Genomic DNA, 284,155 nt, shown 5'->3' on the forward strand with positions numbered 1-284,155 from the left:
GGAGGACCATTAAAGTGCTGTATCAGGATGCCTGTAGCTACAAGTAAGAGAAAACACCATGGGAACTTAAACAATAAAAGTTTGGGGGTGCCTGGGTGGCTTGTTAAGCATCTGACTGTTGATTTTGACTGAGGTCATGATCTCATGGTTCGCGAGATCGAGCCCCACGTCAGGCTCTGCGCTGACAGTGCAAAGCCTACTTGGGATTCTCTCTCTCCCTCTCTCTGTGCCCCTCCCCTCTCAATAATTAAATAAACTTTCAACAGTAGAACTGTAAACAATCAAGGCAAATTTTTGGCTCATACTTTTTGGCGAAAGCTCTAGAGGAAGGATTACTGCAGGTAAAAATGGATCCGGTGACTCAAAGATGCACAGGGCTGGTTTCTGTACCTCTCTTCTCCGTATTTGGAGACATTGGCTTCATTCTACACCTTGCTCCCCTTGGGGCTCCGAGGTGGTTGCCAGAAGCTGTGGGCTTCCTTGCTCAATCCAGCAGGGAAGAGTGGTCACAGAAGTCCCGAGCTTTCCTCTGATTGGATCATCCTAGACATATGCTCAGGGTGGCTTGAGGGGACTGGTGATGGCATGTGAAGATGATTTCCCCGGGTCACTTTGCTCAGATCTCCAAGTCAGGTTCCCTGGAACCACATGAATCTCCAAATAGAAATGGAATGTGTGGATAGTGCCTGACACTGTTTTTTCTCAGTATTATCTACTATTCCTTTCCTTTTTTTTTTTTTTTTAACTATTGCCTTCTTTTGAGTCACTTTACTTGGTAAAGCTATTTCACTGATGAATTTGCAAATATCTAGTGGATCTGAAAATGCTTTACAAATTGAAAAAGCTGGACAAACCTAAGCAATTGTTATTATTGTTACAGACAAGTAGTACTCATGAGAGACACCAGGAACCTTCTCATTCACCATATTTTAGCCACACTGGAATTTTTTCCCGCCCAGAAACACACCAAGCTTGTCTGGGCCTTAAGATCTTTGTATATCGTGTTTGCTTGCTCCTCTTTCTCTGGAATTTATTCCCCTGGATTTTTTTTTTTTTTTGAATGTTTATTTATTTTTGAGAAAGACAGAGACAGAATGCAAGTGGGTTGGAGGCAGAGAGAGAGGGAGACACAGAATCCGAAGGAGGCTCCAGGCTCCCAACTGTCAGCACAGAGCCCGACCCGGGGCTCGATTTCACAGACTGAGAGACCATCACCTGAGCCAAAGTCAACCAACCAGGCGCTCCTCCCCTGGATCTTTTTTAACGGCTCTTCTCATCCTTCAGACCTCAGAAACATTTCCTGACCTTCCTGCACCCAATCACCACGTGACTTCTTCAGACCCTATATTAACTATATGAAGTTATTTTGTGCGTTTGCTTGCTTACTGTGTTACTCCCCAAGCCAGAACTTCATGCAGGCAAGGACCTTCTGTCTTGTTCACAGACACAGGGCTTGACACATATTAGATACAAAGTAGATGTGTGTTCAAAGAATGGAAGAACAAATGATTAAGTGTAGCATCTCCACCCACTGGTGTGTCTTTCTTTATTGTAAAATGTGTCTCAAGTAATTGACGGATTTTACAAATGACTAGCCTTAAAAAATATGTAAATTAGAATATACTCAAGGTTATCCTTATAACCCCAATCTCTTTCAGTCAGTTCCTTCTGGAGAGGAAGACAGAAAGGTAGAATGGGTCTTAGCTGTTTTGAAATGAGTGTAATTTGTATCCTGGCTCCTCTCTGCCAATTTAGTGTGCATCAGAATTACCTGTTTATCTCAGATTACAGGTAACCGCCCACCCTCAGAGTTCCTGATGCAGTGAATCTAGAGTGTGGGTTCAAGAATTTGCATTTCTAAGAAGTTCCCAGATAATGCTGATGCTACTGGTTGGAGAACCACATTTGGGGAGCGGCTGGCACAATCCAAATAGGCAACAAATTTTAAAGTAGGATTAGCAGCTGTGGCTGTTTTGAATTACTATAGCGCTCTACTCCACAATGTTTTTCAGCTTTCATTCAAATCCATGTATATCCGTAGAAGTGTGTCCCCTAAGTCAAAATATCTGTCTTATGTGTTGCCAAAGATCAAAGATTCAGGGTCAAGTGCTGCCATAGAACATTCAGGGGCATTTCCATCTTAGAGTACAAGTGTTAAAGTCATTCATCTAAGCATATCCCAAATTCACCAATCTATTTCAATCTACTTTTTCAATATACAATTATTATTATTATTATTATTATTATATTTCTTGTTGACTACTATAATATCTTCTTAAATGTCTCTTTAAAGTCATCCATGACAACATTTTCTAAGTGCAAACCCAATGATGCTACTCACTTACATAAAACTCTCAGCAGTTTCCCCATCTTCTCAAGGAAAAGTCTAGTATCTTTAACACAGCTGACTTGATGTGGTCCCTGCCTACCTCACAGCCCCATCTCATACCACTGCTCTCCAACCATCCTGATCTATTTTCAATTCCTCAATCTCAGATAGCAAACTCCCTCCCACCACGGCTGTTCTCTCAGGAAAATTCCTTCCCCCTTACCTTACTAACTCCTACTCTTTCTTCAGAGCTCAGCTTATGTCATTTCTTCAAGAAAGTCTTTCCAATTGTTCCCAGGCGAGGTCAGTTTCCTCTGTTGCATGATCCTACAGAACTTTGTTCCATTCCTTCAGAGCACAACTGCTTTTTTCGGGGTCTTTATCTGTTCATTATCCTCAGGGAAGAAGGAGCGTGACTGTTTTTACACACCTAGCAGAGCACATTGTAAATGCTCAATAAATATGTTGGATGAAATTCAAAATGTACACTAATTTGCTCAGTCCCCACTATGGACCAGATCCCGTGGTAAGCCCTTAGAAGATACAGGAATGAGTAAGAAAGATGCTTCAATTTAAGGGACTCCAGGCCAGTTAAGACCAATGGGTATGGTATGGACTTTGGAGACAATTTTCTGCGACAGAGTGGAAGTAGCTATATGAGAGGAACAAAGTGTTTTGGGAGTCGACTGGAAGTAGGACAGATCAATTTCAAATGGGGAAATCAATTCGTTCAGCATATACCTGAATGAAAATGCAGTCCTCACTATGTGCTGCGCACTGTTCTGTTTTGGTGATTGAGGTTATTGTAAGAATCTTACAGATGGGTAATACAAGGCAGGGGACGGCCAAGTAAACTTGTCCAAATTCACGCAGCTACTAAGTAGTAGGAAAGGGATCTGAATCCAGGCAGCCTGCCTGGCTCCAGTCTTCATTACAGGAAAAGCCTCGTGGAAGAGGTGGCAATTAAGCCAGGCGTGAAGGATTTGGCTAGGTGGAAAACGGGACGGTCATTCCAAGCAAAATCCGGGAAATATGCGCCTAATTATGAGTTTAGCGTCTTCCTTTGCTCACAGGCCCACTAAACAGCAGGAGGAATTTCACAAGGGAAGGGCACAAAAAGCGAAGGAAAAGAAAGCCAACTTCCGGCTACGGTGAGTAGCGGAGCTGTTTCCATGGAAACAGTAACTGGCCCCCAGGTAGGTGAGATCTCGCGGTGCTTGAGCCGGCGGAAGTGACGTCCGGCTGCTGTCGAGGCCCTGTGGTGGATCGCCGCGGCCCCTCCTCCCAGAGCAGCCTCCTTTTCCCGCGTGAGCTGCCTCTGCTGCTCGGGCCGCCGGGGGGGAAACATGGCGTCTGCCCTGGAGCAGTTCGTGAACAGTGTCCGACAGCTCTCGGCTCAAGGTGAGGCCCTGGGCCGCCGAGCTGGGCCTGGGAGGGCCCCCCGGGCCGCGGGGACGGGCTTGCATCCCTAGCCGCCAGCGCGGACGGCTGGGACGTCCCTGTTAGTGCCGAACCTCGCCTCCGGGGCTGGTCTCGGGGTTGCGGCGCTTAGACCAGGGCGGGATCGGGCGAGGCTGAGTTCAAGCAGCCCTCTCGCGCTCTCGGTCTTCGTTGCTCTAGTCTGCCGGCCAGTGTGCTCGGCCGCCTGGCTATCTCCCCTCCCTGGGGCCGCCCGGACCCTCCTCCCCCCGGCCCGGGCCCCTTCCACTCGGGCGCTTCGCTTGACAGTTTTGGGGGCGGTGACTTCCGCTGGACGCCTTCCCGAGCGCCCGTTGGTCTCTTCGGCCTCCCTTCCCTGCGCCGATTGGTGCACCGCCTCGTCTGTCCCGGTGGCGCCTGGCCGCCTCCGGCCTAGGCCGCGGGTAGCGGGCGCGAGGCGAATCCTTTCTGGGTGCCTTGGCTCGGAGGCTCGCCTTGGCCGGCCGGCGTGCCCTCGGGAAGCCTCCGCGCCTATTTTAGTCCCGCTGAATGCCGAGGGAGCACTCACTCGTAGGGCTGCATTTCCAGGGGTAGAACTGTGACCATTATTACTTAAATTTTCGTGCTTTTTGGTTCATTCAGCTCATCACCTGAGTATAGAGCGCTGGACTCCGAATTAATTAGCTGCAGGCTGTGAAGGTCCCTTTAAGCACCCTGTTTCTCCATCTCTAAAATAAAAATAAGACCCTACTTCAGAGGGTTGTTGGGATTGAATGAGAGAAATCATGTAAAAGTACTTGAAACAGTACCTGTTATTTCGGGTGCAATAGATACAGTTGCAAATTATTGCTAACAGCTGTTAATTGTAAACTTCTAGGAGCTGCCTGACCTTGGATAAGTCACCTTTAATCTCTTGAATCTCTTTATCTCCATTTGTAAAAATGGAGGAGTGCGATTTACCTCACTGGTGCAAGTTAACTGACCGGGTTGAATCCATGCCTAATGAAATACTTTTTTCCCCTTATTACTGATAGAAACTAGGTTCACAGGTAAGGCACAAACTTGCAGCCTCCATGAATGAAGGAACCATTCATTCATTCGTTTATGCTACAAGTATTTGGTTTCTCCTTCCTGGGGTGTTGTATGGTTATTTAGATTTGGGTTGGAATCCTGACAGTGGCTTCTTGGGCCAGTTTTCTCATTTACAAATTGGGACTGGGACTATTTAGCATCAAGTGAGATCACTTATCTGAAAAGCTCTGTATGCGTGCTCTGGGAGTCACTGCGTTAGGAACAGTCAGGCAGAGATAAACAAGATACTTTCACTGCCTATGGCTTCTGTGCCTCATGCTCAGTGCATAGGAAATGTTTATGAGGTTTCTGTTTTTTCTGCACTTAACTCAGAGTTTCCTAACATGGACCTTAAGTGAAGGGAACTTCATAATTTCCAGCTTTCTTTGATTAGAGGGAATTTCATTGGCCACATCTTTGGGCTCATGTCAGATGCACCCTGTGGCACTGCACTTACTGTTAATTCTTCCCTTGGCCCACAGTAGTTAACTATCTTACGATTTCATAATGACCCAGCTTTTATTTTAAGTCTCAGCTCTATATTGGCTATTTAATTGGGGGAAAATGATGGACTGAAATGCTTGTTTCTGTGTGGTTCTTATTGTAAGTGTAATTATAGAGTAGTGAGTAAAAAGGGGGGGGGGGGAGCCAATTATTTAACTAGAAGAAGCTATTTTGTATTTACCAGTGAGATTTGTAATAAAATGATGGTATTTTCCTGTTCAACTTGTGTTATCATGAGAGATAGTACCTAATCAGATCACAGATTTTTTTTATTCCTGCTTTGCAGTGCATGTGATAATAATAGTATATTTCTTTATTTTTAGAAAAAATTTTAAAGTATAGTATAGAAGCCTCAGAAACAAAATTACCAAGCTGCAGTCACTTGGATTTTAAATTTTTTGGTATTCACGTGGGGTTTTTTTTGGGGGGGGGGGGGGATATGGGAAAAAATCCCTCAGCTACTAAATAGAAATAGCTGATATATATAGCTTGAAGTTCAAAATGTGAAAGAGAACTATAAAGGAGGAAACTTAAGAAGTTGTTGCCCATGCCCTTTTATACATTTTTTTAAATGTTTATTTATTTTTGAGAGAGAGAGAGAGAGTGAGTGAGGGCCAGAGAGCAAGGGAGACACAGAATCCGAGGCAGGCTCCAGATTCCGAGCTGTCAGCACAGAACCCGACATGGGGCTTGGACCCATGAACCGTGAGATCAGAACCTGAGCTGAAGTCAGATGCTTAATCGACTGAACTGTCCAGGCACCCCTGCCCATTCCCTTATATAAACGCCACACACACCACCAACCACCACCAAAAAGACAGCTAGAGGAGTTTGGAAGTCTAGAGTGTGGCCATTTCGGAATGTGTCTCGGAATAACCCATCAAAATCAGTGAGTCTACTTCAGAGTACCAATTCAGGCCTAATTAGATTCTATACCTTAGTTGTGAAAACGTAACATTGTGGTATGGGGGGGTGGGGAATCGGTGGATCAATTAGGAGATTAATTAACAGGCTGTTGATTGATTCGCTGGTAAGTAAGCACTGTATTCTGAAACTGGGGACATGAGACAGCCTCTCCTCCTGAGTTTACCTGAGTTTATGTTGAGTTACCTAACCACCACAATCCTAGGTGATGCAGAGAGGGCACCGAGAGAACACATTTTTCAAGTTAGCTCGGGGAAAGGGGGTAAGATGAGGGTCCAAAGTCCCAGGCCGATTGCTGCATGAAGTGTATGAGTCAGGTAGTGGAAGACCCAGGAGAGCAGAGTGAAGGAAGGAACAGCAAGCTTGCAGAATAGGATGTGTAGAGGCAGAAAGGTGAGACGACATGGAATGTTGAGTGAATTTTGTGAACTCAGTGTGACTAGAGAGTGTGTGTTGGCGGAGAGAGGGGTGGAAGCAGGTGGTAAGGCTGGGGAGGTGCAGCAGCCTCTTACCAGGCTGAAGCATTTGGACTTCTTAAAGCCTTTGGAGTAATTTGATTGGATTTTCCATTTTGGAAAGGTCATACAGGTACAATATGAAGTATGGGTTGGAGGAGAGAAAGAGTGAGGTAAGGGGACCGTTTAGAAGATTTATGATGTAGTCCAGGCAAGAAGTGATGAGGGTCTGAATAAGGCAGGGGAGAGAGAAAGGAACGGAGCCAAGAGACTTAGGAAGGAAAATTAAAAGTAAAATCGTATTTGGTGGCATTTTGGATACAGAGAGGGAGGTGAGGGTGGTGGTGATAGTAATGTGTGCATTTCTGGCTTGGGGAATGGAAGAGGGAATAGAGGAAAAGTAGAAACTTTCAGGGCCAGAAGGAAATAGGAGGTCTAGTTTTGAGTCAAGGCCATTTCACTTCTCTGACCCTGCTGACCCATTTCCCCACCTGAAATGTAGGAGATACAAGAAGTCACCTTTAGATTATTTCTTGCTCTGAGGAATGAAGTCTGTGGTTATAGGGTTTCTCTAGTTTGGTTAGTGCTGTAACTGAATGATGGTGTTATTCCTGTTTTCCAGGGCAAATGACTCAGCTTTGTGAACTGATCAACAAGAGTGGGGAACTCCTTGCAAAGAACCTATCCCATCTGGACACTGTGCTCGGGGCTCTGGACGTACAAGAGCACTCCTTGGGTGTCCTTGCTGTTCTGTAAGAGGCGTCTCCTTTTACAGTTTAGTGCTAAACCTGAACGCTTGCTAAACCTGAACGCTACAGCCTTTCTGGCTATAGGTGTTTTTGTTTTTGTTTTTGTTTTTTTGGTGTAGAAAGTATACCATGTTAAACAACAGTGAGCTCTTTTGCACAATTATAAAGTCAAGTCCTCATAGTTACATTTTACTCCTCCTAGCTAATCCTTGTTTGTTATATTTTCAATTTTGTTATTTTTTAATTCTGTTTATACACATTTTGAAATTTATTAAAAATTTTTTTTTCATGTTTTATTTCTTTTTGAGACAGAGAGAGACAGAGCGTGAGCAGGGGAGGGGCAGAGAGAGAGGGACACACAGAATCCGAAGCAGGCTCCAGGCTCTGAGCTGCCAGCACAGAGCCCAACGTGGGGCTCGAACTCACAAACCGCGAGATCATGACCTGAGCCGAAGTCGGACGCTCAACCGACTGAGCCACCCAGGCGCCCCTTGAAATTTATTTTCAAAAATAAGTGGCCATCTCAGTTGTGAGCACTACAGTTTGCATTTATCTGAATACTTTTATTCACATAATCTGTCAGATTGTCCACATTTTCTAACTTGGAAAGAAACTAGGGAAGGGTGATGGAATAGGACACAGTGGACTATGTTGAGTGAAATTACCAGCGATCCAAAGGAACTTTGCTTCAGATTGCCTTCAAACACGTTCAAGCCGTTTAAGACCAAATTAAATAGACCTCATTTCAGCTGGGGTTCCTTGTAATTCTGTGTGCTTGACAGAATTCTTTTCCTTTCGATGTTTTAGTATTAGAAATTGGGATGTTAGGGTTGTCATGAAAGTTGAAGCAATATAAATAAACTGAGAGGAAATGGACTTAAAGCGAGGGTCTGGCTTCGCTGGCGCAGGGACCCCTGAGACAAAGATGTGTCGGGAATAGAGTTTAGAGAAGAAACTTTATCAGCATGAAAGGGTCAAGAGCAGTGCTCTACCACACAGTAGCCACTAGCCACAGGTGGCTATTTAAACGTAAATTAATTAAAATTAAAGCTTCAGTTGCTCTGTCGCACTAGCCACTTGTCAAGTACTCAGTAGCCACCTGTAGCCACTGCGTTGGACAGCACGGATACAGAACGGGTCTACCGTTGCAGCAAGTTCTTTTGGATGGTGCTGGTGGGTAAAGATTTTTACTGTCTGTGTTTGCTGGCTAGCAAAATGGATAGCGTGCATATTTTATGCACATACAACCTTCTATGTGGCTGTGTATCAGGTGAGGTAAGGTGCATGACAGCGTTTTGAAGCTATAAGGCATTTTACCATTGTATATCTGTAAAAGAAAACCTGGAGAGAACCCTGAACTTGTTTCCCAGTACCCTGGATTTGAACTATGTTCCTCCAATTATAAGCCGTGGGGTCCTGAGCTGCCTGTTTTTATTTATAAGATGGAAATCACAATGCCGTGCTGATCTCTTGTGAAGCCCAAATGAGATCGTTTGATTGCATGTTGATGACGAGAAACTTCAATTACAGATGTGAGGTGACATTGTTAAGTTGAATGATACTACAGAGAGGAAAAGACAAATGCAAATATGTAGGAGAAATTGGGTTCAGGCAGTAATACCCATTTTGTTTTACTTGAAGTTACTTTCAATAGTTCTCTAAAAAAAATAAATAAAAAGCTGGAAGTTTACTTGTAAGCAATACCTGAGTGGTAGTAGCTTATCTGATTTCTTCCCCAAAACCTGTCTCTGGTCCCCTCTCAGAGTGTTTGTTGAAAGGCCCCATCTGCCCAGTGACTCAGGGTGGACCACCCACATCCTGCCTCTTATCTCCCCCACTCCTCTGCCCTTCACATCAGCTGGTTCTTTCTCCCATACGGACCTCAGCACCCCTGAAGTACAGTCACAGTCTCCAGCCAGTTGGAACTTCTCAGTCCTTGTGCCCCTTCAATCTGTCATCCTTAGAGCAAGAAAAACGACTGGTTTGTTGTTGTTGTTGTTGTTGTTGTTGTTTTAATGTTTGGTTATTTTTAGGAGAGAGAGAAACAGAGAGAGTGCGAATTGGGGAGGGGCAGAGAGAGAAGGAGACACAGAATCCAAAGCAGGCTCCAGGCTCCGAGCTGTCAGCACAGAGCCCGACGCGGGGCTCAAACCCATAAACCGCGAGATCGTGACCTGAGCCGAAGTTGGATGCTTAACCGACTGAGCCACCCAGGCACCCCTACAACTGGTTTTTAAATGACTAAATAGCCCTAACTACATGGGAGCTCAAAAGAAAACTGGTTTTGAAAACTTTGGGTTAAAAGTTCATGTTCAGTTCCTTCACGAATATTAGACAACCTGATATTTGACCTCGTTTAATGGAGTTTTCTTTTTTGAAAATTCTTTTTTGGGGCGCCTGGGTGGCTTAGTCAGTTGGGCGTCTGGCTTCGGCTCAGGCCATGATCTCACGGCTGTGAGTTCAAGCGCCTCATCGGGCTCTATGCTGACAGCTCAGAGCCTGGAGCCTGCTTCAGATTCTGTGTCTTCCTTTCTCTCTGCCCCTCCCCTGCTCACGCTATGTCTCTCTCTCCTTCAAAAATAAATAAACATTAAAAAAAAAAAGTTCTTTTTTAAGCATATTTTTCTCAGCCTTCATATGTGTCTGTGTTCTGTGTTTTGACCTTGCAAAGAACCGGGCCAGTCCCATATACTCTTTCCTAGTTTTTAAAAATATCGGTGACTCATTTACTTTCATAGAGCACTGGAGATAGGATGAACTTCTGGCCCCAGTGGCTTCTTCATTTTCCCTTGTAAAATATCAGGAGGAATTGATTCTTTTCTCTTTATTCCAGATTTGTGAAGTTTTCCATGCCCAGTGTTCCTGACTTCGAAACCTTATTCTCACAGGTTCAGCTTTTTATCAGCACTTGTAATGGGGAGCACATTCGATATGCAACAGACACTTGTAAGCCAACTAACATTTTGTTATTTCCCACCGAATGCATTTTACCTGTGTAGTCATTGATGTTGTCAACATTTTGTCCTTGCCATCTCTAGTTGCTGGGCTTTGCCATCAGCTGACAAACGCACTTGTGGAAAGGAAACAGGTAAGCAGTGTTAGTCCAATATTTTAAGAAATCTCTGATTTACACAACGAACTCCTTTGTTAAGGTTCCAGGTTAGTACTGAGTATCCTAACAGATCTGTGTGGTTGCCAAGCATCTGCTGTGAGGACCTCCAGCTCGTACATCAGGTGAGGCCTCTCAGATGCATGGGAAGTAGGGCCTCAAGGGAGGCTGCTGCTGGCAGTGGATGTTTTTGGAGCTACGGTTCTAGTGCCCTTTATGTAGCAATATACTGGGTTTTTGTTTGCTCAGACTTTGAACTTTTAATTATGACATTTTAGCTTTACAATATGAAGAATCCCCATGTACCTTTCACCCAGATTCTCCGGATGTCAACATTTTACCCCACTTACCCTTTTCTCTCTCTCTTGAGCCATCGGAAAGAAAATTGCAGATATGTTACCACTTACGCTGAATACTTCAATGAGTGTTTCCTAAAAATTAGGACATTCTCTTCTACAACCACAGCACAATGATAAATATCAGGAGATGAACGTTGATATAATCTTTTAAACAAATCTGGCCGTATTCATATTTTGCCACTTAACTTCCCTAATGTCCTTTACAACAGAAGAAAATCTCAGGTCATGAATTCCATTAGGGTGTCCTGTGTCTTTCATCTCCTTTAATCTGAAACAGTTCTTTGGTCTTTAACTTTTGTGATACTGACACAAGTTATAATTTGGAGTGTTTTCAATTATTATTTGAAATTGAACTTTAAGATGGAGCTTGGAAGGAGACCAGACAGAAAGAACCATTTGGGATTTTGTAGGAATATTAAACAAATTGTGGTTTGAAAGAAATGGTTAAAAAAAAATCTTTATTGAAAACCTCATGTGAGTTATTTAGCTATTTTATATATACATGTATAAGTATACATGTGTGTGCGTGTATATATATATATGTATATGTGTGTGTATACATGTGTGTGTGTGTGTGTGTATGTGTGTATGTGTATATATATATATTTAACGTTTATTTTTGAAAGAGAGAGAACAGGGAGGTACAGAGAGAGGGGGGACAGAATCCAAAGCGGGCTCCAGCTCCGAGCTGTCAACACAGAGCCCAACAGAGGGCTCGAACTCACGGACCGCGAGATCATGACCTGAACCAAAGTCATACACTCAACCAACTGAGCCACCCAGACGCCCCTTATTAGCTATTTTAGAGTCATATCTCCTATTCAGAAACTGACTCCCTCACTTGAAACTTTGTCTTATTATTTATCATCAGGGCAGGAAATGATCTGTTTATAAGTTATGATATCTGTTTCAATAGTCATTTATAATCCATTAAGAGATGGTGGTGGTGGAGAGAATTTACAGACGATATCTAGACTGCCCTATGGTAAGATGCCAACATCCTTAGCCATAGTTACGCTTACTAAGCATAGGCTCTTTATTGTAAATGATTTGGAAATTTTTTGTTTGTTGCAATGTAAATACGATGAACTGTTGACAAAGTAATACTGCTTTTGATTATTGATCTTCATTGTAAGAAAAAAAGGTTTATAACCCCAAAAATGGTGCTGAATTACTCTAAAATAGTGTAAGAAACAGCTCAAGAAAGCATTTTTTGACTGAATAGGGACAGATATTTCCTGAAAGAGTATGGAAACCTCATATTGTTCTTTAAAGGAACCTATCAATTAGTGTTATTTTTTATTTGTAAGTGACAACATAAGATCCAATGTGCTGCCATCTTTGAGAACTTATCTGAAAGAGATGTCATTTCTGACAGCCCCTGCGAGGAATTGGCGTCCTTAAGCAAGCCATAGACAAGATGCAGATGAATACAAACCAGCTGACCTCAGTCCACGCTGATCTCTGCCAGGTAAGCAGCAGAGGAGTGAGTCACATGGGGTCAGAGGTAGAAGTTGGGCTGTGCGCTTGCGCAATAAAGGAGAGCAATTTGGTGGGGACTGCGATGTGTTCTAGAAGTTGAAATGCGTAGGGACGTTATCAGTGCGGGAATTTGCAACTGGCTGCTAGAACGCAAACTATCGAATGGGTCTCAGCCAGCGGGCTTCTGAGATGAGTAAGCAGACCGGTTAATGTTTGCGATGTTAAAAATGTCCCAAGTCACTTTTACTTTATTTTATGTGGTTCAAACTCCGGAAGGCAAAAGGGAAGGTGGATAATGAAGTCACCTTGCTCATGAGCCACCCATCTCTTCTTTCCAGAGGAAATCAGTGTTAGTTTTTTGTGTATCCTTCCAAAGATATTTTATGCACATATAAGCAAATATGTGTATTTTTCTCTGTTTTTTCATACCAGTAGCAATAATCTGTATGAACTCACATGTACATTGTTTTTTTTCTACTTGATGTATCTTGGAGAGGTCTCCGTATCAATGTTTTACGGCTACAGATTATACCATAATGCTCTGGGTTTAACCAGCTCCTGTGGGGTATGGATTGTTTCTTTAATAGCGTGGTACCTGGATTATTCCAAACACATGTTGTAGTTTCACATCAAGGTGCTTTCTTTCTATTTTTAAAAAAGCTTTTGTGCTTGAGGTATGACCCACACACAGTAAAGTACATTAGTCTTAATTGTACAGCTCTGAGTTTGTACCTGTAACTACACCTGTACCAGCATCATCCAGCTGCAAAACGTTGCCATGTGCTTGCTGTCTTGAGTTTGACTTGAGCAATTCCCTACGCTTACGGAAACGATTCAGAAATTAAAAAGAAATAATTGAAGAAAAACTGCCATTTTTATCACACCATATTGGTCTGTTTCTATTCTGCTAATTCAAAAAGAAAAAGGACTCACTTGTTTGTGCATCTGTAAGCCGAGTGGGTGCTGGGCAGGCTAAGTAATAGCTGAGCTTTAATTCGTCTGTGGAGTACTTTATCCCCTGCCTGCGTAGTCTTTTATAAACACATGCTGTTTTGTTCTGAATGCTTAGGAAAACGGAGTAATGTGTCAACACTTAGAACAGTTTTAATCAGTAAGATGGTTTAAAATGTTTTCTTCAGGGGCGCCTGGGTGGCTCAGTCAGTAAGTGTCTAACCTTAGCTCAGGTCATGATCTTGCAGTTCATGGGTTCAAGCCCACACGTTAGTGCAGAGCCTGCTTGGGATTCTGTCTCCACTCCTCCCTCACTTGCTCGCTCTCAAATTTAAAAAAATAAATAGTAAATAAAATGTTTTCTTGAACTTTCTGGAATCTATGAATTTGCTCCTGCTAAAGCCTGCCAAGTACAATTAAAATGATGATTCAATGTAAAATTTTTCACAGCTTTGTTTGCTGGCAAAATGCTTTAAGCCTGCCCTTCCATATCTTGATGTGGACATGATGGATATCTGTAAAGAGAATGGAGCCTATGATGCAAAGCACTTTCTATGTTACTATTATTATGGAGGGATGATCTATACCGGGCTGAAGAACTTTGAAAGAGCACTGTACTTTTATGAACAGGTAATCATCTCTCTAAATGCCCCTGAGGTTCTGTTGAACTTGTATGCTCGAAGAAGTGCACAGCTGGTGTGGATTGATCTTGGGCCTCTGAGTTTCAGGTGGAGGTCCTTTCAAAGATCATCTGTCTGGGATCATCGTGTACATGGTGGTAAACTGTCCTTGAGTTGAAGGGCAGTAGGAGTGGAGGGAAGAGCACTAATGAGTGGGGTCTGATCTAGGCTTTGCCACTCATATCCTGTGTGATTCAGGTTAAGTTCTGTATGTCTCTTGACCTTTACACAAAGGGAAGAGATTGAGCTGAATGATCTTTGAAATGTCTTTTTGTTCTAAAACAATGTGTGGTGTTTTGTTAAGTTTTATTTATTTTAATAAGTAAAACAGTCTCATGGTTCAAAATTCAAAGGGTATTGAGCATACAGTGGAAAGCCCCTACCTGCTTTGTCTATGTGATGGCCCCTGGTCTGTGTAATGACCTGTATAGTGCATAATTTGGTAGAATGTTTTAGAGTCTGAAAAAGAGATACAATATTGGCTAATACTAGAATTTTAAGAAATTTGTCAGAGGTTTAATATTTCTTATATTCCTATCACATATTATGATAACAAAGGATATTCTAAGCCTTGAAGGAGCTCACAATTTAGTTGAAAATGCTAAGACATAAATACACATGCATGTATTTATTAGCATTGCCTCAGGGAATTGTCACCAGAAGGTGCTGTTGGGCAGGGATGATGTCATTAGAACATGTCTAGCCAGGAGCATTCAACTGGCTCCGTCGGTAGAACATGCAAGTCTTGATCTCAAGGTCGTGAGTTCAAGCCCCATGTTGGGTGTAGAGCTTACTCAAAGAAAAAAAAAGGGGGATGTGTCTAGTCAAGTAAGGGCCTTCAAGGTGACTTCTCTCTTTTTTTTTTTTTTTTTTTTTTTTTAACATTTATTTATTTTTGAGACAGAGACAGAGCATGAACGGGGGGAGGGTCAGAGAGAGAGAGGGGGAGACACAGAATCCGAAACAGGCTCCAGGCTCTTAACTGTCAGCACAGAGCCCGACGCAGGGCTCGAACTCACGGACCGCGAGATCATGGCCTGAGCCAAAGTTGGACGCCTAACTGACTGAGCCACCCAGGCGCCCCAAGGTGACTTCTCTTTAAGAGTACATAGTCAAAAGCTTTAGTTCTTCAGAAAATTATAAACATATTTCATAGTCACTGGGCAAATGATTTTATAGTCCAGTATGATAGCTGACAACATATTGATGATCCAGAAATATCAAGATGATGAGGGCTTTGGAAAAGGCAGGAAAGTATGTAATGCACTTAGAAAAGATATTTCCATCCCAAATAATTAAAATGTTAAAAGTAAAACATTTTTGATACAGATAGGAACGTTTTTGCTGAAAATCTATTTATACCCTGATTTTGCCTTGCCCAGCATTGTCTAGTGTTAGGGTACTTCATGCAACTGTGTTTTAATAATATACATGAAGCTATAGATGGTATTAGTACCTTGATTTCAGAAGGTGATACAGATTTCTTACTGCTTAAAAAAAAGAATCCAAGAGAGGGATGTACTTAGTGGAAAAAAATCCGATCATTCAGCATTACATAAAGCAAAAAGTGAAAGAAAGCAGCTTTGTCTTCTCATATCACACCACACATTGACCTACTTAGTTTACTGGTCTTCGGTTGGTGGGAATGTAAGTCAATTGCAGTTTTTCACTGTTGAAGCAATGCTGTAGTAGAAATCATTGCACGTGTAAACATATGCGCTCATTTGAATGTTTCTGTAGCATCTCAAAGAAGCACCTTGCAGGCTCAGTGGTTTGGGTTTTGCTTTGGAATGTTTGAGCTGATTTGGGTATGATAGTTTTCATTTCTCCCTGACCTTCATAAATCCGGGTGAAAGAGAGTAGAAAGTCAGCCACAAAAGAGGAGAAGACATTTGCAGATCTCTGATAAGAGACTTGCAACCAGAATGTACAAAGACCTCTTACAACTCAACAGTAAAAAAACTAAAATTTAAAAATGGCCAACGAAGAGACATTTCTCCAAAGAAGATACACCAACGACCCATCGGTACATGAAGAGATACTCCTCATCATTAGTCATCAAGGACATGCAAATCACAACCACAATGATACCACGAGGACAGCCCGAATTAAAAAGAGACAGCCAACAAAAACGAGCATTGACAGGCAGGTGGAGAATTTGGGATCCTCATAACTGCCGACGGGAGTGTGAAACGGTGCAGCCACTAGGGAAAACAGTCTGCAGCTCCTCAAAGTGTTAAACATGTTTGAGTTACCACCCTGGCCCAGCAATTCCACTCCTAGAAATATACCTGAGAGAAATGAAGTCAAATGTCTGCCCCAAAACACGTACACTGATGTTCGTGGCAGCTTCGTTCGGAGTGGCCAGGAGGGGAGACAACCCAGATGCCCGTCACCTGAGGATGAGTAAACAAAATGTGGTCTGTCCATATGGTGGGATATCATCAACCATAAAGTGGAATGATGCACCAGTACCTGCTACAACACTGAAGAACCTTGGAAACAGAGAGGCCAGTGACAAAAGACCACAGATTTATCTGAACTGTCCAGACTAGGCAGATCCATAGGGACAAAGTGGCATGGTGGTTTCCTGGGGCTGGAGGGAGAAGAGAATGAGGAATGACTGCTAGTGGATATGGGGTTTCTTCTTGGTGGGGTGAAAATGTTCTGAAATTTGGTAATGGTAATAGTTGCACAGCACGGTGAATATACTGAAGCCACTGTCTGGTATACTTTAAGAGGGTAATTTTATAGCACGAGAATCCGTTTTCAAGGCATTATTAAAAATACTCATAGGGCACGAAATGTAAGAATTGTTTTTAATTAAAGTGATACGTGTGGCTGATTGATTGCCCTTTCTGCCCTGGTGTGCTCTCTCTTCTCTTGCTCAGGCCATAACTACTCCTGCCATGGCGGTCAGTCATATCATGTTGGAATCATATAAAAAGTATATTCTAGTTTCTTTGATATTACTTGGAAAAGTACAACAGCTACCAAAATATACGTCTCAAATTGTGGGTAGATTCATTAAGGTGAGCTTTTTAAATTGATTTCTTAGGTGACATGTTAAGTCCATAAGGAAATTATAATGATACGTAGTTCTGTAATTTTATTTTATAGTGATTTGGCTCTCCCGGCAGCTTCAAGTTAGCAGACATTTAATACGTTTCATAGTGGACATTATTGTCTGGGAGCTGCTGTTCTTGCAGAATCTTGGCCTCTATTCCAGTCCATGCACCCTCTGATCACTGACCGGGGGGCGGGGGGGGGGGGGGGAATGTTACTTAGAAATCTGTTTTCAAACTTTTGCTCTGAGTAATTATTGCCATAGATGCCAAAGCTCCTGTAAAGGCTGATGATGATCTTCTTCGTTACAGTTTAGCGAAAGTACTGAAAAGACAGTGTTGAGTTTATGGAACTGCATCTGCCCGAGTGTTAGGAAATCTTTCTAGAGCCCCTGCATGAAAACCACAAGTTCTGCTCACTGAACTTTTGTTTCCACTGAGGACCCAGCTTTGGACCACATTGAAAAATAGATTTTTTTTTTTTTTAATTTTGAAATACATCCTCATGGTTTAGAATAAAATCGGGCAGTTCAAAAGGTTATAAGGTCACAGTCATTTGGATACAATTTTAACCCTGTTATTCGTACAGAACTCAGAATTTCAGGGTATCAATTTGAAAATCTTCCTGATGAGAAGATTTTTATGCTGTCTTGTTGCAGACAGCCCTGTGTCCTTCACTACAGAGCCTTGCTGTGGTTCTTAGGGCTCTGGGCTGCCTAGTCACAGATGAGGGAGGAGAGGAAGGTCCCTTGAATCCCATGAAAGAGTGAGAGGCAGGGTTAAGTTTAGGGTAGCCATTCTCAGATCATTTGGGAGAACTCCCATGGTCCCTTGAGCTGGCCTGTTCGAGGAAGAGTAGTTGTGCAAGACGACGTCTTCATGACTACAGGGTGTCCTTCACAGCATTCGTGGTTTATGAGGCTAGCACCCATGGTGAAGAACACAGACTTCGGAGGAGAGACACAGATTTGAATCTGCTTTACACCTGTGCTCCTCATGACCCTCCCACATTCTCTCAGACCTCCGCCCCAATCTCCTAGTATTTAAAGTAGAGGATAATGTATATAAAATGCATAAAGCAGCTCAGGCTCTTAGGAGGCCCTCAGCTGCTCTTGGTTCTCTTGCTCCTATCTTCCTTTTTGTCAAAAATAGATTGTCCTGTTGCATCTGGTGAGGGGTGTGTGTGTGTGTGTGTGTGTGTGTGTGTGTGTGTGTGTGTGAGAGAGAGAGAGAGAGAGAGAGAGAGAGAGCAAGAGAGTTGAGAATGATAGGAATCTTGCCTTCTTTTTTCCCAGTGTAATTTATCAATAGGAAAAGAAAAAAGACGCATGCATTTATTAAGTGCAGTATACTTTCTCCTGCTATGCCGTCATTTGCTCTGAAATAACAAAGTTTTTTTTGACAATATGTCACTCCATAGTGAATTTCTATCTTTGGTCTTCAAAACTAGGCATTTGCTCTGGGTAACAATAGGTTAAGGTTAAGCAATAGGTTGCTTAGGTAACAATAAAGGATATTGAATATACTTGTGCATGATATAGCACCGTGTTTTCTTTTTGCTTCCTATACAAATTTTGTATCTCTAATGTTTTCATCTGATTTCTTCCCACCTTTAAACCTTCAGCCTCTTAGCAACGCATACCACGAGTTAGCACAAGTTTATTCAACCAATAACCCCTCAGAACTCCGCAACCTGGTGAGCAAGCACAGTGAAACTTTTACTCGTGATAACAACATGGGGCTGGTGAAGCAGTGCTTGTCTTCTCTTTATAAGAAGAATATTCAAAGGCTAACCAAGGTGAGGCAAGCGACGCCCTCAGATAGCATCTCCTGGTTCCCCGGGGCCTCCCCCTCTTCTCTCTCTTCTCAGTGCCGAGGAAGCAGATACAGGGATAAAGTGTGGCAGGATTTCTTTACTAAGCAAGAACTCTCACAACCGATGACTTAGAAAGAGTTTGATTTATACCTTTTGGTCTTTTCAGGGCTAGAACAGGGTTTTTGAGAAGAGGAACAGGTGAAGAGGAAGACAGGTAGGAGATACGGCTACATGGGGAGGCAGAGACAGGTAGCCCGAGAGAGGTAAACAGTCCCATGGGCAGAGGGGTGGCGCTAACGATGCAGACACAAGTCCCTTGAGACCAGCCGTGGACCCTCCCGGGCTGTGCTCATCTGTACTTGAACTTCTTGCTCGAACACTCAGCACTACCTCGACGTTGCCATTTAGGCCACAGATGAACGAGCTATGTGCAGTTGAACTGTAGGAAGTAATGAAAACGACCTGCTGGTTTTGGATTAGAGGAAATATGCTTATTACCCAGTGTTCAAACGGTACCAAAAAGTATGAGAGAAAAATGAAATCCCACGTGACCTCCAAAGGCATGTGCTGCAAGTAACAGGAAGCGAACAGCCGCTTCAGCAAACAGGATTGCTTTTTCCTCTTGAGAAGTAGTGTAGTCAGAGGGGGCGTTTCACAGCTGGCGAGAACGTGGTCAGTCTGGCTCTGGGCATACCCTTTACCCTGCGGCAGCCGCGGGACGGGGCGGAGAGGCAGAGGAGCCAGAAGAGGGGGTGTCTGCTGCTGGGTGCCCTCTCCGTGGGAGGGCCGCGGGGCTCTGGGTGGAGTGTCAGGCAGTGAGAGCCTGGAGAAGCCAGAGGAGAGTGGTGACAAGGGGGCGGTCATGGAGGCAAGTGAGCCGCGTAGGGGGGAGAGGGAGGAAGGCGAGGAGACGGCCAATGAACGAGAGGAGGAAACTCCTTCCAAATACTCTAGAGAGAGCAAGCCTAGCTGCCCCACTCACATACGGAAATCAGAGGATTTGTAAAAAGTTGGTTTGTAGAAGGAAAATGAAAGAGAAAGTAGCTCAAGAAATATTAGAAACAAATGTAACCTGTCTGCCAGAGGAAAACTGACTTTATCTATGGGCAGACAAGGCCGGGACCTAAGAGATTCAGGGTAACAAGCAGCCTGATTCTCCCCACAAAAGTTTTTCTTTTGAGAACCACTCTGTCCCTTGCTGTGTCACCATTGAGAGGTAGCTGTTGACAAACAGATGCCCCCTGCTTGTGACTAGCACTTGCACGTTAGCTAAAAGAGTCAAAATGTTAACACAGGTAAGAGAGGGTACCTTTCAGAAAAATGTTAAATTGCAGAATGGCAAATAAAAGTTAAATGAAGAAGGTTAAATCTTCACTGGTGGCTGTTGTACTTTTAGGCATCATGTCTTAGTGCCAGAATTCTAGAAGGGGGAATAATGCACGGATTTTCTAGCCACGCCAGGCTCTTTCTTATTCCAAAGTCAGAAAACCCAAAGTTTTTCAGAAAGTCTCAACAAGGAGACCGTGTGTCCATGTCAGTGACGGGAATGATGTTCTGTGACATTGCTGGCTGGAAGGCAACTAGGGACAAGGGGTTCTCACATGGGGCTGAAATCTGCCACTTCATGTTAATGTTTTGATGGACATTTTTCTAGGTTCTTCTTGCTTCTCTCTCTTCTCTCTATGTATATGGAGACACTCACAATTAAATGTGATTAGGGTTATGTTCTAAACCTCTTTCCCTGACAGAGTAAGCCTGTATCACAGCTCCCCTACATAGTAGTCTGTTTTATGGATGAATCACGATTGATTCATTCAACTGGTCCTCTACTGATGGACATTCAGGTGGAAGTTTCTCTTTATTTTGAAACAGGAAAAATGACCCATGTATTTAGAAATGTTGACTTTTAAGTCTTCATTTGTGTTCAACTGCTTATGTACTTTAAAAATTAACAATCACATTTTCTTGGATGCTACTCCCTGAACTAAAGTATACATAGACTTTTTGGTCATTGGCTTATTAATTTTCAACATCAGGGTTTTAACATGCTCTGCTCTGAAAAGGCCATTGCTGTAAATATTGCCAGCTTTCCTTAAAAAAGAGCACTTTTAATTTGTTCCTGAAGGGGAACATTTTCATCAAGTCCCAAGCAGAGTTGTGGGAAACACTGGCTTCCTTCTAACGCCCCATGTGTTTATACATTTTAGCTTGGCATTTTGAAGAACGAAAGTGATGTTGTCAATTTTATTTAATAGGTAGTATGTTTACAGTACAAAATTCAAAAGACACACAAATCTCCATGCAGGTCCTATACCCCAGCCACCCCTTTTCTTTCTCTCTGAAGAAAGTGTTGGCAGTTTCTTGGGTGTCCTAGAGGTTGTGTGCATATACGTACATATCCATACACACTCTCATGGGTACATAAAGTTTCCTTCCATTTACACAGCATGCCATGCACACTGTTCTTCATTGAATGGTGTACATTATCTTAGATTCCATTTCAGTTCATGAGAAGTATCCTTTTTAATTTTTTTTTTTTTTAAACAACAGCATAGTCATCTATAGACTCGATTATACCAGACGGCACCAACCAATCCTTCTAGGTGGTCCCGGTGCTGCAGTAAAGAACTTTGTGTGTGTGTCACTTCACTTGCGTGTCTGTGTAGGATACATTTCCAGAAGTCCTTACACCTCTAGGAAACCGAGGACTAAAATTTACACGGGTTTCCTCAACTCTAAGTCATCTTCACAACAAAACATTATTTTGCACAGTCACAGAAAGCAGATTTTGAGTGATTCATTAGAGCTCTGTACACATTTAGTGAAATTTATGTCCTCCGTTGTTTCTACCTGTGATTAATTCTACTTCTGAATTTCAGACCTTTTTAACACTATCATTACAAGATATGGCAAGTCGTGTGCAGTTATCTGGACCTCAGGAGGCAGAGAAATATGTCCTACATATGGTGAGTGTGTCTTCATTTCTAAAAAGTTCCTTGGTGGATTTTTGGCCTTAGAAAAGTAACAGGTGTTCATTAGAGAAAATACAAAGAGAGAGAGAGAAAGAGAGGGACATCCGGAGTCAACCTCTGGACACTGGTTTATTTCCTTCCAATCTATGGGGTTTTCCAGTCATAGGTACCCATGTGATGTACATGGTATGTCCCGTTTGTCCTCCTTACTTATATTTGTAAAGCACTTGTGAAGTACAGAGTCCTAGAGCAGTGCTACTCAACATGCTGCTCTACAGCGAGGACATGAACTCGTAGCTGTGTGGAGGTCAGGGCACACACACTTCTGCCCACACCGAGGAAGTCCTGTTCAGCTAGAGAGGGAGCAGTCGTTGACTGTGATGTGACTTGCGCCCCTTCCCTCCTTGTGGGCCACTGTCAGTTCATTCGTACGCTTAGAGTTAGCATTAACAATAAAGGGGGCTAAAGCAGACACTATCTCAGCACCTGCCTTCAGAAGTCAGATACTACCAGCATCCCTGTTTAAAGTGTCCCGGGTGCATCTGTCCACTCCCCAGATTTAGAGAAGCATTATTTAAATATGCACAGGGTAACCCACCGAGTTGATAGATTGTAATCTACCTACCTATTCAGTTATGTAAATACATGGCTAAGATCTGATCCGTCAGACCAGACTTATGTCCTCAGCCCAGGTCAAGCAAATCTTAGGTGTAGAAAGTCAGCATTTTACATTTTTCTGCTGATGATGTCCCCTTTGATTTTAGGAACACTGCCGTATCAGGATTAGGAATAATGAAACTACTTTCCACTGTGATAATGGAGTACTTTATTTCCATAGTGCAATTTACAAACGTTTTGAAGTTTTAATCTTTCATCCTAATTCTCAAAACACGTGCTCATCCCAAACAAACAAAACCTGTCTGACTCGACCAACCTTGGAGTGCTCGCTAGGAGCACCTTGCTAAACCTCCCCAGGGGTTTAAGCATCAGTGAGCCACACAGTACCCCCAGGAAACTCACTATTTGGTGGGTGAGAAGAAATACATGAGTGGTTATGACACCACCAAGGAGTCAGAAGCTATGCTTTGAGGGATCAAAGGAGGAGGAAGGGGCTTTGAACACTGCATGACCAACCCAGACGAACCCTGACAGGCTCTGGATCAACCAGGGGTGTTTTGTCTGCCAGGGGACATTTGGCAATGACTGAAGACATTTTTGGTTGTTACAGCTAGGGGTACTACCATCTAGTGGATAGAGGCCAAGGATGCTGCTGTACGTCCTACGATGCAGAGCACAGTTTCCACGACAGAGAATTCTCTGGCCTGGTATATCCATCCTGCCAAGCTTGAGTGTAAGCTCAAGACTTGCCCTAGAATATAAGGTCTATGAGGGTGGGGATTTTTTTTTTTTTTTAAAGAAGACATTTTTTTTAAAGCAGTTTGAGGTTGATAGCAAAATTAAGAGGAAGGTACAGAGATTTCCCGTATGTCCCCCGCCGCTGCACATCCATGACTTTCCCTGTCGTCACTAACCCTCACCAGAGTGGTGTGTTATAGTTGTGACACGTGTGCGTGTGTCATGGTTGGTGAGCCAACCTGACACGTGGCCACTGCTGTACTTTGCGCAGGTTTGGACAGACATATAATGCTATGTATCCATCATTATGGTGTCACACAGAGTTATTTTTACTGCCCTAAAAAATCCTCTGTGCTCTGAGACAACCACTGATAATTTTTATTGTCTCCATAGTTGTGCATTTTCCAGAATGTCCCGTCGTTGGAATCATGCAGTATGTAGCCTTTACAGACCGGCTTCTTTCATTTAGTAATCAAGATTTAAGGTTCCTTAATGTCTTCCCATGGCTTGATAGCTCCTTTCTTTTTAGCGCTGAATCATATTCCATTCCTTGGATGTGGCACGGTTTATCCATTCACCTCCTGAAGGACATCTTGATTTGCTTTCAAAGTTTGGCAATTATGAGTAAAGCTGCCGTAAACATCCCTGTGCAGGTTTTTGTGTGGACATAAGCTTTCAACTCCCTTGGGTAAATACCACGGAGTGTGATTGCTGAATCAGATGGTAAGACTATATTTAGTTTGGTACCAAGCTGCCAAACTGTCTCCTCAAATGGTGGCAACATTTTGCATTTCCGCCAGCAGTGAAAGAGAGGTCTGATTGGCCCGCATCCTGACCAGCATTTGATATTGTCAGTGTTCCAGATTTTGGCCACTCTAATAGGCGTATAGTGGTATCTTGTTTTAATTTGCACTTCCCTGATGACATACGATGTGGAGCAACTTTTCATATGCTTATTTAACATCTGTATATCTTCTTTGGTGAAGTCCCTGTTCAGATAGTTGGCCCATTTTTTAGTCTGTTTGTTTTCTTGTTGAGTTTTAAGAGTTCTCCATATGTATTTTTCTTTTATTTTAAAATAATCTCTCTGCCCAGTCTGGGGCTCAAACTCAGGACCCCCGAGATCAGGAGTTGCATGCTCCACACACTGAGCCAGGCGCCCCAGTCCTTTGTATATTTTGCATAACAATTCTTTGTCAGATGTGTCTTTTGCAAATATTTTCTCCCAGTCTGTGGCTTGTCTTCTCATCTTCCTGACGTTGTCTTTTGCAGAAAGAAGCTTTTACGTTTAGTGGAGCCCAACTTATCCATCATTTCTTTCCTGGATTGTGTCTTTAGTGTTCTAGCTAAAAAGTTATCATCACACCCAAGATCATCTAGGCTTTCTCCTATGTGGTATTCTGGGAGCTTTATAAGTTTTGTGTCTTACATTTAGGTCTGTGACCCATTTGATTTAATTTTTAAGGATGTAGCGGCTGCACCTAGATTCAGTTTTTTGCTTGTGGATGTCCAGTTGTTCCAGCACCATTTGCTTGAAAGGAGGATCTTTGCTCCTTTGTAGTGCCTTTGCTCCTTTGTCAAAGATCTGTTGACTGTTTATGTGGGTCTATTTCCGGGCTGGCTATTCTGTTCCATTGATACATTTGTCTGTTCTTTCACCAATACCACATTGCCATGATTACCGTGGGTGTATAGTAAGTTTTCTTTTCTTTTCTTTTTAAGATTTTATTTTAAATAATTTCTACACCCAGTGTGGGGCTTGAACTCACAACCCGAGATCAAGAGTTGCATGCTCCACCAACTGAGCCAGCCAGGCGTCCCTTTAGAGAAGAGTCTTAAGGTCAGGTAGTGCCAGTCCTCCAACTTTGTTCTTCTCCTTTAATATCGTGTTGGCTATTCTGGGTCTTTGTCTCTTCATGTAAATGAGAATCAGTTTATTGATATCCATAAAAATAACTTGCTGGGATTTTGATTGGGATTGTGTTGAATCTATGAATTGAATTGGGAGGAACTGACATCTTGATGATACTATCTTCCTATTTAAGAACATGGAATATCGCTCCATTTATTTAGTCCTTTTGGATTTCCTTCCTCATCCTTTGATTTCCTCATAGATCTTGTACATCTATTGTTAGATTTATTCTTAAGTGCTTCATTTGGGGTGGGGAGGATGCTAACTGTATCGTTTTTTTTATTTCAAATTCTACTTATTCATTGCTGGTATGCAGGAGAGCAATTCACTTTTCCATATCAACCTTGTATCCTGCAACCTTGTTGTAATTACTTCTTAGTTCCAGGAGGGTTTTTTGTTGTTGATACTTTCAGGTTTTCCATATAGACAAACTTACCATCTATAAACAAAGACACTTTTGTTTTTCTTTTCCTAACTTTTTATTTCCTTTTCTTGTCTTCCTAGACTTCCAGTACAATGTTGAAAAGGAGTGGTATGAGGGTGCATCTTTGCCTGGTTCCTGATCTTTGTGGGGAAGCTTTGAGTTTCTCACCATTAAGTGTGATGTTAGCTGTAGGATTTTTGTAGATGTTTTTTTAAAATTTTTTTTTAACGAGAGATAGAGAAAGACTGAGCATGAACAGGGGAGGGGGAGAGAGAGGGGGAGACACAGAATCCGAAGCAGGCTCCAGGCTCTGAGCTGTCAGCACAGAGCCCGATGCGGGGCTCAAACTCACAAATCATGAGATCATGACCTGAGCCGAAGCCAGACACCCAACCGACTGAGCCACCCAGGCACCCCTGTAGATATTCTTTATGAAGTTGAAGAAGTTCCCCCTCTAGACTTAGTTTACCGGAGTTTTTATCATGAATTTTCACTGGATTTTATGAAGCACTTTTTCTGCGTCAATTGATAGGATCATGATCTCTTTAGCCTGCTGATGTGATGAATTACATTAATTGATTCTTGAATGCCCATCCCGCCTTGTGTACCTGGGGTAAATCTCACTTGGTTGTGGTATATAATTCTTATATATTATTGGATTTGTTTATATTTTCTTGAGGATTTTTGCACTTATGTTCATGAGAGAGGTTGGTCTGTAGTTTTCTTGTAATGTTTTTGTCAGGTTTTATTAATATCAGGGTAATGCTGGCTTCATAGTAGTTGGAAAGTATTCTCTTTGCTTTTGTCGTTGAAAGATCGTACAGATTGGTGTAATTTCCTCCTTAATTGTTTGGTAGGATTCACCAGTGAATCCTTCTGGGCCTGGTGGTTTTGTTTTAGAAGATTATTGATTCATTTTCTTTAATAGATATTGGCCTATTCCGATTGTATGTCAGGGATTTAAAAAAAAAAAATTTTAATGTTTATTTTTGAGAGACAGGGCATGAGCAGGGAAGGGGCAGAGAGAGAGGGAGACACAGAGTCTGAAGCAGGATCCGGGCTTTGGGCTGTCAGCACAGAAGCCTATGCAGGGCTTGAACCCACAAGCTGTGAAATCATGACCTGAGCCGAAGTCAGATGCTTTACTGACTGAGCCACCCAGGTGCCCCAGGAACTTTTTTCAGTAAACATTTATTGAAATATCACCTGCCCAGAGAAAAGTACACTTAAGTTTATAGCTAAATACATTTTCACAAAGAGAAGACACCTGTGAAACCAATACCTAGGTCAAAAATCAGAGTATCAGCATCCCAGAAACATCTCTCATGCCTGCTTCCAGCCCTACTCCTGGCTCGCCAGGTTCTTATCCTGGCTTCTCACATTCTATTTTGTATTTGTTTCTGAGCTGTATATAAGAGGAAATATACAGTATATATTTTGGGGGGTCTGGCTTTTTTTGCTCAATATTATGAGCAAAATGTTGTATGTGGCTCCATTCATTTTCAGGGCTACAGTATCTCACCGTGATTATACTCATTTCGGTTGTTTCTAGTTCTGGTTATCACAAAAAGAGCTGCTGTGGTAAACCTAGGTTTGCATTTCATTTGGGCGTGTTCTGTCCACGTTTAAAGAGGCAGCTCTCCGTGATCACACAGAGAATGATGTATTCCATTTAATGTGTGTTGGGCTGGTTGCTGTTTCATTAAGCAGCATCTGTCCCTTCCAAAGCTAGAATGTGGAGCAGTGTGTTAGGAATAACAAGTCCTATTCAAGACTTCCTGGTTTCTCACTTTTTAACTTCAGGACAGGATTTGGCTGTGAGGGTCAAATAACTCCTCAGTCATTGATGCAAATAAAGAACATAGCCGTGAAAACTACCTTGGAATCAGCATTAGCAGAAAAGTTTTCTTGAAGGATCAGAAGAGAATTTGTACGAGGGTGAACCAAATGTGTTAGGGTTTCATGTTTTAAGGTGCAAGGCACTTGGACGTTATGCTGGCTGATGCAGGAAACAAAAGAAACATACACAATTAAATCATGTGAAATGTCCAGAACAAGCAGATCCCTAGAGCAGGAAGTAGTAGATTGGTGGTTGCCAGGGACGGAGAGGATGGGAAAAGGAGTCACTGCTCAGTGGGGACAGGGTTTCCTTTTGGGTGATGCAAATGTTTTCGAACTAGCTAGAGTTTGTGGTTACACATTGCAAATTACATTGAATTGTTCACTTTGTTTTATTTATTGATTTATTGAGAGAGAGAGAGAGAGAGAAGGCAAGTGAGGGGGAGGGAGAGGGAGAGAGAACCCCAAGCAGGCTCCACGCTCAGCGCCAAGAGCAATGCGGGACTGACCTCACGACCGAGAGATCATGACCTGAGCTGAAATTAAGAGTTGGATGTCCAAGGCACCCCTGAATTGCTTACTTTAAAATGGTTAATTTATATTATGTGAAACTTAGCTCAGTAAAAAAAATACAAGAGCGGGTATACGTGTCTCTGTATGAGTTTTGTAGCCCTTAGTATCTGCAGTGCTGTCTAGCACATAGTAGGCATTCAGTAAATACTTGTTGACTAAACAGATGGTGCCTAAAAATAAACATACAAATTTATTTATTGTTTTTTATCTCCCCTCCCCCCGGTTATATTGAAACATTATATGTCCACATAGTATCTGAGTCTAAACTACTTTCCTGATTTCTTTTTTTACAGATAGAAGATGGTGAAATTTTTGCAAGTATTAATCAGAAGGATGGTATGGTCAGTTTCCATGATAACCCTGAAAAATATAATAACCCAGCCATGCTTCATAACATTGATCAGGAGGTAAATCTGAATGCCAGGTTTTGATTGATGTTTGAGATGCTGTATTTGAAATACTGCTCCCATGCTCCAGGATAATTTTAGTTGTTTGTTTTTTGAGAGAGAGTGCACGCAAGTAGGGGAGGGGCAGAGAGAGAGAATCCCAGGCAGGCTGTGCGCTGTCAGTGCCGAGCCTGATGCAGGGCTCAAATTCACACACTGTGAGATCATGACCTGAGCCGAAATCAACAGTCAGATGCTTCACCGACTGAGCCACCCAGGCACCCCTTACATACAGGTAGTTCCCAACTAGTTTCTGGGAACATTTTAGTTCCTACAAAGTTGTTTTGAATATGAACATTGCTTAACCCTCTTCCAGATCGTATGGTTATAAGTCAGTGGTGGGTTGGATTTCCCGGCAGCTCACCACAGCTTAGTTTAGCTACTGAAACACTTTAGGGTCTTACAGTCAGTATGCTTTTATCCACACCCAACCACCTTTCATAATGCAGAGCCTCATTTCTGCGGTAAAGTATAGTCAGAAGGTCAGAAACCTCTGTGTGTCAGGAGAGGGAGGAAGGGGGGTAGCTGGAGGAAGAAAGTCCTCCGTTGGGCATGGCCAGAGTGGTCCCTTTGCATCTTCTGAGGTCACGTGTTCTGACTGCCACTCTGGGTTCCAGACAGGAGTCGGGATTGTGTGGGCGTCTGTGTTTCTTACCTCACATTATGGAAGTAGATGGAACCAGATATCAAATCTCCGAAACCTGAAAGCAATGGATAGTAACATAGTAGACTTCCACACTCCTTGTTTTGCAATTTAAAATCAAAAAAAACCATGAAAACTGGAGGTTTTGGTAACTAAGTGTGATGGCGAATTACACCTGAAATGATGCATAGTCTTTATCCCACTTTGTGCATGTTTTTAGGCCTCACTGCAAAAGGTATTAATGTGTTTGATTATGGGGCATACCCTAGATCCTACTGGGATGTTAGGTAATATACAGTACTTGTACAGTATTAACTTTCTGCATTCAAAAAATTCTGATTCCAAACCTGTGTTGCCCCAGGGGTTTCAGATCATGGGACTGTGAACTTGTAGCACCCATATTAGTAGCCTAGGTTAAAAAGGAGGTAATTGACCTGGACTCGCTTACTAACCACCTTCAAACATGTCTATCACCAGATGCTGAAGTGCATAGAGCTGGATGAGCGACTGAAGGCCATGGACCAGGAGATCACAGTGAACCCCCAGTTCGTACAAAAGGTGATTAGGGTTCCCTTCATTAATTAGAAGTGGCCTGGACAGAAAAGGAACATGAACTTGATTTGAGGTTAAATGCTTATTAGTTGCCTGAAGTTCTTGAAAACCTTTGTGACCAAGTTCATGGAGAGATTCACTGAGAGCATTATCAAACTGCAGCCTGGAAGTATGCGAACTATGGCCTGTTTGTACACAGGGTGACCGACTGTCCTCACAGAAGAACGGGGTGTGCTTGTTTGGGGCCGGTGGGAAATCTCTGGCAAGGGCAAGTGTAAATACATCGTCTCACTTCTTCTTTACAGAGCATGGGATCACAAGAAGATGATTCTGGAAACAAACCGTCTAGTTACTCTTGAAACTAACATCCATCCTGAGTTAGATGAGAGAAACTGATCACCTTGGCCAGTGGCAAGCGGTAGGAGGGCAGCAGGGAGGACCAAGCCTGTTTCACCTGGACATTAAGAAATTACATTTTGTTTTGACATCTTCAGTCCCATATGCTTTAAGAAAACCATTCTCTCTGCAAAGAAAGGAAAAAAAAATGCAAACTTTAAAGTCTGTTGTGGATTTATTTATCCTCAGATTAATGTTGTTATTGCATTAAATCTACCTTTTTGTTTTAAATTACTTGAACATTAATGTGTCTTCTGTATCGCTTTTTTCCCCCCTCTGAAAAGTTTTTAAGGGCTATGTTCATTGTGAACAGAAATGGTTAAACTTGAGGAATTTTTGGAAGATTTGAAAAGTCTGGGAGTCCATAACACAGAAGCTAATTTTTTATAATTAGAAGTAACATGCGTCTTAGTGACAGTACACGCTGTGAATCCGAGATGCTTTGTGCTCTTTCTGACCTGTGGGGTGGGCTCCACTCTTCTGCAGTCTTGAGACCAGGGCCGGACTTTGCTACATTTTCTTCTGGAAGGATTTTCAGTGAAGCTGCACAGCTGCCTTGTGATTATTCCCAGGGTCTCTCTGCAGAACTCTGCAATTTGTCTGACAGGGCTCACCAGTTAAGCCCGGGAATGGTGTGGAGTCTTTGTAAAGTATGAGAAGCCGGAATTAGAATTTAGTCCTTAAAAATGTCCCTCTCTTGCTAGCAACATTCACTTTTTTAAATGTGTCAACTTTATAGTCGGTCACATTTTCATTATCAAAAAGAAATCTCATGAGTCATGTAAAAAGTTGCGCCTGCTAGGCTTTGGGGGGGCATGTGGTCTGTTGTGGTAACTACTCCGTTTTGCCGCAGGAAAACAGCCACAGTGAGTCCCAAGAAAATGAACACAAAAATAGGCCGAGGGCTGGATTTGACCCTTCGTCAAAACCCTCAAATTCTCAAGCTCAGATTAGTGCCGCTTGTGGACTACATCATTTCCACTTACTTTGACATGTGCCTATACTAAGGAGAGAACAGTTATTTCACAGAAATTTTCCTGTTATCAGCATAGCAAATTCCAGACTTTTTTTAAAAAACAAGTTGGACAACTGATTTACCTGGATGTAAATTAAAATCACCTAAGATGTGTTTGAGAATCTTAGTAGCTGTGAGTCATGACTGTTTAAAGAATAATTCTCTCGTGGGCTTCAAAACGAATTCATTAAAACACCACATTATTTTGGGACCGAAACTATGGTATTTAGGGCCTGGTCCTACTATATGCAAACCACATCCTGGCCCCTCCTCTGTCAGTGTTGTCTCCACTTAACGCCCGCCTCATTCTTTCTGATTCTGGGGCTAGAACTCTGCATACCGCATTTCTTTTTTTGCCAGCTAGAGGCAGACTGGAAGGCTAGAGAGGAAAAAAAGGACAGGCTTCCTACTGTCTGCTTCCTGTTGAATAGTAAAACCCCAGCAACAGCTCTTCAGCCTCGCAAGGATGGTTCAGCACAACAGTGAGGAGCAGGCTGTGATTCCCATGCTCCTAGAATTAAGCTCATCACACCCCTGGAGAGATTCCAGAATCGGAAGGCGGGCCTCCCCCACCTGCCCCCATAGCCCAGTTAGTTCCACTGGGCACCTCCCACCTTCTAAATTCTGTTACTGCTAATATCTTCCCTTTGTTCCCTCAGCCCTGAGGGTGGGATCTTTCCTGCAGTTACTACCTTGGTGAGACATTTTCCCCCTTTCTCCAATACCTAGTTAATGCATCGATCAAATTATTTCTGTTAAAGAAACGGGTGAGTGGTTTCTCTCTCTTGACAGGAGTTACCTTTGAAAATCTTGGGTCAAGGAGACGAGTGGCCTCATTTGTTACTAAGAGAATGTAAGATTTCACACATGCTGCCTCTGAAAAATCTGGAGCCTGGCTATGCCCAGTGTCTTGGTTGAACAGGTATCAGAATCTGTTTGCATGAATAGTTAAGCTGAGTTCTTCTCAGCAGCAAATTACTTTCTGAACACGTTTACTTATGGATACCTGTTGCCTTTTGATGGTGCCAGAAGATGGTGAGTTTGTACCTAGGGAATTAAGGCAGTTCTGAGGACCAGGGATATAGCCTTGGGCTGGTGTTCATTGGTGGACCTACCAGTTTTTTGAGGAATTTTCAAGTTTCGTCTTTTCATGGTGATATCAGATGTTAATAAATACTCTGGATTAATGAGAACGATTGCCCTCAGATTTCAGTACCTGCTTCATGTATTTGTTTCTGTGTTTCTATTTCCTGCAGTTACTACCTTGGTGAGACATTTTCCCCCTTTCTCCAATAGGTGCCAAGTAAACCACCCAAAGGGACAACATTTAGCTTTTCATACAGGCTTTCTTAAATGTGTGTGCTTGATCTGAGTGACCTCAGATTTGGGAGCTTGTATAGAAGGTATTATTCAAAGAAACCTCTGGTTGCACGTTTTTGTACGGTAGAAGTTTTCTGAGCCCAATAATGGTAGCGATGAGCAATAAAGTGGGGGAGGAGGGCGTTCTGCCTTGGATGGACGGCACCTCCTTTGTTTAGCAAATTGAAACTCGAAACAAAGCTAGGTGATAGTACTGTAACCGATGCCTTAGTAACAGTAATGCCTTGCGGTCTAATCAGGGACAAATACTTGCACTTTTCTAACAGTTTGGCAGAGGGGAAAGTTAAGTCTTGGGTTTTGAGGTGTGCTGAATCCTTGGTGTGCATTGGTGGACCTTGTTCAAGTTCCCTCCTCTGTTTATGCCAATGGTCAGAATGGTATTCTGATTCTCTCCCACTGCTTGCTTTACAGAGACAGAGTTTTGGGTTTGTAAGTTCTGAGTTTCTGGGTTTGCGACTTGAAATGGTAACCAATTTGTAGAAGAAAACATTATTTGCACGCAAGTCTGAGAAGTGGCGAAAGGCCCAGAGAAAATAAATGACGGCAAATCAGGTATTTATGAATAAGAAAAATCAAGGGTATCCTTTTAAGGCCGTTGAACCAACGATGGTAAACAGAGACAAACTCCTATCTGCATCCTTTCCTAAAATCAGAAGTTGAGACAAGAGAATTTCTGTTAATTGTAAAAGGCATTTCACAAGCCTGGATCCATAATGACCTGGTAAAGTTTATCAGACATAAAGAAGCCACTTGGCATTTAATATTTAACCAGCAGCTAGTATTAGGTTAAAACACAAGAAGCTAATCAGTTGAATTCTGAGGGGAAGGGTTTCTTAAAAGGTTTCTGAAAGTGCTATGGTTAAAAAAAAATGCTAAATTGGGGCGCCTGGGTGGCTCAGTCGGTTAAGCGTCTGACTTTGGCTCAGGTCACCATCTCGCGGTATGTGAGTTCGAGCCCCGCGTCCGGCTCTGTGCTGACTGCTCAGAGCCTGGAGCCTGTTTCAGATTCTGTGTCTCCCTCTCTCTCTGACCCTCCCCCGTTCATGCTCTGTCTCTCTCTGTCTCAAAAATAAATAAATGTTAAAAAAAAAAATTTTTTTTTTGAAAAATGCTAAATTAACATTAGCAGCATTTTTTTTTAAGAGAAAATATTATACTATTAATAGTTCTTGCAACTAGCTGGACACCTTATATGCAGAGTTAATTGTCTAATAACCTAAAACTTCAAACTGACTTAGAGGCTTTGCATGAGTTCCACCTTCAGAACTCACTGTTCGCAGCCTCTCGACGGCCCCCCAAACTTAAACACCTCTGAGAACACAGAAAGTTACTTTAGATGTTGGACGAAAGGAAAGCTTAGATTATTTTTATAACAGAGAATCTATTGTAATACCCTTAAAATAATGGGATGTGGTTAAAAATATTAGATATAGGGGCGCCTGGGTGGCGCAGTCGGTTAAGCGTCCGACTTCAGCCAGGTCACGATCTCGCGGTCCGTGAGTTCAAGCCCCGCATCAGGCTCTGGGCTGATGGCTCGGAGCCTGGAGCCTGTTTCCGATTCTGTGTCTCCCTCTCTCTCTGACCCTCCCCCGTTCATGCTCTGTCTCTCTCTGTCCCAAAAATAAATAAAAAATGTTGAAAAAAAAAATTAAAAAAAAAAAAATATTAGATATAATTGCTTACAAATGAAACACACTTCTTCCTGAAACTGAAAACTGATTCAGGGACATGGTGGTTTGACTCATAAGGCCCAACTGTATTGTATAGCCATATAAGACCGTATGTTGGTAAGGGCATACCTAAAAACCTCTATGAGGAATTTCACAGTGAGAATTTGTTCAGTGGTCTTGGCAACTTGTGTCCCTAAAGCACTCCATCAGTCTGGATGATGAGCTGGTCAATACCTAGTCAGTCAAGCCTTTTGATTAGTAGTAGGAAGGCAGAAAAGCATCAAGAAATCTTCAGTTCTGATTGAGCCCATTTCACTGGTGGGAAAACACGTTCTGGACCGTAAATGCCAGGACCCAGGAAGAAGGGCAGAGGGAGAGAGAGAATCTTAAGCTCCACGCTGAGCGCGGAGCCTGACATGGCGCCCAGTCCCATGACCCCAGAATCATGACCTGAGCCAAAATCGAAAGTTGGACCCTTAACTGACTGAACCACTCAGGCACCCCCATAAGATTCTTATTATGGGATAGAAGCTTTGAGTTTAGCATGGTATTTCATTTCGTTGAACATTGTGGGGCATTATTGCCTGCTTTGCTTTCTCACTGATAACGTGGACTACATTTTCTGGCTTCCAAGATGTCTCTTTCAACTGAATGTCCTTGAAAGTTTATACTGTGTGGCAGCATAGTTTAATTAATCTTTGGCACAATTCATCGAGGCAAGGAATTGGCATGTAGTTCTTACTTTTAAACAGATTTATAGGTTTGAGAAAGCACCTCCAGAAGATGTAGGCGGTGGTTCCGGAAAGGATACTTAATGACACGAATGGAGTCCAGCTGTAGTCGAATGCACACTGAATTGCATTGAAAATGGCAGCGGTTGAATAAACTGTCTTCCACTTGGCACAGTCATTAGCCTATCATTATGAAAATAAGGATAATCTGAGCTAGGTGTTGTCCTCCACTAACAAATCGAGGAAGTTAATTCTTCAAATCAGTTACAATACAGGAACAGATATTTGTTGTTTCTTGGCTTAAAACCTATCTAACCAATGTCAGTTTCAAGAATAGCTACCACTAAGAGAAAAAATGGGAAAAAAACCCAAAGATTACCAAAAAAAGGAAAAAAAAAGAAGCATTTTCCTGGCTTTCTTGAAACAATAGAATATGCAAGCAGCTTATATATATGATGTACATAAATATATAATATATAATTTGTAATATATATATTAATCTTGTAAAATAAAAATAGTCACGGTGACTGAAATTTTTTGGAAAGGATTGTAAATTACTTCCTTATAGTGTGGAAGTCAGTTAATCAGATTTGTATTTAGCATTGCTGCTATGGTAATTTTTCAGGGTAAATCCTGTTCACTTTGACAAATGTTGGCAACGATGTTTTTCTTTTAGAAATTGGAAAGGCACAGTCACATGAGGTGGCTGCAAACATTTCTTGCATCTTTCCACTAAGGCTTTCAAAGAATTCTGCAAACTCAATAAAATTCAAGTATCTGAAATTAAAAAAAATTTTTTTTACATTTATTTATTTATTGTTGAGAGACAGAGACAGCACAAGTGGGGGATGGGCAGAGAGAGAAGGAGACACAGAATCCCAAGCAGGCTCCAGGCTCCGAGCTGTCAGCACAGAGCCTGATGCAGGGCTCGAACTCACAAACTGTGAGATCATGACCTGTGCCAAATTCGGCCGCTCAACCAACTGAGTCACCCAGGCACCCCTGAATTTAAAAAAAAAAAAAAAAAAAATTATGTTTATTATTTTTGAGAGAGAGAGTGAGTGGGGGAGGAACAGAGAAAGGGGGACAGAAATCAAAGCAGGCTCCAAGCTTAACCAACTGAGCCACCCAGGCACTCCTCAAGTATCTGAATTGTTGATGGCAAAAATAAAAAACGGAATTCCAAATCAGTATATCCTTGTGGGTTTTCTGTTATTTCCCTCAAAAATTATCTTGTGACTTACTAGCCAATATATTCAGTTTGTGCTGTTCAGTATCAAGAGGAACTGGAGCGGTAGGACAAGTAAACATATAAAGGCAATGCCTAACCTCCTAACTCCCATAGTCCTTCATCTTTTATCACACCACTAAAAGAAGACAGAAAACAAATTGTAATTTTGTCTCTGTCTTCTAACATGGAATTTCAAAGAGAGAAAGAAATGACCCGGTTATCTGAAATAACACAACCACCTACTTCTACTTCAAAATGGTTCAGGCTTTTTCCCCAACACTTGAGACAACCGCCCTCTGGACACCCCCCGCGGCAGTCACAGGGACCAGGATTCCGCCGTAAGGCGCCCAGAGAGGTCGGCGGTCTTTGGACCGGCCCGGACACAAGGTGGCAGCACCATCTCTCTCGGAGGTCAAACCGCATTTCCTGCGGTTCAGGGTGTGATTCACATCCCTCTAGCTGTTCACTTTAAGGACCGACGGGACACCTTGCACTGATGGCCTTAAAATTAATCTTTGAGTAGACAGGCTCAATAACAGGCACCCGGGTCTTAAAGATATATATTGCTTAATAATTGACTCATATTTTTAAAAAGCCTGGATGAATTATAGTTCGGGTAGGTGAGTGGGTCACGCACATGCGCACTCAAGCCGCACTCCACCTCCAGTTACCGAACCGGCCACAGCACAGCGTCGCGCGCTCGCCCACGGTCATGTGACGGCCACCTCCCGGCCACCTGCCCGCACGTCCCACCGAAGACGGGGTCCGTCGGCAATTTAATAAAAGCCGCAGGTGACACTATAAGACATTACCCCGCTCTGACGTCAGACATTCTCTTTCATTTTCTCTTCGGTGTGGACCGGGAGTACTAGACTCAGCTGGCTATATTTTTCCTCAAATCTCTTTTGAAAATGTTTTTTTAATTTTAAGCATCCTCCCCTCCCTCCCCCCGTAGTTTCCTCCCTTCGCCGGGCCGGCGCGGCTGAAACCATTCCGTACTTCTCGGTGGGGGGAGGCGCGGAAGCCTGGCGGCGAAAGACGGGGGTGTCGGGCAGCCGCGTCGGGTTCAGCTCAGAGCTCGCGTGGCCGGGCTCGCGCGGTCTTCCCGAGGGTGCGGGCTGGGTAAGGCCCCGCTCGCGTCGCGGTGCAGAGGCGCCCTCGGCCCGCCCGCACGCCCCCCCCCCTGCGGGGGTGGGCGGATGGTCCGGCCCGGCCGAGTCACGCGCCTCGGGCTGGGCGCCGCGGCTGCAGCGGCTGCTGGTGAGTGAGGCGGCCGGGGTCCGAACCCAGGTTTCCCCTGCCGGCCGGGAGGCGCGGGGACGGGCGGGTGTCTCCGGGGGCCGACGAGCTCGAGCAGGGGCGCAGGGCGGGTCCTGTGAGGAAGACGCCGTCAGGTGCGCCGCGGCCCGGGCGCCGGAGCTGGGCTCGGAGCTCTCTCCGCCCCCTGGAATTCAGCCCCGCCGCGGCCCCCGGGGCGACCCGGGCCCCGACCGCCCTTGCGGGAGCGAGCCCCGGAGCGGTCCCCTGGCTTGTCCAGCAGTTCGAAGAGGGGTTGTCGGGGCTGCTTCGTGGAACTTGAAGGGAGCCTGGCTTCCGGGAGGAGGGTGGTGGCGGCGGGAGGGAGTCCCTGGGGGCGGGGAAGGGGAATGGGTCCGCGCCTGTGGGCCTTGGAGAAGCCTGACCGCCTTGGGGTTAGCTGCGGGGACCCAGCCGGGCTCTGAGTTGCTGTGCGGTGTTAGTGATCGGCGTGGCCGGGGGCCAGAGTGGAAGGGGTTGCAGAGAACCTGAGGTGTGGATGGAGGCGGGGCGGGGTGGGGGGCAAATCCACGAACCGTAAAGGGATGGGGAACGTGACCTGGGTGCAGACCCCATCAGCGTCGTCGGTTTATTCCCCAACGTTAGAGATGCTGCCGGGAGACTGCACTCTTGGCATCCCTCCCACCCAGGTTTTGCCTGCCTTCTGGTTTAGGGAAGAGGGTGTGTGTCAAAATTCTTTTTTCCTCAGGCTGGCGTTCTGAGGCGGGCGCTCTGATGAGCCGATAGGCCTAGAAGGATGGTAGAAGAGCACATTTCCCTCCAGTTTGGTGGGTATTGTTAGGTGCGTCCTCGTCACCTGGGAAAAATGTTTCCCCAAGAATTGGCTCATTGTGCGTTGAGGTCCCAGCTATTGGAGGCAGAGGGCAAGGGTTTGCTGAAAGGAGGTACTGGTTCTCCAGCCCGTGGTGTCCCGCCAGAGTGGCCCTAGGGGCTCCGTGTCACAGCAGAGAAAGTGCTGGAGGCATTGGCTTACCAACATTGTTATGAAGAGATTGGGAAATAGCGGCAGGTGACTGTGTGTGCCCTACTGGTGTCACACATGAGGACACTTTGTAAACCAAAAACGAGGTGAAGGCAGTGGGAATAGGAAAGCCACCATGGTGTGACTGCGCTTGAGCTGGAAGTAATGCCCTGTGGGACTTTTCACGTTGCGCCTGCCGAGATCCAGCTGCTGACCCGGTGAGACTCCCCTGTGGGAGACTAGGTGGAGAAGCCGCAGGGGATTCTGATGGTCATTACTGGCCAAGAGCTACTGTGATACTGGATTTCTTTGCAAAGCCCTCTGTGATCCTCTGCGGTCCTATGAGAAGACCACAGAAAGTGGGGAGGAAATAGGAAATGAGGCTGAGGGCCAGCCTCAGCCACTGGGGGAGGGGGGCCGTGGGAAGGGCCCTGCCTCCTCCAGTTGTTTGGGTTCTTTCTTGGAATATAAAGTCGAAGAGATTTGGCCAGGGTGGGGTGTGAGCGCGTGTGCAGATTTCTGCCTCCTTGGATTCCGGAAGGCTGGCTGGAAGCGAAGAACTGTTAGGCATACTCAAGCCAGGTTGTTTTCTTCAGTAAACATCTGATGGAGATTGGAATTGGAGAATGAATAGAGAACTGACCTCCTGCTACTCAGAGTTCTGATGCCGCGTGCAGCGGTCAACCTGAGAGGTGGGGGTTCCTCTGTTTCTCAGCTTTAGGGTGGTGCCAGATGAGGATAAATAAGATATTGGGCATCACCTGGCAGGTAAGAGCTGGAGACAGGCTTTTTCTGTGTGACTTCAGAGCCAAGTGGTACCTCCCTGTCTTCCACTGGCTGCCTGGCACCATGGTACTCCTGATCGGAAGAGTCAGAAGTCTTGTCCTCTTGTCCGACAGGACTGCTTTTCTTTCTTTTTTTTTTTTTTTTTATTTAAAAATAATTTTTTTTTCAACATTTATTTATTTTTGAGACAGAGACAGAGCATGAACAGGGGAGGGGCAGAGAGAGAGGGAGACACAGAATCTGAAACAGGCTCCAGGCTCTGAGCGGTCAGCACAGAGCCCGACGCAGGGCTCGAACCCACGGGCAGTGAGATCATGACCTGAGCCGAAGTCGGACACCCGACCAACCGAGCCACCCAGGCGCCCCCAGGACTGCTTTTCTTTAAAAAAACAAAACAAGGGGGTGCCTGGGTGGCTCTGTCCGTTAAGCGCCTGACTTCAGCTCAGGTCTTGATCTCACGATTTGTGAGTTCGAGCCCCGCGTCGGGCTCTGTGCTGACAGCTCAGAGCCTGGAGTCTGTTTCAGTTTCTGTGTCTCCCTCTCTCTCTGCCCCCCCACCCCCGCTTGACTCTATCTCTTTCTTAAAAATAAATAAACATGAAAAAATAAAAACAAAATAAAAACCAAAAAACTATTAGTGACAGTAACCCAGGCTGACCATGGGTGCTGGGAAGTAGCTTAGCAACATCATCTCTGATCTTTCCTTTCCATTCGAGGAAGAGAGAAACTTGTAGGTCTAAGGTCTGAAGGGTTGAACTGGCATGGTGTGAGTGCTGCCTAGCAGTCCCTTTGTAACCAAGGGTAGGAAGGATGAGGACCTTATATTTTTAAATATTTTGTATTTTTAAAAAGACATATTTCTATCTAAAGAAATCCTTTACGAAATATTCCTGTAGAGGTGTAAAAGTTCAGCTCACATTTTGGCTGCAAAGCCAGCTTGCTGTCCGCTGCTGCTCAAAAGGCAAGAGGCCCGCGAAGCCATTCAGCGCCCTGGGCAGCCCCACGTCTTCTTCTGTGATGTTCTGATTTTAAGTCGGCGGTAACTGCTTGCTTTTTGTGTATCACTAAGTCAGTTGCTCTTAGAATTCACTCTAGTTTTGTTTTTTTTTTTTTTTTCTTCACTAGAAAACGTCAGGTCTTAGAGCTGAAGTATGGCCGCCCTGCCTGACTCATCTGGAAATGGCCTTGCACGCTGTTGTGTAGGCGGGACGGTGGACGTGTGACTTTGCTGAGTATAAAGGTTCGTGTGGATGCTCTACACGTCGGGTGAAGCTTAGCCAAGTGCTGCTTTCATGCGAATGTTTTGCTGGAAGGAACCTTATTTCTCTTCCCTTTTATGTCCCTCAAGGAAGATGTGGCCTCTTTTTCTGGGGTTAATGCCTCTGCCTTTGGGTCTTAATACTAATTTTCTGAGGTTCTTACTCTGTCAGTGGTCACCTCACCACCCCTTTCACAATGGATTCTTAAACCATCATTTTCCTTAATCTCACCAGAATGAGCCTGGTGGAACCCCTGTTTAAATTTGGCTTACTTGGGTCTCGTGCCGCTAGGCTCTCAGACTGCTGTTCCCATGGTTGTGCTCTTGAACCTCTCCTGCCCATAGAGATCCTCAGTGAGTTCTCCACTTCCTGTGGCAGCAACTGCCCCCTTGTTACGGGCAGCTCCCAAATCCCCTGTCCAGTATTTTAATGTGGTGCCTACTGTGCGTGTCAGGAACTGTTGTAGATACGACCTCAGGCTGACTCCTGTCGCCACTTAGGGAACGTTTGTACGGGGAAGCGCAGTGCAGAGGAGGGGAGAGGGAGGCAGTGGGAGTGAGCGAGTGTTCTGGGGTGCTGGTTCGGGAGGCCTCTCAGCAGGGATGTGCCGGGCAGAACGAAATGGTGAGGATGGGGAGTCGGGTAGAGGTCTGTGGAGTGGCTCGGGGCTCCCAGACAGCGCGGTCTGGAATCTCCACGCAGCTCTCAGGGTTTTCCAGCTACATGTCCTGCTGTCTCTCTAACCCTGTCTCCTCTCCCACTGCCCACCTCCCTCCGGGAGGTGCCCCAGCTCTCCCTACGTGCCAGGCACGTAATCCCCGTCTGATCCCCATGGCTGACTCACATCAGCCCAGCTGATCTTCTCTCCAGTTTCCCACTGTAACATTCGAGCTCCGGCCCCTCCCTCAGGGACAGGGGCAGGGCAGGGGCAGTAGTTGTCGTGGCAGCTGAGAGATTGTCTGCGAGATGCCAGCTGGGTGGCAGACTAAGCGAGCTGGCTGGAGAAGGGAGGCTGCTGGGAGGACGCAGTGACGGACACACCACGTGGGGTTTTGAGGACCCTGTCACCCAGGACTTGCTCACCGCCCCCCATGCATGTTCGCACTGGGTCTGCCACTTTGTCTCCCTGGGTTCAGCTTCCTGGGCAGGTGCCTCTGACTGGCCAAGCCTTGGTCATGCCCATGCGGGGGGATGAGGACAGAGGATGTCTCGCCTTCTTCGGCTCCATAATGGGGGAGGGGGTCCCCAAAGAGAAGAGGGTTTAGATCCTGGCCACTGGCCACTATGCTCCTTTACCGTATTTTTCATCAGAACCTATCAAAGGCTCTCCAATCTGTAGATAATTCCGGTCTTTACTAAGGCCTAGAAGGCTTCCTAAAATCCACCTCCTCCTCATCTTCTGCCTTCATCACCCATCTCTGTAGACAGACCCCTAGTCCTGCCCCCTCCGCCTCCACGGCTCCCTTCAGCTCTCACTCAGCGAGCCCTTGTGTCCAAAACCGCATCCCACCTCTCCAGCACTTCTCTGCCCTGGCCTTGCCGTACTTTCCTTCCCAAGGCTGGCACCGTAGGAGAGCAAGCAGTCTGTCATGTGTCCCTTCCCTCCTAGGGGTAAGCTCCGTGAGGGCGGTGGCCTGTCACCCAGCACAACTGCCGTTGATTGAATACATTGAAAAAGTGTCTCCTCCAAACCCCACTGTTACTTATTTGTGTCACGTTTGCCCCATCGTCACTCACACATGTGTTCTCTTCCGTGCTGTCTACCCTGTAGCCCTGTCACAGCTGTAACTGAAGGCTTTTCTGTGTGATCCTTGAATTACATCCTCCTTCCTCTGTTGTGACTCCTGGTCAGCACGGACCGAGGACGTGGTTTTTCCCGTACACCTGACACAGTGCTGGGTGGGTGACCCGCCTCTGCTGGCCAGGAAGCCTGTCGGTGGTGTCTCCCCAGTGCCTGTGCTCCAGAGGAGTTGGCAGGTTCTGTGGCGTGAACACAGGCTGGGCGCTGATGTTGTTTCCTCTCTTCCCCACCCCCCATACACACAGGCCCCCTTCTGTCTCCAGGACACCATGAACGCCATCGTCGCTCTCTGTCACTTCTGTGAGCTCCACGGCCCCCGCACTCTCTTTTGCACCGAAGTTCTGCACGCCCCACTTCCTCAGGGGGCTGGGAATGGGGACAGCCCTGGGCAGGGCGAACAGGCCGAGGAGGAGGAAGGTGGCATTCAGATGAGTAGTCGGATCCGCGCTCACAGCCCGGCGGAAGGGGCCAGCGCGGAGTCCAGCAGCCCGGGGCCCAAAAAGTCAGACATGTGCGAGGCAAGTGTCTCTCAGGGTGTTGGAGACGTTTCTTTCTCAACAGGGACTCGTGCTGTGTATTTGACCTCCTGGAGAGTGGGCAGGACACCCTGTGGGACTAAGAGCAGTGGACGTGACCTCACGGGAAGGTGTGAGCACGGACCGTTCTTTGTGGGCCCTGTGGAATATGCTTGCTTCTTCTCATGTCCTTTTAGTTCTTTCCCTTCACCCCAGCGTTCGCTTTTTCAGCCCTCCCCTCTGCTGCTCATGTCTGCGTGCCAGCCCATCGTAGGCTCCGCTTCCTTCAGTCCAGTGCTCTCGGGCACTTTTCTCGTGGGGTCCTGGCTGTTACTTCTGGTGTCATTTTGTGAGCTCTGGGGAATGAGGTTTAAGTTCCCTCAACAGGCTGCTGCTTTGAGTGACAGCTCTAGGTCGGGACCTGAAACCAGAGGCAGTGTTAGACCTGTCACTGCAGTGTGAACAGGAATCCAACTGCATGAGCTTGGTTCCACTGCGAAGCAGGTAGCATGCCCAGGATTGCTGTGTTTATTGCTGGAAACACCCGTGAGGAAGCAGAAGGTGGGGAGAGCCTCGCTGCTGTGAACAAGTCTGACAGCTGTGAAGGAGAAGGAAGGAAAGAGGAGGGCTGGGCAGACAGAGTCCTTGAGCTGGAATTGCCATGTCCCGCATCTCACGGGAGGGGCTTGCCTCCATACCCTCTTGTGCAGACTCAGGGTGGGGAGAGCCTCCGGGATGCATGATCTCGGCACCAAGGTGGTGGTGGCTCCGGAGGGCCAGCAGCTGGGGCCACCAGTCGATCTGCTCCACAGCACACGATCTGAGCTTGTGTTCTCAGGCTGCTGCAGCAGCTTGGAAGTCTGGCAACCTCCTGAGGCCCTCACTAAGTGGCTATGTCAGGACCAAGGACAGAGGCTGGCACATAGTATGTGAGCCACTTTGCAGCCCCAAGCCTCAGCTTTGCCTTCAGTAAAATGGGGATTCTCACCGTAATTATCCCATAGGGCTGCGCTTTGGATTATATGAGATAATGTATGCAGAGCTGTTCATAATACCTGCTATGTAAGTGCTCAGATTAGACCTCTTATTCACACTCTTGATGATCTTTGTGATCTCTCTGTCCTGGTTTTCCTGTTCAGGAAACATTTGAGATCTTCAGATAAGTACTCTAGAAGCCAGCTATTTTTATATGAAAATAGATGGAGTCTTTTGTTCCCATGTGCACAAGAAAGTTTGTTACCTGCTTCCTAATTGGTTCTCTTTTCCTTCGGGGGGGCAGGGCTGCCGGTCACTTGCTGCAGGCCATCCTGGGTATATCAGCCATGATAAAGAGACCTCGATTAAATATGTCAGTCACCAGCACCCCAACCACCCCCAGCTCTTCAGCATTGTTCGCCAGGCCTGTGTGCGGAGCTTGAGCTGTGAGGTGAGCACCATGACTCAGGGGGCACTCTGGGGATATCACACACATCTAAGGTGCCCCGAACAAGTTCAGTACTGGTTACAGTGAGGAAGACAGAGTCCTGCCCTGAAGAGGACGTGGATCAGTGAGTAGGAGCACAGAGCAGCCCCAGGTCTCTAGAACGCCAGAATAGGTTGGGTTGGACCCCAGTTTTCTAAATGGTTGCTAGCTTATAATTTCAAGCACCAGACTTCTGTTATCTGTTCACTCTTGGTGAATATATTTCTAAGATATTAAGTATTTCTAGGATATTTCATTTACCATATCAGATATCACTTTTTTATTGTCTCTGTCATCATTACAAGCCTTAGTGGTCACCGTGTGCTCTTAGAACCTGCTGAAGGGTAAATCAGTTTGTTCCTTAACTATACCCCGCTGCTGTTTTGATTTCAAGTCTTAGTTCACGTCTTTTGATTTCAAGTTCTTAGTCTATGTTTGTATCTGTCACGAATTCATAATCCCAGTTGTAAAATTTCCCTTTTCCATACTGACTTGAGCAGACACACTGAGCGCCTCTCTCTGTTTTCACTTGATGGTTGCTGTGTGCCTACCTTCAGCTCGTTCCCTCTTTTTGATTTCCTGTTGGCTAATCTGCTAGAAGCAGATGGTTGTGCCAGATAGAATTGTGTATAAAGTAAGAGTGAGTATGTCATGAGGGAGACCTAACTTTTCTCCTATAAATGAAGTATGCAGATTTCATTGAATGGACCCTACGATGACTATTTTGACCTTCCCCAGTATATTCCAGATGAGTGACAGTTGGAAATTTGAGTCTGGAGTATTTACAGTATTTGAATAGGAGTTATTTATGGCTCAAGGTAGAAAAAAGTCCTGAACCTACTTGCCCTTGCAATCCATGATAACGAACGTGATCTTTAGACAGTTTGATCCCAGGAGCAGATGAAAGCAGTTTTCCTGTCTTGGCCCCCACCTTTCCCACTCTTCCTATGACAGATGCTAGTTAATTAGGCCAGAGAGATAAGTCTGAGGAGGAGGATTTGACTTTGTGTCACTAAAGCCAGCACAGGACTGTGTCCTGGAATGACTGCTGATTTTCACAGGTCTGCCCTGGCCGTGAAGGCCCCATCTTCTTTGGAGATGAGCAGCATGGTTTCGTGTTCAGCCACACTTTCTTCATCAAAGACAGCCTGGCCCGGGGCTTCCAGCGCTGGTACAGCATCATCGCCATCATGATGGACCGGATTTACCTCATCAACTCCTGGCCCTTCCTGCTTGGAAAGATCCGAGGGATCATTGACGAACTTCAGGGCAAAGCACTCAAGGTGACCCCACAGAAAGAGTGGGTGGCAGTGGGGGAGGAACTTCACGCCGACGGGGGGGGGGGGGTCAGAGCACGGGTGGATTTATGACCTCTAGGTCTTGGTGGCTGTTGCTCTGTCTGAATCTTCTGCCTTCAGACTCAGGGCTGGTGATGAGCCTCACCGTCAGTCCTGCTTGCTTTACTGGGCTCTCTGGAGTCCGCTGTTGTCCCAGTTCTCCTCCAGCTCTGGCTTCTTTACTGCGGTCGAATGCCCTGGTGTCTCCCTGGTGCCTGTGCTTCCTCTGACCTTCATTTCCGAAGCCTGTCCATTAATCGTGTTGTAGACCCACCACCAGCGTAGGCCTCTAGCTGTGGCATCACGTCTCTCAGGATAGGCTGGGTCATGCTGTGGTAACAGACAGCCCCCGGACCTCGGTGGCTCAAAGCCACAGTTTGGTTTTTGTTCATGTTCTGTGTCCATGGCAGGGAAGTGGGATCTGCTTACTGCAGTCAGCCCAGCAGGTGGACCGCAGCCAAAGGGGAATGTTGCTCGTTTCTCTGCTGGAGGGGTAGATGGTGCTGGAGGGCCTTGTCTCTCTCCGTCATTGCCAGAACTGGGCATGATTCCCCCCCCACCCCACCCCACCCCCACCCCACACCGGGTCCCTCCGTGGAAGCCTCCGTGGGCCTGGGACTGGAAATACTTGCAGAGCAACACTGATGACCACCCCCACACGTGCCACCCGAGTACTGTCAAGTGCCTAATGAGCGGGTTGTGGGAGAGGGACAGGAGGTCACTTACCCCATTCCTCTTCCTTGGGTGGCTTCTAATCAAGATGCAAAGCAAAACCATCCCGTTTGGAATTGTTAGGCTGGCGGCACTTTCTGTGCCCTTCAGAGGGGGACTGAGTTTTCAGGAGCAGGATCCAGGATGTTGGCTGTGAATGAGCTGGCTCTGGGTTTCTTGGCTGGTTTGGTTTGGTTAACAGGCTACCTCTTCCCAGGGCGTGTGGGTGGCTCATTCGGATCAGCGTCCGACTTTGGCTCAGGTCATGATCTCACAGACTGTGAGTTCGAGCCCTGTGTCGGGCTCTGTGCTGACAGCTCGGGGCCTGGAGCCTGCTTCAGATTTCGTGTCTCCCTCTGTCTTTGCCTCTCCCCCACTCACATTCTATCTCTCTCTCAAAAGTAAACATTAAAGGGGCGCCTGGGTGGCTCAGTCGGCTAAGCGTCCTACTTCGGCTCAGGTCACGATCTCACTGTCCGTGGGTTCGAGCCCCGCGTCGGGCTCTGTGCTGACGGCTCAGAGCCTGGAGCCTGTTTCAGATTCTGTGTCTCCCTCTCTCTGACCCACCCCCGTTCATGCTCTGTCTCTCTCTGTCTCAAAAATAAATAAACGTTAAAAAAAAAAAAAAAAAGACTAACTCTTCCCTTTGCATTTCAGGTATTTGAAGCAGAGCAGTTCGGATGCCCACAGCGTGCCCAGAGGATGAACACGGCCTTTACGCCATTCCTGCACCAAAGGAATGGTAATGCCGCTCGTTCGCTGACCTCCTTGACAAGCGATGACAACTTGTGGGCGTGCCTGCACACCTCCTTTGCTTGGTAAGGAGATTTTCAGGTCTTTTAGCACCAGTTAGAATGGGTACAGTCACGGGTACAGTCATGGGTACAGTCACATAACCCATATAGTGGTTGGGTTATGCATGAATCTGGGGAGAAAGGTTGTTGGATGAGTTCCCCTCAGTGCCTCTCTGCTGTGTACTTGTTGGCAGGCACCGACCTGGGCTACAGTCCTCCTTTCCCTCCAGGCATCTTCCCCTGAGCGTGTGGAAGATTTACTTAGGTGGCACTCACTTCCCTGTGGTCTGTTGGTTTATTATTTAAAAAAAATTTCTTTTTCAGTGTTTATTTTTGAGAGACAAAGAGTGAGCGGGGGAGGGGCAGAGAGGGAGACACAGAATCTGATGCAGGCTCCAGGCTCCAAGCTGTCAGCACAGAGCCCAACATGGGACTCAAACCCATGAACCGTGGGATCATGACCTGAGCTGAAGTCGGATGCTTAATCGACTGAGCCCAGGCGCCCCTATTTATTTAGTTTTTTAATTAATGTTTAAGAGAGAGAGAGAGAGAGCATGAGCAGGGGAGGGGCAGAGACAGAGAATGTCAAGCAGACTCCACACTATCAGTGCAGAGCCCTGCTCGGGGCTCAAACTCATGAACCTCGAGATCATGACCTGAGCCAAAACCAAGAGTTGGATGCTTAACTGGCTGAACCACCCAGACGCCCCTCCCCGTGATATGTTTAAAATGATGCTCCCATACCAAGAGCAGTGATCACCTCCCTTTTTTGTCTACAACAATAAACGTTTCTCTCACACAGCTCTGTGGATCAGGAATTCGGGAGTGGCTTAGCTGAGTGGTTCTGGCTCAGGTTCTCAGGAGTTTATCGGTTGGGTCTGCAGTCATCTGGCAAGCTGGTGGTGCTGAGGGCATGGTCACGTCAAGCACCTGTTGTTTGTGAGGAGTGTGCCATTCGCTAACACCTGCCAAGTCAGGAGGAAAGGATTGCCTTTGAAAACCACCATAGTCTGGCCTCTGGCCTCAGATCGCTTCTGTTCCTTCCATTGCAAGATGTTCTCGCGAAAACTCCCAAACTCTTGTTCTTGTGCAGCAGCAGCCCCAGGTGTGGGGGCTCGTCGTCGAAATCAGGCCCAGGTACAGATGAGGCACCTAGAACGGAAGATCTTTTAAGGTGGCCCCTGAGGACCTGTGACGTCAAGAGAAAGTATCTGTCTCCCCCACCCAATGTACAGTCATTTAGGGAGGTTTTCAGACAGACCCAAAATAGAATAAATAGTCTAATGAACTGCACACCCTCATCATCCAGCTGTAGTAGTTACAACATTTTACTGCTTTTTCTGTCTCCTCACTTTTTTCCGGAGTGTTTTCTTTTTTTTTTTTTTTAATTGTTTTTCTTTTAACGTTTATTTCTTTTTGAGACAGGGAGAGACAGAGCATGAATGGGGGAGGGTCAGAGAGAGGGAGACACAGAATCTGAAACAGGCTCCAGGCTCTGAGCTGTCAGCACAGGGCCTGACGCGGGGCTCGAACTCACGGACCGCGAGATCATGACCTGAGCCGAAGTCAGATGCTTAACTGACTGAACCACCCAGGCGCCCCCGGAGTTTTTTCTTAAAGCACGTTTTAGTTGTATCATTTCAAACATAGAGCCATTATCGAACAAAACTGACAAATTCCTTCGTATCATCCAGCCCAATCCATGTTCAGTTTTCCTGTTTTGCCTCAGAACTGACCGTTGAAGTGGGGTCGGGTCACCCCTCCACTTGCACATTGTTCTCTGTGCCTTTTGTTGGAGGACCTGGGTCACTTGTCCTGCAGAATTCTTGTTTTGGATTTGGCTCAATGTAACTGCAATGTGATCTTTTATAAACTAGTAGCCAGATCAAAAGGCTTGTCTGGCTTCAGGTTCCGTTTTTCTTCTGGCAAGAACCCTTCACAGATGGTGCTTTGTTCTCCAGGCTCCTGAAAGCGTGCGGCAGCCGGCTGACTGAGAAGCTCCTGGAGGGCGCCCCCACGGAGGACACCCTGGTCCAGATGGAGAAGCTTGCGGGTGAGCCGGGAGAGCCCGTGCTGGAGGCCTTGCCTGTGGTGGCTGGCGGGGGCCGCGTCACAGCCTCCAGGCCCTCGTCCGTCCTCACGAAGGGGACCCAAGGATGGGAAACCGGGGGGAGCGTCTGCAAGGGCTTGCCCTTTGTTCTTGGGTGTTTTTATCGTGATTTCCTGTCTCCTTTTTGACAGTCCTGTGAAAGAATCTACTGCTCTGGGCAGGTTGGGAAAATCTGCTAGTTGGGGTTGTTCGAGGGTGGAGAGGACGGGTCGATTAAAGGTTTTCTTGTCCCTGTTTTACAATATCCAGGTGCTTGGTCTCTCTAGACAGTCTCTCATTCTTTGTTCTTTAATGATAAAATGTTACGTGTCAGCTGGACCCAAGGTTTCTGTCAAGGATGGTTCCCAAGCCTTTCCAATGTCTGGGCAGTCCTCCCCAAGTTCGTGACCAGATCTGGGGCTCAGGGTCCTGGGGGTTTTAAGTAACTCCCCAGGTGATTCTGGTGTTCTGTGCACCAGCACAGGAACCTCTGGTCTCAATCCCGGCCGTGCTTTTCCCTCGGAGGTGATTTGATTCTTGGTGATCTAGGTCCACGGCCTCAGCTTCGGGGTTGGGTAAACCAGACTTGTGATGTATGTCGTGTGTGATGTGTTACCAGTAACACTTGACGTGCTTCAGGTTGCGTGTGATGGACCTTAATGAATCGGAGCCGGTTCTTCCTAGTCAGGTGACTTCGCACGCACTTCGATTCTGACATGCTTCTTTCCTGAGTGGGAGAAGAGGGTGGAGTATCAGCGGGAGCAGGGCAAGCTCTGAAAAACAAAGCCGTTGCCGTCCGCCTTCGTGTCCTCGTGGATCAAGTCGGGCCCAGGACCATTTGCTACTCTGATTAGAAATTAGAAATTTCGAGGCTGGTGAAGATGGCAAGGGTAGTCTGTTGGTGAGAGTATTTACACAGAGAGCCGAGCAAGTCCATCCGAGCTCGTAGGAAGGCTAGACATGCGGGCACGCAGGGCTCTCTGTCATGTCTTGGACTGCAGTTCAGCTCCGAGCACGCACTTGGATTTGGACAGAACTGGGGCCAGATCCTGGCTCTGCTCCTGTCGTGTTCTGTGTGCACAGATCAGGCCTCTTCCCTGCAGGTCTCACTCGGAACACGGAATGAAGATGTCCTCATTTGTGACAGTTGTCACACAGATTAATGGAAATAACAAGTATTTCTTTATCTGTAAGATGAGAATAGCACTGACCTCGGGACACTTGGGAGGATGAAGAGGAATAGCGTGTGGCCACCCCCAGCATAACACCTGCCTGGGGAAGTGTTCAGTGAATGAGCTGTCAGCTTGCTCAGCGTTGCATTTTTCCATGACCGTGAGCAGCTCCTAGTCTTGCAGGTGCCTGCTTCCTAATGCAACGTGAGGCTTTGAGCTAACTAAATAAGCAAGCAGACCAACCCTCCCTGCTCACCCCGGGGCTCCGAGAACAAGACGTATGAAAGCTGGCCCAAACCAGAAATCAGGAGATGCCTTGTGCTAAAGTGGACACGACCCTTTTGCATCCAGGGAATGAAGGGATCCAGGGGCAGCATGTTCATAAATGTCTGTGTTGTCCGCCTTGCAGACTTAGAAGAGGAATCAGAAAGCTGGGACAACTCTGAGGCTGAAGACGAGGAGAAAGCCCCTGTCGTGCCAGACGGTGCAGAAGGGCGGGAGCTGACCAAATGCCCAGCAGAGTCTTCCTTGCTCTCAGACTGTGGAAACTGGCAGCCCCGAAAGCTGTCTGTCTTTAAGTCCCTTCGGCACATGAGGCAGGTAGGCGACAGAGGAGCACACCCCCGCTCAGAAGCTCTAGAGAAGAGCCCAGCCCCCTCATCCAGCACGCTTTGTCCTTCAGGCCCGTCGTGTTCGAGACCTGGCAGGAGTGTCAGTTAGGAGTAACCAAAAAAATCCTTGATGGCTGGCTGAAGACGGCAGCGGCCGTCTGGGGTTTCTTAGCCACGGGATGTGTGCTCCCCTTTTAGTGATAATGTGCGTGTCTGTTTTAAAGAAATACCTGCATGGTTGGCTTCTCACGGTTCTCTCATCTTGTCATTCTGGAACCTTTTAAAGGAAGCGAACATCACTATTGATTTGCCTGCAGCCTAGACACTTTGTAAAGTAGAAATGATGGCCCTTCTTACAAGAAATTGGAAAGAACCCAGATGTCCAACCAAAGGAATTGCATCCAAATGATGGGATGTCATTAAACACAAAGAAGAGAGCAAGCGGTGTATTGTGCAGGGTGGTAGGTGTGTTTATATGCGATAGCAGAGACGGAGTCTCACGCAGCACTATTGACCATGGTTATATTGGGTCATACAGGAGTAAGAGGTCACAAGATTTTAAGGACAGTCCCTTTTTATACTTTTCTGTGGCTATTTTTACAGTGAGCGTGAGTTTTATCAAAAGATATTTCTGTTTTGGAAAATGGAGTAAGGACTGATTTAATGGCAGATGCTCTGTGGGGCTGGATGAGGAACAGTCACCCATCAAAACCATGTATTTGGCTAAAATCATCCTTGTCGATTGCTCATGTAGTTTAACGTTGGAATGAATCTTAAATTCCATGGGAAGTGGGAGTGTTTTTTGAAGCTATAAGAGTCTTCTAAAATCTCTAGTATTTCTAGCCTCCCTTTTTATTTTTTAAAGCCATGCTCATAAGCCATAGGATAACAGACTGAATTCTCCTAAAATGCCAGTATCAGGGAAGTTATAAAAAGTCGGGTGGAGAGAGGGACTGTTCTGGCTAAAGTAGGATAAAGATAGCAGAATAAGTAAAACAGTCGTGATCCTTAAGTGAATCCTGGATTGAAAGAATAGCAGCTATAGAGGATATTGTTAGAGGTTTGGGGATCCAGATACTGGGTTGGTGGCACATGCATATGGGGCTTCTGGGTGTGGTGTGTACTGGGTTGTGTCGGAGAGCCCTGTCCTTTCTGGGTGCTCAAGTGTCATGCTGCCTGTCCCTTACTTTCAAATGGTTCAGCAAAATAGCGTATATAGAGAGAGAAAGTGAATGTTGCAATTCTCTGCCTCAAGAGTTTAAAAATAAAATTGGAGAAAAGATCTCAAAGTGTGCAAGGGCTTTGCGGTTAGGCTTTCAGGTGCAAATCCAGAGACTTCCTGCTGCATCTTCCCGGCTGCAGGCTAGTTACCAGCTCTTCTCTCTTGGCCCATCTCCCTTCCCTGTACAGAGAGCACACAAATAACTTGAGGTGCATGGGAGAAAATTCACAGAGAAAACCCTGAACTATATCTTTCAGGTCCTGGGTGCCCCGTCTTTTCGCATGTTGGCCTGGCATGTTCTCATGGGGAATCAAGTGATCTGGAAAAGCAGAGACGCAGACCTTGTCCAGTCAGCTTTTGAAGTTCTTCGGGTAAGAGGATTTTTTCTCTTAAGTATTTTGTAGCAGGACCGGATTTGTCTAGTGGGTTTTTTTTTTAAATCCTGACTTCGGGTGTGAATGTTAAGAGGCATTAATGGCTCAGTGTAAAGGTTTGTGCCTGAATCTAAGATATGTGTTGTTTTCTCCACTGTGTAAAAAAATGGCAGCCATCAATGGTCGTTCTTTCCAGTGGAAGGAGTCTGTGCTAGGAGTCTGATAGATTGATAACTGACTACCTTACACCCCATCCCCAAATCCCTCCAAGAAGTCACGGGCATGGTTCTCAGCTGCCAGAGAGGCAGGTCCGGGTCACCACACGTTCCTGGGCACAGGACATTCCCAGTGAGTCAGATGGGATGCGGGTCTACCGTGCTGTCTGCGCCCCAGAGGCGCAGAGGGCGCCAAGGCGTAGGTCTGACTCTGATGATATTCAAGTCATCAGAAACCTGGTGCATGCCTCACGTCTTGCTAGGCCTTTGAGGGCACAAGATGAATGTGACACAATCTGTCAGAAAGCTTAAAATCTTTTTGTGGGACGAGGGAAGAGACAGAAACCGAAGATCGATAGATTAATGCCGCAAAGCAAGAGGTAGCATCAGTCCTGTATGACTGATTGCCGGAATAGGAGTCGGGGCCGTGTGGGAGACACCCCAGTGGGGCTGTGTGACCAGGAGTGCCTTCTGGGAGGAGAGAGGCTTTGCACTGAGCTGCAGAGGGCGCTTGGGGCGTGGGTGATGGAGACAGGCAGTGGCGGGGGACATTCCAGCTGGTGTCAGCCTGAGTCACTGGGTCCTCTCTAGACTATGCTGCCGGTGGGCTGCGTCCGCATCATCCCTTACAGCGACCAGTATGAGGAGGCCTACCGGTGCAACTTCCTGGGGCTCAGCCCCCACGTGCAGATCCCCTCCCACGTGCTGTCCTCAGGTGCGTACCTTTCCCGTCTGACCCGAGTCCCTGCGCCTTAGGGCACACGAGCAGAAGTGGGTCTCCGCCGTGGACGTGAGGATGCTGCTGGCTCGAAGCAGGAGGAGCAGCTTTCCCGGCGGCTCTGGGCGTCAATTTTCTGTCCGTGAAGCGGGTGAGGGTTGGACAAGGCGGCCTCAGAGTGAGGGTGGCTTGTCTGGATGTGTTCTCGGTGGAGGGCAGGATATAGTCCTGGGGGTGGGCACGGCACAGATGGCTGCCAGGCTCTCGTCATGCCATTGTGCTGAGTTGGTGATGCCAACAGGATTCCGGAGACGACGACTCTTTTACGTGCCTTAAATCCATCCTTGACGTTCTTGAGTACAGTGGGGCTTGCTCAGCCCGGCTCCTCCCTCAGTGCTGGCAGGTTCCCTCTGCCTCCTCCGGGCAGAGCCAAGAATCTAGTCAGCGTCCTCGTCTTTTGGTTTGGGCACTTTAGCAGTCGGCGTGGGTGTAAATCCCAGCCTCCCCAGGCAAGCCAGGGGCTTCTCTGAGCACCCGAGCACACCGATGCAAGGTGGCCAGGAGGTTGACGGGCGGAGCTTCTGGCGCCCAGCAGTCCTGAGCTGCCGCTGCGGTCAGCACCCGGGCTGGGTCCTGAGTCCCTCGGACGGCACCTGTTTTTGGAACACGGGTTCCTGGTGTCAGAGATGGGCTTGAATTTCTTCACCACTACTAACTGTGTGACCTTGAGCCAAACCGCTTTGTTCCCCTGTCATAAAATGGGGCTAACAGCGGGACCCTGCCACAAGGCTGTTTAGCGTTAGCTGAACTGAGGTACGTAATCAGGAGTGACTGTAACATAATGCGTTCGCTGAGGCAAGAGTTAATCCTTAACCTGTATTCACAAGTACACCAGAAAAGGCTTTAGATGCCCAAGCGTTAGTCCGGGGAGGTGTTTCCGCTCTGTGATCCGAGATGACTCGGAGTGGCGGCGGGAGGCAGGCTCCCCGAGCGGTGCGTTTTGTGTCGCTGCAGAATTTGCTGTGGTCGTGGAGGCCCACACAGCCCCTCGCTCCAGCCTCCACCCGGTCGGGTGCGAGGATGACCAGTCCCTCAGCAAGTATGAGTTCGTGGTGACCAGTGGAAGTCCCGTGGCCGCGGACCGAGGTGGGCGCTGCTGAGCAGGGCTTCCTTTTGCAGGGGGAGCGGGAAGGAGGGTGAGGCTGCCTCTCGCTCCCCATCATGCTGACGGCCCCGCCCTTGTTCCCAGTTGGCCCCACCATCCTGAACAAGATGGAAGCTGCTTTGAGCAACCAGAATCTGTCTGTGGGTGTGGTGGACCAGTGCCTCGTCTGCCTCAAGGAGGAGTGGATGAAGTGAGCACACGCCCTGTCGGCCCCCAGAGTTGGCTTTCCCCGGGGGCGGGCTGGCAGCCAGCGGCAGTTATATTCTGCTGGCGAGAGCCAGAAGCTGTTTCCAGAAGAAGAAGAAGCCGTGGCCTCCGTGAGAAATGGGCTAGAATAGGAGTTCACAGCGTAGGTTCAGATAGCATCTTCGCCATTTAGTCTGTTAGCTGGGTGGCCTCGAGCAGGGTCAGCGCTCCTCGTCCCCACGCGGGTCCTCTGTGACATGGGAGTGACACGTGCCTCCAAGAGAAGCAGTTATTTTTGCTGCTTAATTAACTTTAAAAATCTGAAAGCCAGATAACAGATGTTCCCTTTCCGTTGAAGCTAACTAGTTATTCCGTTAGTAATTTTTCCTTAGTAATTTTCTGTCAAATTCAGTTAGACCTTGTCCTGATTTAATAATATAATGAAGCTTGGGAGCACTGAACTCCTTTAATGAATTTAAAGAAAATGTGCGTTTTCCCCCATCCTGAGGCCCCAGCCATGTGACCCAGGGCGGAAGTGCGGGGCAGGCAAGAGGTCCTGGGGTGTGCAGGCGTCTGCAGGGCTCTGGCTGGTCCTGAAGCCGTCCGGCCTCAGCCCAGAGCCCTGGTGCGATTATGCTGTGGTGTCTGAGTGCTCTGTGTTTGATTTTCTTCAGCAAAGTGAAGGTCCTCTTTAAATTCACCAAGGTGGACAGTCGGCCCAAAGAAGACACGCAGAAGCTCCTCAGTATCCTTGGAGCATCCGAGGAGGACAATGTCAAGCTGCTCAAGTTCTGGATGACGGGTCTGAGCAAAACCTACAAATCGCACCTCATGTCCACCGTCCGCAGCCCCACGGCCTCAGAGCCTCGTAATTGACCCCGCCGTGGGAATCTGAGCCCACGTTCACCTGAAAAGCGGCGATTGCCATCTTCGCCGCTGAGCTCAGAGATGGGTCTCCGAGGGCAGTCACAGACCACTCCTGTTTCCTGGTAAGGAATGGAAACTGTTGGGGCTGAACTTTGCCCTCTCTGTGGGATTTGGGCCTGGTGTAGTTTTCAGTACCATGCCACAAGCCAGTTGGATTGCTCCAGCTCTGAAGGGGGCACAGAGACACTTGGGACACTAGGTCCCCTGTGTGTGTGCACCTCTGTGAGAGATGACCAAAGACAATGTGCATCTCCTGTCTCTCAAGGATTTCGATCTCAGAATTTATAGGGAAAACACGTGAGGCCAGTCCCAACTTGGGTATTTTGGCCACAGTAAAAAACCTCTCCTAAGGTTAATGTTTGAACCTTTCTGTTCTGAAACCCAAGACTTTTCCAGGTTTTATATGTCTTCGTGTATGTTTTGCTACAGTTGTGACTTTTCAGGGTCTGTGCCGATCCTGTCATTGTTAGTGATCTGGTTTTGAGCTCTAGGAATGGCTTTTGGGTGGAATGGATGTTTTCCTCATCTTTGGGCCTTCTGGGGTTCATGTTCTGGAATCATGTAACTTCCAAGGCTTCTGGCCATGCTCTTGGGTGGTTGCTTTGGCATTTCCCTATAGCTTGAGGACAGGCCCTGATCTTTTTTTTTACACAAAGATGATACTTTGCTGAAATGTTGGATGGAGCCATTTGTCTTGCCTGACTCACTGGATGTGGAGTTGAGGAACCCACCACAGTTCTCTCCCGTATCACTTTGCCCTTTATTGATTGCTTCTTTAAACATTTACATTTGGCAGCAGGTAACAATTTTCAGAATATGGTGATTTAAGAACATTTTCTCATGCCAGTGTGCACCTTTAATAAGGATTCATGGCTTGGAGGGATTTTCCAGCAGTTTTGCTGATTTGTTTATAGTTCTTTGCTTAATTTATATTTAACATGGAGACTAAGTTTATATGACTAGGTATCTATCGTGCAAGAACATTGAAACACAATAAAGATGTATTTTTTTAAACTGTCGACTACGTGGTTTTGTTGGTTTGATACCTAGAATTTTCTTGGGATCAGTCACAGAAAATATCATGGCTAAAATCAAACCTGTGTTGATAGAACCATTTTGGAACTCTGGAGTCTGTTAAAGTCTTGCAAATTCTAGAAGACTGGACATTGTGGTCAGTTTTGATCAATTTCAGCTCATAGCACAGAAGCACTACCATCCCCCAACCCTAGCCACATAGGTGTGCAGGTGTTCCTGGAGCAGCCTGCACACACCATAGGGGAGCTATGGTGAGTAAAAAGGATCCTAAACTACAACCTTGGAGAATCTGTGCTCTGATCACTCATTGCTGCTTCAGATCACAGGTGCAAAGAGCCTGGCAGCCATTGTTTGCACCTCCCCTCACTGTTGCAAGCCCCTCCCCCTCTGGCTGCCAGAGGACTTAATGGTCTGATGCCCATGCCCCCGCTTCAGTTTGTGTGTGTGTTTCCCCTTTCAGGAACCAGACGATAAAATAGGATGTTTAGAAACAACTGCATACACAGGGGAAATTAGAAACTGTGCATGCCCAAGGAAAGGCTCAGAAAGACCTGAGAAAAGTAGAAGTTTATACCTCAGTCTGATCCTTGGCAAAGAGCTTACAGTGATAGAAATAGAAGACAAAAAGCAGCAAACCTTGGGGAAGAGGGAAATATCTGATTTTCACTTATCACATGATTAGATTTAAATGTCCAGTGTTCAACCAAAAATCACAAAGCATACAAATAAATAGGAAAGTATGTCCCATCCAAAGGAAAACAACAGAATTGGTCCCTGGGAAAGACTTTTAATGGCGGATATACTAAACAAAGTCTTTAAAACAATTCTCAAGATGCTCAACTAAAGGAAGATGTGAAGAAAGCCAAAAAAATGTATGAGCAAAATGGAACTATAAAGAAACAGAAAACCTAAAAAAAACAGAGTTCCAGAGCTGAAAACTACAACTGCAATGAAGAATTCACGAGAGTGCCTCCAAGGCCAACTTGAGCAGGCAGAAGAAAGAATCCATGAACTTGAAGATAGAACAGTGGACATCAGTGAGGCTAAGGAACAGAGAAAAATTGAAGAAAAGTGGACAGAACCTAAGAGAACTATGGACACTATCAAAAGGATCAACCTGCACATTGTGGGAGTCCCAGAAGGCAAAGGGGCAGAGAACATTCAAAGAATGGCTAGGAGTACCTGGGTGTCTCAGTCAGTTGAGCGTCAAACTCTTTTGATTTTGGCTCAGGTCATGATCAAAGAGTCGTGGGATTGAGTCCTGTGTTGGTCTCTGAGCTGAGCATGGAGCCTGCTTGAGATTCTCTCTCCTGCCCCCCACCTCTGCTTGCATGTTCTCCCTCTAAAATAAAATAAAAAAAAAATTAAATTAAATAAAAGAATGGCTAAAAACTAACCAAATTTGGTGAAAGATAGGAACATAAATATATAAGAAGCTCAGAATCTCCCAAGTAAGATGAACCCAGAGCCACACTGAGACACATTCTAATCAAACTTCCAAAAGACAAAGAGCAGATCTTGAAAGCAGCAAGAGAGAAGCAAATCATCACATATGGGGATCTTCAATGAGAATGTATACAGATTTCTCATCAGAAACGTTGGAGGCCAGAAGACAGTGGGCCAATATAGTCAAAGTGCTCAAACAAACCCCCCTGTCAACCAATAGTCCTATCCAGAAAAACTGTCCAAAAGTGGGGGAGAAATCAAGACATTCCCGGATAAAAGAGGAGGCAGTTTGTGATCACTAGAACTGCCCTACAAGAAATGCCCACAGGAGTTCTGCAAGGTGAAGTGAAAGACACCATCAATACCTCAAAGCCATATGGAGAAATAAAGGTCTCAATAAAGGTAGATCATGAGCAATTATAAAAGCTAATATTGTAGCAATGGTATGTAACTGTACTCTGTTTCCTGCATGACTTAAGCACACCTAATAATGTAAAAGTTAGTACTAGGGTGCCTGGGTGGCTCAGTTGATTGAGCATCCCACTTTGGCTCAGGTCGTGATCTCTCATTCCATGGGTTCACGCCCCACATTGGGCTCTGTGCTGACAGCTCAGAGCCTGGAGCCTGCTTCTGATTCTGTGTCTCCCTCTCTGCCCCTCCCCCACTTGTGCTCCCCCTCTCTCTCACTCTCTCAAAAAATAAAAATAAACATAAAAAAATATTAAAAAAAAAATCTCCCAAGAAAGAAAACTCCTGAAGTCAATGGCTTTACTAGTGACTTCTACCAGACATTGAAATAACTAACTTTCAAAAAAAAAAAAAAAGAAGAGGAAAGAACACTTCCTAACACATTCCATGAGCCAGCATAATCCTGATACTAAAGCCAGAAAAGACACTATAAAGAAAACTACAGACCAATATCCCTTATAAGCATTGATGCAAAAATCCTCAACAAGATACTAACAAGTAGCATAGTAAAAGGTCCATACATCATGGCCAAATGGGATTTATTTCTGGGATGCAAGGATGGTCCAACATAAGACTATCAGTGTAATATACCATGTTAGTAAAAGGAAAGGGAAAAACCACATGTCATCTCAATGCAGAAAAAGCATTTGACAAAATTCAACACTCTTTCATGATAAAAATATAATATGTAATCAATATAAAAATATATAATTATTATAACTAGATATATATAATAAAAGTCATATATGAAAAACCCGTGGCAAACATAGTACTCAGTTGTGAAAGACAAAGGTTTTCCTCGAAGATCAGGACCAAGGTAAGGTTGGCCACTTTCATCACTTCTATTCAACACAGGACTGGAAGTTTTAGCCAGAGCAATTAAACAAGAAAAAGAAAAGGCATCTAAATTGGAATGGAAGTAGTAAAATTATTTGTTTGCAGATTAGATGCTCCTTATATATAGAAAACCCTAAAGACACCACACAAAAGACATTAGATCTAATACAGGAATTCAGCAAAGTTGTACAATACAAATCAACACAAAACAGTTGTATTTCTATACATGATGAACAATCTGAAAATGAAATTATAAAACAATTTCACTTATAACATCAAAAAGAATAAAATAAGAATTAGCCAAGGAGGTGACAACTTGTACAATGAAAACTACAAAACAATTGGGGGAAAAAAAACAATTGCTGAAAGAAACTAAAGTAGACATAAATAAATAGAGGGATGCCTGGGTGGTTCAGTCGGTTGAGCATCTGACTTCGGCTCAGGTCATGATCTCCCCGTTCATGAGTTCGAGCCCTGCGTCGGGCTCTGTGCTAACAGCTGAGAACCTGGAGCCTGCTTCGGATTCTGTGTCTCCCTCTCTCTCTGCCACCTCCCCTCACTAGCTCACGCTCTCTCTCTGTCTCTCAAAAATAAATTAAAAAAAAAAAACGTAAAAAAAAAATAATAAATGGAAACACATCCTATGTTCACAGATTGGAAGACTTAATATTGTTAAAATGTCAATATTATCCAAAGCGATCTGCAGATCCAATGCAATCCAATATCAAAATCCCAAAAAATAATTTTTTGCAAAAATAGGAAAACCCATCGAAAAATTCATATGGAACCTCATCCAAACGGCCTAAACAATCCTGAAAAAGAACAGATCTGGAGGACTCACACTTTCTGATTTCAAAACTTACTTTGAAGATACATAATAAAAAGTGTGGTATTGGCATGAAGACAGACATATAGACCAGTGCAATAGAATAGAGAGCCCAGAGAAAAAATCCTCACAAATATGAACAAATCATTTTTGACAAGTGTGCCAAGACCATTCAATGGGGGAAAGCACGGTCTATTCAACAAATGGTTCTGGGGAAACTGAATGTCCACATGCAAAAGAACAAAATTAGGCCCTTACCTAACACCATATATAGAAATTAACCCCCAAAAAGTAACTCAAAATGAAACCAGGACCTACATGTAAGAGTTAAGATGGCAAAACTCTTAGAAGAAAACACAGGGCAAAAGCTTCTTGATTTTGAATTTGGCAGTGATTTCTTGGATATGACACCAAAGGTACAGGTAACAAAAGAAAAAATAGACAAATTGGCTTCATAAGAATTTAAAACTTTTCTACATCAAAAGACACTATCCACAGAGTAAAAAGGCAAGCCACAGAATGGGAGAAAATACTTGCAAATCATACTAAGGGATTAATATCCAGAATATATAGAGAACTCCTAAAATTTAACAATGAAACAACCCAATTCAGAAAATGGGCAAACGACTTGGATAGGCATTCTACTGAAGAAGATATATGAAGGTGGTTACTCTGGGCGGGGGGGGAGGGAGTGGTGGGGACAGGAAACAAGTGTTGGGGAGGGTGTGGGAAAATTGGAACACTTGAGCATTGTTGGAGGGAATATAAAATGGCTCAGCCATTGTAGAAAACAGTGTGGAGATTCCTCAAAAAATTAAAAATAGAATTACCATATGACCCAGCAATTCCACTTATGGGTATATACCCAAAAGATTGGAAAGCAGGGTGTTGAAGAGATATTTGTGACCCATCTTCATAGCAGCATTATTTGTAACAGCTGAAACATGGAAGCAGTTGAACTGTCCATCGACTGATGAATGGATAAGCAAAATGCAGCATATCCATACAATGGAATATTATTTGGCCTTAAAAAGGAAGAAAATCCTGTAATATGCTACAACATGGATGAACCTTAAGGACATTATGCTAAATGCAATAAATAAATCACAAAAAGACCCTCTATGATTCCAATTATAGATCATACTTAGAGTAGTCAAAATCATAGAGACAGAAAGTAGAATGATGGCTGCCAGGGGTGGCAGAGAGGCAGAGAGGCAGAGAGGAGAGAGGGAGTGGCGGGTGGGGGAGCGGGGAGAGAGAGAATCCCAGCAGGTTCCATGCTGTCAGCACAGCGTCCCACACGGGGCTCAAACTCACGAACCATGCTATCATGACCTGAGCCAAAACCAAGAGTTGGGTGCTTAACCAACTGAGCCACCCAGGCGCCCCTTAAGATTTTATTTTTAAGTAATCTCTACATACAACATGGGGTTCAAACTCAAAACCCAAGATCAAGAGTCGCATGCTCTCAACTGAGCCAGCATGTGCTCCATCAGTGTGAATATCTTTAATACCACTGAACTGTACACGTAAAAATAGTTGAGATGGTAAATTTTATGTTATGTGCATTTTAACACAATTAAAAAAGAAAACCAATGACACCAGTGAGTGGCCAATTCTCTTTGGTATGGAAGTTTAAGCTGCTTTAGTGATTTTGGATGGTCTTCTCAAAGTTAGTGTTTGGAGTTGATCATGGAGACAAGGTAACACTCATTTATTCCAAAGACAGATGTGTGCTTAACATTTTGTTCAACTTTGGGGAATAGTTCGTCCATTAAAAATATTTAAATTTTTTTTCAACGTTTTTTATTTATTTTTGGGACAGAGAGAGACAGAGCATGAACGGGGGAGGGACAGAGAGAGAGGGAGACACAGAATCGGAAACAGGCTCCAGGCTCCGAGCCATCAGCCCAGAGCCTGACGCGGGGCTCGAACTCACAGACCGCGAGATCGTGACCTGGCTGAAGTCGGACGCTTAACCGACTGCGCCACCCAGGCGCCCCAGTCCATTAAAAATATTTAAAGACAAATCCGTTTGAAAGGAAGATGGTGGGAAGCATACCCAGGTGACCTGGAACCCTTAAACTGGCAGCTGTAGGTCTTGGTCATCTTCTCAGACTGGGAGGAAACTCCAGGCTCACACGGGTAAAGGGTAAGTGTTGGGGGGAAAGATGACTTCCCACTGTGCCCCTTATCTTTGGGTACAGATGTTTCTCTTTTTCTGGGGAATGACATTCTCTGGAAACCTTGCTCTCATGTTCTAAAGAGGATTTTGCCAGTTGTCTGCCAGGCTACTGACCGACTTCCCTTGGCGGGTAGAACCCAACGTCAGTGTCAGGTTTCATTTTATGGGAATGTGTGATCTAAATTTCCAACATACAGTGAAGCTTTTATTGACAAGAATGGGCAGGTAGGGCCATATATTGATTGGTTTTTATGGGCAGTTGTGGCCTTTTTCACCTGAGAATGTGCAGCTCTTGAAGACTGATGGCCATCAGAGGTGAGGGTGCAGAAGACATGGTGGGCAGATGAATCTGTACTGACCTAGTTCGACTCCTGGCTTGGGGACTGAGTCTGGTTTTGTGCTTTTGTGGCTTTTTTGCACTAACTGGGAGAGAGAAAACATTCTGGGTCTTGAGCTTTCCCTTTGTGCTTGAAGGGTTGCAATACTTACACTTTTCCAAGAACAGACCATCTGGAGCATTTGTTCAGAGTATTGGGCAATGACTTAAGCATCTTTCCTAAATTCCTCCATTTGAAATTCTTTTTCTTTAATGTTTATGTGTTTATTTTGAGAGACCATGCACAAGGGAGGGTGGTGCAGAGAGACAGAGGGAGAGAGAGAATCCCAAGCAGGGCAGAGCCGGACAGAGGGTCCATCTCTTGAACCGTGAGATCATGACTTGAGCCGAAATCAAGGGTTGGACGTTTAATGGACTGAACCACCCAGGCGTTCCTCCATTTGTAATTCTTAAGAATGTCCCATTAAATACTAGTGGTATTTAACACCTCTTTTTAAATCCTGCCAAAGTTAGTAACATAACTTTTTACTTTGAATATTATTTTTTGTCTTAGAGCCTATTTTATCTGATATCGATATGGCAAGTCCACCTCTCTTACGGTTGCCGTTTGCATGGTGTATCTTTTTCCATCTTATTTTCAAACCACTTGTGTCTTTGAATCTACAGTGTCTCTCTTATAGGCAGCATCTGTTTGATCTTGCCTTTTTAGCCTGTCTGACAATCTCTGTTTTTTGATTTGGAGCTCTCAGTCTACCTGCATTTAATGTAATCATCGGTGTGGTTAGATTTACATGTGCCATTTTGCTACTTTTATTTAATTTTAGAGACAGCGAGTGAGTGGGGAAGAGGAGCAGAGGGAGGGAGGGAGAGAGAGGGAGAATATTAAGCTGGTTCAACGTTCAGCACGGAGCCCGACTGGGGACTCAATGCCACGACCCTGGGATCATGACCTGAGCCAAAATCAAGAGTCACTCAACTGACTGAGCCACCCAGGAGCCCCCATTTTGCTCTTTTCTGTATCTCTTATGTCCATTTTCTATATATTTATGTTTCTATATAGAAAACATTTATACGTTTCTATATAGAAAACATTTAAGACTTAAAAATGCTTATATTGTGGTAATATATATAACCTAGAATTTGCCATTTACACTATTTTTAAGAGTAGAATTCAGTGGCATATTATATTTATAATGTGTCTCATGTCTTTTTGTTCCTATTTTTAACGTGTTTATCTTTTGTTGAATGACTATGTTTTAGAACATAATTTTAATTTTGGATTTGTAAACCTAGTTTTTTAAGTTGTGTGTGTGTGTGGGGGGGGTGCTCCAGGGATTACAATATGCATCTTTATTTTTGTTTTAATTTTTTAAATTTATTTTGAGAGACACAGAACATGAGCAGATGAGGCAGAGAGAGAGGGAGAGAGAGAATCCCAAGCAAGCTCCACACTGCAGAGCCTGACACGGGGCTTGAACTCATGAAACCATGAGATCATGACCTGAGCCAAAACCAAGAGTTGGACACTTAACTGACTGAGCCACCCAGGTAACCCTCACATTTAGGTTTTTAATATATTTTGAGTTTATGGGTGCGTGGCTGGCTCAGTCAGAAGAGCATGCAACTCTTGACTCAGGGTTGTGAGTTCAAGCCCCATGTTGGGTGTAGACATTACTTAAAAATAAAATTTTAAAAATTTATTTTGAGTTTATTTTTGTGCATGATGTAAATGACTTCTTTTCATAAGAACAGTTTTAGGTTCACAGCAAAATTGAGGGAAAGGTACAGAGATTTCCCATATACCCTCTGCCCCAACACATGCGTAGCCTTTCCCATTATTAATATTCTGACCACAGTGGGCAGTTACAATTGAACCTAATTGACAGTTTGCATAGACTTTATTTATTTTAATGTTTATTTATTTTTGAGACAGAGAGAGACAGAGCATGAATGGGGGAGGGTCAGAGAGAGAGAGGGAGACACAGAGTCTGAAACAGGATCCAGGCTCTGAGCTGTCAGCACAGAGCCCGAAACAGGGCTTGAACTCACGAGTCATGAGACCATGACCTGAGCTGAAGTCGGACGCTCAACCGACTGAGCCACCCAGACAACCCTTGCATAGACTTTAAAAAATAATTTGTGTTTCTCTAAGGAGTATCTGTGGACTCATTATCATTATATTTTCCTTTAATTCTTTGAACATTTCTGTAAGAATTGCTTTGAAGTGTTTTTCTACTAATTCCAACATCTGGGTCCACTCAAAGTCAATTTCTATTGGCTGCTGTTTTCCCTGTATGTTGGTCACACTTTCCTGCTGCTTCGCATGTCTATTATGTTTTCGTTGAAAACTGACATTTTAGATAATATAGTATAGCAATTCTATTACATTCTATTACATTTTTCTAAGGTTGTTTTTCTTTGGAAACGTGCCTGGACTTAAACTGTAGAATCTCTCCCTCTGTAGTGTGACACTGGTGTGTCTGCTCAGTTTGTTGTTTTTTTTTTTTTTTTTTTTTTTTATTTTTGAGAGACAGAGAGAGACAGCATAGGCAGGGGAGGGGCAGAGAGAGAGAGAGAGAGAGAGAGAGAGAGAGAGAGAGAGGGAGACACAGAACATGAAGCAGGCTCCAGGCTCTGAGCTGTCAGCACAGAGCCCGACGTGGGGCTCGAACTCATGGACTTCGAGATCATGACCTGAGCTGAAGTCAGACGCTTAACCAACTGAGCCACCCAGGTGCCCCAATGTTTTTTTTAATCCTTATTTTTATTTATGTCTAGAGGTCACTGCTGTGTCTTCCTAATGTAGTAGTCAGCCAATGTTTTTAGGCAGAGGTTGTACCCAAATATTTTAAGTCTGTGAGAATCCTGTCCTCTGCTGATCGATGTGTTTGTGGGTTGGGAACCCTTTCAAGCCTCCATTGGCTTTCTCTCTTCCCTGGCCTCTCCTGGGTCTCTCCCATTCGTGCATAGCTCCCCAGTTCGCCAAGGATGTGTGGAGAGTGTAGGTCAGCTTTTCTATGGTTTTCTCACTTTGGGGCCCTTTCTGTCCTATTTTCTGGCTGGTCTGTGGCTTACCCCACCTTGGACCGGAAGCTTGGGTTGGTAAGGCTGCAGGTGTTTGTCATTCATTTCCCAACTGAACCCACCACTTTTAGCCAGCAAAAGTAAAAACCTAGATTTTAGGGTTTTGCAGCTGGTCCCACATTGGTAAGGCCACCATTTTTGCCAACTGAGCTGGGAGGGTGAACGGCTGGGAGCAGCCTCCAGCAGTTTTAAAAAAAAAATGATGCCTCTCATTTTGTTGTCTGCCTTTGGTGGATTTCCAGCACCCTGAAGCGGTTGTTATTGACCATTTTCCCTAATACACACGCACACGCACGCACGCGCATATTTGGTTGGTTGGTTGGTTGGTTGGTTGTTTTTACAGAGAGGAATTGACTACCTCTTTATATAGGACTGTGCTCACCTTCTTCTCATTCTTTACTGTCTTTTCAGGTGAAGAAAGTGAGTCTCAAAGAATGAAGCAATTCGTCCTAGGTCACGCAGCTGTGACGTAGGGGAGCTAGAATTACACTGTGGGGCTCTATTTGTAAATTAAAAAAGGCACTTTTAAGAAGTATGGCTGACATACAATAATTTATACTCATTTAAACCATACACCCTGACAGGTTTTGACATATGTGTATGCACATTAACGCCATCAAGATAGTGAACATCTCATTGTACGTTTCTTTATACTCTTTCTTCCCTTCCCACATCTCTAGGCAACCACTGATTTACTTTCACTCTAGTTTGCATTTCCTAGAATTGCATGTTGGTGCAACCACACAGAATATACTTTCTTTTGTCTATCTTTTTTCACTCAGCATAATTTATCCATATATATCAGCAGTTTGTTTCTTCTTATCGTGAAATAGTATTCCATCGTATGGACAGGCGAGGGTTCGGCTATTTATCTGTTGATGGATGTTTGTATTATGTCCAGGTTTGGGTTATTACAAATAAATCTGCAGACATTTGTGTACAAGTCTCTGTGCACACACATAGACGTGTGCTTTCATTGCTCTTGGGTTATATTTAGGAGCGGTATAGCTGGGTCATACGGAAGGTGAACGTTCAACATTTAAAATAAGTTTTAATTTGGAATAATTTTAGATTTACTGACGTTTCAAAGATAGCACAGACAGTTTAGTTTCCGTTATTATTAGCATCTTACATCCCTATCATGCATTTGTCAAAGTGAAGAAACTGACACTGATAAGTGACTATTAATTAAGCTCCAGACTTTTTCACATTTCAGCCCTTTTCCCAGTTACACTATCTTTCTGTTTCAGGATCCAGTTCAGGGCACCACATTGCATCTAGTTGTCAAGTCTCCCCAGTCTCTTCTGGTCTGTTACAGTTTCTAAGCGGTTCCGTTCTCTTCATGACCTTGGCAGTCTGGAAAAATACTGGCCAGTTATCCTGTGGAATGGGATAGCAAGTCCTTCCATCTGGATTTCTGACGTTTCCTCCTCATGATAGAACTGGGTGTATGAGCTTTGGGAACAACCACTGCAGAAGTGAGGTGCCCTTCTCATATATCCGGGGTATGTAACATTCACACATCTCTGGTGATGGTCACTATCACTTGGTTAAGGTGGTGTTTACAAGGTTTCTCCCCACTTTCAAAGGGGCAGAGAGATTTAGTTCTCCCTCCCGTAGCAAGGAGTAGCTACATATATTATTTGGAATTCTTCTGTAAGGAAGACACGTATCTTCTCTCGTTTCTTTATTCAGTCATTTATTTATAGCAGTATAGAGTCGTGTATATTTATCTCGCACTTGGGTTATAAAAACTACTGCAAATATTTATTTTGTTTCTCCGTTTGCTCCAGTTTTGGCCACTGGAGTCTCTTTTAGGCTACTCCTGTGTCTTTTGTTCCTGCTGCCATGTCCACATGCTCAATTTCTGGTACTACAAGATGCCGAAAATACATCTACAGTCTCCGTGCCCAACCCCCAGAATCTGTTATTTCTTCAAGGAGAATGGTGTTTGGAAACTAAGATCTGGGACCTAGCATGCTCATTATTGCAGAAGTGTCACTGCTTCTGGGCCTCTTGGGGGACTGAGGTACGTGAGGTATGTCAAAACTGACATAGTAGTATTTTACTATAAATACTAAGCTAACCATGAGTTCACTGTGGTGTCTCTGACCCCAATCCAGTACCAGAGGGATCATTCAAGCCTTCTCCGGTGCTTATCTCTTACCCCATCCAACAGAGAGAAGAACCCTGGCTCCCACTATCCGTCAACCAACGACTAATGCACTCAACCCCAGTGCGCGTGTATGCAGTTCCCCGCCTTGGGAAATAAAGGTATCACCCAGAGTACAGTGTTTACGGGCAGCTGCTGTTGTGTTTAGCCTTGTGGTTTCCAGTTAAAACGTGGTTTCCCAAAGTTACTTAGATCAGCTCCTTTCCCCCCATCTGGGGAGTCTGTTTTTTAATGGATGGAAGTCATGAAGACCATCAGCTGGTTACAAGGAGGAGACTGTGGAGTTATTTCCTTTCAAAGACCATAGACAGACTTCAAATTAACCGTGGAAATTCCTGACCAGGATTCAAGAAAGAAAAAATAGAAAAAAGAAAACTTAGCCCTTCTCTCTTTTCTCTCCCTGTGAAAGTAACAGCCCCTCCTAAGTGATACAGTGGGTCCAGTGCTTGCTAAGACAGGACCGCGGCCTTCTTACGTTTTCACCGTGCTTATGCTTAAAGCAGAACAAACAGGCATCTCCAAATAACAAGTTTATATTGGGAAAGTCTGTAGAAACACAAGGGGCTTAAGACTGGCTTTGGGGCCATCCCCATCACACCGCTGTCTCTGACACTTTGAGTTCAAACCCTGCCACCAGCTTAAGCATTCCTTATTTGACACTCTCAGTGTGTTTCGAGACCCTTCTCCCAGCCCTGCCTAGCCGCGCCCCTAAAACAAAAGGAAAGGTTTGAACTGAGCGGTCATGGCTGCTCTACTGCCCCTCAAAGGGAGGAGGACCTGGATTGTTGCAGGCTCTGCGGGGAGCGGGTGGTATCGGATCGCCTGCGGGGTGCATGCACTTCCACAGGGCTAGGCGGGCGCGGCCCGGTGCACTTGGCCAGAGGGTGCGCAGACGCGGTGGGGCCGCGAAAAAGCCCAGAGAGGCCGTGTGCAGCCAGGCTGCGCGTGCGCAGGCGTGGTGGGACGTGTGGGAGGGGGGCATGGGGGGTGGAGCGCACGGGGCCTGCGGGTGCACAGGCACAGTGGGCCGTGGCTGGAGAGCGGTCGCACGTGCCTGGGGTTGCGCAGGCGCGGTTGGCCGGGGGTGGCTGTACAGGGCCGGGGCGCGCAGGCGTAGTGGGTGGTGTGTAGGGGGGAGGGGGTCGGGCGCACGTGGCCGGCCTCGGCGCAGGCGTGATGGGCAGTGGAGGTGGGGGGGGGGGGGGGCGCTGAGTGCACGTGGCTAGGGGTGCGCAGGCGCAGTGGGTGGGGAGGTGCGGGCGCACGTGGCCGGGGGCACGCGCGCAGGCGCCGTGGGCGGCGGGGCAGGTCGAGGCGGCATGGAGCGGTTACGTTGGCAGGTGGCGGCTGTGGCGACCGTGGGTCTCGCGCTGGCTCTGGAGGCGCTGCCCTCCGTGCTGCGCTGGTTGCGGGCCTGGCGACGGCGAGGGTGGCAGAGCCCTCTGCGGCGCGAGGTGCTCTTCTTCCCGTCGCAGGTGACCTGCACCGAGGCTCTGCTGCAGGCCCCGAGCAAGGGGCCGTCGGGGCCGCCAGCGGGCTGCCCGTGCAGCCTGCCCCACGGCGAGAGCTCGCTCAGCCGCCTGCTGGGCGCCCTGTTGGCCGCCCGCGCCAGCCTCGAGCTCTGCCTCTTTGCCTTCTCCAGCCCGCAGTTGGGGCGCGCGGTGCAGCTGCTTCACCAGCGCGGGGTGCGCGTCCGGGTCATTACCGACTGCGACTACATGGCCCTTAACGGTTCGCAGATCGGCCTGCTCCGCAAGGCAGGTAGGCCGGGCCAGAGAGGCCGGCAGTCCCGGCTTGGGACTCAGGTCCGTGGAGAACCTCTGGGGGGGGTCATCAGGCCCCCAGCCTGGCGAATGATGTGACCCTGGGGGCCTTAGGCAGTGGGGGAGAATGTCAAAAGCAGAAACTTGGTGGGGGGGTCCGAGTGTAGGTGAGACCCCATATATGTCCCCTGGTGGCCTTGTGAGGTCAGGATGGTTTAGTCTGGAGAGACTCCAGGGCCGTCTGTAAAGAGCACCTGCCTTCACCCAGTGGGTGCACTTCTGTGCAGGGAGGTGTTAACGCTGGATACCTGAGTGTGAGCCCGGAGGAGTGAGCAGGCTGTGTGTTCCCAGCTAGTGGAGAAGATCTGGGGGATTCTCAGAGGCTGGGGGCCTGCCCAGCGACACCGGGGAAAGCGGACGTAGCTCCTGTGATTCCCAGTTTCTGATGACTGGCGTTGGCCTTGGGGGGCTGTGGGGAAAGCCTGTACCGGGTAGAGGCAGGGGATGTAGCCCCACCAGCTGAGTTTTTGACGTAGCAGACTGAAATGACAATGGCTTAGCCAGGCAGCACTCAGGAAATCAGGGGCGAACTGTAAAAACAAACCTGCAAGGCCCGCCGCTAGCGGACTGTCAGTGACCGTGTGCATAGGAGCGGGTGTGCCAAGATGGCGAAGGTGGGGCTTCCGGACTGAGGGGCCAGAGGAGGAAAAGTCATTTCACCTTAAATGCACTAGTGAATTTTATGCTGGGGCTTTTGAAATGAATAAAAACGATATACTAAAAAACGTGGAGCTAAAATGTTTAGATGGTGAGCAGTTAATTTGTTTCTCCGGCTGCAGGAGGACAGGTAAGACGGATACCTCTGGCTGGCCTTTCTCTTGCAGTGGGATGGGGACAGTTGAAGCGGGAAGTATGAATAATTTTGCAAAGGGTCTAAATTCAGATTCTGGGCTTACCCGTGAGGTCTGTATTTCCTCCTCAGCCTCAGTATAACAGTTGTGTTTTGCATGTGGGACTTAAGATCTGTTCTGAAGGTAGAGCTAACAGGGGTTGCTGGCGGGTTGGTTAGAGAAGCGGTGTTCGGGTCCCCTGGGATAGGAAGGTTACAAGGCAGGGTTGCTGGCAAAATACAGGATGTCCAGGTAAATTTGAAGTTCAGATAAGCAACGAATACTTTTTAGTGTATGTCCCAAATATTGCATGGGACACACTTACTTTAAAAAACTATCTGTAGGGGCACCTGGGCGGCTCAGTCGGTTAAGCGTCTGACTCCGGCCCAGGTCATGATCTCACGGTTCGTGAGTTCGAGCCTCATGTCCAGCACTGTGCTGACAGCTCAGAGCCTGGAGCCTGCTTTGGATTCTGTGTCTCCCTCTCTCTCTGTCCCTCCCCTGCCCCTGCTTGCACTGTCTCTCAAAAAGAAACGTTAACCCCCCCCCTTTTTTTAAAATAAAAAAAGTATTTGTTGTTTATCTGAAATCACATCTTAATTTGGACATCCTGTATTTTTATTTGTGAAGTCTGGTGACTCTGTTGCAAAGCAGCCTATTTTAAACTGTTCTCTTAAATCACACATTTCTTATGGTCTCGTCCACTAAGCAGATAACCCAGGAGGTAGGCATTATTCCAGGGTTGAGGCAGAGGAGGATGGACAGACGGGTCCTGCCCGAGGGGAGTTTGAAAACGGTAGGAGAGAGACAAACAGGAAAACAAAAGGCAAGGATTACAGGCTCCGTGGCGAGTGAAGGAGGCAAAGCGAGGGAGAATTCGGTTTTGTAGCAGTTAGAACTCTTTCTGCTTTGGCGGAAAGGCCCAGGGCATGCTGGGAGTTAGGGGCCCCAGCCGGCTGGCTTTGGGGTGACACTTCATTCCCTCGCCCGAAGCACCCAGGGCCTGGTTTCTCCTGCAGTCTTCCTGCTTGAGGCCCATCCTCCCCTTACGCAGTGGGGTGTGGTGCTGGCGTGCGTGGCGTTGGCAGGGGTGCCCCAGTTCCAGGGGTGGGCCCAGTGAGAGCTTGAAGGCAAGGAAAGCCCGGCGAACGATTGTTGCCCTGACCCCTCTGGCAGGGTCCGTGATGGGCCCTCCCAGAACCAGTAACCCGGGATTGTGCTGGTTGGTGCGTCCTTGAGAAGTGCGGGCGGGCAGACCTCACCCAGGTTCCAGGGCTGCCTGTCGGCGCCAGAAGGCAAGTGGTGTGAGTGTTGCCGTCCCGCCCCTCGGGACCGGCTGTCCCCGCCGCCCCCCCGGTCCTGGGCCACCACGCTCGCCGTTCCCTCGGCCTTCCCTCCTGTGCGCTGGCGGCGGCTGGTCACCATCTGGCTCGGCCACCGCCTCCTGCCCAAGGGTGACGAGCTTCCCGTCTCCCCTACCAAGTCAGAACTAGAGCAGCAGCTGCTGGGAAACGGTCTGCACTTGAGGAGGGGCTCCGGTGTCTGAACGAAAGCGTTGTAAGAGGCGGTGGAGAAGTCTGACTTGCCCTTTTTGCAGGCATCCAGGTGCGACACGATCAGGACCTGGGCTACATGCATCACAAGTTTGCCATAGTGGACAAGAAGGTGCTGATCACGGGCTCCCTCAACTGGACCACTCAAGCCATTCAGAACAACAGAGAAAATGTTTTGATTATGGAGGATGAAGAGTATGTGAGGCTTTTTCTGGAAGAATTTGAGCGTATCTGGGAAGAGTTTAATCCTACAAAGTATACCTTTTTCCCACAAAAGAAGAGGAATCACTGAAGCTTTGCTCTCCTCTGTCTTCAGAGTTCAAGGCGAGAACGGTGTTCGGCGTTACAGAACTTTTGTCCCCGCAGTCGAAACCACACCAGATCTAAAAGGATGGGACTCAGGACGGGCCTGTGCCCGCCCAGAGCGGCTGCCGGGTTCCGTGTCAGACTGTGCAGTCTACGTGAGAGAAATCTCAACGTGAGGAAAAAACACATTCAGACTCCGTTCTCGTTCATTAAAACACTAAAGTGAAGTGCAGAGTGGGGTTAAGGAGGAAGGGGAATCCCTGCAACCCGAGTCTCTTGTTTCAGGTCAGCTCGCTTCCCACCAGTATGTTCGGCGACAGCTTTTCAGGAATGGGCGTTCTGGAACTCGCCTCCTGCCTTGGGCCGGGTTTCTCCTGCTGTACAGAAAAGGCAAGATACCTCTTTCAGGATGTAAAGGCTGATTCCTCTTCCTGATTCTAGAGAATCTCTTGCTGTGGCATCCGCTCCCCTGGCACTGTCTCCCACACTGTCTCCTCCTTTCCTGTTGGCCTGGCCCAACCCTTCCAGCACAGCTAACCCCCTGGGATGGGCCAGAGGTGGGCAGTCTCTCCATTTCTGCTGTCAGCGGCTCGTGGGTGCTTATGGGCAGGTTTGAGTCCGAAGAGGTTAAGGAGAGAAGTCAGGAAAAAGGGCAGGAGAGGGGGGTGCCGGGCACGGCAGGAGTGGGAGCCGCCTTCCGGGCCCCCCTGCAAACATTGGTTGCCACCACAGCGGGCAGGTCGTTGTCCTAGCCGGGGTGCCTTGCACGGTGACCCTTTAAAATAAATACACAGGAGAAAAAAAGAACCCCACAAGTACCCAGGAGAGTGTTCATCTTCCACAGCTTCCCTTCTGTTTTCATCGTGGTGAGTTGCTCCGTCTATCAGCAAGGACTGGAAGTGGCCAGAGGCTGCTTCTGTTTCTGTGTTAAGCCTTTAATTGTTAGCATGCTCGCATTCAAGGTAATTTTGTGCACTTAGAAGTGACCTTCGCTGTACCACCTGTGAACTTGGCTAATTGGCATTTTTGGCTCAGCGTAATCAATCATGGGTTACCTGACCATCTGGAGGAATAAAGTAGAAGAGAGCCTCTTTTCAGGCTGTGGCACCTCACAGATCTGTTTTTATTCTCAGCTCAGGGATTTGCTTTCCCCATTAATTACAATAGCTATCTTACGTACATTTGTGAAATGTTATTTTTTCATTAACGTGTATCTTTATGGAGAGATTGTTCACATGACACCTGAATAGCGATTTGGCCATCTTGTCCTATTTCTGTATGTAATCGTCCTGACGTCTGTTGGGCGTGTTTCACTTTCCCCATCACACTCATGGAGCCACCTGGAGAGACCACTCATCGTGGCATGTTTTTCCCTGTTTAAAGTTATCTTTGACTTACTGTGTTAGGCAAGTACATGCAAAGTTAATTTTCCTGATTTAATTGAAGCTAACAAGTATAATACATGGATTGGAACTCACAGGAAATGGTTTTGGACTGAATGTGTTTTTTCCCCCCAAGTTGCTTCTGCACTCCTGCAGCCTGTGTTCTGGAGAGAAAACAGGAGGAGTTGTAGGATGTGTCTGTGTCCTGGATGCTGAAGCCGCATCGTCCTGCACGTCTGCACGTTTGAATAAAGGCGTTCTTACTCTGGAATGTTAGTAGTGTGTCTTTGCCTTTTGCAGATCCAAATCGTGGGTGCTGTTAATGAAACAAATACCATTTTGCAGCAGTGGATGACATACGGCTATTTAGAGACTGCTGGTCAAGAGAGGAGCCCCAGGCAGGAGTAAGACCTCAGTGTTCCTTGGGGGACCGTCTAAAGTGTTCTCGAAGATGTCCATGCCGCCGTGGCAGGATTTCCAGCATTTTCCTCCAACCTGTGAAGGTTGGCTTGCGTGCAGCTCACTCCCACTGGTATCTGGGTCTTTGCTGTGGCTTGCATCCCCTTCTTCTAGAAGCAGGCTGGCGCTCAGACGTATGTTAGTAACCGTGTGCGCATAAGGTGACCTAGCCGAGCTGTCTGGATGTTTTCAGGATTCCTAAATGATCTCGTAAGATTTTTTATTTAATGGCTTTGTTTATATTGTTATCTTCATTATCTTAGCAGTAGGAAATCAAATCTCACAAGATTCGGGTTTTCTGAAAAGAACTGTGGTGAGATAACACTTCCTCCTGCAACCCTTATGATTAGAAAACACCGTTGGAGTGGGAATTGGCCGCGACAGTGCCCATAGCTGTGAAGTACACCAGGAAGGTTTGAAGGAACCAATACAACGTGTCTTTTTAATTTATCGGGAGAGAGACAGACACAGTGCGAGGCAGAAGCTGCGAAGTTGTGAGATCATGACCTGAGCTGAAACCAAGAGTTGGGCACTTAACCAAGTGAGCCACCCAGGTGCCCCAACAGTATTGTGTGTGTGTGTAAGTTTGTTTATTTTGAGAGAGACAGTGAGTGGGGGAGGGGCAGAGAGGGAGAGAGAGAATCCCAAGAAGGCTGACAATGTGGAGCACGATTTGGGGCCTGAACTCACCAACTGCGAGATTGTGACCTGAGCCAAAATCAAGAGTCGGATGCTTAACCGACTGAGCCAACCCGGTGGCCTACAGCTGTCTTATATTTTAAAGCATGTTTTGGTTCTTTTGAATTGTTTTTAAAACAGCTGATTACTTAAAAAAAAAAAAACACTTCATTGAGATTCATACATGAATCATACATGAAAAGATTCACCCTTTTGAAGAATGCAATTCAGTGGTTTTTAGTATATAACAGAGTTGTGCGGCCATCGCCACTCTTGGATCCCAGAGCGTATTCTTCAGCCCAGAAAGAAACCATGTCCCAAGAGCAGCACTCTCCGTTCTCTGCCCCCTCCCAGCCCTTGGCAACCGTCTCCTTCCTGTCTCTGGATTTTCCTATAAATGGAATCCTACAGTATGTGGCATTTTGTATGTGCCTTCTTTCACTCAGCATAATGTTTTTGAGGCTGTCCCTGTTGTAGCATGTGCGTGTATTTCACTTCTTTCTGTAGTTGAGTCCTAGAATATTCTGTCACGTGGATATACGACATTAAAAAAAACCCCATTCATCGTTTGATGGACATTTTGGTTTCCACCATTACAAATAATGATGCTGTAAACATTTCACATGTAAGTGTTCATGCCGACATGTTTTCACTTCTCAAGTACATAGCTAGGAGTAGATTTTTGGGGTCCAAGAACTCTTGTCTGAGAAACTACCAGACTTTTCCATTCCAACCAGCAGTGTAGGAGGGTTTCTTCTTCTCCACAACCTTGCCAACAGAAAATCATTACTGACTTTTAAAATTATAGCCAGCTCACTGGGTGTGAGGTGGTATCTCATTGTGGTTTTGACTTGCCTTTTCTTGATGACTAATGAAGATGAACATCTCATGTCCCTGTCGTTTGTATATTGTCTTTGGAGAAATGTCTGTTCAAGTCCTTTGCCCGTTTTTAAAATATTGGGTTGCCTTTTTATTGATGAACTATAAGAGTTATAAGTTATGACCTATAACTTCATATGAATTATAAGGATTCTAAGAGTTCTTTTTATATTTCGGACTCCAGTCCCTTATCAGAAATATGATTTGCAAATAATTTCTCCCATTCTCTGGATGGTCTTTTTTTCTTGGGTACTGTTGGCATTTGCGTGTTAGAAATACCTGTTTTTACCTCTGTTGTTTGGATTTTGGTGTCATAGCTGAGAAACTGTCACCCAACCCAAGGTCGCAAAGATTTGCTTCTGTGTTTTTTTCTCGGAGTATTATTCTCTTAGCTCCTTGTGTCAGTCTGTGAACCACGTTTTTTCTAGGTGTTATATGTTTATTCAGAAAGTGATTCAGCTATGGAATGATGCATTTTTAGCACTATGAAATACAATGTTTTGAAGTACTTTCCCCCTACAGTTCTGTTTATAGCAGGATTATAATCCTGGAAATTCTCTTATCTGAAGTTTTTCATGCATTCGGGTATTTTGCATGATGCCTGATGTGACCAGCAATAAAGATTGCAATGAAGTAGTGACTGTGATCATAACCCACTTGTAATCCAAAAGCAAAAGGGACTCTCTTTTCTGTAGAGACAGCTGTGAAGTTACTAGGTAGTAACTGTCCGTCTGAAAGGAACTGGCCGTCTTTTTCCTGACCAATTAGTGTGTCAGGCTGAGAACCCGGACAGGACCACAAGATGGGTGGCATCAGAAGCCTTCCCTTTACTTTGTATCTGATCCCAAATATTCACTAAAGGCTTCTTTTTTGCCTGCAGGACAGAGCGCCGGGTTGCACACTGGAGAGCGGCTGATGCAGATTTGTATTTTCCAGGATTCTTCCAACACACGTCGGAGCTCTGTGGCCTCTTGTGGAACGGCCCCAAATAGACATCCTTTGGGGGCCCACTGGAAAGCTGGCATTTATGAGTTGAGGAAGCGCCTCAGTTACGTAATAGTGCATTCTGTAGGTAGTTTTCCAAGGCTCTTCAGTGGCATCCACGTAAACCCAGCACCAGTGCCAAAGTCCCAGCCCTCGCCTCCCTTAATATTACAGCCACATGTGCTGGTGTCTGGAACGGTGATGACAAGGACACGTTCTGAAGCAGCTTGATAATCTTTCACATAAAATTTTGTCCTGTGCAAGTTAAACTAGACAGCCAGTATAGTGCAGGGCATTTTCCAGTTTCTGCCTTTGGTGGCAAGTAGATAGCAAACTTCATCTTGCAGTTCAGCTCAACACTGTCGTGTTCAAAAACTTTCTGAAGTCCCCCAGAGCACCTGTTGCAGGCATTCTTCCCCTGACCAATTGCTACTTGCCTTGTTATCTGCACCAAAAGGTAGGTGAGCCTCGGGGGTCAGTGGTGGTGGGAAAAGCAGTGGTCGGAATGGAAAGGTGAGGCCTCAACATGGCTGCCCATGCCACGTTCTCCGGTCTCTTCATTCTCATCTCTGACCCCCATTGGGTCTGTCCACTTTTGGGTCAGGTCTGTGAACCGTTTTGAGGTTTTGTGTATGGTGAGAGGCAGGGGGTCCAACTTCATTCTTTTATATGTGGATAGCTAGTTGTCTCAGCACCATTTGTTGAAAAGATTATTCTTTCTACCCTGAATGGTTTTGGTATTCTTGTTAAAAATCAGTTGATCACCTAAATGCAATTGCTTCTTTCTGGATTCTTAATTCTGGTCCATTGGTCTGTGTCAGTCCCTGTGCCAGTACACACACTGTCTTGACTACTTAGGCTTTGTGTCAACTTTTGAAACCCGGTAAACAAGTCCTTTAACTTTGTTCTTCTTTCCAACATGGTTTTGGCTATCCTGGGTCCCATTACATGTCTTTATGAATCTTAGGATCAGCTGATCAGCTTTTGCAGAAGCAGCTGGGATTGTGTTGAGTCTGTAGATCAAGTTGGAGAGTATTGCCGTTCTAACGATATCACATTTTCCAACCCGTGAACATGGGATTCTTTTCCATTTGTTTAAATCTTACTTTTTTTTTTGTAGTTTTCAGTGTCTAAGTCTTACACTTCTTTCAAAAAAGTTGATTCCCAAGTATTTTATTCTTTTTGATATTATTGCAAATGGAATTGCTTTGTTTCAGGCTGCTACTAAATACAATTCATTTTTGTATATGAATGTTGTATCCTGCAAACTTGCAGACCTCATATCAGTTTCAATAGATTTTTTTAGTGGATTCCCTTGGGTTCCCATATACAAGATCATGTTACCTGCAGATACAGTTTTTACTTCTTCCTTTTCAACATGGACGTTTTTCCTATTTCTTGCCTGGCTAGAATCTCCGGTACAGTGTTGAATATATATGGTGAGAAGAGCTATCCTTGTCTTGTTCCTGATCTTCAGGGGAAAGTTTCCAGTTTTTCACCATTAAGTATGAAGTCGTGGGGTTTTTATAAATGTTCTTTATCACACTGAATTTGCTTACTTGTATTCCTAGTTTGCTGAGTGCTTTAATCATGAAAGGATGCTAGATTTTCTAAGTGCCAACTGATTTTCACAATTGCAAATTACACAGCTTTAAAAAAATGTTAAAGTTATTAGAATACCATTAGGACCGGTGTCTAGAATTTTTTTAAAGAACAAAAAATCATCGAAACATTTTTAAACAACTGGAATAGCACACCGGAGGTATGCTACTTTGTATGTCTGTACTCTATTTTTTCTAAGTTTTTTGAATTCCAGAAGTTGATTTCCAATAGGTAGAGTCAGAATTTGTTTTTTTCTGTTTACTGAATAAAAGTTTGGATTTCCACACACTTTCACCTATTTCATTCCAAAGGTTGTGGCAATATTGGGAAAATCCAGTTTCTTATTTTCTTATTCTATTCAGTGGGCCACAACTAGAATTTTAAAAAATTTAACAGAATGTAGGGTGCATTCTTTTGTGAAGTTTTGGGTCATGGTGTGTGTGTGTGTGTGTGTGTGTGTGTATTGGGTCATGAGATAGGATGTATTTTCTCTTTGAAACACCAAGTACAACTTTATTGTAAAAAACCTAATAATAAAGGGGCAGATATGAGAGTTCTATTTCCTTGATTGATAGTTCTAGCTCCTTCCTCTCTTTAGTATTTTTTATGCTGCTTTTGGCCTCCCTTGAAGGTTTCTAGAGCAGAGCCAATGTACCTTCATTTGATACATGATATAAAATATTTATTATGCATTGTATGTGAACATAGGTAGTTGTTTTTTTTTTTTTTAACTTTACGTATTTTGAGAGAGAAAGCGGGAGTTGGGGAGGGACAGAGAAAGGTCAAGAGAGAGAGTCTCAAGCTGGCTCCCCGCTGTCAGCGTGGAGCCCGACGTGGGGCTCAAACCCACAAACCATGAGGTCAGGACCTGAGCTGAAGTTGGATGCTTAATCGACTGAGCCACCCAGATGCCCCACAATACAGACTTTTATGTGAAATCTCCTGATTTTAAAATGCTGATAAACCCCTAACTTTGAAAACACTTTTGTTTTTAAAGCCAAACAAAACGAAAACCAAAAAACTCCAGGATAAGTCTCTAGGCTACTGACAGGTTTCCATATTCTGATTTAAATGAATATTGTGCAGGTCTCTCCATTGAACAAACTCCCATTCACAGCATGCCAGGGTGATGCAAAAATAGTTTATTATGATATAGTTTATGTAAAGTTAGGTAATATTTACAAAGTAGAAACGATCAGCTGCATCCATGGGAATCTAGCATGTCACACAAAGGAATAAATATTTTGACAAAGGTACACTTCAATTGTGAACAGTTGTTCAGAAACGGTTTATTTTTTTTAAAAAGCCTCAATGAAACCATCAAAATGTTGAATTGTCGGAAGAGCGAGCAGCTTGGCTGACCGGGCTCACCTCTTCGGGAGGGCAGTGTGGCCGGACAGAAGATGCCACCCCCCCCCCCCAACCCCCTGGCAGAGCCCCTGGGGCCGCCCCAGCGCGGGGAGGCAGTGGGGGGCTGCCAAGCCCAGAGGCCTCCACACACGTTGTTCAGAGAACGTTACCACTTAGCTTTAGTACAGAAATGAAACCCCGGTTAGAATTACACGGGCTTGTTGTTTGAACACGTTATCACCCGACTGTTGCGATAATTAGCTGTGACAGAAGTCACTGCTGTGGATTATTTCCAAACTTGTCACAGCAGAAAGTTATGTACACGTTCCACTTTGTTCGTGTATCAGCTCCCCCAGCAGTTTGGCCTAGCGTTGTCGTCCTTGGTCGCTGGACCGAGACGTTCCCTCTGACACAAGAGTGTATTTGTGAGAAAAGTTATTAAGAATTACAATTGGTGAGGAGTCACTTAGAAACTTTACACTTTATAAATATTAGGAAAACCACATGAATTCTTAGCACTTAACTGGTTTTAAGTCCTAACAGTAAGTCAGTAGAGAAGTCATTAATACTAAAGGTAAATCCTAAAATCCATCGTAATTGGTTTTGTGATACAAACTTATAACACAATAATGACTTTAGTGTTCTTTATATAATCTATTCCTAGCTTCCTATAAAACAAAACTGAAATATGTGATACAACTAGTTGTGAAGGGCACAGACACGTGACGGGTGGCAGGCCGACTGTGTCCGGCGACCGCTGCTTTTCCAGAACTTCATTCCTTCCGGTGTTCGGACTGCATCCCGAGAAGCTCTCCCTTCCCCCACCAGCCCCCGACCGGCGCCCACGGACCACGTGCTTCACCCTTGGGACCTCCGAGTCCTCCTGGGTCAGCCTATGCACCGGATGAGCCGGTTTCCCGCACGTTCCCTCCCCAAAGTGACGCGGACACACGATGCAAAGGGACCGCGCTGGCAGCTCTGCACCCTCGACACTTCCCACAGGACCTAGGAGTGGGGGACATGCAGACGCCCGACCCAGCGAGGGGTCACGAGTCCCCCCATCCGGCCGCTCGGGCCAGAGCAGTGCCTTCCACGACGTCTCCCTACAGGCCTGAAATTGCCACAGAAAGATCTGGGGAAGATGTGCCCACCACGTTCTCCACGGTCCTGCTTTTCCTGGAGGCCTCCGAATGGCTCGGCCGGGAGCAAGTATGACGGAGTTCTTCCAGAGAAAACGCGCGTGGACGCAGGCCTCCTGTTACTTCAGATGCTGGCATGCACTCCTGAAAACCGCCCATGAGGTGACCGAAGCTTTGAAGAAGGTGCATCACCCGTTAGAAACGGTTATCACTCTGGGTGGCGTTCAGTGTTGAACCCAAAGCCGTCCTCCCTAGCTTACGAGGGGATATTCTTAAACCCATACCAACTCTGTCACGAAAATCCCCGCGGTAATTTCCGAGTAATATTTACACCGCTCACTCTGTATGACGTAGGTTATTTTGAAGCAAGTAAACGGTGGCTTTTACACAGAGAAGCTGGAAGCCAGTGAGGCGGGCTCCTCTCCACAAGGCACGCGGGCACCTAGGGGGAAGGGGCCCAGGCTGTGTTGGGGCAGGTGGTCCTTGCTCCCTACAGTGGGGCTGGGGTGGGGCTGAGGTATTCCTCGTACTCTGCTCAGATTCCTCTGCTGAAAGACAAGAAGGGAGACCCCTTCCCTTTAATAAAGAAACCAGAATACTCGAAACTTGTTTTCAAAAGGGCAGAAGAATGAGGCTGGGTCTTTTCCAGCCGACAACCCTTGAGAGAAATCGATGTTCGTTTTCGTACTGTGTTTATGTCCTGTCTTCCTCACAAAGAACCCAAAACAAGTGGTTTTACCAGACTCACTTCGGGGTGGTTGTTATTGAAACTTTCCACCGTGGGAAGTACGGCCTCACTGAAAGCGTCCAGGTGTGAGAGCAACGGCACCCCATCCAAGTACCACGGACCCCGTCTCCGGGCAGACGCGGCCAGCCGTGGAGCGGGGGACGCGTCCCACGATGTCCTACGTGGTGCTGAGAACAGTGGACTTTACCTTTTGACCCAATCTCAGGTGGATGGAAAGATCTCTCCTCGGATCAGGGGTCTCCTGTCTGAGCTCACGCCTTTTAGGTATCGTAGCGTTTGCTGACCGAGCAGACAGTACAGGGCCTCGTGTCTCAAGAATGACCCAAGGGGCGAGAGCCCGTGATGAAAGACGACACAAAGCGGCACGCAAATACCTGAACTGTAAGAAGCGTCGGCACAAGCAAGTTTTCGGCGGCACCTCCCCAGGCCCTGGTGAAGAGTGGACACCGTGGCGCCAGGGCCCCGAGAGCTGCCCGCCGATCCCAGCTGATGGAGAACACGTCCGGGCGGCACGTCAGATCTGTTCGTGAAGCAAATTCCTGTCTGACAGAATATGCACGGCAGGAGCTCCGCTTCCAGGATGTTCAGGATGGGAGGTATTCCAAAGGACGGACGTTTCCAGAGAAGCGAAGCTGCTGATGAGCACAAGCTTTTTTCCTTTTACTACCTGCTTCCCTGTCCTTTGTAAGAACTTTAAAAATACCCCCTCCCTCCCACCTTTCCTGGTGATGAAGGGTCGCTGAATTCTGTAGTTGTCCGGCTTTCTGAAGTTGTGTGTTCGACGGAGTTAAAACTGTGGCAAGCTTCCGTGGGACAGCGATGCGGACGCTTGCTTTCAGGACTACTTCTAGATTTGAGAAGACGTGTTGACGGGCCGCATTCTTTCCACTCTGAGTGAAAACAGCTCCGAGTGCCTGGAGAAGAGCTGGTGTGTGGCCAGCCGTGACAGAGCACGCGGGGCCTGAGATCAGGCCACGGGTGATGCATGGGCTGAGTCCGCCAAAGGGGCCTGGGCAGCTCTGGGAGCCAGGGGAGTGGAGGCAGAAACGCACTGCCCGCTGGCTCATCTGAGTGGGGAACACGTGGGGGTGCCCGCGGTGCTTCCCTGTAGCCGGCGAGCTGTCGGGGACCCCGGCACAGCCGCGTGCGTTGCTTTAAAGCCCGAGAAAAGTGGCCACGGGGCAGGTGCCCGGCCTCCAGCAGGGGTGGGGCAGACAAGTGCTGCCCCAGGCCCAGGCCCAGGCCCAGGCTAAAGACGGACTTGCCAAGGGGACCGCCAGGCAGCAGTGACAAGGATCGTGCTCGGTTCTCAGGTTAAGTGTTCCAGTTCCCTCCATGGTGAAATAAACACTGTCAACTGGAACCCTAAAACTTGTTTTTTTATGCCATCGGTTTTGTTTCGTGGCCTTATTAACAACTGTCACAGTCCCTTTCAGACAGACTCCGAGGCTCACAATTACATTTCTTAGGAACCGCAATTCGCTCTCTCCCCGAGTCTGGCCGCTGTGAGGCCCCCCGAGGCCTACCTGTTGGGTCGGTGAGCTAGTGACTGGTGAGTCCACTGCGTCACAGGTTCCTCTTAACTGGCCAGAGCCTGGGGCCTTTCCACTCACTGGATTCCTAGGGAGGAGCCTCTGATTCTGGCTCTTGACAAACCCACACATTCCTCCCATGGCCCCCACCTGTCGCCCCAGGACGGCCCTCACCTCCTCCATCAAGTTCAGACCCAGTTTGAGGCCTTACGATGCAAGTTTCCATTTCCAAAGGCAAAGCGCTCTGCCGCACGTCTGCCAGGGAGGCCGCAGACAGCTACGGTCACCGGAATGCTAGCAGGCGCTGAAGTCACACACGTCGATAAAGGAGCCTGACTGGCAGAAAGCGGCTCTTCGGCATGTGTGCGCACGCACGTGCAGACGTGAGAGCGCGGATCTTACGCACAGACCCCGTCGAAGTCAAATGGTTCCATTTTCCCGTTCGCGTGTTTGATGGCTGGTCAGCTGCTAGCGAACCACAGAGGGACCAGTGACCATTTACAGGAAGATCATTACAACTGGGAAGACTCGATCCACGTGCTCATCTTCCACTGGGAAGTGGGGACGCCCCCACTGCCCGGTCGGCAGCGGGAGCACCCCAAGTTCACAATCACCTACACTACCCCATCCACCGAAGGACCCTTCTCCACCGGCACAGAAAGCAACTCCACCCCCACAGCTTTATTCTTTCTTCTCTCAGGAACTTGGTGGCTAAAAGCTCCTCGGGGTTCTGGGTGCTCTACGGAGACCATGCACAGCGGGATTGGGGTGCAACACAGAGGTGGTAAAGCGAAGCCCCCTTTATTCTGTTCTGTCTGCTCTCTCCAGCCAGAGGACCGGCTTATCAGCAGGTGGCTCAGATCGGGTTCTAGGCCATAGCCGTCACTATGCGACGCTCAGCAAGACCAGGCTAGGCTCGGGGCCTTTTCTAGAGGCTGCAGCAGGAGCAGCCTTTTGTTGGAGAGAAGCCAGGGCGCCCCGGTTTGTAGCCCGTTCCTGGTAACGCCCAGACTGAAGCAGCCCAGGGGAGCGAGTTCTGTGGTCTCTGGGGCGAGGAGGCGGAGCCCTCAGAGGCTGCGGTGACAGATCTGTCTTTCTTGGTCTCTGCCTTCCACCTCCGCATACGGCTGTTCCTAGGACTCCCGAGGTGCGACCTCAAGGGCTGAGTGACGAACACAGGTGCGTGAAGTGCTCTGACCTATTTAAAGTACTGCAGGTTTCGGACCCTCGGCACGGTCCGGAGGCAGGTGGGGCTGGATTCCATGCAGGGACCCTGCCGGGAAACCAGAAGCCAGAGAGGGCTGGAGGCAGGGGGCTGCCTGGAGAAGGGCTAGAGTCCCCAGAGGCAGCAGGGACACTCACTAAGGAAACTGCGGTAGAGGAGGGGAGTTCTCCGAAGGAGTGACGTGAAACCGTGCTGCTGAGACGGTCCGTGCGGGGACCAGGCAACAAGGCCCCCGCCCCATCAGATCCTCCTGGCCGTCACCTCACTCTCTGCCCTGGAGGACATACGTGTTAAATAGCGTTCTAGAGCCCAAAGGATGGACCACGGGATCCGGAGCATCCCATGCCGAGCGGCACACGCACAAAACCATGGTCCTTCCTAAAAATGCTGCCAGTCTACACCGGGGGTGGTGCGGGGTGTCTGGTGAGTAGCACTGAAAACCCAGACCTAACATTCTCTTGCCTTTAAAAACATGGAATAGCAGCAAAGGAGTGACAGGTGTGGGTTAAGACTCTGGAGGTTGGTGCACAGAAGAGCCTCGATGCCAGGGGACGGCTCGGAGTTTATTCCCACTAGAAGACAGCACGCCCCAGACCCTTCTGCCCGGCCTTTCCAGGGCTTTCCCTGGATGACCTTGTTAACCGAATCTAGAGACCGAGCAAGGGGATTTCCAAGTTTCTGCCCCCAAAGTGCCCACGTACCCAGACTCCCCACCTAACGGAAGCATCGACAGAGCGAAAGTGCGCTCTTGGCAGTAAAATCAACGGGAGACAGAGGCGGCGAGACCAGAACGAGCTCCTCCCGACACTCTCTTGCAGCACTTCCGGCCGCTCTGGAGCCCGGAGCCGCGAACGGCTTCCCACTAGGCGGGGCTTGTTTACAGTCCTCGTCTCAACGGGATTAATGGTTTTCCGGGCGCCGGGACGGACACCCCAGCGTGAGAGGTTTTCGAGAACTGCCGTCGTGTGTCACGGCAGGTAAAGAGGTCTCACTCTGACTGTGAGAAAACGCAACTTTGCTAGCACAGGTTTACTTTAGGCTCTCCGAATGCTGCGCGAGAACCTTTCGGAGCTCAGAGTAGAGTTAAAAACAACAGTGGCAGTTTTCACCTGATTCCGACATCCTCTGCACTTTCTTTTTGACTTAACATAGGGGTCTTCACTCAGCCTTCTCAGAAGCAACGTGGAGGTTTCTTTCAGAAAGGTTAAAGACCGGAACAGTCTTTCCCCTTGACTGATTCCCCAAGGGAATTCATCAGGCTTTGTAAGCACGGTCTGCAGCCCAGGCCACAGGTCAACACTCTTAAGTTGTTAGGAAGAGACCAGGGCTACTGGTGACCAACAAAGGAGCGAGCGTAGGAAGGAATGCGAGGGGCCGGGGTTTTGTGCAAGATTTAATAAAAAACAAACAAAAATAGGAATGGCTGCTTTCGACATTCTCCAGGTTGTGAAAGGTCTCCCGCGATTATCTGCGGTGCGGCTCTAAGCTGAATTAGTGGGACCCATACAAAACGCCGTCCTTCTCCCAAGCCAAAGGTGGTGACCGGGGGCTGTGAACCGTGCCCCCCGACCTGCTCTCCCAGCTCCTCCCGAAGACTAGTGAGTTGTCGGTGCCGCCACCTGACGCCCTGCTCTCTCCGAGCGACCCGGACGCGGCAGAGCGACAACCGCCCGGGCCCCGAGTCCGCACAGTGCACCCGGCGGGACGAGCTAGCTTATCGACAGACCGCTGGGCCTTAATACTGACGGTGAGTGCGGTGGCTGCGGCGGGAGGGGGCTCTGTGCAGACCCGGCCGGGAGCGGACAGCCCTCCCGGCCCCCGCTGCCTGGCGGGTTTCTGGATACCGTGGGAACGAAGCTTTGACGAGGACACGGGAACTGGGAATCAACACAGCGGGGAACGATGTGAACAACCCATAAACCAGTCTCTCATGCATCCATACCCACAGTTAATGATGACAACGGTAACGACAACGATAGTAATAAAAAATAAAGGTACAGACAAGAAGCGGCGCTTGGGTAGTGCTGCCGCGAGCCGGGAGGGGTGTGTGTTCAAGTTGAACGGGACACAGCTAGTCTTTCTTCAAGTCCCTGGATTCAAAGAGCTTCAAGCGTTCTTGCACGGTCAGGCCTTCCTTCAGACTCTGGGTGGACACGAGGGCAGGAGAAAAAGAAACACACCGTTAGCACCGGGCCCGGCGCCGTGCGTGCAGGCTGCAGTCAGGCAGAGGTGCGGGTGCCGGGGTGGAGGGCGGGGCGGGAGGGGCTCCTCGAGAGATTAGTGGGGCATGCTAAGGAGAGAGATGTCCCCTGTGAAACGGTGTTATCTGGATGAAAAAAGGAAAAAACCAGAGAAACAGACCACGTGTGTAAGCAGCTGAATTCCGAGCTTAGGGCTCTTCGGACAAGCAGCGATCAGATCGACTCAGCCAGGGGAGAAGGGTATGCCAAGAACTAGAAATCCGCCCGTCTGTGTCCTTCTGTGGGCTCTGTCCACATCTGGTCCCTCCGTGACCGTGACGCTGAGCCTCGTGAGGACGGCGGGGGCCCCCGCCCCCTGGGCTGCACCCTGGCAGCGCCCGCTTCCCTCTAACCTGCTCCTGGCCCGAGCTGCTCCCTGGCCAGCGGCCCTGGTGGCTTTACTGTCACTGGGGACCTGGGAACATGTCAACATATTTACTAAAGTCTTCAGAATGCGAAGCCAATACTCCCTTCAAGTGTGACCTCGGTAATTTTGAAATCTGTGTGCTCCAAGATGAATGACACTTCACTAACTGGGGGACAAAACAGTTCCCCCTGGCCCTTAGGGGCTTTTCCCAAAGATCTAACTTGACAAGAAAAGGAACATCCTCAGAGCGTGGCTGAGGTTACTTCGGCACCAGCTCGGATGGGGCTGGTTCCTCAGTGGCCACGTGATCTTCGTGGCCCGTCTCAACACCAGCCTCAGACTTGCCCACTGGCCGGCATGTGCCAGAACTCACAGAGGTACAGGCTCCTCTGGGACGTATGAACCTCAAGGGTGGCCCCGGGTACAGGCTCCAGGTGACCACTGTGGTTTTTAGCCAGAAATCAGAGCACCGTGAAGTGGAGCGGGGCGGGGGGGCCCGAGAGCCCGGCCTGCCGTTTCCTGGCTCTGGCACACTCCTGGGAGCTCCCGGCGCGGCGCGGGCTGCTGCCTCGGAGCGCGTGTCTGTGAGCGAGGCCTGTGGGACACAGCTTCCCACAGAGTTTGAGGCAGGAGAGGCGGGCCCTGGCGTCCCCCCACCCCATCGCCTAGAACAGCTCTGCCTGCTCTCTGTACTGTGGAGCTGTGAGCTCTAGGTGTGTAAATGAATGAAGTCACTGGTTTTCGTTTTTCTTTTAAATAAAGGGTTCTGTGAGTAACCCTTCTGAAGCCCATTGGTCCAGACTGAGAAGCAGGCATTAGGGGCCCTGTTGAAGCCTGCCGCCGGGTCACCTGGAGGACTCAGCGGGGCAAATCCATGTCCCGCCCTGAAGTGTAAATTTCCTTAATGCACATAACGGCCTCATCCGCTCTCGGGTCTTTCCCCCAGTGCTTCAGGTCAAGGGGCACCCACGGGCAGAGCGGCGTCAGGTGCTGGACGTGGCCGCGGTGCGGGAGGCTCCACACCTAAGTGCCAGCCGGCCCGTCACTTGCCGCACCGCTTTGTTCTGGCGGGGGACTTGGTGGGGAGGGTCCTCGGACGGAGGGAGAGCAAACGTTCTGCCTCCGGTGGGCTCTCCGGTGTCAGGAGTCCCTGCTGTGCTCGGGACAGGCAGTTGGGGAGCAGGGCGGCGAGGGGCAGCCCGAGGCCACGGGCTCAGGGTCACATACCGCTGTGCGCCAGAGCTGAGCTATCAGGGTAGAAAGTAAGTGACCCCCGTGCTGACCCTGTGCACCCAGACGAGGGCTCCCGGGGTATACACAGCCAGCTCCTCTGGGGCTCGTTCCTCCCACAGGGCTGGTCTCTCCAACAACTGCCTCCGTGACCCCAAACTCAGACCACCGGATGGGGGCCTCTATGAGGACCCCGTGGGAAAGGTCCGCTCCGGTCTCGATCTCAGAAAAGCCACGAGGCTCTGAAGCAACGGGCTTGCTTTGACTGTGTGGGAACTGAGACTGTCTATCCTTTTGAGTGAGGCAGGATGCGGAAAGAGAACATCAACAAAGGACATTACGAGGACACATCAGATCCCACATCAAAGAGCACCACCGACAGGTGTGGATTCTGGGCAGCCGCATTCCCGGGTCTTCCTGTGGTGGTGGGGTGGAAGCGGGGCGGGGAGGGATCTCCAAATACATCCAGGGAAAAGGACGGCGCACGTCCGAGAGTGAGCACCGGTGGATACTGCAAACAGGCCTAGGCCTGCCTGGCATCACAAGAGGTGTCCTTAAGGACATCTGCGAGGTCCCCTTCTACTCAGGCCAGGGGGACAGTGTGTCACAGAGACGCTGGAAACTTGGCCAAGTCACGTGGACTCGAACACATCTGGGAAAACCCCATTCCTGGCCTCCTTACCCCTCTCATTTGGGTGCTGGCACCTCCGAGGGTCTGAGGCTGCGCTGGAGGCCCCGACCTTCGTGGGTGTGCCCGACAGTGCCCTCACTCTCCACCTTGCCTTTAGCTGCCTCCTGGCCAGCAAAAAAGGTCTTCCCGGCACATCACCGCAAAGTCCCTTATTGGTCTTGTCACTGACTTTCTGGCCTTTCTTCCAGAAGGGACAAACTCAGACACACCCCCGGGAAACACAATGTGTTCCGACGGGGTGGCCTGACCCAGCCAGGTCCCGGGAGGGCGCAGCAGAAGCTTTTCATCGCCCGTCATTTGCCGGGATGGGCAACAGGCCTAAATCATTAACAGTGAACTTACAGTGGCTACGGTTCAACCTCAAATAGGAAGTAGAACCTTCAATAAGAAAACCGTAAACAAAAGAAGTTCTCCTTTTGCTAAACAGAGTGTTTTTCACGTTTACAGAAAAAGCCCAAACAAAGTTTTCAGTCAAGCCTCCGCCATATCTGGTTCTAAGTAACTTGGGACTATAGAAGAATAAATAAAACCAAACTGACTAGGTTTAAAACTTGTGTTTTCTTAAAAGTCTTCCTTTTAAAACAAACCCGCTTCCCTCGCGCCATCGGGCTGAAGCCCCTCAGCCGGAGGATGCCGGCCCGTGGCCCTGGGCCCGTCGGCGTCACCGCCAGGACTGTGGTCAGAGAACTAATGAGATCGGGTCGGCTCGGCCAGAGGCACACCAGGAGCGAGTGGCTGTGTGACCGGGACGCCGGCCTGGTGGCAGGCTGGGGGTGTCCAGGCACGGGCCCACTGTCCTGTTTGTTTTCAGAGAGGCTGGTGTTTGTCAGCCAGCACCTGGGTGCCCCCACCGCCTTCCACAGCACCCAGAAAGAAGCTTTTCCTTGTGTTAAAAACAGCCCCAAAGTGCTGGTAAACATTCAGCCCCGACCCCTCCTGGTCCTCTCGCTCTGCTGAGCCGTTTTCCTGGCCATCCCCGCGACGTACTGGCTCCCTGAATACCGGGGTCCGGCCCTGCCTTGGCCCATTAACTCGGTGCGGGGGTTCTCCGAGATGCGAGACCCTGTTTGCCAGTGGCGGCCGGGTCCCTGCCGGGTCCCTTCTGGAGGGTTTACCCCAGAGAACGTGGAATACGCCGATCATTCGACCTGTACTCTGACCACCGCCGGGGGCCACTCGCGAGCCCACGCCCACCCGAGACGCCGCCTCTGTGGACCACCTGCCAAGCCAGGGAGATGCTCCCCTCGGCAAAGGGTCAAGCCTAGTAGGAGGTTCCAGTGCCCGTTAACCCGTTAATAACAGGTGAGGGGAACCTGACCCGGGCTGCGTATGTGCTTGCTGGAGCGATAAAACAAGGAGCTTGCTATGGAGGTGTGAGCCGTGCATGCAGCCTGCCGCCCCCTCGAGGGCGGCAGATGGGTGGGTGGTGAGAGGTGGTTTACCTACATGACAGGGGACCTGGAAGCGGGCTCGTTTCAGTTATCCCATGAGACCTGCTCAATTACGGACTGTCAGAGGAAAGAGCAAAAAATAAGACACACACAATAAATCCTAAATGCAACATGCTCGTTACTCCCACCCTCCGCCCGTCCTTCCCGTGGAGAGGCGCTCGGCGGGGTGGGGGCCATACGCCGGGAGGTGCTACCACGTGGCTGGGGCAAGAGGCGTAGGCAGCTTCCTCTCTCGAAGGCAGGTGGCGTCGTATTAAACTAGGGACGTGTGCGGAACAGTGCAGACAGCGGGGCTGGCCCAGGAGGGCACTGGGGTGAAATCCGGCCTTGGACGTCTAAGGTCGAATTCACTCCGAGCCCTGCTTCTCAGAGGCCTGGCCCCTCAATCGTCACTGTCGAAACTTGGTTCCACTTCGGCACGAAGGAGCTTCTGGGGCTCGAAGCCACCAGAACTGGCCCAGTGGGTAGGCATGTGGAGCCAGATGAGTTCTGGGACCTGGGGACCCTCTGCTGCGGCCCGTGGTGGGCTCTGACTCCAGCTCCTCTCCCTAAAGTCCAAGAGCCCCACACAGCTGGGGGCAGGATGCCAGACTCACCTTGGACCTGATGTTTCTGAGTTGCCGGCTGACACAGGATCTGTCTTTCTTTAAGAAGTCAGGGTTGCTTTTAGATTTCATTATATCTGAAAGAACAAACAGAACCGTTACTTTGGTTTTATAAAACCCCAGGGAACCAGACTGAATGTTAAAAAATCTCCAAAGCTTGTTTTTATTGCCACACTCACGACATTTCCTTACATAGCTTTGAGAGAGCACAAAGCCAGTAACTGTAAAACACACTAGATCCTTCTCGGAACAACTCAAAGCGCGGGAAGCACCGGAGGACGCCTGTGTGCACGCGGCTAGGCCGTCCTCGCCGGTGCGGGACACTGGCTCGAGCGGCACTCGGCAGGGCGGCTGGCGCGCTTCACTCTGGGACCGCGCCGCGGCCCTAACTGCCGAGCGGACCAACTGTCCCGCTGCTTATTTAACCACACCCTCCCCCCTGACAACCCGGGACTGTCACGACCCACTGTAACCCACCCCCACGGAGACAACCCCATTCGCAGTCTGGTGCACAGTCCTGCAGGCTTCTTAAACATGGCTGCTTAAACGAACGTTCGCTGGGTCGCACCGCACCCTGTGTCCTGCTGGGGGTGGGGCTTACACTTAGCACACTTAGGGATCTCTTTCCACGTCGAGACACAATCTCTACCTGGCCTCTTTTAAGAAGCCATGATCCTCTTATTTGCTGCAACTGCTAAACATCCTTGTTTGCACATCTCTGTGCTCTTGGTTCTTCAGAAGTTAAACTGGCAGGTCCCGGGATACATGCATCCTGCCCCAGATTCCACGTCTTCCTCTCTCCATGGCCCCTACCACCCCAGGCTCCTCCTTGGAAGCGGCCACTGTCGTCACTTTGTCAGCCTCCAGGGTTAGTCTACAGTTCGATTATAGATGGTGCTCTCGTGCTGCCTGCCCGCCTCTGGCAGCAACACAAGTGACCTTTCTTCTACCTGGCGGCCAGCACCCCCGCGACCGCTAGTGCTTGGCTGGTTGAGAGACAACAGCTGAATTTGCTGGATATTACTCTACGACATGTCTTCAGGGGGGACTGTCCTCCCCTGCCCCCATGGCCTCTTACAGATTTTATGGTTAAGCCCCAGGGTCAAGCAACAGGTGACAGCTGCCGTCACCAAGCTATTGAGTTCTTGAGGAAAAGAGAAAAATGCAAAAAATGCAACCTGTTATTACTGTGAAAACACACGCTAACGGAGCAACGTCCCCTTCGAGGCCATCAGTACACCGTCCCCACCGGCGTGCTGAGAGGAAGATGGTTTCCCAACCCTGGGGAGCCTGTGGAAGCCAGGGCACCCTCCAGCCCCAGTGCCTTCTCCGATGAAACTCAGGTCTAAATACAGAGAAGACTCTTCTGCCTTCACTCGGGTGCTGGTGAAAGTCTCTGACCACAGCTCGTCTGGGCCCAGAGCCTGGAGGACTCACCATATCCGGACACAGGGGTGTTTTCAGGGGACTTTTCACCCAGTGCTTCCGTTGCTGCTTTCAGCTGCTCTTTCAACCTGCTGATGTCACAGTCGGCCTTTGCTCTCACGATGCTGAGCTCTGTGTAGATGTCCTTGTACTTGTCACTAGCATACTTCTTGTCCTTGGGGATAAAAAGGACAGAAGCAAGTGGTGGTTAGGGCCAGGCCAGGTGGTCCGTCTCCCCGGGGCTGGAACGCTTCTGCAGAACGACTGAGGGATGCTGTGGGCAGTCAGGAGAGGCAGATCGACGCCCGTTTTCCAGAGGCAGGAACTCAACACAAAGTCAAACAGGCATAGCTGAGAGTCCGTCTCAACGTGGGACGAGACTCCCGGGGAGCTCTGGCAAGCACGGGCATAGACTTGACCCACTGAAGACCTCCCGGAAAACCCCTCCTCTGTCTTGGATTTCCTAAGTGACTGAATGGCCCCCAGGGATTCCATCATCTCCTCTCTGATTCCAAGAATGTCCTGGTGGAGATAAGTGGGCTTCGCCAAACTCTCACTTTCCGGGACAACATTTCTGTTTGGTCTCACAGTCCCCGCCAAAGTACACAAGAGGCACGGAGAACGAGGACCTGCTTAAATGCTGTTTTAAGAGAACTCAATTTTGAGGGGCGCCTGGGTGGCTCAGTCGGTTAAGCGTCTGACTCTTGATCTCGGCTGAGGTCATGATCTCACGGTTCTCTTGCACTGACAGTGCGGAGCCGGCTTGAGATTCTCTCACTCCCTCTCTCTCTCTGCCCCTCCCCTGCTCATGCTCTCTGTCCCTCTCTCTCTCAAAATAAATAAACTTAAAAAAAAAAAAAGAGAAAGAACTCAATTTTTTGAGACCACGTCCCTCATAAAAATGAAATCCACTCTAGAAGAGCCTGCGACTGGAGTGCACGGGACCTCCACCCTGAGCCCATCTCCGGATCTGTCTCCCACGGCAGGTGCCATTACCCGCAATGCCGTCTGTAGCTCGTCCTTGAGAGAGCTGATCTCCTGTTTCAGGTACTGTATTTCTGACTCCTTGACCCGCAATAAGACCTAGAACGAGAGAGAGATTAGGGACTGACATTCAGCAGCAAAGGGACTTCTAGAGTCTTGAAAGCAAAGATGAGGGCCGAGCAGGGAACCTCTCCATGCCCTGGGAAGCAGACACTGTCCTCGTCCTCCTCCCTGCTAACATGCGGCCAGAAATGCCACCAAACACACTTAACCATTGCTAACAGCCTGCACATCACATACAGAAACAGAAAGGAATCACTGCGATTCCTCCTGGACCCAAGACTCCTGTTTCTCGGCCGAGGGGCCATGGTGAGCTCCCGGGACTGGGCCCGTGAAAGCATCCTGCTGAAGCTTTTCCTGAACTCACTCAGCCTCCCTTCACGTCACTGAGCATATTTTCATGACCAAATTTTAACTGAATGGGGAGAAAGACTCTAAGTGCTTTTATAAAAAGACATACAAATCAATCATCCTGACTTAAAACTGCAAGCAGCTGTGGTGTTCACACAGCTATTAAATGTTTCACTTCAGGTGGTCGGTATCTGTGGTGTGGCCATGGGGTCAAAGGTCCCCGTGGCCTCACAAGAGGTCCCCCGCTCCTGCCACGGACCCCACGCTGCCGGGCAGCTAGTGTCTTTTGTCGCCCTTGGGGTGATCTGGATCCTTCCACGTACTTCCCCTCCTGCTGTCTCCGACTCTCATCCCTGCAATGATACCATAAGCTAAGGGCCACCTCTGGGTCCCCACTTGGGGCTCGTGTGGTGCACGGCTCGGGGAGGGGCTGAGTGGTACCTCTAACTCATAGGCATCCTTGCCCTGTGTGAGAGGTGAGCCAGCGGCCTCTCCGCCGGCATCCCCGGTCAGCAGCGTCCGTAACCGTGAGATCTCTGCAGCCAGGCGGTTGTTCAGCTCCTGCGAGACAGCAACACGGCACAAAAGGATGCTTAACCGAGCCACCTGGGGGCAGCACTCGCACGACACAACCAGGAGAGGTCGATTTCCTGTGTGAGCACAGGAGGCCACGGGCCGTGCTTGTGCGCACACACACCGTGGCGTTTTAGATTTAACGTGTGAGTCTGTCACCGCCTGTGATTTATATCCTTGCAGAAGCTGTTCACGTGGACTCTGTAAGCATCTGCTGAATTGCGTATGCAGGATGCCGTAATCCTCCATACCTTTCTGTCACCATAACTAGCATCCGTGCACTTCACGGTTTGCTGAACTGAGTTTCCACAGGGTTAGGCCCTTCTTGCCGTCCTCCCTGCTCACTTTCTGAACCATTTTTTCCAACTAACAAGTGGACATGTTAGGCCACTGCAGTGACTAGGTGGAACCAGTCCTACCATAGCGCCCTCCTACGGGCTGACCGTAGGCCCACGGAGACCTTGAGTCTGGAGTGGCCAACTCAGTGCCTGCGGAAGACAAGCAGCGGGTCACGCAGATAGTGGTCCAATTTGGTACCACAGAGTAGCTTTTATCAAGCTATATTTACCTTGAGCCTTTCCATCAGCCAGGATTTTAAATGTACCCCGATTTTCTGAAGAACAGGCAAAATTTAAAAGAATAATCTGACAAAAAAAGTGTGAACAGTGTATGGACTCGACTGGGAGACGATTAAATACAGTCCCAGCCTCAGGGACAGGAGACCTGGACCAGATGCAATGACACTCCCTCTCGGGCCCTGCTCAGCAGTGATGAAGCAGAAATCCAGAGACGCTCAGGAGAGACTGAGGCATCTCAGAGAGCCCAGACCGGCTGGAGCCAGAGTGACTCCGAGTGAAACGGCTGGTTCGGGTGGCAGACGGTCCCAGCTCCGCCACCCGCAGGGAGTCTCCGTCAATATGCCAGGAGACGTCAGACGTCAGGGAGAAGCCTGTGGACGGGGGGCCGCTCCGTGGCTCCGGAGCTCGGGGCCACCGCACGTGAGGCCCGGCTCCCAACTCCAGCTCGGGCTCGCCTGGCCGCCGGCTCACCTGGTTGTGGGCGTTGAGCTCCTGGTTCTCACGCTGGCACTGCCGCAGGGCCTGGCGCTCGGCTTCCAGCGCCTGGGCCAGGTGGGCGTTCTCCAGACACTTCTGCGAGTACTGCTCCGAGAGCACCTCCAGCTCCCGCTGCACGGACTGCAGCTCCTCCCTGGGGAGAGGCCACCGCTCACCTCTGCGCCCTCACGCCCGGGGCCGGGCCTCTAACAGGCTCTGTGAGTCCCTTTTGCGAAACTTGAGGAACGACGAGACACAAGGCAAAGGCTGAGCAGAGAGGGGGGCCCGTGCGTTCATTCTGTGGCCTCAGCAAATTCGTATCCAGCTAAAACAGGGACACTTAAACAGTACTACGAGGCGCCTGGGGGGGGGCTCAGCTGGTTAAGTGTCTGACTCTCGATTTTGGCTCAGGTCACGATCTCGCGGTTTTCATGGGATCCAGGCCCGTGCCGGACCCTGCACTGACAGTGCGGAGCCTGCTTAGGACTCCCTCTGTCCTCTCTCTCCGCCCCTCCCCTGCTCGCGCATGCTCTCTCTCTCAAAATGAATAAACAACGAAAAAAGCACCGCAGGCTTACAGAATCTGTCCTGTAGCCTGACTTGCTCCTCTCCCAAGTAGCTTAACAGTCCCACGGACAAAACTCTCACGTCAGCAGAGAATTCACTCTGGTGATTTGTTTTCAACGCTAACTTTTGAGGTACTTTGCGTCTGATAACCAGGACCAGGCTTTAACCATGCTCAGAAAATCAAAGCCTTGTGATGCTGCTGTCAGCAGCCTGGACCTCTTGGAAAAGGCTGCTTCTTCCACTAGTGGAACTGGGAAGGTGCTCAGCCCCTCAGGAAGGGTGGCTGAGGTGTTCTCAGAGCCCTCGGGCCTCCGCCAATGCCCACCCTTGGGACCCGTGTCCCTGTGGCTCTTACAAAGCCACACGAAAGGTGTCCCTCCCCATCCGAAGGGCTCCCCTCCAGCCCGGCCCACAAGGGCCGCCTCCGGTGGGCAGGAAGCAGACTCACAGGTACTGCCGTCGTAGGGCCTCGATGTCCGAGTTGATACTGCTGATCTGGGACCGCTGGCTCTTCTCCAGCTCGCGTTCCATCTCCTCCCGGTGGGCGTTCTTCATGGCTTCGATGGCTGCAAAGACACGGCCATCAATCAGCACGAGAGGCTCGGGGGGCAAGGCGGACAGGACAGCCTGATGGCTGCCCACTGTTAAGTCGCTCATGGTCTCACGAGCGGTCAGGCAGGCTTCTCCCAAACCGATTCTCCGAGGCAGGCACGAGCCAAGCAATTTCCAGGGAACTCCCACCACAAGAGGGAGGCAGGTGCATTTTTTTCCCCGTGTGTTAGAAGAGAGCCAAACTGATGAAATAAGTGTCGACACTGAAATCAAGCATGAGTTTACAAAATAAGCACGTGTTCAGGTTGGTGTATTTGTTTCTTTAACCCTAAAATGACAAACCACTGTAAAGCAGGGCTACACGAAAGGAAGGTAACACAAAACCGACGGCACCAATGCTTGCTCAGGGCAGAGCGCGTCGGCCCTGTGATACGGTCTCCTCGCCAGGTAGAAGCCGCAGCTCCTCTGTGCTGATGTTACCGGGCACTGGGGGCTGAGGGGGTCTCATGTGGTCAGAGGGCTGTGGACAGCCCCTCAGGTGTAGCTGGGGGTGCCGGCTCTGGGCCTGCAAGCCCTCGGAGGGCCCCCAAAACCAGAGAACTGTCAGAGAAAGATTCTCTTGGATAATGAAGCTTAAGTCTCAAGCAAAAGCCCGTGCAGTCAGCTCAGGAAGCCGGTCACCTGCCACGCCCCTGGGGTTAAACTGGCTCCCAGGCCCAGCTCCCACCTGAGATGGTGGCCGCCGTCTCCTCAGCCAGCAGGCGGTCCTTCTCCTCTCGCAGCTTCTCCAGCTCCCGTTGGTGCTGCCTCTGCAGGTCCTCGATCTTCTTCTGGTGCGTTTCTTCCATCGCAGCAAACCCTCGCTCACACGTAGCCTGTAAGATGCAAAAGGGACTCCATGGATTTCTTTACCTTTCAGCTGGGTGTTCCGTTTATCAGTGCACCAGCAGCCCGGCCCCTCTAGGCTCCCTGGTCCAGGCGGCAGGCTCCCTGACACCGCGCACGGAGCCAATGGAGCATCTGACGCCTGTGTGCAGGCTCCCACCGATGCTGCTGGGCATTTCATGCTATCAGCATTTAGAAGAGAGTTTATAGCTCTACGTTCTCTTATTTCCGTGATTGTTCTGAATCCTGCTTTGTGGAAAGTCGGTACTGTGGCGGGAAGAGGCTGCAGTGGTACTGAAAATAGCTGATTCTGGACCTTTACAGAATTGCTGCTGGGCAGGACTGACCACAGGGAGGGAGAAGAGACCGGCTGTGTCTGGTTCGAGTTTATACGGCACCAAACAGGCCATTTCATAAGCAGTCACAAACAGGGACGAGTCTTTGCCAGCTGGAGGGAGCCAGGACCATCCTGTGAATGATGGGGACTCTGGTGAGGACAGGGGGCGGGGGTGGTGCACACAGCCCAGGGGGTCTGGCCCTGCCACTAACCAGCTGGCCACCCTCAACTGGTGTCCACTGGGGGACTCAGGTTAGGCCACACGATCTCTTCTCTTCCAGCCTGCATCTTCCTTCTTCCTCTTTCAAGGAGGACAGAGAGGGGCACTGATTAACTAACTGAAACGAGGGACATAACAGAACTGCTTTCCAAGCTTGTCCGGTTCATGTCTTGTTACAATACGGGCTGGTTTATTACCTGGACACGGGTTTGGGGGAAGCACACAGGTACGCCCTAAGACGGGATCAAACCATCCCACACATCCACACAGAGAACCCCGGGCATGGCTAATCAGACTGCTCTTATCAGAGGGGCAGGTGAACGTGCCACACGGCTGTGAGAGGGTGGGATGTGCAGCTGTTTTGGGCATGGAGGTACACTCTGTCTCAATCCCTCGCAAGATCTCATTCAGTAGGGATCAGGCCTTTCGGTGATTAAAAAAACAAACCTGAAGAATATGGCCATGTTAGATCCCAAATGCAAAGTATGGTGGGGCTCCTCCCTCCCAACCTATATGTTCTTTGGTCAATCTTCTTGCACATGGATTCAAGAAAGGACACAAAGGAATCAAATCACCACACTTGAGCGTCCCTGTCTGAGCCACCGCAGTAACTGAGTGGCCTGAGATTCCCTAGTCAGTATTTTTGAATTCGTGGTCACAGTCTCGACTTCATCTCCACAGATTGGCTGCACTGTGCAAATGGTCTCAACTCTTGTCCACCACGACCTGGGCATTACTTCTCCCAGGTGGCTCCCATCTGGAAGCTGGGGGCCTCCGCTCACACCACAGGCCAGCTGGAGGAAGTGTAGGGCTGTGGCTCCCGGCCCCCGGCCCTCTCCAAGCCCCTCGTCTTTCCTCTGGCATGCTCTGGTTCACAGTGAACACACGGCTAGGAGGTCTTTTAGGGTTTAGTGTGACTTGAGTGCTTTAGAATACTTAAAGTTAAGGGTGAAAATTCTTCCTATAGAAACATGGAATGGTCTTTAAAGACCAGCTGCTTCCTTGGACGGCATACGTGTTTAAAAATGATTCCCCTGTAAACAAATTTTAATTTTGAAGCCAGTAATCCCTGGGATCAATAAAAGTCCGTCAATGACTACCGTGCAGAGTTGTGAGGGGAGGTGTCAGCCTACAGCTGTCGGAAGAGGGGCTGTCGGGCCAAGACCCTGGTCTCCCTGACCCAGGCAAAACTCTGCACAAAGTAACAGCCATCAGCCAGACCCCCTTGGGAATCCTGTCTGGTTGTCGTTTCTGTGTCTCGAGGGGGTGAGAACACGGAGGATGGGCTGGATGCTCACAGGCACACGACAGAGGATACACAGCACGAGCAGCGTCCAGGTCCCCAGAGTCACGCTACCAGAGGCCCCCAACGTGACTTCTCGCTAACTAGTGGGATCACGTCACCTGTTTGGGCCTCATCGGTGCCCAGCTGACACAGGGCTGAAAGTGCCTCACTGCGCAGGGGCTGTGCCGGAACACGGAGGGGAAGCAGTTCACTGTGACACAAGGTGTGGACGCGCCCAGGCGCCCGGCCACACAGACCTGCTGGGCGTCACGGGAAGGAGCGGAGTCCTCTCCCGGAAGGGCACTAGGGAACAGTGTCTGCGCACGTTGCTTTGGAAGGTGAGCCTGGCCCCCATCTGCAGGCGGTGCTCACACACACTGAGCGCCACAGGGGGCGTCACCTGTACACTTTTGTTAAAAGAACAGTGAAAACGGCCTCTCGGCCGTCGGAGGGCTTGCCGACGACCACACGTGCTCGTCCGTGGTCAGCGGCTGCGCCGTCACACAGACGCCAAGACCACACCGCTGACTCACAGCACGTTTCTGTTCCGCTTCCGGGGCCACAGGGACGAGCGGCCCACCGGACAGCAGCATCAGCCCCGCGTGTGGGGCGGGAGCCAGCTCTGGGCGCTGGCTGAGCGGGGCGCCATCACGCTAGGGACCTGCCTGGGGACGGACGTCTTGCGAGGAGCCTGGGCATTTACTGTGCGCAGCCCCGAGGGATGGGGCGAAGCTCAGGAGGAGGGTGCTGAGAAGCTGAGGGGAAGCTCTGGGCAGGCACAGGCAGGCACCTCTAGCTACGACGGGGGCGGGGGAGGACCCGGACTGGCCCCAGGGAGCCTGGGAAGGTCACCTTGACACGACAGGGCCTGGGTACTCTGCCTAATGAGGCAGAGTGTGAAATGCGGTGGGCTGTGGGGGACAGTTGCTGGGCAGAGGTCATCCCTCTCGGCCCCCGGAAAAGGACACCAGTGGCTGAGAGGCGTGCTCAGTAGAGAAGCCCATCTTTCACAGAGTGCCCATTAAGTGCCACGTCCCCACAGGGAGCTGGAACGGGAGAGGGACCCTTGACACCATCTTTTGGGAGCCCCAGCTCTGCTCTCTTAGGACAGTTAGAAGGAGGCACCCTCTGAGGGAGCCTCCGGCCACTCCTCCTGGGTGCTTCTCAGGTTTGCATCTGTACCGGCCTGGAGTGGGTTCCTCAGGGGCAGAAGAGAGGGTGAGGCTGGGACAGGGACAATAGAGGCTTCCCTGCTGGGGCACACAGAGGGACAGAGCAGAGAGGTGATGGGGACACCACACTCCCTGTCCCGCGGTGCTCCTGTTGTCCTTCCGCGAGTCCTCCTTGGGGGATGGGGGGGGGGGGCGGGGTGGACGTTGAGCAGGAGGCTAGACCCTTGCCCAGGCCCTGTTCTGAGACCACAGCACACCAGCGAGGGGTCAGGGGAGGGACAGCTTGACTCTGCGTGTTCAGTCACCCAGAGCCAAGAACCGTGTCTCAGCTGTACCCCGAGAGCCCTGTGAGGCAGACGCTGCCCCCCCAAGACAAGCGGCATGATGCCCGCCCCTCAACTGCCTTGCAAATTAAGCGATGCTCCAGAACCTTAAGGTTCTCAAAGTCTTTCTGGTACTTCTCCCGCAGCGTGGCCGCGTTGCCCTCCAGGTCCTTGTGCTCCAGCTCCTCCCGCATGATGTCCATCTGGGCCTCGAGCTCCTGGATGCGCTCCCTCAGCCCCGTCATGGAGTCAGCCTCTCCCCCGGCTGGCTGCGGAGCGTCCCGGGGCCGGTCTGCGGGCCAGCTGGAGGAGGGGGGCTGCCGAGGGCCCCCCGGGGGGCCGGGGGCCGGCAGGGCTTCGGGGGGCCGCCCCTGGTAGCGGTGCAGGGCCTCCTGCAGGCAGCGGAGGCTCTGGGCGTAGTGCTCCTGCAGGGTCCTCAGCTCCTCCTCGTGGATGGTCTGCAGCTCTTTGATCTTGAGCTGGAACTTGTCCTCCAGGCTCTGCATCTGCTCCACGTGGTGCCTCTCCATGTCCCGCCGGTCCCTGACCGAGGCGTCCAGCTGACTCAGGACCCTGCTGTGTTCGGCCTGCAGCGTGTCCCCCGCCCTGTTCAACTGCTCCACCACACACCGGATCTCCTCCTCGTACCTCCCTTGCAGGGCACACATGTTCTCGCTGTGTTTGCTTTCTGCTTCTTCCAGACATCTCTGCTGATGGTCCAGCTGGGCGACCTTGGCCTTGAGCTCTGCGTTCTCCCTTTCGATGATGGCAATCACTTCCAGGTACTCGCTCTTTTGCTTCCGGAGAAGTCCCTCGTACTCCTCCCTCAGGGCCCCGACCGCTTGCTCGTGCTCCTGACAGGAGGTGCCCCTGCTCTGCCAGGACGCCTTGTAGCACCGGAGCTCCTTTTCATACTCCAGCCGGATTCTGCAGGCTGCATAACACACCTGAGCCTGAATGATTGCGTCCTGAACTAATAACGAAGAATACTGACCGAGGCCTCCCAAGTAAGTGTTACAGGACAGATTCTGGGATGCCTGGAGAAGCTTCTGGCAATCTCTTACTGATTCCACCGGGGGAAGCGAGGTTAAAGCGGCAGATATCTCCCCTAAGAGGCTGGCCTTATCTTTAAGCTGCAGGGCGAGCTCCTCCTGAATGGCAACAAGGGCCCCGGAGCTCTGGGTGGACAAGTAGAAGGGCTCCTGGAAGCCGGCTCCTTCTTGAGGACTCAGCACTTCTCCCAACGGGCTCAAGTCCCAGGATGCCTGCATGCCATCTTCAACGCCTGCGGGAAGCTGGAGGGCTTCGGAGACCTGCTGCATCACTCTCTCAAAGTCGGGGGTTCGGTAGGCCCCCAGGATGTCCCCGAGCGCGCGCTTGTGCTGCTGCAGCGCCGTCTGGGTCCCCTGGAGGGTCTCCTGGATGCTCTGCAACCGGCGGTGGAATGACTCCCTCACCGACTGCAGGGCGAAGCTGAGCTCTGCCCTGACCCACGTGGCGTCTGCCAGGGCGGGGAGCAGGGCTTGCGGGACGCTCTGCTGCCCGCCTCCTGCTGCACCGGCCGCCTCTCCTCCCAGCGTTCCCAGGTGCTTACTCAGGGACTCCACCTGGCTCCAGAACTCGCCATCCACCAGCACCTTCTTAGCCCAGGTGTCCGCTGGGGCCCCAGGACAGACAGCAGCACTTTCAGGTTCCAGTGGCGACTTTCCTGACTGAGAAATCTCGTGCAGAACACGCGAGATATCCGACGTTGTGTTTTGTAAAGAGTCTGCTATCTGGTTGATCAGTGAGGCTTCCAGGGCTATCTGGTCAGAAAGGAGTTTCAGCTGCTCCTGCTCACTCAGTTCGGGCCGGTGCAGTGGCTGTGAAGTCGCTTTCCCCACCTCCAAGAAAGCCCCTTCCTCTGGCTGGGCCTGCGCCCCGCTGTCTGCAGGCGCTGGCCAGCGGCTCCCGGCCTGGACGCTGCTGCCCGGCGCGTGCTCCACGCCGACCAGGGGGCCCGCTCCCGCGTCCTGTGTTTCCTCCTGGCTGGCCACCGGCAGGGATCGCAGCTGCTCTCGGCAGTTTTCTAAGCAAGCCAGAGCCTGGCTGTTCTTTACCTGGAAGTCGCCCAGCTCCCCGACGTGATTTTCGACCATCTTCGCCCTCGCCTGTCTTTCCTGCTCCAGCTGGGAGGCCAGCGCTCCGACCTGGAGCAGGCTGGCTCGGAGCTGCTCGCGGAGCCGCGCCTCGGTGCCGGCCCACTGCTGGTGCAAGGCGAGCAGGGCCTCCTGGCTCTGGCCCTGCTGGCTCTCCAGCTTCACCGTCACGTCTTTGAGCTTCTCCTCCGTGATGTAGAGCTTGGTCTCCAGGGAGTGTATTATGGAGAGATAGGTGTCGGAGTCGCTGGCCGCGGGCAGGGAGCTGGGGGTGGCCTCTGACGACATGCTCTCCTCCGAGGGGGACCGGTCCTGGCTGGTGTCGGAGGACGTGCTGCTGGTCCAGGTCTTCTCGGACCCATCTGGGTGCGTGTATTTTTGACACTGGATCGTGGAGAACCGGATTCTTTGCCTTTTAACGCCAGGTACTCCCTGGTCGGGTTTTGTTGTGCTCTGAGGGGGCCCCTCCCTGTCGGGCACCTCTGACTTCAGGGTCCCCGGACTCTCTTCTCTCCCGGGGCTGCTGTCACCACGCTCCTCCCCTGGGACAGCCCCCGGATCCTCATCCTCGAGCCTCGGGTGTGGGAAGGCTGGAGGCGCGACGGCAGCTTGGGGTTGCGGGCCCGACAGCGCAATGCCGTCCTCTGCCTCCTCCGGGCAGCTCCGCGGCTCCTCCGCGTCTTCTGACGACTCCTTCACAAACTTCCTTAAGATCTCTTCCTTTGCCTGGAGCTTCATTTCTGTCTCCTCCAAGCTGCTCCCCAAGGCGACCATTTTAACCAAAGCCTCACTGAGGTCCTGATCTTTCTTTTCCAGAACCTTCTCGTGCGTCTCCTTGATGTGTTTCAGCTCCTCCTCCTTTTCTTTCAGCAGAGTGTGCATGCCCTGGAGCTGGCTGGCCACCCTCCTGTAGGAGTGCTCCAGGCTCTGGCAGTCGGCCTCCCTTCCCCTCAGCTTCTCCTGGAGCTCGGCGACGTCCCCGTCAGACAGGGCGACGCGGTCCATCAGCTCCTGGAAGCGCTGCCTGATCAGGTCCCGCTCGTCCCTGAGGCTCTGGACGTGCTCGGCCAGCTTGTGGATGCTGGCCTCCTTCATCTCCAGGCGCTCCTCCAGCTGGCGTACCACCTCGCTGCCCTCGAACTTGGCGCTCAGCTTCTCCTTCTGGAGGACCTCCACCTGCTGCTCGTGGTCCTGGAGCTGGTCCTCGTAGGCGCGGGCCCTGTCCTCCACCTCCTTCAGGTTCTGCAGCAGCGCCTGCTTCTCCTTCTCGCAGCTCTGCAGCAGCGCCTCGTAGTTGCTCTGCAGCTTCTCCTCCATCAGCCTCTGGGCCTGCTCGCTGGCGCTCAGCTGCTGGCTGAGGTCGGCGATGCGCCCCTGCAGCCGCTGCGCCTCCCTCTGCCGGTCGCGCTGCAGCGCCTGCTGCAGCTCCAGGTCGCGCAGCTCCTGCGTCTTCTCCAGCAGCAGGGCCTCGGCGCCCTTGAGCTTCTGCTCGCTCGCCTGCAGCTGAGCGCTGAGCGCGGCCTCGCTGTGCTGCCGCTCCTCCAGCTGCTCGCGGACCTTGTCCTTCTCCAGCTTGAGGTCGCCCTTGAGCTTGGCCAGCGCCTGCTCCTTGATGGCGAGCTCGGCGGCGGCGTTGCTGAGCCTCGCCTGGAGGCTCCGGATCTCGGCCTCGTGGTGCCGGATCGCGTCCTTGGCCTCCCCGTAGCTGCGCTTCAGGGACTGGATCTGCTGCGTGACCAGCTCCTGGCGCTGGCACTGGGCCTCCAGCTCGCTTTGGAGATCCTGGTTGACTCTATGGAGCCTCTGCCAGGCACCGGATGGGGAGGTGGCCACTTCAGTCTTAAAAAAAACCGATTAAACACTGGTTAGTAACACTCGGGCCTCCCCGTTCTGAGTGTCACACCTCTGGCCAGGGTCAACCACAGAAAAGCTCCTTGGTGGGTCTGCCTTTTATCCTCGGCATAATTTTTTTTTTTCAATTAAGAAAAGAATCCGACAAACCGTCTTAATTTTTTTGGCAAGTAGCTGCTTCTAGGTAAACAGAAAACATGGACAGGGACATCACACGGCTCTAACCAAGCGGCTTCTAGGGAGAACTAAACCAAACAAAACTGAATAATGGAGCACACTGATGGGCAAAACGAAGACCAGACCGGAGGACAAGAGATCGCTGGGAAGGACAGGGGGAGGAGCAGAGCGGCGGGATCTGTTTGTTTGTTTGTTTGGCAACACAAAGGGTACCCGGCTCTAGGCAACAAACCCTAAGAAAGCCAGGACTGGGGTGCGGGTGGCAGGTGGCGGGTGGCACTTCCTTCTAGGACGGGGAGAGAAGGAAGGGAGGCCACTGCTCGGGAGCCAGTGAGGTGACAGCTGAAACATGTTCCTTTGGGAAGCGGAGCCCGTCCTCTACAGTAACAGGAAGAACTAATCTCTACCTGCAAGAAGACAAAATGAGGGGGAAACGGAAACCAGGGAGTAAAACGTGATCATCAACGAAACAAACAAACCTTTGTGGAATTCAAAATAAGAAAGTGAAGCATGCAAGAAACAAAACACAAAGGAAACAAGACTCCCCCAACTGAAAGGCATGCAGAAGAGACAGAACTAATTAATGCAGGGGGAAAAAAACGAGAACATGAACAAGAGTGAGAAGAGCCCAGCCTAAGAATTTGGCCTGCCTGTGGCTCGCTCTAGGTCTGGTCTGCTGGCAGGGAAGCCACAGATGTGACACTCAGTTATGTTACAGTTACACTCCACGACATCCGAGCATGCAGGCTCCTCCTCCCCAGCACCAGCAGCGCAGTGCCCGCCCCGGGGGGGCTGACTCCTCCTGACCCTCAACCCCAAAGGCCCCCTCCCCTGCTCGTTCCCAATGACTTGGTTAGAAGCCTGTTCAAAGCGCCAAGGGAGGCTAAAAGTCACGGTTGTTAGACCTAGCGGAAAGGCCAGCCCCGCCCAGCTTTGCCAGGGGCTTTGGCTCAGGCTCATGCAATCATCCAGGTTAGACACGGAGGCAGGTTCTTAGGTTAGCAATGTGCAAAATCTGCTGCTAGTTTCTTTGCCACCTGATGTGAAGTGAATTCGTGCAGGTTTAAAAAGATGCTCCCCAAACCTGGAAGGTCTACACGAAATGACCCAGGAAGCCCTAGAGTGACATTTATGGGAAAGAGGGACACCCACCATCACCAGTGCCTGGTGCCTGAGAGTCTGACCTGGGCATGGCCATAACTTGGCTTGAAGGGGCGGGGGAGGGGGTTCCAGGGCACACGAGACACCCAGGGCCACGGTCACAGCTGGGGGAGAAAGAGAAGGCAAGGGGAACACGCAACAAGAAACGGCACGGAGACAGGTAGACTCTGCCCAGAGGTCCACGTGCTGCCTGGCATGACTCGGACCAAGACGACCGGCGTGCCGCAGTCTGGAAATGCCGACACAGCCACGTATCACAGAGACTCTGGGTCACTGAGAGCCGGAAAGGCCCTTGGGGTCAAGTTCTAATCCACAGGCAAGGAGGCCGAGGCCGTGGGGAGGGGCACCAGCTTCTACTGGTCAGTGGCAGGACCCAGACTGGAAGGCCCCATCCTCAGCCTTGGCTGAGAGCTCAGGTCCTCCCCACCATCACCCCATCTTGCATTTCCCCAATGCTCCTTCGTCGACCACCTCTCCCCAGCAGCGTGTCAGCAGGAGGGGGCAGGAGTGTGTAGTTTTGTACCCCAGAACTTGAATAGGGCCTGGGATGCTGGCCGACCCTGTCCAGGCGCCCTCCTGCCTGGCGACACACTGGGGCAGTGCCCGCCGCTTGCTGGCCAGCACGCAGGCACGGAGCTCCCCAGTCTCGGAGAGGCGTGGGTTTGGATCTCAGCTCACGACTCGGGCTGCTGCCCTTCTTATCAGGCTCCCCGTTAAGCCACTGGAGGAGTCAGCTCATGGCTGGGCGACCATACTTTCCCTCGACACTTCAGCCTGGGCAGAAAATAAGAAGCAGGGCCACTAGGCTAGTGCTAATAGCCCCAGGTTGCCCTGTAGCTGTGGGACACACAAGGTCACGGACAAGGAACCAATTTTAGCTCTGCCACTTACAGCGGTAAGGAGGCACTGGGCTGGCTGTTACTCATTTTCTTCAGTTGGTAAAATGGGCCTAACACTGCCATTGTGAAAGCAAGTAAAAACGACAAATATGTGACGTTTATAATAAATACACAATTAAGTACTCTGAGAGCCAAGAAGAAAGACAACTAGAATGACTTCATTAACAAGCAAAAAAACCCCTCCGATACAGAGGTTTCAGGCACATTCTCCAAAATGTCATGCTAGGGTGAAAAATGAAGACGACCCACGACACAGAGCCCTGACGCTGCGGCAGAGGAGCCCAGAGGCGCGGCACTGGGGAGAGGCTGCCCCCCGCTCAGCCAGGTTTTGCACATTCCTAGCCTGCCTGGGCCCTTCACACCGAAGGCCAAGTGAACGAGGGTCGCAGCAGCCCCTCAACCCTACCTGCAGCACGTAGCCCTCCCGGGCGCTCTGTTCCCGGCCCAGAGCCACCCTCAGCTGGTCCTGTAGGAGCCGGTTCTGCTCCAGAAGGTCCGAGGCCTCCTTCTGGCTCTGCTCCAACTGTGGACAAAAAGACACACATTTTTAAGCAAAGCGATGGCAATGAATAGACAGAGCAACACAGCACAGACCCACAGAGGCATTTCTTTCTTTCTTTTTTTTAATGTTTATTTTTGAGAGAGAGAGAGAGAGAGAGAGCACAAGAGGCAGAGGGACAGTGAGAGAGGGAGACACAGAATCCAAAGCAGGCTCCAGGCTCTGAGCCGTCAGCACAGAGTCCGATGCGGGGCTCAAACTCGCGAACCGTGAGATCGTGACCTGGGCCGAAGTTGGACGCCTAACTGACTGAGCCATCCGGGTGCCCCCACAGAGGTGTTTCTAGCTCCAGCTGGGCCGGAGCACAATGGGACTCCCCGGCTGGCCTTCCATGTGGCCACATTTCAGTGCATGTGCTGATCACGTCTTTACCTGCAGCACTTATCTATCAAGCCATAGATAACAACAGGAGACTTTTCCCTGGGTACCCACAGAATTCCCACATCCCTATAAGGATGCGATGGGCAGACCCCACCAGCAAACGAGGGCTTTGTGCCTTTTGTCAGAAGATCACCCTGGGGCGCCTGGGTGGTTCAGTCAGTTGAATGTCCGACTTTGGCTCAGGTCACGATTTCACGGTTTTTGAGTTCAAGCCCCAAGTCAGGCTCACTGCTGTCAGTGCAGAGCCTGCTTTGGATCCTCTGTCCCTCTCTCTCTTTCTCTCTCTGCCCCTCTCCCGCCTCAAAAATAAATATTAAAAAAGAAGAAGAAGAAGACGACCACCCTGCTGGGGTCCTTCTGGTTTCCTCAGTGGCCACTGATGCCCTGGGGCAGCCCTCACTCCAGGCTTCTGCCGAAACAACTCCTTTGACCACTTTTATATAAAAGATTCCATACAAAATTCTGTTTGCAGAAAGGGTTCCTGAAGGGTTCCATAAGACGTACAAAGCAAGCGAGCTACGTCACACTCTTCTTGCTTTCAATGGCTTTGAATTCAGTCATTCACCCATCCGCCTGTTCTCCAAACACTCCATCGGTGCCTACTGGATGCCGGGTGTGGGCGCCCCCGGCCCGCCCGCTGGAGCGGCTGTGGTAAGCGGAAGCTGCGTGTGCAGCGGATGAGCCGGGCGCCGCCAGGCTAGGCTGTGGGAGGTACAGAGACTCCTGGCTTTCCGACTCCGCTGTCTACAGCAGATTCGTGGCCTGACATGTGTGGCCTGCAGGCCAGCAGGCCCATTTTGACAGTTTAGAGCAACGGGAGTTTGAACTGCTTTTTTTACTGCACCTTGACTTTATTATTACATTAATGTGTGTAGAAAATGGAAAAGAAATTAAAGTGGTGATGTTAGCGATGAAGGTCAGCCTTGTGAACTTGACAGGAAAAAGGTAAGAAGTGAAGGCAGGCCGAAGTGACAACCCTTCCACTTCACTTGGCGACTCGTGTCAAAGAACACATTTAAAACATCCTGCTGCTGAGTGCTCCTAAAAGGCCGTCCACTGCTGGACCTTCTTGTCCAGGAAAGTCCCTGTTCAGACTTAGAAATTCACTATGGAGTTTCCCAGATTTGATTTCTGGACATGCTTTCACGTACGAGTACACCGTTACAAACGCAGGGACTGGCTCATCTCTGCATCCCAGAGGGCAGCCTTCAAGTCGGTGGCAGGGCAGCAATCCTGTCACCTGGGGCCTGTTTTACATCTCGAATCTACCTGACTAGCTAGAATCCAGCCTCTGCCTCCTGCTACCTGCCCCACTCCCCCCTCAGTTCCCATCAATGGTTACCAGGCTGCCGCGAAAGCCTCGGGGCTTGGCTCGTCTCTGCCTCCAGCTCTGGCCCCTTCAAACCAGGGCCGCCTACCAAATGTGGAAACCTAACTCTGCTTACGCCCCTCTCCTGCCTCAAACAGGGTAGGACAAGGACCCACCTGGGCCCTGGGTCCCATTAGCCTAGTCTCTGGCCACCTCCGGCTATATATGGCATTCTCCTCCCCCCCACCCCCCCATATGGCTAATGCCTTTTCCTTCTGAGAAAGCCTGGTGTCCTCTCCCTGTCACCCTGCACGATCTGGCACTCTCCCGTACCTCTCAGTGCCTACACTGTACTCTAAGGACCTGTCTGTCCGTGTGTCTGTCTCGCTGAGTGGTCTGCAAGTCCCTGAGAGGAGGGACCACATTCCCTCAATATTATGTGGCTGAACCATTCAGGCCACCACCAGGCACAGTGGGTGCTGGGGAAGGCCGTCGCAGGGAACCCGGTCACCTGTCCACCCATTACCTCCTTCTCCAGCAGAGAGGTCAGCTCGTGGGTGGAGAGCCGGTCACTTCCATCCTCGGAGGAGGACAGGTGCAGGGGGGCAATGGGCACCTGCTTTTCTTCCCGGAGAGGAGTGGTCTCCACCTGATGCCACCGCTGCTCAATTTCCACATGGACGTTCTGGGTCTTGAGGTCGGTGGTCATGGGCAGCCCTGGGCTCCGGTCGACCTCCATCCGCAGGGCCGTGTCATCAGTGCCCGGCCCGTCCACAGTATCGAGCATTCCAAAGCGCTTACGGCGTTCTTCCCGCCGCCGTGCACGCTCCCGCTCCAGCTCACCGGCCTCAGCCTCGGGGTGGGCGTCAGAGGCCCCAGTGGCGCTGGCCCTCTCCTGGGCCAGGGCCTGCTGGATAGGGCGGAACTCGGCCCAGTCAAAGGTCTTAGAGCGCCCCTCCCGCCTGCGCTCACGAGCCCGGCTCCGCTTCTGCTCGGGGTCTGGCTCTCCACGCTCCACCTCTGGCTTCTCACTCGGCCTTGGGCAGGTCTCAAAGGAGGAGCTGCTCCGGTTCTTTTCCTCTGGCAACGAGCTGGGGGAGAGGGCGGAGAGCCTGTCAGGTGTGGCTCCTGGTGACAGCCACCCATCCAGGTGGGGCACCCAGCTCCAGCATGTTTTCTTTCTGTGCAGCCAGGGTTCCCGCAGGAGAAGGGAGGAAAGAACACTGCCTTTGCCCATGTCCCTTCCATGGGGGGGGGGGGGGGGACCCAAACCGGGTTCTGTGTGGGGATGGGAAAGGAAGAGCCACAGACGGCTCAGAAGTTTCTAGCCTCAACCTCGGAGGGTCCTCTGACACAGGAGATGTTGTAGCGGAGCTTCATGATGGAGACCCCATCAGGCTGCACCAGGAAGGGGTGACAGAATGAACGAGACCCAACCACTTTTCTCAAAAGGCTCAAGGGTTTTTAAACAAGCAAGTAAATAAACCAAACAGTCTGTATTTTAGGAACACCCCTGCGGGGGCTGGTGTGACAGATGGATCAGAGAGTGAAAGGCCTGAGACCGCTGTGGCCAAGTGAGAGAGATGGCCCAGGTGGCAGGCACATGCCCGCACCATGCAGCGGCCCACCCCGTGCAGGAAGTGAGAGGGGAGCAGGATTCAAGGGCACCTCTGCTTGCCAAGTAAGGAATCCATGCCTTTATCTAACATGCCCCAGAGCAAAGATTTCTAGAGAGGATGCCACCTGAGCAGGGGTGAGGTGGGAGCATGAGTTGTGGCGGTTTGAGGTCCCCAGCCTGAACAGGGTGGCCTCTGGTCCTGCCCAAGCCAGCAGAATAGAGCTGTAAGCCACTCAGGGCCACGAGGGCCAGCAAGGGCGGTGGGAGTGGGGGTGGCAATGCTCCAGGGAGCGCCTGTCTTCAAAGACAGTGGGGGTCAAAGAGAAGGGAGCCTGGGAGAGAGGTGCCTCGGGGAAAGAGAACATGGTCGTCACCATGCTCTGGCCATCTGTCCCAAGGGCTTCAGGGTGGTGGGACCTGCAAGTTCCCCATTTAAGACCACATGTGCATTTGAATGACCGTTCTCCAGAGAGGACCTTCCGATGCCACTGAGCGGAGAGCTGACCCGGGCTTACAATTGTGTAAGGTGTCACGCCCGCACGGAGAGCTGGCAGCCGCCATCGCAGCACCACGAGAGGAAGCCCCTCCAGCTCCCAGGCAGGACGCCCCTTTAACTCTCTGCCACAGACACAGGGGGACTATGGCGCCTGGCTCAAACCTGTGCCTCTGACGTCTGTATCTGTTTCTAGTACCTTCTTGGGACTTGGACCACCTGTAAGTGCTTAAAAAAAAAGTCCAAGTTTTTCTCAAACCATAAAAGCTGACATAAAACAAGCAGAAAGGCTGAAAACGGGGGGAGAGTGAGGACCCCCATAAGTTTGAGATGTGCTAATTCTGAAGTAAATCCTAGTCAGGAAGACAATCACTAAGTCAACCTTCCCACACAAATAAAAGCCCTGGCCCCTGTGGGCCTGCAGTCCCTGCACAGAGCCAGCACGGGACTGCGGCAGGGAACTGTGAATGTCAGCCTAGAAGGTGCCTCTCAGGAGAGGCGTGTGCACACGCGTGTGCTCAAGTGTGTCACTTCACACCTGTTCTGAGGCCAAAGCCACACGCTTTCCCTGTGACATCCCAAAGGTGACTTCCCCAGCCGGGACCCTCGGTCCCCACACAGGGCCAGGCCCTGGACAAGCAGCCAGCGCCGGCTGGGACACAGCAGGCAGGGGAACGCTGGGGCCAGGACGGTCCTCTCTTGTCCACCACCCACGTCACCGTGGCAGCAGCCTTGCCAGAGAACCCCGACGTGCCTTTCTTGCTTTGCTATGGGGGCTTCCTCAAGGTGCTCAGGGTGTTGACCTTGTAAAGCTTTAGTCTCTGCTCCTGCCTGGGAGAGAGCCAGGGGGCAGCCAGAGGCCGCCAAGGGACATGGCCCAGTGAGGACGAGAGTGCCCCCTTCATCTCTGCAGGCAGGGGACATCCCATTAACAAATACGCCAGCTCTCCTAATAGGACCCTTGAGAGCTTGTCCTGGCCACCAATGCCTGGTCTTACTGACAGAAACAACTCAAAATTGTTCATTTCATAAATGAAGGAACTAACAATGCCAATAAACACAAGAGAGAACGCTCTCTTCCTCCCTTCTTGTTCAAAGAGGTGCAGTGTCACCAGGACGGAGGCAAGGCCTTGACAGAGACCTGGCATGGCCACAGCTACCCCAGGCCTCTGAGGGGCACACAGCCCAGTAGCGGCCAACAACACGAGAAAGACACTTGAAGAGCCATTCAAACTACCTGCCCTGAAAAGTGGGAACAAGAGGGTCTCAGGACAGGATGGGGCTCTGAAGTCTTCAGGTGAGAACGCTCAAGTTCTGGGCATCATGGAACCAGCCCCCCACACCAGAACCTTCTTTCTTTTAAAATGAAAATGGGTTTCTGACCCTCACAGCAGAGGAGGAAGGCATGTGACATGCAAATCACGAGGTACAAACCACAGAGACTTTAACGTGAGGGAAGAACGAGTTTTTCAACTCAAGCTCTAATGCGGAATCTCAAATAAGTTTTTCCTGGTTGTGTACAAATCCAACAGATGTAGGAGTGAAGCAAAAAGACCAAGAAGAAGACATGCTCTGGTGGCTCGTGAATGTGGCTCCAGGGCTGCCCAGCGCCCAGGCCAGAGGGGCTCCTCCTGCTAGGTGCAGTCCCAACAGGGGCACAGACACTACTTGTGCAGCTACACCGGCCAGGCTTCAAGGAGGAAAAGGTAACCTGCGGCAAAAAACCAGGAAGCCAGAGGGAGACCGTGTGGGGCCAGCCGATGGTGGGACGAAGGGCGGAAGGAGGTGGCTGTGCCAGGACAGGTGCGAGCTCCCAAAGGAGCCACAGATTCGGAAGGGAGCGGGGCGGCGGCCAGAGGGGAAGGCGGCTCCCTCGGGCACCCGGGTCTTACCTCGTCACGTCCGGGGCAGAGGTCGGGTGGACGTGCTTCATGATGGTCTGGATCCAATTCCGCCGGATTCCAGATGTCATAGCAGAGAGCGTGAATTCGCCCTCCTTTGTCTACACAAAAGATGAGCCGTTATCAGTGATTGTCACCTTCCAACCCCCAAAGGATATCCAGCTAGGTGGCTGTCCTAGGAGCACCGTGTGCACCCCACCAGCCCTCAAATGAGAGCCAGAAAGTAAAGGAAGGAAAGAGCAAATCCGCTTTCATGGCAGACTCAGCCACCTCCCTCCGTTTCCCGTGTGCCTACAATGTCCCCGGCACCCAGATGGCTCCCCTGCTCTTCAAGGGGCTCACAGGGGAAGGAGACGGCACGACCCGACAACAAAGCCAGTGTGTGGGAACGGTGGGTGGGAAGGGGACCCCCGGGCCGGGGACATGGCCCAGTGCCACGCAGCCACACATAGCAAGTACACAGGCGACCGGGAGACGAGGGGCAGGCACGGGACTTAACAGGCGGTCTGGGCACGATACGGGCCACACGGTGAGGCTGAGAAGGGGCAGGGAGACCCGCTGGGCCGCTAGGGCAGTGGTCCAGATGGTGACAGAGAAGAGGGAGGTTCTGGAGAGGTAAAGGAGGTGGCTGGCGCTCAGTCCCTCACGGAGAGGATATGGGAGGGGAGCCAGACAGGGGCTGAGAGCGGCAGCAGGGCCAGCAAGTGAAGGGTGGCCTCTGGGACACAATCCTTGCGTCACTGAGCCACCCTGCCTGGCACCACCCAAGAAGGGGAGGGGCAGGAAGCGCAGGTAAGTCCGTTTCCGGCTTCTGCATTCCAGGCTCCATGTCACACAGTGAGGGTGTCAGGACTGTTCGCTATGCTGCTCAGGCTCACGAGCGGGCCTGTGAGACGCGCCAGCTGCTCAGCTGACGGGAAGATGAAATCACCCGACGGTTTGGGGATGGGCGCCGGCACAGCCAGGGGCCAAAACACCAGAGACCGCGAGCTGACCCAGCGAGAGCTGACCCAGCACGCCGCAGAACGTAGCTTGCTCACGACCGCCTCCTCCAGCGCAGGCCCCCGCCCGCGTGCCCAGTCAGACGGCACACGGCCCGCGCCCAGCTCATCTCTCCTTCTTCTTCTGTTTCCCCTCCGTGTACGCCAAAGGCAGGGGTGCCGCTCAGAGCTCTCCGAAGCACGGGCCCCTCACGCCCCCGGGACCGGCTCCCACGCACCCCTGGGTCCTCTGCTTCCTCTCGCTCCAGGTGTGGGTGCTTCTGGAGTCTGACCTCAGCGATCTGCACATTCTCACCCATGAACTCATCTCTCACCTCCAGCGAGCTCTTTCCCAACCGGGTCCATGCTCGTGGCTTCCTATCTAATGCTCTTAGGGAGCCCACCAGGGCCTCAAACACACTGGTGGCCAGAATTCCAGAGGCTCTCCTCCTTCGGAAGCTGCCTCTACCACCCGACTTCTGCACAAAACTCACCGTGCTCTGGGGTGCGAGGCCTCACACCTGCCTCCTCCTTCACCTGGCGGAGCCACAGCCCACGCACCCTTCCACCGTGGGCCCTCTCGCCACTTTGCATGCCTCCTGCCTCTACTTTCCCACCTTTCTAAGTGCCCTGCACGTCCTGCTGGAGGTGTCTTACTGAGACACAACTGCCTTGCACCCTCCAACACGTTCTAGAACTTCCTCCAACTTCAGGACAAGACAGCCTCCCGACCTGGCCCTCAGGGCTCCCATGTGTCACCCTCACTTGGCTTCTGCATTCCGCTCCCTGGAGGGTGCCACCAGGTCTGGCGGCCGGGCAAGAACACGTGCACGCTCAGCTCTCAGCTGTGTCTCTCAACCCCCTAAAGCTGCCTAGTGGCCCGGACCGAGCCCCTCCTGGAAGCCACCCTCCCGCATTGAGAGCAGCCCTAGAACGGTGAAGTTGTGACCAGCTCAGTGAGAGGCGCTGACTTAGTGATAAAACACTCCTCACCCCCAGGATGCCCACCCAGAGAGAACTACTCTTTGAAACGGAGAGGTAGGGCTGACCGTGGGGGGACTCGGCACGGACCCAGACAGCCAGAATTCACCCCTGCCTCCAAGGCTGCCCGACGTGTTGGCTCACCAAGCCCGTCTATTCCTCTTGTGGGTACGAGGGCAGAAAAGCACCACAGCAGGGCAGCACGGGCCGCCGAGATCTGCCGGCTTCTGCTCCAGCCCTGGTGCCAGGTCATCAGTGCAACCTCCAACTAGGACGTGGCGTCCCCACAGCTGCCCCACATGGAAGGAACGCCACGACCAGTAGTCCGGTGGGCTGCTGACTGGATTTTGCCTTATAATGAACTCTCCAGCCTTCGGGTCTGAACCTTGGCCTCCTCTGGGTTGGTTAATATGAGTCAGTCCCAATGTGCCTGATCTACTCTAAGTCCAGAAATACAACTGAGCTTTCAGATGCAAAGATCTAAAGGCAAGAGCCTGCTGGGGCGCCTTGGTGGCTCGGTCAGTTGAGCGTCCGACTTCGGCTCAGGTCATGATTTCACGGTTCATGAGTTCAAGCTCCGCACTGGGCTCTGTGCTGACAGCTTGGAGCCCGAAGCCTGTTTCGGATTCTATGTCTCCCTCTCTCTCTGCCCCTCCCTTGCTCACGCTCTTTCCCTCTCGCTCTCAAAAATAAACAAACATTAAGAAAAAAAAATTAAAGGTGAGAGCCTGTTAAAGGTAACCCCCCTGCCTGGAGCTCTAGCTCCCTGTGAGAAACCAGCCCCCAGTGGCAGCTCTGGCCAGCTGCTCACCATCACACACTCCTAAGGCTCTTGTGACAGAGGGATTAGCTCTGCCCAGAGAGAGGTCTGGCATTTGTCCCAGCTCCTGGGAAGTAACCTATTTAAGGTGGGGGCTGGTCACTCCAGAAAGACCAGCCATGAAGGGAGAAGGCTGGGGCTCTGGGACACATGAAATCAGCCGACGTCTGGGGAGAGGGCCAGAAATTGCGCTCGATCACATGGATAGTTAACTCAATCAGCAACAACCATGAAGCTTCGATTAAAACTCTGGACACTGACTGGGTGAACTTCCTGAGCTGGAAGCTCTGGGTAGAGCCACACATCACCCAAGAGGGTAATACATTCCCGAGGACTTGGAAGGTTTGTGTTTAGGGCCATCCCGGTACAATTCTCCAGGTGTCTTCCTCCGGCTTGTTCTGGTCTCTATCCTTCTGCTACAATAACACTACAATTGTATGTAGAGTGCTCCTATGTTCTGTGAGTCTTTCTGGCTAATTGTTGAGCCTGAGGGTAGTCTGGGGCACCCCTTGATCTTGCAGTTGGTGTCAGAAGGCAGATACACCAGTTGGAGATTATGCCCCCCTTTTTTTTTTAAAACGTTTTTTAGCATTATTTATTTTTGAAGAAGAGAGATACAGAGTGTGAGCAGGGGAGGGGCAGAGAGAGAGACACAGAATATGAAGCAGGATCTAGGCTCTGAGCTGTCAGCATTGAGCCCGACACGGGGCTTGAACCCACAGACCGCGAGATCATGACCTGAGCTGAAGTTGGACGCTTAACCGACTGAGCCACCCAGGTGCCCCGACTGTGCCCTAATCTTGAGCCTGGCTGCCTCCAGGTAGCCCTCAAACCACCAGCTTTAATGAAATGGCCAAGAATCATTTTATTTTTCCTATCATATTTCTTTTTGAGGGCAGGGGCAATGCCTTGCTTGCCTGAGTCCCTCACAAGATCGTGGGGGAACAAAAGACATGAATAGATGGATAAATGTCCAAATGAAAGAACAAATCAGTAAAAACCTAGTATTCAAGGCTTAACTAACACTTCTATTTTTATTCCCCAATCCCATTGTCTTTCCCCAACGCCAGCATTTAAAAAAAAGAACCTTCAGTAACAAAGCTTCTAAATGGTACTTAGAAGAAAAATGCTAAAGATGCTAACATCTAATTGTTTTGTTCAGATCACAAGTTGGAGTTGGGATGAGGTGCTAAGGACACAGGAAGGCACAGGTCAAGGCACTCACACTGACAGAAGAGAATGTATGCTGATCATGCCTGTGAGAGGTCACCTTATCCACAGGTGTCCCTGGACCAGGACATCACGTTTGTGGAAAAATATCCCAGCGGGTCAAGCCCGTGTCCCCCACCTCCACACCAAGCCTGTGTCCAAGCTCCACCCCAGGCTCACATGTATCTGAAAGCCGTAGTTTCTCTGGACTGGATACTCCGTGACATCATAACACGTGGATAAGTCAATTTCCCCGTCCAGGTCAGCAGCCTACAGAGAAACAGGAGAGGATCTTAGGAGATTTAGAAAGTAAAAGTCAACACTGAGGCAAGCGAATTTCCACGTTAGCTTTATTTTTCATGGGCATGTCCGCTGACAAGTGAGGACACTGCCTATCTTTGGCTACCTGGAAGCAGTGAGGCTATTTCCCTGAGCATCCTGCCAAAGATATCCAATCCATGCCAACGGTTCTCAAACGTGTGGTTGGAACCCTTATGCTCTTAAAAACTGAGGACCCCAAAGAGTTTTCATTTATGTGGGTTTCACCTACTGATGATATTTAACACAGTAGAAATAAACGTGAAAAAAAAAGTAAACCTATTTATTTGCTCATTTAGGAACACAAACCATTTTAGTTTTTATTAAAAAATATTTTTGAAGTCGGCAAGAGATTTTTGCAAATCTTTAAATGCTTGGTTTCCAAGGACAGCTGGATTCTCTCATCTGTTGCTGCATTCAACCTGTGCGATGTATCATTTTGACTGAAGTACGGTTGACCCTCGAACAACGTGAGCTGTGTGGGTCCAGTTATACATGGATTGTTTTCAAGGTAGCACAGTCCTGTAAATGTATTTTCTCTTCCTTAGGATTTTCTTAACAGCCTTTTCTTTTCTCTGGTTTATTTTATTGTAAGAATACAGTATATGCCGCACATAACATACAGATATATGTTAATCTATTGGCAGGCTATTAGCCGTTACGTTTTGGGGGAGTCAGAAGTTATATGCAGGTTTTCAACTGTGCGAGGGGTCAGCACGCCCAACCTCTGCATTGTTCAAGAGTCAACCGCGTATGAAGACAGTCCAGCGTAAGGAGACATATTTTAATAGTCGTTTCTGCCCCCCTCCCCCCGGTTTTGAGGAATAATCGACATGCATCACTGTATAACCCGAAGACGTACAGCATGATGGTTTGATGTACATATATCGTGAAAAGGTGTACTTTCTTAAAGGTGAACTGCAGAATGGAATCGCCAATCCTGTCAAGGACCTTTCCATACTGTTATATTAAAATCCACGGTTTTCTCCTGCCCCCTGAATGGCTCTATTACTCGTGCATGATTTTCTAACTTTACGTACTGGCCATCTGGAAGATACCAAGTTACGTGTATCTCCCAAAAGTCGACACATTTCATTACATAAGATCAAAACATCTGTTAGTGTGACCACCTACTCCATTAGGAGAGTCTGTCAATACAGGGAAGTTGTCAAGTTTGTGACAATGAATACGAATTTTCCAAAGTTCCAGTTTCGCTTGTAAGCTCAAACTGTATCACTGGCAACAAACAGTGGATTGTCTCCTTTGAAGGAATAGGCTCCCTTGGTGCATTTTAAAGCAAATGTCTGCCAGACACCAAAACGGAATGAGCAGTTTGTCTGTCAGTTGTTAAGTGCAGGCAGTACTGCACGAGGAGAAGCACGAGGGGAAGTCTGTCTGGCAGCCAGACGGGGTGCAGGTGCTTCCAGCGAGGGACCCACTACGTTCTGTTACGCAGCAAAGGCGCCTTATGCTCACTGCCCATGTTGAATCACAGAATACAGAAAAGACGAGTATGCGAGAATTGACACTTTACATGGCATTTTAACTTTTTCACAATAGTTTTGAGTATACCAGTCCGTCAGCCCCCCGAAAGGGTCTCCAGGGGTCCACAGACCACACTCTGAGAACTGCTGGTCTACGCACACACTACCAACCACACGCTCCCGCGTTCCTTGATTTCAGGCAGCACCAGGGGCCTGCCGCCCACACTGCTCTCGTCTATCCCGTATCACTAACATCTCTCCGCTGCAGCCCGTAAGCGTTCAGGCTATGTAAATGTATATAACGAGCTAAGGACGGATATTAGATTCTTGCCAATCTTCTGCTACCACAAAAGTGCAGGAATGACTAACCTTGGGCTATATGCGGGAATATATCTGAAGGATCCCTGGAGTGGGATGCAAGGGAAAAGGTAGGAACACAGACTCAAAAAACTCAAAAAACACGGTATTTTTTAAGGAAGAAAAAGAGCCCCTTCTGGTTGGTCTTCAACCATGAAATGAGGACAGTCAACTGGGCCACCTGAATTCATTTGCCACATCCCATCTTTGTCCAGAAGACAAAGAACAAGATTTAGTTCTGTTTCAAGACATTCAATTCTCCACGAAACCTTTGTAGAAAAAACCAAACTGTTCATCCTGAGTTTTAAAATAAGACATCTTTCGGTGTTTTTCAAAGAACAGAGAAAAGAGAAGCCACTGAAACACTCTGCACTCAGGTGCCTCAAGCAGAGACTCAAAACAGCCCAACGTTTCAGAAAGACTCAGTCACAAGAACATCAAAAGCTGATGATATCATGCTCAGACTTCGCACCAGATCTACACTAGAAAACCCAAGATGGCCACTCGGACACCTGTCAACAGACAGAGGGGATGTCAGCCTAGAGAAGCAGTGTCTGGGAGCCTTGGGCTCCTGGGTGTCGCCTGGATCCCTCAACTGTCTCCACAACTAGGAAGGAAGCCAAAAACACTCACCTCCTCAGCCACCGAATCCCTGTAGTATCTTAGGCTTTGATCAGCAAGGACAAACCAGTGCTTCTTCCACTAAAAGGGAAGGGAAAAACCAGACTCAACTACCATGCAGCACATTTACTGCTCCAAGGCAATCCATAGCCAGAGTCCTGGGGGCACCTCCCAGAGCACAGGAAAAGCAGAGGGCAGGCGGCCCCTCCCACGAGTGGCAGACACACACAGGACTCTGCTCAGGCCGCAGGCAGCCATGCGCGCATGACGTCAGGGCACTTGCCAAGCCGCGGCTCCCCCGTGACAAGGCAGCATGGAGAGCTGGGGTGGGCCGCAGGCTACGGGCTTTCTGTAACCCACAGTGGTGTGGCTGGTGAAAAGTGCTTCGCAGTCCTCGATCTCAACTCCAGAGGCTGCAGACAGGGGGCTGGGCCCCCAGAGCTGGAAAGTGGCTGTGAAAACAGCATCTCCATCCTAAGGGGCTTCCTGTGAGCCACAGCCACTGGCTGGCTAACCAGAGGGGCACGCCCACCTGCAGCCAGCAGGAGCAAACCAGCCAGCCAGATTCCCAAGTCTTCACTGTGAGTAGCAAGGAGGGAGACTTGAGTCTTCAGGCAAGGCCAAGGGGATTGATATGGAGGAGAGAGAAAAAGAGGATGTTTCGGCACGGCTGCTCAGGAAGCAAGAAGGGGAGCTCAGGAGGGCAGGGTTTCGGGGCCTCTCGGTAGGAACTAGCAGACTCCTCTTCATGCCTCCTTGGAGGCCTGGCCTTCCAGCCCCAAGCAGGGTGGAGGTGGGGTGGCAGGTCCAGCTGCAAATGGCTCTTCCTGCTGGAGTCTGACGGCAAGAACGACCACACTGGCTTCTCCCAGGACCGCGGCTGAGCTGGAGTCCCCGGCAGAGTCTAGCAGCCCTTAGTTGCTGTCAACGTGGCCTGCCTCAGATGCATCCACAAGCCAACCACACCAGAGGCCTCCCCCATTCCTGGGAAGCCTGGGCTCTCTGGGAACTTTTAGGAAAGACTACCAGGTAGGGAGCTAGTGCTGTAGAACATTCTCCTAGCCTGAGGCAGCGATCCTTGCTGGGTGCAGGATGGTGGTCTTCTCCAGCGGCCCCCGCCTCTCACTGCAGAACTGAGAGTGGGGACGGCTGTGTACCTCCACTTCCCTGAGGAGATGGGGGTCTTGGCCACAGTTCTGGTCGACCACACAAGAGGTCATGCCGGAGGTGGGGGATCGAGCCAGTGCTCCCACCCCTGCTGGGGACAAGGCCAGGCAGACCCCACCCCTGCTCCCCAGTCTTTGAGGGGCCACAGCAGCCCAGCCCTGCACACTCACCTGGCCGTCCTCATACTGCTTGGTCAGCCAGCCTTTCTTGAAGTTCAGCAGGTCAGGCTAAGAAAGGGAGAAAAAAGAACAGTTCAGAAAAAGGCACTCTGAGCTATCTCAGTCATGGGGAAAGGGTGACTGACTGAGGGGCAGCAGGTGTCTCTGTCCGCATGAGGTGGGCAGTGGGAAGAGGCATTTCTCCACCTGCCAGACGAGCCAGGATGGCCTGCCTTGCCCAGGCGGGTGCTGCCCACAAACCCTCCACAGATTCATGTGTCTTCAAGGAAGGAGACGCCGGGCTCAGCGGGATGATGGGGAGGGAAGGGCATGGCCTGCGGGCACAGCAGCAGCTGGGCTGCCCAGACGCTCTGACAGAAGCCTGCCTGGCGGCAGAGGACGGCCCAGAGGGAGAGTCAGTCGGTGTTTCACACGAAGGGGAAAACCTGCAGTGACCACTAAAAGGAGAAATCAGAAGTTCCCGCAGAAGCCACAGGAAGGCGGAGAGAGGAAGACGGAGGAGCGGAGACCAAGCGTGGCGTTGAGCAAGATGCAGGAGCAACCCTGCCGAGACTTTGGGGCCACCTATCTACCAGGATGAGTTTGAGTCTCCGTCTCCCGGCAAGATGCAAACCCAGGACAGCTGACAGCAGAGCGCGGGAGCTGGCCCTGCTGGGCTCTACTGCACCCGTGGCCCTGGGCCTGGGGAGCAGCCCAAGGAAGCACTTTAGGCCCACCCGCAGCCCTGCTGGGCCCTGCTTGTGTTCACAGCTGGGCATCTGTCAAGTTGGCACCTGAAGAGATGAGGATCATCCTTCCCTTTGGCCCACGTGCTTGCTCTCACTTTTCTACAGGTATATCTCCACCTCCACCAGAAACGGGCTGTGATGTCTTTCTGTATCTGAAGGACCGGGAGGGAGTTGTTCCAGGAGCCTCTGTGCCAAACCTCTGAGCAGCACCCAGACTCCAGGAAAAGACAACCCTCTTCCAGGTAAGAAGCCCTCCTATCCTGGCTCAGTTCCACGTGTGTGGCTGGTGGCTCCACACCCTAGGGGTAGGAGTGGCACCAACCACTTCTCAGAAGACCGCGGACAAGGCAGAGAGGAGCCCCGGGTCACCATGTGCATAGCTGTCCTTCATTCCCGGGGCCACTGGCCGGCCACTCTCGGCTCCCCAAGGGAGCGAGGGTCCCGTCTGGCCACTCCCCACCTGCACCTCCACTGCTGCAGCTCAAGTGACCTCGGGCAAAAGCGTCTCTCCTGTCATGAGACATCATGAACGAGGCAAGGGCTCCCAGCAAGAAGGGGCTCCTGCCTCCAAAATGTCACAGAAACAAACACCCAAAGCAAGAACAGAGGTTCCTTGTTGCTGTGGCCCTGGTTCTCTGAAATCAGGATTTTGCTGCCTTGGCCAAGTGGCCTCCTCTACTCGTGACCTCAGAGCTCAGGACGCCTATGTATCCAGAAAAGGGAAAAGGAACACCGCATCTGCTTCCCACGCACAGACACAAAGGCCCGTGCAGAGGGGACAGCCAGCATGGACGCACGGACATAAGCAGACAGTGACCCCAAGTGACAGAAGCAGCAGGAGCGGCGTCTCCAGGCTTTGCTGTGCGGGCGCCTGGGCTCACCGTCAGGGAGGACTCCGTGGACCTCCTGTCCAGTGACTTGGCTCTTCGGTGTGGAGACAGGGGGGAGGCCGAGGTGTCCGGGAGAGGAGCTGTGGGGGCTTCGCTGGGGAGGTCCTGTGGCAGAGAGCAGCCGCCAGTCAGTACAAGCCAGTAAAGTCAGGTGGGGAGCAGGGAAACCAGGAGCCAGAGCTGTGGGAGGGTCAAGAACGTTCCCAGGCGAGGAGGAAAGCACTCTGTCTGGGCTCTGTCTGGGTAAGTCTGGACCAGAGCAGGGACGGGAGCCAGTGTCCTGGGACTCCTTGTCCGGCTCCATCCGCTTCACGCAGCGGGTTCAAAGACACATTAGTTGTTAAAGCAGCCTTTTCTTTCGGATGCGCTAGTCACCGTCACTCTCCTGGTCCCATCCCCATCCCCTGGCTTCTCGGGGTCACGGAAGGAAGAGCCCCAGGCTCTGAGGCAGCGGGCAGCAGAACACCTCATGAGCCCAGACAGGGGCTGGGGAGGAAGATGAAGATCGGACACAGCAGGGCCACAAGAGGCAGGTGGGCTGCCTGGGAGGAGGAGGAGGAGGAGGAGGAGGAGGAGGAGGAGGAGGAGGAGGATTATTTCAGAGAGACCTGCCTTGTGGACTAAGTAGAGAAGCGAGGGCAACGGCCGCCACTCGAAAGAAAGAGGAAGGAAGGTGCTCAGCCTCGCGGCCGGGCTGCCTCGAAGAGAAAGAGAGCAGCTCCGGTTATGAGCTGGGACCTAAGGCTCGCTAGACTGGCCTTTAGCAGAGATGGGTCAAGTTCTGACAGGAAGATGCAGAAGGCAGGCCTCGGCCTCGAGAAAGTCACTAACTGGAGGAGAGGAGAGACATGAGCAAACAAGTAGGAAATGAGAACAGGAAGCCCAGTGGAAGTGCATCTGGGTGCGTTTGGGGGCTCTGTGAGGAGGTGTGGGGCCATATGCTGATGGAGCCCCAGTGGCCGCACGTGGCACCGCTTGGGCCTCAGCGCTGGCCCCAGGCCCCGGACGCTCACCCGTTTCCTGGGAAACGCCCTCTTCTCACTGCGGCCCTGGCGAGTGTCACTTGATGGCGAGGGCCCGGCTGTCGAGTTAGTCTCCATGTGCTCTGCCTTCTCAATGTCCAAGGCCTCAAATTTCTCAATGACCTGGGACCTCCTACAAGAGAGGACACGGGGCTGCTGAGGGGGAGACGGGGTCCCCCCACAGCCTGAGGCGGGCTTGGTCTTCAGTTACAGAGGGCTCCTTCAGCCAATACCGCCATGCCTGGCCCATCCCAGTCTTCCCTGGGCCTCCCCCTTCGCAGGGCGTGGGGCCTATGCACACAGGACACTTGGCTAGCTCACCGGACACCCCGGCCCAAGCTCCCTCTCCCACCACCGTGGAGGGGGAAGCCATGCAGGGGCTGGGAGCAGCTCAAGGGCAAGGGCCTCCCCTTCCCCCCAGCCTGTCCTTGCCCTCTATCCCCACGCTGGAAGCCCCTGCATGGTCTGTTGACACACTTGGCAGTCACACAGCTCATTGCCTGGCCTCCTCTCCTGAGCCACAGACATGATCAGAAGGCAGCCACCGCCTCGGAGGGTGGCAGCCTCAGTTCTCATTGCAACCCTCAGCAGACCACGATGCAGCCCCCACCCCAGGGCAACCAAAAGTTAGCAAGAAAAAGGCCCATGAATTAACATTGTTTCTGCCAACAGTAAAAAGAATCAAAAACCAAATTAAAACAAAAACAAAGCGAGTTGATTTCGTGTGAAAGGCCGGCGCATCATCAGGCCATCTACGGCTGGAGACGGAGCTGAGATGGGAGCGAAGCAGGCGAAGGAAGGGCGAGTAACGTCACACAGCGACACAGCAGGAGAAGGTGGAGAGGGGCAAGACCTGAAAGAAAATAAGGCTGGAAAATGAATAAACAGAAAGGGACTGCTTTTTAAAATCAAATAATGGTAAATCAAAATTATCCAAAGAATTAAAGAAACAAACACCCAAGGTGATCACTGAGAAGGGGAGACCATCCTTGTCCCTGAGTCACAGGGAGTCGCCATGGTGGCTGAGGGCAGGGAGGCCAGGGGGGGCACGGGGGCTGAGGCCTAGTCCTCACCCTTGGGGGCCTGAGACTTGGGCCCTGTTTAAAACAGGGACAAGGCCCCAAATGGAGTCACCTGTGCTAAGCCCACATCACCAAACTGAGACTTGATATTTAATTACAGTTTCAACCTCTCCCAGGAGTGGAATCTTAACCCAGCCAATCTGGAATTACCTGGTCAGCACTAGTGAGGTGCTCTGCCTGAGAGCCCTGTGCTGTCCCCCAAAGGAAGGTGAGCTTGCCTGAAACAATGCACGTTTTGCCAGTAACTTCCTTGTCCCACTCCCTTCTGCCTACAGAAGTCTTTCATTCTGTACAGCTCCTTAGAGCTCTTTTCTATCTCCTGGATGGAATGCCGAATCACTGAGTAAAGCCAGTGAGAGCTTTAAAATTTAAAGTTTGCTGAATTTTGTTCTTACAAGTTTGGTGGCGGTGGTGGGGCTCAAAAGAAACTTCGGACAGCTTCAAGGACAACGAGAAACACAGCCAGCTGTGGTACCTGTGAACCCTTAAAGTTTTCGGTCTTTCTCACCATTTCCGAGGGCCATGGGAAGATCCTCTTGTTCTGAGCTCTGCTCTCTTCGTGTTGAGCTCCTGATCTAATTGGCTCCCTACAGTCCCCCACTGGACCGGACCATGCTGGGAACTGTGGCTAGTTCAGTGTGTAGTGTTCCACTTGACTGGAATCCCCCATCCTTGGTTTAGTACTCAGATTCCCTACTGGGGGCTCCTGATGGTTCAGTGTGCATTCCCCACTTCATGGGAATCCCAGTCCACAGTCCCCATTCTTTGGGGTCCGCTGCTTCAGCACCTTCCCTAGTCCCCAGTTCCACGTTGAGAACTGCTGGTGGTGCACACAAAGCCTTTTACTGGTTAGAAATATCTCAGCTACTGCTGGTGCATTAGCGTGCACAGAAGGTAAAGGCTATTGCTAATGAGAATCTCAGAAGCCAAAAGCTACCAAACTGGTGGGCACAGGCTGAGCACTTAAAAACTCTTAGGAGGGCTCGGCACCTAACTCTAAGGCTCCCGTGTCCAGACAGGCTGGTCATGGACGGACACAAGAGCGACACTAGGTCACCTGCCAACCTCAAGAAACTTTCCGTGCAACAAGGTACACTGTAAAACACCACACCATTCCCAACCCAGCAGCACATCCCTTTTAGGCATCAATTTGGTTCTGTGAGACTCGAAGACTTAGCTAGAAGAAACGGGATCTTTAAATTCTACAGTTGAACACACTGACTTCCAGCACGCTTACACTTATTTTATGGCTCAAGGACTATAGGGCCAGGAACTATAGATACCTACAAAAATGCAAAATCTTACTAAAGACAACCCAGAATCGCAGGGGCTGTTATGGGAGCGTCCCAGTTAGACAAGATCATTTATTTAAGAAGTGCACTTAAAAGCAGGGGTTCCTAATCGAACAAACAGAATGGGATACTTATTTTAATTGGTATGCAGAAGCTTCCAAAGGCTTCAAGATTCCAAAACAGTTTCACTGAAAGTTTTGTTGTAAAGGCTAATGAAAAATTAAAGACACAGAAGGTATCTAAAACAACACATAGGCCTCTCCCATTACACCTTCCGAGGAGTCTAACATCAAAACACAGGCTCAGAAATGAGTATCTCATTTGTAACCGACTGGACCATTAGAAAAAATTTTGTCCTCAGGGGCGCCTGGGTGGCTCAGTCGGTTAAGCGTCCGACTTCAGGGTCACGATCTCAGGGTCCGTGAGTTCGAGCCCCGCGTCGGGCTTTGGGCTGATGGCTCAGAGCCTGGAGCCTGCTTCCGATTCTGTGTCTCCCTCTCTCTCTGCCCCTCCCCTGTTCATGCTCTGTCTCTCTCTGTCTCAAAAATAAATAAACGTTAAAAAAAAAAAATTAAAAAAAAAAAAAATTTTGTCCTCAAACATTTTGGGTAAATCCCTCAACACCAACTTGAATGCTTTCAAATCTGCCTTTGAAGGAGGTGCCCACATGGACCCTCCCAGAGGTGGTGGGACTCTGGGGAGTTCCCTGGTAAACTGCTACATTATTCTCTGAAACAGCCAACGGAAACTAAAATTAATGAAAAGCCTTGCCAAATTCTGGTAGATAAGAGAGGCTACAGAGGGGATCCTGGGAGAACTGGCAGAAGCCAGACAGTGAGAATTCATACCTGAGTCAGCTCTCCTGAATGCCCAATTGAGAGACCAAAATAAAATTTCACACTCTCCCTTCCTTTCCAAATCCAAACCCACTGGCTCTTGATCGTCTCTTCAGGGACAGCTACTACCTTCTTGCTTGTTTTGCGTCCTAAGAACTTGGCTTAGTTTTTGGCCCGGACGGGGCATACAGGTTGCTGGTTCTTTTTGGCTCTCTTTGAGAGAAACTCTGGATCTTGGGAAGGTAGTAAGTATCCTTTACATCCTCTTTGAGTCCCCACTTACATTGATGGGGAGTTGTTCAATACTGCCAGAAACATTTGTTTGTCCTGGCTGAAAAGTGGCAAGATATTTAAAACAAGTTTTTAAGTGGTTCTGTGGTTACAAGTCAGCCAAGTTGGAAGCGGATAACCAGAGCCTGATAGGGTTGTTTAGGCCTTCTCCCTTAAACTAGAATGAAACTATGTACCAGAAGAAAAGAAAAAGTATCTGAAACCTCTGTGAAAGGATATATTAGAACATTCCAAAGACAAACAGTTCTAAATCCAGAACACAGAAATCTTTTGATTTCCACCCAAGTTGGAAATCTCCTTCCTGATACACAGAAGCAAACTGAGGATAATGTAGCTGCACGGGTGGATCGACTTACGATACCGTTTAAGTCAAAACTCAGAAATCTTTGAGGAATTAGAGCAGTTGTTCACAAAACCAGAAATTCGGCTCTAGAAACACTTCACAGTCCGTCTATCCTTTTTTACCAACACCAAAACCTCCTCTACAGATCTCCAAAGGCTTGTAAAGTATTGTAAAAATTCTGGCCTCAGGAAACAAAAGGCCTTCTTGGAAGCCTTTATATTCTTTCCTTGTGCCTTTGTGATGTAAATGTTCTACCTGGTCTTCTCTGGGACCTCTTATCTAAGGGTCTACTCTTTGAAATACCAACTCCAGGGAGGGAATTCTTATCAGAAAAGCAAAAGGGGGAAAGATTATTTGGAACACGAGTAAATGAAAGATCTCAAGTGTCTTCTCCATAAAAATAAAAAGCTCTTGCCATCTGACCAGGTAACCTTATTTCATCTGCCAGAAACACAATTTGGATCCAACTTATAACCAGTGCATTTTATATTAATGTATCTTTCCACGGCTAAAATTTTAGAATGGAAGCTATAAGGTGTGTGTGTATGTGTGTGCGCGTGCACGTACATGTGTATTTTCTACCTATAGATGATACTGCCAAAATTAATTTGTAAAAGAGCTCTCTCAGGTCATGATCTCATGGTCCATGTGCTTGAGCCTTACGTCAGGCTCTGTGCTGACAGCTCAGAGCCTGGAGCCTGCTTTGGATTCTGCCTCTGTCTCTCTCTCTCTCTCTGCCCTTCCCCTGCGTGCGCTCCCGTGCACACACTCTCTCTCAAATATAAACATTAAAAAAAATTAAAAAGAAAGAAAAGAGCTCTATTTAGTTGGCTTCAAGAAAATTAAGTACTTATATGAATTAAGTACTAACAATATTCTAAAACTTACAACAGAGAGTAACCTAATGCTTTTTAGATTCATGTGCTCTAGGAAAATATTTGGTATTAAAACTGATTTAAGTGTGTTAATTTAGTTAAAATAGACGTGTCTTCAGAGTTATCAGCATTAACTATAATACCTTTCCACAACTTTCACTCTATCTAGGTTTACTGGTCAAATAACCTCATGGTGTCTATGTTATAACAGACGTTGCTGGCTGACTTTGTCCAAATATTTCACAAAGTCTTCACGGGTAGTCTAAACACAACTGATCTATGAACTGAGATATGCAATTTTAGGTGAACTTTTCAGCAATAATTATATTTTTGATATGCCTACTTAAATGGTTTCCCCAAATCTTTTTGGTAACTTAAAAATCTGAAGAGTTTTACTAAATTAAATGAGTAGTAGTCATTGAATGCCTAGATCATTTCCAAATAAAATACTGAAACAATTACTGAACGTTGGTTTATCTCCTTTTTTGCTTATTATAAAGAAATTAAAGAGATTTGGGTCTATTAAACATATTTTGTGCTACACTAAAAAAGTCTATTATGAGAAAGCATGTTTCCAGAAAATACAAAATGTATTTATACATTTGCCAGGCACAGAATGCTAACATAAGACAGTTCACAATTATTTACTACTTTATTTTCACAAGATATTAAGTTTTTAAGGGATAACAATTCTAACACATGTAGGATGTGTGTTTCGGGTAAAAGAAGATATGAGGAATGGAGATCAATTTTTGTTGAAGGAAAAGAAAGTAACTTTATCCCAAAGTGAGACTAGTTGTTTCAGAATGAAAAAGAGAAAAAAACAGGACAAAATCAGAATGTAAGAAAGAAAACTAGAGAAGGTCTGTGGAAGGGGAATCTTGGGAAAATAATTTTATACATGGTCAAGCTAACATTAAAATGAACTTGAACTGAAAAGAAAAAAGATAACTATTAACCTCAAAAGTAAGGTGGTACAGTATCAGAATTTGGTATTCTCTCTTAAAATAAGGACAAAATTTTCTAGGAGTATTGGTCTGCTATTGATAAGAAGTTGTGAAAGGGTTTTTACTTTTTAATTAACCTGCTGAGAAAACATAGATTTTGTGTCTTATCAAAATAATGTCCTGTGTTTCATGTGGTCTTTATCAGGTCTTTGATTACTGAAGAAATCATCTATTAAAAGAGCTTAGGGCTTTTGTTGTTGTTGTTTTACAATCATGTAATAACTTTCTGTATTTGCCTATAAAGTTTATAATTGCCACTTTGGTTAAGTGTTAACGGAGTGTTGTTTCCTACTGATCTAAGATCCTATGTGACCAAGTGTTTTAAAACCTTTTGGTATTTTGACGAACTTCTCAAAAATGCAATTCTAAACCAAGTCTTCTTGACCTAGCAGTAACTTTGGGATTTTTCAGAGGATCTCTAAAAATCATAAAAGATTTGCTCTCTCTCCTTTTAAAAGAGAGATGTTCACTAATTAGGCTTGACACATTACATTACATGGGCAGCATTATCACATAAGTGAGGCTAAGCCTTCTTAGGTTCTGATATGTCCTGATGCAACGTTATCAGTCATAATTCTAGCTGTTATCTTAAAATGTTGAACCTCACAAAAATAACCAAATTTCCCTGTCATTTCCATTATAGTGAACTCTCGTCTGATCTTTAACTATGGGCATTTAAAAAAAAATTTTGTTTTAATGTTTATTTATTTTTGAGAGAAGAGAGAGAGTGTGAGCAGCTGAGGGGCAGAGAAAGAGGGAGATACACAATCAGAAGCAGGTTCCAGGCTCCAGGCTCCAAGCTGCCAGCACAGAGCTCGATGTGGGGCCCGAACTCACACACTGTGAGTGAGATCATGACCTGAGCAAAGTTGGACACTTAACAAACTGAGCCACCCAGACGCCCCTAACTATGGGCATTTTTTAAGTCTTCTGTTATTTACAGAGAATTATTGTTTTACTCTGATGCTTTTATGGAAGTGTTCATGGAAAGGACTTTGAGAAATAAAGATTTCTAATAGCTTTACGACCATAAAAATGAACTGGGGAAGAATTTCCAAACTAATGAAAAAACTGGGTTCAAGCAGAACGAGAATTACATAGGACTGAATGAACTGAGGATGATTATAATTTTACATGACCTTTTGTTTGAAATGCTGCTAGTTCCTTAATGTTTTGCTCTTTCAGATCTAGGGAAACCTTTTCACTCAAGGGATCTATGACCTACAGCAATTTGGTAGGGCATACCTTTATGGTTAAAACAGTTACTTTTTCTCTCTACCTGATCCCTCCAGAATTCGTAAACTCTTGAGTATTCTTTTCATGGCAATATATTTAGTTATTTGTAGAAGTTCAATAAAAATCTGTTCTCCCTAGAAGAGGACACAACTGGAAACACTGGCTTTATTACCAAGGCTCTGACTGGAATGTTTCATTTTGGAGATATGCACAGACTGAGATCTGACCAGACAGCTTTAAGGAGCTGCTTGGAAAAATCGGGCTGGTACCTTGCTATAGGGTTCCCAGCAGCCTTCCAGGTGCTGGTGACTTCCTGACAGGCCTATGAACCTCAGGACATTTGGAGGGAACTTTGAGAAGAGAGAAATTCACCCAAACTATAGGTACTGCAGGTAAAATCTAATGGTGAGTGCTTGGCTTGGCTTCCTGGCCTCAGAGAAGAGATCAAAGTTCCAGCAAAGCTGTCTTAAAAACAGCTTATATGGTTAATTGCTATTTTTGCTGTACTTATAAAATCAGACCAAGTTTAATGTAAACCAAGTAATTTTACTGTGACTATCTTTTAAAAAATGGGAATAACTATAGAGAGAAAAACTTTGCATCTTCGTAGGTATGAGATTCTAGTCTGTTAATTGTCTTTGAGGTTTGTTTGGCTCCATACCTGTACATAACTTGGTCTGTCTAGTTTTTGCAAATATCTGGCTATGACTCTAAACTAACATTTCCAATTTTCTCTCCTCCTTCTGATTTGGAATCACTAAGAACAAAGACTGCCTTTAAGGGTCCTCCTCACTCCCCAGATGGCAACCAAACTTTAGAGAACTGAACCTTGGGTCTACATCTCCTAATTAAAAAGGGCCCCACAGCAGCTGGAGACCTCAAAATCAAACTAAGAAGAAAAGTAGCTGATATCAAAAGACTGCTTGTACCCAAGATGCTGTATCAAGACTTCATTCTTTAAACATGAAATGAAATTCTTTCTTCTTCTCTTTCCTTTACTCTGGCACTGGTCTGGAAAGAATGCCATCATCCATATCTGTCAGGCCATTACTAAGGGAGGGGGTGGGGTGGGATGCGGGTGGGGGGGGGGGGGACCTTTTGGATTGCCAGATTTATCATAAACAAAGAGCTCTTATCTGTCCATTGATACTAGAGATCTCCTGGTCCTCCCCATGACCAATTTCTCTTCTAGTCCCAACTGACCCCCTGAACTTAGGAGTCACTTACAGAATCTGACTTTTACATCCAGAACATCTAGTGCCCTGTTTTCACCTTTGTACAATTATAATTGTACTCGCCCAAAAGATACAAATTCCTAAGCAAATCACAGTACATTTGCATTCTGGTGTTCTTGTGATTACCTAAGTCAGATCTGTTCCCCATTACAAAAAGATCTCACTAGCAGTACCCATCTTTGGAAGGCCAAGGTTGTTCTTGGTAATGGGATATCCCTTGATTATTTTTCAGCTAAATAAGAAAATGTCTGTGCTGTGGTCAATGCCACTTACCGCACCTGGATTAATACTTCTGGGGGAGTTGACACCTGGCTACATTAAATCACTGAAAAAGCAACTTCACTTAAAAAAGTGATTCCTGGGGTGCCTAGGTGGCTCAGTCAGTGAAGTGTTCGATTTCGGCTCAGGTCATGATCTCGAGGTTTGTGAGTTCGAGCCCGGTGTTGGGCTCTGCGCTGACAGCTCGGAGCCTGGAGCCTGCTTCTGATCCTGTGCCTCCCTCTCTCTCTGCCCCTCCCCCGCTCATGCTCGGTCTCCTTCTGTCTCAGAAATAAACATTAAAAAATTTTTTTTAAATAAGAGGAGGAGACTGCTTTAAAAAAAAAAAAGAAAGAAAAAAAGTCAACAGACCCAGAATAAAGTCACCTGTGCTAAATCCAAGTCACCAAATAGTGGTTAATCCCTAACTTAATTACAGTTTCAACCTCTCCCAGGCAAGGAATCTTAAACCAGTAAATTTGGAATTACCTAGTCAGCACTAGTGAGTTATCTACCTGATAAGACCCCTGCTGTCCCTCAAAGGAAGGTGACCTTGCCCAAAACAATGCACTCTTTGCTATTAACTTCCTTGTTCCACCCTCTTCTGCCCATAAAAGCCTCTCTCTTCTACCTATAAAAAGTTTTTCATTTTGTACAGCTCTTCGGAGCTCCTATTTGACAGACGAGATGCTGTGTGATTCATGAATTGTTGGATAAAGTCGATAAGATCTCTAAAGCTTACTCAGTTGAATTCTGTTTTTTACAACCGTGACATGCCACCAGACCAAGGCCTGCCCTCTCAGGGACACCCAGGCAAGTGCCCCAAGGTCACCCCACAGGAAGGGTTTTTACTTTCATTCTGGACTAGTGGCAGAGTCAAGGGGAGCAAGTGAAGGGCCTCTGAGCCCCAAAGATAAAAATCTAAGGGAGACTAATATCTAACTCTAGAAGGAAAAAGAGGAAATGGGCTCAAATCCTGAGACCCCGCCAAGAGACTCAAGAAGGGTTACCAGTAAAAATGGATCTCTTAGGGTCTCTTCATCCCAGAAGCTTAAGATCAAGGGCAGAATTCTCGGGTCCTCTGGGCTCTCCGCCCCTCTCTGTGCTCACACACAAAGCAGGAGCTCTGGGGCCCTAAACCTCTGCAGAACCTTCTCCAGGAACACAGCTTGCTCCCAGGCCAACCTGCCAGAACCAGCAGCGCAGGCAGCAGGCAGCAGCGGTTGAGGGAAGGCGGCAAGAGAGGGTGTGCGCAGCGAGCGCAGGCAGCGCGGGCAGCGGCAGGAGCTCCTGGGAGCCACAGGAAGCTCTTGCAAGCGCTCAGCCTGCTTGGGTGGATGGGGCCCCAGGCGCCACCACCCTGGAGGTTCCAGGCCCACGCACAGACCCAGGTACTACCACTTGCAGAAGGGGAGCCCCTCCAACTGACCCCGGGGCCTAGAGAGCCCTGGGAAGGCCGCATGGAACGGTGCCCCACCGAGTCACCTGCGGCTCACGAGCCACCGGCCTGCCAGGGCTGCAGAGAGAGGAGTCAGATGAGGAAAGGAGAGTGGCACTTGACACGGCCTCTCCACACAGAGGGGGTTTCTGGTGAGGTCAGCCATGGCTTATTTTGCAAGGTGAGTGAGACGCTTTTAAACTGGTTCCCTTGAGGTACTGCAGGTGTGGCAGGAAACGTCCCCCTGGGCTGGCTGACAGAGAGGAGGCACCTGCACCCGTGCCCCGCCTGATCTCTCCAGGTTCCCAGCCCAGGTGAAGGGCAGGACCACAAAAGACCTGGTCCTGGTGTCAGTCACCAAGAGTTTAACAAGGGCCATGGCCTCCCCCATGCGTGTTTGGCAGTGACTCACCATCCAAGAAACATCTGAAAAGCTCTGGAGCAAATCTGAAGAGCAATCTGAGCGGCCCATAAAGGATTGCTTCAGGGCCTTGGCCTGTCAGGTGACCACCCCCCACTGTGCCCCCCCAACCTGGCTCCCGGGCCAGCCTGGCTCAGCTGTGGCCGACGTCCTGCCAATATGGGGTTCTGCTCTATTCAACCAGGACGCAGGGATCCGATCAAGCACAGGGTGAGCTAGAGTGCAGGCCTAGCAAAGTGATAGCAGCCAGTCAGATGTCATTAGGGTAAGAAAGTGACAATACAATGTGAGGACGCAGAGCGGGTGGGCTCCAGGGGTGCCAACACCAGGTGGAAACCCATCTCCATGGTGGCAAGGAGCATGCAGAGAGAAAAGCCCCAGAGATGCCATCTACCCCAGGCTACTAGACAAGAACAAGTTCAAAGCCAAGCAGGTGTGCTGAATGTTAATTCTTCGGTCTGCCGCTGAACCAGGGCAGCCACTCGGGAGCCTCCAGGATCCACAGCCTGCCTGCCGGCCAGTGCAAGCCTCCTCTGCTCTGGCCCACAGGCCTCCTAGTCTCTGGCAAGCCCTCTCAACTTATCTATTTACTTAACTGCTTTAAGGGCAGCCGTGGTCCCATCCTGGGTCACATCATGGGAGCAGGGTCTTTCCAGTTAAGGGCCCGGTGGGGATGTGCAGCCTAGCTCTGTTACACCAGGCTGTTCCTGTGAGGAGTCACCTGCTTCTGAGGCCCCATCTCTGTGTGTGACCCAGGCACCTCTTGGGGTTGCTAATCAAACAAGAAGACAGCCAGGGCTTGAAGGCCACCTCCCAGGCATCAGGTCAGCTTCCTTCTCCCTCTGCCTAGGAATCAGGCACATCTGCTTTCTTCTCAAGACCAACAACTCTGGGCATCTCCTCCTTATTCTTGAGGTGGACCCACAAGTGCACAGGTCCCTCCCACCTGGGGCTTTGGGAGAGCAGGTGGGTATTAAGAAAAGGGAGCAGGAGAGAAAGGCACCCTGCTCACAGCCGGCCCCTTGAGGAGGGGAGCTCATCGCCACCCTGGCCTGTCTCTTCAGCATGCCGACTCTGAGCTTTAGTTAGGCTTCGGCAGGGTGGGGAGGACATTCTGGGAATGCTTTGGGAATTTAAGTCTGAACCTCTTTTTTCGGAAAGAGGTTTCATTCAGGAACCTAATGAAAATTTCGGATTTTCTTTTCCCAGAAAAATGTACACATGGACTCTCCAATCATTTAGGGGGGTTCGTGGACCTCCAGCAGTTCACCCCCGGACCCGGGTGAGACCCCTGTTGTCAAGGCTCTGTTTACAGACTCAGGGATGAAGCTCCTACTGGAAGGGGGCACTCCAGTGCCGTGATCCGGGTCAGGGTCTCAGAGATGGAACCAAGCTCTTTCCACAGCTCTCTGGGAAGCACAGGGCCGGTGGAACAAGAGAAAAGGAGGACAGAGCCCTCCTCTCTTCATACCACAGTTGAGTTCCATGCCTCTGTCCCAGGCCCTGTCCCAGTTCTCATCTCTAAACCCTGTCTCTCCCCAGGAAGCTGTGGTTCTGTGAGCCTCCCCATGTCATGTTTCAGCCAAGCCCGGATGAAGAGCGATGCTGTTGGACGCTCGGTAACCTCACAGGCTACCTCAGCTTCCCTGTGACTTCCCGTGGCTGCCCACCCCACCTCCTTCAGTGCCCTCCACCCGTGCCAGGAGCGTAAGGGCAAGGGGAGCCAGCCCCTACACTTCTGGGCTCTCCCTGCCTCCACAGGCACCTCAGAGAACAGAAATGGACCAGGAAAGAACAGACGCAGCCACATAAGGCCCAGCGGCCCTTAATGTATCAGTGCCAGGAGGCACTCACAGGAAGCAGCTGGCCTCTGGCCCAGATCTCTGGGTGTCCAGAGAGGGATCCTACATTTCTGGCTACCGGGGGCTGAGTTCTGTGATCAGAGCCCAGGCTCAAAAAGGGAAGGCTCCCCACACACTCTGAACAGAAAGGGAGAACAAGTGTGCTTTGGGAACGTGTGCATGCATGTGTGAGGTGAGGAGAGGAAATGTGTGCATGAGAGTATGTGTGAGGAGACATGTCAAAAGCATGTAAAAGAACACAGGAGTGTGTGTGTGTGTGTGTGTGTGTGTGTGTGAGAGAGAGAGAGAGAGAGAGAGAGAGAGAGAGAGAGAGAGAGAAGAGAGAGAGACACAGAGAAGAGAGAGAGACAGAGAGAGAGAGAGACTGTATAAAGGAGGGGCGCGTGTCTGTGCACATGTGGCCCTCTAATCCCCTCCTTACCTCCGCTCGTTGCCAAACAGACGGGCCACCTCTTCCCTGCCAGGGCTCCGGGCCCGAGTCCTACGCTCCAGCCGCCTTCTCTCCACTTGGAAGGCTTCTCGGTGGCTGATCCTGACGGCCTTAGGGACGTCGGCCAGGGCGGCATACTGCCTGCTGGCTTTAAAGGCAAAGGTGCGCCCCAGTCTCTCTGCTCCCCGCCCCCCAGCGCTGCTGGAGTCCGTGTGGGCGGGGGGCCGGCTGGCCACGTCCAGGGAGCCACGGGAGCTGCCGCAGACAATTCGGCCGGGGGGTCGAGAACCTGGGGAAGGAAGGGGATGACCAAGCTCCTGGGAGGGCGGTCCGGGGCCACTATACCTGTTGTTGGGGGTGCTGGGGCTGGGAGGGGAGAGCGGCGGGGGCAGCTGCTGCTCCTCGGCCTTCAAGTCCTGCTTGGTCTTCTCCAGGGAGAAGTAGCCGCTCTCTACCCGGACTTTGCGGCCACAGTCCATGCGGTCGCTGCTCATGGCGCTCTCCTCTGGAAGAGACAAGGGAGGCGGGAGACACACTTAGCCTGCTGCCATCTTTGGTTTCTGGGAACTTTTTAAAGTCCCATATGGCTCGCCCTACTGCAGAACCTCGGGACAGGAATGAAATACCCTTCCCACACAAGTCCCTCATCCATCTCTCTCCTAACCTGGCTGCCCCTGTTAGACTGCCTGGGGGTCCCTGAGCTTCCAGTTGGAGGGCTTCTTGGGGGAGCAGGATCCCTCGCCCCCGAGAGAGGTCCCACCAACAACCGCTTCTTAGCAAGCATCAAGGAGGAAACCAATGGCCAAGTAGCCGTTTGGCCTTTTAGCACATCTGGGGACAGCAGAGGCAGGGGACTTCTGCAGGAACGAGGGGAATGGATGGGTGCTACCCATGAAGAGCTGAGGCAAAATGTATTTTGGCCCGAATGAACTGGGTCAGTCCTAACTGTCTTGTCTTTAATGAGCTGGACAAAATATAAATGGGAGAGGCCAGCCTATGTCACACGGAGCCCTCGAGGGCCCAGGCCAGGGAGGCAAACGGTGCCTCCCTGCCTCTGCTCCGGTAATTCCAAAGCGCTAAGTGAAGGGAGCACAGCAAAGCCTCCGGAGCACCCTCTTCCCTACTGTGTGCGCCCAGGGGCTGGGTAGGATGGGACAGCGAGAAGGACGAGGCTGCCCTAATGAGTGCTGCTCTCAGGACACGCTGGGCTGCCAGGGTCAACTAGGCCACGAACACAATGCAGCCACTGTGACAGGAAGGCCTCCCGGTACACAGACCTCGTTCCGGAGCAGTTTGATTCTCACAACACCCACCTGGGGCTGACGGAGCAGGTGCCGTCTTCCTCCTTTACAGATGGGACTGAAGAGCTAGAGGGGCGAGGCCAAGGCCGGCGTCCAGGAATCCCAGGCCCACCCAGGCCAGGCCCCTGCCGAGGGCTGATGGACACGGAAGGTGAAAGAGCCTGAGGCCCAGGGCTTAGGACTGGGCTGCACCGGTCCCTGAGTTCCCAGCACCAGCTCTGTGGGGATGGACGCCTGTTGCAGAGCTGTGAGGTCGGGCCCCAGGATTCCCACTCACCGTCTTTGCTCTCCAGCCCAGGTTCCCTCAGTGTGCTGGCAGCGGGAGGCTGGCTCTGGCTGGGACTCTGAGCTGGACTCAGGCTGCTCCCGTCTGGCTGGTCCTTGGCCCTCATTTCTTCCTGCCAGAGTGTAGACTTGGTGGTGGGGACTTTCTCAGCACTGGGGATGCTGCTGCTGCTGCTGCTGCTGGTGACAGCCATCTTGGCCGGCCCTGGTTCCTGGGGGAGAGAGCAGCGTCTGTGCAGCCACAGCACACAGCCTGAGCTGCTGCGCAGGTCCTGGCTGCCCGGCCGCCTGGCCACAGGGGCCACTAAGGTCAACCGCACTGTGTCAGTGGCCCGGAATCCCTGGAAGGGGAGGCTCAGAACAGAGATATCTTGGTCAGGTGAAAGCTCCATCTGGACAGCACCGTGGCCGTTTCCCCTCGACAGCCCCAGTCAGTGCGCCCAGAGTGCCTGGTCTGACTGGCCTCAGGCCAGATTTGGTAAATACACGGAGCAGAGGCTTAGGGTTTCTGCCTGGACCTCCGATAGCAAACACACGCCAGTGTTCCCTGCCCACAAAACCACAGAGCCCAGAGCAGCGGACCAGGCACTAAAAGTGAGATGACAAGTGGCTGGCTCAGAGTCTGTCGTTCCTAGACTTGTAGGTGCTTAGGACACGAGTCACAAAAGATGGGGTGGGGTGAGGGAAGAACACACCATTGAGATGGCCACTGGGAAAATGCAAAGCATGTGTCCACACAACACCCATGCCGGGGCCAGCCCTTGCCCACCCCCACCCCCCCCACCCCCGCCGCCTTCTGGTTCTAGAAAGCTCAAACAGGACATCTGGGACACTGTGTGAAGGAAGAGTCATCAGATACAAACAAAACATCCAAGTACATGCATGCCCTCCCACCCCGCCACGAGCCCATATGGGAGCAGTGTCCACCCCACGTCTCCCCAGATCGAAACTGGTGCTGCTCTGTGGGAGAAGCATTCACATGGGAGGTACTTAGCCAAATACAGAAAGTCCGTTTCCAGAGCAGGCGCAGAACTGTGACTCAACCTCAAATCCAGGGCCTGGACAAGGGCCCGGCTGGGATCTCTAGCTGCCCTACAGCACCAGCTCACCCGGGCTTGGCCCAGGGTCCTAGGTGCCAGCTACAGAGGGCACTGCTAGCAAGACGGCTTTGCTCTCAAAAGCAAGACATGTCTCATCTGTCTTCCCAAAAACATGGGGATTATGCGCGAATGCCCACCTTCCACTCCCGTCCTGGCGGCCAAGTCTCAGTTTTAGAAACCTACCTTAACCCAACTCTCGAGGTGGGGCCCTTGGCGAGGATTACAGATGACACAGGTGATGTGTCTGTGCGTGCGCGGGGTTTTAACCGCCGGGATTAACCGCTGGGTTATCTGCCACTGAGCACGGACCATGTGCTGGGCTCTGGTACATCACTGTACCATCCAGTCCTAACCAACACACCTCGCAGGGGAGGCTGCCCGGGCTGAGAGGAGACGGCATGCTCATGCTCGCATGGCCAGTAAGGGGCAGAGTGGGGCTTCAAGCCTTTTCCATCACCGGTCACCCTCAGGAGGGGCGGTGGGAGGGGGGGAGGAGTATGCTTTGGATGGGCATCCTAGAGGGCTCACTGAGAAGCCCAGGCACCAGGTATCTCAATGTGAAAAAACAGGCATTTTACCAGGTCCAAAGTCTTCCTTGGCTTTGCAAGAATTCTGGAGCCTCAAGGGATGGGATAAAGATAAGAAGGCTCTTCCCACAGACCCAGGACGCACCTGACTGCCCAATAGAGCAGTCACCAGACCTGGCTGAAGATTCCCTGCAGCTCTTACCCACCTTGAAAGAACTGGACTTCTTGTAAGAAAATGGCAATGGTTTCTGACAGTTTCCTGAGGGCTCCAAAAGAACCAGGCTCTAATGATCTAAGGAGCGCCAGCCCCAGGGCCACCTGTCCTTCCAGTCAGCCCACCGCCCTCAATCCATGAGCCCCAGCAACGCATCCCTCAAGCAGAATTCACTCCAGGTCCCCCTGCCGTGGCCCCTTCTGGCGACTGAGACTTCTGTTCAAAGGCCAGAGGCGGGCATGCTCTGGTGGGCTCAGGGTGGAGCTGGGACTCCTCCTAGAGAACTGGGTGGGGTGGGGTGGGGTGACGTGAAGATGGTCGGTGAATCCGTCCCCTCTGCGGAAGACCAGCTGCACAAGGGTACGGAGAGGTTGCCAGAAAGGGCCCAAGAGGAATAGGCGGCAGCTGTGCTTGTGAGGGAAGTGGCCTCAGCCCCATGCTGTGGGTGAAGTGCCCATGGCATATGCACACCCCTCTCTGATGCCTGTGGCTCCAGCACGGAGCAGGTGGGCTGCCACGGATTCCCAAGAGGCCGAGGAAATTCTAGGCTTGAGATCCAAGGGGCCATGACAGGGAGCTTGGGAAACAAATGCATGTCCCAGCACCTCGTGGCTACACACCCACCTTCTGGCCCTGGGCCTCCCAATCTGTGCGGGCTGGTCACATCTGCAGATCCCTCCCCATGCTCCCCACTTCTGGAAAACACCTCGCAGAGAGTGAGGGCCCTGAGTGGTGGCCAAGGTCCACAGGCAGTTCTTTTTCTCTCCTCTGGAGGCTCTGCTTTCTCTTCCCTCTCTGCCAAGCCTTATCGAATCGGTGGAGACAGAGGGACAGTCTGGCAGCAGGAGCAAAGCCACGCTGGCTTCCAGGAGAGGGGGCTGGGTGGGTGATAACAGGAAAGCCTGATCTCTGGGTAAAGTTGCTGCTCTTCTCCAAAGCGGATGTGTGGCGGCTGTGGGGCACTGCCTCTGCTCCCCACACTTGTCGCTGTTGTGGTGGAGAGGGTGCTGGGGGTCACAAGGACACAGACCACAGGTGCCTGTGGAAGAGGAAGGAGGCAGAGGTACCAGGTTTCCTACGTGCTAGTCCCTGCATGGTCGGGGCTATCAGCGTTTCACTGCTGTAACGAGGTCTGTGCTGTTCATCTGGCAGCTCACAAAGGGCTTTGAAAGGTAGGGAGGAAAGAGAAAGGCAGGCCCGGGCCGCTGTCGCCTCCACATGCTAGCTAAGCAGGTACCCTCTCCAGAGGAGGTTTCACAGAAAGCCTGCCTTTCTACTTCCTGGGCACAGGAATGGAGCGGGGACCCAATGAAAAGAAGGATGTGACCTGGAGCAGCCACCCAAGTAGAGAACAAGACACCCCAGAAGAAGTGGCAATCCACAACACACGTGTGGGCCTGAGAAGAACCAGTGTACTGGACCAGTAGGGACATTCCTCCGGGCATGTCTCTGGTCACACTGAGAGGGGTCTGTTGTTTTACAGGTCTCTCAAGAAAGGCAGAGAAGCAAGGGCCAAGAGGCTGGCGGGCGGGGGCATGGGAGAAACCAGCATTCCAGAGCTCCACCTGATGAATCAAGCCTCCCGGCCCACACACTGGCAGGGGGAACACGCGGCCCCTGGCCGCAGACCTGGGATTTGGGGAGAGGGCGGTAAGATCTCCGTCCTTCCTGTCCTAGTCATACCTGGCATGGATCATTATTCCTTCTCTCTAGGCATCTCGGTATCAGGAAAAGTCTTTCCTCTTGGAGGGAACTGGGGCTGAGTAAAGCAGCAGCTCCCTGAACCTGTATCTCAGGCCTCAGGCTTTGGAGGCTCTGGCCAGGGCCAGCCTGACTCCCTGCTGCTCTAGGCTCTGCTGGGACCCATGTGCCCAGTCTAGAGGCTGTCTGCTCCCCCCTGTAGCTTGATCTTCATCCTCCCTCAGGGCCTGGCATGGGTCTCTCTCTGATACTCTCAGGAAACCACTTGGTGAGTGTACTCTCCATGGCCCCAAGTCTTAACTGCTTGAGACATCCTTCTTAAAGTGGGCCCCTGTGGGCTCTCCTCCTGAGTTTCTGGAGGGCACGGCACAGCACAGCGGCACTTCCAGATCCCCACTGGTTTTATGTGAAACTCTCCCAGGCCACAGAGAAAGAGGCCAGATATGGGGTCCTGAGTTCCTGCCTCGATGGGGGGCCCACAAGGCTTTAGGCTTCCCTCCCTGTTCCATTCAGGGTAACAAAACACCTTCAGCATCAGGCTGTGGAGGGAAGGCCTGTCCAGAGATCCCCAACTCTCCTCTGGAGAGACCCCACATCACCTCATGAGACTGATTCACAAGAAGACGGGCCCCAGACGAAAGTTTACAGCTTCCAGAAACCAATAGAATCAGATGTGATGCTCTTGGGAACAAGGGGTGGAAAGAAGAGTCCCTGCCAGGCTGGCTTCGGCTGGGGCTCAGGAAGGGGTGAGCAGAGCAGGCTGGGACACCCATGCTCTAAGAGACTCTCAGGGAAGTGGGTGATCTCCCCACCCTGTGATCACGGGGCTCCTGCTACCAACGGAAAAGGTGAAGCTCGGCCATGGCTAGCAGTATCTAGAGGGAGGGGACAGCCGGGGAGCAGGGACACAACCAAACTCCCCAGTCTGGGCCGAACGTGTCTATTGCACATGTCGTTGCCTTGTTTGGAGGTCGGAGCTTTGCTCTAGCGATGTTTCCAAGACATCACTATAGAAACGCAAAGTAACCCTAAACGCTATTATTCTGCCTGGGATTTTTTCTCTCAAACCAGGCAGCTTTGGGGGATTTGTGTGTGTATCTGCTGTTCCCTAGTAGGAAGCCCCACTTTCAGTCTCCAGGAATGACTTCAACTGCATTTTGCTGACTTCTTGCCAGGCATACTACCTTCAGAGGATGCTGGCCTGAGACACCTTGGGGAGCGTGGACAGACAGCAGACAACAACCATTGGCTGAGAGCAGGCCCAGGGCCGCACTCCATCAGGGCCTGTGCAAGGAAGCCCAAGGTGGGTGTGTAGAGGGCGAGGGACCCAGGCCAGCACACACCTACCAGTCCTGCCCAGGCTGACCTCTGCCACTCGCTGAAGCAGACAGTATCCAGTAAGGACTACAGAGCCCCCAGTGGGTAGCCAGGTTCTGTCACGGGCTGGCTCCCTGTCAGACTCTGGGCCTTGCAAGATCCCAAGGGAACCCGATCCCCATTCTGCTCACTCTTAGGGTTGCTGTGAGGCTGGATCAGGCAGGGCAAGGCACTCGGTAACTGTGAAGTCTGGAGCAGAGAGGAGGAGCATTCGCTGAACGCCCATCAGGCGCTCAGCGCTTCCCTTCATGCCCACAAAAATCCTATAACCAGATCTCAAAGGGCCCGTTCTGCGAATCAGTTCACTGAGGCTCAGGAAGGTTAATTCGCTCCGTCAGGGCCCTGGGAGTGTGAGGAGCATGGCAGGGAGGTGCACAGCCCTTTTGGGTGCCCTGTGCCCCTGCAGAGGTGGAAGAGAGTGGCCTTTGGGAAAGTACTAGACCTGGTGGGACTATGCAAGGTACCTCCTGCTCTGGTCACATGGGAGGTAGGACAGGGGCCCACGAGTCAAGCCCTGAGCCCTGAGAGCCCCTCACTCGGCCAGGACACTCCCTGTCTGGCCTTCCTTCCCAGCCTGCTGTCTGTAGGATCATCCCCGTGTGTCAAGTAGAGCTGAACTGAGTCCCTTCCTCAACCGTGGTGCGCGAGGACATGCGTGTGCAGCAAGTAGCCTTCCAAGCATGCTGCGTGCTCCCTAGCAGATGGCAGGACAGCCAGGGAAGGGACACGTGCTGTAATACTGCTGCTCAGCACTGGCCCACTCACTGGAAACCGCCTGGGGCAGCCCCAGAGTGTACACGAAGGCCACCCTGGCCCATGGAGGGTCCTGCCCTGTGGCTTGGACAGGAGCGTACCGATTGCGGCCCACAGACCACTGGAGGGAAGGAGAGGCCACGCAGGGCTGGTGACCGTCTCAGCCCCATCTGGATCCTTTTCCTCAGCCCTAGTTTTAGGCCGGGTCCTTCCGGGGAGCTCTCACTTCATCCCAGCTCTACTGAAACGATACCACTTTGCTTACCTGTGGTGTGGGAGGCTCCACCTTCCGTTTCTTCTTTTGGTTCTGCTTATTGGTCCTGGGATAGACCATGAGCATCTCTAGCCATCTGGAGAGAGAAGAGGGGGGAAGCACTGGATCAGACCCCTGCTCTTGGGGACTAGGAACCTCGTCGGGTGGTCTAGACACCAGGCGCAACGCTTCCTGCTTGGGGGCATCCACCCAGTGGTCAGGCCTCTGGGCAGCCGAGCAGGGCAGAGCACGACCCAGATGTGAGCCTGCTTCCACTGGGGCAGGAACTGCCAGAAGTGCAGCCCAGGACAAGCACAGGCTGTGTTGGGACCAGGCCCAGATGCTGACCCCACAATGACCAGAGTGCAGGTGGGGAGGGCCATGTGGTCCGCCCAGGCACAAGGAATGCTTCACCCTCATGGGGCAGCAGGCCTGAACCACAGGCCTCAGAGTGCAGAGCAAGCACCTCACTGATCCCATCTTTGGGGCTTCGACTTGGTTTTAAAATGGTCCTCCCAGAGAAGATTTGTTTAGCATACGGACGGGCTGCTGTTGGGTGTCCTTTAGGGCTACAGAGGCAGGGACCAAGAGTTGTGCTACCAAAGTTCTCTGCAGCAGATCACTTCCGGGGGCTGAGCTGCTGACCTCCCAGACCCACTCACTCACCTCTGGGCCCCACCACCTGCACAATGAGGGCTCTGGGCACCTCGGCTTTGGGGAAGGTCTGGCAGAGCTGCCCAGGGACCCACCCCAAAACCCACATGTTGGAAGGTCCACTCTGGACCAGGAGCAGAGAAGGCAGCAGGGGAGTGTGGGAAGAGCAGCGGCTGATACAGATCTGGCTGTGCGACTCTCTAACCATGACCTTGGGTGGCTCCCAGCCCCTCCGGGCTTTAGTCTCCCCACCTCTGGGGCGGATTAGGCCGTGACACATCCGCTGCTTGCCTCACCTGAGCTTCATTAACATCTGGGAGGGTTGGGTGAGAGGAGACAGGAGGAGTGGAGGGCAGGAGGGACCTGGTGATGAAGGGCGCTCTCTCTAGAGGGGAAGGAACAGCAGGAGACTCTGGTCTCCCTTCTTCCTAGAACACGAGGGTCTGTGTTGGGCCAGCGGCAGCGGCTGAGCTGCGATGTGAGGCAGAGCCCACACCGCCAGCACCCTGGCCGGAGGCTGCAGCAACCCAGGACCCGAGCCTGGGTCAGGAAGAAGGGTTTGCGCCTTTCGCACTCACTGGTGCTTCTTTAATCGGGGATGGAGGAGGGGAGGCCAGTCACAGTCCGTGATCTTGCAGGACAGCCTTAGGAGGTGTGCTGGTTGTTGACAGCAGGCAGCGGGGAAAGTGGGCTTGGGTGTGGGGAGTCACAGCACCCGGGCAGAGCCGAGCTCAGCTCCAAACAGGGAATTCTCAATTTGCTGAGAGAACGAACAACTGCCTGTCCCGCAGAGACCTAAGGCACAGGGTCCTGTGCGTCACTCCTCTGTGGGCTGGTCCCAAAGCAAGAACAGAGGCCATGACTGTATCCGTAAGGACAGCAGATGAGCAGACTCCCTGAGGGCCTCACTCATATGTCATCTGAGGAACTCACATGCTCCTGGGGTTAAAAGACCCACTTTCCAGCCTGCCACAGGGGCTGAAAATTCTTTTGGGCACTCTAACAAGCTGTCGAAGACCCCTCTCATAGCTTCACTTAGGAGAGGAGAAGAGACTGCCTGACAAAGTCACCTCGTCCTCCAGGGCCCCAGGAGCACGGGGAGTATGGCAGGTGGGTGGAGAACCTGTGGGGTGCCCTGAGGCCCTGCCCACGAGCCACGCAGGACAGGGCCTTGAGGAAAGAGATCTGTGCTGTGGTTGCACTGCTGACTGCATGGAGCTCAGGGAGCTGTGCTGGAGACTCAGAGGCTGAGCACAGGCAGGGGCGGGCTGGGCTCGGAATGTGTTCCCTGAACTCGGATTTCTCACGGAAGCCCAGTAGGAAGCGTGTAACGTCATTCGGATGTGTTACTATGTAAAATATACCCGGGAAGAGAAGAGAGGCAAGGGGTGAGTACGGACACGGGATCAGTCATGGATGTGAGTGCCAGGGACGTGGTAGAGTGTTCCCCGACTCTGACAGCAGAGCCAGGGTGAATAAGACTGAAGGGGACAAAGCTGAAAGGCAGGGGCTCAGAGAAGGGGGAAAGCTTGGACTCAGCCCAGCTGGAGAGCACGGAAGAGCCCCCTGCCCCCCAACCCGCCGCCAACTCCTGCTCCCCTCCCAACTCCTCTAAAAGAGCTGCATTAAGCTGTGCCCCAAACATCCTGAAGGCTCCTCCTGGCACAAGAGAGCCGGGAAAAAGAACTGCCAACTCTCTCCATCCGGCTCTGGGAGAGATGCCACGGGCTGCTCAGGGGCCTCTGTTCAGAGAAGACCCCGGGGAGAAGGCTGGATGGACTGTCCCCAACTGCTCCTGCTCGAAGTCAGCCCAGAGGAAGTGTCTGCCGCTCATTAGGGAGCTGCGTGCTTAGACCCATCTCAGGGTCTCAGGGACCAGATGAGACCCTGGGCAAAGGAGCTGTGCCAGGTGGTGAGGATGCCAAGGGAGGAGTCCATCCACAAAGGCAAGAGGCAGACGAGGGAGAGGAGGTGGAGGCAGAAGTCTGTACCCAGGGGACACCGCCCCCCCACCTGTCTCCCTGAAGGAGGCCAAGTGTCCCAGCAGGTGGTGAAGATGGGGAAGCTGTTGCCCAGGGGCCCAGGGACAGGCTGCCACGGTAAGCCCTGCCTGCTGGGCAGGGGTAAGCGAGGCCCGGACCCAGGATGAGGAGAGAGGAAAGCACTGGGTGGCTCTGGCTCCAGGTACGCCACCGGGCCACAGCACAAACCTCCTAACCTCATGACAGCCCAGCCTACGTGTGGGACCCTGAGAGAATGTGCATCTGGTATCGTGGTTCATCAATGACCTTGTCTGCCCACACTGCATGGGAATGACGGTCCCCGTTCCCCATACAGGTGGTGACCTTAGGAGGTCCCCTGGCCTGTGGCAAGTGCCTAATAGTAGGATTCAGGCCACCTGCCAGAGGCGCGATCAGATGCCAGTTTCCTAATGCCATGTAGCACATCGCTATATCCCTGACCTGGTCCCCCAGTCACACATGATCCAGCCTGTCCTGGGGACCCTGGACACCCCTTTCCCATCCCACCTGCTAACCAGAAGCCTCCACAGGACCTAGCTCCCAAGGCTAGATCTCCCCCTAGGAATCCAGCTGGGCAGTGGAGCCCCGGCCTGAGTGTTTCTGCAGACAGGCCGCAGCAGCAAGTGTGAGCCAGGAAGTGCAAGTGGTTCTGTGCTGTCACTCAGGCCTGGAGGGTGGCCCTTGGTCAGGGTCCTCTCGTTTCTAAAACTTTAGTCTCCCAACTGTAGGATGAGGGATCTCTTTGTAAAAGACCTCTCTACTCTTTTTTTTTTTGTTTTTTTTAGTTTTTTTTAAGTTAAGCTCGAACCCATGACCCCGAGATCACGAGTCGCACGCTCCTCTGACTGAGCCAGCCAGGCGCTCCACGCTCTCTACACTCTTAAACCACATGGTTCTAGAATTAAGGCCAGGGAGAGGCAGAGGCAAAGTGGTCCTCCTGTTTGCCCCCAGGAGTCAGAAATGCAAACCTGCCTCTCTCCAAGGGAAAAGGGCTCAGGGTGAACTGGCACCCCCCAGCACAGGGTCACCTGATGACCGTGCAGTGCAGCTCTGGCCCTCTGCTCCTCCTTATCACAGTGTGGACTTGAACTTTTTTTTTTTTTAATGTTTTTATTTATTTTTGAGACAGAGAGAGAAAGAGCATGAGCAGGGGAGGGGCAGAGAGAGAGGGAGACACAGAATCCAGAGCAGACTCCAGGCTCTGAGCTGTCAGCACAGAGCCTGACGCGGGGCTCGAACTCACAGACCGTGAGATCATGACCTGAAGTCGGATGCTTAACCGACTGAGCCACCCAGGCGCCCCTGGACTTGAACTTTTGAACTCGGCAAGAACTGGGGACCTTCTGACCAGTATCCTCACTTCCTCATACAGCAGCCTTAGCCTGAGATCCTGAAGGATAGTGAAGCCCAGGCCAGTGCTCAGTCTTTTTACTTATTGAAACCAAAAGGCTTCACGCTCGATTTCCCTCTACTCTGTGCTGCAATAATCAGCCCAGTACCCCTCACCCCCCAGGTTTACTTTCTCTCAAAGCTTTCTTAGGTCTTAAAGGACCAACGGGATTTTCCAAGATCCAGTGCCCAAGCTCCTGGCCGGGCTGGTGGAGCCTGCTCACCATGCACACGCTGGGTGGTGAGGTCGCACAGAGCTGGCAAGCGGTGCCCTGGGAGCAGGGACTCGCCGCGTGGGCTTAGGAGCACGGAGCTCTGCCCCCCCGGACCGTCGGCCTCAAACCTGGGCCCCCTCCCGCTTCCAGGACTCCCCCTGAGCCTCTGCGCACGGCACGGTCAGGGCAGTGGTGTCACTCAGAGACTTTCTTTCCTTCCACCTGGACAAAGAAGCCAGTGTACGCAGCAGCACTGGGGTGACCGCGAGCGAGACGCAGCCTCCTCCCTCAAGGACCTGCTGCTGCCTAAGGAAGCCACGTGTGCACGCAGACAATCTGCATCTTTTCTAAGGGCCAGCCGATGGCGCCAGGTGCCTCAACGGGGAAGGCTTCCTGGAAGAGTGCACGCTCCGGCTGACTCTACCAGTCTGAGGGATTGAGGGATTGAGGGATCATTCCCCACTGAAGGCACAGAGCCAGTGGGCAGCAGGGGCATATGTGGTGACAAGCAGCTCTGTGCTGGGACATGAGGGTGATGGAGGTGAGGCTGCAGGGCTGTGAAGGGTCCCCCCCCTCCAGGGCCAGCCAAGGAACCTGGACTTGTTCCCCAAGAGATGGCGTTTTCGGCAAAGTCAGACGAGCTCTGGGACTGAGCCCCTCACGGTTGAGTGACACCAGATTGGGGAGGCGTGGGAACGGAGGTGGGGAGACCAGCGAGAGGCCTAAAGGAGACGAGGTAGCCCCGGAGCCGGGCAGTGCCAGCAGAGGGAGGCGCCCGAGCACACAGGACATGAGGAGGCAGCCTTGGTGGGTATGTGGACATGCGGATGATGCAAAGGCGGGTGGAGGGGGAGGCCAGTTTCTGGCGTGGTGACCAGGCACACAGTAGCGCTGTGAAGAGAAAGAGGGGACTCAGAAGCGGCGACACATTTGATGAAGAAAGGGACGGCGATATTGCCCAATTTGTGCCAAAGGGAACCGGTCCGAGAACCCGCTGGTGGGTAAGGAGCGCCTCCTCCCGAAACGTGTGGGGCAGACTCACCCGCTGATGATCTCCTTGGTCTCTGCCCGGATGAAATGCTCCTTCTCAGGGGTCAGGATGCATAGGGAGAACTTCTGGCCTGTCCGGGCCTCCCCATCCACCACATCTGTGCACTGGTTCATGTTGATGGTGCCCTGAGGCAGGGTTGTGGGCTGTAAGAAGATGGGGCGTGGAGTCACTCAGGAGCCAGCACTCATGGGTCAGAGTACGGCAGCATGGACTGTCCTTGTAGCCCCCGGCCCTCTCAACCCTTGTCACTTCGACAGGCACCTGAACCTCTCACGCCTGTGTGAGTCCCCAAATACAACAGACACACGGGGTGGTGCTCTGCCTCGCCGCCACCCTCCTGGCCCCGCTTCCTCCCTACCCATCCCCGGGGAGGAGAGGTGACAGGTCTCTTCTTCTCGGAGGACAGCCAGCTGGACATTCCTTCCTAGCTGGAGAACAATATCCCAGCTGGTACTGGGGGAAGGGGGAGAAACAGGAAGGGGACAGCTCTGGGAGGACAGCTGAGGGGACAGAGGCAGCCAAGAGCCAGGTCTCACAGGGGTTACTGATCCAAGAGAGCAGTGAGAAAAGGCTCCAGAGGAGGTGGTTCTAAAATAGCAAGGTTATTTTTAGAGGCAAGGAGGGGGCCAGAGAGAAGCCACATCCTGGAAGGCAGGCTGTGGGGCTGGCAGGCTGGAGCCACACACATCATAAATGCTTTAAAGGTAGGCCAAGCCCACTAGGGGCAGATGACCCACCGTCACCTCCCAGGAAGCACCCACGGTGGGTCATCACGGATTTGCTACAAGGCTGCCTGGCCAGCACCGGAACAAATAAATTTTTTTTTTTTCCTTTTCTGACACTGTTAGACCCTGAGATTCGGGACAGAATGCAAGCAAAGAAGGCTTTAGATTCCCACTGGGGTGAGGGTCAGCAGAGAAGACCTTCCTAAAGAGGATCTGTTACCCCTGCGTCCTGTGGCCCTTCACCTTTCCCCCAAGCAGGAAGATGCTTTGGGGAGGGAAACAAGGTGCCGTGGCTGTCACCATGCCAAGGGCAAGAGCTCCCGACCTCACCCAATATGGCTGCCAGCTTTCTGGTCCACAGGAGGGGGAAGGAGTATGCTTTCCAGCTCCAAGAAGCCTTTCCTCATGGAGCCTCTAGGCTCAGCCCGCCCTTCCTTAGGCTCAGCTCAGAATGCGTGCGGCAGGGCAGGAGAGCCAGCTGTGAGCTGGCCTCTGACTTCAGGTGTGGATAGAGAGGGGGCAGAGTCCCACTTCTGAGAGGGGGCACACCCATACTAAGCCTAGTGTGGTCCTTCAGTGAAGCAGACTTGTAGCATCTCTCCTGGGCCCTTCTGGAGAGTCTTTGAGCTGGAAAAGGGAGCTTAGTGGCTTATCCTGCAACCAAGCAGGGGGGTTCTTCAGGAGCAGGGAGCAAGACTGGTAGCCTGGGACCCCCCCCCCCATCATCTGTCTTCTGGCTGGGGAGGCCCACAGGCGTCTAGTGCCTGCCCCCACCCCCAATGAGTAGTGCTCCCACGGCCACAAGAACGCACCTTCCAACCCAGGGTGGGGCCACATGGTCCTCCTAGGCTTCCCAACCTCCTCAGTCCAGTTCCAGCACCTCCACTCTTCAGAATTTCTAATCCCAGGTCTGCTCTGGCATCATGCCACTGCCCCATGTGAACCCCCTTTGGGCAAACTAAGGGTGGTGACTTCTGCTCTTTTAGCTCAGCGTCCCGCACGCTGAAGCACACGTTCCCCCTTGCCACCGACAAGGCTCACGGATCCTCTGAGGTGGGTCCTTGTGCCTGAAACAAGGACACTGATGCTGTGGACTGCTGTGAGGATCAGGGCCCTGAGCAGGGCCACAGAGGGGAGAGGGGACAGCAGAGGGGCTTTCCCAAGGTCACGTTTCCTCCTTTGTCCTCGATGTCCACCCCAACTTGGACTCGTGGGCGTCACAAGGTGCCAATGTACGCCCGCCTGTGGCACATGGAAGCACGACGTAAGTTATCTATCTGTGCTATTGTGCCAACAGCTTATAAACTATGACACGTACGTAACACACACAGGGAAGTTAAAACACACCAACAGAAATTCGAATACTTTCCTCTCACTATGCCACCTAGTGGGCTTATCTTTAGAGACTACTGTGCCAGGGTTCAGGGTCACGAAACTGCTCGCCGTCCCCTCTTGCACAGTAGTTGTGTTTGCTGGACACGTGGCCACCGGCCACCAGCAAGATTTCCCAGCCAGCCCTGCAGCTGAATGCGGTCGTGGGACCTCGTCACCAGTCGTACCCTAAGACTTCCTACAACCTCTTTGTGCCTCAGTTTTGTGTGTGTGCAAAATGCGGTCTCTACCTCCTTCCAGGCGAGCTTTCAGAAGCGTCAATAAAAAGCAAAGACATAACAAGCTATGGCCAAAGGAAACGAATGTTTATTTACTATCTGTGTGTCAGGGTCTTATCGTAAGTACGACCTCTTCCACGCCTCCTTAAATATTACTTATGAGGCAGGCACTGTCTAATCCTATTGGACATGTGGAAAAAGGGAGCAGAGTCAACAGCTCCTCCTGAGTCTGCACAGTGCCACTGGGGAGAAGCCTCACCAGCACCGGGGCCACCGGCTGTGAAGGTGCTCACTCTCCCGGGCGATCACCGCTTGCCGGGCGCGGGGCCAGCACGTCCTCTTACCGATACTCCCGCAGCCGCCCCCCCCCCCGCCCCCCGCCCCCCGCCCCGGCTGCCAATACCGCCACCCCCATGTGCTCCTTCACTAGTCTGCCCTCAAACCGTGGACCAGGTCAACCAAGGGTCTCCAGAGAGCCCCCAGGCACAGGTGTGGCCACACCCTTCTGCATTGTCAGAGCTGAGGAGAGAGAAGACCCTTGACAATCCAACTCCCGGCCAGACCAGGCCTCGTGCTTAGAAAGCGAGGGCAGATATCCAGGCTAAAATCCACATCCAGCCAGAGGGAACCCCTCACCCCAACACTGTCGGCAGAGCTCAGCTCCATCTGACAAGCTCCCTGCCCTCAGTCTGTACCTCCAGAGGTTAGGAATCCAGGCCTCCGACGAGGCCGAGTGACACCTAGTTTTGCTCAATTTCAAAAAAGAGGTGGCTGTCTGCAGGCCACCCAACTCTGCTCTGTTGCCAAGTTATGGGTAGGTCCTCAGCCGGCAAAGTCACCAGATGCTCTCCGGCCACCTGGGGGCTTCCGGTCCTCTTCTGGCCTCCACACACATCAGCCTGGATGGTAGGGCTGCATCAGTGTCAACTAATCCCAAGGCCGAAGACCACGGAAGCATAAAGTGACCAAGTGGGACGGCTAAGAGCAGGGCCTCTCTCCAGGGATGTGAGCACACCCTGCTGAGAACCCAGCCCTTCTGTCATTTGCCCCCTGGCCCACAAAAGGCCAAGGGAACCTCTCCCCACTGCAGCCGGGCGCCTGCCAGGGGTTTGCTTTGGAAGATGCTGCCACAGCACAGCCTTACCACCTGGAGACCCTCCACCCCCACCCATCCCAGGCACTTTGGGGAAAACAGGCCTCCTCCACTTCTTGTTGGATCTCGAAGTTTGGGAAGTTTCTAAGAGCCAGAGGGAAAGAAGAGGAAAGTAGCACAGATGTACAAGAAGAGGCCAGCTAGAGCTATCCATGGGGGTCCTTCCCTCCAGGCAGCTGTGCTTACAGAACCAGCGGCCAGGCAAGACTTGGATGGAACGGGACCAGTCCAATTTACACCCCCTCCCCCATCCAGATGGGAAAACAGAGACAAAGGCTTTCCCCCAGGGCAAAGTAGTGCTCACAAAATCTTAACCCAGTCAACTGCAGGTCGTGCGACAGTTCGCGTATTTCAAGCTAATCTGCTCATGACTGACAGAGAAGAGCGCATTTCACTTTGGGACGAACAGCTGCATGGGCACACACACACGGAATGAAAAATTACGGGGCAATACTTTCACCGCGTGCGCTGCGTTCTGTATTATGTTCTCTCACACTCCCCACGACCCACTTGAGGAGTAGGAAAAGCAGTGCTACCCGGTGGTGACAGTGGTCAGCCAGCACGTCTCCAGGCTGCCAGAAGCAGGGGCAGAATATGGTCCAGGAAGGACAAGAAGACTCTACCTTTCAGTAGGAGCCGCCGTGGCAAGAATAATATTGTCTTCCGGGGTTGGGCAGGCTCTGAATAAGTAGTTACAGGTTCACTCTGATGACAGCCACAGGAGGAAGGTGCTCTGACAGGCTCGACACACAGATGCCCAGGCTGGGGCTCAGAGCGGGAAAGGGGCCTGGGGTCACCCAGAGCAAGGGTGGCCCGCGCTTACTGCAGAACCTGTCAGCAGGCAGGAGCAGAGAGAGCCCTCGCGGGAGCATGACCTCCTCCACCCTCCCCAGAGGTGACCATAACGGCTCCCACAAGCTCCCGTACGGAGGCCTCCCTGGTGGCCACACTGGAGGCATGGTCAGGCCGCTAGAGCCAGGTACAAGGAGAGAGCACATCCTTTCTTTGGGATTAAGGAGGTTAGATCTGAATTTCCTCTGCAAGGAAGGTGGCCCTTGGGGAGCTCTGCTGAGTACTGCTCCCCATCTCAGGCGCCCCTGGAACCCCGCTCCCTGAGAGGAACACGCGCTGGTCAGGATCCCAGAGACTGTCCCTTGGCTCTTCCTGCTACTGCCAAGCTGCTCAGAGTCCTGAGTCTAACGAATCATGAGTCCCTCCTTCAAGAGGTGGGACACCAAATGCCATCCAGGTGTAGACTGGGCCACCTGACTCTCAGCACCTGACTCTCTCCAAGGCCACAGTTCTCCCTAGCGAGCAGCTCTCTTTACACGAATATCCTCAAAGTCCAAGTTCTCAAAGGAAACTGGCAAGACCCATGGAAAAGGGGTCTTAAGACATACCCATGAATCCACCCAGGATTGGAGTGAGCAAAAGCCGCCCCCTCACCCCTCTGAGAGCTCAGAGAAGCAAGTGCCTTCCACCAACCTCGGCCAAGGGCCCCAGCAGGTGCCCTCCACACAGAACTCCTTTCCTCCTGTTCCTTGCCTGGCAAGAAGCCAGCAAAGTCCCCCGCCCAAGCATCCTCCCATGTATTCCACAGTCCTCCTGGTCTGTGGGGTGGCTCACAACCGTCCTTCACACCCGCGGTCTCGCCACAAGTCTTCAGGTGCCAGGTCTGTTTCCGTGGCCTCACGTGGCTCCTCTGGAGGGAGAGCCCCCTTCTGCACCCCCGCTGCCCTTTAGGGACTCCAACATGAAACCTGACTGCTGCAACTCTGCCTACAGGAGGAGGCCGGGCCAACCAGGCTGGGGGCTGTGGTGTGGGAGCCTGTCACCTGTGTGCCCAGCACCCCAGGAGAGGAGGAGCCAGATGACTGAGCCTCTAGCCCCTTATTCCCCACAAAGGCTCAGAGACCTAATGTAGCCTCTGGGCTTTACGTTTCTAGAACCCAACGAGCCAAGAAGTGCACCACCTCTGGTACAGAGTCTTACATCTGCCGCTCACCACATAAGTCACCTTGGGCAAGCTGCCGACTTTAAGCCTCAGTTTCCACAAGTGTAAAACAGGAGTAGCGATATCCCTTACTTCAAATGTAAAATGAAGCAGCTACTGTGGACAATATTCTGGAGGTTCCTCAAAAAGTTAAACATGGAGTTGCCACATGACCCAGCAATTCCACTCCTAGGTTTATACTCCAAAGAACTGAAAAGAGGTGTTCAAACAAAACCTGTACACAAATGTTCACAGCACCACTATTCACAATTGCCCAAAGGTGGAAACTGCCTAAACGTCCATCAATTCTAGTCATACAACAGAATGGTGTTCAACCCCAAGAAGAATGAAATACTGACACGTGCTTCAACACAGATGAGCTGAGCCCTGAAAACATTAGCTAAGTGAAAGAAGAGAAGCCAGAGACAAAAGGACACATACTGTATAATTCAGCTTAGATGAAATATCCAGAACAGGCAAATTTATAGAGACAGAAAGCAGATTAATGGTTGCTAGGGGATGAGTGGGGGAGTGGGGAATGACGAGTGACTGCTTAATGGGTAGGAGATTTCCGTTTGGAGTGATGAGAAAAGTTCTGAAACTAGACAGTGGTGATGGTTGCACAACATTATAAATGTACTAAATGCCACTGAATTGTACACTTTGAAGTGGTTAAAACAGTACATTTTTGTGTTGTGTATATTCTACCACAATAAAAGAAATCCCTTACCTCACAGAGTTGTTCACAGGAAGTGAGGGCTCAGGGCTGGCACATGACCCAGGCTGCCTCCCTTGCTGTTTCCCAGCACGCGCACACACACACACACACACACACACACACACACACACACACACACTCCCTACCAAGCAAGGGGATGATGGAGAAAAGACCATTTATTCAATACATTTTCTGACTGCTTGCCCACGGAAAAGAGAGGAAAGCACCGGACACATCTGTCTCCTACCCAGGGACAGAGAAGAGGCCAGCAGGGTGAAGAGAACGGGCCTGGCTGGACTGGAGGGGCCATGGGCCGCCCTCTCCCTGAGAAGGGAGGAAACGCCAGGCCTCCAAGCCCACACCGGAGGCCAGTGACTGGTCCTAAGATGGCCAAAAACAGGCTCTTGAAAATGATGGGCCAAACTAAGGGGTTTATCCAAGGGCAGCAGAGCAGTTTACTTTCATTGTCTGTGTCTCCCAGGCGCTACGTCAAGGCCCCGGGAAAGATCAGAGTCTGGTTTCCCCATCACACTCCAATGCGGCCGGGTGTCTGCCCTTCTTTGGAGCACCAGACACTTCACCTGCACTGTGGCCTAGCCCTCCTCCCCCGCCAGCTCCCAGGCACAGGCAGGCCCACACGCGAGTGTCACACCCATCTCTTTCTCACTGCCCGCCCCGGAGTCATCCCACTGCTCACTGATCCCAGTCGAGCCAGGGAGCTGGGAGCCTCTGGGATGTGTTCTGTGGGAGGCACGCAGAAGCAGCTGGCATCCAGCGGGAAGGTCTGTGGTTTCTATTCTCCCAGGCACGGCACTCAGCTCCTCAGCACTGTTCCACAGTTAGGACCCAGGCCTAGGGTGGCCTCGACTCTGCTGGTCTCCCCATGGTCGCCAGTACTGGTCCAAGAATGACCTTTCATGAGCACAAATGTGGCCAGGGCATTTTCTGTCTTAACTGCTCCCGTAGCTTCGAGCCCAAGCTCTCTGCCCCATGTTTGAGGCCCTCAGGAGCCCCGTCCTCACGTCCTGCCCAAGCTTACAGGCCTAGGTGACCCACTGGTGAATAGGCTGGCCTCTTTTATAGCCATCTTCTGCCAGAGATGCCTGCCTCACATCCCTCACCTCCCCTCTGAAGGAAAGAGCCCTGCATGTAGCCCTGAGTCCACCTTCAGGTCTGCCCATCTCTTCTCCACAATAGATGGTGAGGTCCTCAATAAAATTAATTTGATTTTCCTCTATATGCCTACATTGGCACCATTCAAAATGAGCTTCAGCACTTATTTTTGAATGATATATGGGAAAAAAAAACCGACCCCTCTAAGTTTACGTTGCAGATTCGTTGTATAAATACTATGCTTTATTTATAAATATTCTGTAACATACGTACCACAACATTCTACTTATAAATATGTATTATTTTATTGGCTATTTTATTTGAGAGAGAGAGAGAGACAGAGAATCCTAAGCAGGCTCCACCCCATGCCCCTGAGATCATGATAGCCTAAATCAAGAGGCAAGATGTTCAACCGACTGAGCCATCTAGGTGCCCTTGAATATGTATTATTTATAAAATAGGAACACCCAACCTTGCCCAATCTCATTTTTGCTAAATGGGTAGCCGGATGCTCCATGTGCAAAGGTAACAAGTCCTCTACCATCTGAGGGCCATGAAGTGCAGGAGCCTGAAGGAGGAGCAGGGCCCAGAAAGGGCCCGACCACCAGAGGACCACGGTGTGCAGCCACCACCCCTGGGGCCAGCAGATGATAAAGATGAAACGCAAGAGGTGGGTGTGGCCATACTGCATTAATCCCATTTGTAGGAAACGTCCAGAGCCCGTAAATTGATAGAGACAGAAGGTAGATCAAGGTTGCCAAGGCCTGGGGGAAGTTTAGGGGATGACAGATAAGGGGTACAGGGTTTCTTGGCGGGGGGTGGGGGGGGATGTTCTAAAATTAGATGATTGTACAATCTTGTTACCACACTAAAAGGCAATGACCTATATACTTACAAGTCAAACAAAACAAGACATTGCACAGGTACAGAAATAATCGGCATGTGGCAGCCCTTTCAGAGGCCCACGCTGCTCCACTCAGGCCCCTGCAGGAAGAACGCTCACAGCCTGCTGCCTCCAACCTAGGCCTGGAAGGCGCCCGATGCCCCTCCCTCTGTCACGCGTCTCAGACGTGGAAGCCACGGCCCAGACGGACACAAGGACTAGAGCCCGGCTTTCCAATTCCTAACCCACCTCAACACATTACCTCTACTGCAGCAGCTAGAGCCAACCACCCCCAAAGAGCTAACTTGCAGCCTACCAGGCTCCGACAACAGGCGTCTGTGCGGAACACACAGCAGCTCTGAGCTCCTGCCAGAGATGATGATGCTCCTGTCCCTGGGAGGTTCCCTTCAAGATTTGGCTCTGGCCTCAACCAGGGGCAGGATGGGCTTTCTGAGGCATTCAGGGCTTCCACAGATTCAGCAGAAAGGGACCCACAAATGGGGGAACACTGGCTAATCCCAAGCAGCAACGAGAGCTGTGTCCAGCGCCGTGGCCACATCGGGGCTGTAGCCTGGGAGCTGCAGGAAGAGAGGGGCTGCCCAGCCCAGTACAGTACATGCAGGGAGTCGGTGGGGTGCTGTGGAAATGACCCACTAAGGGCTCTGTCAACCAGCCAAACTCACTGCCTTTGTGGAGCATTGTTAGGGTTGGCTAAACTTCTTTTTTTAAGGGAGAAAAGAATACAACAAGGACCTTTTTCACTTGCTGCCAATGCCAGGAAGTTCCTTCTCACACCTGCTGTGCCAGACTGGCCTGCTGGCTTGGGCCGCTGGCTGGGCAGCAAAGACTAGACTAGGCTCCCACCAAGCAGCCAAGGGCCCTCAGCTCTCCTTGGGAAGCCATCACTGCCCAGCCAAGGCTCACCTTGCTCCTAAGACCGGGGGCAAGGGAAGACGGGGAAGGGCAAGGCAGGCAAGGGAAGACCTTTTATTCTCCTCACTCACCCAACCAGGATGAGAGCAGGACTCCACAAGAACCAAGTGCCCACTATACCGTATATGACAATTAACTCATGCTGAATCGAAGACCTAAATGTAAGAGCAAAAACATACAAATCTTAGAAGACTGAGGCAAACAGCTTCGAACACTGGATTTGACAAGGATTTGGATAGAACACCAAAAGTACAGGCATTAGAGATAGAAGAAACGAGATTTCATCAGAATTGAAAACTTTTGTATGTTGAAGGACACTGTCACAAGAATGGACAACCCACAGAATGGAAAAAAATATTTACAAATCACACATCTGATAAAGGATCAACATGAAGAATATATAAAGAACTACAACTCAACAGCAAAAAAAAAAAACATGAGCTAAAAATTTAGATAGACATTTCTTCATGTCTTCATGTCTTCTTTTGAAGACATCTTCTTCAAAAAAGATAGAAAAATGGCCAATAAACACATGAAAAGGTGCCCAACATCAGTTATTAGGGAAATGCAAATTAAAACCACAATGAGATACCACCTCACACCTACCACGATGGCTTTAATACAAAAGAAAAGAAAACAAAGGAAAGAAAAGAAAAGAAAAGGAAAAAGAAAAAAACAAAAAACCTGAGAACAACAAGTGTTGGCAAGGATAAGGAGAAATTGAAACCTTTGTGCATTGCTAGTGGAAAGATAAAATGGTACAGCCACTGTGGGCAACAGTTTGGCAGTTCCTGAAAAAATTAAACACAGAATTACCCTATCATCCAGCAATTCCACTTCTAGATATATCCCCAAAAGAACCGAAAGCAGGGATTCGAACAGATATTTGTATGCCCATGTTCATTTCAGCATTAGTCACAACAGCAAAAAGGGAGAAACAACCCAAGTGCCCACTGATGGATGAACGATAAACAAAATGTGCCCCCTCCCCCCACAGGAATATTATCCAGCCACAGGAAGGAATGAAATTTTGATACATGCTATAACATGCACGCATCTTAAAAACATTACATTAAGTGAAATATACCAGACACAAAAGGACAAATATTAGTGTTTAACTCCTAGGGGTTCAGTTGGGAAGATAAAGAAGTTCTGGGGACGGAGGACCCTGATAGTTGCACAACAGCATGAATGTACTTAACGCCACTGAATTGCACACTGAAAACAGCTAAGATGGTAAATTTTGTGTTATGCATATCTGAAGACACACACATGCATGCGCACACACATCCAGGCCAAGTTGGATTCCCATATCGGGAATAACCGCAACATGAACAGTAGAAACAGAAACTGGGCAATGGGTAGAAAGAAATGCACCATTTCAGCCAACACGCTCCTTGTCTACAGGCAGAGTCTGGCCAACTGGAGCCCAGTTACAGCAGCCTTGTGTGAGGTCTCCCCAGCGGGTACGGAACAGAGGCAGCAGTGGGCACGAATCTCAACCCTCCCACCCTCCAGCTTCCTATTCCTCCCTCTCCCCATTTCCAATCCTCACCTCGAGGACAGGAGCAGCGCCTCTCCCCCCAAAGGATGGACCCCAGAATCCTGCTGGGGATCAACACTCTCCTCTAGGGCACTGATACTTCAGAGCACAGCTGGACCTGGACAACATAAGAACTATCTTTCTGATAGGTGTGGTGACCTCAGGTACAAACTATGTACGAATGAGCATCCGTTACAGGAATGAGCCTTTTGACTTGAACACGATTAGTAAGGTTTAGCACACTGGCCAAGTTCGCCCCAGAGCCCCAAGCTTACTTCCCTAGCTCCAGACCTTGAAGTAAATCAGTCTCCTCCCCCCACAACGGAACCACTAAATCCTGCCTTTATAGTTTTGCCTTTCTCGGTTTCCACCTGGCACCTAAGCCCCCTCCCCCTCCCCCTCCCCAGTTCTGTTGCCTACCTGCCTGCGCAAATGTCCCTTGTCTCGGCCTCTTCTCCTGGTATGTCCCATAGTCCCTACAGTTTTTGGAGGCTGACGTGGAAGACTCCTGGAGGAAGTACGTTACCACCCGTCTGACTCACAACTGGACCTGTGGGCCTGTGGCCCCCGCCTAAATTCTCGGGGCTCTGACTCTAGCTCCACTTTATACTTTTAATCCCATCTACTGATAGTGAAGGAAGTCTTCAAGGCCCTGCCTAAAAGTCCATGTAATCACCTTAGAACTGGCTAGACAAATGTTTAGGAATAGACAGCAGGTATTTACTGAGCACCTACTTTATGCCAGGCACACACTGTGCTTGGTTGGTGCAGGGGAGAGGTGAGAACAAGTCAACAGGCCACCTTAGTAAAGCTCACTTCATTCTCATGGTGATAAACGTAAATAAAAAGAAAACAAAGCGGTGAAATAAATGACTGAAGGAAAGGAAAGCAAGTACAGGGCTAGGGAACGCCTGGGGGGTGGACCCCACGGAGGCCAACAGAGGCAGAGTGAAGGAGAAAGTAGTGCTGAGGCCGCAGGGCAGGGACGAGCTGGGCCGGCTGAGGAAGCTGGTGGGCAGGCCTGCTGGAGCACTGGAATGAAGGGGGTCCAGGGTGGCCACGGCCAGCCTGGCCCGGAAGACATGACCTGCCAAGGACGTGTGCCAGCAGAGGAGGCCTGGCTGTAGCTCACAAGAATACTCTGACCCCAGACAAGTGAGGCAGGCAGATGAAACGGTGGCCCAGACTGCGATGCTGATGGTGTGGGGGGCTGCATTCGGGTTAGGCTGAAGGTAGAGCAGAAAGGATTCGAGGCGTATGAGGCTAAGAAAAAAAGAGCAGACGGGGATGACTTTTAGGATTGGGCCTCAGTGACTCAGGGCTAGAGCAGGTGCTAAACTAAAGGACTAATTTTTCTCTTTTCTTTCTTTTTTTTTTTTGTGCTTCGCCTATATTTCCAGCTACCTTTTTTCTATCTCCCTGCTTCATAGAAAGTATACCTTCCTAGGCTAAAGCCACAAGTAATGGGAGGCAGGCAGGCAGGACAAGAAGTCAAGTGGAGCCATAGAGGCAGGGAGACAGTAGCCTGTGTAGACTGTCAGAGCTGGAAAGGCCTCTGGGAGACTGCTAAGGGCTGGCTAACAGGACAGTCTGTCTGGGGCAGGGGTGAGGCAGGAAAGGGAAGAGGATGTCCAGGGGTAGAGGACAGAGCAGGAGCACTGGTGGGGCAGAGTGTGAGGGACGAGGCAGGCTGAGGAGGGCGACAATCAAGAAAAGGACTTAACTCAGCTCTCCTGTCAGATGCAAAGGAGATGGAAGCAATGTGTCTGTGGTCAACAGTCCTATGTCACTTCTCAACAGAAAGAGCTTCCTTCTGGGAGAGGATCATGTCCATTAGAGTGAAAGCCTGAGACATCAGGTACCCAGCAGGCAGTGAAGCGGGCTCCTGAGGGGTCAGGTGACCCAGGGGCACACAGGCAGATGGGCAGAACTGACCCCAGGCCCATGAAGCCCAGGGTCACCGAGAGGCCTCCAGGAGGCAAGGGGGGGGGGGGGGGGGGAAGAATCATGTGAGCTGGGAACAGAAAGGCTAGTGCCGGTGCCCCCGAAAGAAATGCCCAGCTCCTCCCTCGCGGATGGGGGCCGGGCGGGATTTGGCACCTGCCGCCCAGCCCCAGCGGCAGCTCTGTCCGCCCCTGCTCCCCCCCAATCCATCCCCGCCTGCTCCACGATGCCGCTCCAGGCAGCCCCAGCCCCAGTCCAAGGAGGCCATCTTCCTCCAGTGGAAGGAGCAGAGAGAAGGTGGCTTGAGAACAGGGCTCATACAAGTCAGGGCTCAACAAAGGCCAGAAATAAACGGAAAGAACCTGGTTCACAGGAGTGACAAGCGGTGGAGAGAAGGGTCCCAAATTGAGTCTTACACGAGTAGACTGAAGGGGCCAGGGAAACTTAACCTAGAGAATGAGGGCTGACTGAGGAGGGGCTAGGGTACAGAAAAGGGCCGCTGTTGCCAAAAGTTATTAATTCAACAGAGAGGCACTGGACACCAGGCCCTGGGGACAGTGATGAGTAAGACATGGCACCTGCCACACGGAGGCTGGCGCTAAAATGAAGGTATGAACACAGCCTGTGGGAAGCAGGGTATGAGGACGCCAAGAACAAAGGAGTCAAATGTCCTAAAGGCTTCTCGTGGTACCAGGATTAGACCTGTCCAGCAAGGTCCCCACAGGACGGGCTAGGCTGAAGGGGGCAGGAGGTGCTGAGACGGAATTCAGCTAGAGATGAAGAAAGGCATTTACTAAGGCTCTTTCAATAAATGAACATTTTGTCCCCATAAATCTGAGGCTGCCATCATCTCCACTGTGGATGCACAGAAAAAAAAAACCAAAACAAACACTTAGCAAAGCAAAGCAGCTACTACCAACAGCGTTCTTCCACTTAGGTACCTACGGAGCACCTACTATGTGCCAGGCACGCCCTCTAGGCATTGGGAACACAGCACTGAACAAAAGCGACAGAATCTCTGACCTCATGAGGCTGACCTTCCAGGCTAGAGTCAGCAGGTAAAGTCAGTGAAGTATCAGGTTGCGGAAGGGCCAGAGTGGAAAATGAAGCAGGAGCAGGGATGGAGGAGCTTGGGGCAGGGGAGAGGGGTCTGAGCAGGGCAGGAAGCAGGAGGAAGGGGTGAGGTGCAGGGAACAGGTAGAGGGCAAGCCCAACAGCAGGGGACTGGGGCACAGGTCCGACCTCACACCATGCCTGGGACTGGAGGGGACCCGTGGGGAAGCGGGAAGGCTGCCAGCCCTCCCTCCAAGTGCTGAGGGAACCGCTGATGGAGGAGTCAGTCCTCAGTTCCCCCCATTTCAGTCCTGTTGCCTTGGTCTAACCAGACGAGATTGTGAAAGAACCTTGTTACTAAAGCACAGCTAGTCCTGAGAGGGACTCCGGGCCTCCACTGTGGTTCGTTCTCCAGCGTAATTCCTCGCCACCATACCGGGCCTCCTGCCGTCAAGGCAGGAAACGGAAGCTCCTTGACAAAAGGTCACGGTGGTGGGTGCCCAGGGCCACTGGGAGATGGGGGGAAAGCCCCGGTGATGCTGCGATCATGACCCGAGCCCACCTGGTCTCCAACTTGGCTCCTACCATCCCAGCCCTGCTCGTCCAGGGCTGCACACCTGCCTGGGCTTCCCGGCCAGGGGGTGGGGTCCGCCCTTCCTTCAAGGGCAACTCCACTGGCACCTCATTTGCCAGCCTTTCCTGGTTTCCCAGTCTACACTTCCTCTTTCTCTAAGTTTCTATGGTACTTAAAAAAATTTTTTTATTTAATTTTTTAAATTAAAAAAAAAAAATTTTTTTTAACATGTATTCATTTTTGTAAGTGAGAGACACAGAGCATGAGCGGGGGAAGGGCAGAGAGACAGGGAGACACAGAATCCAAAGCAGGCTCCAGGCTCTGAGCTGTCAGCCCAGAGCCTGACGTGAGGCTTGACCTCACGGACTATGAGATCATGACCTGAGCCAAGTCGGACACTCAAACGACTGAGCCACCCAGGCGCCCCCTCCGCCAAAATTTTTTTAAATAAACTTTTATTTCAGGATAGATTTAGATTTACAGAAGGTTATGAAGCTAGTATAGAGTTCTCATATACCCTTCACCCATTTTACCCTATTATTAATACCTTACACTAGTGTGGTACATTTATTATAATTAATGAATCGATAGTGATCTATGATTATTAAATAAAGTCCCCACTTTATTTGGATTTCCTTAGTTTTTTCTTAACATACCTTTTCTGTTCCAGGCAGAAAGATCCCATATTACATCTACTTGTCATGTCACCTGAGGCTCCTCTTGGCTGTGACAGTTTCTCAGACTTGCCTTATTCATGATAACACTGACTGGCCAGGTATTTTGTAGAATATCTCTCAATTGGAATTTGACCGTTTTCTCATGGTTAGATTGGGGTTAGGGGTTTGGGGGAGGGAATCTACAGAGGTAAAGCCCCGTTCTCTTCATGTTCTATCGAGGGCATAGGACTTAATCGCTGTTGATGTTGACCTCGCACATCAGGCTGAGGCTGTGTTCGCCGGTTCTCTGCACTCTAAAGTCAGTATTTCCCCTGTCTCAGGAGGGAAGTCGCCACCTGCAGCCCACGAATAAGGAGTGAGGAGTTAGCTCCACCTCCCTCGGCGGGGGGGTTGGGAGGGGGGGTGGTGGGAATCGCCACACAAGTTATTTGGAATTCTTCTGCAGGGAGATTTTGTTTCTTCTCCCTTATGTGTTTATTTCTTTATTCATTCATTTACCTATATAAACTTGTGGATATTCATTTTACACTTCAGGCTATAATCCAATCCTACATTATGTATTTTGTTTCTCAAATTCTGTATTTTTTTTCTAGCTTCAGTCACTGAGGAGGGCTTTTTCAGTTGGCTCCTGTGTCTCTCTGACATATCCCGCCAGTATGTGCACACGTCCACTCTCAAAGTACTTCCTTACCGTCTGCAATGACAAGGCCTCAGAACGGACCAAATATCTCAGCCTGGATATTTCCCACCCTAGTCCTAGAACCGGCTAGAATGGACTTAGACACCAAGACCCAGGGGCTAGGCGTGCTCATTGCTACTGGGGTGTTGCTGCCTCCCGGCCTTCTCAGCTGATGGCAAGGAAATACAGGTGCATATAAATCCATCTATGTCCATCTACCTACATCCATCCAGCTCTCTCTGTCTCTCCTTCTGTATCCTTATTAAGCTAAATATGCTGACATCTTTGACTCTAATCCAGCACCACGTGGATCCCTCTAGCCTCTCCCCTTGTTTGCCTGTAACCACCCACTCCAACAGTGGCCCCACCGTCTGCCGTCCCTTTACTTAACTGCCGGATCCCGGGACACCTGCGTTGTGTTTCAGAACTCTTAACCAGCACCCCGAGGGAAAGAACCTTATCAACTAGAGCAAGGTGCTCACATGCTGTCTCGCTTGCCTTCAGTCTCACACATTCCATTCACTTCCAGAGGTACACACCTCCTTTTTACACCACTGCCTAGAATCTCTCCCAGTGAACTCCCAGGGAAGAAGAGCCTGCCAGAGTTCCCCGTATACCCAAGAGCTCAGCAGTGAGGAGGGCAGGTCTAGATGAACCTAGAACCCGTCTAGAAGATGTTAGACCTTCTGTGTGAGTTCTGAGCCCTTTCTCCCAGGATGTGTTCGATAAGGAGGGAAAGGAGAAGACTGGAGAAAAGACAGAACACACAAAAGGGAAAGGGGTGGGAGGTGAAAAGCACCCCCTGGCCAAAGCTGCCCTCAGGCCTGTCAGAGTCGATGTCTCCCAGCACAGCAGGGCAGGTGGGAGGGAGCCGCTCTGAAAGGAGGCGGAGGCTGGCTGCAGCAACAGTGGCCTTATATGGAGATTCCCACGTCCCAGCTCCCAGCCTTCGGCCCCGCTGCCACCCTTCAAATCTGCCTTAGCTTGGGAGAAAGGGGTGCCTCTGTTCCACACGGTGTCACTGCTTTCCTCCCCAAAGGCCTGCCAGGTAGATCTAGGGAACACAGGCTGCTGTTTGCCCCGGCAAGACTGAAAGCGATGCAGCCACTGGGAGCCGTAACCTCCACCGAGCTCCGTCTGCCGCAGCCTCCCACTCACGCCCAGTACTGCAGTCTGGAGGCAGGGAGAAGAGGCTCTAGGGGACCAGAGCCTCACCAGAGAGCCTAGGAAGAAGGGAAACAGTCTTAAAGCACAAGGTTTTGGAGCTCAAAGCAATGGTTCTCCACTTCTGCTGAATAATGGAATCAGCTGGCAAGATTTTTAAATAGAGGTTCCAGGCCCAGAGACTCAGATTTAAATTTTCCGGGGTGGGGCTCGGGCGTCAGGATTATTCAAAAAGCCCCTTAGCCCTTCTAATGTCCACCCAAAGTTGGGAACAACTGCCTCAAGGGGAGACCCCGCTCTCTGCTGTCGCAGTGCGCTCAGCTCTGGGGCTGGCTGGCTGTCCCAGGCGGCCATCCAGCTGGATTAAGTCACTCACAGCTTTTGGCTGGGCCAAAGAGGACCTGATGAAAGCAAAGATGGAGAGGGAGAGCAGAGACAAAACACAGCTGTAAAGAGCCTGCTGGAAGAGGGGGGAGGTGGGGGCTGAGAGGGTACAAAGGGAGAGCAGATACCAATGGAGAGGTCTCATAAGGTGCCCAGCACCCAGTGCTCGGGGTAGCAGCCTCAAAAACCCGGCCAGCCACAACAGTAAAGAAAATGCAGCCCCCGGGGCAGCCTGAGGGGAACGGGTGGGAGGGAGAGGGTCATTTCCCCTCCAGCGACACTGTAAGAACCTTGGGAAAATGGAGACCATGCCAGGCAATCATACCGCCTGTAAGAGATGTGACGGGGAGGGCGGGGGGAGAGGGGGGGGTGACCAGGGCTACAGCATGTCTATGTGATGACAGGGGGCAATGCCCAAGAAAGCCCTTGCCTCAGGAGGAGGTACCCCGAATAACCAGCAATTCAGGAAGCAGACTTCTGCCTCCACAGCCCCCTGCCCTGAGCTCTGGGTCCAGTTCTTTGGCTTCTGCTCGGTGCGAGCGTCTGGCTGGAGCACGGCGTGTGCAGGGAGCTTGCTGCCAACACCGGGGACGCGCCGAACCACAGGGTGCACAAGTGGTGTATGCGTACACACCCCTTCCCATCACCCATGCGGCTCAGCCTCAGCAGCAACAGCCCTGGGGCCATCGCAGGGCTCAGCTTAACGAGACCCACACGCACTGGAAGCCCAAAGGACTTCAAATGGCCCTTTGGGGAGAAACTCGCACATGTACATAAAGAACCCAAACATGCTAGAGACAGAAACTTGAGCCTGCGACATATCAGGAATCACTGGGCTTCCCCAGCTGTCCAGGTTTGGGAACACAAGGGGAAAAGAGAGGGGTCACGAGAGGCCTCTGGCAAGAGACCCTCAGGGATGACCTGGGCCTGGGTCTGTACATTGACTCCACCTGAACACAGACCAGAGCGGAGCCATGGCCCTCCATCGCTTCCCTTCCCCTGCAGGGACACCAGACTCCAGGTTTCCCGTAGGCCTCAGGACAAAGGGCAGAGGAAGCCTGTTCTGTGGTCAGACTCAGGCATGTACTGGCAACAACAGCAGTGGACTCAGGGTGCACCTGTTAAAGTCTAGAGAAAGCAACCGGCCCAGGACTGAGTTCCCTGAAATCCCTCTAAGGACAGGCTCTGTGCCCAAATCCCATGGAGGCAGAAGCGGTCTGAACAGGGCGCAGTCCCGCCTGCATTCCCTTGTCACTGGGAGGAGGTAGAGCCACCTGGAGGAACACCCTCTTCTTCCCAGACCCCCGTTCTTCTCCTTCATTGCCAGAAAAAACCCACAAGCACCAGCACCCTCCCTCTTGGGGTAGGGAGCCTGGAACACATCAAAACCTGACGCCCTTCTGGTTAAAAGGCAGGAGAAGCAGGAGCAAAGAAGTAAGAAACGTGTGGAAGATGCAAACCTTCGCCGAGAAGGGGGCTTGATGTCGAGTTTCTTTTCAGCTTATTCTCTGCTTCCAAAGATGACACCACCCCAGTGAAAGGATTCAGTAAGACCTGAGATCCTCTGCAAGCATCATAGGAAGGCCCGCATTTGACAAAGAAGTCCCAATCGTGGATGCTATGCTCTCTCGTTTCTTTCCTACTGACAATTCCCAACCAGTCTCTCACAAATTCCCACCTCCTGGGGCTCTGCAGTGATATGGTGATGTCTTAAGAGCCACCTTTATAACCGGCTACTCCCAACATGTTCTTCCAAGGTTGAGAAAACTTACAGATTGGTCAGTTATAGGGTTATGTACACACGGGGTCTTTTTCCCACAATGCTCATCAACCCTAATGAAAACCTAGTTTCTGAGATAGACAGAGGTCTTGCACATGACAGGGGCTGGCCTGCCTCCCCCTGAACCAGCTCTCCACCCTGAATCTCTCCAAATGGCCTGGCTAGAGCCTTCAACTGGTCAGAGGCACTGAGGCACTCAGAAGGACACAGCTCTGGACCAACACAATCCCGTCGTGGGCCATGTCTGGGCCCTGGGAGGCCTGTGGGTGGGCAGGGTACCTGGGAGAGTGGTCTCCAGAAGCGTTCTTGGAGAAACAGCCTCTCTCTCGGGACCACATTTCAACTCTTTTAAGACCACAGGCTTTCTCACAGCAGGCTCTGTGCATTCTCGTTGCCGCCTGCCACCATCAAGTCCCCTGGACGGAGGCGCTTCTGCAAGTTGACTACAAAGGGCCAAGAGGCAGAAATGCCCAGAAACTACCACAGGCTTGTTGGGAAAGACCCACAGTGTGGGAATCAAATTTCCTTTCACTCATCAACCATTCAACAGACTAATAAATACTGAGTGCCTCTGCTGTGTCAGCAGGGTTGAAGGGACACAGTGGCCCAGGATGGCACCCCATAGACATTTACCCTGGACGAGTTCCCCCAACCCACCTGCACTTCCTGAACCCGGTGCTGGCTACAGAGGTGTGTGCCTGGTTTGTGAAAATTCATCAAGCTGTACCTTGTGATGCGTATGCTTCTCTGTATGTATGGCTTACATCAATAAAAGGTTTTTAAAAGCCTCCCTTTGGGTGGAAGATGTCCTAAATGGTGCAGGAACTGTCATTTAAAAGACTGAAGTGTATGAAAAAGGCCCTGCCCAGGTCACAGAGCATTGCCCCTTTCTGAAGAGCTGCATGGTTTCGAGAGGAATACCCCCTGGCTGGAAGAAGAGGTCAGAAACTGCCTCTCCTGTGCCAGGGCCTCCAACAGAACTGCCACCACCAAGTAGCCGGCCCGCCCCCTTCTGCCTCCGTGGAGGGGACTTAGAGGCACAGTCTGCCATGTGGCCTTGCAGATGAGGGCCCCAGGGGGCCAGAGCAGTCCTGCCCCAGTAAGAGCAGCGTGGGGTGGGAGGGTTCCACGCAGTCTCAAGGGCAACCCTGCCAAAATACATCTGCCACAGACAGTGATGGGCGACCATGGACTCAGCACATGGGTGACCGGGGAGCGGGACAGAGTTCACTGGGGAGCTGGCCTGGAGCCTACGGGTAGAACGGCCCTACGGCACCATCGCGCCCCGGCTCGGCTCTCTCCCGGCACGCAGGCAGGTGACCCTGCACAGGGCAGATGACAGCACTTCCCGACACTGGAGGAAAATGATGCCCATCTCAGGTTACGCTGAATGAGATTAATGTCCACCTAGGATGAACAACCGAGGTCTGTTTCTAGTGTTTTGTGTGAGGCTTATGTAACCCTAGAGTGGGGAAACCATGATACAAGAGGAAATAGAGGAAAAAACAAAGCACACGCGGTGGACATTTGGGACTGTCCCAAAGATGCACTTGAAAGCAGCAAGGCCTCTCTCAGCACCACCCAATGCCAACCACTCCCCAAACTAGTAGCTAGGAGAACAAGCTTCTTTCAAGACAGAAAACCTTACTAAGTGCCCTAGAACAGACTGTCTCAGGGAAATAACAGAATGGGGGCCTAAGAACAGGGCTGGTGGCCCAGGCCGCTGGGCAGCAACTCTCTTTCTTGTGGGGGGGGAAAGACAGAAAGCAAGACTGGAGGGGCGGGCTCACATTCAGAATGGAGGGGCGGCTCCCTGGAGCAAACTGGCTGGCCCAGCAAGGGCCTGCTCACCGAGCCCCTAGGGGGTGACCTCGGGGCGGGGTGGGGGGGCGACTCAGAGAAGACACAGCTGAAAGAAAACAATTGGGCCTCTGTCCCTGTGACACTCTGCCAACTGCCAGGGGAGGAAGGTGACGGGGACAAAGGAAGGATGGAGAAGCAGTTCTGCCTTAGTGGTTCCCACCCAGACCTGACTGCAGCCTTGGACTGTTCAGCAGGAAGGAAGGATGAAAGATACAACTGCCCAAATGGCAGAAAACAACTTGTGCCCATCCTTCATGGGACATCTCTACTGGCGACACCGAAGTAACTATCAGGAAAGGGAAAATAAGTTCTGGAAATTCACCATCAACTTATACAGCCAGAGGCTCAGGACAGCAAACCCCATGGACGTGTGGCCCAAGCAGGATCACACCTGGTGTATTTCACCATGTGCATCCAGGAAACCGCTGCCAACATGCCGAGAAATGCCAGGCACTGGGTGAGATCGTTTTTCAAATGGTGACACAGCAATGTGATTTCAGGCAAGTGACTTACGCTCTCTGCGCCTGAGTTCTTCTCATCTACTACATGGAGGTAAAAACAGTACTTGATTCATAAAGGCTGTCACAAGGGTTAAATGAGCTAACACGTACGGAGCACTTAGGAACGACGAGCGACACACGCTGAATATCTGACAATAGGGGCACCTGGGTGGCTCAGTCGGCAGAGCGTCCGACTCTTGATTTCGGCTCGGGTCATAATCCCAGGGTGGTGGGATCAAGCCCCACACCAGGCTCCACGCTGAGCATGGATTCCTTCTCTTTCTCTCTGCCCCTCCCCTGTTCTCCCTCTCTAACAAGAAAACGAAGTTTATTGGAAGAATATGTGACAAATAAAATACACATTCTTCATGATCATCCCAGATGTACTCAGAAGAAAACACATTCATTCAGAGAGGTTAAAAGATTGGCTCAGCCATCGAGAAAATGCAAATCCAAACCGCAAAGAGAGAGCACATCATCCCTACTGGGGTGAGTATACTGAAAAGGTACACGAGGGCATGTTGCGGAAGGCGTGGGGAAATCAGGCCCTTCACACGCGGCCGGTCAGAATGTGAAACGGGGCAGCCGCTGTGGAAAACGGTCTGGGAGTTCCTCAAAAGATTAAACACAGAGTTACCACCCGACCCACAATTGCATTCCCAGATAGATGTCCACAAAAACTGCAAGCACAAACACCCTCAACAAAAACTACGTGGGTGTTCACAGCAGCATTAGCGGTAAGAGCCAGAGAGCGCAAACAACCCCGGTGTCCACCTACAGAAGAACGAACACACAAAGTGTGGTATATCCATCTGATGGAATATTATTAAGCCTTAGAAAGCAATGAAATTCCGATATGGGCGACAACACAGGTAAACCTTGAAAACACTGTGCTTAAAGAAGCAGACCCAAAAGGCCACATATTGTATGATTCTGCTTCTATGCAACGTCCAGCATAGGCAAAGGCACACAGCAGAAGGTTGCCTAGAGCCAGTGGGTGTTGGAGGAAAATGGAGAGCAACTGCTGATGGGTGCACACTTTCTCTCCGAATGAGGAAAATGTTCTGGAATTGGTTGTGTGGATGGTTGCACAACTCTGCCAAGACACCAAAACCCACTGAATTGTTTGCTTTAAATGCATGAAATACATGATATATGAATTACAGCTCAATCAAACAGTTACCAAATAGAAACTGCTTTTACTTGAAGTCACACAATCAGCAGGCTGCTGCGCCGGGGCCTGGAGGTGAAAGTCTCTGCTCAGCAGCCCCTCTGCGGCCCCTCACGGGCCTCCTTCCTGGTGGTGTGGGCGTGCTGGCCTCCGCTTCTCTGATATCTCCAAGTACCAGAGTTTATGAGAATTCATGCAGCCATGCCAAAGAGAAACTAGACTAATGTTACGTTTGCCACACGGAGATTTTATAACAAGCACACCTCGTCCGTCTAACCTCATCACTATTCCTGAGGTTTCAGCAGGCCACTCCCCACGCGTGGGGCCTTAGACAGGGTCCTCTCTGTAGAAGTATAACCAGGTTCTCTTCCGGGACGAGGGGGGTGCGAGAAGAGAAGGTGTAAGAATCACACGTACACACTCTCCCCACCCGGTTAAACCGCGAAGGCCCGGGATGTGGACAGCAGGGGCACAAAGGAGTTTCCACCTTGTCCTTCCCGCCCCAGACCAAACGAGCCTGAGGCTCCTCCCGGCAGGCCAGTGCAGCCATTCAGCTCCACGGGGCTGGAAGCTCCTATCTCTTGGGAGGACTGGCCGTGCTCCCACGCACATCTCTCTCCAGGTCTCGTTCACACCGGTCCCCACCCCCGGGAACCCCACCAGCTGCCTCCAGCTCTCCTCCCCGGAGCAGCGTTTGCCTCCTCAGGTGTGCACGCAAGGCCTAGAGCAGCCCGGTCAGGAGGAAGGGCTCCTCCAATTTCCTAGCGCACCAGCAGAAACACAGTAGTGCTCACACGTCACCAAATGAACGAGCAAGTGAGGAGACGGCAAGGTGCCTCCTTTCTGTCAGAAGAGTTAAGGCCCTGAGTGCTCAGCTCCCGGGTCTAATTACAGAGTGTTGGGTCAGGGCAGTCATCGCAAAACAAGGTACCAAATGGAACGGCCAGAGAGAGTCATTTCCAGTAAGCGCCCCTCAGAACAGGGTCAGAAAACGAAGACGCCCAGGTCGGTAGGCTAGGTCTACTGGCCCACGGGCATCAGCTGACATTCATTTCTGTTTCTCAACCTTCCAGAACACTCTGGCACAAGCAGCGGCAGGTCTCTGTCACCGTGACAGAGCCTGCACCTCGGCTACCCCCCGCAAGGAAGCTGTGCTTGGGTCACAGAATTCTCTTCACATTTACTCCTCACAGAAACCATCCAAAGTGGGCAGGATCCCTGCGTCTGTGTGGAGGGGTGGCGGCTCAGACCCCCTGAGAAGCTGAGAGGGCTGTGCAAGTTGGGAAGGAACCGAACCAGAGGGGGTGCTCCTGGCCTGCTGGAGAACCCACACGGCGCCACCCGGCGGACAAGGCTGTCTGGCTAGCAGTCGGGATTGGTCACATGGCCAGAAGAGTCCAGAGGGCTGCATCTCGCCGCCACCGGAGTCCTCCTTGCCCTAACCGATCCTCCCGGCCGCACAGGTCCAGCATCCCTCCCCGGCACCACACGCGCTCTACCCACCTCCCCCCTGAAGCTAATTAAACTCTTTAGGTTAATTTTAGTCCCAGGATTTCGACACTTGGGGTGAGTCGAGATGCCGGGGTCATTTCCTAGATGACACCTCAATCGTCTCCGAAATGTCAGCCCCCAACGGTAGATGGTGTTGGGGTCGCAGGATGAGACCCCTCCCTCAGGCTGTGAATGTATTCTACACGCTGAGCCCATAGCTGCTAAAGTCATAAAACATTCCTCCTGTTTGGGGAAAAGTTAAATGCTCATTGTTCCCAAGAAAACACCCTACCTCATGTTCTAGGAGATGTCCTGTTGCTAAAAAGGAACAAAGAAGCTTTACTCAAAGATTTGATTATTCCAGCTTAAAATAAAACGAGGGCATCAGAAGTCAGGGAAGTCGTGTGCAAAGGGCCATTGTCTGAGGCAGGATGTAAGGAGAGCATATTTGAAACCAATCTGTTTTCCTGCAGAGAATTATGCTTCCATCTTTTTCAATACTCTTTTCACTCCCGTGATGTCTTGATACAGCAGATAAGAGAGGGAGACGCTCGTTCACCATGAGGGATCATATGAGGAAGGAACCGACATCAATGCTGACAGCCCTACTGGAAAGTACTTAAGAGACAACAGGGGCCATGGGAGGGGCAAGGCTGCCACAGCGAGAGCCTCTGTCTCCAGCAAAAACAGATTTGCTCTGGCTAGGGCATGAACTTCAACTTTCTCCATGTAAAAAGAGAAGGCCAGACAGAAGGATCAAAGTACAAGGTGAGCTGGTTCAGCTCCACAAGGCTTCCAATTAGGCAGCTTACTAAAAATAGAGGCCACCGCTTCTAAAACAGCCAAGGTGGCCGGATCCCAGCAAAGCCACTGCTGCTCTGGGGTCGGGCAAACATGTCCAGTCCGAGCTTCCCTCCAGCACTGCGGATGGTGAACACAGGACTCCAGAGCTAGGGTAGGACAGGGACAGTGACAGTCACTGGTTCCTCCGTACACGAAGCTGACCGGACCAGAGAAGGAAACACGTGAGGCCTCCGTAGCTCTATACTTTACCGATATTTTTTTACTCTAGACTTTCACCAAAGCAGGAAGTGGAAGCAACTCAGTCCACAGCTGCCTGGAGTGACCAGGCCTTCTGACTCTCAGTCCAGTATTCGCTTTACCACATCACCCTGCTTTGAGGGAGACCAGACCTCAGGGGGCGGAGGGAACAGACTGAACACCTACGGGCAGGGAAGAGGAGAGGGAGAGCCCCGCAGGAAGCACTGAACAGGAGGGGCTGTACCTTGTCAGGCACACATGGGTTTTTCTGACCCGTGGGCATCCGTGCACACGTTATAGACACGCGCTGCTTCAGGTGGATGAGTTCCACACAGGCTTTCAACTCTCGGGGCACATGCCAGACTGGTTACAAAAGGGATGAATAAGTGAGGTCAAGCCACAGAAGGGCACGGGGTCTGGGTAGATAAAAGCAGGAAGAACAGCACCCAACTGCTTTTCCAGAGGTAAGCCCAGAACAAAGGGCACGGGACGGCTGCCTCTCTATTGCCCCAACAACCCTCGAGAAGCTTCTCGCAGAGACCTGGACGTGCCAGAGTTCTCTAGGAAGGTGCCCCTTAGCTGGGTTGGGAATGCAAAACATCGGGAGGGCGGGTGTGGCACCCTGGCCACGGAGGGGTGCACACTCAGCACAGTGGCCACCTGACACTCATCTCGTGGACCCCTCAAGACCCCAAGGTGAAGGCTATCACCAGGGCACCAGATAACTCCAAACAATAGTAAATAACATGCACAAGGTCCTTGCTATTGTCAATACTGCTCTCAAAATGGTTCTGAAGTTTCTGCGTTTTATCTTAAAAAGAACATGGAAAAACATATTTTAAAACCTGGGCATAATATTACCAAAATGTTAACCTCGGCTTCCTGGGTCTGAGAGCAGAAGGGGCTTCCCTTCAGGGTGAAGCCTGCCTTCGCTTTGCTCAGAGGGCCTGACGACGCGAGCAGGACACGGTGGCCAGTCTCCCTTTCCTCTCCTCAGTGCCTAAGATGGATTCCCCAAATGAAACAGGAGGCTGCGAGGGACGACCAGGAAACACAGCTCCCTGAGTTCTTGTTTAGTGTCCACAACCCTAAAAAGCTGTTATTACTCTCCCCATTCCACAGATGAGAAAATCCCCATTCAGGAAGCTTACAAAAAGCATTCCCGGTCAGCTAGCAGGTGGCAGAGCTGGAATTTGAACCCACACACACCAAACCGTATTATTTTCTGACAAACTGCTTGAGAACAGATTAATTGAATTTAGCTTCGTTTTGATACGCTGCACAGGGCGTGCAAAGCCCCGCCTGGAACAAGCAGGGAGCCTGGACGGCACGGGTTGGCTGTGTTGTCTTCCCCTGCATAGTGTGGACGCTGGGCTCCCCCGGGCCAGACTTCCCTGGGGTGTTCACGAGGGGCAGCAAGGCGCTCTGGAACACCTGCATCTCAAGTCAGAGGTCCTGTGTGATGGAGACCTCTCGCTTTCAGGCTAACTTGTCACCACTCTAAACCTGTGTCCTGTGTCCATCCAGGTCACCTGTGCCCACGAGGGCTGCAGTGGAGAGACAGAGCCTGGCCAGAGTCACTGAAGGACTTCTGTTATGGATGGAATGTTTGTGTCTCCGCCCCGCCCCCCCCCCCACCCCCCGCCAAATTCCTGTGTTGAAACCCTACTTACTGCCCAACAGGATGGTAGTAGGAGGTAGGGCCGTTGGGAAGTGATTTAGGATTAGATGAGGTCATGAGGGTGGGGCCCTTAGGAATGGGATTCGAGGCTTCTCAGGGTCAGAAGAGAGCCTATGTCTTCTCTCTGCTCTCTGCCACATGAGGACACGACCCAGACGTCAGCCATGCACAATCTGGAAGAGGCCTCACCAGATCCTGGTCGTGCTGGCACCTGCTCTTAGGCTTCCAGCCTCTGGAACTATGAGAAATCAACTACATGGTTTTGTGAGCCTTTCAGTCTGTAGCACTTGTTACAACTGCCTGGACAGCCTCCAGGAGTTGGTCCCCCACCCAGCACGCCCAAGGGGGGATGCCACCCCTACAGAAGGATGGTCCACGCCGCCCTCTGTGGACTGCCCATGTGACAAGCTGACGTCAGAGAGGTGATGCCTGGAAGGATTTCTCCTCTGGGAATAACTAAGCAAGTAAACCTAAAAGGACCTATCATCATTTAAACACCCAAATGTTCACAGCAGAGGATTTTTCTGGGTCTGTTTATCTTTTCATCTTTGTGCTTTCCTGTTTTTACAAACTTTATACAATAAATATGTTAACTTTGTAACTAGGAAAAACAGTTGTAACAGCAAACAGTTTTTGTGGCATTTGCCCTCTTGCATGTGACCAATCCCCATGGTTCAAGATCCAAATCCATTCTTTACGTATTTTTGTCTACATTTATTTTTTTTGTTCAAAAAAATATTTTTTTTAATGTTTATTTATTTTTGAGAGAGAGACAGAGACCGAGACAGAGACAGAGCGTGAGCTGGGAATTGGTAGAGAGAGAGGGAGACACAGAACCCGAAGCAGGTTCTAGGCTCTGAGCTGTCAGCACAGAGCCCGACGCGGGGCTCAAACTCATGAACTGCGAGATCATGACCTGAGCTAAGTCGGACACTTGACTGACTGAGCCACCCAGGCGCCCCTAATTGTCTATATTTTAGCCACAGATTTCCTTCACTTTAAGATATCTGAATGGGAAAATTCAGTTACAAGAAAAGTCAATGAAGGGATGACTTTTCACAAGAGGATACGGCCACCTGTGAGTGCACTTAGGTGTGACTCAGTTACACTCGGGAGTCCCCTGACAGAAGCAGTGGGGGTGTAGTACTGGGTGGCTCGGTCCTTCTATGACTGGGCCAGAGCTTACAAAGAAGGGGCCTGGTGAGGAAGAGGAGAGGAAGGAGGAGGAGGGCTGAGAAGCAAATGGCTTTCAGCTGGCTCCCCATTTACAAGGCTTGTGCCTTTGACATGGCTATTTTTGGGTTTCTGAGTGGGGGGAAAAAGAAATTCTTCCCACAACTGCCTAGCTTGGCAGCTCCCTTGCCCTACACTCCCTCTCCCTGCTCCTCCCCGCCCCTCCCCAGCCCCTCCAGGATGAAGGAAGCAGGCCCTTGAGTATTCCTCTCTGCCTCCAGCCACCCTCTTACCCCCCACCCCATGCTCTTAGAGTTTCTGTAGGCCTCACCCACTTGCCTGTCTCTACAGAGCTGGGAAAATGTGGAAATAAATAAAGCCTCAATTAGGCAGGCATCCAAGGTTGGGGGGGGGGGGGGGAGGGTGCGAGGGGTCTGAGGCTCTGTCCCAATCCAGGAATGCCTGAGAAAGCTCTGGGAGCCTCAGGCAGCCTCTGAGGTTGGAGGCTTCCCACAGACTCCTTTTGGGTCTGTGCTGACCAGGCGGGGCCAGGGGCCTGGGAGCCCGGTTTCATCTCCACACCGAGGCTCACATCTTGCTACCCACCTTCCCATAGGAAGGCCTGGCTTCCTTTGGCCTCCTCACACACAGAAGGAAGGGAGGGGTCCTCACTCACACCCCTTCTTTCTTCCTTCTTGATTCCCTTCCCAGAGCAGGAGGCAGGACCCTCAGCGTGGACCTGGACCCAGGCACGGTGGCAGCGCTCCAGACTGAACAAAGGCAGTTTTCCCCTTTTAACTGTGGAAACTCAGCATTTCTTATTTATTCCATTCTGAGCCTGGAAAGAGCAATGAGAGCGAGATCTTATTTCTTCCCCCAAGTTGAGGGGTGGGGAGAGAGAAGCAGATTCTGTAGGGACGAGACTGGGCGGGGAGAGGCTCACAGATATTTTTAGAGACATGGGAATTCAGCAAGCCCCTTCTGCGGCCGGAAATGATCTTGTTTCAATCCCAACTCTGAAAGGCAAATAGGTGGTGGGGAGTAAGGGGCCTGGAAGAGGCAGAGTGTGGCAGGGGCAGCATCGGACTCCAGGGAAAAGGAGAGACGCGCTGAGGGCTAAGATCCCCGCAGGCCACTTCCCTCTCTGTGCTAGTAGTGTCCAGTCTGCTTCTGCACGTTTAACAGCTGGGCAAATGTCACCACTTCACGGCAGCGCGGGCCAGCACTGAGTGAGAGCCGGGTGCCAGCCGGGCCCCTAGCAAGGCCACCCTTCACCTGCCCGCTCTTGGCCCCCTAGGTCTCGGAAGTACAGGGAGGCGGGGGAAGAGGGGGATGTGCTGAGAATGTCAATCCCCAAGCTCCCTTTGCTGTTAGTTCCGGTTTGACAGTGGAAAAAGAAAATGGGACCTAAAATAAGATTTTTCTGTTTTACTTTTTTTTTATTATTATTATTATAGTTACTATTTTTTAAGGGGGCTCCACGTCCAGCATGGAGTCCAACACGGGGCTCGAACCCATGACCCTGAGATCAAGACCAGAGCTGAGATCAACAGTCGGACGCTTAACGGACAGAGCCACCCAGGTGCCCCTAAGATAAGATTTTTCAATTATCTGCAGGATTCTAGTGAGTCAGGCTAACTCAGTACTTTAAGACCACAAATATGGTCACAACCGTCTGCGGGGTGCCTCACTCAGAAAGCATCACTCTACAACCTTCAGCACGGCCACACAAAATCTGGGTGTAGGACACAGAGAAAAGGGAAATGCGGCAGGTGGGCAACCAGAACACCCTCCTGCAGCTGAGGAAATGCAGAATTTCTGGAGTGTGATCCAGTCTGTACCCGGTAATTCTACATCTGGCAATGTTTCCTAAAGCATTATACTGAATAAAGAAAAGGGGGAAAAAACCCAGAAAACAACTTGAATGTCCAAAAATACAGAACAGGAATCAAGTACAGCCAACTGATAGAATAGTGTGTATTAAAAAGACCATGCTTCAAAATAGGAGTATACAACTACACACTCTAAGAGGATACACAAACCATGATATTAACAGATTTTGATCTCTGGGTAATAAGACTTAATGGGCAATTTTGTTTCTACATGCTTTTCTGTGTTTCCCAAATTTTTCACCATGACCATGTTTCACTTCTGGCATTTGCGGGGAAATCACTTTTGTTTTTAGCCCCACCTTCTACCACGTTGTGTGCTCTGACCAATCCTGCCTTCTGTACCGATCACTCCCCCTCTACCTAGACACACCTTCTCACCTCCACCTCCACATTATTCCTAACGTGGCCTTTTCCAAGGACTTCCAGAGCTTGCCAGACTGGCTCCTGTGCCTAGCCAGGGCATCTGTGTCTGTCTGTCTCTCTTAGTACTTATGCTCCCCATGATGGCTGACTCTCTCCTTTTCCTGACTATAGACTATGAGATTCTGGAGGGCAGGGATGCTTCTTTACCTTTATTTTTTCCAACTCCCAGCCTGTCCATGGCACCCAACAAGCAAGCAACAAGTCAAAATGAATTCAACCTCTCTCCTGGTTTCCAAAGGTCCCAGCAAAAGAGTCATCAGGAAAACATTTGGTGTAGGGAAAAGGGAAATACAACAGTGCTACGTGGCCTTGGGATAAGGACAGGCCTGAGCCCCTGATCTCCCTGACGGTATTTCTCAAGGCAGCCAGGGTATCAGTTGCAGAACCTGCCTCGTCTACGACAAGGGTCTTATTGTTGGTGCAAGTAGGTGACTGGGCCTGATCAGTAAAGGGCCTTATTCGCCAGAGGGAGATTAGATAAACTGTCTCCCTCTAACTTTTCTTGGAACAGCAATCATCATTAACCCTTGGGTTTCCAACCAAAAGAATGTGGAATTTCAACTATTTATGAAAGTATTTCTTCCTCATAAAAGGTGTTGAAGCAAATTATTCCATTTTCAAACATTCAATTCAGGAGACAAATGCACATACACCCCCTAGCAGGCATGTGTGCATTCACTCTCAAACACAAACACACACACACACACACACACACCCGCCAAGTACATACAAAGGGCCATACAGACCCGGAGCCACAACGTGACCCACCCATGACAAAACAAGGAGAGAGAACAGAGAAACAGAGGGGTGGGGAAGGCAGGAGTGACTGACCAACAGGGGAAAGCATCACACACCCTCTGTCTTCCTGAAATGCATGAGAGGGGCCTCCAGTTAAACATGGCCAACAGAACATAGCAGTGTGCTCACGTTCCTGCTAAAACCTTAATAAAAATGGCCACAAGGGAATTTGTAGAAGGTATAAACTCTCAAGAACTAAAAACTAGAGAAGAGACAGCAACAGATGTGGGATATTAAGTGTTGGAACACAGAAGTGGCTACATGCACGGGGAGTGACTTGGTAGAGCAGAGGAAGCTTCTGGCCAACACTGCCTGGGAACACCAGCAAGCTCAGGGTCTGGAGACCCCAGGCATCTGTGACCAAGGAGGTGAGGCTAAGAGCAGGAGGACTGGTCAGGGCCTGTGCAAGCAGTCAGAACGGGGGCCAACTCCCATTAGCAATAACCAGAGGGTACTCTCTGGAAAGGCTCTGGACCTGGGGTAGTAGGCATCACTGGGGCAGAGGGGAAGGAAGGATGGAAGATTCCTGAAAAGTTGGGATTCCCCCAACTTAAAGTCCTTCTGCTGCCCACAGGTCTCCCTAGCCTGCAGAGGAGAACTGTACCTGGGGAAACCGATGAGCCCGAGAGAAAAGCCTCCTAAAACTTGCATTATCCATAGACTGAGAGGATTTATATTTGGGGACATTTGAGGGTCCCCCTGAAGTCACCAGTTTCCTGCCTGATTGTCCCTCCAAGGCAAGGTCAACCAGCCGCCCCCACATACACCTGCATTTGCACAGTCTTACTCTTAAATACAAATGCACAGCCAAGAATGACTACTCATTGAGAGAGCCCAAGACCAAAACAAGGACAGAAAGAGAACCAAGAAGAAAGGGAGTCAGATCAGGTACAGAGTAGAATTTCAAAATAACAAATTATGAAATTACTGCATCCATGAAACATGAATAAGACGCTATAAAAAGGGACAAAGAACAAAAAATGAGCCCCGAGAAACCAAAAATATGGTAACTGACATAAGAATCTGAATGAAAATAAGAAAACAGGACATTATCTGGAATAAGAAACAAAAGGGTTTAAGGCAAGGTTAATGGAATCTCAGGCATAACAAAGCAATGCAAGAAGACAGTAAAACTTGAGACTCCATCCAAAAGAACCGACAGCCACATAGGAGTTCTAGAGGCAAAGACCAAGAAAAATGAAGCAAAGGAAACCACCGGAGGAAAAAAATACAAAACAACTTTCTGGACCAGAAGGACAGAACTTTCCATGTTGAAAGGTACACAGGCTTCTAGTTCAATGAAAGAAAACAGATCCATACACCAAGGTATATCTTCATGAAATTTTAGAACTCAAGAGATAACAAGAAACCTTCGAGGTTTTCAGAGAGAAAATGCCTCCGTTTACAAAGGATCAGGAATCAAATCCTTCGTACATGAGCTTCTCAACAGCGAAGATCTACAAGTTAAAGACAAAGAACAGTGCCTTCAAAATTCCAAGGGAAGATTATTTCCGGCCTAACACTCCACAGCCAGTCCAGCCACCAATCAAGAGTGTGGGCAGGAAAGGCATTTTTAGACATGCAGAGTCTCAAAACTCAAAAGGCTTCACTGAACACAGAATGAAGCAAAAGAGAACGATCTAAGAAACTTAGGAGCAGGAAGAAGGGAATTCCCAGGATGATGGAAGGCAAGTCCCAGGTCAAGAGCTATGCAGCAGGCCCGGAGAAGAGCCAGTCCAAATTGGAACAAGAGGATAGACGGCTCCATGCAAAATGGTACCAGGACACGAAAGAAAAGAAAGAAAAGAACAGAACCATTGCACTAGGTACTTGCCCACACCAAAAGGAGTTTTATAGTTCCGGTGGGAAGTTTAGGGTTCAACTAAGATTATACAGACAATCAAATGAAGGGGGAGGGTGGCAATTATTAACTGTGAGAAAAGCCAAATACAAGGAAATAAATATAATCATGGTTTACTACCTGGCTTGAATGTGCATACTTTTCACATTTCCTAATAGTTTAAGCCCTACTGATTTCACCCTCCTACCTAATTTAACTGTACAGAAGGAAGGAAGGAAGGAAGGAAGGAAGGAAGGAAGGAAGGAAGGAAGGAAAGAAGGAAGGAAGGAAGGAAGGAAGGAAGGAAGGAAGGAAGGAAGGAAGGAAGGATGAGAGAAGATGTGAGAGTCTGCATGTGCCTGCACATACGTGTGCACATGTGTGGCAAAGCCATGCACGTGAGAGAACTAAATCCTATCTCATGGTGTGCACAATCAACAGAGAATACCTTTAAAAATTCAAGAAATAGCAGTATAAATGTGTTATTCGCAAACACAAAAGTCAGCACTAGAATCCTCAAGCTACGGGAATTGGAAATGGCCTCCTCTGGGAACAGGCTCAAGGGTAAGGAGGAATAGAGCAGAGTAACACTCTTGTATTTTAAGTATCATGGTTACATATTTGGCTTTCTAAACTATGTACTTATATTATTTTGAAAAGATATTAAAGCTCCTGTGATACCTTAAAAATTCCCTCCTGGCCCATTTTCAGCTGTCAGGTATATCAGAGAACACAGTAAGACCCCCAGGTAAATACTGAACTGTAGGAAATGGATACAGAACCCTCTGAAATACTGCCTCTCTATCACACCAACGAGAAAATAACTTCCACAGATCTGGGAGATCGACTCCCCAGGGCCCTCAAATCAAGCAGGCAGCTCTGGACACAACTTCTCTTTAGGATGCGTTCATAGATCATCTTCTCGTTGGGCAAGGCCACTGAAAAGAAAAGACTGTTCCTCCTAAGTCAAGGAGCTCAAATAGGGCATTTGCTGGAGGAGAGTTTACCTGCTGCCCACAGGAGTTATGGAAAGATCATCTCTCAGGTTGTTAACAGTTTCAACACTTGATTTGGGGCTTTCATACAGTTTAAACCAAATAACTGGATGTGTTCTAGGCAAATGCTTTTCTCCCAGATGGGAAAGAGCTAACAATATGTGGAGGGAACCAGCGTGGCCAAAACTGTGACCAGGCTATCAGAAGTTCATACGTGCTATTAAATTAAAAGACTAAAGGTTCAATACAGAAGACCTCTCCCGTCTTCCATCCCTCACATCATTGCACAGGCCACCCTTACAGCCTCCCTTTGGAACAAACACCTGTGACCTCCCCAATGGTTAGTGAACGGACGAACGAACAAATGGAAGAGATACGTGCTTCCACGTCCATTCCTTTCTGCAGATAACTGGGCCTTCCTTTCCCTCTGGGCACTGGTGGCGGCCCTCCCCTGGCCTGGCTGAGCACTGCTCTGCTTGCCTCCAGAGGCCACAGCAGTAGGACGAGGAGTCTCATCCAAAGAAGACATCCTGACATCCATCAACGTCACCTACATGAACTTGTGTCTTTCCCTACAGGGCCTACGAAGAAAAAAAGATAAACGTGGCTAAGTGACCCTATGAGGAAATGTTCACTCCTCTTTCCCTACTTTGGAAAGGCAGGACTTATGTTTATTTCAGTAACAGAAAGGCAGCTAAGAAGCTGGGCACAGTGATCTGATCCAGTGGGCCAACAGAAACAAATGAAGAGAAAGAAAGAAACATCAGGTGAAACCTTTGAGAATTCCCACCAGCCATGCTCTGACCTCTCCATGCCCAACTTTCACCCTGGTAAGACAGAGAGAAGAGAAGGGTTAGAGACGTGCCCCTTTCTAGACCTAGTGCCTGAGGACAAACAGGGCTGTTGTTTGTGTCAAATACATGACGTGAACTGGTGTGTGTCTGACACGGAGTCAGAGTAGTTATTACCCTTTTTCTGATCATTTAACATGCACTTTCCATACGATCATAACAAGTCTCAGCATAGGAAGCAGAGAAGGTTAAGTCTGGCGACACGGACAATGTCAGTTGAGAACGGGGGACCGAGCGTCTGCCACGGTTTGCCTTGTAACGCTGCCTATCCTCAGAGGAGGGACAGAGATGCCTTGGAGGATATGCTGGAAGAAAGCAATGAGATTGATTATGGGCCATCTGAGAGAGCCCAAGAGAGTGAAGGAGTGAGAGAGAAGCCCATGCCAGGCAGGACCCGGTGGGGTGTTCGGGTTATTTCTTGCTGAGGGCTCTGGTCTGAATCTCAGCCCTGCACCTGCCCTCTCCCAGTGCAGCAGCCACAAGTCAGCATGGAGCCACATGTCGGCACGAAACAGCCAAACCCCATCTTCAAGGATACTTTGACTGCACTTGGCTCTCCCCAGTGTCGATGTTGATGTAGAAACCCGGCCCAGGCAAACTTGGGCCGGGGCTATTTTCCTAACCTTTCCTCATTAGAGCATGGATTGTGCTCTCTTCTCCATCTTGGAATGGAGTCCCTAAAATATAAGAAACCTGACGTGTTCTCTCGCACGTGCTGCCATTCTGCTACCCCAAAGCCCAGGTCCATCCTACTGCCAATCTCCTGGTTCTTCCCCATCTTTGTTTCCTCAGCTTTTCCAAGGCTGGAAGCCCTAGTGGCTTCCTCAGCCGGGTGCCCGACCAACCGATTGCATGACCCCGGATGAGGCGGGTCCATTCCTCCCACAATTACTGAGGGCTTACTACAGATGCAAGGGCTTGCTGGTACAGAAAATAAGGAAGTGTGTCTGTTTCTCAGTAGCTCATAGCTCGTTAAGGACCCCACTCTGTTCGCACACAATCCCAACTCTAGACAGTGAGAACCACTGCATGGAGGCAGAGATGTGTCCCTGTAACCTACCGGTGAGTGACTGAAGTGGGTGACTCCTCTTCCCCTCCGGCTTTCAATTGCCTCATCTTTCAAAGGCCTGAGGGCTAAACTCGAGGATGTCTCCGAGGACCCTCCCAACACCACACTACACCCACCATTCCCCTGGTCCCTTCAGATGCAGCCAGGGCGCCCCCCTGCGTTGCTGGGACCAGAATACGTGCCCATGCAGTCGGGTCTCCTGAGAATGCACTAGAAGTCAGGACCAGGCGCGCCCTCCACACCCAGGCGTAAGTAAATCTCGCTCCACCCCAGTGGGTTCTTCGGACATTAGCTGCCTTAGGGAAATGAGGAAAAGAGGTGGCCTAGCCCTCTACTGCCCCTTGTCACTTCTCTGCACCAGCCGGGTACGCGGTGTGTCAACAGGTGCTAGTAATCCACCAGCCTTAGCACCAATCACACGACAAAAGTGTAAAGACTTCTGCTATCATTTATCCTGCCATACCAGAGCTCTTCAAACATTAACCAGGCAAAGCTCTGGAATCCCCGAGCCAGTAGGGGTGTCTGGGCCCCAGCTCAGTGACGGGAACTCAGCCAGAACAGCTCCACCCACCGGGCCTTCGACCCATGACTTGATGCACGAAGCTCAGCTCTCTTGGGGGAAAAAAACCTTACCCTTGGGCCAGTTACTGCTCTCTCCACGGACCACGTGAAGGATTCAATGCGAACCCGGGGAGAACAGCTAGCACTGTGGCAACGTGATTTTTCACCCCTGCATTTATCACAGAGGCTGGCTTGTTCCAAAAAAAGGTATGTGGCTACCTGAAGGAAGTGAACCTCAGGCTCCCGCCCCAGCCACAGCCACCATGCCCTCGGACAGACAGCCAGACGCCACTGAGAAGCATCTGTGCATGCAGATTTCCAGCTGGGGCCCGTGCACCGCAAAGCGCCGTCAGCTACCGTGCATCTTCACTGGTTGACGGGAAGACAGCTCCAAGTCTCACCAGCGGGTTCAGAGGAAGAAAAGCCAATGATTCGTATTAGACTTTGAAGGGCATCCCATCCACCTCCCTCCCACCCGGGCAAAGGTACAAACAGAAGCCCAAAAAGGTTACCTGACAAGGGATGGAGACCAAGCTAAACAGAAGCTGGGCTGGAATCCCAGCCTTGGAATCATGCCTCGCGACCCTCAAGGCGAGGTGCGCCCATGTGGCTAGAAGTGGGGCACAAATGGGACCGTACAAAGTCCTTCAAGGCGTCCGTGGCTTTGGGGAGTTGCGGTCCTCCCCCACCCGCACTCCCGCACCTTAGTGTGCCACGGGGCTTGGTAAGCAACAGGACATTCGTTGGAAGTCAACAAAACCAGTCTTGCCACCAGGATGCACACTCCTTAGGAACAGCGCAGAGGTTCTCCTCTCCCTCCCCACTCCCTGCGGGCCGTGCCACGTGTAGCGCCTTCCACTCTGAGGGGCTCATCTCGTCTCCAGAACTGACTCGAGTCAGAGCAACCGCCAGAGCTCCGCAATGCTAGTCTCCACGCTGCCACGACCCAGGCAGAATCACTTCTCCGTCACCCGCTCTGTTGGAAGGGCTGGTCCTTCCAGGCCCTTCCCTACCCTGACATCTACTACTGACTGACTCTGAAAACAGACACGTGACACTCGCTGGGGCCCGTGACATCAGGGACAGTCTCTGGTGGCGCCATCTTTTCCTTTCCTCCTCTATGTCCTGCCTTTCCTCCTCTTCCATTCCCAGTGCCTCCGTGTCATGCCTGCCTGCCAGTGGCCCCCGTGAGCAGTGCCGAGCCTGGCCCAAACCAGAGCTGGGAGGAGAAGACGGGGGGGGGGGGGGGGGGGGGGGGGGGGGGGGGGGGGCGCGCGGATAACAATGCGAAGAGGAAGCAGCCATATGCCCTGATTACTCGGAAGTCATTCTTCTGCCAGGAAGGGGGGAGCCCTCCCCACCATCTCTCAGCCTGGTCTAGGTGACGCCACTCCGCCCTGCAGACCCGGGCCAGCTCATTTCTCCGGTGAAACCTTCCAGGTGGAGTCAGCTCGCCCTCCCCTGTTCCCAGACACTTTGTGATAGCTTCCATTATCATACCCTCTGTGTCGGTTGAGTAATGGCCCCCAAAGACAACCGTGTCCCAATCCCCAGAACCTGTGCATGTGACTTTAGATAACAACAGGGACTCTGCAGGTGTGATTAAGGCAAAGATCTTGAGATGGTAGAGGAATCGCTTATCTGGAGGGCCCAATGTCATCACAAGTGTCGTCTAAGACAGAGGCAGCCAGAGATGTGACAAAGAGGAGAAGGAGATGTGACAACAGAAGCCAGAAGCAGCAGTGACCGAGGAAGGGGCCACAGGCTGAGGAACGCAGGCAGCCCCTGGCATCTGAAAAGAAAACGACACGGATTCTCCCCTGGAGCCTCCAGAAAGAACCAGCTCTGCTCAGAGAAATGGATTCTGGACTCCTGACCTCCAGAACAGTAAGAGAAAGAATCTGTGTTGTTTTCAGCCACTAGGTTAGTGGTGACTTGTTATGGCAGCCGCAGGCAACTAACACCCGCCATGTTACGTATCATTATCAGTCGTCCCCTTCATTCCCAGAATGAAAGCACCTTGATGAGTTCACTTCTGACACACTTTAGGCACTCAACAGATGTCTAAGAATGAATGACTCATCAACATGCACATGCACAAGGCCTGGACCAGCCCTTGTGAAGGATGCCCCTTCCTTAAGATCCTCCACCTGCCTGCCTACTACGGCGCCTGTGATTTCACCAGTGGAAACACTCCCTGGCTTCAGAGAGTTCTCCCACCATAAAGAATATGCCCTTCCTTTCCCTTCCCTTCCCTTCCCTGCAGAGGAAAAGATTCTTCTGGAAAAGTGTTTTGTGGAGAGAAGGGAGGGCAGGAGAGATTAAGACCCACACACGTTAAGCTGCCTACCCACAACTAATACCTTAAGTGGCTTGGCTTACCAGGACAGCATTGCCCATGTCCCAGGGAGTCCAAAGCAAAACACTCAGTCAGGGAGAGCGGGTGCAGGGGCAGCAGGGTCCTAACCGGGGCGGGGTAGAGTATGAGGGCCCGAGAGGTAAGGGTGCCGGGACTTGGCCCCTGGAGAACTCTGCGGCCTGGCTTCGCGCTACCCAGCCCCACGTGTGCATGTGTGTGTGAGCACCACATGTGCACATGTAAACATACTAGTACGACTCGCTTGGCCTTGTTTTCTCAACCCCAAATGTTTTCTGTTGCTAACTTCTATAAAATGACTCTTTTTCGACAGTTCTTTCCCTGCTGCTACTTAATTAGTTCCTTAACCAATTACTCCAAGCTGTTCGCTTTCCTAATACCCAAAGTCATTTCTCTCTCTGCGGGAGGGAGCCACCCAGCCCGTTATCACAGACTCGCCGCAGGCCAGCCGCAGCTGCCGCAGAGAAGTCCGCCCGCAGCTCTGAAGATCTCCAATAGGGGTGCCGATCACAGCCCATCCTCAGTCGCTATCCCGGCGCAGAGGAAGGGCCACAGAGATCCCTGTGCACACTCCACAGAGGTGCTGCTCCCACCCCTCCTCCTGTCACTGAAAGAGCTGTGCACACACAAAGGGCTGGGCAGATGGCACCCAAGTGGACAACGGGACATAAAACCATATTCGGCCACCTCTGTTAATGAATCATGGGTATCCAGAAGCCTTCTCGCTCAGTACCTGCGGGCGCACTGGGGGAGGCACAGAGAACGTGGGTACCTCATAATGGCTCATGGACACTGAATACAGGCAGGCAGCTAATCACTATCTTGCCGCCCTTGACTCACCACTCATGTGACTGGGAAGGAAGGTAAGCACACTGGACGGTCCCAGTGAGACAGAAAGGCACTCGTTGGATAACCCGAGGTCACCAAATCCTCAGTGCTGTGTGAAAGTCAAAGATGGCGGGCACTCCGTGGGAAGCCTTCTTAAAATCTTTACAACAGTGGGGCGCATGGGTGGCTCAGTCAGTTAAGCGACTGACTTCGGCTCAGGTCATGATCTCATGGTTTGTGAGTTCGAGCCCTGGGTCGGGCTCTGTGCGGACGGCTCAGAGCTTGGAGCCTGCTTCAGATTCTGTGTCTCCTTCTCTCTCTGCCCCTCCCCTGCTCACGCTCTGTCTCTCTCTCTCTCTCAAAAATAAATAAATATTAAACAATTTTTGTTTTTCTAAATTTTAAATGTTCACAACAGAGAATCAAGCACTGGAGTCAAGACAGTAGACCCATTTACCACACAGTCAGCTTGTCCCATCCCTAGGTATGTTATTTAATGTCCTGTCTGTGCGGGCAAATACCAGGCCCTGTTTTGAGGTGCTCACTGACCTAGAGAGGGAGACCGACGTGGCAGAAGTGTCTCAGGGATCAGGGACAGAGGAAGGAGGATTACATGTGACCTGGACCCATGTGGGAGTGGTACCTGTGTCTTCTCTTGGTTCTTGCAAATAATTCAGGGTTACCTGCAGCAACCCCCTACTGCACCTGGCAAGGATTTCTTTGTTCCCATCTCCTTAACCCTCTTTACCCACTCACTCCTGCATGTTCTCTCTTTGCTCTACAAGGCTTCAGCCATCCATGTGAAAGATTCTAACTCCCCACCCCACACTTAGGCCCCTGTATGTAAAACAGCCCTCCCCTGCCCCCACCTCCCCCACTCCCAAAGGGCAGCCCATAGGCCACCGATCAGGACCAGGCAATCAGAACCTGGCTGCTTACCGCACACCTACTGGTTGAGTCCCCAAGGTCAAGATTGTTAACCCCCTCCCTTGGGTTTCCCCACCATAAAATGGAGGTCTGGACCGGGTCATCTCCTGAAACCCGTCTGCTATAACAGAGTCTGCTCTGTTCTTTATCCAAATAGCCCCACAGTTAACCACTGGTGGCTTTCATGCCCCAGCTGCTCTGTATGCGAGATATGTCACCCGGGCCAGCATACAGAGTTGTAAATGACAAGAAATGACAAGAAAAAGCTACCAGAGGCAGAATGCTGCACTTTGCAATAATGCCAGGCTCAGATGTCTTAACAAGCCCGTGTTCCCAAACTCCTCCCCAACTTACTTTAAAAGGAAAGGAGGGGAGGGTCTTAAATTTGGTCCCCGGTTTCATTTCCATTTGTCCTAAAGGTCCCAGAGAGACACAAAGAAAAGGTCCCTGCATCTACATGCTTCTTGCTAGTGGGTGAAGTCGTGTGCATCACAGTAAGTCAAACAAAAGGAAAATTGGCATGTGGCACTTGTCAGCTTCACCACTGACCCCTGAACTTTGACAACAGGATTCAGCTGGGAAGAGTTCCCAGTCCCACCTGGGTCAAAGTGAGTCATTCCCTGCTCACTCACTTTCACGTTTCGTAACATCCACTTCCTGCAGGAAGCCCAGAGGCCAAGCACAGAGGGCCCTCTTATGACACATCCCTCACCCTGTCATCCACTCCCTGCCACCAAGGGACACAAATTCCACCAGGACTAATGCCTCACCTTCCAGCCAAGGGACTGTTACAGTATCACTCCCAAAAAGCTGAAAATTGTTTTTTGGTTGTCGAGATGAAGTAAAGATGGGATAAGGGACACATCAAAGACCCCCGTGTCCAGAAAGCTAAAGCAGGCGGGGGTAAAACACCTCCATACCCCAGAATCACCTTGTACACAGCCCAGGCTGTGCCCAGCCCGACAGCCAGCAGGCCGGGCCCTGCCCCTCCCCTCCCCTCCCCTGCCCGTCTCCCCGTTACTTTCTACTTCTTGCAAACGTCAGCCCCAACACGGGCCCCAAAGTTAACCTAGAAAGGGGAGTCCTATTCACACATCAGCCCACATTAGCAAAACACTATTTTTGCAAAACACTATTTTAAAAAGTCCATTATTTTGGAAAAATAAGTTAATTATGTGGTCAAGGCAAGAAGAGGTGCCTGGCCTGTGTAGGCAACGTGGCCTAGGCCTTCACGCACCTGGATAATTCTGCCACAGGAGGTCCGTCCAGTCACAGCATATTCTTCAGTATGGCTCGGGGGGGCTGGTGAAGAAGGGGTTGGGATTATCTCACAACTTTAACTGACAAGGCAGCAAACTGCATCCGTTCTAAATGCTGCAGTGAGGTTCTCTGCGGAACTGCACTTCAATTCAGAGCTCTCCCAACCGCGTATGACAGTGGCCAGAGACCTCAGCGGAACCTGCTGCATCTGTAGGGCCTCAGGGCTTGCTTCCCCTCCCAACGGCTCCCCATCTTGCTCCAGAGGCTGGGTAGGGAAACCCTTCCAAGTTCACGGTCGGTTTCTGAAAGTGCCTGTATTACCACAGCGAGCACGGGACTAGCAAAGAGCAGCTGAGCAGAGGAGGGGAAGGAGGGAAACACAGGCTGGCTGAGGCCCCGAAACCCTCATGAGGTTCCTGCGGAGGGAAAAGGGGCAGGGAGGAGGGCCCCGCTCAAGGCCGCTCAGCCAGAAACAGAGGAAGGAGATTAAAACCCACATTTACTGGACTCCTAAACCAACACCCTCCTTGCATCCTTCAGGCTCCTGGCACCCAGACACAGCAGGCCTGCCTCCGTTCCCTGGAAGCGGAAACCTTGTGGAAAAGAACGAAGGCCAAAGCAAGGCTGAACGCGTGATCTCAGATTCAAAAGTCAATTGAAAAGCATGGGACTAATGCACACAATACCTTCCCAGGTTTGCCGTCTCAGCCCTACCCCTTGAACATGAGGGTTCCCTGCATCTGAGGAAGCTTCTCTGCCTCTGGGCACAGGCACAGGGAGGCACCCTTCACTCTTCTGACCCTACACCTCTCCAACGGACGTTCATTCACCAGGACCGCAGGCCTGAAGTTACTTTAGCTCGACTGGCTTGAACACACAAGGGAAACTACTCTCACCGCCAGTTTATGGCTACAGACAAACTCGAGGGGTGGGAAGGATGCCGAGGGCCCAGCCTGGCCCTCAGCCAGCACCATTACCCTCCCCCATTCAGGCAGCAGCTGCCGGAGAGTCGGCCGTGGCCAGACACAGGGAAGGACGGGACCGGATGGGACCGCCGGGGAAAAGACACCATCATTCTCCCAGAAGGTGGCTCACCTGTTGACAAATCCCAGTTCCGTCACTCAGAAGTTGAGCGACCCCACCATATGCCTGGGCCTCAGTTTTTCCGTCTGTGAAATGGACACAACAGTATCTATCAAGGGAGTGTCATGAGGAAGACATCAGAGATCCTGCCTGAAGAGCCAACACACACGCAGCACTGGGCCAAGCACGCTGTGCCTCCCCGATCTCCATGACAAGCAGGAAGGTGGCCAACGTCCTCTCTCTCCTTTCAGAAGACTTCTCTGACCCTCCAAACCACCATGACCCCGAACAGTGTGCACATCGTGGCTTTGCTTTGATGTTCAATCTTCCCGTGTTCACGGAGGGGTCCCAACAGACTGCGTGAGGTTCACCACGAGGGGGACCTCCTTTCGGCCATGTGTTCTTCCCCTGCAGCTTGCCTTGGATACAAGAGCCGCCGCGGTCACCAACGGATCGGACACATCAGCCCTTCTCTGCCTCGGAAAGCTCCAAGCGAGGAAGAAACAAAGCCAGAGCCTACAGAGGAGGGTCTCGAGCGTTAGGGCTTCCTAAGCATCACAAGCAGGGGTTATTTAAACTCTGGAAGGCTGGGCCTTGCCCTCAGAAGATTCTCATGCAGGGGAACACCTGGAAAAATATGCGATGGGGGACAGAACAAAAGAACCTCAGAGACAGTTCCTAAAGACAGTAGGGCCAAGCTGTGACGCCCCTCTTCCACACTCTCCTATGGCCCTGGGCAGCTGCCCACCATTCAGGGCACATGACACAACCCCAAAGTAGGTGAGATCTGACAAGAACCAAGTGGGCAAAGGTCCCGAGATCAAAGCAAGCTCCGGGATTCTGACAGGAGGCAAACCCTTACCGAGGAGCCGGGATCCTACCCCGTTAGCACTTGGCATCTGCGGAAGAATGCTCTCACCAAGCTCACCTCGTGACACAGAGACAGATACTCTGAGCATAGACACCCCAGAGCCACTTCTCTGGCCGGACCTCTGCATTCTGTGGGATGGACAAACCCACGGCCGCCCCTGAAAAGGGCACGTCTCCAAGGACCAGAAGTGTTTTCCCTACGATGCCTAAGGATGTGAACGAAGCTAAGGGTCCTCGGCAGCGCAGCCCCTAAGAGTCGCGCAGCTCCGGTCCGTCCTGACTCTCAAGGCAGAGGATGGCGAGGTGCCCCACGAAGTGAAAGGCAACGACCCTCAGTACCACACGTTCGCCACGGAAGCGGAGCTACACTCCCTCTACGGCGTCCCCGCGGGAGGAACCCGGGGTCCGTTTGCTCCAGAGCCCAGATGGTTCAAGAGCATGAGACCAGCAGAACTTTTAAAACAAGGAGATTCTGACACCTGCTCCAACGCGGACCAACCTCAAAGACTTTATGCTCAGTGACATCAGCCAGACACGGAAGGACCAATACTGTAGGACTCCACTTGTATGAGGTACACAGAGTCGTCAAAATCAGAAAGCAGAAAGGGGGTTGCCAGCGGCCAGGGGGCAGAGAGGCTGGGGAGTCAGCGCCACATGGGGCAGAGTTTCAGGGCTCTGCAGACGAGTGGGGCTGCCAGCCACACAACAGTGGAGTCTGCTTGACCACACAGCACCACACTCTTAAAGACGACTGGAACAGGAGGTATTGTTATACATAGCTGATAACTTAAAAACAAAACAAAAGAACCTTACACCGTCTTTTTGGCCTGGCTTCTAGGAGCTAAAAGCAAGAGGATATGAAGGCAAGAGAGCAGACCACAGCTCAGCAGGTACGGTGCCAACAGAGCCCTAGAGCCACACGGCCCGGCGCGTTCCACCGCAAAACTGGAGGCCCTGCCGTCGAGCAGGACTTGGTGCTTCCCTGAGAAACCTTCCAGTGGGTGACCTTTGGGCTCCGACGAAACCAGTACCTGAGCTTTACGCCAGTCTCCAGAAGCTTAAGGAGACAGGGCAGAATCTGGTATGATAATGGGCAGGTTACAGAGGAAGAAACAAAAGCAGAAGAGACAGGGAGAAGTCTGGGTTTCTAGATCCTCTCCTCCGTCCACTCCTGAGACACCAGCGGCCCAGCCAAACTGCTCAGGCTCCCACTTGTCTGTGAGGCTGCCCTGAGCCCACCTCACCTCAGCTTGTGTTTGGGAAAATTTCTTTCCCTTTTTTGGGAAATGTGCCTCTCCTCCACACCCACCAGTTACAGGGTATGTGGGTGTATCGAGAAAGAAATTTCCCAAAAAAGGAAAAGCGATTCGCAAAGGTTAGCCCCATCTCAGAGCTGCCGGGCAGAGAATGGCAACAGTCAGCCCGTGGAGCGGGACTAGGCCTAACGGCTCCAGACCCAGCAGAGGTCTCAGAACGAAAGAGCCTCTGGAAGCAGCCCCTGAAGCAGGCACGGCCCCAGGGAGTACAGCCTCCCTTCTCCTCCCGGGACCTCCTGACAACCGCCATGCCCTTGTCCGTTCCAGCCCAGGGGGGCCCGGGACAACCTTTCTCACACTGTTCTCTGGAGCCTTCCGGAGCGCGTTCTCCCCTCCAGTAAGAGCTGGAACACACAACACACCTCGTGCCTCTCCCGGAAGCTGGTTACTTCAACTCAACAAATATTTACTAGGCCTGTGCCACCCCAGCAAGGCCCCGGCTAGATGATGGAGACAGAGACCAAGAATTATCGAGGGCCTAGTGATGGAAAAAAAGCCACCATCTAGTTGATAAGATAACATTTAAACCAATGAAAACAAACAATAATTATCGTATAAAAGTCAAGTAACAACTTGAAACAGATTGTGACTCGTGTTAAGGGGACAGGCCAGCCCTAAAATGCTATGACGTATTACAGGCAGCAGAGGAGCTCTGAGCAGGAGGGTCGAGGGGGTGGGCGGGGGGGGGGGGGGGGGGGGGGGGGGCGCGGGCTCGGCAGGAGCAGAAGGACCAGCAGTGGCTACAGGCTTCCCGGAGCCGGGGCCGCTGCTGTTAGAGACCAACCAACACCAAGGTGTGGCCATTATACAGCACGGTGGTCTGAGCACAGCGCAGGAAGTGGTACGTATATGCTCCCTGGGTAGCAGCTACGCACATAGGCAATCCTCCTAGACCTGTGGACTCCCAATGTGCGGGGCCCCCGGCAGAAACCACTGCACTCCAGGAAGAGGCCTATCCCATTCCACGTCTGGCATTTACCACGCCAGCCAGCTGGCTAACGCTGCCCCATTCACCTCCCCCACTCCCAGGAAATCAGACAGTGGAGTCCTTCCTCACCTCAAGAACAGGGGTGAAAAAAAAGCAAGTCAAACTTATATTTTAATTCAAAAAATAAAAAAAATTTTACACAAGCCACTGACCAGATCACCCGGGAGGGTCTCTCAGCCTTAGCACTGCTGACATTTGGGGACGGATCGTTCCCTGTTGTGAGGCCTGTCCCGTGCGTCACAGCAATCCTGGCCTCTACCCTTAGGTGTCCAGAGCAACCTGCACAGTTGCAAGAGTCGAAGATTCCAGACGTTGCCAAGTGGCCCTGAGAAGCACAGCGGTCCCCAGCTGAGGACCATGGCTCTACTTTACGTACTCTAAGAGAAACTCCCAGCACGGCTGCGTTCAGTTCAGACAAGAGCCTGCCTGCAAAGCTCTCCCGCTCCAGGTCTCAGGACCCTGCCAGCCGGGCAGAGGCAGGCGTCTAGGCATCAGGAAAGCTGACCTTTGGGTTGGGGCTCCAGGATTCTGGATTGTGCTCACTGGGGAGTGGCCAGGAAGAACAAGGCCTGATACGGACCACTGGGGTGGGAGAGGCCCCTCCAGCCCTTGCAAGATAGAGCCCACCTGCAACGGCCGCCAACGCTGACCATGGGCAGCTGGCATCTGACTGCCTCCTTCACCCAGCCTCTTGTCAATTGCAGGCCAGACGCTTTCCTGCAACTTTCCCCCAAAGCACTTTCCTAACACAACAGGGAAAACCCTCACACACCTGAGATGCTGCTTTAAAGGTATTTCAACACAACTGACACTGTCTTTTTTCACTCACAGAAATAATGCCTCTCTACTCCCTGGAGGTGCAGTGTCTCTGCAATGCCCACACTAACATTTCAACACTAAATGGCACACCAGGTCAGCCTCTTCGGCTCCAAGGTCATCTGCCAGAAAGTGGCCCATGGCCCAAAACTCAACTCTGGGCATCCCCCACAATGCCCTCTCTGTAGCCCACACTTTTCCCGGGGCTTCTTTTCCCATGTGGCTGGCACGGTCCCACCTCTGCCCCAGCGGCACGTGAAATAATACCCAACCAACATTTGGGTTGCTGGGAGACCAAAACGTACTGCAAGGTGTCAGTACTCACGGCTCACCAGCCTCAATTCTTTAGGAGCAGCTCTTGGGATGCATCATGTGCTCTCCATTTGTGCAGACACAAAGGCATCCACGGTAGCCACCCTCGCTTGGTACATGTGCAACTGAGCTGAAGGGAACAAAAGACCGTACTGGACTCCAGTAGACCTACAGAAAGGTTTCCTGACCAGAATAATCGGTCTCCAAGCAAAGTCCAGGGAACTCTTTTTCAGGAGGGTTCACGGTGTAGCCCAGCCTGGATGTAAGCCAGTGACCTCTGAGGCTCCTTCTCTACTACTGTTAGGCTTTGGGGGACTTAAGAACAAGGCAGCCAAGCACAGGGAGGACAAAGTAAACTTCAAGGCTTGCAGAAGCCCATCTCCCACCCGGGGCTACGACCTGCACGATGGCCAAGCTGGAAGAGTGCAGAGGGCAGGGCCGGGTCTGCCTCCAGGCCTGCTTACCTTTTCCCTGAAGGAAACAGGTATCCAAGTGAATCGGTTCCCCTGCTCCTTTTTCTAGTGAATTCTACCACACCCCACCGATGCTCACCTCCAATCTACTTCGGACCACAGATGCTTCCATGGCAAAAACCCTCTGGGGCCCATTACACTGTTCTAATACACTCACCAGAAAGAATGAGAAAGAAGGAACCAATGAGGCAATGGTTGATATAGAACAGGCATCATACCTGCTAATTCCATTACCTAAATATGATACCCACTAATTCAGCTGAGAAACAGAAAAGAGAAAGCATCACATCACAAATATTAGGACCCCCATTTGGAAATGGACTCACTTGTGGCCTTGTCACCCAGCTCTACTGACCACCCTAAAATCCAAATGTCCCAACAGCCTACAAGGTCCTTGGAGAGGACAGTTATCTCTGCTCACACTTCCAGGACCCTGCCCTCACTCCTGTAGCGAAAAGAAAATGAACTCTGGGTGGGATGGGGGTCAACCTATTTCACACAGTATGACCCGATTTTCCAGGACAGTCCCGGTTAAAAATGCTGCCCACATAAATGCACACAAACTCAAGTGGAACAGGAAAAGGTACTAAAATCTTCTGCCTTCAACCCTTCATAAAACTTGGAACTCAGTCATACTTTAGATTAGTTAGGAGAGACCGATCTCCGTAGAGAAAAACTCAGGCAACGTGGATGGAAAAAGAAAAGCCACAACAACTTTGCACCTGGTTGGTTTTCAGGTTTGCCTCTGGACCAAGAGCAATAAACACTCATCCAGCCCAGGAAGCAGGGAGCAAACCAGAGCCAAGCTGGTGCGCGGCAGGGCAGGAAGGAGCCCCGTGTCCTGTTTCAGCCACCAGGAGAAAACTGACCCCATGGCCAGGAGGCCCCTGAAGGTCCAACAAGACGAGACTAACTGCGGCAATGGAACTGAGAGGCAGTCCTGGGACGACAGCACGTGAACGCACATGTGCTCAACTCACACACGCATGCCCAGGGTCGGTCCCCCACCCATCCCCGCAGGCCCACAGCCTGTTCTGCTTCTCGCTAACTGGCCAAGTGGGACTCCTGTCAGCCTGGAACACAAGGACTTCCTCCCTTGCTACTCACTCTCACCTGTGACGATGCCGCCCAGCAAAGGTCTGGGTTCTCAGGGCCATCCCTCACACACACCCCAAGTTCTTCAAATTCTAGGCTCCCAAAGGAACACCCAAGCACACCGCTGTGCTCGCAGACGACCCAAGCGCAGCCGCGATGAAGGGGCCCTAAGGGAGGCGAGAGGCACGGAGTGGACGTGGAACGACACTCACCATCTCGTCCAGGGCGTAGCGCAGGAGGCCGTGCTCGTAGAGGATGAAGAACCGCCGCTGCCATTTCTGCAACGGAGCACAGAGTGGGTGGTTAGGAGGGAGTCCCCGTGCCTGACAAGCCTATGTCAGATGAATGCCGGCTCCACGCCTTTCACTTCTGGGGCAGATGGCAGGAAAAGAGGGACCCAAGGCATAAGAATGGTAATTTATTAGACAGCCAGAGGAGTCTTTTCTGTATTTCTGTATATTCTGTGTTTTCTATGTACCCAGCACAGAACTTACCACATCACGTGGTGTCAGTTTTTACTTGACGAACTGTATGGCACAGTATGGAATAACCTGAGAATGCCAGGCCCTGATCCCCCACTTCTAAAAAAAACCTAGGAAACTGCTATAAAAGGGTTGTTCCAATGACCCACAGGGAATCAGAGACAGGGAAAAGGCAGTCAGGCTCCAGTGTTCACGGAGGATAAGTGAGCAAACAAAGATCAAAAGTGAGGAGGAGGGAGACCCGTAGGAATGACTCTGATGTCCGAGGAGTGATCGATAGCAAAGGGCGCCCCTCTCCACGCTCCACCCAAAGGACAAGCCGTGGGGGCTGGCGGACCCCAAAAGCACTAACAGCAGAACAGAAAGAGCCACAACGGCCAACGCTTTCCTTCTTGTCGGGGGGAAAACATGTCCAGCACAAGAGACTCTTGGTCCCTGAACCCCAGAGATCATCATGGGGATCCATGACCTATTTTGAACATTTCAAAAAGCCCAACAAAATTCATACTTTCATCGGCAATAAGGCCACAAGAACTAAGCTATCACGCCTCTCTGCTTTGGGCCAGAATTATATCATTCGTAATAACGTTTTTCTCATCAGAAGCTGGAAATGGCAATTCTGTATGACCCAGATATAAAACAGGAAAGGGAGCTGCTCCCTGGTTACTGCAGGCATTGGAACACAGTCACCCCTGTCGTCCTTCTGCCTGGATGGCACAGGATGCCCAAATGGCCTTGCAAAGAGGACGTGGAAGGCTGGTCCCATGCTGGGCATCCAGGGAGAGGCCACTTGAAATCTTCCTGAGAAACCTCTTCAAGGCTCCTATTTGGCATCTTTAAAGTCAAAACCCATACCAGAAGTCATCCTAAAGATCCCAGGCATAATGCAAGGTCTGTGGGGCACCACGGCCCCCACCCCAGAGTGTAGCATTGGGGCCAGGGTGGGGCAGCAGAGATCAAGAGGCAGAGCAGAGGCTCCCTCGGGGACCAGGGGACAGGAAGGAAGAGGAGCTAGAGCAATTTACAGGGTATGGGCCGCAACACCTGGAAAAGAACACGTGGAAAAGGAAAGATGGTGTTTTAACTAGTCATCCAAAGAGGCTCCCAGGCAGAGGAACAAAGTACTGTTCGGGACAGCGTTGGTTTAATCGTCTCAGTGCTCCAGCGGACCTGGGTGCTCCCGTACTGGGCTGGGGTGCCCAGGAGAGATGGGACCAGAGCAAAGCTGGCCCTCCAGTCCCTCATCCCTTCACTAGTGCTCATCTGCTGATCCCCTCACCTGGGAGGAGAGATGAGGCAAGGAGGGAAGGAGCTAACCGGAAGCCTAATTAGCATAATGCAAATGTCTGCTGAACTGCTATTCTGCTTTTTACATTTAACTGTTTCTGGAGTCAAGCTGACCCAAGAAACAGGAGGCACCAGGTGACAGCAGCTCCTTTTCAAGGGTGGCATAACGAGGATCATGGAGACTTTTCCTGTTGGACCTACAAGTCTGCCGAATGGGGGTTCCCTGCTGATCCTGCCATCCCACGACCCATTGTTTAACTCCCCATCTCCCTTCCCCACTCCCTCGACTTGCCCCTAGAAGGGTCCCTCTGGAGCTCCTCCCACTTCGAAAATTCATTCTGAGAACCTTACCCGAGACCGATGTACTGGATTGTCAAAGTCAGTCCCATCTGGAGCCAGGAGCAGCCAGCCACCATAAATAGGTTTTGCCTGGAGGAGAAAAAAGAGGGCAGAGGTCATCAGTGCCTTGGACCGGAGAGAGAACAGGTTCAGTGGTCAAGCTGAAGATAAGCACTCACTGAAACCAGAAGTCACCCCTGCTTAGCACACACCAGGCATCTCATTCCCCAGGCCGAGTCTCCAAGAAAGACGTTTGTGACCAAGAAGCTCCCGGGAGGTCTGCAGAATCTGGTGTGCAGCAGGTAACACGAAACCCAGCAGAACCCTGAAAACCTGGAGAGCACACGGACTCCTAAGAAACACATGCCTCCCTCAAGTTCTTGATCAAGCCACCACGGTCAGGAAACAATGGTATTTTCAATCACCAGGTGAGTGTAATGCGTGCTGGGTACTAGGTGTTATCATGCAAACAACAGAGTCAAAAGTCCTCATTCTAATGATACAAAAAGGCCTGGGAGAAGAGACACCGCTTTAGTGATCCCGGCTAACACTGGCCAAAGAATCACCAACTTCCCGGCTAGGTGACATTGGGCTGAAAACTGCTGGGTTTCAACTCTCCCACGTGGAAGGTGGGGGTGATGATAACTGCATCTATACCTCACGAGACTCACGTGAGGACTGATGAGGTAACGTAAGTAAGACAGCACAGGAATACAAAATGGTGCAGCCACCGTGGAAAAATCTGGCAGGTCCTCAAAGAGTTAAACACAGAATTCCACACGACCCAGGACTCCACTCCTAGCTATATACACCCAAGGAAACTAGAAGCAGGTGCTCAAATAAAACTTGGACATGAACGTTCACAGCAGCACTCCTCACAATTGCCAAAAGGCAGAAACAGCCCCAATGCCCAGCAACACGTGAATGGATAAACAAAACGTGGCCTATCCATACAACAGAGTATTAGTAATACAAGGGCATGAAGCACTGGCACATTCTACAACAGGGACGAACACTGAAAACACGCTAAGTGAGAGAACACAAACACAGAAGACCACACTTTGTATGATTCCATGTACATGAAATATCCAGAAGAGCTAAATCCACACAAACAGAAGGCAGATTAATGGTCGCCAGGACATGGAGGGAGCAGGAAAGGGAAGTGACGGCTAACAGGTATGGGGTTTATTTTTTTAAAAAAACGTTTATCTTCTTTGGGACAGAGACAAAGTGAGCTCAGGAGTGCAAGCAGGGGAGGGGCAGAGAGACAGGGAGACAGAGGCTCTGAAGCAGGCTCGGCACTGATAGCACAGAGCCCGATGCGGGGCCCAGACTCACAAACAGCGAGATCATGACCTGAGCCAAAGTTGGACGCTTATCGGACTGACCCACCCAGGCGCCCCATTCTGACTGGTACGGGGTTTCTTTTTGAGGGTGATGAAAATGTTCTGTAATTAGGAAGTGGAGATAGATGAACGACCTGGTGAATATGCTAAAAACTACTCAACTGTGCACTTTAAAAGGGTGAATTTTTTTTTTTTAACGTTTATTTATTTTTGAGACAGAGAGAGACAGAGCATGAACGGGGGAGGGTCAGAGAGAGGGAGAAACAGAATCTGAAACAGGCTCCAGGCTCTGAGCTATCAGCACAGAGCCCGACGTGGGGCTCGAACTCATGGACCGTGAGATCATGACCTGAGCCGAAGTCGGCCGCTTAACCGACTGAGCCACCCAGGCGCCCCAAGAGGGTGAATTTTATAATATGTAAATTGTATCTCCAAAAAAATTGTATGAGAAAAAGCCCACTAAGCACAGCGTTTGGCCTGTAAGTGCATAATAAGCATTAGCTATTCATTTTTTTATGAAGAGTTCCCCCAGCCCCCAACACCCTGACAGTAGGAACTCAACATGAGTTAAAAGATCTAGACAGACACTCTGGCTCCACGTCCCTTTTCAGCCATACCCAGCTGGCAAAGAGCAGCTGGAAAAGGCACAACCAAGCCAATTTGTCCACTACCCTTTGGGGGGCAGTAACACAAATTAAAACCCAAACCCCTACACCCGTGACTAATCTCTGGGAAAGCCTTAGGGGTCCTCTTAACATGCTTTTTATTCAACACTTTCCAAACTGGACGCCCTGTCTGTCACACCACCTCATTTTATAGCTGTGGAATCTGTGACTCAAGAGAGGGAAGGTCACTTGCCAGAGGTCACACAGCATTCCAGGGTAAGCCAAGAACCTCCCCCTTTCTTGGCTTCTGCAGGGTCCTCAAGGCCCCCAGGGGAAGCTCTGGCTTTTCCTCATGAAAGTGAACAAAGTAGGTAAGAGGGGCTTCAGGCAAGGGGCATGGAGTGGGCTGAAGAAAGGGAGTGAGGGACTGGCTTTGATGAAACACAGGAGGTGGGTGCTGGCAGAGAACCAGGGGTTAGAGGGACACGACCCAGGAGGGCCACGGGGGAGGTGGAATGAAATTCTGCCTCGGAAAGCACAAGCAAGGAGAGTAAGGTCTGTTTTCTCAGCAAACATGAGCAGCGCCCAGCCATTCCCTAAGCCGGCAAGCAAACCACTCAGGAATATGCACACACAGGATGGATGGGTCAGGGCCAGGGGGGGATCCTGGGCCAGGTGACTTCGCTTCTTGGACGGCAGTTCCCTGACGTGTGAATTCAGGAGGCTGGACAACGATCCCGTCTGGTTTTGACTGCATGCCACTCTCCTACTCTCTGGCTGCAGGGCTTTGGGGTGAACTCCTATCATAGCTACATCTACCTGCACTTTCCCCGAAAGGAGCAGTGGGAGACCGGAGGTCCCCTCAGATCCTGGCCCGCTCCTACCACAAACCCATCACTGGCACCGTTATTCACTCAACACTTACTCGAACCTACTGTGTGCTGGCCCCGTGCACCGTATGCCAGGGAGACTGGCAGCACCCGCCTCGCTTTGCCACGTCCTTCTTGCTACAGACCACCCAAAGGGGACCCTTCCAGGTGGGCAGGCTGTCCCGAAAAGTGGGAAGGCTGGGCCAATGGAGGACACAGGGCAGGAAAACAAGTGCTTTACAGGAAGAGCAAGCTGGGAAGCAGGTAACGTTCCATCAGGAGCATTTACCAAGGCAAATCCATAGGGACAGAAAGCAGACTAGTGGCTGCCTAGGGCTGAGGGGATGGAAGGACTAGGGGGTGACAGCTAAGGGATAAAGGGTTTCTTTTTGGGATGACGAAAATGTGCTAAAATTGATTTTGGTGATGGATGCACATCTCTGGGAATATACTGCAAATCATCAAACTGTGTACACTTCAAATGGGTCACCTGTACGGTATGTGAATTTTATCTCAATAAAGTCGTTAAAAATCATTTCCCAGTGTCAGGCAGTGGGGAAGCAGAGATACATAAGAGACTGCTCCTACCATCATAGCTGCATAGTCCTAAGTAAACGTAAACTAGTGAGTCATCCTCCCAAACCTTGGGAGGGGCGGAGGAGGGGGCATCAGTATGTGAGTTTTCAAGTGACGCTTGCCCCCGGCCCCTGGCCATATTTGGGGAAACTCCATTCAAAGACACCAGGACAAAGGCTTAAAAGGGCAATGACCCCAGTCCACGGGTTTGTAGAAGAGGAGCCAGAACATGCCAGACAGAGCCTAGAGAAGGAGCCAGAGGCAGCAGGCACAGACCTGACAGGGTAGGGGTGCAACAAGGAGCTCCTAAAAGGGTTGACTTGGTACCTGGAGCTGCATGCCACCAACCTCCAGGTGTCCCCTGTGCAATCCTAGGGTCATCAGGAGACAGGAAGGCACCCGCCACCCTACACTGCCATCCAAGTGAGCAAACAGGAGGTAGGGCGGGAGCAACCGTGACGGAGGTGAGGGCCCCCCCTTCCCCCCACCCCCACAGAAGTGTGGCCTGGGGTGGAGAAGACTCTCTGGGGACAGGCATAGTCAAAGCAAAGGCATAGGGGTGGAACGAGTGCGTCTGTGGGGATGGAGAGGAGGAGCCAATCTAACAGCACAAATCCCTCCTTAAAACTCTCAGGCATCTCTTACTGCCAACATCGAGACTAACCGTTTCGCAAGCCCAAGAGCCACACACCGGAATACCCCACTCTTTGATCTTCTTTCCCGGATAACCCATGGTCCTGACTCGGCCACCCGGCTCTTCGTCCTGCAGGCACGTCCTGGGAAAGGCATCCCAGGAAGCCCGACCGCTTCTCCCATGATTTCTCTGACAGCAGACCCAGCCACATCAGTATGTCCTTAGTGCCACCAGAGCCGCTCTTGTAAGGCAGCATTCCTACCTCTCTGGCCTCATCTGCTTTGCTGGGGCTGGGCCTCCGACAGGCTGGAAGGCGTTCTCTTTCTGAGAGCCCCATAATAACCTGGAACGCAGATTTTGAAACAGACAACCCTAAAGGAGCTGGCACAGGGGAGTGAGCTCTAGCAACTCAGTGGTATCCTAGCTTTGACGCTGCTTCCTGGCTGGGGCACAGGGGCGGGGGTGGGGAAGAGGGCGAAGGGGAGAGGCAGGTATTGTCGATACTGAGGATCCAAGATGCGCTGCAAGGACCCAAAGGAAGGGACTGAGTTGTGTTTCAAGCAGGCCACCCATGCTTCAAGAGGAAGCATACTGGTCCAAACCCCATTAATAGTCATGACGGGAGAGTGTCCCCCTGAGCTCTTTCTCTTCTCATTAAACTCAGCCTTCCCTCACAGATCCAGTAAACCAGAGGCCGCGCTTCTGGCTGGTCTCTAGGGAGAGGCTGTTGGTGGTCTGGCACACTCCTCAACCATAAGCCCTTTCAAAAATGGTTACTTGAAACTTGTGCTTCCTGGGAAGCAGGTAAGACGTTAATTTGCCCTATTCCTCTTACTAAGTACAAGTAAAACCCTGGACACTGTATATAAGAAAAACATAAGGCTCCGCAAGGTGGAGAGAAAGTGGCAGAGAAGGGGGCTGGGGACTTTGAGACCTAAAAACAACATGGAGACGTGTGCCCTTGGGTTCTCTTTTTGTCTCACCATCCCAGACCAGGCATTAGAAGAATGAGCAACCTGGAAATGCCAACAGGCACAAACAAAAGCCCCAATAAAAGCTGCTCTCTCTAGCTGGAGAACCAGGGAAGGAAGAACCTGGTAAGACAGAAAATTCTTAGATTATAACTGCCCTATTCCAGCCAGACATGACGGGAAAGCCTCAGCCTAGCCCCATGCCAGCAAAGGCTTCCACCTTGCCAGCAAAGAGGTGCCCCCACCACCCCTATCAGGAAGGTGTCGGGAAGCCAGGCAGGGAGCCGGGATTTTTCACCCCCAGCCAGCAGTAACAAGGCCCCCTCCCTCACCCTGGTGGGGTGGAGTCAGAGGAAGCCATGTGGGGAGCTGAACTCTCACTCCAGCTCTGCAGGAACAAGGAACCTCTTGCCTCAGGTGTCAGTGGAGGCCAAGGGGAGAGCCTAGACTTCTACTTACACCTAAAAGATGTTAGCACCCGCCCCTACATACCCACTGGAGTAGCGTCTGAAAGAGCCTACTGAAAGACAAGGGTCAAACACAATCCACAGTCACCTAAAACAACACAAAAATGTCCAGGTTTCAATTGAAAAATCGCCAGCATCCTAAGAACCAGAAGAGTCACAAACTGAATAAACAAAGACAACAGTGTCCAACTCTTGATTTCAGCACAGGTCACAATCTCACGGTTCGTGAGATGGAGCCGCGCACTGGGCTCTGTGCTGACAGTCAGGAGCCTCCTTAGGATTCTCCCTCTCCCCCTCTCTCTGCCCCTCCCCTGCTGAGCGTGCTAGCATGCGCGCTCTCTCTCTCTCTCTCTCTCTCTCTCTCTCTCTCTCTCTCTCTCAATATAAATTATAAATAAACTTTAAAAAACAAAAGAAAGGAAATGATAAAATAAGGAAACTTGGATCATCATAAAAGAACACAGTAAGCAAAAATACATGAAATCAGGCTTCCCCTCTCTTGAGTTTTCTACATTGTGTTTGATGACTGAAGCAAAATTATAACACTGTCTAATGTGGTTCTAAATCACATAGAGGAAATATTTAAGACAGTTACCTACAGAAGGGGAAAAGGTGTAAAAAGAAGTACTACCTGTCCTTCAACTGGTAAAATGACACCCCCAGTAGACTGTGACACCACCAGTGATGAGCTGTGTACACAATGTAATGCCAGGAGCAATTACTGAAAATCTATACTGAATAGAATCACCACATATAAATCATGAAATTTATCACTAAAAAAAAAAGTTGAAGAAGAAAGAGAAATAATAATCAAAGAGAACAGACAGGAAACAAAAAATAATATGGCCTAACATATCAATAATTACATTAAGTGTAAATGACCTAAATACAGCTAAAGGAGACAAAGATTTTTTTCAAATGACCCAACTACATACTATAAGAAATTTACTGCATATATAATGATACAAGTGGGCTGAAAGTAAAAGAATGGAAAAGATACATCTTGCAAATATTAATCAAAGGACAGCAGAATTGCTATATTAGTATCAGATTAGAATGAAGAAAATAACCAGAGACAGAAACATCATATGGTGACAAAAGGATCACTTCCACAAGACAAAGCAATCCTAAATGTATATGCACCAAATAACAAAACTGCAAAGTAATGTGAAGCAAAAACTTCACAGAACTGAAAGGAGAAATAAATCCACAATTATAGTCAGAGACTTCAACACTCCTCTCTCAACAACTGACAAACAAATTAAAAAATCAGCAAGAATACAGAAGAAATCAACACCACCACCAACCAACGGAATCTAATAGACAATTATTAGAACAATCCACTAAACAACGGCAGAACATGCCTTTTTTTAAGTGACCACAGAATGGCTACCATGATAGATCACATCCTGGGCCATAAAACAAGTCTCAATAGATCAAAGAACTGAAATCATAGAGTATGTTCTTTGACCACAATGAAAGGTAACAGGAAATCTCCAAACATCTGGAAGCTAAACAATATACTTCTTAATAATCCATGGGTCAAGGAAGAAACCTTAAAGAAAAATGTTAAAAGTAACATATCAAAATTTATAGGACACAACTAAAACAGTCCTGAGAAGGAAGGTTGTAACATTAAAATGCTTACATTAGAAAGAAGGAAAAGTTTCCAATCAATAAGCTCCCACCTCAAGAACCTAGAAAAAGACGTATAATATATACCCAAAGAAAGAAGGACATAAAGAACAGAAATAATTAAATTGAAACAGAAAAACAGTAAAATCAATGAAACAAAGAGCTGGTTCTTTGAAAAGATAAAAAAATTGACAAACTTCTGGCAAGCCTGATGAAGAAAAAGGCATAAATTAAAATCAAGATTCAAATAGGAAATATCACTACAGATCCTACACACATAAAAAAAAAATAATATGAAAAACTCTACAAGCATTAATTTGACAATTTAGATGAAATAGACCAATTTCTTAAAATCACAGATAATCTGAATGATCCTCTATTAGGGAAATTGACATATAATTTTAAAACTCCCAAAAAAGAGGGGTACCTGGGTGGCTCAGTCGGTGAAGTAAGTGTCTGACTCTTGGTTTTGGCTCAGGTCATGATCTCACAGTTTGTGGGTTCAAGACCCGCATCGGGTTCTGTGCTGATAGCTCAGAGCCTAGAGCCTGCTTTGGATTCTGTAGCTCCCTCTGTCTCTGGACCTTCCCCTGCTCACACTCTGTCTCTGTCTCTCAAAAATAAATAAATGTTGAAAAATAAAAAATAAAAAAAACTCCCAAAAAAGACATCTCCAGGCCTGGATGGTTTCATCAGGGAATCACAAGTGTTCAAAGAAGAATTAACACCATAGTCTTTTCCACAAAACAGAAGAGGAAGAAACACTTTCCAATTCATTTTATGAAGGTAGTATTAACCTGATACCAAAATCAGTAACATTATCAAACAAAAAAACAAAAACAAAAAAACCCACAACTATAGATCAAAATCCCTCATGAATATGGATACAAAAATCAACAAAATATTAGCAAATGAATTCAGCAAAAAAATTAAAGAATTATATACCATGACCAAGTGGGGTTTATTCCAGGTATGCAAGACTGGTTCAATATTTGAAAACTCAGTCAATATAATCCACTATATTAACAGGCTAAAGAAAAACTATGATCACATCAATTAATGTAGAAAAAGCGTTTGACAAAATTCGATACCTATTCATGACGGAAGGGAATTTCCTCAACTGACAAAGAGCATCTATAAAAACCTACAGCTAACAGTATACTTAAGGTAAATGAGAGATGAAATGCTTTCCTTCTAGGATCAGGAACTAGGCAATGATGTCCACTCTCAGAACTATAGTGCTAGAGGGGCGCCTGGGTGGCTCAGTCGGTTGAGTGTCCGACTTCAGCTCAGGTCATGATCTCATGGTTCGTGAGTTCAAGCCCTGGGTCGAGCTCTGTGCTGACAGCTCAGAGACTGGAGCCTGTTTCGGATTCTGTGTCTCCCTCTCTCTCTCTCTGACCCTCCCTGCTCATGCTCTGTCTCTCTCTGTCTCAAAAATAAATAAATGTTAAAAAAAAAAACAAAACAAAAACTATAGTGCTAGAATTTCTAGCCAGTGCATTAAGGCAAGAAAAGGAAACAGAAAGCATATAGATCGAAAGAAAAAATAAAATGTTTACACATGAGACAATTTTCTATGTAGAAAAACATGAAACGTATTTTTAAAAACTCCTAGAGCTAATAAGTGAGTTCAACAAGGATGCAGGGTATAAGATCAGGATACAAAAATCAATTGTATTTCTATATATACTAGCAGTGAATATATGGACACCAAAATTAAAAATATAATACAATTTACAATCACTTAAAATAATGAAACACTTAGGTGTAAATCTAACAAAGCATGTACAAGATTTGCATGCTAAAAACTACACAACACTGATGAAAGAAACCAAAGAAGATCTTAAAAAATGGAAAGACCTATTATGTTCATAGACTGGAAGATTCTAAGATGTCAATTCTCTCCAAATTGATATACAGAATTAATGCAATCACTAATCAAAAGCTCAGTAAGACTTGTAAATATAGACAAGATTACTCTGAAACTTATACGGAAAGTCAAAGGAACGAGAATAGTTCTTTAAAAATTAAAAAAAGAATAAAGAAGGAGGAATTCACCTACTCAATTACATGATTTATTACAAATCCACAGTATTCAAGACTGTTATATTAGTGGAAGGTGAGACACATAGATCAATGGAACAGAAGAGAGAACCCAGAAATAGACCCACCCAAATATGTCCAACCTAATTTTTGAAAATGGTGCTAAAGCAATTCGACGGAGGAGAGACAGCCTTTTGACGAAGGTGCTGGATGGAGCAACTGGACATCCACAGGCAAAAAAATAAATAAAGTTCAATCTTCTATAAAAATGTACTCAAAATGAAACACAAACTTAAACTAGCAAATTGGACTTCATTAAAATTACAAACTTTTGCTGTACAAAAGGCCCTACCAGGAGGGTGAAAAGATAACCCCACAGAGTGGGATAAAAATATTTGAAAACCACATAGCTAACAAAGTATAGTATATAAAGACCACTCAAAACTCAATAGTAAAAAAAAAACCAATCCGTTGGGGCTCCTGGGTAGCTCAACTGGTTAAGCATCCGACTCTTGATTTCAGTTCAGGTCATGATCTCACGATTCATGAGATCGAGACCTGCATCGGGCTCCACACTGACAGTGTAGAGCCTGCTTGGGATTCTCTCTGCCTCTCCCAGGCTCATTCTCTCTCTCTCTCTCTCTCTCTCTCTCTCTCTCTCTCTCTCTCTCTGTCTCTCAAAAAATAAACTTTAAAAATCAAAACCAAAACAAACAAAAAAACCGAAATGATCTGTTTGGAACCATGGGCAATAATACACACTTATCAGAATGGCTAAAATTAAAAATGGTGACAATACTGGGGCGCCTGCCTGGGTGGCTCAGCCAGTTGAGCGTCCGACTTTGGCTCAGGTCATGACCTCACAGTTTGTGAGTTTGAGCCCCGCATCGGGCTCTGTGCTGACAGCTCAGAGCCTGGAGCCTGCTTCGGATTCTATGTCTCCCTCTCTCTGTGCTCCTCCCCTGCTCGTGCTCTGTCTCTCTCTCAAAAGTAAATAAACATTAAAAAAAAAAAATTGGTGACAATACCAAATGCTGGCAAGAATGTGAAGTCTATCACTCACACATTACTGGAGGCAACGTGAAACGGTACAGACACTATAAAAAAGCTTAGTGGTTTCTTAAAAAAATAAGCATGCAATTACCACGTGATCCAGGAATTGCACACCTGGGTATTTATTCCAGAAAAATAAAAATTCGCATCCCACAAAAACTGTACATTTATGAATGGTTATAGAAGCTTTATCTGTAATAGACAAAAATTGGAAAACCAGATGTCCTTCTGATGGCTGGTAAAAGAAACTGGTACAGAGGCGCCCAGGTGGTTTAGTCAGTTAAAGCCTCCGACTCTTGATCTCAGCTCAGGTGTTGATCTCAGACTCATGTGTTCAAGCCCTGAGTTGGGCATGGAGCCTACTTAAAACAAAAACAAAAAAACAGAAACAAAAACCGGTACATAAATACCACGGAATACTAGTCTGCAGTAAAAAGGAACAAACTTGATATACACAATCTGGGTGAATCTCCAAAGAATTATGATGGGTGAGGGGGGGGGGGGGGGGAGGAGGGGAACAGTTCTGAAAGGCTACATGTTATGTTAATTCCATTTACATGAAATTCTTGAAATGTGCAATTTATAGAAATGGAGAACAGATTCATGGCTGCCAGGGGTTAAGAGACAGTGGTAGTGGGAGGGCAGGAGGCTTGACTGTGAGGGACATGCAGGGATAGAAATGCCTTGCATCTTGACTCCATCAATGTCAATATCCTGGTTCTGACATTGTACTATAATTTTACAAGATGTCACCACTGGGGAAAACTGGGTAAAGTGTAGGTAGGATTGCTCTGTGTTATTTGTTACAACTACATGGGAAACTACATTTATCTCAAAATAAAAAGTTCCATTAAAAAAAAAATAGATACACCTGTTACTTCCTGCATACTTCCCGTCCACCCACATACAGGCATTTAGCCCTGGAAAGGGACCCTCCACAGCCCTGGAGCACAAAGGCTCCAGCCATGAAGACCTCTGTAGTCCACAAGCGTCTTCCCCAGCCAGGATGGTCCTCCATGGCCCTCAGCTGTGCTGCACGAGCTCCAGTGGCCTTTCCAAAGCTTCTCCCGGAGGCCACACACACCCACATGCGTACGCCCTCTTGGGCCTGTCTACTTGACCGTGGCGAGGTTCTTCTGCCCCTTTCCCTCTCACCATCCTCCGGGCAGTTCTGGGTTACATCAGGGAAAGCCCAACTATCTCAACTCAGGCCAAGTGGGCAGGCTACAGGCAGCGGAAGACGCAAATGTCCCGGCCTGCTTTACACAGCATTGTCAAGCTGCCACACTGATGCTTCCCAGAAACATACAGGCCTCTGGACACAGCCGTCTGATCACAATCAGCTCCAAGGCATCCAGAACATTACATGCTCGGCTCTCGGCAACACGTGGCCTGTCTGAGGCTAAAAGAGCAGGGAAGTCAGTGATGGATTTCTAACAGGTGGTTAACCTCGCTTTTCCTGTCCTCAGATTCACCCACCCTGAGTGTACGTGGTGTTGAGAAAGGCAGTCAGACATATTGCACAATATGACACCAGAGAACGAGCACCCAAAACTGTGGATACAAAAACGTGGGTCCCACCCTTCCCTGCCCTTGATAACATCCCATCCTCCTGAAGGCCCTCTATGGTCTGGTGTCCCCTTTCTGTCCCCTACACAGGCCCCCTCAAAATCCCACACCCCCTTCAAGTACAGGAACTGACCCAAAGCCAAGTGTTTACTGAGAACTTACTGTGGCTGCCGCTGCCATTAATCCAGGACACTGCCACCTCCCCCTTCTCTGAACTGCTCTGTTATACTTACACCTCCCAGGGGGAAGAAAAATATTCCAGGCCTCTGGCCTAATGCACAAGCAGTTCTCTGTGTAGAGGGCTCTTTGCCCCATTCTGCTCACCCTCCCAGGTTCCAAATCTCCCGACCCCAAGCCGTCCACGTTCCTTCCCTCTTACAACACCTCAGCTCGCTGCAGACAGGAATCCCGCCTCCATCTAGCACAGCACCCAGTACAAAGCAGGGCTGCGGTGACTGAAAAAACAAGTATGTGAATGACGCAGTGGACTCACCAGTCGCCACCACACGGCCGAGAACTGAGCATTGCTGGTTAAGGCCTTATGGCCGAGAACTGAGCATTGCTGGTAAGGCCTTATGGCCGAGAACTGAGCATTGCTGGTAAGGCCTTCCCAGCCAAGACCTGGGTGAGCTCAGTCCACACTTCCAACCTCCACACTCGGAGCTCCCGGGTTGCTCATCAGTTCTGCTCAGCACCTAACCTGGGGGACAACCAGCAGGCTGCAGGGCAGGCAGACAGGCTGAACTTCAAGGGCACTTCTCCCTTCTCTGAATCCCATCTCCAGTTTTGCTGCCACGTGTGCCACGCTGGCAAAGACACAAGGCAGAAGCACTGCAGAGAACCTGGCACTTTCCGAGAGCGGCCGCGTGGCCGTCTGTGGCGGGAACCACGGCGTTTCCATGCTCCAGCAACCCCAGGGCCAGAAACTAAGCCTAAAGAAATAACACAGAGAAACAAAAAGTTCCCCTCATGATTTAGTAGGAGGAACTCAATGTCCAACAAGGGAACGGCTAAATGAATGCTGATTATCAACTCATGAAAATATTACACAGGCATTAACTGTAAATAACTATGAGGAATTCAAGAAACCCTTGAGAGTATGTACCCGCGGGATTCCATCAAACCAGTGCTTCCTGCATAGGACCAGGTGGCTTCATTCCATCTGTCTCCTGGGTGACCGGCACCCTCTGGAGGTGTTCAGGAGAATGTTCCCAGGAGATGCTGTGAAGCTGGAATCAGTCAAGGTGGAATCACTCAAGGTATCAGAGATAAAAACATGACATGCACACAGTCCCTGCCCAAGGGACTCTTGGTCTAGTGAAGGAGACCAGGCATGCGAACAAGCATCCAGAGTAGGATGTAAAAATGTGGTCTATTATTACAAAATGCATACTAAGGACAGAGAAAGATTGAGAGCCAATGAGAAAACAGCTATTCTGTTGACTGCTGGTGTTTGCTTCTACCGGTTTTTTTTAGGTAACGGTACTACATAGCACTTACGAGATACTACTTTTTCAAGGGAGGGGAAGAGATTTGCCTGACCGTGCATGCATAATTTCCGATATAGTACCAGCAGAATATCTTCCAAAAAATGGCGGGGGTGGGGGGTGGCGCTTGACTGTTCCTGGCAGAACGAGTGGGTGAGATTAGGGAGTCCCTCCGCTCTCCACCAATGGCATGACCTAACAGCTCTGGTTAATTAGTGTGAAGACCTTGGCCTGGGAACCAGAAGGCCCAAGTTTAAGTCCTAGTTCCATGACTCAGTTGCTGTTGTGGCCCAGGGCAAGACATTACCTCTGTGAATCTCAGCTTCATCGCTACAATAATAGAAAAATACACAGATATCTTCCATACCATTTTTTAAAAATTTCTATCAGACACTGACACACCCTGGGTCACTGAACAATCAATGCCTCAGAGTCAGGGACATACATCCCAGCACCCACACAGGGCTGTGCACACAGCTGGCACTCAAACCAAACTGGGGGGTGGTGCCTGGGGACCAGCAGCACTCAGCAGAGTGAGCCCCACAGTGGAGGTGGTGAATGGGGATCCCAAAAGAGTGTGATGGGCAGCACTGCAGAATATCTGAGACCAGTCCAGAGGGACCCCAGGACTCCTGACTCTGAGGGCAGGGGCAGAGCATACAAATCCCCACACAGGCTCTGCCATACCAGGCTAAATGCCTGAATTCCAAGCACAGTGACTGTAGTCATAAAAGTTCTTTAAGAGGAAAAGTCCCACAGTCCTGAAGAAGGATCCGTCTCTGTGGCGGCCAGTATTCCAGCTTTAGGGGAAATTCATGGGGCAAAGATTTCTCTGGGCCAAAGGTGGGGGATGGGGACCTGCACTCAAGCATGAGCTGGGGGCAAATGGCCCTTGGTAGAGGATTCACGAAAAAATTTATGGGCAGAATATGTACAAATTACAGCTAATACATCTATAGTTTTGAGGCTGGTTCCCTGCCCTTTTTTCCCCCCAAAAGAGTTTCTGTGAAAACGCTTCCAAACTCATGGTAAACAGGCTGTTTAATATTCTGCATTTTGATTCTAAAAGGAGAATGATGCCTGGGTAGCAGCCTTCTGGCCATCTTTATAAGCTTGTAAAGCAAGGGAGATTTCAAGGTCACTGAGACATTTAGATGTAAGTCAGTAAAAGGAGAAGTGAGCACATGTCAGCCAGTCTCAGGCCTTAACCTTGCCAAGACCTTACTATGTCCTATGTGCCCAGCTGCCCAGCCCAGGCCAGGGGAGTTAGCACACAACTCTGACCATGCCCACTAGGGCCAAAGCCCTCAGGCAAGTACAGCTTCTCTTTTAGAACAAGCCTGCCAGGGCCAACCATCATCAGTGAGGGTGCCAGCCATCACTACAGACCGCCTGAGAGGCCACACACACACTTATCCCCCAAAAGGCCCTGTGGTCCAAACGATGCGGGGACTCCTAAGACTTGTCCATGGGGTCTATGGGGTCTCACGCTCCAGAGAATACCACAGTGTTGCTTTCCAGCCATTCAGTTCTGAACCCAAACTCAATGTGGGCACCATATGCCAGCACGGGCTTCTAGGGCCTGTCATCTGCCTGTGAAAGTCGGCAGAGAACAATCAGCCACCACTAAGATACTCACAATCGTATAGCCATGCCAAGTGATTCAACGTGATCAGACCCCCGGGCAGGGACCAGGGTGAAGTCCTGGGCTTCCACGTGAAAAAACACTGCTGCTCCCCAGCTGGCAGGATGGCGGCAAGAACGTGGCCTGGAGGACACACACTCCATCTGAGCGAGCACAATGGAGAGTCTATTTAAAATGCCCATCGGTTTCCTGGCTTGGTCACATCTGTCCTGCTTCTCACTGTCACGAGAGCTAACCTTCACAGCTTACGAGGCCGGTCACTGCTCCACACCCTTCACATTCTCTTGTATTCTTCGATCTTCACAGTAAACCTGTGAGGTACGTACCATTACCACCTCCATTTTATATTCAAGGAAACCGAAGTGCACAGGAAGATGAAGCGACCTGTCTAAGCAGGGTGTGAGTCAAGACCACATGGCCCCCTATCCGGCCTATAACCACTCCACACTGCTCCACGTCAGTGAGCCACTTCCAAAAAAAAAGCGAAGGCTGGAGCCATCTGAACAGGAAGCAAGTTCCCAAGTTGGGTATTCTCCCAGAGGGTCTAGTCCTGACCAGCACATCACACAGGGTGTCCCCCCAGACATCTCTGCAGACAGGCCCAGGGCCTGGGCGTGCATGGCACCTGTAAGGAGTTCATCAGTATGGGATGAACCAACCACAAGCCACCCTCTGTGGAGCCACCCGTACAGCTTGGCCAGGCACCATGGAATGTTAAGGTGTTCTAGGAGTGGACAAAAATCGTGGGGGTTTTCTCTGGCAGGATGAGTCTTTTCCTCCTGTGCAAACACATAAGTGTGAGCACAGGCCCCCACCTCCTCCCCATCCCAGAGAAAGTAAAATAAACCTGTAATTTACCATTCAAACAGGGATAATTTGGGGAAAGAGTAGAGACCCTATTAATTATACCAGGACATGTGACCCTGAAACTCAAGAGCAATACAGTTTACTGACCTTTGGTGCCAAAAGCCAGGAGGCAGCACCATCGAAGCAAAGATAACAAAGCCACTGAGAAGACCCACAATGAGACAAAGGCACAAAGAAAGGGAAAGGGACTCGGCACCGGGGCAGAGAAGAGGGGTCTGGGAAAGACTTCTTTAAGAAGTGAGCAAAGGAGGGGCGCCGGGGTGGCTCAGTCGGTTAAGCATCCAACTTCGGCTCAGGTCACCATCTCACAGCTCATGAGTTCGAGCCCCGCATCAGGCTCTGTGCTGACAGCCCAGAGCCTGCTTCTGGAGGCTGCTTCAGATTCTGTGTCTCCCTCTCTCCCTGACCCTCCCCCATTCATGCTGTCTCTCTCTGTCTCAAAAATAAATAAACGTAAAAAAAAAAAAAAAAAAAAAAAAGCGAGCAAAGGACCAACTTCAGAAACTGAAGCCAGGGACGTGAGCCCGGGAAAAGCAGACAGAACTGGGCCAGAAGAAGGCCAGCTGGCGTATGCAGAGGCTCAACCTTCCTTCCAGAGGATGCAGCAGAACCTTCCACACATCTGGGCATGCACAGCACCTGGCAGTGTTGTGGCAGCACGGGCTCGGGGAGGAGAGGGCACATCCCACGAACTCCACGAGGCTTGGGAGCATCGGGGCCCACTCCTCCAGAGCTACCTCGGAGACCCCAAACCTCTAAACAATCTGCAGACAGTCCCACCCTTTGGCCAAATCAGAAGGAGCATCGGGAGGAGGCAAAGACAGTAAAATAAATATTTGCTGAAACAACGACCTGACTCTGAAAAGCGTTACCGGACGGCACGCTGGTTTCGGCACGGAATGCTTCCGCACCGCTGACACATACATGACCAGGCTGCACACACGGGCGGGAACACGCGGGCCACCACCCTGTCCACTCAGTGTGCGGAGGGAGACCTGGGGTAACCAGGACAGAGGAGAACGGAGGTGGAATCTGTGGTATTAGCTACACATGGGTAGCAAATGTCCAACAGGAAGACAGGAAGATGGCACATGAAGATGTCAAATAACGGTTTATTGAGGTATGAATTATGCGCACAAACCAAGAATGAGGTGGGATAGTTATCTGTTTTGGGGTATTTTTGTAATGGCTTTAGTGAGATATGATACACATACCATGCAACTCACCCATTTAAGAGTACAATTTTTTTTAAAACAGTGAGTACAATTCAATGGTTTGTAGTGCATCCATCACCACAATTTTAGAGCCCCCGATTTCTGCCACCCCCAAAAGAAACCCTGTACTCTTTCGCTATCATTGCCTAAAGCCTCCATTCCCCACCCCCACCCCAGTCCCCGCAACCACTAATCTACTTTGTGTGTCTACAGATTTGCCTCTTCTGGACACTCCGTATGAATGCAATCACATAACAAGTGGTCTTTTGTGACTGGCTTCCTTTACTCAGCACGATGTTTTCCAGGTGCACGCACGTTGCAGTATGTGCTGGTATTTCTCTCCTTTTTATGGCCAAATGATATTCCATTTATGAACATACCACATTTTGTTATCTACCCATCTGCTGCTGGACACTGGGGTCGTTTCCCCCTCTTGGTGGCTGTGAACCTTCATGTACAATTTGGTGACTGTTTTTCAACCGTCTTTAAGAGAGATAAAAGACGTAAACACCACTTATCAATGTGAAGTCTTGACAAAGCCAAAAGAAGGAAAATGGGTTGAAGGAGGTGCTGGAAAGGGCTTCCTGTCAGCAGATTCGGGGGCAGGTAGCACTAGCTATACGGACCAAGCACAAGCTGAAAGCACCTCAAAGGAAACAGACGCAGGCCTTCCATATGGACGGGCTGCAAAAGGAAGGGCGGCGAGCAGAGAAGAAAGGGGCAGGGAAAATATTTTCTTTAAAAACAGATGCCATAAAAAGTAGAGTCATAACAAAGATTGTGGTGTACCTAAAAGATCTGAGTCCATGGAGATAACTTCCTTATTCAACATTAAAGACATCAAAATTCCTGTCCAGCCACTGACTCCAAGGGGCAGGGCCTGGCTGAGGAGCATTACCTCAAAGAGAAGAGGTAACTTTCCTCTGAGCGAGATTCTGAGGGTTGATCCAAACTTCTTCGTAAAACTAAAATTTAAACCTCCTAATTGTGTCACACATACCTCGGGGGCCTCCAAGATTCCCTTGAATCCCTTTCCCATCCACCTGCTTTGAGGGCTCAGGACCCGATCATTACTCTGAGACCACAGAATCCGAATCTCCCTCTCCACCCTGACTTCTGACCCAAGCCCCATCCCTGTATCTTCAGGGAAAGGGGGAGAGCCACCTGGCCATTGCCATGCCTCCAACTCATGGGTCCAAAGCTCCAGGTCAGGAACTGGGATGGGGTCCTAGAAATTACCAAGCACCACTAAGTGAACAGATGAAAAGATCAAGGTTGTCTTGCCTTCCGGCCACAAGGCAAATCAGTGACAAAGCCTCAAGGAGAACCACCTGAGCCAGTCCGTTAGTCCTTGGCCGCCTCTCGCTCCCCACAGCACAACCCAGCCCTGTCACTCACTAGTCTAGTCTCTACCCTAAAACGTTCCAGTCGCCTCCGACCCCTCCTTTCCAAGAGCTGCAGAGTGCAGTGGTGAAATGTAACAGCAAAGCCACCTCTTTCTCCAAGCCTCAGAATCCTGTCTGTGCAGTCAGAAGAATATAACCAGGGTGCCTGGGTGGCTCAGTCAGTTGAGCATCTGACTCTTGATTTCAGCTCAGGTCGTGATCTCATGGTTTGTGGGATGGAGACCCGCTCTGGGCTCTGTGCTGACAGCAGGGAGCCTGCTTGGGATTCTATCTCTCCCTCCCTCCATCTCTCTCTCTCTCTCTCTCTCTCTCTCTCTCTCTCTGCCCTTCCCTTGCTCACACAGGCACACATGCACGCTCTCTCTCAAAATAAACATTAAAAAAAAAAAAAAGAATATAACCTGCCCCATACTCTTCACATTGAGTCCCTACCACATGCCCTGTACCCACACTTCATTTATTCTTCAGAGAGCCCTTGGTGGCAGGAAGTAAGGGTGAGTCAGTCCTGGAACGTGCCTGCTGCTAGAGAGGGCAGGCACTTGTCTCCAGTGGTCCCCTTATCACCTTCTGCCCTTTGCACGTCTGACACCTCACTCCCAGGGCTGCCTCCGACCCCTGCCCAGATTCTCCATCACATCAGCCCGGTCATGACAGGCATCCTCACCGCCACTCCTATCACGGCCTTCTAACAAATGGTCCACAAGGGCCAGACCGGTGATTTTCAAAGTGTGGCAGTCGTTCCCCTGGGTGGCTGAGTCGGTTAAGCATCTGACTTCAGCTCAGCTCATGATCTCGCGGTCCGTGAGTTCGAGCCCCGCGTCAGGCTCTGTGCTGACAGCTCAGAGCCTGGAGCCTGCTTCGGATTCTGTGCCTCCCTCTCTCTCTGCCTCTCCCCTGCTTGTGCTCTATCTCTCTCAACGTAACATTAAAAAATATAATAATAATCAAGAGCTTAAATAAAGGGTCACCAATACAGAACGTGTGGGAACTACTGACCAAGCCAATCATCACCCCAGCAAATCCTCGGGTCAATGACTGGCCCGTCCTGCCCTCACGACACCCCTGCTTCCCTCAGCGCTCTGCTCAAGGTGTCACCCTGGCCCGATTATACTTCTCTGGCTCTCTGTCAGCCTAAACACAAATGAGCCTTCAGGTCCATCTCCAAGTTTCTACTCAGACTCCTTTCTCCTCAACAGCACTACCTTAAAAGGCCGCATCTCACACCAGACTCACCGCAGAGGCGGTTACATACAGTCCATCTGGAAATGAAACAGACTCCTGCACACGCCAGGCAGGGAAACCTTCCTCTCGGCGAGGCAGACCTCTGCCAAGGAGAGGAGGCCTGCAGAAGGGGCTGGGCTCCACAGGGGCCACGCCCACTGTGGGTCCTCTCCCCCGAGGCCTGCTGCCAAGGGAGGCTGAGATGCCGGAACGACCAAGCGTTCACGACCTGAGCGTTCCTCAGGAGTCCCGTACGTACACTGCACATACACTGCACTTACGTCCTTCTGTATACATCAAACACTTTAATCTACTTGGAAATATGTTTTAAGTTTATTTATTTTGAGAGAGAGAGAGTCCATGTGGGAGGGAGAAGAGAGAGAGAGAGAGAGAGGGAGGGGAGGGGGAGAGAGAGAGAGAGAGAGAGAGAGAGAGAGAGACCATGTAGGAGGGACAGAGAAGAGACAGATAGAGAAAATCCTAAGCAGGCTCCACACTGTCACCGACTCAGTCGGTGATCCCACAAACTGTGAGATCAAGACCAGAGCCGAAAACAAGAGTCGGAGGCTTGACCAGCTGAGCCCCCCCAGGGGCCCTCTGTTAGAAAACAGCCATGCAGGGGCTAGAGTAAATCAGTGGTTTTCGAACGGTGAAGACAACTGGAGTTTGTGCTTTGGGGGCCAGGGCAGAGCACGGGGTGGGGCGGAGCCTGGTAAGGGTGGTGTCACAGGTGACACCACAGTCTCTCCTCCTAGCCCTCACATCTGAGTTCTGTGTTCCATTTCAAGGGGCTCCGTGCCCCACTACTAAAGAAATGGTCTGAAAACTGATGGCAGAGTAGTGAACAGGCCAGATAAGCTCTTTTCCCTCTAATTTCCCCCAACATCCCTTGGAGGCCCCAAAGCAGCAGCTCCCCACGCACCTTACCAGCAGAATACCCCCGCGGCGCCCTACGTCGTCTGGCCTTCAACTTCAAGGCCTCCTCTGCCCCCTCCCGCCAATATTAAAGCCCCAACTTAGCTCCTTCCTGGCAGCTCCACTCATCTTCAGGTTAGACAAAAAGGAAAGGAAGGAGAGACTGAAGCTCAAAGTGGCTCGGCCACCCCTGAGCACGGACACAGCCCCTCTACCACCACGTCAAAGCTGCACACCGTGCCCGCAACCCAGAGGGTTGGCCTGTACCCCAGCTCCCCACCCTGGACTCCTACAAATGAGGAACACTGGGCTTTCAGCAGCGCCATGCGCACCGTCCTCCCACCCGGCAGTCTGCAGTGCTGGCGTCTGGCCTGATGTACTGATTCAAAACACAGCAGAATTAGCAGGGGACCCGGCAACTCCACGCCTCAGTCTCCAACCAGAAGAACCAAAAGGAGATGTCCAAACAAAACATATATGCGAATGTTCACAGCACCATTCACGACGGCCAAGATGTGGAAACAGCCCAAGCGTCCATCTACAGATGAACAGATAATCTAAATGTGCTATGCCCATATACTGGAATATTATTCAGCCATAAAGAAACAATGAGGTACTGATGCATGCTATCACGTGGATTAAGTCCGAAAACATGCTAAGTGCAAGAAGCCAGACAAAACACTACATATTCTAGGATTCCATTTTGATGAATATTCCATAACAGGTAAATCCATAAGGACAGAAAGCAGACCGGTGGTTGCTGGAAACGGGGGTGGGGAGTAACGCCTTCATAGTTACGGGTGTTCTTTAGGGACGATAAAATGTTTTAAACTACAGAGTGGCAAGGGCGCCTGGGTTGCTTAATCAGTTAAGCATTCGACTTCGGCTCAAGTCATGATCTCGGGTTCGTGAGTTCGAGCCCTGCGTCGGGCTCTGTGCTGACAGCTCAGAGCCTGGAGCCTGCTTCGGTTTCTGTGTCTCCCTCTCTCTCTGCCCTTCCCCCGTGCACATGCTCTCTCTCTCTCAAAAATAAACATTTAAAACATCTAAAAAAAATTATAGCAATCGTAGTGTTAGCACATTATGAATGTGCTGAATGCAACCAAATTGTACACTCCAAAATGGTTAATTTCGTGTTATGTGAATTTCACTTCAAAAAACAAAAACCCCAAACAAAACCCGCACGCATGGCTCCTTAGATCCTCAGCACAGAGAGAGTGAAGGAAGGAACGCAGCTGATGGCCCGCTCTCGGTTCTCCCCTCCCACACGTCCCAACTCAGCTGCCCGCTCACCCCTCTACCCACACACATGCCCTGCAAGCCCAGCCCATGCTCAGGGCTCCTCCCGGGATTGCAGCAGCTGGAGGAAGAGGGAGAAAGTGACATTTTAAAAAACCTCTTCCCTGTTCAGTCTTGACAAGGAGCCCATGGCCGCGGGATTTTTGGAACATGACGCCATTTGTGGCAAAGGGAGGAATGCTAGAGAATGCGTGGGGACCCATTTCTGGGGCTTTGCAGGAAAGAGTCACACCCTCTCCCTTAAAAAGCAGCGCTTCCCATTAAGAAACAGGTAGGACAGGAAAGTGTGATAGGAAGGAAAAAAGAGACAGGAAATCTAAATAAGTTCAGCCCTAGCCTCATACTCCAACCCCACCCTTCCCAGCACACACGGGCAGAAACCCAACGTCCAGAAGGCCCACCTGACCCCGCTCAGGTCAGCACGGGAAAGAGTCGAAGGAGGAGGCCCAGCGTCACACTGTCTGGGTTTGCATCCCAGCTCTACCACTTACTGTATCGCCCTTGGGCGAGTTACACGACCTCTTTCCAGCTCAGGTTTCTTATCTCTCTACTTCATAAGGCCGCTGTGAATATAAATGAGTTAACCGTGGCCTGGCACATAGCAATTACTGTTAGCTACAAATGCCATCGCCTCCACAACAAATCATCCCAGAGCATGTCAACTGCTCCTTCAACTTAAGTATAAGAAAACCCCCACATCATGGGAGGCTGCATGGCCACACTGCTTGGTCCAGCTCCCCCAAAGAGGACCCCTAGGCTCACCGGGTTTCGAAGCAGGAAGGGAGCTGGAGGGACCAAGAGTCAGCAGGCTGTCTGCAAAGATGGCATCTGCCTGTTAGAAGAACGTGTTTGAGGCTCTCACAAGGAACCACTTCTACTTGTTTAGACCCTATAGAAGGGTCCCCTCGGCAGAAGGCTCCCTCCCTGGAAGGGTGTGGGATTTGTAAGGCCTGGGGACGGGGTGCGGGAAGGACACTGGAAGGACCCACCAGCTGGCTGAGGTGAGTGAATCAACACTGGTGACCAAAGGGCCAGGACGTGCCCTGGCCCGATCTCCCACCCACCTGCCCATCAATTTGGAACGAGACCTGGGCAGCCCCCTACCCTCCTCTGGCAGTTTCACCGGGCCAGGGGCACAAGGACTTTGATTCCTAGACAAGCGTCCCGGGGACACCAGCGAGAGTGTGGCTTCTCTCAGTCCTCCCCTACCTTGTTGAAGACAACTCAGGACACTTCCATGCATAGTGACTTCTGAAATCAGGATCTGCCACTGCCATTCACGGGACCTGCACTTGGCACTTCTCTGAGCTTGGCAGGGGCTCCGAGGTGGCTGCTGTGCTGGCCACTGCCCTCTAGAGCAGCCCACGTCCTCTGATAGTAAGTCTCAGGCTAGTGGCACTTGGCCCCTTCACTTCCTATCCTCTACAAATTCTTAAAACCAGCTCAACCTTTACACTTTAAACATGTTCTGAAAATCAACTCCACACAAGCAAACGGACTGCAGCCTTTCCAATCCCAAGGGGCTAACGTGAGGAAGTTGCTAGGGTGGTGCCAAGCAGCTCAGCAGGAGAGGAGGCAGTCTGGGCTTTTGTTCTGTGGGCGTGGAGGTAGACAAGAAACACAGCTGGAGGGGTAGCTGTTCCACAAAACCAGGGGGGCAGGTCCCCTCTCTGGGTCTACGTTTGGAAAAACGAACCCAATTTCCTGAGCGCCCCCCATGTACGCAAACATTTACAAATTCGGCACTTACGACTTACACCACCTTCCGGCATTAATATCACAGGCAACCAAGACATGGGTAATATATAGACCCCAGTTTTCAGAGGAAGGACACAGACACTTCAACTCTGAGAAACCTGCTCCATCGGCATGAACACAGAGCCAGGACGGGAACCCAAATCTGAGCTGAAAGCCCCCACCGTCAACCATTCCATTCCCTTATGTGAGCACATTAAATGAAAAGTGGGACTGTGTCAGATTTCTAGGTCAGAGCAGGTCCCCGGCGGAAGACAAACGAACGTCTTAATCCCAGTGAGCCCTGAGGCTCCCCGCACCCCAGGTCGCTCACCAGCCCGAGTGGAGAAGCTCTGGGTGTGGCACCTGGAGACCCAGGAGACGTGGACTCTTTCTGTGGCTCAATGGAGACTCCCAGAAGTTGCTCCCCCTTCCCCTGGCCCTTTTAGCTACCGGCCAGGACCCGTAGGAGGTAAAACGCTGCATCTCAAAGGGTGCCACAAAGCCTCCCTGGTCCGTCTGTTAAAACCAGTGTTTTAGGACCTACAGAGACCAAGGACACAAGATTTCCTGATTCTGAATTCCTCTGGGGGAAAAACAGTGCTTCCCGTTCAGGGCTGTGCCAAAGGTGTGGTCACTGCCACAGACCAGCAGCCTACTGGGGGACATGGACCACCCCAAGGCTGAGAAGATTTTAGGACTTGCACGATGTCCTGCACCACTGCCCTCCCCACATTCACCCCGTGCACCCCAGCAACTAAGGAATCCAAGTCAGGGCAAGGCCCTGTTCCTGATAGTAAAGGTTAACACTTTTTATCAAACATAGGGAGGTCAAACCGAACTTTGGAAAACCCACACTAGCCTTCCTGTGACCTAGGCAGGTCACTGAACTGGGTCTCAATGGCTCCATCTGCTAATTGGGGATGACCCCTCACCTGCTTAATTACTGGCGGGGGGGGGGGGGGGGGGGGTGTTTAATCACCCAGCCCCTGCAGGCCTCTCCTCCCAGAGCTAGGAAGTAGAAATCCCTTAAACAGCTTTGATTTTGTCTGCAATACCCAGCCTCCTACAGAAATAGCACCAAGTGAACAAGTCAAAGTGGCCTTCCCAAGAAGAGGGAAGACAGGTTCCTGGTCTCACAAAGGCGGCATGGGAACCACATGGAACCAGGTTCCATATCACAGCTCCATTGCTAGGCAGCTCAGTGACCTCGGACAGACAACCCGACCTCTCTGAAACTCAACATCTCCTCCTCTACAGACGACCAAGCTGCCGAGAGCGGAACGAGACTGTGGCATACGACACGATGCAAAACAATGGAGGCTCAGGGAACCTGGGTGGCTCAGTCAGTTAAGTGTCTGACTTCAGCTCAGGTCACGATCTCATGGCTCGTGAGTTCGAGCCCCACGTCAGGCTCTGTGCTGACAGTTCGGAGCCTGGAGCCTGCTTCACATTTTGTGTCTCCCTCTCTCTCTATCCACCCCCTCCTCCCGCCAAGGCTCTGACGCACGCGCACTCTCTGAAAAATGAATAAACGTTAAAAAAAGATTAAACAACCACACAAACAATGGAGGCTCAGGAGGGTCTGATGTACCCATCTTACTGCAAACTGCCCCGAAGACGGGGCAGGTCACCATCCAGCACTGTGTGCAAACATCAAGCTAAACATAAAGGGAGAAAGGAGCTGGAAGGGTTACAGGCTCCAGGCAAAAACCAGGCTGTGGTTTCAAGTGAACTAGGATGACCCTGACTGAGAAAACCAGCGAGTGGTTTGGAAGATTCCAGTTCCAGTCTCCAGAGACAAAATGCCAGCGAATCAACCCACTGGCTCTCTTGCCCCCAAAGGAAGTGATAACATAAAGGGAGCGGTGGGGCTGGGCATTCAAGGGTTCCAGGCCGGAGCAGCTGTGAAACTGTCCACAGATGATCCTACGGAACCCTAAACTGCTAAAACCGGAGGAACCACAAAGTCTAGGGCACTTTTCAAACCTGCCCCTCACAGCCTCTGGAGATGACCAGAGGACCCACGGGTGAGAAGCAGAGGTGGCTGAGAGGCCAAGCTGCAGGCTCCAACCTCGTATCACCCAGAACCGTGTCACTTTTTCTGTTTCACATAGGGCATTTCCACAGAAGATTCCTTGGGGTGAAAGGCTCTGCGATTTACTGTACCTTTGAAAACTAATGACCTGGTCCAACTGTGCCATTTCTGATGGGCAAGTGAGGCTCTGAGAGGGAGTTTCTAATGATAAAAGAAAAGCCCGTTTTCTCAGGTTAGATACTTCTAAATCAGCATCCAGCGCTCTCCACCCCTCTCCTGTGCCTCCCTCCCTCCCCAACCCAGTATTAGGATGTTGGCAGTAGGATATTACCTCCCTCTTGTCTCTTTTCCCCCGTTGCAAGACTCTCTGGTCTCTTTCAAGACTAAATGGCAGCTTGGGAACAATTTAAAGATAAACATTCCAAGTCAAATTTCTTTATTTCAGCTAAACAGCATCAGGGTTCTAGTAATCAGGAAACAGCCCAAACAAAGACTATTCCCCACACGACAGGCTGTCAGCATGCTTCCTGGAATATTAATTACCACAAAGGGGGTTCAGCAACCTCCACAGGCCCGGCCAGCACCCTCCATCCATTCCATTAGTAGACCACTCCCTGTACACAGAATGGGGGCACCAGCTTTATAGGTGGGAAACCGAGGCTCAGAGAATGTAAGTGACCTTCCTGGGTCACCCTGCACGTCTGTGCCAAGAATAGAACACAGGTCTTCGATTGTAGTCCTTCTGTGTGGCTAAGGAAAAAGAACTCGGAAAGGTCAAGTAGCAGGCTAGAACACAGGGAAAAAAGCAACTAGAATATAGCTGCAAAACACTCACAAATACAAAGGGCTGTGTCAGAATGCAGTCACGGCGCCCAGTGGGAGGGGGCCGGGAGGGGGCACGCCAGTTTACCCCCCAGGCTCTCACTGGCACCCTCCTCCCTTCTGCTTCTGGAGGGAGAGTGAGGGCCGGAGCCCCAGAGCTCTCAAACACCACTAAAAGGAGTCAGCAAGACGTGACGTTCGAAGAAAGAACCCTCAAAAGTTGGCAAGAGACACCAAGCGGAGGACACAAACAGGAGTAACGGGAGGAGAGAACTGTTCCAGGAATCCTCAACACAGGCTGTTGGCACGACACCCCGAAGGGGGAGGAACCCCCCCCCCCACCGCCTGGGCACGGCCTTTACACTCTGTGCCTCCCCCGAGGGTCTCAAGGGCCTAGCTGTGGGCCCGGCTGCCCCATCCAACACTGTCCAACGCTGCCAGCACCAGCCCCGTGTGGCCAGAGCTCCCAGAGAGTGGCTAGCCTGAACCAAAAGGTGCCGTAGAGGTAAAAGAATAACTTCTTCATATGTTGAAAGGATAATACTTTGGATTTGTTAGGCTAAATAAGATAGAATTAAAATGAATTTCACCTATTTCTTTTTACCTTTTTTAACGTGGCACGTAGACAATTTTAACCCACAAATGTGGCTCACATTATAGTTCTATTGGACAGGGCTGGTCTACCCCACAGGCCAAATCTAGCCACTAGCTGGTTTTAAGGCCCCCAAACCACGAACGGCTTTCACGATTCTAATTGATTATAGAAGTACCTTCATAAACTCCTCCATTTTGCCTATTGGCCTACAAACCCTAAAGCTTTTACCATCTGGCCCTTTAAGAAAGAGTTGTTTAATCCCCAGGTCTAGACCCTAAACACTATCAGATATGCACTCCAGTGACACAAGGAGCAGAGGGCAGGTTTGGGATACGCATGTGCGTGTGTTATCCTTGCACACTCAGTTTTAAAAATGAAGGTAAAAGCCACATAACATAAAATTAACCATTTCAAAGTGAACGAGTCAGTGACATTCAGTACATTCACAATGTTAGGCAAACAGCATCTCTATCTAGTTCTAAAACATTTCATCACCTCCCACAAAGAGAACCCCAATCCCATCTGCAGGCACTCCTCTCTCCCCCTTCCCCCAGGACTCCGGCAACCACTAATGTGCCTTCCCTTTCCACGTATTTACCTATTCTGGACATTTCACGTAAACGGAACCGTGCGGTATCTTTGTGCCTGGTTCTTTCATGGAACACATTTTCGACAGTCAGTCAGATCGCAGCATGGCCAGTACTTCGTCCCATTTTTATAACTGAATAGCCCATGATCTGGATCTACCAAAATCTGTTTACCCATTCACCCACTGACGGAAATCCAGGTTGCTGCTACCTTTGGCTGTTATGAGTAGCGCTATCGCAGACGTACGCATGAACGTATTTGTTTGAATACTTGTTCCCGATTACTTTGGATATACTTAGGAGTGGAATCACTGGGTCATGCGGTAAGTCTTTTGAGGGAATGCCGAACTATTTTCCACAATGGTCGCACCATTCTCCATTCCCATGAGCAATGCATGAGGTTCTAATTTCTCCACATCCACACCAACACTTACTACCATCCCTTTTTTCATACAGCCATCCTAGTGGGGGTGCAGTAATACCTCACTGTGGTTTTGATTTGCATTTCCATAACAACTGATGACACTGACCATCTTTTCCTGTGTTTGTTGGCCCTTTGTAAGGTCTGGGATTTTTACATACCCCCTGCCAAACACTCTACCAATGTGCACGTAAATGATAAATCTTCTGAAAAGGATGAGCATGAAAGCTCCCCATTGCTTATGAGACAAATGTTAAGTGAAATAAAGAAGTTCCAGGCCCTAGTTCTTTTTTTTTTTAATTTTTTTTTTAACATTTATTTATTTTTGAGACAGAGAGAGAGAGCATGAACAGGGGAGGGTCAGAGGAAGAGGGAGACATAGAATCTGAAACAGGCTCCAGGCTCCGAGCTGTCAGCACAGAGCCTGATGCGGGGCTCGAACCCACAGACCGCGAGATCATGACCTGAGCCGAAGCCGGACGCTTAACCGACTCAGCCACCCAGGCGCCCCTGGGCCCTAGAACTTCTAAGAATGTCACAGGAATAAAGGGAAATCATGATTTACGGAGACCAAGTCCTGGCACGCCCACCTGTGTCTGGGACTCCCACCCCAAGCCCCCAGCACCCCTGGCAGTGGAGGGCAGCACAGTGAGGGGCACCATGAGACCGAGAGGGCTGAGAGGAGACGCAGGAGGGCTGGAAGGGGCCTGGCGGAGACCAAGACCAACCTCCTCATTCTCCGGACGGGAAAATCGAGGCCCGAGGAGAGAAAACAACCCAGCCAAGGTCCCGCAACAAAACAGCAGTAGAGGCAACTAGAACTTAAGTTCAGATGCAGGACTCCTTCCACAAAAGGCACGCTTAAAATCATACAAGTCGGTAGGAGAATGAGACATCACGTCAGGTCAAGAGCCACCACCAACCCCAGAAACCCACACTAAGGCTGGGAAGGGGATGTAGAAGCCAAGAACCCTGGGCTCCAGACCTTCTGGTCCCACTAACCACCAACCCCTGTAATTCACCTCCTTTCCCCACCTGCTTCCCTTGTTTTACTCTAAGTGGCTTCCTGAGTGACTGACTGCACTCACTCCCCGGACTCCAGAATTCCTACCCAGCCCACACCACTCATCGAATCACCTACTTGCCTGAATGGGTGACTGCACCTAAGAACCAAACCGGACCTCCATCCCCATGAGGTCAAATTTACGTATTAATTTTGTTTCCTCCCCACCCCACAAATCTACTCCCAGCCTGTTATTCTCAATCTTTGTAAAAGGTACTGTTATCCACCCAGGTCTTCTCAATCCCCACCTCCAATCAACCTCCAATAATATCCTGTCCCTAGTGTCTGATGGCTCCTTCCATCCTGGCCAACACGGACCTGGAGAAGACCTTTACTGTAATTTACCTGGATGATTCAAGACAGTCTTTTAGAGCTTCTGCTTTAGGCCAAAATTATTTTCCTAAAACACAAGTCTGATGGATTAGAAAGTTATGCATAAAAATAACTACAGGGGAAGTACAAGTATCTGAGACTTTATCATCTTGAAAACAAGACCTTCATAAGCATGAGATTAAAACTACAAGCTAAAAAGGAAACACGGAAATTTAACTGCATTCATATTTAAAACTATCACTTAAAAAAGAGAAAAAGAGAAATGCAGGGAGAAAATACCTGCAATATATGACAGGTTCAGATTAATATCTAGAGAAGGGGACAGCAAACTATAGTTTATAGGCCAAATCCTTCCAGCTGCCTGTATTTGTAACTTTGTAAATTCAGTTTTATTAGAAACAGCGATACCCCCAGTTTACGTATTGTCTAAAGTGGCCTTGCACTGCGGCTTTTGCACTACAATGACAAAGTTGTGTAGTCGCTACAAAGATCACATGGCCCACACTGCTAAAATATTAACTATCTGGCCTTCTAGAGAGGGAGTCCATGGACCCCTGACCTAGGATATATACAGAAAGCTCCTACAAACCAGTTTGGGGGAGGAGGAGAAGGCGGGGAAATTGACCCAACAGAAAAACATATGAATGGGCAGTCAACATAAGAAACAAAACACATGTAATAAATATTATAAAAAGAGGCTTAACCTCACAGGTAATTAGGGAAATTATTAAAGAACTAAATCGTTTTGATAACTTCCAATCCTGGCAATGGTATGACACAGCCTTTTTTGGAAGGCAATTTAGTAATATCTGTTAAAAAAATTCAATGTGCTTGATGTCAACCCAGCCATTCTATTTTTAGCTATCTGCCCCCAGAGGAATACTTGCATTCGTGCACGCACACACACCCAAAAGCATTTAGAAAACTGTTTGCTGAAGCATTCACAGGCTGTAACAAACCCAGAAGTAACCTTGCTGTCCATCAATAAGGGAATGGTTAAACTATGGCACATCCCTGATGGCGTAATATGCAAAATAATTTTGGTGTATTTATACGTCACACCATGAAAAGAGCTGTAAGACACATCATTAAGCAGCAAAAAAAAAAAAAAAAGATGTTCCTGAACAAATACATATATAGTTTAAATACATATATCATTTAGGTTAAATAAAGGTTTTAACTGTGTATTCAAGTCCATATGCATATAGAGAAACACACAGGACTGAAGGCTAAATGCCTTAAAAAGGGGGGTGGCCACAATGATCACTGATCTATCTTCCAGCCTTGAAGGTCTAAAATAAGCGAGGGCAGGGAGGGGCAGCAGGAAGCAGGGCCTTGGGGGAGACTGATGGGAACCAATTGGCTGAGGTTTTCTAATGGAGCCAAGAGGATGAGAGTAAGGCTGGGGGAGGCCGGATGCAGAGAGAAGCAGCTAACGCTGCTGGCAACAGCCCTGCGTCTCCCTCCTTCTCTTTTCAAGAGCAGTTTCTTCCTGAAAGATCCCAGGAGGTGGAAGGCTGGCCTAACCTCTCCCTGCACAAATAACCCCACTCATTATTTCAGAAACTACCATCCCAGTTGTGCCCTGGAGGACTCAGGCCTGTTTTAAAATCCACAACTGAACCATGAATACAGTTGAAGAGTAAAGTACTCCAAATATGCAACACTCTCTCTTGATCCAATTAATAATCAACAGAATTAAAAAAAAAAAAAAAAGAATTTAACAGATTCAGTTCAGATACGCAGATCCTATTCTAGTTTATCTAAGCTTCAGAACCAGAAAACAGTCCTTATGAGGTGTAAACATCCAATCTACCAATTTTGGCAGTTGCCTGGAATAACCAGAAAACTCTCTCAGAACAACCCTTGCCAAACCCATAAAATTCCTAAATCCAGGTGTACTATTCCGTAGGTGATTTTTGTTTGTTTAATTGTTAAGAGTTTAATAAGATACCATTCTTTGCTTTTCATAGGGTGAGAGAGGTAAGCCAGGGATCCCTACTCCCAAATTTTAGAGAAGGAAATGGAACTATACAGAGACAAAAGAACTTATTCAAGGTCACACAGCTGAAAGTGACAGCGAAGACAGAAGAAAGGTCTCCTGACTCCTGGCCCAAGTCCATCCTCACCACATCAACTGTTTCCCCCCAAAAAAGGCATCCAGTTGAGAAGACGGGAGTCACCCTTAAAAGCCCACCCCTGAACATCTTACCAGGAAGCTGAGTTCTACTCTTCCCAAACTGACCTGGCCCTTCTATCCTAAAAATCTATGACTTTGCAGCCATGAGTGTTTGGTTAAGCTTTTGGTTTTGGATGAAAGGAGTCTTTTCTGGCTGTTGGGATTCTGCTCTCAGAGAAAGACACCATGTCTCAGGCCATAACCCCGGCCCTGCCACCCCACTCTGGTCTGCCATGTAAACAAGTCAAACCCTGTGAGTACTTAAGTAGCATTAAAAACAGCCAGGCTGTACACTTCAAAGCAATGTTTTCCATCTAAGGGGTTCTTCTGCAAAAGGAGTGGCTGCAACTAGGTCACACCGGACCGGAATGTGAAGGGAGGTCCCCTGGCCTCATTGGGGGATGAGAGAAAGCTCCGAAGAGGACTGAGACTGGGGGAGAGGCAAAAAGGGGCCACAGATACAGCCCAAGGGGATGCAGACAGGGCTTGATCAGGAAATCCAAGGAATCTGCTTGGCCCAAAGACCTCCAAGTACTCCAAAGAATCCTGGGGATCCTGAGGATTCTCTGGTACACTGGGAGGTACTCCAAAGAATCCCGGGGATCCAGAGGATTCTCTGGTACACTGGGAGCTCAGAGAGGAGCAACCAGGGCAGGGGTACCCAAAGGCCAGTGGGGACTGCAGCCCAACTTCTTAGGGAGCTGTTACGACACAAATTCCTTCATCTCCTAGATCATCCCAGGAATGGGGCTCCAGGACTCTGTATTTTTAGAATGTGACTCTGATGCAGGTTTGGAAGCCGCTGAACTAGTCCACAGCCCTCATATGGCAGACAAGGCCGTGAGAAGTGAACGGACTTTGCCGAAGGCACGCAGGTCTCCTCATCCCTAGCCAAGCGACCAAGAGAGCTGGGAGAAAAGGGTGGGGAGAGGAGCCCCCAGCTCTCCCATCAACAAAAAGCCCTCTAGTTCAAGTTCAAGCGCCAAGACCCTCCTCCTCAGACTTGAGGACCATTCACCTCTCTCCCATCACTGACAGCGACAATGATTCAGAAAACGGACAAGCTGGGTCTGACAGGAGGGAAGCCCACAGTCCACCCCGACCGTCCTGCTCCCCTGGCCTCTCTGGGTAGAGAAGTCAAAGTCGGATCCTAAAACAGACTCTATGGGGGGTACTGCGAAGCAGCAAGCAATCCCCAAGCGCTTTGTTCCTCCTAAGAAAAACCAGGCATTTTTGAGTCACCCAAAAAGCATGAATCACACGGCAGGGCTATGGGAACGGGAAAGGATGTTATTTTTCGGCATACTTGAGGATTTTCCCTTTGTCCCGGCTCTATCAATACACTTCCCGCTCCCTCCCTCTCCCCCCCCCCCATCTCCATCTTCACCACCCTCCCCAGGACTCATGTACATTCTCTCTGCTCCGTTTTTATTTTCCCCAGGATCCTTCAGACGCACCCCCACCCCCGCCTGCCTCGGGAACTGGGCAACGTCCGCTCTCCTTTCCAAAGAAGGATGGTGGTCTCACCGGCGTCTGAACTGGGGGGAGGCGGCCAGCGCCCCCTGCGAGCCACTCTCGCCCGCCTCGGCCGACTGCCTGCAGCACCTAGCGGGGCGACTGCGCCCCCGGAAACTTCCAGCCCAAGGGGGCCGCCGGGGGTCTGGGGGCCGCCCAGCGCGGGGCCCGGGTCTCCGCCTCGCGGTCGACCCCGGGACCCCCACCCGCTCACCTGCGTCAAGTCCTCGTCGTTGAGCAGATGCGACTCGCGGGGCTTAAAGCAGTTCTGACACTTGCTCTTGTTGAAGATGTTGGCCTGGAATTTCCTACACGGGTTCTCCTTGGCCGCCGACATGGTCGGCGCGGCGGCGGCACAGGCCCGGCGGCCCGGCCCGGCCCGGCGCGCGCTCCGCGGCGGACGGCGGACGGCGGCGGGCTGGCGGCGGCACCATGCACGGCGGGCTCAAGCCGGGCTCAGCGCGGGCGCCGAGGCATGCCCCCGCCGGCCAGCCGCCTCACAGCCGGGCCGCGGACGCAGGCCCGGCCGCGGCCGGAGCGCGCGCCCCCGGCGGTCAGGGCGGCCTCGCGGGCCCCGGGACGCGAGCGGGGCCTCTCCTCGCACGACGGCGCTGCGCTGCACGGCGCGCCGGGGCACCTCGGCGCCGAGCCCCGCGCCCGGGCCCTTAAAGAGCTCGCAGTCCCCGCCGCCCGCCCGCACAGCCGCCGCCCGGCCTCCGCGGGCCCATGGACGCGGCCTCCCGGGCCCGCTGCCTCCCCGCGCTCCGGCCCGCCTCCCAGGCGCCGGGTAGTTGCCGGTCCCCGGGGTCGGTCCCCGCCGCCACAGCTGCCCTCGGCGCCCAGCGGCCGCAGCAAATGGTAGCGGAGCGCCTCGCGCACTCCCGGGGCGGGGCAGGCGGGTGGGCGCGCGGGCGGGCGGGCGGGGGAGGAGGGAGCGATAGGGGCAGCGCGCGGGGAGGGGCCACGCCCTCCACGCGATCGGCAGCGCCTCCGGCCAATGGGAGGGGAGCGCTCCAGCTAACAAAGAAAACCCTCGGCCAATGGAAATCGGAGGCGGGGACAAAGGGTAGCCGGGCGCAAGGTAACTTGTGTAGGCGAAGGAAGGTGGGGGCGCCGGGATGGGACGTTCAGGTTTGGTGGACTGGCGCCGGAGCTGGCTGGGTCCTGACAGCTGCACGGGCTGGGGCGGGGGCTCGCGGGGGAAGGGGCGGAGCCGACCTCCCGGCTGGTTCTGCAAACCTCTCACTTCCAACCTCGTCTTTCCGCGCCCTTTCTGGACACCCGAGCCCAGCTCTGAGCGGATTAATTTGACACCTACTGTGTGCCAGCCCCCTCCCCGCCCTCTGCGCCGTAGTTAGCATTATCCATAGGGGCTACTGTCCCGAGTGCTTGATATGCGCTAGCTCATTAAAGTTTCACAGCGTCTCCATCATCATCCCCATTTTACGTATGAGGAAGCTGAGGCTCCGAGAAGTTAAGAAATAGGAGGTAGAGTTTCAAGGGATGACTAAGAGAAGATGTCAGTCAGCCTTGAAGAGCTGTCAGTTCTATTATGGGAGATTAGTGAAGGCTGACTCTATGCCAGGTACTGAGCTAGGCATTCTTTCCCCCATTATGTGTTTGAGGAAATTAAGGCTCAGACGCCTGAAGTAATTTGTGCAGGGTCGCTCTGCCAGGGGGCCAAATTGTTACTCCAATCCTACACTGTCCAGCCTCATGGCCAAAAGACCAACTGGGAGAAGACTCAAGGAGGCACAGGCAGAAGATCCAGGGACCCAAAGAAGCGGATGTGCGCTCTTTGGGGAATTAGGGGTGGCTTCAAGGAGGAGGGGAAATTTAAGCAGATGGTGAGAGGTTGAGAGCGGCTGGAGGTGGAGGTTAGAGGAAGAAGGAGCAGGACAGAAGAGGCGAAAGGGATTCACAAGGCCAGATCACCCAAGGCCTTGGGCCTTGGATCCCAAGCCCGGGAGTGTAAATGTCATCCTGCTGGCAGCCAGAAGTTGACCACGGGAGTCTTTAAACAGTGGGGTGAGCTAACTCAGCCCTCACAGAGGAGGTGACATTGAAGCATGTGTTAACAGCAGCGACAGCAGCTGTTGCTTAGGGAATGAGAAGGTTTTAGGAGAAGTAGCAAATGCTTCCAGAGCTGTGTACTTTTCCACTGATCATCTGGTGAATATCCCAGGGAGGTGGATTTCAACTTAGTGTGAGAAAATGCTTTCCTCCAAAGCAAACTGAAGGGAGGTGGATCAAAGTCCTGTGGCAGCCTCAGGGGGAAGCCCAGCTCCACCCCTCTCTAGCTCTGTGGCCTTGGGCAAGTGTCTTCACCTGCCTGCTGCCTCAGTTACCTCATCCACAAAATTGGCATGATTATATGGTTGTTGTGAGCATTACATGATATAATGCTTGTGCAATATTTTGCATAATGTGGCCAAATGTTAATTGGTGAATCTAGGCAAAGAGTGTTTATTGCTATCCTTATAACTTTTCTGCTGGTTTAAATTTTTGCAAAATAAAAAAGTGCACGCGTAGGAGAGGAGACAGACCATTCTTGCCTGCAGAGAATACTCAGAAACTGATACCAATGATGGCCTCTGGGGAGGGGTGCTGGGTGGTTGAGAGGTGACCTACTTTTAATTTTCACTGTAAGCCTTTTTGTTCCCCTCGGATTTGGTAATGTGCGCATGGACACTTTGTTTTAAAATAATTCTTAAAAGTCCTATCCATGCCTCAAGGCAAACTCAAAGGCCACTTGCCTTAAGAAAATGCTTGGCCTGCTCTGCTCAAGTCAGTGGACACATCCAGCACCTGCCTTGAACAGGAAGGGTCCACAGCTGGGGGTATAAAAAAACCTTTGATTCAGGCCTGCCTGGAAGGAGCTCAAATAGAAACAGGAGACAGACAAATTCAATCTAGGGTGTTGTAGGGGTCCAGACAAGAGCACTCAGCTCTGGATGCAGCTTCAGGGAGGGCTACTTGGAGGAGGCAGTGCCTGGGCTGAGTCCTGAGCCCAGGAATACTCAGCCAGGAGAAGGTAGAGTGAAGGCATTCCAGACAGAAGGAGCACCGTGAGCTCAGGGACTTGAAAGCAAAGGGTGTATCCGTATATAGAAGCACCTCGACATTACTGGGCAGTGCAGAGAAGCAGGAGGGACAAGCAGTGAGAGCGAAGGGTTGGCACCTGATGTATGAATACCTGTAATGATACATTAAAGCTCAACCTCCTCAGGGAGATAGGGGGTGGTGTTGTTGTTTTGGTTATCGTTATTATTATTTTATCTCCATTTTACAGAAAACACACATGAGGCCCAGGGCATTTAAGGAATTTGCCTGTGATCACACTACAGACCCTCTAAGTGAGGATTCAAGCCCACACAGCGAACCGTTAACTGAATTTTTTAGATTGAGCACTTGAATAAGGGCTGTTGGCCTGGAGAATAAATCAGAGGCAGAAGACTAGAAACACAGATTACGAGGAAACTGCTATAACAGCCCAGAGCCACCACCCAGCCTGGGTGGCTCACTGGGTTGTCTGACTTGGACTCAGGTCATGATCTCACAATTTGTGAGTTCAAGCCCCGCGTCAGGCTCTGTACTGACAGCTCAGAGCCTGAAGCCTGCTTCAGATTCCGTGTCTCCCTCTCTCTTTCTTTCTGTCCCTTTCCTGCTTGTGCATGTGTGCTCTCTCTCTCAAAAATAAATAAATAAACATTTAAAAAATATATTTTAAAAAAATAGCCCAGAAAGTAGAGATGGTAGGAGCCTGAACTAAGACGGGGTCGGTGAGAGAAGATCAGAATGAACTTGGGAAATATTTAAGAGTTGGAATAAGCATATTTAACCTTTCATTGTGCTGCTGTCCAAAACTTGACTAGACTATGACTGCAGGGCCGGATCTTGGTCACTGCAGCATTTCCTGTGCTGGCTTCAGTGCCTGGCACATAGTAGGTGTTCACAAAGCACATGCCGAGTGAATGAATGAAAACTTACTCTTCTGGCTTGTATTGTCCTATGTCCCACAGCAGACTATAAAACTCACACAAACAGGCTCTGTGTCTTATATAGTCTTGGCTTCCATTTCCAGGAGTCTAGAAGAGCACTTTGCGCAAGGCCAAATACTCAATGTAAAATGTTCATTGGGCTGTACACTTAAGATTTGCTCACTTTATTGTATACATCTCAACGTATAATGTATATTTCAAATAAGCAATAAACAAAGGAACAGGCAAGCAAAGTCCTCTCAAGTGGGCCCCAAGTGCAAGGAAGTCCTGCTATGTGCATGGCATCTTAGGAGGGAGCAGAACTCTCTCTCTCTCTCTCTCTCTCTCTCTCACACACACACACACACTCACACATACACACAAACACACACATCCACCCTCCAATCAAGCTCTAGAACCTCCCCCACACACAGGCACAAACATAGAAGTAACCACTATTTGATCTCTATCACTGTAGGTTAGTTAGTCTGGTCTGTCCTTGAACTGTGTACAAGTAGAATCTGTACTCTGTGTGTCTGGCTTTTCACACTCCACAGTAGGTCTGCGAGATTCATCCGTGTTGTGGCGTGTGTCAGTACCTCATGCTTTTTCACTGCCAACCGCATAGTCCACGGTGCGGCTAAACTATAGTTCACCTATAGTGGCCATCCTGTGGGTGGCCACCAGGGATGTTTCCAGTTTGGGACATTATGAATAAAGCTTTTAGGGACATCCTCATGCATGCCTTTATTTCTGTTGGGAACACCCAAGAGGGGGACAGCTGTGCTTTTGGTATAAGTGTCACGTTTAACTCAACAGGAAACTGCCGAACAGCCCTTCCAACCTGGGAGCTCTCTCTTCTCTCTCCCTTTTTCTTCTAAAGTTGATAATAAGGTTTACCTGGGATAACATGTTAACTCTGCAGCTTACCAGGGCCTTCCCATGGAAAGTCTGAATCAGTGTATCTGTTGGAGGTCAGGAATCTGTTTTTTAAATAAAGGTGCCAGGCATTTCTTGTCTTTAGGCAAGTTTTGGAAACAGTGGATGGGGCCATGTTTCCCAAATCCTGCAGGATTTAAAAAATACCTACTCTGAGCCTTCATTCCCAGGTATTCTGGAAAAGCTCTGCAGGGATCCCAGTGTCCATGCGGGGGCGAGGACTGCTGGTTAAGGGAGCGTGAAGAGGAAAAGGCTTTGAGGTCAGACAGACCTGGGATAGTCCCAGTAGACGTCATGTCTCAGGTGGGTGTTGCTACATAAAACCACCCCATCCCTACAGAACGGGTGGCTTAACCACTGTTTTATTGCCTCTCACTGTTCTGCTGGTCTTGCCTGGGAAGTTTCATGCAAGTACAGTCAGATGGTGACCAGGCCTGGGTCCTCTGAGGGCTTGACCGTAACCCCAAAGCGGGCCATCTGGACCACTCCCTCTTCTTCCAGTCTCCGAGCCTCCTCTCTCCCCCATGGCCTTTCCCCTTGTCTCTTCAGCGGCACCTCAGGGTTCCCCAAAGTGTTCCAAGAGGGAGGAGCAGAAGCTACCGGTCGTCTCAAAGACTAGGTTGGCATTGGCACACTGTGTCTGCATTCTATTAGCACAAGGCTGCCCCAGACTTGTGGGAGTGGACCACACAAGGGCGTGAATCCCAGGAGATATGGTTCGCGGGGGCCAGCTCTGAGACTACCTCCCACAAATAGCATCTACGTCATAGGGTTACTATGAGGACTAAATAAATTCATATACGTGACGTGTTCAGAACGGTACCTGAAACATAGCAAGCGCTTCAAAACTATCACATATAACCTCACGAAGCCCAACTATCACCCTTTGAAGTTAGCTCTGGCAGTGACAAGTGGTGCCTAATAGGGGTCTTTGTACCCTGTCCCCTTTGGGGAGACTGCCCCCAGTCTCCTCAAAGCCACCCCAAATGAACGTATACTTTAATTAAAATGCAGGTACAGTGCAGCTTTGAGAAAAGCCTCCTAGCCCTTCCCTGATGGCCACCTGGGATTAGTATTATTCTCAGTTTACAGATGAGGAGGCTCAAGTGGCCTCTATGGAAGCAAGGTCCGAAGATCTTGGAGACCCCTTCCAGCTGGGACTCTATGTTGCTCTTCTACCGCAGGCACCAAATGACAATAATCCTCAGATATGTACCGGAAGAGCCTGTCACACACTGAACATACAAAGTCGACCACAAGGGCCATGTAGCCATTCTGTTAAGATTTTAAATATACATATCCTTTGACCTAATGATTCCACTTCTGGAAAGGTAGGTTGTAGAATTACTCACACAGATACACAAAGATACGTTACATACAAGGATGTTGTTCACTGCATCATTGTTCTTAAGAGCAGAGAACTGGAGATGTGCCAGGTATCTGCCATGAAAGGATCAGATAAATAAATTATGGTTCTTTGATCCAGGGGAGTGCCACCAAGCTATTAAAGAACGAGAGAGTTTTGAAGCTGCCAACCGTCTGCAAAATATGAAGCTTGAACCCTAGTGGGTGAATGGTGTATACAGTGGTAGCTCATTCCTGTTTTAAGTATATATGTATCTGCAATATACAGTCAGTATTTGCATAGGAAAGGTCTAGAAGCACATACACCAAACTGTTGTAATTAATCATGGGAGATAAAAGAATGGGGACTCTCACCTAAGCTCTTGATTTCTATAGTATGTAAAAACTTTTCTTAAACATTTTTTAATGTTTATTTTTGGGAGAGAGAGAGAGAGACAGAGACAGAGACAGAGACAGTGCAGGCAGGGGAGGGGCAGAGAGAGAGAGAGGGAGACACAGAATGTGAAGCAGGCTCCAGGCTCTGAGCTGTCGTCAGCACAGAGCCGACGCGGGGCTTGAACCCATGAACCGTGAGATCATGACTTGAGCAGGAGTAGGACGCTTCACTGACTGAACCACCCCGGTGCCCCTGTAAAAACTTTTTAAACAAACTTTCGGCTTTTTACTCAGGTAGAGAGAATTGTACTTTGAAGGTCAGCCTGCCAATCACCCAGCTTCAACAATCAATTCAAGACACGTCCCATTTCTGGTAAAACCCCATCCACTTCTCCCCTCCTATGTTATACTGAAGCAAATCCCCAACTAATATCATTCCTTCCATAAATACTTAAACGTGTGCCTCTAAAAGATAACTATTTTTAAAAAGTAGCCACAATACCTTTATCACACCTAAAAAAATAATTCTTTAATATCATCAAATGTCCAGTAAGTAATTTCCAGTTATCTCATAAAAACATGACTTATTTTTGTAATATGAAAAAATAAAGCTTGCAAAAGAAAAAAATGTCAATCCAGACAGTAGACTAGTACAACTTTCCTGGAGGTTTGTTTAGTGATACTTATCAAAAGCCTTAAAACTGTGCTTATCTTTTGACCCGGGAGTGCCAACCCATGAATTTATTCCAAGGAAACGAAAGAGGGGCACAGATACCGTTCGCCAGGGTGTGTGGCGCCTGTTACAGAGAAGTTGCTTGAAAAATATTTGCTGGATCTGAGGTTGAGCCGCAGCTTGTCCTTTGCAGCTTTGTTTGTAAAAGGAAAAACTGAAAGCAGCAGGAACACACGACATGACGGTACTGGCTAAGTAAGTGACGGCAGACCCATAAAATGAAATGTCCTGTCATTTAAAATCGGGTTGTAAGAGCATATGCAGCTCCCCCTCCTTCAATGGGTGCAACTTAGCCCCCCTCCCCTTGAATGTGGAGACGTCTACGCAGCGGAGTGCAGAAGGGAGAACACTACTTTACGCTGGAGAAATCAAGCTCCCTTACCTTAACACCAGCGGTGATAAATCATGTGGATATCGGGTATTCCCTGACCTGATGTAAGGGGCACCTCACCCTTGTGCTCTTTTCTCACAAAAACTGCAACCCTGGTCTCATCGTTAGAAAAACATCAGACGGGGCGCCTGGGTGGCTCGGTCGGTTAAGCGGCCGACTTCAGCTCAGGTCATGATCTCGCGGTCTGTGAGTTCGAGCCCCGCGTCGGGCTCTGTGCTGACAGCTCAGAGCCTGGAGCCTGTTTCGGATTCTGTGTCTCCCTCTCTCTCTGACCCTCCCCCGTTCATGCTCTGTCTCTCTCTGTCTCAAAAATAAATAAATGTTTGGAAAAAAAAAAAAGAAAAACATCAGACAATGGGGCGCCTGGGTGGCTCAGTCGGTTGAACGTCTGACTTCGGCTCAGCTCATGATCTCGCGGTCCGTGAGTTCAAGCCCCGCATCAGGATCTGTGCTGACAGCTCAGACCCTGGAGCCTGCTTCGGATTCTGTGTCTCCCTCTCTCTGCCCCTCCCCTGCTCTCTGTCTCTCTCTGTCTCTCTCTCTCTCTCTGTCAAAAATAAATAAACTTTAAAAAAAAAAAAAGAAAGAAAAACACCAGACAAGCCCACATTGAGGGGCATTCTACAAAATCCCTGAGGAATGTTCTTCAAAACTGTCCAGGTCACAAAAAACAAGGCAAGACTCAGTGTCATGGACTAGAGGGGCTGAAGGAAATGACTTCGACTGAATGCCACGTGGGACCCAGAGGGGGTCCTGGAACAGGAAAAGGACATTTGTGGAAGAACTGGCAAAATCCTAACAAAGTCCGTAGCGTAGTTAACGATATTTTACTAATGTTAATGTTTCCGTTTTGGCAAACGGACTGTGGTTATACAAACGAGATGTTAACGTTAGGGGAAGCTAGATGAAGAATATATGGGAACTCTGTTGCTCTGTCTGCTGTAAATGTAAAATCATTAAAACATTTAATATTAAGGAGCAGCTGAGTGGCTCAGTCAGTTACACGTCTGACTTAGGCTCTCACAGTTTGTGAGTTCGAGCCCTGCATTGGATTCCACGATGGCAGTGCGGTCTGCTTGGAATCCTCTCTCTCTCCCTCTCTCTCTGCCCCTCCCCTGCTTACTCTCTCTCTCTCTCTCTCTCTCTCTCTCTCAGATAAATAAATAAACTTCAAAATTTTTTTAGTATTATTTTTTTGGAGAAAAACCAGAATGTATGTATTTATTAGCATAGAAATATATTTATGATACGTTAAGGGAAAATCTGTGGACGGCCTCATACGGTTTCTGCCGAATGAGCCCATTTTTGTAAAAAAAAAAAATGTACTAACAAGGAGTGTGTATACACGTGAGTGGATGTACCTGCACATACACACATAGGCAGGAAAACAAAAGCCTTGAAGCACATACTTCCGGGGCTGTAGCCCCGGGGCCAGGCAAGTAAGGAGAGCAGCGATTCGGGTGACAGCTGGAATGTTCGTGGTCCTTCTAAAATGGACCGTGACCTCGTGGTGCCAGCCAGCTGCGGTCCCGCGGGATCCGGTCTGGAGAGATCTTCTCATTTTCCAAAAGAAACGCAAATCCAGGTTGTTACCCCAATGTCCAGGGCCCGCTCAGCTGTGGGAAAGAGTCGTTCAGGGTCTCACGGCCAAGGAGAAGAGGCAGGCAACACAGGCGACCAGCTGGACTGCCCCCGCCTTGGCCTCACCATCTGCACCGGGGCCTGGAGGACAGCCAGCTGTCCGGGGCAGGGAGAGGCTGCCGCTTTCCGGCCTGCGGGCCTGCGTGCGGCCAGGCTGAGGGGTGGAGGCTCATTGCCTGCATGCCTGGGTTCTGACCCTCTGGTTCACCAGGTCGCTATGCGGGCAGTCGCTCTGCGGGTGTGCGTGTGGGCGTGTGGTATGGACATAGCCTCTCCTTGGGCGTCCGTGTCTGTGCGTGTCCGCGTGGGTCTGTCTTTCAGGGTATACATAGGCACGGCCGCGTTATGTTTCTACACGCGTATTGGCATGCTGATCCATGGGTCCATGACTGCGTACACGAGGGCAGTACACACGCACACATCTTTGTATCTGTTGCAACCGTGTGAGATGATGCCACACGTTTGTGTCTGTGAGCAGCTGCGCGAGCTGGCTGGCCCCGATGCCCGCGTATCTGTGTTTCTACGGGACTGCCTATGTGTTTACACTGGCTGTGCGTGTGTCTGCTCTGTTCAGTTGAATTGCATCTGCCTGCACTTCTGTTGTGTGTACGGGGGTCTTGGTTGTGTCCGTGCCTCTGTGTGAGTACATTCCAGCATCTGTGTCTGTGTGTTGTGTTTGGCTGAGTGTTCCTGTGTGTGTGCGTGTGTGTGTGTGAGTGTGTGTGAGTGCTGGATGCTGGGGGGCCTGCCCCCTATAGCCAGGCCCATTCTGAGCCCTGGAGATATAACAGTGGGGGGTTGGGGGTCAAGGTTTGAGTCACTCACGATCAGTGCCAGCTTCTCAATGCCCTGTGCCCGGTTCTTGTAAGTTGCCATAAGAAGCACGTAGAGTCCAAGCACCCCCCTGCCAGCCCCTGAGCCCTAATCACTGGGTGAGAAGCACAAGGGTGACCAGCTGCAGGGGCCGGGCTTGGGGGACCCCAGAGTCCTCTCCTGGTGCACAGACACAGTGCAGCTAGCCGCCAGCCTGCCTTGGCCTGGCTCCTCCCGTGCCCTTGGCCTGCCAGTCTTTGGCCCAGGACACAGCCCCCACAGCCTGCTACCAATGCATCATCTCCCACAAGTACTGCCCGAAGGCCATGTGTTTATAGGAGACGAGTGCGGCGTAGCCTGATTTGATCACTCCCCAAACACAGGCTTCTGGTACAGGAAGCCTGTCTGGTCATCCTTCCTATGAAGTGACTTGGGGGGTGGGAGGGAGGAGGGGAGAACCAAGGAGACCGGTAAGTGAGGGGCAGTTTGGGCACGGTAAAAGAAACAGGAAGTCTCAGAGCCTTGAGGCCGGAGGGGCCCTTGGAGACCAAACCCCTGTTTTATAAATGGAGACCCTGAGCCCACACAAGGCAAGATCCTGACCTGAGGCAACACAGCAAGGCCCGGGCAGAACCAGCATCGCCTTTAGAGACCTGGGTAGTTATAGAATTCACAGGCCATAGGATTCATTCATTCATTTAACAAGTATGAATTGAGCACCTACTATAGCCAGGCCCATTCTGAGCCCTGGAGAGATAACAGTGGACAAGACAGACACGGTCCTTACCCTCACGGAGCTTATAGTCCAGAGACAGACAGTAAACAATGAAGTTAATGTCAAATCATGTAAAGGATACGAAATAAGAATATGCTTCATGATACATATGGTACCAGTGGGTACCGTGCTAGGCCACACAGAGAGAGAACATTCTCATCATTAAGGAAAATCCTTCCGACAGCACTGATCTAGAGAGTGAACAGAGGGACTGCGGTATTGGAGGGCCGAGGACGGTGACATCTGGGCTGTCCTGATGAGGAGCCAGCCAAACAGCAATGTGCCAGGAAGGGACAGCAGGTGCAATGTCTGTGAAGTAGGAATGAGCACGGTGTGTTCAAGGGACAGAAGAACGGTGAGGAGAGAGGACAGTGAGACGGGGTTGGGGAGGTTAACATGGGCCTTTGGGGCCTTGATAAGGTGTTTCTGTTCTATTTTCAGGGCACCAGGATGCCATGGGCAGGGAGGGAGTCAAGCAGGGGAGTGACATGGTTTTTCAAATGTATAGAGAATGGATTCGTGGGGAGGGCGTAACAAGAATGGAAGGACAGAGACCTGAGGAGAATGCCGTCACATCGCAGAGAGGACGGTGACTGCAGTTGGTGATGGGGGAGAGGGGGAGAGCCACCAGCCATGATAAAAACGTAGGGTGCTGGACCAAGCCATACCTGAAGCTAAGATCTGCCTGATTCCCAAGCTCCCATTTCTTCTCTCCTTTTGAGTACCAAGCACTGACGTGAACACCTTCATGAGCACCACCCACCTCTTTCCCCTCCCCCACAGGCTGCCTGAAAAGCCTCCAGTCTCTGTATAGAGCACTCAGACCGGTTCCCCAGGCTTCACTCAGTGCCCCAGGTCCAGTTGCCGTTCCAGGATTTTGCCCCCTCACCACATCTTGGGGCTGATAAGATAGGCCCATCTGTTGCCTTGGGTTTGTGGGAAGAGGCTTTATGTCACTGGTGGTTCATTAACTTTCCCCACCATGATGGTTATCTCGGAGCTGGTGAGGAGGAGGCAGGAGGAACCAGCTCGCTCTGGTTCCAGGGGGCCCTAAAGGAGAAGGCTTGGGCTTTACTTGATGTGGGAGGGACTTTGGTTTGGTCTAAGGAAGAACTTCTTTTCTACAAAAAGCTGACGGCATAGCTGTGCGTTACTAGTGGAGGCGACTCCCAAGGGCCCCAGAGTGGTGCAGGTAACCCACTCCCTAGAATGGGTACTGCAGAGACTGTTGTCTGTCCCTCTCATGCTCAAAGCTCATGCTTCCTCGGGATCTTTGCACTCGTCCTTCTCTCTGCTGGGATGTCTTCCCCCAGGACCCCATCTCCACTAATGGGCATTGACACCCTGAAGTCTGGTGTGTCTGTCTCCTTCTGGACCCTGAGTCTGAAACCATGCCTAGCACGCGGTAGAGGCTCCCATGAGGTTTCCAGAATGAATGGGAGGCCCTGGCGGCCACCATTTAGAGAGCTTGCTCTGTGCCAGGCACCTTACCGCATGCCCTTACCACACCCCCAATGGCCCTTGGAGGAAGGCGTCTTCACTCCTGTTGGCTGGATCCAGAAACTGAAGCTGGGAGAGGTAAGGTCACCTGCACAGGTGGTTTGTAGCGGCCCTGCCCGGGAGAGGCCCGGTAAGGACGAAGGAAGGGCAAGGTTGGGTGAGGCTGCAGGCACACCGACTTTCCACATGACAGCTCCCCATTCATCCCCAGACCTCCACTTCCTGCCAAGCCCCACCCAGGCACCCCCACTCGCCCGAAGTCCTCAGGTATGACCACTTGCTCAAGGGCACTAGCTGTGGTGCCCGGTGGCGGAACCGGCGAGCCAGAGTCACGCAGCTAAGGAAAGGGACACAGCTGAAAGTCGCGCCCATCATGACCCTGGCAGGGCCCTGCTGGCAGACTGAGCCCTGGGCATGCCCGTGGCTCCACAGTCACAGGGCAGGCAGACCTGCCCGCTGAGTGCACTTGGCCATGCCCTGGGCTCACAGCAGCTGGGTGGATTTGGGCAGCCTCTCCGAAGAAAGAATGGGGCTCACTCTTAGCGATCCACCAGGATTCCTTCCTGACCGGCCCCACCAGGGGGTGGGACTGTCCAGGCTGAGAGGGTGGCTGAGGAAAAGGTTGCAAGAAAGCTGGTTCCGTCCTCCCAGCAACCTCTGAGTGGCACCAGGAATTAGGACCAGAGTCCCCATCACTATCTGGCCTTTCAACTGCACACAAGTGTAACTTTTATCACGAGAGAGCAAAAAAGCAGTACGTGTTATAAGAATAACACCTGTCAACACCCAGTGCCAGAACCATTCTAGGAACTAACTCACACAACTCGCCGAGGAGAGAGTTGTCATCACCCCCATTTTCCAGCTGGGGAAACTGAGGCCCAGGTAACGTGACCAAGTCCACAGTGAGCAGGGGAGCCAGGACTCACACCTGGTGTGCTAGGGTTCGTGATACCCACCCAACGCCCAGCCCCAGCAGGCTGAAGTTCTGGATGCAAACTGTGAAGGGTTGTGTACTAGTGAAGAGCATCTTTGGTCCTTAGAGCCTAATCTGCATGGTGGCTATGGGACCGTGACCCTCATGTCTTGTCCTTGACTGTAAGTTCCTCGCGCACAAAAGAATGCGTCACAATCACCTTTGCTTCCACAGGCCCTGGTCCAGAAGGACCACATGACACAGTGTGCCATATGATGGCGAGAAGTGCAGGCTCCCGTTGGTGCGGGCACTTTGAACGACTGTTTAGTGGAACACACACAAACTAAACAGATGTGTGCCCAGTGACCGAGTCAGCCCGCTGCTGGGTATCGACCCAACAGAAATGGGCACTTGTGTCCACCCAGAGAAATGTACAAAAACATTCACAGTGGCCTTATTTGCAATTTTTTTAAATGTTGATTTATTTTTGAGAGAGAGAGAGAGATGGAGGATGAGCCGGGAAGGGGCAGAGAGAGGGAGACACAGAACCCAAAGCAGGCTCCAGTCTCCCAGCTGTCAGCACAGAGCCCCACGCGGGGCTTGAACCCACAGACTGTGAGATCATGACCTGAGCCGAAGTCGGATGCTTAACCGACTGAGCCCCCCCGGGCGCCCCACGTAGTGGCTTTATTTGTAATAGCCAAGAACCAGAGACGGGAATGTGGTATGGTCACACCATAGTAGATTCACACACCCAGTCACACTCAGCAGCAAAGACTAAACTACTGATAAGTGCAGCAAAAAGCTCAGAAGCCATGTTGAGGGCAAGGAGCCAGACGCAAAAGGGAACGTACTACAGGAATCCGTAGGCAAGAATTTCGAGAAGAAGCAAGTGAATCTGTGGTGCTGAAAGACCAGTGGCTGCCTCTGGTGGAGGGCATTTCGTGGGAAGGGGGGGCCTGGTGGGCTGCCGGACCTGCTCTGGAGGTTGGTCCAGGCTGTGGTCACACACGTGCGTCCGATTTATGGAGCTTATGGTGTGGGACTTACAGGACATACGTTTTCCAAAAAATGAGTAACTATGAAAAAAAGAAATGCAAGCTTGGGAGCCTAGCTTAAATCTCGCTGTCGCTTCCGAGCTGGGTGGCCTCGGTTAGGTACCTTTCCTGGCTCGCTGGGCCCCCATCGCTCAGGACGAGGATAACACCACTACTGTAACAACGGGGTTCTCTCGAGGGGCAAAATGGGGCGTAAAGCACTTAGCACAGTGCCTGGCCCAGAGGAAGCGTTCAATGATTGGTAGCTATTATCGATAATGAAAGATTTGCACCACAAATCGTGAGGCGTTTAGTCCACAAATATTTACTAAGCGCTTCATGTGCCAGACGCTGGGCTGGGCTGTGCAGACAGAGCAGAGAACAATAGACTTAGCCCTTTCTGTCATGAGTTGACGTTCTGGTTCTTTCACCCGGTCAACACGCACGGCCCGTGACTTGCTCACAGTTGCACAGCTGATAAACACTTCGGCCAGGGCTCACATTCAGCCAATCCGGCTATTCCAGAGGTTCCTGAAGATAGTCCCTGCCCAGCCCCTGGCCCTCGGTGCCTGTCACCATGAGAGGGAAGATGGCAGTTCTGGGAGTTAAAATCCATGAGGGGGTGTGAGTTAATGAGTAATCCGCAGCTGCCATGCCTCCCAGTGGGAGAACGGAGGTATATGCCCCACCTATTCAGGGTCCCAGGGGGATTAGTAGCAACCTACTCACTACAGCACATTGTACTAGCCTCCCTCCCTCCCCAGTCTACTTCCTTACCTGCCTACTGGTACTTTCTGGGGTCACATCTCCCCACAAAACGATTTGTCCCCAAATCCCCAAATCAGAGTCTGCTTTTTAGGAAATCCACCTGAGAGAGCTGGCCGTTGGCCACGTGGTGGGGAAGCAAAGAGATTGAAGATGGTCCCTGGCTAGGAGGCTTGGGTCCAGCTGCCCTCCAGACAGCTAGTCATGAAGGCTTCTCTCTTTCAGGAAGGTCCTGCAGAGAGCAGGGAGCCTTGCTGTGGCCTCGACATCACCTGGCTGCCCTCCCCAGTCCTGAGTTTCCCGGTGGCCTCCATCACAGAGGGGACAAGGCTGGCTCTCAGCAGGACTGCTCATCTAGAGTACCTCTTGGAGAAGCAGGTGGCTCAGGCGTTCCCACTGCCCTCCCCTGCCCTGAGCACCCAAGACACCCAGCCCTGGCCCCATAGTGCTCTGGCCCCTACTCTCGGCCAGATGACAAGCCCTGAGGCCAAGTGGCCTTCCCTGATGGTCTCTGAGGCCGGACTTTTCTTCTTTTCCCCTGCCCCCATGCTTCCTACCTGTGTTCCGTTCCTACGGCCTCCAGGACTTTGTGACCTTTGTAGGGCCGGGCGGGCTCTTCCGGAGTCTGGTGTTGGGACCACAGGGCACGGGGTAGTTTCCAATCCAGCATCTGGGGTGTGGGTAGCAGATCCTTATTGGCAGGCCAGGGAGATGCTGCAGGCCCGGATTCCAAAGGTCGGGATCTTCAAGTCCATCCTTCTGTGAATCCTCCCAAACTCTGTGCCGATAGCCATGGCAACAGGAATGGTAATAGTGTCTCCTTATTAGGAGATGGGATCTTTACAGAGGTGATCAAGTAGAAATGAGGTCATTCAGGCAGGCCTCCTCCGACATCACGGCATGCTTATAAAAGGGGGAAATTTGGACACAGAGACAGACAGACGTGCACAGATGGAAGACAGCCATGTGCAAGCCAGGGAGAGAGGCCTGGAACGGATCCCTTCCCTCACAGCCCTGGCAACACTTTCATTGGACTTCCGGCCTCCAGAACAGTGACACGGTAAATTTCTGTTTAGTTCCCCAGTCTGTGGTGCTTTGTCATAGCAGCCCTAGCAAATGAATATACATCTTTGTTGAGATATATTTCATATGTCACAAAATTCACTGATTTTTTTTTTTTAATTTTCTTTTTTTTTTTTAGCGTTTGTGTTTGAGAGAGACAGAGAGAGTGTGCAAGCAGGGGCGGGGCAGAGAGAGAGGGAGACACAGAATCCGAAGCAGGCTCCAGGCTCTAAGCTGTCACACAGAGCCCGACGCGGGGCTCGAACTCATGAACTATGAGATCATGCCCTGAGCCAAAGTCAGACACTCAACCAACTGAGCCACCCAGACGCCCCTCCACATTTTCTTTATCCATTCATCTGTTGATGTAGAATCTAATTTATTTTATTTTTTAAAGTTTATTTAAATAAACTCTATACCTAATGTGGGGCTCAAACTCTGGACCCTGAGATCAAGACCCACATACTCTACCGACTGAGCCAGCCAGGAGCCCCTAATTTTACCTTAGAAAAAGGATTTGACGGGCGCCTGGGTGGCTCAGTCGGTTGAGCTTCTGACTTTGGCTCAGGTCATGATCTCCTCATTCGTGAGTTCAAGCCCCGCGTCCGGCCCTGTACTGATGGCTCAGAGCCTGGAGCCTGCTTCGGATTCTGTGTCAACCTCTCTCTCTGCGCCTTCCCCACTCATGCTCGCTTGCTGTCTCTCTCTCTCTCTCTCTCTCAAAAATAAATAAACACTTTTAAAAAATGTGTACTGGAAGGGACAGAGAATGAGTCTCCAGCCATTGAAGAGAGATAATCGTTGCTCACATTGGAAAGGAAAAGATGGGTTGAATACTAAGGAGAAAGAAAAAATGTTCCTGAGCCTTCTCGCCCGAATTCCTGCTTCCCTGCTGACCCCAGTGTCCCAGGGACAGGGACCACGTAGGCTGCGTTCTCGGCTGCCTTCCCAGTGGGGCCCAGACCAAGGCCAGTGCTCAGAGAAACTGTGGACTATCCTCCTAGGGTGGCGGGCCCGCCGCTGTGGAAAGGGGTGCGCTAGGCTCCTGTGGCCCTGCCTAGGTCTCCAGTCACTACAGCCTTCTCTCTCCCCACCTGAAGGCTCATTCCAGCCAGACTTTGGCAACCTGCCTCATGCATTGATGGGAAGCTCACTCCCTCATGAGGTGGTCTCCCACTACCGAGAGCTCGGCATGCTTCAAGGTAAAAGCGCTCAGGGGGCACCTGGGTGGCTCCGTCGGTTGAGCGTCTCTCTCTCTCTCCTCTCGAGAGAGAGAGAGAGAGAGGAGAGAGAGAGAGGAGAGAGAGAGAGGAGAGAGAGAGAGTCCGATTCTTGATTTTGGCTCAGGTCATGATCTCGCGGTCCGTGAGTTCGAGCCCCGCGTCGGGCTCTGTGCTGACAGCTCAGAGCCTGGAGCCTTCTTCGGATTCTGTGTCTCCCTCTCTCTCTTCTCCTCCCCCACTCACGCTCTGTCCCTCTCTGTCTCTCAAACAATGAATAAACGTTAAAAAATTTTTTGTAAAAAGTTAAAAAATAAATAAACATAAAAAATAGTGCTCAGAGGGACAAAGCGCTGCCAAGGTGTCACGGCAGGTGAGAGGCACGATCAGGGCTCCGGCTTATTGGATGCCCCATACCCTCCTTGTTAACTCACAGCACCAGCAGCAGACTGAGGCCCGGGACTCCCCAGCTTAGCTGATGGTGGGGTCCCCACTCCCCTAATCCATGGGAGCAGCCTACAGGGCCCATCTTGGCCGGACCAGCTCCATCTCCTGGTTCCGCTTGTTTATAAAAGCTTTTTCTGGACATTTGTGATGACGCGTTGAAACAAAGCTGTCTGTGTTTCCTTGAGTCTGTCTGGATTTCATCCTGCTTATATTTAGCAGCGGAGAAATCTACATTTGTCACCCAAGGTGATGCCTCAACTGTCAAGAACTGTGCCCTGATGGTGGAATTTTAGGTGTGGTGGCTGAAATGTGGCCCTAGGCCTGGAGGAGGGGCTGTTTCAGATTCTCCTGGAGGTGGTGAGGAGGGGAGTGGTCCGGCTCGTCTCAGTCTAAGGAAAGGGCCACGCTCTGCCCCACCCCCGGGCTGAGAGAAGGTACAAGAGCGTTTCTCAGGAATGAGCTTCAGAGGGAGCCAAGATGGGGGGGGGGGGGGCAGACCCAGTCTCCCCTCCCACGGGACTGGCATTCTTTCCTGGAAACCTTGCAAAATGTCTGTGTGGCTCCCTGCTGTGGCCTGGGGTTCCACGGCATCCCCGAAATGCTGGGAAGGGCGGGCACGCTGGGCCAAATGGCTGCTGCCCCCATTGCCCCGAATTATGTGCAGCTGAATGGGTGGGCCCCTCCTACTTCATCTGAGTCCCAAGAATGCTGTCATCTGGCCACCCACAGCCTTATCAGCTTGGCCTTTCTCAGGATTGCTGGGACAAGGGGCGTGGGCGTTCTCAGGACTCCAGGGGATGCTGGGAATGCGTCTTTGCCTCCCCAAATCGCCGGCTCTCAAAGCTGGACGGACCTTCAGCTCCCTCCTCACTGAAGGGGAAACTGAGGTCCAGAGGGGACAGGGGCTTGCTTGAGGTCATGACCGATGTTTCAGTGCAAGGGACCCTTGCTTCTCAACCTTCTCCCTAGAAAAGAGTGCAAACCATGCCACTTGGGGACCGCGTCAGGGGGCAGAGCCCCTCAGAAGCCCCAGTCACAGCATCGGAGGCTGGTGGTGATGGGGTTTCAGTGGGAAGGGCCAGCTGGAGTTGACAGAGCACTGGGCGAGGAGCCAGCAGGCTGGGCTTTAGCCCCTGCTCACCCAGACTTGCTGGAAGGATCCCTAAGGAACTTCTCCTTCCAGTTTAGGAGGCTGGAGGCCAGAGGGGTTAAGCAGGAAAAGGTGAGGTCAGCACAGCAGGTGTTAGATACGAGGTCAGATCACTCTGGGCCTCGTGGGTGGAGTTGGGGCCCCGAGGAGCCCATAAAGCGGGGGAGGGAGAGATCTGACTTCATTCCTTCACTTGCCTCTTAATTCCGGCTGTCGGTTCACTGTCCTTGCTTCCTGACCGGGGAGCCGAGCGCCTTAAACAAACCCAAACCTCTGAGAACACAGGGGGTGAGGCAGGGCAACCGGGCCTTGTGCACAGCGCTGCCAGGCGGATTCGGGTAAATCCTCTCTCCTTCCATTCCCCCCACCACCTTCTCTCCCAATGTTCCTTCCCAGACAGACCAAACATTCTCACGGAGAGGAAGGGTGCCCCCGCAGCCACTTGGAGGTGTGTGGGGTGGTGGGAAGAAACTGGCATCAGCTGTACTTGTCCAGGTACTGTTTGGGGACCCAGGGCGATCCCTTCCCTCCTCTGAACCTCAGTTTCCTCAAGTGTAGAGTGTAAAAGAGCCACAGCCCAGCTGCCAGTCCACCTTCCTCCGGTTCGGCTCCCGGGTCCTGCCTGTGTAGGAATCTACTGAAAACACAAATTCAGTTCTGACCATCTTCCCGCTCAACGCCTCCGCACAGCGCTTTGCAACATACCCAGAGTGACACTTGGTTGGCCCCCATGGCTTCCTGGACCTAACACTTGGCCCCGCTCCCCTCTCCTGCTCCATTTCTCTCCCCTGCCAGCTTCCCTTTTGGAGTTTCAAAATGTCTGCTCTTTCCTGGCCTTGGGGCCTTTGCACTGGCTGTCCCCTGCCTGAACTATGTTTGCAGGACACCCTCTCTGAGTCAACTTCCTCATCTGTCCCCTAAACCTGCCTCTCTGCCCTTGGCCCTCGGAGCTACCTGCTTGCTTCCTGCCCGGTACTCAAGGCTTTGAGGATGGGAACGCTTGCCCCGTGCCTGGCTCCCCCCCCCGCCCCAGGCCACAAGCCACAGTGGATCGGGCAGCAGATCACCTTGTGCCCGTCTCTGCCTCCTCAGCTCTGGCCTGGCTGGAAATGGGACACTGGAAGTGTTCAGGGATTTAAAAAAAAACAAAAAAACAAAATCCAGATTCTGGAGCGCCTCCTGTGTTTTCAGAAGGGCTGAGGGCTGAGCCAGGGTGTGGCACCAGGGCAGATCCGGAGTGGGCCCTGTCCAGGGAGGGGCCTGGGACTGAGAAAGCCTCTGTGGCCTTTTCTGAGCCACTTGCCCCTGAATGGGTGGACCGGGGTCCCAGGGGCCTTGCACCCAGCCAGACAGGTTCCCCAGCCAGTTTGGCAGGATTGCTGTGGCCAGTGTGGAGCTCTGCACCTGTGGCCTGGTTACCTGGTAAAAGGTTTTAGACTCTGGGCCCAGGGGATCTGGCCTCAGTCCCCCTGGCTCCCTGGCCTTCTCTGCATGAACCTCAACAACATCCACCCGGCGATTCCTACTTGTAGGTGCTCTGCTTGGGCTGGGGGCCAGCAACGAGTGGAGTGGCGAGGACGGGTCCGCAGCCTTTTGTGGAGTTTACAGGGCGGGAATATCAAGTTATACCCAGTGGCTGGGGTGTGGGAGGAGGGGAGCAAGGGGTCTCTTGCAAAAGCTCTACCTTAGTTTCCCCAACCCAAGATAAGATTCTGAGGGTAGTGGCTAATGTAGAGGTGATCCAGAAAACACCCATGGCTGCATGGCGAGGTGAGACGCAGAGGGGAAGGAGCCCAGATGGGTGGCATTGGTTGGCAGACCCCCAGGTGTGGGCACCTGGGGCTGCTCCCCCCGCCCCCTGTGCAGATCCCCCCAGGGTCAGCCCAGTCCCACTGCCAGCCAGCCAAGGTACTGACCCACCAACTCCTGCCAGGCGTTGGCTGCTGCAAGGTTGGGGATGATAGGATTAATTCTGAGGTTCCCCTCTGGTGCAGTGTGTCACTGAGAAAGCACTTCCTGGGTGTAGCCTGGGATGGGTTCAATGACAGCGTCTGCTCCAACTTTTAAGGCCCTTTCTGAGGCCATCTAAGGAGTGGCAGGTTCTACAAATCATACCTCTTCCCCTCATCCCTCACCGTGACAACATGCGCAGCTGAAACTTTTAGGGGACGTCCAGTTGTCCCCAAGATTATTCAGAATAAACGCTAGTCTCTATGGTCAAGGCCGCCAGCAATGGTCCGAGCCTTAAGTGAGTTGGATCCCATTTGCATTCAGCCTCGTCCAGCCTGCCTGTCTCTGCCTGCGCTCGGTTCCAGCCAGGCTGCCTTCCAACAGTTCCCGGCACCTCAATGGCCTTTTCCAGCCTCGAGGCCTTTGGTCATTCCTACTGCCTATAGCATCCACTTCGCCCTGTCGTTTCTGTTCTCACCTGGTCTTGCTCAGGCAGCAGTCTCCTGACCAACACCCCTTTATACTGGGACACACGCCCTGTGGCCTCCTTGTTCCTGTATTTCAGATGGGGTTAGGTGTTCGCTTGTTGAGTGGCCCTGTCTGCATGCTATGGTACCCAGTCACTCAGGAATGTTTGCTGAAGGAATGAACAAACACTCGACAGCGATCCAGAACCAGACTCCCAGGCCCGCAGGTGCCCCTAACTCAGAGCACAACCTGGTCACCGTCTGCTATGCACCATGTCTCTGGCCGTGAGGGGCCGCTCCCCAGATGTAATTATCAAGGGAGATCTGCTCTTCACATTCCCGGAGCCAGAAGCACAAGCAAGCTCTAGATCAATCCGGGCCATCACCTTCCGAATGAAGACAGCAGGACCTGAAGCCCAGACATAAGGACAGGGCAGAGGAGCCTGCCAGTGGTTGGTAGGTTCGCTGGTTGCCTTGGGCCTGGAAGTGAGACAGGCTGTAGAGAAGGCAGAGAGTCCTGGGTGGAGGAGGGAGACCCCAACTCAGACTCTTCCCCCTGGATCCTTGACCTGGTAAGGGAGGGCATATACATCAAGTTTCCTTAAACCACTGAAATCCACTCTGGAAAGTTGAGCCAAAACGAAACAAGCCAGGAATGTATTGGGAGACCATAGATTAGCTCACAGAAGCAAAAGAGTAAGTGAGGAACCGGACGTTGGAAAGGGCTTGTCGGGCCAGGAGATTTAGGGAACAGAATTCACGGGCAGCCTTCGGGATGAATGTACTTTTGCTCCCATCCTTGAGTCATTTTGCTCACGACTCAAATTTCCTTAATATGTAGAGAGTTCCTATAAGTCAATAAGAGAAATAAAATTGCAATAGGAAAATGAGCGAGAATGTGAACTGACAGTCCACAGAACAGGGAACACAAACGACTCTTAAACGCATAGAAACGATGTTTAGTCTTCTTCAAAATAGAAGCCCGCTTTGGAGCCTGTGTCGCCCTCTCTCTCTGCTTCTCCTCCACTCACGCTCTGTCTCTCTCTCTCTCCCTCTGTCTCAAAAATAAACATTAGAGAGATTAAAAAACGAAAAAACAAAATAGAAGTGCAAATTGAAACCACGGTCCAATACCAGTGTTCATATATCAGATTGGTGTTAAAAAGAGAAAGAGGCAGGTTTCTACACTCGGGATGATCTCCTGGACAAACTATTAAGTGACAAGAGAAGGATTCAAGGACAGAGTATTGTGTACATGCACATGTCTGGCAAAGCCTGTTTCCTGTCTCTTAATTCCGGATCCACACCTTCGTCCTGTAGCAGCTCCTGTTTTTGTGCTCTGCCCAGGTCCTAGCAGGGCTGTTCCCACGCACCCCTGCCCTGGCCCGCCTGTGCTTTGGCTTTTACTGTCCGTACCTGAGATTCTTTAGAGGGGGCTTTTACTGGAGCCATTTGTCCCTCCATGCGGAGAGCTGGAAGTGTCCCCCCAGGGTGGCCCTTCGCTGGCGACTAACAGGTTGGGGAGCGTGAAAGCCCAGCATCCCAGTTCAGCGTGGGGGATGCTGACATGGGAGGCTCAGTCTCCTGGGGAGTCTGCGGGAGCTGCCCTCGGTAGGTCTCTGCCAGGGCTCCCAGCCTTACCTGGTTTCTTCCCTCTTCTGTCTGCTTCCCCCGCTTCCCTTACCACTCTCTCCAGGGTGCTCCTCCTTCATACATCACTGCCACATAAATCAGGATCTGCTTCTGGGAACCGTGATCAAGTCACCTCCTCTCTCCTCCACCTGCTCTTTCTTCTTCCCTGCCTTCCGCCATGCACGGAGGGCTTATAAGGTGCTAGCCATCTCCTTACAGTAGTGTCGTGAATAATATCAACAAAAATACTAAAAAATAATGTTAGCAAAATAGCCAACATGTACTGAGCGGTGTCCACGCACCAGGCCCCGAGTTGAGCACTATGTATGCATTACCCTGTCTAATCCCCACAACGATCCTTATGATGTAGGCATTATGATGGCCCCCATTTTACAGGTGGGGGAACTGAGGCTCCCAGAGCTAAGCAACTTGCCTCAGGTCCTGTGTAGGAAGTGCAATTGGCTTTGAACCCTTTGTGTTGAAGTTTGTCTCTACTGCCAAACTCACATCCACTATTAAATTGAACATCGCATGATGTGGTGAGTACGAGAGTTCCGTGTGTAAGGCAAATCTGCAGTTTCAAAGCAGGCAAATAAGGAAAGATCATTCATTGTTGCAAAGGATTCCCTACTTTGTGATCTTTCCTTCAAAAACACACATCCCACGCTCAGGAGCAAATCCCGGGTGAGAAAGAGGATCCCAAGGTAGCCCCTGGTTTGCAGAGGTGGGAAGGGAGCCCCACCACTGGGAAAGGTGTCCCCGGTCCCACTGCCGCGAGCTATTCTATTCGGCCTTCTGGTTTCCCGTGACTGTGGGCGGGAAACCGGGTGGGGGGCAGAGTAGAGAGGCTATTGGTACCTTTGCATACTTTACTAGAGAGACTCCTTGCCTTTCAACCCTGCTTCTCCTTTCTGACCCATGTGCCACACGGAACCACGAGACTCCACCCTTGGTCCTGAGCCTCCATGTACTGATGCCAGGCAGGTGAGTCTGCCTAGGGAGGAAGGAGGGTTCCTGGAAGCCAATCCCCCACAGAGATGGCTAGAAACAACTTAACTATACAAGGAAGCACCTGGGAATGTGTAAGTATAGCCCACTCAGCCCAGAGACCCTACCTCCAGCTTGTCTCCCTGTAGTATGCACAGTTCTCAGATGTCTGTGGCCACTCTAACACCACCCTATTCCCCGGGGGAAGAGTGAAAGGGAAGACAGACCGTGGTCTTGGCACACTGTGGTTAGATATCTTTCTGATGCGAAGTTTTATGCGGCATATGCTCAGGCCACAGATGGCTGGTCATACAACAGACCAGCCAGAGGCCACCAACATTCTCGGAGACCTCTTGCCTGAGAGCTCTGCCCAAGAGAACCTTCCACATTGGATGCATGGGCACTCTGTGCCCTTCTCTCCGCGGGGCTGGAAAAACCAAGGCCACTTCAGAGGAAGCTAAGGGCCCAGGGAGATACCGAGAAATCAAGAAATACGTAGTTGTGATTCAGCAGGGGGGCCCTAAAGGACATTAGCTCCTGAGGGGACAAGGGGATAGAGTTGTCCTGTACCTGGCCCTCTTGTTCTCCTGGAGGCCCTGTCCTGTGGATCCTAGGAGGAATCTGGGTTTCTCTTGTCCTGAGCTTCCCTGTGATAAGGCACCTGAGCTCACTTGAGCAACTGCTTGCAACCAGATGGCCTGGAGCCTGCACAGGATCTGAACAGGTCTTCCCTGCACTTTCCTCTTATTTCACTGCTTTTCTAGATCCAGGGTCTTATATTCAACCCCAGAACCTGTAAGTCCATCAGGGGCTTTTGACTACGTTGACTGATAAAAACATCACCGGCTGGAAGCTACAAACAGTGTTCTCCACTGTTTCTCTGTCTAGAAAAGCAGCCGACACATAAGAGGCTTCTGATGAATGAAGGACAGTAATTGTTTGTTGAGCCCTTTACAGAAGCCACAGGCACACCCCTGTTGTGGGTTATCTCCTTCACTTCTGAGGATAGCCCCATTTTCCAGATGGATAAATAAAGCCTCAGAAAGGAGAATATACTTGTCCAGGGTCACAAGGGCATGGTGAGACTGGGATTCGAACCCGTCTGCCAGCCTGAGTACTGCCTTGATAAAGATAGAAAGAGGAGGGGTCTGATTCCGGCTTCAGGAACCAGGCGGCAGAGAGGGCCAGAGCTCCGGCTACACCGGAATGTTCCCATGACCCTCTTCTCCCTTTCTGCTCTTTTCTTCTCCACAAGTCCCGCTGTCCCTGAGCAGACTCTTCCCTGGGAGCGCAGGGCAAGAAGCAGAAGAAGGAGTGGGGTGCCCAGAGGACCCCAGACCCATACCCCTCGTGGAGAGCAGCTCCCTGCAGGTTGAGTGCCTCTGCTGGTCAAGAAGGGACATGGGTATCTGGGGAAGGATCTGAGGGAGGAAGAAAGGAGCCGTTCCTCTTCAAAGGGGTGTCAGCCCTCCAATCCCAAGGAACCCTCAGTGTTTTAGTCTGCAGAGTCTAGTCCCAAAACTGCAGGAGCCCAGCGCCCTGAGAGGACCCCCTGTTCATCCCTTGCTTCTGGGCAGATCCCCTGGGCAGTCATCTCTTAGAGCCATTGAATCCCTGAGCATTGAGTATAAATATAAAAACCAGAGTAACCTGTGTTCTTTCTCTTGGTTCTCAGTTCTAAAGACATAGAAAAACACAACAGAAAGATAAAATAACCCACCACTTAGAAATAACCAATTCCCCCAACATTTTATGATGGTAAATTCCAAACATACGGAGCAGTTGTAAGAATCACTCAAAGACCTCCCACACACTCACTACCTAGATTCTGCAGTTCACATTTCCTCGTTTGTGTGCTCACAGCTCCATCACCCAGCCTCTATATATCCATCCATTTATCGTATATTTTTTAAGTGTATTTATTCATTTTGAGGGGGCGGGGAAAGGGCAGAGAGAGAAAGGGAGAGAGAGAAACTCCCAAGCAGGCTCCACACTGTCATCACAGAGCCTAATGTGGGGCTCGAACCCACAAACCCCGAGATCATGACCCGAGCCGAAGCTGGATGCTTAAATCAACCAACCAACTGAACCATCCAGGCATCCCCATTTATCTTATTTTTGATGTGTTTCCTACTAAGGTGAAGACAACAGTGTCCTCTCCCGGAAACGCTTCAGCATGAATATTATTAGACTGAAATTGTTAAAAAAAAAACAAAAACTTTTCATTATGGAAATTTTCAAAAGTTGAGAGAATAGTGTGATTATACCAGAACATCCATCATCCAGCTTCAGCAATTGTCAACATTTTTACTGCCTTGTTTTATCTATCCCATCTTTTTTTAATGAAAAATCACTAATTTTCTAATAGTAAGTTTTACCTTACATTATAAAAGTAACACATGCTTGCAGCCACCATAATAGTAATTGATTCAGGCATTTGATGGATGTTCCATCTGTGGATAAAAACTTGGTGGGGAGCGGCACCTGGGTGACTCAGTCGGTTGAGTGTGTGACTCGATTTCAGCTCAGGTCATGATCTTATAGTTCGTGGGATCAAGCCCCCCAACTTGGGATTCTTTCTCTCCTCTCTCTCTGCCCCTCCCCCGCTCTCGTGCACCCTCCCACCCTCCCCCCCCCCAAATAAATAAGCAAACATTAAAAAAATTATTACAAAAAAAGCTTGGTGGGGAACAGGATATTCACACAGAAATATCACTCAGAAATTACATATTACTTGGGGTGCCTGGATGGCTCAGTCGGTTAAGCGTCTGACCTCGGCCCAGGTCACGATCTCACGGTCCGTGAGTTCGAGCCCCCGCGTCGGGCTCTGTGCTGACAGCTCCGAGCCTGGAATCTGCTTTGGATTCTGTCTCTCCCTCTCTCTCTGCCCCTCCCCAACTCACACTCCATCTCTCTCTCTCTCTCTCTCTCTCAGTCTCAAAAATAAAAGTAAAACATTAAAAAAATTTTTTTTAAATATCACTCCCTGGTAAATCTGTCCATAATTTCTTTAGCTGTTCTCCTTTGCTGGAGTTTGTGTATTTTTCTGCTTTCTCACCAGTGTAAGTAATGCTGCACTGAACAACTTTAAGTTTTAATTTATCTGAGTAATCTCTACACCCACCGTGGGCCTGGAACTCAAGGCCCAGAAATCAGGAGTCACATGCTCTTTCGATGGAGCCAGCCAGGTACCCTTGAACAGCTTTGTATGTTCACCTCTGCTGTGCCTCCGATCGGTCTCTTCAGGAAGATTCTAAGGAGGGGGAGCAGAGAGGAGAACGGCTAGCTTTTAAAGGCACTTGGTAGGTCCTGCCAAGTGGCCTTCCCGCATTCCAGAAAGGTTGTACCAACGGGCACGCCCACCGGCAGCGGAGCACCTGCTCCACAGCTCGCTGGCAAGCTGGGGATTAGTATAAATTATTAAAACATTTACCAATTGAAGACATCCCCAATGCATATTACTGTTTTCTTTGATTATGAATATGCCTGGTTCTGTGGTTTTCCTTCTGTGTATTGTCTGTTTGCCTCCTTGGCCCTTTCTCTGCCTGTCGTGGAGTTTTTTTCTTATCCATTCTGGGTGGTTGTGGGGATTGACATGAGTTAATGCTTGTGAAGAACCAGAACAGCACGGAGAAAGCATCCCGCCCCACTGGCTAGGGTGCCACCCCACTGCCTGGGTCAAATTCTGATTCTGCTGCCCGCTGGCTGGGCCGCCTACCCTTAGCGTGCCTCAGTTTCCCCCTCCGTGTTAGGGGTTCTTATGAGGATGGCGGGAGATGCTGCGCGCAAAGTGCTCAGAATTATTTCCCTCCCTTACCGAGCCCTCGCCAAATGCCACCATTATTTGTACATTAAGGAAATCAGCCTTTTGTTCTATCTGTTGCCAATCACTTCCTTTTCAAATCTGAGAGCTTTTTGATGTCACTGGGCAGGCTCCCGCGAGGGAAGGGGGGGGTGAGGAGCTGAGGAGTTTAGTGTTCACTGAGCAATGTCTTGGAAGGAATGTCTACTACTTGAAAACATTCTCAGAGCCATGAAGATAGGCTGGTTGGCCCCGAACCAAAACCCAAATCAGTCCCAAGGAAGATTTCGCAACTTCCTTTGAGAGATGCCTCCCGGTATCCCAGGCTTGGGCCGGAGAGTCCTGCTCAATGGCTAACCCAATTTTTTCCTGCTCCCCCGGCTTCTCTCCACCCTCCTTGGGTGGAGACAGCAGGGACTTTAACCCCACAGAGCGCTCTCCCAGGGTTTGGCAGGTGGGACTCACCTCAGAGCCAGGTGAGGCCCGAAGAGGGCGAGACCAGGCCCTCTCTGTTTCAGCCCACGCCCTGTTTCCATTCCCTTCCCGTGACTCAATAGGGGAGGGGCCTTGGGGCCACTCACCCTGTCTTCTCAACCTGCCCCTCATTCCTGGATTCCTGAAGGGTCTCTCCGGTCTGCCTGGAGGAGCAGGGGCAGCCGGAGCCAGAAGCGGGCACCTCAGTTGGGGTGGCTTGAAGAGGCCACACCCACTCTGACTGCCCCGCTCGAGTCGTTCACCTCCTGGCCTCTGGAACGTGGCCGGGAACTTGAAGTTGTATCTTGGCCCTACCTCTGTCCCCCATCACCTGACCTCCTGGGTGACCCTCCTGTTGGCACGAAGACAATTGTTCCCACTGCCCCGCGTGAACCTCTGCGCCCCCCGCTTGAAAATCAGCCAGCTGGGCAATGTCTTAGAAGCTCTTCCCATGTGTGAAAACCATGCTGTCATGGGAAAAAAGCATTTCTTATCCTGCAGTTGTGCGAGGAGCTGGGGGTCCCCATGCCAGGTCCCCCAGCCCCCAAGAGGTGACACCGACAGAATGCCATCAGCTTCAGTACCGAGCCCAGTGAAACCGCAGGCCTGAGGCCTTCTCGATCTCAGCACCCAGGCCTCTGGCCTGGCTTGGCCCCGGCGGACGGGACTGACTCCTGGCTGAGCCGGAAGAATAGCACCCTCAGCGGGGAGGGACCCAGTCCTGCTGGGACTTGAGCCCCAAGGGGAGGGGGGTGCTGCACGGCAGCAGCCCCCAGGGATGGACCGAGGAAAACGCCTGGCGCTTCGACAGTTTGGAGGAGTCGGAAAGCATGGGAAGGGGTCAGGCACCCGGGAGACACAAGAGCTTACGTGCACCCAGGGATGCTGTTGGATTCTGCAAAAACGGGGAACAGAAGTTCTCCAGCAGCAGACTTGAGAAAGTGGGACGCCATGGGCTGCTACACAGCAAAGAAAAGGAACAGACTCCTCTTACATGCAGCTGCGTGGACTAATCTCACAGAGTGGGACTAGAGAATCCAGACACGGGAAGAGCACCAACTGCACGGTCCCATGCAAGTTCAAGAACAGGCAAAGCTAATCAGTGGCGATGGGATCGGAGCAGTGGTGTCCCCGGGAGTCTTCCCGGGTCGACTGGGATGGGCTCTATCTCTACCCAGAGTGAGGCTAATGGGCTATACAACTAAGTGGGTGCGCTTTGCTGTGAGTTATACAAGAAGAGAAAGGAAGAACGTGGAAGCCGTTAGAGCCCAGCGCTCTTGATCCTTGAGCATCCCTCGTTCAGCCCTCCTGTAGCCCCGGTGAGATTGGAGCTAGAGCGATCGAGGCCAATAAAACAGATTGCTGGCTCCAGCCCAGAGTTTCTGAGTCAGCCGGACTGGGGTGGGGCCCCGGGATTTGCATTCCGGACACCTTGTCCATCCACGGGCTCCTGAGAACTGCTGGTCTGTGTGTGAGAATAGGAGCTGTTGCAGCAGGTGCCCCGGGATCCCCCCAAGTCGGGAAGGATGCAGGCAAATTCAGGGGGAGGTGCCCTTGGGGGATAAATAACCTCTGAAAATGCTAAACAAGCAGGAGGTGGGGGTTCCAGGAGGGGAAATCGGTGGGAGCAAAGCAAGGAGGAAGGCAGCATTCCAGTTCCCAGGGGTGCAGGCTGGGTGAGGGGACATGTAGCTTCTGCTTGGTTTGGTTTTTGTTTTTTGTTTGTTTGTTGTTTCGAGTGACAGCTTGAAAACAGGAGGAAGGGCACGACTCCTCTAGAACGCCCTCCCTCCCCCAACGCCGCTGCTACTGTGGGATTATGTTCCAAAGTCAGGGGATGAAATAAGTCATTCACCTGTGACAACCCCATAAGTGCCCCGTGGAGGGCGGAGTGGAGCCCGGCTCAGTAACAGCAGATGTCACGTCACTGTTGGGCACCAGGTGACATCAGTCGTGTGCACTGAGTGGTTATGCTGGCTGACACACTGGGTGAAGACAACCCAGCGCTGTCCTGTAACCTGTGGGGGGGTGGGGAGGCTGGTGGGAGCAGAGGGAGGATGGGACTAAGCGGGGAGGGCCTGCCCCTGTTGGTATATGGAGCATCTGCCCTTGACCACCTTCTCCACAGGCCTCGTGACCTTGCTTTTGGCACTTCCCCGATGCTGCTATCTTTCCAATTTCGTCTTATAGCTATCATGCTGGGTACCATGTCAACCCTGCTATCCAGTAATTTCATTTCTAGGTGTGTGTGTGTGTGTGTGTGTGTGTGTGTGTATGAATTAAAAAAACAGAAAAGAAAGAATTAAAAAGAAGGAAAGAATTCAAAGCAGGGACTTGAATAGGTATCTCTATACCCAAGTTTGTAACAGCATTATTCACAATAGCCAAAGATAGAAACAGTCCAAGTGTCATGGATGCCAGAATGGATAGACAAAATGTGGTCTATCCATGCAATGGAATATATCCAGCTTCAAGAAGAAAGGAAATTCTGGGCACCTGTCTGGCTCAGTCTGTGGAGCATGTAACTCTTGATCTCAGGTTTGTGGGCTTGAGCCCCACATGGGGTATAGAGATTATTTAAAAATAAAATCTTGAAGGGGCACCCGGGTGGCTCAGTCGGTTAGTCATCCGACTTTGACCCAGGTCATGATCCCGCACTTTGTGGATTCAAGCCCCGTGTCGGGCTCTGTGCTGACAGCTCGGAGCCTGGAGCCTGCTCTGGGTTGTGTCTCCCTCTCTCTCAGCCCCTCCCCTGCTTGCACTCTGTCTCTCTGTCTCCCAAAAATAAATAAATATTAACAAAAACCTTACAAATAAATAAATAAAATCTTTAAAAAATAGAAGAGAGGAAATTCTGGCACCTGCTACAACACGGATAAACCTTGAGGACGTTATGCCAAGAGAAATAAGCCAGACAAAGAAGAACAGATGCGGTATGATTCCACCTACATGAGGTACCCAGGGTGGTCACACTCACAGAGACAGGAAGTAGGGGCTGAAGCTGGGGGGGGAGCGGGAGGGGGAGTCAGTGTTGAAGAGATACAGAGTTTCAGTTTGGGAAGATGAAAAAGTTCTGGAGATAGATGATGGAGATGGTCGCTCAGGAATGGTCAATTGTATGTGATGTACGGTTTACCAATGGAAAAGTCGTTGTGTGCCCAAAAGGGGTTCCTCCCTCTGCCTCGTTTCCCTCACCCCACCCGGCCCCAACTAAGCTTCTGTGCTGAGGGCCGGGGCTGACGGGCTGCTTACATCTTTTCCAGAGGCACTATTTTTCTGACAGACTTCTAGTGTGGACAAAAAGAATGGAGCCCGGCACTTAAGCTATAGATTTGGTCGCAGGTACCAATGGTGAAATCCAGTTCTCCCACATACAGTGTGGAGGCAGGCTGTGCAGGGCTGGCGTGGTGACCCTTCTTGGTGTGGTCCTTCAGGAACCCAGGCTCCTCTCTGGTCATCCCAGGGGTGTTTCTCTTGCCTGTGGCTCAAGATGGTTGACCACCGTGTCCACGTCCCTAGCTACAGGGGGAAGAAAGGAGAGGAGACACGTTTCCTTCCTTTAAAAGACACCGCACTGGGGGGCACCTGGGGGGGCTCAGTCGTTTCAGCGTCTGACTTGGGCTCAGGACATCATCTCGAGGTTTGCGAGTTCGAGCCCCGCATCAGGCTCTCTGCTATCAGTGAGGAGCCTGCTTCGGATCTCCTGTCTCCCTTTTTCTCGACCCCTCCCCCACTTACACACACACACACACACACACACTCTCTCTCTCTCTCTCTCTCTCTCTCTCTTTTTCTCTCTCTCTCTGTGTCTCAAAAATAAATAAATGTTACAAAAAAAAAAAAAAAAGAAAAGACACTGCCACTGGGTGTCTGTACCGGAAATTGCTGCTGGGTGGATGGGCCGTCCCCTGTGTCCCCTGCAGGATGTCAGCTGCACGCCCCCTGCTCTGGCAGTCCTGGAGGTGTGCTACTCCAGTCGTCCCTCCAGAGACAAGCTTCCACAGGAAGCGCCGGCCAGCCCCAGCCGTGGCACCTGTAGGAAGCTCCTTCCTGGCTGGCCTGGATCTGGAGTGCCCAGCAGGCTGGTCACGGCTCCCCCCGATCCCCCCTGCCCCCGCCTGCTTCGTGGGCTGGAGCCTCTCCCTTCCCGCTCACATCCCCCCCGACACATCCCTTGCGTTTCCAACTCCAATGCCGGCTTCTCCGAGGACCCGAACGGACACCTTTGCTCCAGGCCACATCCGCAGCACGTAGAAGGGTGCCTCGCACTTAAGGAGGCACTCAGTGAAATCTCCCAGGTGAACAAGAAAATACAGCGGGGATTCGGTAAATGCGTGTTGACCTGAGCAGACTTCAAAGCAGCTGGGAGCCAGTCATCTGCCCGGTTCACCTGAGAGTGTGGGGTTCCCCTGTCACATTCGCCGGAGCCCTTTGCCAATGAAAACAGGAATGGAAAGTTAGAACCAGACCCACTCCAGCCGCAGGGCCCCCTTCCTGCCACCTGCAGGGTGGGGTCTTCCTGAGCCCCATGGAGGGCACAGAGGGAAACATCCGCTCCTGGCCACGCAGGCCTTCCTGGAATGGACATCCCGCGAGTCCCAGGCCTGGGGGCCAGGAATGACAAGGAGGCTGCTAGGGCTGGCGTCCCAGGATGTGCGCCCAGGGCAGACCGTGTCCCTCTGGAAGCCTGCTGGGCTGGAGTGTTGGCAGTGACGCGTTTTTCCCCTACTGCAGCTCCGTCCGTGGAGATGTTTTCAAAGCCCTGCGTGTCCCCCACTCTCCCTGCTGCTGGCCAGGAGGCAAGGACAGCAGCCTCCTAATGACCTGTTTGTTTATCAAAGAACCGCAGAGCCCGCTGTAGGAGCTTGCATTGCGTCCTTCTCTGGACTCCTGGTCTGTGGGGGCTGTGAGGGCACGTGGCCAGCTTGGTCCGTAGGCCATGTGCTGCATGAGGCTCAGTAACGCTCGGGGGACGGGCCAGTGAGGAGCTGCAAATGGTTCGGGCCACAGGGATTGACATGAGGGAGTGTGTTCCGAGAAGGCAAGAAGGAGGCACGAGCAGGAGCAGACCTGGGGTAGCCGCAGATGATTCTAGGACATTCCAGAATGATCTGGATGATTCCAGAATCGTCTGGAAGACTGGATGATTCCCTCCTGGTAGAAATAATGACATTGTATGCTGACCCTGGGGCTGAGCTGGGAGCGAGCCCCACTTGGCAATGGATGGTGACAAGCGGCTGTGTTGACTGTACTTAAGAAAGGTGTTGCTGTCAGATCAGAGTCGTATGATCGGGCTACATTCCCGAGGCTCCAGAAAGGAAGAAAGTGAGAGGTGGACCTCAAGGCATGTCAGGGAAGTGGATGGGAACAGTGGAGGTGGGGGGTTCTAAATGGGGTCGTGAGCAAGGCAAAGGGGTCCTGAGAGTTTGCTCTTGTGGGGGCAGTGGTAGACGGATGGCCGCCTGGTTTTAAAAGGACAAGAGAGGGGCACCTGGATGGCTCAGTCAGTCAAACGTCTTGACTTCGGCTCAGGTCATGATCTCACAATCCACGCATTCGAGCCCTGCCATCAGGCTCTGTGCTGACGGCTCAGAGCCTGGAGCCTGCTTCTGATTCCGTGTCTCCCTCTCCCTCTCTGACCCTTCCCAGCTCGTGCTCTGTCTCTCTCTCTCTCAAACATAAATGAAAACATAAAAAAATTTTTTTTTTTTTTGAAAAGGACCAGAGAGGCTGGGACAGACAGACAATCAAATCTAGAGAGAATGGCAGGTCAGTCTGAAGAGGGAGGCCAAGGATTGGAGTTGAAGAGGGGGAATTCAACATAGAAACCAGAAGTGACAAAGGAAAAGAATGACAACTCTGACCACATAGACACGAAAACCTTCCAAAGACAGACACCAAACCGGATAAACACACGAACCCCCCTCAACAAGGCTGAAACTGAAATGATGAGCTGAGGAAATATTTGTAACCTATCGACCATGACAAAGGGTTCAATCCATTGTGTAAAAAGACCTTACAGATCAGTAAGAAAAAAGCAAACAAATAGCAATTTGGAAAAGGACAAAAAGGCCATGCACAGAAGAAGTGCCCACAGGCATCCAGCATAACGCCGAACACGGAATCCTGTCGAAGAGGCAGGAAGCAAAATGACAAGATGCCACTCTGCCCAACAGGCTGGCACAGATTTAAAAGTGAATACCCAGTATTGCCGAGGATGTGGGGAAAGAGCCCTATGGGTCAGAGTATGACTCCGTGCAGTGTCTTGGGGCGGGAGGGGGGCAACTTGGCAACGTCTATCAAGTTCTAGAATTGTCACATGTGCCTCTCCTTTGATCTAAGAATCTGTATCGTCTGCAATACCAGGAAGTACCCAGGTGTCACCTGTCCCCACTCTGATCCTATGCCAGAAGGTGGAATGCTCCAATTGTCTTAAAAAGATCTGGGCCCCAGACCTAGTGTGGTTTTCTCAGTGATGTAAAAGGGTCACCTCCTTGCAGTTGACTTTGTGAGCAGGACCATGTGGCCCTGTTGAGGGAGACGCTGGGAAGAGAGAACCCTGTTGTTTCACTTAGGACCAAACCTTGAAGACCTGTGGTGACATCTCTATTCATTAGGAACTGCGTCCAACTGCAAGTTGAAGAGACCTGGAAAACAGTGGCTTAGATAAAAATAGGTTTATTTTCGCAGGCCACAGAAGTCAGGGAGTCCCAGGACAGTTCTAGCCCATTCTCATGAACCTACAATCCTTCTGTCTTTCTGCTCTGTTATATTCAGTTTGACTCCATCCTCAAGGTCACAAAATGGTCACTGGAGTGCCAGCCATCATGTATACACTCCAGGCAGGAAGAAGAAGGAAGAAAACAAAAAGGGCACCCGCTGTTTTCTTTTTGGAGCTTTCCTGGAAAACCTGCCCGGCAGCCTCTGCTTCTATCTCATCAGCCATCTTTATTGGCTTGGGAAGTGGGAAATAGAAGTCTTTTGGCTGCTCACCTGGTCACTTTGAGCAGGCTCTTGTTCCACATCCAATCCCAGTTTTCTTTTACCTTGTTTGGGGTATTGAGGGACAAGGAACTCTCTGATGCTTGCAACTGCTAAAAGAAGTCAGCTTGATTTCTGAAACAAAATGCTTTAAAACAGGGGCTTTGCGAATGTGTCTGGCTCTCCTCCTTCATCAGAGACATGCAGTGCACCCTTGGGAAGAGGGCACAGGCCTTTCCCGAGGAACATTAGAGCCTGCTCACGGCAGGTGCTTGCTGAGATAAGGAAAGGTTATATTACATGCTAATGTCGGGTGGAATCATGCTCTGTGGGGTGGGGAGGAGGAGATTTATGTATGAATTTTAGGCTGGTTCTGGAAGTGGAACCCTGAGACAAATAATTGTGTATTTTTACGGAGGAGGGTTAGCTCCCAGGCACCCCGGCTACGCCTGTAGGGAGAATTGGCTCCAGGGGCCCCAGGGTGTCCTCTGAAGGGTGCACAAGTGAGTGGCTGCAGGAAAGCTGGGGGGTGGGGACGGGGGTCAAGCAGCTACATCATGTACCTTATTTACCGTCACAACCCCCTGAGAGGTCAGATGGGGAAACTGAGGCTCGAGGAAGGAAAGTGACCTGTTCCGAGGGTCAGAGCTGGGACTCTAACCCAGACCCGAGTGTCACCAAAGACCCAGGTCACCGCCAAAACTTATAGTCCTCCCTTGCTTATCCAATAAATCGACAGGTATTTGCTGAATGCGTCCTGCACACAAAGCTTGGGCCTCAGCCCTCCGGATGGGAGGCTGCCTGTTACGGGCGCTCCTGGGTCACCAACTGCCGGCTGAGCCTCAGACTCTCCTGGCCAAGTTTCTTTGTGATGTCCCCAGGAGACAGGCAGTCTCCGATGTCATCCGAGTGGCTGGGTACGTCAACTCGGAGCCTCCTGAGGAGCGGGCCCCAAGAGGGTGGACGGTGGGGCCCTCCCAAGGGAGGTCCAGGCCAAGATGGGCTCAAGAGGTCTGTGGTTTGACCCCGGCGTTAACCAGGCTGGGACCAGCTTGTCCTTGGAGGGAAGTAGGTGACACCGACACGGCCTGCAGTTCAAGAGGGTGTCTCTGGGAGCTGTGGGTTCTCACACCAAGATGGGACCTCGAGGGGCAGCTGGCTTGCACACAGTCACCCGGGACTCGGAGCCCGCAGGCACGCCAACTTTACTGGGGTTTTACTGCTTCCTGCCTGTGCAACCTTGGGCAAGTTAATGAACCTCTGGGCCTCTGCTTCCTTTCTAGAAAGTGGGAGAAGGCATCATGGGAGGGTTGGGGCGGGGGGGGACTCTGAGTTATTGAGGTGGCTCCTGGCACAGAGCAAACAGTCCACGGGGTTGATGATGATGGTACAAGCATCGACGGGACCGTCTGCGAGCAGAGGGCCCTTCCTTCCTGGCCTGCGGTAAGGTGGGCAGACGCCTCGGTGGGGACTTCCCGGCTCCCGGCCTGTTCCCTCTGAGCTCAGCTCTCCCGCGTCACGCGGCCGCCATGTTCACCCACGCGGCTGCATTCGTGGCCGATGGCTTCGGCCTCTTGCCCGTGACTAAGGACGAGGGTACTGCCAGCTCGTGGGTTCTCAGGTGCTTACGATGGACCGGATGCCGTGCCGGAGGACGTTCCACACATTTTCTCAACTCTACCCCAGCCGTCTTGCTCATTCACGCCCCCTCCCTGGGCCGGTGGTCCAGGGTGCTTTCAGACGCGGCTGTCTGTCCCGCCTCCGTGCCCCAGGCTGTGTGTTGGTGGGGGGCCCGGGAAAAGGCACGGGGCCGCGTCCTGGGCCCAGCACACAATAAGGGGTGCGAACAAGGGCTGAGCAAAGGAGTGACTGAAGGGACGAATGTATGAGTGAATACTCTGTCCCACAGGAGTCCTTGGCCTTCTCCGTGTCGCATGATCAGCTCTTCTTGGGGATTTGCCTCCAAGTGTTCTGGGCAAGGTGCAGCCAGAGAGGAGACTTACAGCAGCCCAGCACTGGCAAGGGTGGGGACGGGCACAAGGGGTCTGTGGCCTGAACTCTTGGACATGGGAGTAGGCTGGGGGAGGGGGGTGTTCATCAGGCTCTCAGGGTCCCCCCCACCAGAGGCCTCTTCCTCTTTCGGCTTCCTGCCTGGAGCAGAGCTGCCCACAGCTGGCCCCACCCCATGGAGCCTTGAGGGGCATCCCAGCCCAGCACTGGTGCCATAGGGGGGCCTTCAGGGGCTTTTGGAGGGACCCAGGAGGCCCTGTCGAGGGTGGAGGTCAGTGCTGCAGGGATGGGGGACCCTGCTGGATGTGGGAGGGCTGTAGCCAGCAGCGGGGAGGTATTCCTGGAGGCCAGCGGCTGCCTTGATCCACCCGCAGGAGAGCACTGGACGGGAGTCCCGTGAGCATGGACTCCGGGTCAGACAGGCCCACTTCTGCCCCGTCGTGCTGTGACCTTGGTTTCTTCCTCTGTGTAATGGGACGCACCAGGGCTACTACGTGGACCCCTCTGACTCCTGCACACTTGATGGTGTGTCGGCAGTTCTCCGCCCTCTGCCTTCACTGAGCTCAGGTAGGCCTCCTAACAGGTGAGGCTGCAGACACACAGAGAGGCAGAGGAACTGCCCGAGGTCACACAGCTACCAGGTGGCAGTGGCCGGCACGGGACCGATCGCTTCATGCCAAAGGCTGGGAACACCTGTGACTGCTCCTTGGGGCTTTTTTCCAGCCGCAAGGCCAGGGGGGTTAAACCAGCTGGCGGTCTAGGGAGTTACCGCCCAGGAAACAGTTCTCAGCCAACGGGGATGTGGGATCGGTGGATGGCTCCCGCAGCTCTGCCGCTCGCTCGGGGGACGTCCTCCACACTCCCTCCCAGGGCTCCCCAGTAGGACTGAGCCCCAGGGACCCGGTGGTGACACCGTTGGTGTCACCGAGACTGATTTGCTTCCCTGCCCTCCTGGTTCCTTCGCTTCCCTGCCCTGCTTGCCCACTGTCCCGACAGAACCGCTCAGACCAGGTCCTTGCCCTTGAATCCTTGTCCCAGGGTCTGACTCTGAGACGCTGACCCCCCAGGTCAGGAGGTGGGCCCAGACAGTTGGGCTCCAGAATACACATTCTTCAGCACAACTGTGATTCCTCCCGTTGAGAGGGGGCGGCCTTCCCTGTGAGGCCGAGCCCCCAGGGACAGCATGACACAAGGAAGGCAGAGGCTAGGGTTAGCTGTGTGTTGTTTCGTCTGGGGTAGGACAGTCCCTACTTTGGAAGGTCCCTCCTGGCTCCTGCCTTCCAAGACTCTTTATGTGGTTACAGGCGGCCCTGATGAGTGTCATTTCGATGAGGGTGAAATGTTTCAAGAGGGTGTAGACACAAGATTCCTGAGCCTGTGAGATCTTCCATGAGGCCTTCCTTCTAGCCCCTCACCCTGTGCCTGTCTCATAGTATCCCTCACCAATGAGAGGCTTTTAGTCTCTACTTGCATACCTTCGGGGACAGGGGGCTCACTATCTATCAAGATTCCTTCTGTATGGAAAGCTTGTCTCTCTATGGAGCCAACGCCTGCCTCTCCACTAGCCTGGCTTTGCCGTCTAGGTGCCAGTGAAAATCCTGCTGGCATTGGAAGATCAGGGGCCCAGGCAGTGTGACTCCTGAGCTGTCACCGTCCTTCCCTTGGCTCTTCTTGGACTCCCGAGGTTCAGGCAGGCAGACCAGGCACAGCAATTCTTTGCTTCTTCGTCTTCCTCTTCCCCAACGTGAGCACATTCTCTGCCCCTGAATGCGCTAGGCAGCTTTGAAGCGTTTACATGTCACGTGAATATAGTTACATAAACATTACGTGTGCACGGTGTTAAGGATCATAAGTGCAGAGGTTTCAAGGTGAAAAGATTCTTTGTCTTTTTTTTTTTTTTTTTCTGAAAAGATATTTGAACGTGGGACATTTTAGGAAGAGACTGACAGGCGTAGGTGGTTCTGTTTTGGAAACCTGCCTTCCCTGGCTTCTAGGCTCAGCTGGGCGGCTGCAGGATTAATCAGTTGCAAATCTGATTATTCTCGCCCCGCTCTGGGTTTAGAGCTCACGTTGCAAGCTCAAGCCCACATCCCTGATGTCACAGAGTAGGCTTATTCTCCGATGATGGGCACCCACGCTTACAGAGGGTCCTTGAGAAACAGGCACTGGAGAGACAGACCTCCTACGCGGAGCCTATGGTCCTGCGTGGAGCCGACCGCCAGCATCACCTGTCACAGCCGTGGCCAGGGCCCTGGAGGGCTGCACAGAAATCCGACAGCTCGTAATGGGGACATTTGTTCTAGTCTGGGCAAAGGCTTCCCGGAGGAAAGAACCTGTTTTCTTTTTACTTCTGTTCTCGTACAAAGTATGCACCTTTAAGAATACAGCTTGATGAACTCTTACCACTGTGGGCCACTGTGCAACTATCATCCTGACCGAGGTAGAACGTTTCCAGCTCCTTGAAGGCTCCCCGCACCCTGTCCCAGCCAGTACTTACCCCCCAAAGCAATCATTCTTCTCAGCCCTTTTGCCACAGATTAATTGAGTTCTATGTGCGCATATGGAATGAGCTTTTTTGCGTCTGGCTTCTTCCCCGAACAATTTTGTCTGTGAGATGCACGCACGTTGTTGCACGCGGTAGTAAGCCACGCTTTTTTGTGGCTGTGTAACATTCCACTGCGTGAATACACCGTCGGTTGTTGATACGTTCTCCCCTTGATGGATATTTGGGTTGTTCCAATTTTTTTTTTAACATTTATTTATTTTTGAGACAGAGAGAGACAGAGAATGAACAGGGGAGGGGCAGAGAGAGAGGGAGACACAGAATCCGAAGCAGGCTCCAGGCTCTGAGCTGTCAGCACAGAGCCCGACGCGGGGCTCGAACTCACGGACCGTGAGATCATGACCTGAGCTGAAGTCGGACGCTTAACCAGCCAAGCCACCCAGGCGCCCCTGGGTTGTTCCGATTTTTGCCTACCGGGAACAAAGATGTCAGGAGAACGTGGAGTTTTCAGCTGAGTTAACCCGATATGTGGAGGTAGAGAGGGTAGGGGGGAACATTCGAGAAGGAGGGAGTGGCACCTGCGAAGGCCTTTGGCAGGAGGGGTCCTGCAGGCAGGGGTGGCTGAAGGGGGCCACTTTCTGGCATCACAAACTCGGAAGATATCAACAGCAGCGCCTGGGCCCCGAGCCGCTGCTGAACTGGCACCCGGTGCATGGCCCCCGCATCCCTTCCCACGCGTTATGTGCCTCCCTGGCCTGCGGAGGCTAGAACGCCGAAAGACCGCATTTGCCAGGCTCCTTTGCAGCTAGGCTCTGGCTGCGGGTTAGGGTCCATCAAGTAAACACGGTGAGTGAGAGGAAGGAGGCAGAGGGAGGGGGGGCCGTCTTCTTGCTGCTTTGGCTGTGTTCCGCTGTCTAGCAGGGTCACTGGGTGGTGGGATTTTCTGTGGCAGCCTCCAGCATCTGATCTTGGGCTGCTGAGCTGTGGGACAGAGCCCCGATCCCGGCTGCCTGCACCGAGGGAGATGTGCGTGATGGCACCCACCGTCCCCCTGGCTGCGGTGGGGGAGGCGGCGCCCTCCCACCCCGTACACAGGTTCTGCAGGGATCTGGGAGGCCCCCCCCCAACTCTGGCGAAGGGTCTCTCGCCCGGCCTTCCCAGTGACTTTGTGAGTACCCATCACTATATCAAAGCCAGTGTGTTTCATACACCTGGAGGTGCTCACACCCGCGGGGATGGCCACTATACAAAAAAAAACCAAAAAAAACAGAAAAACAAAAAACCTAGAAAATAACAAATGCTGGTGAGGATGCGGAGAAATCGGAACCCTTGGCCTTGCTGGTGCCTCAAATATTAAAAATAGAATCACCACATGATCCAGCAGTCCCACTTCTGGGTCTATATCGAAAGAATTGAGAGCAGGTTCTCGAAGAGACATTTGCACATCCCTGCCCCTTGCAGCGTTATTCACAGTAGCCAAGGGGTGGAAGCAGCCCAAATGCCCATCGGCAGGTGAGTGGATAAACAAAACGTGGGGTGTGCACGGAATAAAAGATTATTCGGCCTTCAAAGCCAATGAAATTCGGATACCTGCTTAACACAGATGAACCTTGAGGAAACCATGCTGAGTGAAGCAAGCCAGTCACGAAAAGACAAGTCCCGTACGATTCTATTTATATGAGCTTTCTAGAGCAGTCAAATTCACAGAGACGGAAAGCAGAATGGCGGTGGCCAGCGGCCGCGGCGGAAGGGAATGGAGAGTTAATGTTGAATGGGGACAGAGTTTCAGTTTTGCAGGATGAAAAGAATTCTTTTCCTTAAAGTGGTACATTTATTCTATGTGTATTTTACCACAAGCACCCCCCCCCGCCCCCCCCCAAAAAAAAAAACCTCCAAAACACCTGGAGATGTTTCACATGTGCTACAAGCTTTGCCTTGTGGTCAGAGTCTGTTGTCTTGATCGGTTCACACAACCTCCGTGAAAAACAGGTGCGCTAATCTGGGCCCATTTTACAAGCAAGAAGCTGAAGCTCAATGAGAAGTGTGATCAGCATGGCTGGTAAACGGTACAACGGGGACTGGCTCTCAGGTCTGACTCCAGACTCTGTGCTCTTACCTTTCCCGCCGCCTCAGGCCACCCACTGGCCCCATGAAGAACGGGAGGTGATGAGTCCTTTGGGGAGCCAGCATTTCCCACCCCTCTGGGGCCTGCCCAGAGATTCCTCTGGAGGACGGTGGGGTGATTTTGCCCAGCATCTGCCGTCCTGAGGTGCTGGGGGCAGACCCCTTCCTCATTCTCAGTGCACGTGGATCAGGCCGAGTTGGGGATGGGGGGTTGGGCTCCTGGAGCAGGCCTCAGGAACGGGGTTGGTTCCAGGCGGCCCAAGGCTGAGCCTCCGAGCAGCTCCAGCCAGGCCATCCTGATAGGTAAGGACACCCCAGCGGCCCTGTGGACATTTTCTGTAAGGTCACACGTTCCAATGCACACGAGGGATTTCTAAGCAGGGACACCAATGGGGGAGCATGGGGTGGCCCATCGCCCTCCAGCACCTGGGTTAAGGGGACAACCACCCTTTACCCTGGCCAGGGTCATGCATTCCTGGGAAGTGTCGTCCTCTGCCACCTCCATTCCACCCTTATATGGAACAACGTGAACTCTCCGACACCCACACCCTTAGAAGGGAGAAAGAACTCATTCCATCTCTGTGTGTCCCCGGGGACCAGTGCCCTGCCAAGGGAGGGCAGCTCAGCCCCTGCCTGAGGCCTCATCGGGAAGGCAAAGCAGTGGGGCGCTTTGGCGCTCACCCCCCAACGTCTGCCATCCTGGAGGCAGCAAGCCCAGGGCACCCTGTGCTCCTCTTAACCTGACCCAGGACTCCAGGACCTGGGTGGGGGTGAGGGTTGTGGGGGGGGGGGGGGGGGGGAGCTGGAGCGTAAAGCAGGGGTGCCACCTGCTGGTGACAAGTGGGAAAGCCTGTAGCCCTTTGGGGAGGGGCCCACCCATAAGGAAGGAACAGAGGTGCTTTTTTGACAAGGTTTTCCTCAAGACCGCAGTGGCTTGCTGGGACTGCTGTCACAAAGTACCCCAAATGGGGGCAACAGAATTTTATTGTCTCAGTTCTGGAGGCCAGAGTCAGAAATCAAGGTGTTGGCCTGGCCACGTGCCTTCCTAAAGCTCTAAGGGAGGGTCCTTCTTTGCCTCCTCCCCAGCTTCCGGTGGGGGCCGGCATTTCTTGCCATTCTTCCACTGCAAATGCAGCCCCCTCCAACCTCCGCCTGTCTTCAGGTGGCCTCCCTCCCTGTGTATCCTCATCCAAATTTCTCTTTTCCTGTAAGGACATGGGTCATTAGATCAGGACCCACCCTAATCCAGTATGACCTTATCTTAAATTGATTATATCTGCAAAGACCCTCTTTCCAAATATGGTCACATTCATAGGTACCAGGCAGGCATGAATCTCTGGGACGCATTATTTAGCTCACCACAGAGGCCCAACTCAAATGCTGCCTCCTCCGGGCAGCCCTTCCCCACCCACCGGGACCACCTCCTGTCCCGAGCCCCGGCGAGGCCTGTGGGGCCTTGGGAGAGGTTCTGCACCACGTTGCACTGGACACATCAGTTGTGTAGCATATTCTGTCCCCTACATCTTCCTGTCAGCACCCAGCTGGGGCGTCACCTGCTCTGAAAGCCCAGTCGGAGCCCCCAGCCCCTCCCTTGTCCTGGTCTTAGGTGGTATGAATGAGACAGTGCCCAGGTCAGTGCTCAAACTACAGAGGATTCTTCTTTTCCTCTCATCGAGTCACCATCATTGATGGCTAGACTCAGAGTGCTCAAAATGGAACTCAGCTTTTACAAGACGAGCCCATGGAAAGAACCCTCCGGTTTCCATGGTGCAGCGGCAGCTTCATAAAATCAGTCTCAAGAAGGCCCGCGTTTATCCAGGTGGTTAGTGGAAAGGCTATAGCTGGCGTGGTTTAAAGCAGCAGCCCAGTGACTCCTGTCTGTCCATGCCGCTTCATTCTCGAAGAGATGTGCGTCCCTGCCAGCCAGCCGTGCCAGAAACGATCTTCAAGATAGTTTTGATTCAAGTGTTTATGAAGAATAGGGATGCTTTGGGTAGGGGGAGTGGATTTCTGCCCAAGGTAGTTCCTACATACGACAGACAGAGCAAACCGATGTGGCCCACAGAAGCAGCAAAAGAGAAACTGGTATGTGGAAATGTGCCTTTGAGATTTAAGCGTTTTAAGATATGAATCAAAGGGCCCCTGGGTGGCTCAGCTGGTTAAGCATTCGACTCTTGCTTTTGGCTCAGGTCATGATCTCTCAGTTCGTGAGATGGAGCCCTCCGCGCTGACAGCACAGAGCCTGCTTGGGATTCTCTCTCTCCCTCACTCTCTGCCCCTCCCCCACTCTCTCTCTCTCTCAAAATAAATAAACATTTAAAACTAACTCACTAAAATAAATCAATAAATTGTGAATCCAATGTGGAGAGTGCCAAAAAGGAAAAAGAAGGTTACGGTAGCAGATTATGCCACGTTTGAATCTAGAGTGGGGGGGGGGTGGCGGGACAAATGATGTGTTGTGGAGCCCACCTAACCCAATCAGCAGTAAGGCCTTGGGGATCCTGTCCACTTCTTGTCATGAGAAAAAAGAAAGCATATTTTCATAGCAGACAACAATTACGATCATATCAGATGATAATCACTAATATTGTATCATCCGTATCTGTTGATGCTTCTTTACAGTCTTCATGAAAACCATTGTAAGTGGCTGCAAAACATTCTTCCCACTGGGCGAACATGACCCTTAACCAAGCTCTACTGCTGGATATTTGGGAACTTTCCAGTTTGGGGCTCTAAAAATGATACGTGTATTATTTATTCTGCATGGATCCCTGGAAGTGAAATTCCTAAGTCAAAGGGAAGAATGATTTTTAGGTTTCTTTATGAGCGATTTCAAACCGTTGGCCAGAGAGCCAATTTGGCTCTTAGCTGAGTTGGATTTGGCTCATGCAAATTTAAAAAAAAAATTTTTTTAGAAAATGTTTAAAAGTAAGACTATGTCCCATTAGATTTCATATTTCCACTAATCTTGGAAAATCAGAGCTGCCCAATCAATGTAATATATCCCATTAATAGAATGAAGGAAAAAGGCCACATGATCATCTCAATTGATACAGAAAAGACATCTGACAAAAAGCCAACACCACTTTTGATAAAACACCAAACTGGGAATAGAGGAAACTTCTTCAGTGTGATAAACGATGTTATGAAAAGCCCACAGCTGACATCATACTGAGTGGTGAAAAATGAAAACTTTCCCCCTGAGACAGAAACAAGACAAGGATGCCTGCTTTCACCACTGCTACTCAACAGAGTGCTGGAATTCTGGCCAGAGCAATTAGGCAAGAAAAAGCAACAAAAGTCATCCAAATTGGAAAGGAAGAAATAAAACTATCTATGTTCACAGATGACATGAAAATTCAAAGAATCCACTGAATAGCCATTATTGCTAATAAATGCATCCAACAAAGTTGCCAGGTAGAGGATCAACACACAAAAATTAGTTGTATTTCTATAATAGCAATGAGCAATCCCAAAAGGAAACTAAGAAAATAATTCCACTTATAGTGGCATCCAAAAAGAATAAAATACTTAGGAATAAATTTAAACAAATAGGTTAAAGATGTGTATACTGAGAGTTACAAGATATTGCCAAAAGAAATTAAAGAATGTCTAAATACACTGAAAGACATCCCATGTTCATGGATTGAAAGACTTAACATTGTTAAGACACAATACTACCCAAAGCAATCTACAGATTCAATGCAAACCCCACCAAAATCCTAATGGCCTTTTTTTTTTTTTTTCTTTAGAATGGAGAAGCTGATCCTAAAATTTGTATGGAACTGCCAGGGACCCTGAATAGCCAAAACAATCTTAAGAGAGAAAAACAAAGTTGGAGGAATCACACATCCTGGTTTTGAAACTTAACTACAGAGCTATAATAATATGAACAGTATGGTACTGGCATAGAGAATAACATATAAATGAGTGGAATAGATTGAGAGTCCACAAGTAAATCCATACATATATGGTCAGTTGATATTTGACAGGGGTGGCATAACCATTCAATGTGGAAAAAATAGTCTCTTCAGCAGGCGGTGCTGGGACAACTGAATTTCCACACAAAAGAATGAAGTTGGACCCTTACCTCACACCATCTATGAAAACCAATTTAAAGTGGATCAAAGACCTAAATGTAAGAATAAAAATTATAAAGCTCTGTGAAGAAGACCAAGGGGGAAAGGATCTTACATTGGATTTGGTAAAGACTTCTTGAATATGACACCAAAAACACAGGCAACAAGAGAATAAATAGATAAATTGGACTTCATTAAAATGTAAAATGTGAGGCAAAAAACACTATCAAAAGACATACCCACAGAATGGGAGAAAATATTAAAAAATTTTTTTTCAACGTTTTTTATTTATTTTTGGGACAGAGAGAGACAGAGCATGAACGGGGGAGGGGCAGAGAGAGAGGGAGACACAGAATCGGAAACAGGCTCCAGGCTCCGAGCCATCAGCCCAGAGCCTGACGCGGGGCTCGAACTCACGGACCGCGAGATCGTGACCTGGCTGAAGTCGGACGCTTAACCGACTGCGCCACCCAGGCGCCCCTGAGAAAATATTTAAATGCATATAGCTAATAAAGGTCTAGTAACCAGAATAAATAAAGAACCCTTACAATTCAACAACGAAAAGGCAAAAAATCCAATTTTTAAATGGGCAAAGGACTTGAATAGACAGTTCTCAAGCACAGGAAAAGATGTGTAATGTCATTAGGAAAATGTAAATGAAAACCACAATGAAATACCACTTCAGACCCACTATGAGGGAAATAATGAAAAAAAAAAACAACATTGGTGTGGATGTGGAGAAATCTGAACCCTCTTACATCGCCGGTGGGAATGTCAATGGCGAAGCTGATGTAAAAAACAGTTTGACAGTTCCCCAAAAGGTGAACATAAAATCACCGCATGACCACACGTTCCCATTCTTAGGTATATACCCAAGTAATTGAAAACAAATACTTGTACAATATTATCCAGCATTATTCACAATGGCCAAAAGGGGGAGACAACCTAAATTCCATCAATTGATGAAGGGATAACAAAACGTGGTCTATCCGTACACTGGAATATTATTCAGCCATCAAAAGGGAATGAACTGGGGCGTCTGGGTGGCTCCATCAGTGATTGACTCTTAATCTCGGCTCAGGTCTTGATCTCAGAATCATGAGTTCAAGTGCCAGGATGTGCTCTTGTGCTGGGTGCAGAGCCTGGTTTAAAAAAAAAAAAAAAAAAAAAAAAAAAAGAGGGAATGAACTGCTGATACACGCTACAACATGGATAAATCTGATAAAACATTCTGTTGAGGAAAACAGCCGGACACAAAAGAACATATATGGTATGATTCCATTTTAATAAAATATCCAGAATAAGTGACAGAGACAGAAAGCAGATTAGTGGCTGCAAGGCCTGAGGGGAGGACGGGATGGGGAGTGACTGCTAATGGGGTAGGGTTTCCTTTTCAGGTGATGAAAATGTTCTGGAACTGAACAGTGGTGATGGCGGACCCCTCGGAAGCCCTCAGCTGGGACGAACGGCCCAGCCAGGGGAGAGACAAGGACTGCTCGGGCCTCTGAGTCAGTGGACTGATGTCAGTTACCTTCGCCATGGGACCATCTTCCTCCAACACTGTGGAGTATGGCCCACCATGCGGCTTGCGCTTAGAAAAATTGCAGTGCATTTTTCTAAACCTATGTAAGTGCAAACAGCTTGTCTATTATCTTTGTAAATAAATATCTTTGTATCTTCACAGCACCTAGGAAACGCCTTAAACCATAGGTGCCCAGTGTAAGTTTGTTCTTTTCCAGGATTTAGATCTTATCATCCCCCACCCTCACGGAGGGATAAAAACCAGCAACCAGCATATGGGGTGAAGCAAAAAACTGCCGTTCGTACATCTGTGCACCCAACGTTCGTCAAACACGCAGTACATACTAAGCTCTGTGGGCGGGTAGAGCTGGAACGATGTCTCCGTGCATTTATCAGGGTCCAATTAGGAGACAGAAGCCACACGATCATTGGAATACAGAACGTTTAATACAAAGGATTACTGACAAAGGATGGGTGTAACAAGGGATTCACTAAAGAGACGTAAAGATAATTCTAAGCAACATAGGGTAGCAGAATGAGGAGCAGCCGCTGGCCCCAGGGCAGAGATGGAGCACCCAAGGGAGAGCCCACCACCCTGTCCACCGGAGCCAGGGCGGAGATCCAGACCTCGCTGGATGGGGCATGGCCGCGGTATGCCTCCTGGCAGAGGAATGGGGTGCCAGCAGGGCTTGCTGGAAATCCACCCTCCGGAGTGTTGGGAACGCCGCCCACAGGGGGGCGCCATGCCTCAGAACTTGCGGAAAGGTATCTAGAAGGTGCCTGGGGAAAGTTGTCGCCTGTGTGTGTGTGTGTGTGTGCGCGCGTGTGCGTGCTGTATGTGCATGTGCGTGTGTGTGAGAGTTATATGGGATAAGATGGCGTCAGGGAGTATCTTTCTGATAAAATGACATTTGAGCAGAGACCTCAAAGAAGCAAGGTAATGACAATGTAGGTATTGGGTGGGCGGGAAATAGCAACTGAAGAGGCCCCAAAGCCGACCTGGCTGATGCATTCAAGGAACTGCGAGTAGCCAGGGGTGGGGTGGGGTGGGGGTGGGGGGGGTGCCTGGAGCTGGGGAGAGAGCAAGGAGAGAAGGTAGGAGATGTGCTCAGAGATGACATAGGACCTCCAGACCAACACGGCAACGTTAACTTTCGTTCTGGGTAAAACATGTACATTTCAAAATAATAAACTCACAAGTGTGTGTAAGGGATTATGGGAGTCTGGAAGCAGGAAAGATCGGCTCTGACTTGGGTGGGGGCTGAGAGGAGCAGGAGATTCGAGAAAGAGTGTCCATAAGCCAGGAGGGAAGACAGCTGGTTGGAGAGGCCTCCCCCAGCCCCTGGAGCAGGAGCTGCCTGCCTTGTCCACGGCAGGCATGCATCAGGGAGATGAGATGCAGATCAGTGCCTCCTGATAGAACTTTCTGTGATGTCTGGAGCTGATCTCTGTCTGCATTGTCCAGTATGATAGCCACTAGCCACTAGGGCTTTTGAGCGCTAGGAAGGTGCCTAGTGGGACTGAGACACTGAATTTTTAAAATTTGGTTTACATTTACACTTCAATTGCCGCAAGAGACTAGCAGCTACCACGCTGAAGATTGCACGTCCGTGTTGCTTACATGCTCCGCATAAACCGATTCAGCCTCAAGTGAATAGAACTCACCTGGGCGCTAAATAAAGCAAGTAGGACCTTGCCTTGCTGACCGCCTCCCCATGCCCCGCCCTGCTGTTTGGTCTGGGCCACACCGAAACTCTCAAGGTCAGCTCATCACCACATCTCATTCTGAGTTAGCAGTCGAGAGATATTTCCATTCTACTAAAAAAAAAAAAAAAAAAAATGTTCTCTTTTTACACATAAACCTTGTTCTTTGCCTGCTAGGTTAGTCTCCCAAACATCTGCTCCTCTTATAATAGGAGTGGGAAGGAGCTGGTCAGAACGAAACCCCACGGCCACAGCAGATGGTCTCATCTGACATTAACACCTACCTTTCCTACCGAGAGCCAAGAATATTCAGGTTGCTAATTTGAACCCAAACAGTGAAGTTCTCTCCCTCTCTCCTTTTTGGGTTCTTATTCTGTAATTTCAGTTTTCAAAAACAAAACCCTTCTGTATGCAAAGTTCTTAGGATGGTTGTGGTCTCCAGTGTGTTCCTTGTCAAACAAATGCATTCTGCTTGTGGTTTTAGAGTTTCATAATCATGCCATGTAGGAGTTGTGCTGTGCAGGTTTGAAGGAAGGCTGGCGCAAGGCTGTACGTGAAGGGGATCGGATATGGAGCATTTTTTTTAAATTTTTTTTTGAATGTTTATTTTTGAGAGAGAGAGAGAGAGAGAGAGAGAGAGAGCGCGTAAATGGGGGAGGGGCATAGAGAGAGGGAGACACAGAAACAGAAGCAGGCTCCAGGCTCCAAGCTGTCAGCACAGAGCCCGACGCGGGGCTTGAACTCATGAGCTGTGAGATCATGACCTGAACCGAAGCCGGATGCTCAAACGACTGAGCCACCCAGGCGCCCCTGGAGCATTTTCGATGAGCGACCAGTGTGAACCAGAGCTCCTCAGTATCAGCACTACTGACATTTTGGGCCAGGTCATTCTTTGTTGTGGGGCTGTTGTGTGCATTGTAGGATGTTTGGCAGTGTCCCTGGCCTCTACCCACTAGATGCCAGTGGACGCCTGTTCCCTGCCCACCACACCACCATTGAGACAGCAGTGTCCCCAGACATTGTCCCAGGTTCCCTGGGAGGAGACAGAACGGCCTGGGTTGAGAACCGCTGGTATAGATAAACCCTGCATGGGGAGAGGGACGTCGAAGACCTCCAAAGTCACCACCCCCCACCTTGGGGATGAAACCGTTAACGCAATGGACCCCCAGCAAGTGAGCTTTTCTGTGTCTCTCAACATAGACGGTGTTGTTTTTGGGTTTCTAAGCTTTAAACAGGAAGAGTACGTTCTGTAAGGTACACGTGCCAGATTCTTTTTTTTTTTTTTTTTTTTTTTGCCAGATTCTTCATCCATTGTGTCTTAAGTGTCAGGCACTGGGGATGTGGCAATGAATAAAC

General features: G+C 50.6%; 4 protein-coding genes, 1 long non-coding RNA gene and 1 pseudogene across 15 annotated transcripts; 3 read left to right on the top strand and 3 right to left on the bottom strand.

The window, feature by feature from the left end:
• The first annotated feature begins 3,569 nt into the window (after positions 1–3,569).
• On the top strand, positions 3,570–30,257 carry COPS3 (COP9 signalosome subunit 3). Of its 2 annotated transcripts, none has more exons than XM_042965942.1 (12): positions 3,570–3,730; positions 7,325–7,454; positions 10,285–10,397; positions 10,490–10,539; positions 12,298–12,390; positions 13,803–13,982; positions 16,924–17,064; positions 18,722–18,895; positions 21,793–21,879; positions 28,283–28,396; positions 29,556–29,636; positions 29,936–30,257. In XM_042965942.1, exons 1-12 carry the CDS (start codon positions 3,676–3,678, stop codon positions 29,987–29,989), a joined length of 1,272 nt encoding a protein of 423 aa, XP_042821876.1. In that variant the 5' UTR covers positions 3,570–3,675; the 3' UTR covers positions 29,990–30,257. The 2 variants fall into 2 exon arrangements, with proteins under 2 accessions (XP_042821876.1, XP_042821877.1); XM_042965943.1 differs by lacking the exon at positions 3,570–3,730 and adding an exon at positions 4,389–4,487.
• On the bottom strand, positions 30,063–31,577 carry LOC122233498. The gene is made up of 3 exons (XR_006211041.1): positions 31,382–31,577; positions 30,485–30,667; positions 30,063–30,153 (listed from the first exon to the last, which is right to left on the bottom strand). It is a non-coding gene; the product is annotated as an uncharacterized LOC122233498 (long non-coding RNA).
• A 1,255-nt stretch (positions 31,578–32,832) lies between these two features.
• On the top strand, positions 32,833–68,164 carry FLCN (folliculin). Of its 7 annotated transcripts, none has more exons than XR_006211115.1 (15): positions 37,250–37,313; positions 40,243–40,357; positions 42,423–42,695; positions 43,972–44,118; positions 45,216–45,437; positions 46,860–47,020; positions 48,958–49,049; positions 50,667–50,857; positions 52,348–52,461; positions 53,271–53,394; positions 54,412–54,543; positions 54,647–54,752; positions 55,423–55,737; positions 67,687–67,922; positions 68,073–68,164. XR_006211115.1 is itself a non-coding variant. In XM_042966322.1 (13 exons), the coding sequence occupies exons 3-13, from the start codon at positions 42,447–42,449 to the stop codon at positions 55,622–55,624; spliced, it is 1,740 nt and encodes a 579-aa protein (XP_042822256.1). In that variant the 5' UTR covers positions 32,833–32,973; positions 40,243–40,357; positions 42,423–42,446; the 3' UTR covers positions 55,625–56,752. The 7 variants fall into 7 exon arrangements, 5 of the variants coding, with proteins under 5 accessions (XP_042822256.1, XP_042822254.1, XP_042822257.1 ...); XR_006211114.1 differs by having other exon boundaries at positions 67,687–67,931; positions 68,073–68,153; XM_042966322.1 differs by lacking the exons at positions 37,250–37,313; positions 67,687–67,922; positions 68,073–68,164 and adding an exon at positions 32,833–32,973 and having other exon boundaries at positions 55,423–56,752.
• Positions 68,165–69,351: 1,187 nt separating this feature from the next.
• PLD6 (phospholipase D family member 6) lies at positions 69,352–74,231 on the top strand. Of its 2 annotated transcripts, XR_006211116.1 has the most exons (3): positions 69,352–69,827; positions 72,317–72,750; positions 72,864–74,231. XR_006211116.1 is itself a non-coding variant. In XM_007092295.3 (2 exons), exons 1-2 carry the CDS (start codon positions 69,386–69,388, stop codon positions 72,562–72,564), a joined length of 690 nt encoding a protein of 229 aa, XP_007092357.2. In that variant the 5' UTR covers positions 69,352–69,385; the 3' UTR covers positions 72,565–74,231. The 2 variants fall into 2 exon arrangements, 1 of the variants encoding a protein (XP_007092357.2); XM_007092295.3 differs by having other exon boundaries at positions 72,317–74,231.
• A 2,318-nt stretch (positions 74,232–76,549) lies between these two features.
• On the bottom strand, positions 76,550–77,540 carry LOC102955171 (annotated as a pseudogene).
• A 2,144-nt stretch (positions 77,541–79,684) lies between these two features.
• LOC102955459 (myosin phosphatase Rho interacting protein) lies at positions 79,685–233,828 on the bottom strand. Of its 3 annotated transcripts, none has more exons than XM_042966319.1 (24): positions 233,674–233,828; positions 200,360–200,437; positions 198,452–198,517; positions 149,611–149,762; positions 144,302–144,386; positions 138,357–138,576; positions 136,770–137,283; positions 124,164–124,305; positions 123,142–123,255; positions 121,524–121,580; positions 120,199–120,267; positions 117,587–117,676; positions 113,408–113,517; positions 109,931–110,495; positions 107,562–107,678; positions 101,037–104,906; positions 97,435–97,582; positions 96,604–96,721; positions 95,583–95,742; positions 94,402–94,521; positions 93,562–93,648; positions 92,578–92,740; positions 91,132–91,217; positions 79,685–86,699 (listed from the first exon to the last, which is right to left on the bottom strand). In XM_042966319.1, exons 1-24 carry the CDS (start codon positions 233,794–233,796, stop codon positions 86,628–86,630), a joined length of 7,326 nt encoding a protein of 2,441 aa, XP_042822253.1. In that variant the 5' UTR covers positions 233,797–233,828; the 3' UTR covers positions 79,685–86,627. The 3 variants fall into 3 exon arrangements, with proteins under 3 accessions (XP_042822253.1, XP_042822250.1, XP_042822251.1); XM_042966317.1 differs by lacking the exon at positions 101,037–104,906 and adding an exon at positions 90,531–90,592 and having other exon boundaries at positions 86,614–86,699; positions 137,124–137,283; XM_042966316.1 differs by lacking the exon at positions 101,037–104,906 and having other exon boundaries at positions 137,124–137,283.
• Positions 233,829–284,155: the final 50,327 nt, after the last annotated feature.

Source organism: Panthera tigris, chromosome E1 (genome assembly GCF_018350195.1).
Source record: "Panthera tigris isolate Pti1 chromosome E1, P.tigris_Pti1_mat1.1, whole genome shotgun sequence".
NCBI lineage: Eukaryota > Metazoa > Chordata > Mammalia > Carnivora > Felidae > Panthera > Panthera tigris.

Excerpts from the sequence above, each read along its gene's own strand:
- PLD6 (XM_007092295.3), top strand. The coding sequence starts at position 69,386 with ATGGAGCGGTTACGTTGGCAGGTGGCGGCTGTGGCGACCGTGGGTCTC. Across the intron at positions 69,828-72,316 it reads CGGCCTGCTCCGCAAGGCAG|GCATCCAGGTGCGACACGAT; the intron begins GTAGGCCGGGCC and ends CCCTTTTTGCAG.
- COPS3 (XM_042965942.1), top strand. The coding sequence starts at position 3,676 with ATGGCGTCTGCCCTGGAGCAGTTCGTGAACAGTGTCCGACAGCTCTCG. Across the intron at positions 18,896-21,792 it reads ATATTCAAAGGCTAACCAAG|ACCTTTTTAACACTATCATT; the intron begins GTGAGGCAAGCG and ends TCTGAATTTCAG. Across the intron at positions 28,397-29,555 it reads TTCATAACATTGATCAGGAG|ATGCTGAAGTGCATAGAGCT; the intron begins GTAAATCTGAAT and ends GTCTATCACCAG.
- FLCN (XM_042966322.1), top strand. The coding sequence starts at position 42,447 with ATGAACGCCATCGTCGCTCTCTGTCACTTCTGTGAGCTCCACGGCCCC. Across the intron at positions 44,119-45,215 it reads TGCGGAGCTTGAGCTGTGAG|GTCTGCCCTGGCCGTGAAGG; the intron begins GTGAGCACCATG and ends TGATTTTCACAG. Across the intron at positions 52,462-53,270 it reads CAGCTTTTGAAGTTCTTCGG|ACTATGCTGCCGGTGGGCTG; the intron begins GTAAGAGGATTT and ends GGTCCTCTCTAG.
- LOC102955459 (XM_042966319.1), bottom strand. The coding sequence starts at position 233,796 with ATGTCGGCGGCCAAGGAGAACCCGTGTAGGAAATTCCAGGCCAACATC. Across the intron at positions 200,438-233,673 it reads ACGACGAGGACTTGACGCAG|GCAAAACCTATTTATGGTGG; the intron begins GTGAGCGGGTGG and ends TTTCTCCTCCAG. Across the intron at positions 92,741-93,561 it reads AGCTACAGACGGCATTGCGG|GACAAGAAGTATGCTAGTGA; the intron begins GTAATGGCACCT and ends TTTATCCCCAAG.